Source organism: Phocoena sinus, chromosome 13 (genome assembly GCF_008692025.1).
Source record: "Phocoena sinus isolate mPhoSin1 chromosome 13, mPhoSin1.pri, whole genome shotgun sequence".
Lineage (NCBI taxonomy): Eukaryota > Metazoa > Chordata > Mammalia > Artiodactyla > Phocoenidae > Phocoena > Phocoena sinus.
Genome location: NC_045775.1, coordinates 8,071,549 through 8,350,421, shown reverse-complemented (window position 1 = coordinate 8,350,421; position 278,873 = coordinate 8,071,549). Strand labels below are relative to the sequence as shown.

The 278,873-nt window shown below is 47.7% G+C and overlaps 3 protein-coding genes and 1 pseudogene across 9 annotated transcripts; 3 read left to right on the top strand and 1 right to left on the bottom strand.

The window, feature by feature from the left end:
* The first annotated feature begins 52,712 nt into the window (after positions 1-52,712).
* On the top strand, positions 52,713-61,998 carry NTSR2 (neurotensin receptor 2). Its single transcript, XM_032653361.1, is given in 7 exon segments — positions 52,713-53,291; positions 58,054-58,114; positions 58,117-58,302; positions 59,901-59,991; positions 60,978-61,155; positions 61,157-61,275; positions 61,944-61,998. Coding segments are annotated over 7 exon segments (1,269 nt in total).
* An 8,161-nt stretch (positions 61,999-70,159) lies between these two features.
* GREB1 (growth regulating estrogen receptor binding 1) lies at positions 70,160-202,830 on the bottom strand. Its single transcript, XM_032653546.1, is given in 39 exon segments — positions 70,160-71,811; positions 72,966-73,104; positions 73,538-73,738; positions 74,933-75,068; positions 76,230-76,448; positions 78,061-78,235; positions 79,113-79,317; positions 81,558-81,659; positions 81,661-81,695; positions 81,698-81,719; positions 83,892-84,034; positions 85,306-85,464; positions 87,746-87,848; positions 90,341-90,372; positions 90,375-90,489; positions 90,492-90,866; positions 90,868-90,956; positions 93,828-93,868; positions 93,870-93,915; positions 95,813-96,012; positions 97,321-97,436; positions 99,033-99,372; positions 104,743-104,879; positions 106,325-106,517; positions 108,216-108,396; positions 109,112-109,309; positions 109,949-110,077; positions 110,795-110,923; positions 112,011-112,361; positions 115,196-115,381; positions 117,943-118,086; positions 118,564-118,677; positions 122,356-122,484; positions 123,844-123,987; positions 126,240-126,422; positions 131,774-131,950; positions 134,351-134,470; positions 139,356-139,536; positions 202,727-202,830. Coding segments are annotated over 38 exon segments (5,829 nt in total). The 5' UTR covers positions 139,513-139,536; positions 202,727-202,830; the 3' UTR covers positions 70,160-71,647.
* LOC116764609 lies at positions 197,082-198,684 on the top strand (annotated as a pseudogene).
* Positions 202,831-214,577: 11,747 nt separating the features above from the next.
* Positions 214,578-252,107, top strand: E2F6 (E2F transcription factor 6). 7 transcript variants are annotated; one of them, XR_004352751.1, is made up of 13 exons: positions 214,578-215,090; positions 223,825-223,879; positions 226,952-227,168; positions 228,726-228,881; positions 229,963-230,077; positions 232,397-232,550; positions 233,948-234,059; positions 237,983-238,096; positions 239,019-239,213; positions 241,640-241,852; positions 244,852-244,982; positions 245,843-246,003; positions 251,865-252,107. XR_004352751.1 is itself a non-coding variant. In XM_032652560.1 (8 exons), the coding sequence occupies exons 1-8, from the start codon at positions 214,581-214,583 to the stop codon at positions 235,057-235,059; spliced, it is 1,326 nt and encodes a 441-aa protein (XP_032508451.1). In that variant the 5' UTR covers positions 214,578-214,580; the 3' UTR covers positions 235,060-235,702. The 7 variants fall into 7 exon arrangements, 4 of the variants coding, with proteins under 4 accessions (XP_032508451.1, XP_032508452.1, XP_032508453.1 ...); XR_004352753.1 differs by lacking the exons at positions 239,019-239,213; positions 241,640-241,852; positions 244,852-244,982; positions 245,843-246,003; positions 251,865-252,107 and adding an exon at positions 233,012-233,049 and having other exon boundaries at positions 237,983-238,085; XR_004352752.1 differs by lacking the exons at positions 237,983-238,096; positions 239,019-239,213; positions 241,640-241,852; ... (1 more) ...; positions 245,843-246,003; positions 251,865-252,107 and adding exons at positions 233,012-233,049; positions 235,053-235,702.
* The last annotated feature ends 26,766 nt before the right edge of the window (positions 252,108-278,873 follow it).

The following is a 278,873-nucleotide window of genomic DNA, read 5'->3' as shown; positions in this document are numbered from 1 at the left end:
TGTTGCAGTGCTTAGGAATAAAGTCTCTGGAGCTAGAAGATGTGGGTCTGAATCCTAATCCTGCCATTTATCGGCTGTGTGACCTTGAGCAAGTGGCTCAACCTCTCTGTGCTCATTTTCTCATCTCTCAACTGGAGATAATAAGACCAACTTACAGAACTACTGTAAGGAAGTAAATGAGTTAATTTTGTAATACTCTTAGGAGAGAACCTGTCACTTGGTAAGCACCATATAAAGTTTGTTAAATAAATAAGAAAACCGAAGTGCTATATGAAAATCATGGTCATCCAAATAAGATAAATAGATCCCAATTAAAACAAGTTAATGGGCTTAAAAATAAAGACTGTGATAGTTTCCAAGTGATAGACTAAAGTAAAAGCTTAAGGACATTATGTGTGTGTGTTGTGGGAACGGAGGGCAGGGGAGAAAGGACGGGCAGGGAATGGGAAGCACAAATTTTTCCTGCTAACAAGGAAAAAGAAAGGCAAACATAACTTCCAGGAAAAACACACCTCTCCCCAAGAAAAACTCTCTATATAAGAAAGGCAGAGTCTGAATAAAGAACAAACTAAAACAGGATAAGATTATACATAAATGGCAGAGTATAAAAAAGGAGGATGTATTAGCATATGTTGCTCTGTGAGAATCAGCTAGTTTCTCCATCAGTAACTCCATAGGATAAGGTGCAAAGAAGATACGTAAGTAGTTGGCTTTAGTCGTGAGTCAGCATCTCCTAGTTGATTTTCTAGAAAATAGGCACATGAAGCACTTGGATAAAATTTTTCAGAAATTAATTTAAATCCAACCAAAAGCCACTTCCTCTCTGCACAAAATGTGCTCTCCATCCAAGAAGACATTTTAAATCCTGTCCTTTTTCAAACTGAAAGATAAGAAAGAAAACAGATAAGAAAAATACGGTTCCAAGTAACTGTGCCAGGATAATCTAGAATTCTGAGAATTGCTGCTTTTGTTAAAAATGGGGCAATCAAAGCACAGGTTGGCCAAGAGGGAGGCTTCACGTGACTAACCGTGCCACATTCCCTCGCCTGAGTTAGACAGGTTACGCAGTTTGGGTGAACATTTCATTGCTCGACTCTCCCTCCAGAACTCGGGGCCTTTTGCCTTGAATGAACCTCCATGTGTACAGGGATGGGTATGCTGGTGTGTATTTGGGGGGTTTCTGCATCCCACGGCCAGACCAAGATTCTTCAAACTGGGAGCTGGACCTCCAGGAAGGCCTTCCCTCAGACACTCCTCGGGTCCATGAAGAATTCATCACTGGCTTCTCTGTACTAACCAGCCCACATGGAACTCCGTCACGGCACATTTCACAGAGCCTTGTCGCTGCGTCATTTCATATGCCCCTATCTCCTCTACTGGTTGGTGAGCCCTTCAAGCAAAAGACCAGCCACGACGCACTCATCAGTGTACCCTCGTGCCTAGAACATTTATTTGCACAATAAGTAGGAGACAGAGACAGGCACAGGGACAGAGAAAGAGACAGACAGGCAAAGACAGAGATTTTGAGTCCTACTCTCTTTCCCTGTTGTACTTTCCCTTCGTTTGGGTTTTCTCATCACTAAGCATTTTTGGAATTTATGAACCTATCTTCTAAGGATAAAACATAAAAATTACCAAAAGCTGTGAGAGTAGAGGTTCTGATTGGAAACCCACCTATGTGACCTTGCCCACCTCCCCTGGCCACACACACTCCCTGGGTGATTTTGTCCCCCTTGGAGACTTCAGCAATACTGTTGACCCACAGATCGGTATCTCCAGTCCTGATCTTGCCTCTCAGCTCCAGACCGAACATCCAGCTACCTTCTGGAAACCTCCATTTGGACTGTCCACCACGCACTTCAGCTCAACCAGGCTGACGATGACCTCCTAAATGGCCTCCCTGCCTCCAGCCCCATCCCATGACTACCCTGGAACAGGGCTGCAGATGTGACATGGCACTGCCTGCTTAAGGCCCCTCAATGCCAACACCCCGCATTACCATTATTTGTAGGATAAAGTCCAAGGTCTTTAGAAAAGCAAGTGAGGCCCCCCGTCATGAGCACCCTGCTCCCTTCTCCTCCACTGTCACCTCCCACTCTTCCCTTCTTTCAATCCCACCACCCAGTTCTCACCTCCGTGCCTGGCTAGCTTACACCTCTTTCAAGACTCTGCATAAGATTTACTTCCTCTTAGAGGCATTTTTCTGAATTGCTTCTAAACTCTTTACCCCACCCCTCCAAGCTGAGTTTTAAGCCGTCTTCTCTTCTACACAATGCCTGGTGGTGAACAGCAGGCACTCTGTGGTCATGATTGGACGAACTCCCAACGTACAGCCAAGGAACTAAAGCTCAGAGAAGTTAGGGAACCTGCTCGATGTCACACGTACTCTAAGGGGCAGATGTGACCAGAACTTTGGACTCCACATCCAGGTCCCCTGCTTAGATGGTAAGATTTTCTGTAATTTCGCCCTTGCAGCAGAAACTTCCTATTTCACATCCCCTGTCCATTGCTTCCTGTCTTGTTACCGTGCGAGCTCTGTGATGGGCAGCAGAGGCTCAACGGACGCCTTTCCTAGACCGCCTGCCTTGTAACCATGGCCATTGCCCTGCACCTTGGACCAGAGGCTGGGCCTGGAAACCCGGTGGCCATGGGCTCCAGCCCCCAGGTCTGCAGAATGGGACTTGGCCACGGAGAATGGCAGCCTCAGACCACCTCGTGATGGCCAGCCTGCCCGCCTACCCACAGGCGGAGCGGCTCACTTACCGGGACCTCCTGCCCTTCCTCTCCTCCATAGAGGACGGCTCCCCTCACTCCAGGCTCAGAGGCCACTAGCTGCCTGCCCTGCTTAAGATTCCTGGCCTCTGATTGGGCCCCGTCTCTGCCAATCCACTGGGAAGTATCAGTAGAGCTTGCGGTCCTCCCAGCGTCGCCGGGGCCAGGCCTTCCTCGGCAGCCTTCTTCATTCACTTAACTGGAGCCCCTGGATTCGTCTGAGGAAGAATCTCTCCCTCTGCCTGGCCCTGCACTAGGCCTCTCGGTCCACACTCTGACCAGAGTCTCTCTCCACACTGAGCTCTTTGAGAGAGACACCAAGTGTTACTTTTATTCTACATCCCCAAGGTTTAGGACAGGCCAGAGTCAGGACAAATAAGTCTTCAGGCTTTATCACTTCCTCCCTGGATTATTCCAAAAGCCTTTCCTTGAGCTGTTCCAAGTCTCTTCTCCACAGGAAAGGATCCCAGGCTTAAAATCTATGGGGTAGACCAAGTTGTATGAAGTTGCTGAACTTAGACAAGGTGAGGGCGAGATGAACATACTGTGAGAAAAGAACCAGGATGTAGGTGGACCACTGCCAGGGATGCTTCAGCGAAATATCCCCGCAGACTACAGAGGCTCAGCAAGCCAGTTTCACGAGCAGAACCTGGAAGCTGGCGTGGGCATGGGGGCGGCGTGGTGCTGGCCCTCGGGCTGCTGAACATGGGGTCTAGGGAGACCCTAAAAGAGCAGGGAGCAAAGCACTAAGTACAGTTACAGAGACAACCTGAAGGGCCCAGCTGAGGCTTGGGGACCAGGCACAGGGCAATGACAAAAGGGGCCAATGGGTACAGGAGGAAGAGGCAGAATCTTCAGGAGGGCTCTGAGGGGTTCAGGGCAGCCGCAAGGGCTCTTATTAAATAAACGTGACAGTCCGTTAAGGGCAAACAAATGGCATGAACCTGATATGAACATTTTCCTGTTGGCACTAGGGAGCCATTGAATGCTTTTTTTTTTTTTTTTTGCGGTACGTGGGCCTCTCACTTTTGTGGCCTCTCCCGTTGCGGAGCACAGGCTCCGGACGCGCAGGCTCAGTGGCCATGGCTCATGGGCCCAGCCGCTCCGCGGCATGTGGGATCCTCCCAGACCGGGGCACGAACCCGTGTCCCCTGCATCGGCAGGCGGACTCTCAACCACTGCGCCACCAGGGAAGCCCCACTGAATGCTTTTTAATCAGGGAGGTGACAAAATCAGATCTATGCGTGGCAGAGGTTGGCTCGCAGGGAGAAGAGGTTAGAAACTAGCCATAATGTTCTTAGCTGCATCTGGGACTCATCAAACCTTTAGAAAAGGCTACAGGCCAACTCTGAAAGCTTCAGTAGAATGGCAGAGTCCTGGTTTGGGGACTGCATGTATCCATGGCAATAAAGCAGTTTGTCAAAGAGCATTTTCTCTCATCTTGAAATGTCAACGTATTGATATAATTAGGGCATTCATAGCAACTCTACTCACATTAATGTTTGAAGACCATACATTTCGAATCCATCCAGGGTCTCTCATTATTGGAATCTGGAAAACAGAAGCATTAGAAGTTACTTAGTGGGAATGTTCTGTAATTAGTGGTAGTGATTGCACACCCTTGCGAATACACTAAAAACCACCGAACGGTACACTTTAACACGGTGAATTTTACGGTGTGTGAATTATATCTCAATAAAAAAAAGGAAATGCAGTAAGAAGAAGGATTTGGTGAGGTCTTTTCTGAACACAGAGTGTGAGGTCTTGGTAAGAAACGACACATCGTGAGGTCGTAAATCTCCCTCTCCCACTCCTTTACTTCTCTGAGGTCTCCTCCTTCCCAGAGCACATGGACCTATTGGGGAAACGTCAGGAGATAAGGCAACATGGAAAAATGATGGGATTTGGAATCCGAAGACATGCTTTCACGTGCTGCCTCTACTGTTTCTTGGCTATGACTGCACAGGGCTAGTTTTCTCTGTAAAATGGGCATAACAACAACCCTGGAATGGACGGGTGTGTAGTGAGCATTCACTGAGTCTATTCCAGTGAAAGGGCAAAGCCTCATGCATGGATGAGCTGTTAAGACTGTTGGTATGAAATTACCCAAGCAAGTAGGACCTGCACAGTCTGCTTTTCCAACAGGGGCCCCCATTAGAGCTCCCAGCCTAAGCGATGTGATACGTTTTCATAGTCCTTAAACTATGCTTAAGTTATACTCAGAAACACATATGTTCTGGGACTTCCCTGGTGGCGCAGTGGTTAAGACTCTGTGCTTCCAATGCACGGGGCCCGGGTTTGATCTCTGGTCAGGTAACTAGATCCCACATGTGTGCTGCAACTAAGAGTTCACATGCCACAACTAAGGAGCCCACGGGCCACAACTAAGACCCAGCACAACCAAACAAATAAGTAAATAAAGTAAAATTTTAAAAAACCATATATGTTCTGAGTGCAACTAAAGCAGCCCAGAATCAACAACCCTTGAAGCCCCTTACTCCTATTTCCCTCATCCTCTCATCCCCTTGCCCATCACCCTACCTGCTATTCATCTACGGCATTTAGCTTTTCCAACCCATATTGTTGATTGACAGATAATTACTGGTGTTGCTTTACCTGATGGTTCATTTAGTTTCTCGCAGGGGCCAAGCACTTTGCTAGGTAGTGGGAACACAGAGATGAGTAAAACAGAAATCCTGTCCTTGAGTCACTCATGATCTAGTGGGGGGCAGGCAGGAAGACATGTAGAAAAGGTTTTCATGGCCAGGATCACCACCAAGACATGCCCAGGGTCGGGTGGGAGCCTGGGAGGGAGGCAATAGTTTGCTTGCGGGGAATATAAAGAAGGTTCTGCGCCATCCACAGAAGGTGACATCTGAGCTGCTTCTGAAGGATAAGTGGGGCTCTCTGAGGAGAGAGGAGAAATTCCATTCCAAACAGAGAAGAGGGTGTGTTCAAAGAAACAAAGGCACCACACATATGTTTGGGGAACAGCCAGGAGCGCCCAGGACTGGAGAATATCCCATCATGTGCAAGTGATACAGAGCAGGCCCGGGATGGTCTGCAGTCAGGAGACATGGATAGAGTGGGGTCATTTTTTTTAAAAGTTTCTTTTTTTTAACAAATGCCCTCCTTAAACAAAACCTTTTGCAGAAGCCCGTATGTAAATAGAAGGGGAATGGGGCTTCCCTGGTGGCGCAGTGGTTGAGAATCTGCCTGCCAATGCAGGGGACACAGGTTCGAACCCTGGTCTGGGAAGATCCCACATGCCGTGGAGCAACTAAGCCCGTGCGCCACAACTACTGAGCCTGCGCGTCTGGAGCCTGTGCTCCGCAACAAGAGAGGCCGCGACAGTGAGAGGCCCGCGCACCGCGATGAATGAAGAGTGGCCCCCCTTGCCAGAACTAGAGAAAGCCCTCGCACAGAAACGAAGACACAACACACCCAAAAATAAAAATAAACAAATTAAAAAAAAAAAAAAAAAGAAGGGGAATGCTGTGGTCATTTCAGGGAAGAGGCCTGGAGTCCCCAGGCTTGGTTGCAGAGCCCTGGCTTCAGAGAACACAGTTTGAGAACGATGACTGTACACGGTGAGGAGCTACCAAGTGGCAGGATGGTCAGGCCTGTGTTTTACAGGATCACTCTGACATCTGTGTTTTGGACGCAGAGAAACAAATTTAAAGGCTTTTTTTTTTTTTCCCTTAGCCGCGTAGCTTGTGGGATCTTAGTTCCCCAACCAGGGATTCAACCCCCAAGCCCTCAGCAGTGAAAGCACGGAGTCCTAACCACTGGACGGCAGTGGAATTCCCCTTTTTTTTTTTTTCTTTGAAGCCTATTCTAGGGTGTGAAGGAAGGTGGTGACAGTGCGGGGGAAGAGGAAGGGGCGGCTGTGAGCGCTGCCTAGTGGGAGAGGCCCCCGGGCTTAGTGATTGACTCGGATGGTCGGGTGGGTGAAGAAGAGGGAGATTTTGAGGATGACTGAAGTTTCTGGCCTGGGTGACTTGGTAGATGATGGTATTATTAAGCATCAACCAATGAGGAAAACTGAAAGGGTAAATTTGGGGAGGACTCTTAGAGTATTCTGGAACATCTGTAATAAAAAGGACAGATTTTCCTCTAAGACAGAACCCGGAAAAGAAGGTAGATGTGAGTTAAGGAATTCTATTCAAGTCCAGATCCTGGTAGGGAGAGCGGGCAAGGCGATTGGTTTCTGCATCTATAACTTGCTTAATATAGTAAATATTTCAGTCCTGGTTTCAACCAATCAATGCATTTGAAACACTTCTACTACCTCCATTTTAGCTCCTCTAGAGTATTAGAGCATTCTGCAAAAAATCATGCCACTTGGGTACAGATGTTCTGAACCACCCAACTCAAATTCCTCATGGGACACAAACATAGTCACACGCCCACCAGCACTCGCTGGGTACAACAGTTGCATGGATTTTACACTCACGAGGCAGGCTAGGAAGACTGGCAACAGTTTAAATCCACAATGCTTGGATTTGGTCCCAATTAAAAATGAAGTTTCTAATCAAATACCAAATATATTTTTTGCTGCCATGGGAGCAATGACTCTGAGCCCCCAGAAATTTGCTTTGATTTCAGAGATTAAAAATAAACACAAGAACACCAAAAATGGTGAACCTGTGTATTTCCAACAGTCATTTCTCTCAAAGCTAAGAAGAAAATAATCTCATTCCACCCCACAGCTATTTGTCTGTTGTCATTCAAAATTCTAACGCAGGGCTTCCCTGGTGGCGCAGTGGTTGGGAGTCCACCTGACGACGCAGGGGACGCGGGTTCGTGCCCCGGTCCGGGAAGATCCCACATGCCGTGGAGCGGCTGGGCCCGTGAGCCGTGGCCGCTGAGCCTGCGCGTCCGGAGCCTGTGCTCCGCGGCGGGAGAGGCCACAACAGTGAGGAGCCCGCGTACCACAAAAAAAAAAAAAATTCTAACGCAAAATTTGAAGCCCAGCCTTTGGTCCCTGGGCACCAAGCAGTTAGCAACCATGGGGGAAGCCAAAAATGAATTTGGGTTTGAACCCCCATTCTCCCAATAAGAGCTGTATGGCCTTTAGCAAGGAATTTAACCTTCCTAAGCCTCAATCTTCTCATCTGTAAAAGGAAGAGAAAAATAAAATAGTTCTGGAGCTGATGTAAGAATGAAAAGATATAATACTGTGTGAAACAATAGTGCACAAATTTTAATTGCTAATCCTGGATGATGATAGCACGGAAGTCTCAGTGTGAGGAACAGGTGAGCATCTTCTGAACAGCTGGTTTGCTTTCACCTTATTTATACCATGAAATGTGTAATTGCTCAGGTCTTTCCTGAGACATTGGGGGCCAGAGCCACACTTCTGCTCTACTTATAAATGAGCCAGACTCTATGAAATGCATGTTTGTGTTAGCCTCATTCTTGGCTCTATTTTCTGCCTCTACCTCTTATTTTCTTTTATTCCTCACTTAATTTAGACGTACGTAACTGCTAAGAACTGAATGTTTGTGTCCCTCCCAAATTCATGTTTGAAGCCCTAATCCCCAGTGTGATGGTATGTGGAGGTGGGGTCTCTGAGAGGTAATAAGGTCATAAGGGTGGAGTCCTTGTGATGGAATTAGTGCCTTTAAAAGAAGAGATAGGAGGGCTTCCCTGGTGGCGCAGTGGTTGAGAGTCCGCCTGCCGATACCAGGGGACACGGGTTCGTGCCCCGGTCCGGGAAAGATCCCACATGCCACGGAGTTGCTGGGCCCGTGAGCCATGGCCGCTGAGCCTGCGCGTCCGGAGCCTGTGCTCCGCAATGGGAGAGGTCGCGGCAATGGGAGAGGTCGCGACAGTGAGAGGCCCGCGTACCGCAAAAAAGAAAGAAAAAAGAATAAGAGATAGGAGAGAAATGAGCTCTCTCTCTGCCATGTAAGGATACATCACGAAGGTGGCCACCTGCAAGCCAGGGGAAGGGCTCCCACCAGAACTAAACTGTACTTGCACCCACAACTTCTTTAGCCTCCAGAACTATGAGACATAAATTTCTGTTGTTTAAGCCACCCAGTCTGTGGTATTTTTGTTATAACAGCCTCAGCTGATCAAGACAGAAATTCTGTTATGTTTTGAACCATCTTTTGTCCTTCGATAAATGCAGTAATGCACAGATAGATGACAGACAGACAGATATAGAAAAGTGAAAAAATGGTTGGAGAATGGACCTAGTAAACGTAGATAGGATAATAGATAGGAGATAGATACTTTCCTCTTGTCTTTTCCTTTATGCTGTGTTGATTTGCTTGTTCACTTGACAATATTAATCATTATGGGGTGTAGGGCAGTTGAAATAGAACCACAAAGACTGGTCCTGGTCAGGGCCTCTGCCCTTATAAGTAGAATAATACTGAACCACTGACTCACCCTCTCTGAGCTTCCGTTTCCTCTTCTAAAGAACCTACATGACACTACCCACCTCGGGGCTGCTGTGGGAATTAAGTGAGAGATGTACTTGAAAGTGACCAGCATACGGTAGGTGCTCAATGAAGGTGAATTTGAATCTCGATGGCAGCCTGATGAAGATCAAAGTCCAGGACACAGTCTCCTGTGTTCCTCGTAGGGCCTTTGCTCACTGCTACACCTTTGCCCGTGATTTGCTGGAGGTCACAGATATGGGCCTAAATCCAAATTCAAATTCAGGTCTGCGTGACTCCAAAGCTCTTGCTGCCGTTTCACTGATGGAGAAACATTTGGACCACAGAATTCCCACCACACAGAAGGAGAAAGAGGGAGACTTCAAAGTCTTCCAGATCATCAGGCCTTAAGTCCACAGTGATAGGCCAGGCGCATCCCAGTTTACACATTCTAAGGTTCATTTGTGCATCTGAACTTCTTTTTAAATAAAGAGTAACATTTTCGCATAGAAAGAGTTCCATCCAAGTGAGTTCGTTTTTCCAGGGGAGGAAAGGCAGAGGAAGCCATAGCTTAGATGAACTGAAGCAAGGCTGAGCTGTACAACCAGGGACCTGCGGGCACTACGGTTTATACAGCCTACTTTTATGGGAAAATGCATCCAAACGCCAGCTGAGGATTCCAGGAACACCTGGGAACAGCCCAGGGTGCAGTGGGAGGAGCCTTGGTCTGGGGAGGAAGCAATTCAGGATTTAGTCCTGACTGTCTTACTAACTTGGAGGGGGCCTTGGACAAGGTACTTCCCTTCTCTGGGTTTCAGTTTTTCTTCTGTCAAAGGACAGAATTACACTAAGTGCTCTTTATCTCCAAATTTCTATAAGCCTAAATGCACGTGCCCTCCTACGTCATGATTCCAATGCCAAGATCCTCCTCTTCTGAGCCCAGCACCCTCTGTCAATACGATCTGAAGTAAGGGATGAGGATAAGGAAGGGTTTGCTCTGGTTGGAAGGAGATGGGGTAAAGAGGAGGACACCACAGGTGGGGCTGGAACTGGACCCAGTCAGACTCTAACCTGGGTCCCCCAGGGTCCCTTCAACTAGTGTAGAAATGGAAAGAGTCTGTACTCAAGAGAACTGGATCTAAGCCCTGGTTATAATACTTAATAATGCTTGGCCTTGGGTAGGTCACTTCATGTCTTAGAAATTCAGTTTCTTCAACTACAAAATGAGGTTAATAGCACTTGCTCCATCTTCAAAGCTCTCGAGGGCAGGTTGAGTGCCTCTGATGTCCCATGTCTCTGACCCATTCTCTGAACTCATGGGATTACGTCCGGCCCACCGGGGTAATCCAGGATAATCTCCCTATTTTAAAGTCAGTGATGAGTAATCTGAATTCCATCTGCAACCTTAATTCTTTTTTGCCATGTGATTAACACATTCCCAGGTTCTGAGGACCAAGACATGGACATCTCAGGGGGGCACTATTCTGTTGGCACAGCCTCCTAATGGGATCACCCACATCTCCTTTTGCCACGTTGTAGTTCATTTCCTTGCTGCAGTCAAGGGCATCTTTTTGAAACACGATCTGGTCCATGAGTAAAACCACTCAAATAAATATATAAAATGTATACAATTTTTTAAACCCTTCCTTAACTTGGTGAACAAAGTTTCCATCTACCTGTCCAGTCTCATCTCCCACCTGCACCCTTTGATCTCTCTGACCCAGTCACACTGGCCTTTCACCACCTCCTACTCAATTTATTCCATCCAGCCACAGGGCCTTTGCACATGCTATCTCCTCTGCCAAAGACACATTTCAGCTGGTTAGCTGCTACGGATCCCCCAGACCACAGCCAAGTATCACCTCAGAGAAGCGGTCCCTGGCCTCCTTGACAGAGATCACATCATGACTGCACCCTCCGATAGCACCCTTATTGCTCTTTGCTGGCACTTAGCACAGTTGGCAAAGTTACAATTGTTTGCATAACTCTTCAGCTAATGACAGCTTCCTCCGTCAGGGACAGCGCCTATTGTTCTCACCATCGCACCCCCGGAAGATAGTCAATAAATACTCATTGAACGGAAGTATAGAAGTGTGACTTTTTCAACATACAGAGGAGGACACTGGAGCTCAGAAGGTCGAGGAACTTGGCCAAGGTCACACAGCTGGCAGGCGGGGGTGGGTGAGCTGGGATCTGACCCAGGTGTGACTGACCTCTAAGCCACAGCATCACTCCATCTGCATTGCAGGCAACCGGTAAAGGAAGGGGACTGCAGATGGCCTGATTTTTGTACTTTTCCTAAGGAAAGATGAAGGTGGTGTTGGTCCCTGCAAGTACTTGAGATGTAACTTCCAGGAGAGAACTCTCCCCTGAAAGGAGTGACCCCCCAGTACAGGCTCGTACCCAAGCCTCGTACTTCATGTGCAGCCACTGGAAGGACAATGAAGAGAGGCAGCACCTCCCAGCCCTGTCGGAAGCGTGTGTGTGTGTGTGAGTGTGTGTGAGTGTGTATGAGAGTGTTGTGTGTGTGTGTGTGTGTGTGTGTGTGGTGGTAGATCAGAGATGGCCTCAAATTCTTTGCTGCCATTGACAGATAAATCCTAACAGCCCTCCCCTTAAATCTGAGGAAGCCTAACAGACTTGTTTGCTCCGTGATATGCAGGACAAGTGACATTCTTCAACTCCTGAGGTCATTAGAAACCTTCCAGCGTCCCCTCCGCGTTTTGCAATGCTCTTCAAGGGGGATGCCGGCTGCGACGCAAGAGGTTTGACTACCCTGAGATGTCACGTCTGAGAGGCCCTGCAGGCACTCCTGGCAACAGTCCCGGCTGAGGCCGGCCTACCAGTCACCGCCGCCAAGCCACCAGCCATGTGAGGGAAGCCAGCGTGGTCCATCCAGACCAGCCCGTCTAGCAGTCAGGTTCACTGAGTCATCGCACGAGGAGGCAGAACATCAGCAGCCAAGTCCTGCCCAGATCCTGCCCCGCGACATCACGAGCTATAATGAGACAGTTGTTGTGTAAATGCGCTAATTTGTGAAGCAGTTTGCTCTGGAGCAATAAGTAGCCAGAACATAGGATGTGTGTTGGGGAGGGCGTCTGGTTTCTATTTCTCTGTTTGTTTACATGTAAAATTACATCTGCGGGGGGGGACCTTGAAGATGGCGGAAGAGTAAGACGCGGAGATCGCCTTCCTCCCCACGGATACACCAGAAATACATCCACACGTGGAACAACTCCTACAGAACTCCTACTGAAGGCTGGCAGAAGACCTCAGACCTCCCAAAAGGCAAGAAACTCCCCACGTAACTGGGTAGGGCAAAAGAAAAAACAGAGACAAAAGAATAAGGACGGCACCTGCACCAGTGGGAGGGAGCTGTGAAGGAGGAAAAGTTTCCACACACTAGGAAGCCCCTCCGCGGGCGGAGACTGCGGGAGGCGGAGGGGGGAGTTTCGGGACCGCGGAGTGGTGCACAGCGACGGGTGCGGAGGGCAAAGCGGGGAGATTCCTGCACAGACGATCGGTGCTGACCGGCACTCACCAGCCCGAGTGGCTTGTCTGCTCACCCGCCGGGGCGGGCGGGGCTGCGAGCTGAGGCTCGGGTTTTGGTTTTGGACGGAGCTCAGGGAGAAGACTGGGGTTGGCGGCTTGAACATAGCCTGAAGGGGTTGGTGCGCCACGACTGGCCGGGAGGGAGTTCGGGGAAAAGCCTGCACCGGCCGAAGAGGCAAGAGACTTTTTCTTCCCTCTGTGTTTCCTGGTGCGCGAGGAGAGGGGTTTAAGAGCGCTGCTTAAAGGAACTCCAGAGACGGGCGCGAGCCGCGGCTAAAAGCGCGAACCCCAGAGACGGGCGCGAGCCGCGGCTAAAACCGCGGACCCCAGAGACGGGCGGGAGACGCTAAGGCTGCTGCTGCCGCCACCAAGGGGCCTGTGTGCGAGCACAGGTCACTCTCCACACCCCTCTTCCGCGGAGCCTGTGCAGCCCGCCACTGCCAGGTTCCCGGGATCCAGGGACAACTTCCCCGGGAGTACGCACGGCGGGTCTCAGGCTGGTGCAACATCACGCCGGCCTCTGCCGCAACGTCACGCTGCCTCTGCCGCCGCAGGCCCGCCCCGCACGTAGTGCCCCTCCTACCCCCATCCCCCAACCCCCGGCCTGAGTGAGCCGGAGGCCCCGAATCAGCGGCTCCTTTAACCCCGTCCTGTCTGAGCGAAAAAACAGACGCCCTCCAGCGACCTACACGCAGAGGCAGGGCCAAATCCAAAGCTGAGCTCCTGTGAGCTGTGAGAACAAAGAAGAGAAAGGGAAATCTCTCCCAGCAGCCACAGAAGCAGCGGATTAAAGCTCCACAATCAACTTGATATACCCTGCATCTGTGGAATACCTGAATAGACAAGGAATGATCCCAAATTGAAGAGGTGGAATTTAGGAGCGAGATCTATGATTTTTTTCCCTTTTCCTCTTTTTGTGAATGTGTACGTGTATGCTTCTGTGTGAGATCCTGTCTGTATACTCTTGCTTCCACCATTTGTCCTAGGGCTCTATCCGTCCATGACTTTTTTTTAAAAATTCTTTTTCTTAATAATTAAGTTTAATTGTAATAACTTTATTATACTTTACCTTCGTTCTTTCTTTCCTTCCTTCCTTCCCTCCTTTAGACAACGAATCACCCCAAATTGAGGAGGTGGTCTCAGGGAGCAGGATTTATGATTTTTCCCCCTTTACCTCTTTTTGTGAAGGTGTATGTGTATGCTTCTGTGTAAGATTTTTTCTGTATAGCTTTGCTTCCAACATTTGTCCTAAGGTTCTATCCGTCCCTTTTTTTTTTTTTTTTTTTCTAAATATTTTTTAATTCAATAACTATATTATACTTTATTTTATTTTTACTGTATCATCTTTCTTTCTGTCTTTTTTCCTTCTTTCCCTCCTTCCTTCCTTCCTCCCTCCCTCCCTCCCTCCCTCCTTTCTTTCCTTCTTTGCTTCTTTCTTCCTTCCTTCCTTTCCTCCTTTTCTTCTTTCTTTACTCATACTTCTACTAATTCTCCCTACTTTTTCTCCCTTTTATTCTGAGCTGTGTGGATGAAAGGCTCTTGGTGCTCCAGCCAGGAGTCAGGGCTCTGCCTCTGAGGTAGGAGAGCCAACTTCAGGACACTGGTCAACAAGAGACCTCCCAGCTCCACATAATATTAAACGGTGGAAATATCCCAGAGACCTCCATCTTAACACCAGCACCCAGCTTCACTCAACGACCAGCAAGCCACAGTGCTGGACAACCTATGCCAAACAACTAGCAAAACAGGAACACAACCCCACCCATTAGCAGAGAGTCTGCCTAAAATCATAATAAGGCCACAGACACCCCAAAACACACCACCAGACGTGAACCTGCCCACTAGAGAGACAAGATCCAGCCTCATCCAGCACAACACAGGCACTAGTCCCCTCCACCAGGAAGCCTACACAACCCACTGAAACAACCTTAGCCACTGGAGACAGACATCAAAAACAACGGGAACTACGAACCTGCAGCCTGCAAAAAGGAGACCCCAAACACAGTAAGATAAGCAAAATGAGAAGACAGAAAAACACACAGCAGATGAAGGAGCAAGATAAAAACCCACCAGACCTAACAAATGAAGAGGAAATAGGCAATCTACCTGAAAAAGAATTCAGAATAATGATAGTAAGGATGATCCGAAATCTTGGAAGTAGAATGGACAAAATGCAAGAAACAGTTAACAAGGACCTACAAGAACTAAAGATGAAACAAGCAACGATGAACAATGCAATAAATGAAATTAAAATCACTCTAGATAGGATCAATAGCAGAATAACTGAGGCAGAAGAACGGATAAGTGACCTGGAAGATAAAGTAGTGGAAATAACTACTGCAGAGCAGAATAAAGAAAAAAGAATGAAAAGAACTGAGGACAGTCTCAGAGACCTCTGGGACAACATGAAACGCACCAACATTCGAATTATAGGGGTTCCAGAAGAAGAAGAAAGAAAGAAAGGGACTGAGAAAATATTTGAAGAGATTATAGTTGAAAACTTCCCTAATATGGGAAAGGAAATAGTTAATCAAGTCCAGGAAGCACAGAGGGTCCCATACAGGATAAATACAAGGAGAAACACGCCAAGACACATATTAATCAAACTGTCAAAAATTAAATACAAAAAAAAAAAAAAAAAAATTAAATACAAAGAAAGCATATTAAAAGCAGCAAGGGAAAAACAACAAATAACACACAAGGGAATCCCCATAAGGTTAACAGCTGATCTCTCAGCAGAAACCCTACAAGCCAGAAGGGAGTGGCAGGACATACTGAAAGTGATGAAGGAGAATAGCCTGCAACCAAGACTACTCTACCCAGCAAGGATCTCATTCACATTTGATGGAGAAATTAAAACCTTTACAGACAAGCAAAAGCTGAGAGAGTTCAGCACCACCAAACCAGCTTTACAACAAATGCTAAAGGAACTTCTCTAGACACGAAACACAAGAGAAGGAAATGACCTATAGTAGCGAACCCAAAACAATATGTAAAATGGAAATAGGAACATACATATCGATAATTACCTTAAATGTAAATGGACTAAATGCTCCCACCAAAAGACACAGATTGGCTGAATGGATACAAAAACAAGACCCTTATATATGCTGTCTACAAGAGACCCACTTCAGAACTAGAGACACATACAGACTGAAAGTAAGGGGATGGAAAAAGATATTCCATGCAAATGGAAACCAAAAGAAAGCTGGAGTAGCAATTCTCATATCAGACAAAATAGACTTTAAAATAAGGACTATTAAAAGGGACAAAGAAGGACACTACATAATGATCAAGGGATCGATCCAAGAAGAAGATATAACAATTGTAAATATTTATGCACCCAACATAGGAGCACCTCAATACATAAGGCAAATACTAACAACCATAAAAGGGGAGATCAACAGTAACACATTCATAGTAGGGGACTTTAACACCCCACTTTCACCCATGGACAGATCATCCAAAATGAAAATAAATAAGGAAACACAAGCTTTAAATGATACATTAAACAAGATGGACTTAATTGATATTTATAGGACACTCCATCCAAAAACAACAGAATACACATTTTTCTCAAGTGCTCATGGAACATTCTCCAGGATAGATCATATCTTGGGTCACAAATCAAGCCTTGGTAAATTTAAGAAAACTGAAATTGTATCAAGTATCTTTTCCGACCACAACGCCATGAGACTAGATATCAATTACAGGAAAAGATCTTTAAAAAATACAAACACATGGAGGCTAAACAATACACTACTTAATAATGAAGTGATCACTGAAGAAATCAAAGAGGAAATAAAAAAATACCTAGAAACAAATGACAATGGAGACACAACGACCCAAAACCTATGGGATGCAGCAAAAGCAGTTCTAAGGGGGAAGTTTATAGCAATACAAGCCCACCTTAAGAAGCAGGAAACATCTCGAATAAACAACCTAACCTTGCACCTCAAGCAATTAGAGAAAGAAGAACAAAAAAACCCCAAAGCTAGCAGAAGGAAAGAAATCATAAAAATCAGATCAGAAATAAATGAAAAAGAAATGAAGGAAACAATAGCAAAGATCAATAAAACTAAAAGCTGGTTCTTTGAGAAGATAAACAAAATAGATAAACCACTAGCCAGACTCATCAAGAAAAAAAGGGAGAAGACTCAAATCAATTGAATTAGAAATGAAAAAGGAGAAGTAACAACTGACACTGCAGAAATAAAAAAAATCATGAGAGATTACTACAAGCAACTCTATGCCAATAAAATGGACAATCTGGAAGAAATGGACAAATTCTTAGAAATGCACAACCTGCCAAGACTGAATCAGGAAGAAATAGAAAATATGAACAGACCAATCACAAGCACTGAAATTGAAACTGTGATTAAAAACCTTCCAACAAACAAAAGCCCAGGACCAGATGGCTTCACAGGTGAATTCTATCAAACGTTTAGAGAAGAGCTAACACCTATCCTTCTCAAACTCTTCCAAAATATAGCAGAGGGAGGAACACTCCCAAATTCCTTCTACGAAGCCACCATCACCTTGATACCAAAACCAGACAAGGATGTCACAAAGAAAGAAAACTACAGGCCAATATCACTGATGAACATAGATGCAAAAATCCTCAACAAAATACTAGCAAACAGAATCCAACAGCACATTAAAAGGATCATACACCATGATCAAGTGGGGTTTATTCCAGGAATGCAAGGATTCTTCAATATACGCAAATCTATCAATGTGATAAACCATATTAACAAATTGAAGGAGAAAAACCATATGATCATCTCAATAGATGCAGAGAAAGCTTTCGACAAAATTCAACACCCATTTATGATAAAAACCCTCCAGAAAGTAGGCATAGAGGGAACTTTCCTAAACATAATAAAAGCCATATATGACAAGCCCACAGCAAACATCATCCTCAATGGTGAAAAACTGAAAGCATTTCCACTAAGATCAGGAACAAGACAAGGTTGCCCACTCTCACCACTCTTATTCAACATAGTTTTGGAAGTTTTAGCCACAGCAATCAGAGAAGAAAAGGAAATAAAAGGAATCCAAATCGGAAAAGAAGAAGTAAAGCTGTCACTGTTTGCAGATGACATGATACTATACATAGAGAATCCTAAAGATGCTACCAGAAAACTACTAGAGCTAATCAATGAATTTGGTAAAGTAGCAGGATACAAAATTAATGCACAGAAATCTCTGGCATTCCTATATACTAATGATGAAAAATCTGAAAGTGAAATCAAGAAAACACTCCCATTTACCATTGCAACAAAAAGAATAAAATATCTAGGAATAAACCTACCTAAGGATACGAAAGACCTGTATGCAGAAAATTATAAGACACTGATGAAAGAAATTAAAGATGATACAAATAGATGGAGAGATATACCATGTTCTTGGATGGGAAGAATCAACATTGTGAAAATGACTCTACTACCCAAAGCAATCTACAGATTCAATGCAATCCCTATCAAACTACCACTGGCATTTTTCACAGAACTAGAACAAAAAATTTCGCAATTTGTATGGAAACACAAAAGACCCCGAATAGCCAAAGCAATCTTGAGAACGAAAAAAGGAGCTGGAGGAATAAGGCTCCCTGACTTCAGACTATATTACAAAGCAACAGTCATCAAGACAGTATGGTACTGGCACAAAAACAGAAAGATAGATCAGTGGAACAGGATAGAAAGCCCAGAGATAAACCCACGCACATATGGACACCTTATCTTTGATAAAGGAGGCAGGAATGTACAGTGGAGAAAGGACAGCCTCTTCAATAAATGGTGCTGGGAAAACTGGACAGGTACATGTAAAAGTATGAGATTAGATCACTCCCTAACACCATACACAAAAATAAGCTCAAAATGGATTAAAGACCTAAATGTAAGGCCAGAAACTATCAAACTCTTAGAAGAAAACATAGGAAGAACACTCTATGACATAAATCACAGCAAGATCCTTTCTGACCCACCTCCTAGAGTAATGGAAATAAAAACAAAAATAAACAAATGGGACCTAATGAAACTTCAAAGCTTTTGCACAGCAAAGGAAACCATAACCAAGACCAAAAGACAACCCTCAGAATGGGAGAAAACATTTGCAAATGAAGCAACTGACAAAGGATTAATCTCCAAAATTTACAAGCAGCTCATGCAGCTCAATAACAAAAAAACAAACAACCCCATCCAAAAATGGGCAGAAGACCTAAATAGACATTTCTCCAAAGAAGATATACAGAATGCCAACAAACACATGAAAGAATGCTCAACATCATTAATCATTAGAGAAATGCAAATCAAAACTACAATGAGATATCATCTCACACCAGTCAGAATGGCCATCATCAAAAAATCTAGAAACAATAAATGCTGGAGAGGGTGTGGAGAAAAGGGGACACTCTTGCACTGCTGGTGGGAATGTGAATTGGTTCAGCCACTGTGGAGAACAGTATGGAGGTTCCTTAAAAAACTACAGATAGAATTACCATATGACCCAGCAATCCCACTACTTGGCATATACCCTGAGAAAACCAAAATTCAAAAAGAGTCATGTACCAAAATGTTCATTGCAGCTCTATTTACAATAGCCAGGACATGGAAACAACCTAAGCGCCCATCATCGGATGAATGGATAAAGAAGATGTGGCACATATACACAATGGAATATTACTCAGCCTTAAAAAGAAATGAAATTGAGCTATTTGTAATGAGATGGATAGACCTAGAGTCTGTCATACAGAGTGAAGTAAGTCAGAAAGAAAAAGACAAATACCGTATGCTAACACATATATATGGAATTTAAGGGAAAAAAATGTCATGAAGAACCTAGGGGTAAGATAGGAATAAAGACGCAGACCTACTGGAGAACGGACTTGAGGGTATGGGGAGGGGGAGGGGTGAGTTTTGACAGGGCGAGAGAGAGTCATGGACATATACACACTAACAAACGTAGTAAGGTAGATAGCTGGGGGGAAGCAGCCGCAAGGCACAGGGATATTAGCTCGGTGCTTTGTGACAGCCTGGAAGGGTGGGATGGGGAGAGTGGGAGGGAGGGAGATGCAAGAGGGAAGACATATGGGAACATGTGTGTATGTATAGCTGATTCACTTTGTTATAAAGCAGAAACTAACACACCATTGTAAAGCAATTATACCCCAATAAAGATGTTTAAAAAAAAAAAAAAAAATTACATCTGCGCATCTGTGATTGTGCCTATTTTTGCAAGTGTGTCTATGTGTTTGCTTGTATCTACACAGCCTGTGCTTCTGTGTGTTTATCTGCGTGTCTTCTTATTTTCTCTGTGTCTGTGCGTGTGTATTTATGGCAAAATGATGAGGACGACTCTCCCCCGTGAAACCCCATCCCAGTGCTAACGCGCCTCCTTGCCTATCTTTAAGAAGAACCCACACAGACCACAGATGTATTCACGTGTGTGTGTGCCTACACAAGGATAAGGTTTGATTAGAAGACAAGGACATAGCCTCTAATTGGTGGGTTCTATTGGGGAATTCGTTCAATACAGGCAACCACTGAGCACCCACTGTTTGCCAGGCACTGTGCCAGGATCTGGGAATCCAGAGTGAAGCAAGGCCTGGTACAATGCCCTGGGATGCCGGGAGCCTGGGGACCCAGGGAGGATCAGGCCAAGATGAGAGCCCAGAGTTCTGGGGGCAGTGACCTCGGGCTCCTGGGGCACCTGAAGCCCTGTAAGATCATCAGTCCAAGCCCATGAGTGGGCAGCTCAGAGCCAAGCCACCCCCCACTCCACCCGACAAGCAGGGCAGCCTTCCCCGAGGATTTCTCGTGGGATGGTAGTAAGTCTTATGCAAAAACCAGTTCTGTGGTGGGGTAGATAATTCTGGAAACACCAGATAAAACAGACAAAGATTTATTTCCTGCATAACTTCTTTCCTTACTACCTCATTGTATGCTGTCAATCTCCTAAAGGGAGTATAAAATGTAGGATTTCCTCAAACCACACAATCTTGAAATCCCTTTTCCACTGAGCAAATGGTGGTCTCTGTGTGTCTGGTAACTCATTCAGGGGACATTCTGATGCAGAAGTAACAGGTGTGGTCTCCAACCCTGGGGGTCAGTCATCCACATCTCCCATCTCCACCGTCCCCCCCAGAGAAGGTAAGGTAGTAAGTAGTTTTAAGAAATTCAGGGACTTCCCTGGTGGTGCAGTGGTTAAGAATCCATCTGCCAATGCAGGAGACATGGGTTCGAGACCTGGTCCAGGAAGATCCCAGATGCCATGGAGCAACTAAGCCTGTGTGCCACAACTACTGAGCCTGCGCTCTAGAGCCCGTGAGCCACAACTACTGAGCCCGTGTGCCACAACTACTGAAGCCCGCGCACCTAGAGCCCGTGCTCCGCAACAAGAGAAGCCACCGCAATGAGAAGCCCACGCACCGCAACAGAGTAGCCCCCCCACCGCAACTAGAGAAAACCAGCGCGCATCAACGAAGACCCTATGCAGCCAAAAATAAATAAATAAAAGAAATAAATTTATAAAAGACATTCAAGTCTGGGGAATTCCCTGGCAGTCCAGTGGTTAAGACTTCGCCTTCCAGTGAAGGGGTTGCAGGTTCCATCCCTGGTCCGGGAGTAAGATGCCACATGCCTTGCAGCCAAAAACCAAAACGTAAAACGGAAATAGTATTGTAATAAAAATTCAGTAAAGACTTTAAAAAATGGTCCACATGAAAAATCTTAAAAAAAAAAAAGAAAAAGAAATTCAAGTCTGAATGGGGAGACTAGTGGAAGGAGACATGGGAGGGCTGGGAGGGCTGGGAGGGCTGGCGGGGAGGGAGGGCAGTAAAAATGAATGAAAACAGGAGATGTTTGTGCCATGGGGATGAGGGACAAGACTGAACCAAGGCCGGAGGAAGGGAGGTTGGCCCAAGCCCTCTCTGCTACCATCCTGACACGCTCTCCATGCAGGTCTCATCAAAGAGAGAGCCCTTGGCTCTCACTAAGATCGTCTTCTTCTCTAGCCCACGCCAAGTAAGCCAAGGTTTGTCTGTCTCAAGCACCCACATTCCATGGTGTATTAACCATGTCTTTTTATTTTCTGTATTTAATGCTTTAATATCTAGAGCTTTGTTGATCCTGGAGAGACTACCCCTCCCCGAGTAGCCAAGAAGAGAAATTAGTGTCGTTTCTCTGCTACTGAACACCTGGTCTTGTGAGTCAAAAGAAAAGGCAGCAGTATTTACTTCTTTATTTTCTTAAGCATAAAAACCTCTTATGGGAATTCCCTGGTGGTCCAGCGGTTAGGACTCTGCACTCTCAGTGCCAAGGGCCCGGCTTCAATCCCTGGTTGGAGAACTAAGATCCCACAAGCCTTGCAGCAGAGTGGCCAAAAACAAAACAAAAGAAAAAAGAAAGAAAACTCTTACAAGTGACGCAGTTGAAGTCCAGCTTTCCATGACTGGTTTCTCCTTCAGATCCCAGGCCTGATGATGTTTAGGGGCCTGCCTTTCATATGCAAAGCAACCAATCCAGAGCCCTTAACTCAACCACCTCTCTGATCAAATGCTCACACTCTGGGCCACTATCCACTTGTCCTAATCACCCCAGGAAGAGGGCCCAGACAACCAGGGACAGCTCCATCCCCCAGAGCCTGCTGCAATCATTCAAGCCAGCCAGTCCGAAGCCTGCTGACCCTGCCTGTCCGTTCCTTACCCCCGAAACCACAATAAAGACTCTTGCCCATATGTTCCCCTCTCTCCTTCTACCTCCTGACTGACCCTGGTGCTTCCTCGTGTGACCCTGCATAGAGTGTCTGCTTCCTGTTTCTAGGGATCTGTGAGAATTACAAACTTCTTCCTTCATGACAGTCATTTCTGTGTCCACATGTCTTACCGCACCAGAAAAAAACAAATCTTGCGTACACTTAAAACACTTGGCTTCCTGGAGCCACAAGGCCAGAAGGTGGAACTCGACAGAAGCAGCCATGATAACGTCAAGGTATCGATATACCCAGGGGGATTATACAAAATAGTTAAGAATTTTAGTCCAGCCACTGATCAAACCAAACAGACACCCAACCAACCAGAAAGGGCACATCAGCCTTGGATACACCAATTAGTAATTCAAGTAGCTTTTTACAGTGACTAAAACATAGATTCTAGAATCTGACCAGCTTGAGCTCAAATCCTAGACCCATCACAAACTATCCATGTGATCTTGATCTAGTCACTTAACTTTTCTGTGCTTCAACTCTTTCACCTGGAAAATGGGGATAAGACTATATTGTTATGATGAGGATTGAACATGAATGAATTTAAAACACCTAGCACAGGGGCTTCCCTGGTGGCGCAGTGGTTAAGAATCCGCCCGCCAGTGCAGGGGACGTGGGTTCGAGCCCTGGTCCAGGAAGATCCCACGTGCTGCGGAGTTTAAAAGCCCAGCTTTTAAAAATGAGTCCCAGGCAACCAGCAACCTGTTCTCCGTGTCTGTGCATTCGGTTTCGTTTCCTTTTAGATGAAATGAATGAAGAGGGTCAAAAGGGAAAAACTTCCAGTGATAAAACAAGTCCTGAGGATGCAATGGTGACTACAGTTCACGATGCTGTATTGTATATTTGAAAGCTGCTAAGAGAGTACATCTTAAAAGTTCTCATCGCAAGAAAAAAATGTTTAATTATGTATGGTGTTGGCTGTTAACTAGACTTATTGTGATCATTTCATAATATATACATGCATCAAATCATTAAACTGTACACTTGAAATTAATACAATGTTACATGTCAATTATATCTCAATTTTAAAAGATAGCTTTCCTATGCCATCTACCAACTCAGTATTTGTCTGGATTAATAAGCTCATCTTTTAAGATACAGACAGCCTGTGGAGAGAACAAACAGAGCAAACTTTTTACCTACAGTGTCCACAGATTAAATACGCTCAGCAAATTCAGTTGCTCTGAGGAAAAGGAGTTTATGATGGAAGGGTGGGAATGGTACAGAGTAAGTGGGGAAGGCATGTTTGGGGAAAAAAAAAAAACAATCGGGCCCTGATCCATCAGTTCAAAAGTTGGTGGGTTTCTATGTATAAACAACCACCAAGAAGATGAAGAAATTGCTTCCCCTGAAGACATTAGGTTCACGCAATACTGTTCTTGCATTTCTCAGAAGAGGCAGTTGAGGAGAGAGCCGGTTACAGCAGCCCTGATTCTGGGGAGGACTCTTACATAAAGAACTCGGAGAAAGCCTCCTGACTTTGCGTACATCCAGCTCCTTCTACGAAAGCATCTGGTCTCCTAAGACAGCTGCGGTGAAGCTGGCCCCCCACCACGTTGGAGAGTGGGCAAGGGGCAAGGGAGGCGACAGCAGGAGAATCAGGACATGACAGGACACGATGTGCCCCTACGTGGCCGGCCTTACCCCAGAGCACCATGGGTTGAGCTGACCCAGATGACAGACACCCACATCCCTGTGAAATTAGGACCTGCGGGGAGGGGCACTGGAGGGAAAGATTGTCTGTTGCTCGGGAGAAACTGACAACGCAGTCAGCGTTGGACACAGCGACATTCTTTGGCCATCCGGCCACCTGTGCCCCACCCGGGACTGCAGGCAAAGCCTGGCGTTTCCAGGTTGGCAAGTCACCGAAAGCTGAGGGGAGCATGACAACCCTCCCTCTGATGGTGGCCGGTGGCCTGGGGACATGGGGAGGAGGGGCATGTAAATGGGGTGGGACACGGGAGGGGCTTGGTACCAGGCTCTGCCAGGTGCCCACAGCCAAGAGGCTAATTAGGTGGGAGTCAGGTATTCAGCCACCAAGACGGTCATCCAAGAGCCCCTCCATTCAGCCCGCCTGTGAGGGGGGCCTTTCCCTGTCCCCGGGCCAAGCATCGTCACTACCAACAACAGGCAAGAAAGGAACCAGCAGGTCACCAAGGTTCCGCAAATGCAAGCTTCCCAGGGCTGGGGGGGCAGGCTGAATCCCTCAGTCTTGATGCACAGACTCCTCGGGCTGGCCGGGCTTTCAGGCTGAAGCAGGGAGAAGTAGGAACCAAAGCCTGGTGTGGCCCAGAGTGGCTGGAGGGCTTCCTTCCTGACACGGGCCCCCAGGACCTGCTGCTGCTCTAGCCTGGAGGGCAGTCAGAGCTCAGGGCTGCCACAAACACAGGAGCTGGGCGAGGCTTCTGGAACGTGCAGGAGCCTGGCCTTGGGGCACACAGGGGGCCTCGTGTTTGGGGACTGCCTGTTTGAATGACGGCTTCACTTAGAAACAAAGAGGGAATAAGCCAGAGCTCCACAGAAATGGGTGCAACCTTCTTGGGACTCGAGCTAGGGAAACACTCGAGCTAGGACGCAGCTCTGCTCTTGGGAACAAACGCCTTTCTCTGGGCCAGAGGCTGGGTACCCAGAGACAGGGTGGAGGTCCCTGTTCTGAGGGGTCCCAGGCCCCCACCACCAACGCCTGCTAACCTGAGAAGCAGGTAAAAGAGCGTGATGACGGGGCAGGAACACAGGGAGAGTCACAGGGGAGTGACAGCCGAGCTCAGCTGTGAAGGTGGATGGGGGTCTCAAGGCCAAGAGGGGGAAAGAATCCCCGCAGCAGAGAGAGGGGCACAAGGGCGTCACAGCGCGGAGCAGCAGCCCCTGGTGGCCTGTGGCTTGCTGCGGGGCCGGGAGGAGGCGCCCTGGGCCCAGGCCGAGCTGGCCGCCCTGCTGTGGATGAAGCTGCTTTGCGCCCGCCTCTCCTGCTCTGGCTGGAAGGCCCGCAGCCTGCCCCAGCCTGTGCATCAGGCCTTAGGGACTCAGCAGGCTGCCCCGCACCAGGGACGGAGTGCAGCCCCTCTTAACGCATCACCAACCTGCCCATCTCCCCCGCTGATCCACCCAGTCAACCATGAAATACGCTCTCCCTCTGTTTTGCCTGTTTACTGCCTATCAAAGCCCCTCTCTTCACCTGATTCCCCTGCTGGCTGCTGCCCGTTTCCGCTTCCCTTTCCAGAAAATGCCTCTGAAGAGTCGTTCGTGCTGTGCTCTTCAGGTGCCTCTTCTTGTTCTCTCCTAAACCCGCGTCAGGGGCTCCCCGCCTCGCCCACTCTGTCACCAGAACTGTCCTCGTCAGGGTCACCAGCGGCATCCGGGTTGCTAAATCCCGTCAACATTCTCAGTCCTTAATCATGTTTTTGATCCATCAGCAATGTTTGAGGGCTTCCCTGGTGGCACAGTGGTTAAGAATCTGCCTGCCAGTGCAGGGGATACGGGTTCGAGCCCTGGTCCAGGAAGATCCCACGTGCCGCGAAGCAACTGAGCCTGTGCGCCACAACTACTGAGCCTGAGCTCTAGAGCCCGCAAGCCACAACTACTGAGCCCGTGAGCCACAACTACTGAAGCCCGCGCGCCTAGAGCCCCTGCTCTGCAACAAGAGAAGCCACCGCAATGAGAAGCCCGCACGCAGCAACGAAGACCCAACGCAGCCAAAAATAAAATTAATTAATTAAAACAAAACCCCAACGTTTGACACAATTTCTCACTCCCCCTTCCTTGAAACACTTCCTTCTCTGACCTCCAGGACACCAAAGGCCCTTGTCTTTTCTTCCTGATCCAATGTTAGCTCTAGGTTTCCTGCAGGTCTCTCCTCCGCCCTCCAGGGACCACCTTGTCCCTCTTCTCGAGCTGACTGACTCTCTTGGTGACCTCATCAAGTCTCAGGGCTTTAAATACCCACAGAAGGCTCGTGACTCCTGAGCGTGTATCTCCAGCTCCAATTTCTCTCCAAAGTCCAGAATCATATACTCAGCTGCCTACTCGTCATCTCCAATTGTGAAATCTAGCAGAATTCTCCAACTCAGCACGTGCAGACCGCCACTGACCCCCATCCCGCTCTGCCTGTAGCTTCGCCCCCATCTTGGGTGATGACAGCTATAGACTTTCAGGGGCTTGGGCAACCTTCTCTGCTTCTCTCGCACCCATATCCAGTTCACCAGGAAATCCCGATGGCTCTGCCTTTGGGATGTGTCCGGGCTCTGGCCACTTCTCACCCCCTTCACTGCTCTCACCTTAGTTGGAACCCCCTTACCTGTCTTCTCAGTGGCCTCCTAGCTGGACTTCCTGCTTCTCTGATCCTACAAACTACTCTCCACACTGCAGGCCCAGACGTCAGAAGACATCACTGCTGTGCTCAACTCAGACCCGGCAATGGCCAAAACAAAAGCCAAAGTCCTCATAACGTCCTGGAAAACCCTAAAAGCTCCCCCCTCCACTCCAGCCCCACCCCAGCCCTGACCATCTCCTGATGCCCCACCCACCTTGCACTCCATTTCAGCCTCTTCCTGGTCCCCAAAGGGTCCTCGCGCTAGTTATTCTCTCCACCAGGAACACGTTTTCCCCCAAATCAAATGACCAGCTCCCTCATCCCCTTCAAGTCTTTGCTGAGACATCACGCTCTCTACAAGCCACGCTTGACCACAGTCTGCCTTTCCATCTCAGAATCTCTGATCCTTGTACTGTTTAATTTTTTTCCATTGCACTTTTAACCTCTAGTACATTAGATAATTTCCATATTTAGTATACTTACTGTTTATGGATTGTCCAGATGTGAACTCCATGAGAGCGAGGCTTTATTTTTTAGTTGTTTTGTTTGGGTTTTGGTCAGATTTGTTCACTGATGCGTCCCAAGTTTCTAGCACAGTTCTTGGCGTATAATAGGCTCTCAATAATTATTCTGGAGTGATGGAATTGAATTAATTATAGTCTCATGACTGCCTTGAGCCTTGGTTTTAAGGTGCTTATTTGATGGGCAGCAAAATCAAACAAATAAACCATATGATGTCACAGATGATGGGCTGTCATGGAGATTCACAGATGGTGAGAACGTGATTGGAGAGTGGTGCACAGAGCACTTCACCTGTAGTAATCTTTTTTTATTTTTTAAAGGAGTAGTAGGGATACAGATGTTCATTATATTATTCTCCATAACTTTTATATCTATGAAAGATTTCATATATTTTTTTAAATAACAGATATTCAGCAAGTTAGCCGTAACTGCTGTGTGCTCAGTCCTATGCTAGGTATTGGGCTGGGGAGTAGGTGGGGAGCACGAAGAACGCTGGTCCTACCCTCCAAGACCTTGACACGTACTGTGAGACAACACAGTAACTTCCAGAACATACGAGGAAGACAGTCCAGGATTCATGGGCAGACGAGTGGTACTGACACTCAATGGCACAGAAGTTCAGAGGGTCCAGGGCCCAGACCTTCACAAAGACAGGAAGTTGAGGTCAGCTCTGATGAGCCATGGGAAGGAGAAAGGCTTCGTGGAGAACAGGAGCTGTAGCAGTGCACCCTCGCAGGAAGCTCATGTGACAATAACAGAGCATCTGACCCTAGAAACATCTGTCAACCTCACCATAACGTTTGTATCCGTTTGCGGGGTCGCTTGTTCTATACAACCCACAAAGTCTTTTCTGTTTTGAGGATTCTATAATCCTGTGTGCCAAAATGACCAATTCACTCAATGCTAGGCACTGAGCGGGCAGAAATTTTTTAAAGGTATAACTCTTGCCTCAAAGACTTCACAGTCTAATATGGGAGTCCGACACCAGTTCCCTTAACAGCCTTGAGAAGAAGATACAATGAAGATGAGGAAACTGAGGCTCAGAGAGACGCCAAGGACAAAATACAAACCCGGCCTCCAGGAGCTCCCATGGCAGGGCTGGGTGCCCAGGTAAGCAAGAAGCACCATTCTCGGTGACCTCTCACACTCTGATACGCCTCTGAGCCAGCCAGAGGGCTCTAGTTAAGAAGGCAGTTTACGGTCCTGCCGGCCTGGGGTGGAGTCTGCGAGTCTGCACTTCTGATTAGCGCTCAGGTGACGCAGACGCTGCCGCTGGCCTGAGGACCAACACAGGGCTCTCGGACTGCTGACCGGACCATTCAGCAGAGCGCCTGGACCACATTTAGATCAGCCTAGAATCTCTAGATCAGTGCTTCCCAAACCTGTCAGCACATCAGAGTCACGTGGGCAACTTGTTAATGCCAGCAATTTGATTCCATAGGGATGGCATTCGGAATTCTGTGGTCTTTTTTAAAACAAACAAACAAACAAAAAAAACACCCCAAGTTGCTCAGGGATTCTGGTGCATAGTCTTTTCCAAAAACGACTGTCCCAACTCACCTTCCCAAGACCCCAAGGACCAGCTCTCCCTGGCTCTTCAATGTCTCTGACTCTCTAGCTCCACCTGCCGGATCCATGTTGTCTGTCACAATGACCTCAAAGCTTCCTTCCATTCACAGCTGGACTTGAGCCGGAGAAAGCCTCGGGGGTATGATCTGTATAAGGAGGCCTGGCCCGCGACCCAAAAGATGATGTATCCCCCACTTTAGCTGGTCTCGATGCCTTAAATTTCTCAGGCTGCAATATAATCCCAGGGTCTCAGGGCCAGGATCCTATTTACCTCTGTATCGTGGGGCTTACCCAAGGGCACAGAAGATAGACCTAGTAAGTGGCAGTAACATTTAAATGAAAACTTTGAACTAAACACTGCCCTTTCTTCTATTTTTAATCAAAGGAAAACATCTGGAGAAGAGCAATTTAAATGAGTTTCCTCCTGTGGTTTTCCTCTGGGACACAAAGTGGACACCACCAGCGCCCTGGGTGTCTCGGAGGAAAGGAGAGGAGGGGATATGGGAGAAGGAAAGGGGGTGAGGGCCTGTGCAGGGCACTGGCTGTTTGCTAAGCACTTTACAAACACTATGGCTTGGGATCTAAACCTGCTTGCTCAGCAGAATCAACTGGAAAGTTCACTAACAGTCCTTCTTCCAGGCCCACTCTAACCCGCTGAGTCGAAATCTCTAGCGGGAGAACTCAGGACCTTCTCAAAGCTCCCAGGTCATTCTGGTATTTAGGAAGCATGTATTACATCGTTTAACCCTCACAGCAACCCATTTTACAGATGAAGCCACTCTAGCGCAGAGGGACGTTCTGAAGTCACACGGTCAGTAAACGCCAGAGCAAAGCAAGAAGGAAGTGGGACCAACCTTTCTGGCGGCATTTTCACAGGAAGCGGAAACGTTCAAAATCCTGGCAGGAGTAATAGGCTATGACTTTTTACTTCGAATATGCTGATGTTTCCTTAGGATACATAGTGAGTCAATGTTCCCAGTAAAGGCATGTTCACCATGTAGACTTTACCCTGCATGCCCCCAAGTGAGTCATTCTTAGTGTTAAAAAGCCATGGGCGTGGACAGCCTGGCAGCCACCAGAATCCACAAAAAATAAGCCTGGCAAAGAAAATGCTTTCTTTTTCATAGAGTACTTAGGTTGGCAGATCAGGAGAGTATCATACACGCACGCGTGCGCACGCACGCGCACACACACACACACAGACACACACACACACACACACACACACACAAGGGTATTAAAGGTCTGACTAAGGCATTTGATAAAATCTTTCATGATGCCCCTAAAAGATAGGTTGGATAATTTGGGTTAGGTAATATAGTAATAAGTACAGCTAGTTAAACTAACATTCCTGAGGAACGTGGAAAGGAAAGCAAGTAAGTCAGATTTCCAGAGGTAACAAAATCAGTACATTGGATAACAATTAAAGCACAAAAGGACTCTGACAGCTCTAAAGCCAATGAAATGACGTTTAAGACACATAAACTAAGGCTCAAAAAGTCAGTTGTGTAACTAGTAGATAGGGAAGGCTTAGCCATCAGCAGTTAGCTCTGAATGCTTTGATCTTAGAAAACAGTAAGAGATATATAAGATCTAGAACAAGGAGACGGGGGCCATTGTACATTGCACTGGTCAGATAAAACTTTTAGAAGGACACTAGCAAACTAGGGTCTTCCCAAAGAGTCCAAGTGGGTGTCAACAGAATCAGAAATCATGTCTCACAACAAAGAGCCAGTGGAAGGAACTGAGCATATCTAGTCTGGAGAAGAAAAGACGAAGCAGGGTCGTGAACTCTGTTTACATACCTTGGAAAAAAGACATAGTCACTCTAAAAAATATATATATATAATATAAATAATATAAAAATTATATATCATATATTTATAATAAAATTTATTGTATTTTTATTATGTATTTATATTTTTATTTATCATAAATTTATTATATTTATTAATATATTATTATATATAAATAATATGTTATTTATATATAATATAAATAATATAAAAATATTATACATCTTATATTTAATATATACATCATATATTTATACATTTATTATACTTAAACCTATATATTTAATGCACAAATACATCTTAAATATATTTATAATTAAATAAATATAGATATATTTAATATTTTGTTAGATATATTTTTTTTTTCTTAGTTAACTATATTGATTTTATTAATACAGCTGACCCTTGAACAATGCAGGGCTTAAGGCCACTGACCCCCGTGCTGTCGAAAACTCACATAGAACTTTGCACCTGGCCTTCTGCATCTGTGGTTCTGCATCTGCGGTTCTGCATGGGCAGATTCAGCCAACCGAGGATCACATAGTAGTATGTATTTATTGAAAAAACCCTCACATAAATGGACCCGCAGAGTTCAAACCTGTCTTGTTCAAGGGTTAACTATATATGTTTTAATAATAAGATTCATTTTATTGAATATACATACAAGACTGATTCTGGGTAGCACAGGAGGTCCAGCTGGAGGCAAGGGTTAACCTTACAAAAAGGTGAATGTTGGGCTTCCCTGGTGGCGCAGTGGTTGGGAGTCCACCTGCCGATGCAGGGGACACGGGTTCGTGCCCCGGTCCGGGAGGATCCCACATGCCGCAGAGTGGCTGGGCCCGTGAGTCATGGCCGCTGAGCCTGCGCATCTGGGGCCTGTGCTCCGCAACGGGAGAGGCCACAACAGTGAGAGGCCCGCGTACCACAAAAAAAAAAAAAAAAAAAAAAAAGGTGCATGTTGTTTCCTAAATGCTGGCCTGCAGTTAAGCTGCCCCACCTCCCACTTCCATTCTCGGAGCTGCTTCTCTCCCCCAGATCCTGTCAGGTGCCAGGAAACCAGAGAAACACAGCAGAGTTTCTGTCCTCAAGAAGCTCACCATCCAGTAGGGAAACAAGACTGCAGAACTAACTGATACAATGAAGTCAGCTCTAGACTGATGGATACAAAGTACAACCAGCACCAGAGGAAGGTGGAATTCATTTGCTCTCCAAGGGTAGACAAGAAGTTTCACTAAGAAAGTGATCCAGGAATTGGGTTTTGCAGGGCAAGTAAGAGCTCGCTGAACAAAGAGGGAGGGAGGGAACTTCGTGAACAGGGGGCAGAGGCGTGGAGGGGGTGGATTTGGGGAAAACTTGAGAGCTCAGCGTGACCAGAATTGTGTTTCAATGCCTGGATCACCGGGGGGCTTCTAAGAAAACAGAGACACGGGGAGCTAAACCCCACAGATTCTGATTCTGTATTATTTGGAAACCCCGTGAGTCTGATGTCCAGGACTGGTAGTGACGACAGGAGTCCCATGAGGCCAGCTGTGAGTGTAAGACTAGATTAGGTGACAGCCAGCAAGGCCCCTCCCTTCCCATCTAACATTCGAGAAGCCCATATACCAAGAAGTGTTCTCTCAACCAAAAAAATCTCCCAGGGGCGGAGCCATGGAGAACAGTGTCTCTCCTGCTAGCCCCACCTCCACTGCTCTGCCACCAGGTCACCCCAGGAAGAGGCAAGGAGCACCCGGGCCAGCTGAAAAATGACCGTCATTCAAGTGAGATGGTCCCTGCTGGAGAGTCAAATCTCTGACCCTGAGCAACAGGGCTGAGCAGAGACCTGAAGCTGGGAGACTGGCTCCCGTGAAAGAGCTCATTCCTGTGAAAGCTTCCAGAGAAAAACAGAAAGGCAGCATTTCCGGTGGAGAAGCCAGGTCTTTAGAAGCAGGCATAATGGTTTCACCGCCAGTTGTGAGACCTCAGGCCACTTATGTAATCTCTCTAAGCGCCTCTGTGTGTAAACAGAGGCTAATAATCCACTCACATGGTACTTATGAAGACTGATAAGACAAAAAGAAAAATGCTTCATCGGGTGCCTAGCATACAGAAAGCACTCAGTAAACAGCAACAACAATAATAAACCTGGACATCTATCACTTTGAAAGCACTTTAAATTATCCATAAATTGCGAATAACTCATATGTTTGCAAAAATACTATTCTACCAGGTGGCCGCTCAGTGTTCAGCCTGTAAGACTTACTGTTCTTTCTCTTTCCATCTGGTGACCTCTTACCTGTTTGGCATTTCTAATTGGACAACACCTAGAAACTTGAGCCCATCTTGCTTCACCTTTAAACGTGAAGTGTCCGCCAAATGTCTATTAATAAACTAAGTTTCTGCCTGGGTCAAATCAGGGGAAGTCACTAGCTAGCCCAAGTCCCCATTTCCTTTATCTTGAACTCCTTTGAAGTTCACATCACCTTAGATAAAAATAATTCACTCAGGAATTTCAACACAACTCTCTAATTGTTGGCCAAAATGTTTTGTATATTGATTCAGTTTTCATTTGTCCCGCACTTGTATGGAGCAGAGGGGACTTGGTCCCTCCGCAGGTATGCCCTGTCCTGGGTCCCAGTGTCACAGCGCCCTCTAGAGGGCACTTCTGGGCCAGGACACCGAACGACAGCAGTTAGATGCTCCCTACGAAGGGCTGCACTTCTACGGAGTAAAGGAGGAACGTGCAGGGCCCGCTGGATGTAACAGGACATGGAAACAGGGTCCCCCAGCCATGGCTCCACAGAAGGGCTCAGCGCACCCATCTGAAGTCCAGAGACTGTCGCTCCATTTTGCTCCCCAAAGAATTCCAGGCTGTGATTCCAAGATGGTCCACTTGGACGGACCACAGGAGGTTACCTCCCCCTCCAGGAGGTTCAGAGTATGCTGCATGGAGCCCTGGGTGACGGTGAAGAGAGCGAGGGCGGGGACAAGGTGGTGGCTGATGTGGGCGCTTGAGAAGGGAGGGCACCAAACTCGCCATCTTGGCATTTCACAAGTTGCCCCGTTTTTACTTCATTTACAGGGAGGGATCTGCAGATATTTTCATTGATAGCAAGGGTTCTGTATCGGGGAATGCAAGTGCTGAAAAGCGTGGTCAGGCCCAACTCCCCGGGCCACAGCTGGCACACAGGGCCCCTCTGGAGTGCAGAGTGCAGAAAGAGCACCTCTTGGTATGAACAGATTTCAAAAAGGTGCCCCTTCCTCCCGACTGTCACAGCCACCCTCAGTCCCAGAGTCCAGCAGGCTTGGTGAGTGGAGTGCAGGTTGGCTTTCCACCCCCGGTTGCCCTTGAGCCAGCACTCCGTGCGGACCGCAAACTGCAGGACCCTACATGGCAGCCCTGCCGCACCCTCATTCTACAAAGGCACCTGATAAGGCTTGAGGAATAGTGAGCTTAGCTCTGCAGAGTGGGCACTCCTGTGCCTGTAGCTGCACAGACAGGGTCTCCTGTGGTCTGCAGACGGCCCTATGGGGGCGGAGGCACGGCTCCAAAGTGACAGCAGGCCTGCTCAAAGCCACACTGTGGCTTAGAACCTAGACCTCCAGACGTTCAAATTCTTTGTGTTCCCCTCCTACTGAGAGAGACTCTCATTCTCTTTATCCTGGTGACAATAAACTCTTCAAAAGTTCAGAGGCGCCCCTCTTGCCGCCCCCCCCCCCCCGCCCCCGTGCTGTCCCCGCTGAAGGAGATGTCACATTCTTCAGCCCCTCCCCCCAGACTACAGACCAACCAACTAGGAGTGTCACATTCCCAGAACGTCCTGCTTTCCTGTCAATCCTGATAAATTAAGAAGACATTAGGTATTTTTATTCTAAACTTTTGCTTATTGTTTGCTTATATCCTTTAACAAATCCAAAAAGGATCTAAGCAGCTTGGGAAAAAAACTCAAGTAATCCAACTGTTGAAAACTACACGCAATGGAGTAGGATTTAGAATTAGGGGAGGAAGTGGAGAGAGTTATTCCTGGAATCTAGTCTCAGAGCAATCCCGCAATTGGGCACTTAGCAAGGCTCAGCCCCCAGGGCATCCAGGGCGGAGGGGGAAGATGAGAAACAGGGCTCTTGTCTGACAGAAGGACTCATGACGATTCATCACCGTTAGACCGCATCCCAACCATACACCCTGCAAGGAATGGATTTATGGCATCTCACACAGGACAGATAACAACAGAAGCTAGCGTCCGACCACCGGAGCAGGCATCTTCTGGATCCCTCGCATGGGATGGGTATGATCTTTCTGGTGAGCATACGCTCTGCTCACAGCGCCCAGGTGGTGGCCATCCACCCCAGTCCTGTGCCTTTAAACCAGGCCAGCTCACCCCCCAAAACACACCACACAGCCTCTGTCCAGCAGCCAATATCCACTAACTTCAGGCATTCCAGAATACCTCACCTGGGCGAGACCCTCCGGTACCACCCTTTCCTATGAGCCATCTCCTTTCCCAGAGTCTTTCCCTCCTGACATTCTGGTCTTTGCCCCCAATTTCACCCTTGGGCCTACAGAGCAACCTCGGAGATTTCTTTTCTTTTTTGGGGGGGGGCTGTGTCGCGTGGCTCGCAGGGATCCTTGTTCCCCGACCAGGGATCGAACCCGCGCCCCCTGCAGTGGAAGCACAGAGTCTGAACCGCTGGACCGCCAGGGAAGTCCCTACAGAGCCATCTCTCAATTGCTTCTAGGGCCCACCTACTCCCTGGTTCCCTCCTCTCCAAGTGCATCCCATCCACCCAGGGCAGGGCTGTGGGTGATCGCACAGTAAGTGCTAGCAGTGGGATCCGGGAGCCTCAGTGCGTAAATGAAGACCAGACCAGTCAAAAGCTCGCCATCAAGTGATAAAGACCTGGGGGTTCTCACTTCGCCATTTCATTCATTCACCTGTTCCTCAGCAGGTGCCAAGCACTTGCTGTGTGCCAGGGACCAGTCTTGGAACAACTACAATGAAAGACCGTGTGTGCCAAGTTCCAAAAAGAGGATGGGGCTTGAGGATGGAGGCATCACTTGCAGCTGGGTTTCCAGGCAAAGGCTGCACTTGGACAAGGCCTTGAAGGATCAGTGGGTGACCGACAGTGGCAACCCTTCCCCCAGGTTCTCTACTAGGGGAGTGCTCAACTCTCACCTTCTCAGGGAGATCTGCCCTGACCTCTCCAACTGAAAGCTCGTCGTCCTCCCATCTTATGCTCCCTACTGTATTTTATAACCCCGCTCTCCATCTGGCATATAGTTTACTTTTTATTTGCTCATTCTTTTCTCCTCCACCTAGAATGTAAGCTCTAGCGGGGCAGGGATATTCGGCCCTTTTATCTGCTGCTTCATCTCCAGTGCCTAGAAAGATGTCTGCCACATAATAGAAACTTAATGAGTATTTATTACTAGAATGAATAAATGAATAAAGAGACAGGAATCTTCTATTACTTTTGTTTGGAGGAGCATGGGTGATCAGTGACATAGAACTGTCAACTCTTTATCTTAAGAAAGGAAGGAAGGAAGGAAGGAAGGAAGGAAGGTATCTACTATAATAATCATCTCATAAAGGAAAGATACTTTAACCTCCCCAAAGTGGGAAGCGCATTCTCTCAGGATAAACAGTAGTCTTTCCCAAGTAAAGGTCACATCGACGCATACGTCACACAACATTGCCCTAGTCTGTATTTCCACTGTGAATCACTGAAGCCTTTGGCACCATCAGCCGTTCATCTCCAACACCTCCCAACCCTCCAGCTCTGGGTCACAGTGCTTCTTCCTTGAAAAAAAGACAAGATGCCCACATGCCCCTGGCTGGCCCATGCTCCCCAGACGTGCCTGCTCACGTGGGGATCATTCTTTTTTTTTTTTTTTTTTTTTTTTTTTTATAAATTTATTTATTCATTTATTTATTTTTGGCTGTGTTGGGTCTTCGTTTCTGTGCGAGGGCTTTTCTCTAGTTGTGGCAAGCGGGGACCACTCTTCATCGCGGTGCGCGGGCCTCTCACTGTCGCGGCCTCTCTTTGCTGCGGAGCACAGGCTCCAGACGCGCAGAGCTCAGTATTTGTAGCTCACGGGCCCAGCTGCTCCGTGGCACGTGGGATCTTCCCAGACCAGGGCTTGAACCCGTGTCCCCTGCATTGGCAGGCAGACTGTCAACCACTGCGCCACCAGGGAAGCCCGGGGATCATTCTTGACACTGAAAAAGGGTGGGTTCCCAGCTCCAGAAGCCAGCCCAGATCCAGGGCCACCTCCTGGATCAGAGAGAACCGGCATGACAGCAGCCTGTGGTTCACGAACTTTACAGTTCACGTTGAATTTTCAGTGAAGTTATACTTTTCCCACAGCTCCTTCTACTGCATTTTTCATGCAGCTGCTAAGAGAAAAATAAAATAAGGCTCTACAAACCTCAACCCATTTACCTTCACAGTAAGCTAGCCAAGGCGGTTTATTAGCCCCGTTGTAAAGATGAAGAGCCCGAGGATCAGAGAGGCTAAGAGCAAGTTGGCGGAGGTGGGAAAAGGGGAGGCACTGCAGGTGCAGGGGCAGCCTCGCCTCCGCCTTCTCTCCTCTGCGGAGTCCGGGGGGTGAGGGTCAGGGGCCAGGAAGTGCGCACCTGCAGCTCTCCAAATCAAAAGCTGCTCCAGGCCTCTTTTCTCTCTTTCTCCCTTCTCAGCCCCCCTTCCCAGCCCTCAGGTTCAGCTCCAGGCCCACCTGCCACAAAAAGCCGACTTCCTGAGCTGCCTCACTCCAAGCGTTTCCATCTCTGAACGTGACCGTCCTCGGGCTCCAGACCTCACCGTTCAAAGCATAACTAGCCAGCTTTCTGCCACATAATCTGACATTTTAAAATACGAGAACACAAAATTAGACGTGATGCGTGTTACATGATAGACATCATCTCTCGTAGTTCTCGGCTCCCCGGCTATCATTTCAATTCGAGAGCACGTTCCCTTCTTCTGCAGCCCCGCAGGGCCTAGAGCAGGCAGAGCGGATACCCACGAGTTCAACTGCATCTCTAGGGAGCCCTACAGTTTGCGAAGTGCTTCAACTCACATAACTCATCTGAGCCTCCCGGCACCAGGCAGAGAAACTGAGCCTCTCAGAGACATGACCTTGTCCAAGGTCAGGTAACTAGTCATTTGGAAAGCTGGGCCCTCAGCCCTGGTTCTGAGACCCTGGGTCCACAGCTCTAGGGCACCTCGGCATTTGGCTTCTCAATAGCACGTATACATGTACAACAAAACTTAGTATTGGCAAAGAGTGGAGCCCTCATCATGTTCATACTTTTAATGTAAATGCATTCAATTAATTATACTTTTGGCAAAATAGAGAGGGGGAGAACAAAAAATAATATGTTCAACCATGCATGACAATTTCTCTTGCTGTTTTCCAGAGAGGAATGGGATAGAAGATGAAGATCTGCTCTTTCCTCACTGTCTCACTTCCCAGGAGGGTCTTAGGGGGCGAACATCGCACATCACGTGAGTATAGCGTTCCAGGAGAGAGGTCACCTGGTGACAAAAAGGCCAATCATGCAAGGCTTAAGAGAGGGAATGGAAATCTGCTTTAAGGCTGTGGGAAACAGGGCCTGTGCTGGATTTAATAAGAACCAGCACTCATTATATGCACACTAAGTGCTTTATGGCTTTTAACTCATTGAGTTCTCACAAAATCCTTTTCGCACACAAGGAAAGCCGTCTACGAAAGGTCAGTCACCAGCTAGCAAGGCGGAGAGCTGGGCGTTGAGCCCCAGCAGAGAAGCTATTTAATCTATTCCCTTAGTTTTTCTGCTAACATGGCAAGGCATGGTGTCTGCAGGGGCCAGCATCGGCAGGGAACTGGACCCCACACAAAATCTGCCCCTTGCACTAACGCTAGATCCTAATCTGTGTGAAACACAGCGCTACCGCACAAAGCCCTCCATCCGCTCTAGCCCTGACCGGAGGGGTCGGGGAGATGACTAGGACCCCTAAGTGGCAGTGAGAAAAGACCTTTGGGAACAAGCTGCAGGTGAGCGGATGGCCCCAAAGCCAGGCACAGGTGTGGACTTACAGGTGTGGGCCAGGTAGAGTGATGACCCCATTCCAGAGCCAAAGGCTACAAGTAATTACATCAGGACAATAGGTGTAAATCCGACTGACCCAGGCAGAGGCAGCCGTGTTAGGAGGGGTGGCGATGCCAAGATGGAGACACCCTCGCTTCACTTGGAGCTCACCGCTCAACGGGAGAGAAGAGGCTGTAAATAAGTATGAGAACAGGGACTTCCCTGGTGGTCCAGTGGCTAAGACTCCACGCTCCCAATGCAGGGGGCTCTGGGTTCGATCCCTGGTCAGGGAACTAAGATCCCACATGCTGCAACTAAGAGTTCGCATGCCACAACTAAGACCCGGCACAGCCAAATAAATACATAAATAAAAATCTCTTTAAAAATATATTTAAAAAAAAAAAAAATAGGGCTTCCCTGGTGGCGCAGTGGTTGGGAGTCCGCCTGCCGATGCAGGGGACGCGGGTTCGTGCCCCGGTCTGGGAGGATCCCACGTGCCGCGGAGCGGCTGGGCCCGTGAGCCATGGCCGCTGAGCCTGCGCGTCCGGAGCCTGTCCTCCGCAACGGGAGAGGCCACGGCAGTGAGAGGCCCGCGTAACGCATAAAAAAAAAAAAAAATAAAAAATAAAAAAATAAGTATGAGAACAGAACAGGCGGTGGGGGAGGGGTGCCAGCTGGAGTCCGAGTTTAAAGGCAGGGTCCCCTGCACTCCAATTCCATAAAGGGAAACAAAATCTCTTTCCATCAGAAACATCCAGAACATGAAGCCGAGAAAATTGACGCGTTACTTGACACGAGGGAGGGGTCCCTCAACCATAAACACTAACTGAAATGTTACAGAGGTGGTGACATGGGAGCCGGGCCTTAAAGGATGAGTAGGTCTGGGATCAGTTGAGAAGGAAGGAACCTCTGGGTAAGATGCAGAATGTATTCCAACAACAGTTTGCTGCTGGGAATTCCCTGGTGGTCCAGTGGTTAGGACTCCGCGCTTTCACTGCCCGAGGGGCTGGGTTCAATCCCTGGCCGGGGAGCAAAATCCTGCAAACCACGCGGCACGGCCAAATAAATAAAGCAGTTTGACGCAAGGAGTTAAATCACAAACAAACGTAATGGCGAGGAATTCAAATTGGACCCAGTAATCACTGATTTTGCTGCATTGAGTTTCCGTGTTCATCCTAAGTTTCTGACCCTAGTTAAAGTTCCATCTGCCTCATGGTTATGTTAGGAGGCCGTGGTGGTTCTCCTGTGTGTAGTGGCAGAGTACCGCCTCCAGGGGGCGCTCCAGTCCTCCCCTGTGACTTCACTTGAAGGGGGATCGGGTGGGCCCAGGACACCGAGAGAAGGAGCAAAGAAGCCAAAAGCTCCGCTTCCCGGAGAGCGAGGGTGCGTGGGGACGGCTTCCAAGTTTTTCTGTCTCCGCCTCCCCATGCACACACACCCAGGGGGCTGGTGGTTTCAGGCTGATCCCAGACAGTAGCCTCTTGGGAGCCTCCCTGGACCAGGTGGGCAAACAGGTGTTTCAAGTCGGCTGGGGGTCTAGGGAAAGGTGGACCCTTTCCCTGAGTCTGTCTTTCCATGCCCTCACCACAGTCAGGGGTGCAGGCCCCCGAGGTCCCTGAAGAAAGGAGTCCAGGAGGGTATCACCTGGTTTCTGTCCAGGCTTCCGGTCAGCTTTGCCAAAGGAATTCAGGTAGCAAACATGTGCTCTGAGCAGTTGAGGCCCAAATTCCAGCCCCTGCCCAAGTCTCAGGGGCTGGAGGTGGCAGGATGGGTCTGGGGTCCTGACGGCCACCTCCCTGGAGACCCAGCTAACCCGACTGGCTCAGCGCCTCTGACGAAAGGCTCTCGCTGTACAGCACAAGGTCATGGTAGGAGAAAGAGAACCAAGAGCAGGAAGGTGAGGCCAGCTTTTTGAGAGGCCTTGAATGCTGAGCCAAAATGTCTGGACAAAGACTCCCTCAGAATTCTCTGCATTAGTGGACACAGGGGTCTGGATTTGTGCATTTCCTCCTGACAGTGCTAAGACCCATGGTCCAAATGTGAATGGTTTGATTTCTCTTCACTGTGATATTTACAGTCCAACCTGTAACAAGCTATCGTTTTTTCGGGTTTAGGTGCTATTATGAATAATAGCTACCATTTACCCAATACCTGTGATTATTATATTATTAGGTATTGTAAGCCCCATTTTACAGATGAGGAGACTAAGGCTCCAGTTAATCAAAACTTGTAAGTGGCAAAACTAGCGCTCGAGCCCCATGGCTCCCGCCTCCCCCACCCCCAGATTCACGCTGGGTCCCGCATATTTGGCCCGTGACTGTGTGCTTTCTTTCACAGGCTGGGTACCTGACCAAGATGAATGTCACCACGCACGCCCCGGCTAAGAAGAAATAAAATCCCAAATGGCCTGAGGAACAAAACCTTCAGACTTAGCTTTAGGGGAACGCCCTGTGCTGGCAAAGCCCAGCCTTCACTCAGGCTGAACCCTTGGCTTAGAAGACTCCACCCACCGTGTGCTCTGTTTATTGAAATCCTACCCTTCGCCAAGGCCTGGTTCCAATGTCAGCTTCTCAAAGACGCCTTCTCCAGCCCTGCCAGTAGGAATTCCTCCTGATCTGTGTCCCCATGAACTTGGCAGCTGGCTCGGTGCAGACCCACCCACTCAAATTCCGCCTGGACCTCTTGCGGGTAGAGACTAGGTCTCACCCATCTCTGTGCCCCCTGGGGCTCTGCACACACTCAGGGCCTGGAGATCACGCCCACAGTCTCTGGGAAGGGTCGTGGCCAATGTTCAGGTAGCTGGTGCCAACTTAACAGGTGCCTCCGAGGGCTCAGCTGCCAGCTGCCCTTTCCCAGCCCCAGGAATGAAGGTGCCCCATGGTGGCCGAGCCACTTTTCCCCTTCCCACAAGCAGCCAGCCCAGCCCGGGCTCCTGGCCACAGCAGCTGTGGCTCCCGCCTCTCCCATCCTGCTTGGCCAGCTCGCTTGCAGCCTCCTCCTAAGCGTTCCTGCATGGCAGTCTGTCCATCTCGGCATCTGCCTTCATTTCTTGCTTTGTGTTCCGGTTCTGCTTTGCTGAAGCCCGACTCTGGACCTGGCCCTCCTTTGTCCTCCCAGGGCTGGACCCAGCCCCCAGCAGTGGAAGGAGGCCAGCTCTCTCACTGGAGCCCAGTTAGGCTCCCAGGCTCCCCGCCCTGCAGACACCCTTCAGCACAGCAGGTCAGAATCTCCCAGACGTGGGCATCAGCCCGAGCCAAGCCCAAGTTCCCAGGCCCATTTAGACCCCGCACCCAGGGGTGGACACCCCGCAGGAGCCAGCGGGGTCCAGCAACCCACCCGCCCTTCACCCGCTCCTGCCATGGATGCCTGCCTCTCCCAGGGAGGACAGTCACAGGCGCCACGCAGCAGGGGATCCAGGCCACAGTGGGACAGCCAAGGGGCCTTTGAGGATTTTAGAATCAAGCACACAGGGCGGTGTAAGGGTTGAAATAAAAAGGGACCAGAGGCTTTGACATCCTTTCTGTGGCTTAACTATAATGAGCCTTCAGGGAAATGAAGCACGACCTCTGTTTACAAAGTTCCCAGACTACCTCCCGAGGGGTGAGATGACTGGCATTTTACTATCTTATTTACACTTTGCTGTAGATTCTAAATCTTCTGTAATAAACATACTTTTATAACCAGGAAAAATAACTGATAATCCAAAGACATAAGCAGAAAGCAGATATCGTCAGAGCTTCCTCGGATCACAGCGGCCTTGGGTACCAGGGATGACAGACAGGCGGGGCTGCCATCCTGTCTCCGTCCTCCGCCGGCCCCCAAGCTGCGGCGGGCAAGTCCCAACTTCAAAGCCTCAGTGTGCTCGGCTGTCAAATGGGAATGACAGTGTCGGCCTGGGCTGCACAAGAGAGATACCCACAATAATAAAACTTGCATCCCAAGGCCGGGGCGACTCGGTCCCAGAGTGGGCCTGGGAGAGGTTTCTGAGAGCGCTCCCCACGAGGGAGAAGTAGGGGCGCTTCTCAGGCAGCAGGGGGCTGCTCTGTCCAAGAGAGACATTCCAGGAATGGAAATGAGACACAGCCATCTTAATCCCAACTAACCACAAAACCGTCCCTTTAGCCCGAGCGCGGGTGCCACTGATCTGCACAGCGCTGCTGGGGGAGGCCCCATTCCCGTCCTCAGCCTGCAGAGGGAGGCATGTTGACCAGTCTCCTCTGCAAGCATCTGTCCACCCAGGAAACACCGGCCCAAAGGGCCAGGCGGCAAATGGTGGGAGCAGAGTCCAGACGCTCTTTCTCTCTCGGCCCCCCGCCCCCGGCCCCCGGCATTTTGACCCGAGCGCCAACAGCAAGGTCCCTCGCCCCTGCAGGGAAAGGAGCCGCGCCGCGGGGGGAACATGCCTAAAGTGCAAGCGACAGGTGCTTTGGGGAACCGGCAGTCGGGAGGCTCTGTCTGCCCCGCGCACACCACACCCTCACCCTCTTCTCCGTAGGGAGCAGAAGGCCCCAGGCTCTCTCTGCCTGCAGGGCGTGTGGAACCCTCCAGTGCCGGCCCAGCCCCTGCAGCTGAGGAACATCACAGGTGTCCTAGATGCCGTTCGGGGTGGGAGATTAACACCCTGTCTTCACTGCAGCCAAACCTCCAGCCTTCGGAAGAAAGGACAAGGCCTGACTCTAGCCCAGGCTCCGTCCTCGGTCCCCACTTCCACCTGGGGTTATCTGAACACCCGGAAGAAAGGACAAGGCCTGACTCTAGCCCAGGCTCCGTCCTCGGTCCCCACTTCCACTTGGGGTTATCTGAGCACCCTCTGCTCTTGCTTTGGGGCTTTAAATGAAAATAACTACCTTTGAACAAAGCCTTGGCATTAGGATGAGATCCAGAAAAGGCAGGACGGTGCAGCCACCGGCCTTGGAGTCCAGGGGCACTCATAGCACACACGTCACACTCTCTGAGACAACCAGCTTAAATGACCGTGTCGGTCCAGTAACTTCAACACTCAGGGCCTCCCTCCTCTCCCGCATGCAGACACAGACGGCAACAAGAGGTCCCAGCACTGTGCCTGGCGAGCGGGAGCCCTCAAATAACGCCCTATCTTGAGGCTCAAAGCAATCACTATTTCTCTCCATCCAAGGCAAAGAAAAAAGCCTTCACTTCTTGAATAAGTTCTAAACCCTCTTCTATAAATGCAGCCTCCATAGCAGGGGCCCGTGGGCAGCAGCTGGTCCTGTCACTCATTTGAAGAAGTAGGAATGCACAGATCCCCAATGAGACCCACAGGTCCCATCAGCGCTCCTCAGCTGCTGGAGGAGGGGATGTGGTTTGCAAGCGGCCACGCCCTGGCCCTTACCCATGACCAAGGTGAGTCCGGGGGGCTCTTGCCCTGTGAGGGCTCCCAGGTGGAGCCGCAGGCACGGTCCTGTTCCTCCATGGCCGGGCCGAGGGATGCCAGCCGCCTCCTCACCCAGTGCCCGGAGAGCAGTGTCTGCAGCGGCTAATTTCAGGAGCTGGGAGGCTGGGCTGGCGACACTGAGCCCAGAGCAGGCGGCTTCTCTTTACACCCAGGAGCCTCGCCAAGTCACAAGGCTTAGGAAAGAGCGGGGTGCTGAATTGCAAATCCTCTCCCACCTGGGACTGGCTAAGAAAACAACACTGGGACACCTCCCGCTCCCTGAAGGATGCAGACTTTTCCCACAGATGCCAGTTTCTCTAGACTTTTTGAGAAGGACACCCGGTGAGGGGGCGTGACCCCTGCTGGCCGGGGACTGGCCATTCTCTCCTCACCAGCTCTGAGGAATCAGCAGTGAGACTCAGAGATTGACTAACTTCCCCAAGGTCACAGCAACAGAGGACAGAACTGGGATTCAAACCCACGAGTGCTGCCTCTAGAGGGAATTTGAGGGGAGGAGGGGATTTAAGGGAGGGACCACCTCACATGCTGGAACCTTGCAAAAAAAGCTGTGCAGATCATTTCTTCACTTTCTATTCACTTTCTTCCCTGTGCGTCCCACAAAAGCTACGGGGAATCCGTTCTCTCCGTGCCCGGGCACCCCTCGGGGAGTCAGGAAGGCTGGGGTCGGTGGCCTCCCTTCCCCAGTGGGCCCCAGTCACCTCCATCATGCTCAGCGGCAGCATCGCGACCACTCACTGGATTTGAATGCCCCGCACACACCAGGAAGCTGCTTTCTGGTACGTATTTTGCATCTAAGGTTATGCAAGCGAAATAAGGAGCGTGAAGAGCTGGTCTTGTGTCACAAGGCGGGAAGTGACAAAGCAGGGTCAGCCTGATCCCACACATGGTGCTTGAAATGTGGTTCTCATCCTGCCGGGAGTCATGGGTTTGTGCTGATGGGGCTGGGCGCAGAGGAGCACAGGGCAGGAGGGAAGGTGTTTCTGGGTAGGGGGAGGGGAAGGGGAGGCGAGGGGAGGGAGGGAGGGGAGGGGGTGGGAGGGGAGGGAAGGGGAGGGGGAGGGGAGGGGAGGGAGTGGGAGGGGAGGGGAGGGGAGGGGAGGGGAGGGGAGGGGAGGGAGGGGAGTGGAAGGGGAGGGGAGGGAGTGGGAGGGGAGGGGAGGGAGTGGGAGGGGAGGGGAGGGGAGGGAGGGGAGGGAGGGGAGTGGAGTGGAAGGGGAGGAAGGGGAGTGGGAGGGGAGGGGAGGAGGGAGGGGAGTGGAAGGGGAGGGGAGGGAGTGGGAGGGGAGGGAGTGGGAGGGGAGGAGGGCAGGGGGAGGGAGTGGGAGGGGAGGGGAGAGGAGGGGAGGGGGAGGGGAGGGGAGGGGGAGGGGAGGGGAGGGGAGGGGGGAGGGGGAGGGGAGGGGGGAGGGAGAGGGGAGGGGAGGGGAGGGGGTCCAGGGCACGCTGCAAGCATGCATGCAGAGGCTCCGATCCAGTTTGACAGGGACTGAGGGAGACAACTTCCCTGACTCTTAGCACAGAGGGTCCCCTCGCCCCATGTGTCCCCCAGAGCTGCTGTCCCTACAGCCTGTGACGCTAAGACCAACCACCTCCTGAAGTCTCCCAACTCTGCTCCGTGGGCCGAGAAGCACCTTTTCTGGTCCTTCCCCTCCTCCCCAGCCAGGCCTTCTCCCATTCCACTCGCTTCACTCTTCTTCCTCCTTCCCTCCGGAGGGGATCCTGACAAGGAATCCATCCGGAGCTGTGCTGAGAGCGGCGTGGGCGAACACATGAAAGGTGCCTGGCGTGTCCTATCTAACACGATGGGTATAATGCCCTCCCTTTGTAGGCTGGGGCCGGTGGCTGCCCTGGTGCTGCACCTAGTAAGGAGCAGGGAGGGCCTCAGCCCCCCGCTTCCGCATTCCCAGGTCACCACGGTCCCGGTCACACTGTACCGCTGGCCTTCCTCCCACTGGGGAAGAGCAGAAAAAGTAGGGAGACCCCCACCAGCCCACCCCTGGAATGGCTCCCACGTGTCCTCAGTGGAAGGGAGAAGATAACACTTTAAGACATCTGTACTGAGCTGGGTCCCCACCACTCTTACTAGTTTTAATTCATCCTGTCGGGATATTTTGAGAACCTCATGACCAATGAGGGATAAGACTATAGTTATACCTGGTCACGGTGAACATTTAGCCTAGATGCACAGAGCCACACAGGAGCAGTCACCCTGCACACAGCACACCGGCGTCACTGCATCCATCCTGAGACGCTATCACGTGGAGCCTTGGGGTGAACAAGCGGGGTAGGCGTGGTCCTCGGGGCTCTGGGCCCAGGCGCGTTTCTCAACCCGGTTGGCAGGGAGGTCAGGCCGATGCGTGTCCTGCTGCCTCGTCAGGCCGCTGACAGCCAGCACTGGCTTGACTGGTGTGCCTAGAGATGGGGACGTGAATGTTGACTTGGCTCCCGGAAGCCCCGTGTGATGACTGAGCCTCGTCATCTGAGTCACACAGACCTGGGCCCTGGGGCTGACTCGGCCCCCGGAAGCTGTTCTGACTCAGGCCTTTAAGAACCTTTGTTTCCTTATCTGGGAAACACAGGGATAAAAATAGTCTCTCCATCATAGGGCTGTTGTGGGGATACTGAGGCCAGGCTCAGAGAGCCCCTGACACAATGCCTGGAGTGTATCAGACCCTCAAAAAGACGTAACAACTGGGCTTCCCTGGTGGCGCAGTGGTTGGGAGTCCGCCTGCCAATGCAGGGGGTGCAGGTTCGAGCCCTGGTCCGGGAGAATCCCACATGCTGCGGAGCGGCTGGGCCTGTGAGCCACAACTACTGAGCCTGCGCGTCTGGAACCTGTGCTCCGCAACAAGGGAGGCCGTGACCGTGAGAGGCCTGCGCACCGCGATGAAGAGTGGCCCCCGCTCGCCACACCTAGAAAAAGCCCTCGCACAGAAACGAAGACCCAACACAGCCAAAAGTAAATAAATTAAAAAAAAAAAAAGACGTAACAACTATTAATCCTCACAGTAACTTTGAGGTGGGTATTAATAGCTCCATTTTACAGGCAAAGAAGTGGAGGCTCTGTTTTATTTTGTACTTCTGTTGGCCACACTCTCCAACTTGTCCTCCACTGGAGCTTCTGAGGACTCCCTCGCTGCCCCAAGGGACCACGGCCAGGACCATGCTGGATTTCCCCTGAAACACTGCCCCTGCATGCTCTTGGCTGCAAGAATGCACAGGGCACTCCTTTCTCCCAGACGGCCAGGCCCAGGGTCTGGGAGTCTCCTGCGAGGTCCCACAAGAGCACCTTGGATGTTCCCATTTCTGAACCTTAGCTCATGCTATGACCCCTTCCTGGAACGCCTTTCCAAAAGTGTCCACTTTCTAGGCCCAGGTCAAACTGAATTCTTCCTCCATGGAGCCTTCCCTGATCTCTCTGCTCCATAAGGATGTTTCCGTGCTTTGACCTTCGAGAAAAAGGATGTGAGGTTGGGACTGACATTTCTTCCATGAGCCAAGTGCTTTTCTCACACATATCATCTCGAAGTCCCAAGGTTAGGTGTTGTCATTTCCCAGATGAAACAGACTCAGAGGGGCTCCCCTGGCCAGGAAGATAAGAGGTGGAGCTCAGAATCCTCACCATCCACTCCCCTTATCCGACACTTAGCGTGTGCTGGGGCAGGTGAGTTACCTGTGAGTTTATGTCTCATTATGTCAACCACTGTAGACACAGGGTCCAGGCCTTACTCATCTTTAGCTCCAATAGTACCTCACACAGTAGAGGGTGACCCAGCATGTGAAAAAGTCACATCCGCTTTTTAAAAATTAATAAACAATTTTTTAGAGCGGTTTAGGTTCACAGCAAAATTGAGCTGAAAATACAGTTTCCATAGAGTCCCTGTTCCCACACATGTACAACCTTCCCCACTATCAAAATCCCACACCGGGGGGGTACATTTTTTACAATCAGTGAACCTGTACTGACAGATCATTATCACTCAAAGTCCATAAGTTGCATCAAGGTTCACTCCTGGTATTTCACGTTCTATGGTTTTGACAAATGTCTAATGACATGTAACCCCCACGGGAACCATACAGAGGAGTTTCACTGCCATGAATGTCCTCTGTCCTCAGCCTGTCACCTCTCCCTCCCTCCGTGTCTTTTCATGACTTGAGAGCTCATTTTTTTTTAGTGCCTCATAATATTCCAGTGTCTGGATGCACCACAGTTTATCCACTCACCTACTGAAGGTCATCTTGGTTGCTTCTAAGTTTTGCAACTATAAATAAAGCTTCTAGAAACCTCTCTGCGAGGGCTTTTGTGTGGACACAAATTTTCAGCTCCTTTGGATAAACGCCAGGGAGCACAGCTGCTGGCTTGTATGGTAGGAGTATGTTTAGTTTTGTAAGAAACCACCAAACTGTCTTCCAAAGTGGCTGCACCATTGTGCATTCCCACCAGCAACGAATGAGCGTTCCTGTTGCTCCACATCCTCTCCAGCATTTGGTGCTGTCAGTGTCCCAGATTTTGGCCTTTCTAGTAGGTGTCTGATGGTGGTTCATGTTTGTTTTCACTTGCATTTCCCTGATGACACATAATGTGGAGCAACTTTTTACGTCTATTTGCCATCTGTATATCTTCTTTGGTGAGGTGTCTGTTGAGGTCTCTGGCGCATTTTTCATCTAACTGAGCGTTAAGAATTCTGTGTATATTTTGGATAACACTCTTCTATCACGCACATACACTAGATTGGTCAAGGTCGTAGCTGAGAACAGATGGGAGACTGGAGCTGGGTCACGGCCTGACAAGGGAGCTGTTTACAAGGATATGGGGAGGGGTGAAGAAGACTGGTAGGGGGTGGTGGCAGGACCTAGGCCAGCCAGGGGAGGGGCTGAGGCCAGGCCCCTCAGGAGGGCAATCAGTGACCTGAGGTGTGTGAGGCAGGATATCGGCCTCCAAAGTGTCCAGGTCCGAATCTGCGGATATGTCACGCTACACAGGATATGTTACATCTTCTGCCTCCCTCTCTCTGTCTCTCTGTGTCTCTCTGTGTCGCTCTCTCTCTCACCACACACACAAACACACACACACAATGACTCTCTTGTTCTCATGAAAGTAAACTCTGTTCCTCTGAGTCAGAAAACCCCACCATAACTCACTCCTGGAGTGAGGGAAACAGGGAATTAACTGTCTTTTTTTCAAGGTTCAAGTAGCAAATAATCTCTCCGGGTCATTTGTCGGCATCAGGACCAAAAGCTGATTCGGGATCGGAAACTGTCTTAGTCTGCTCCAGCTACAGAACAGCATACCACAGGCTGGGTGGCTTAAACAGCAGAAATGTATTTTCTCACAGTACTGGAGGCTGCAAGTCCAAGACTCAGGTGCCAAACAGATTTGGCTCCTGGTGGGAGCTCTCTTCCTGGCTTGCAGAACATCTCCTCCTCACTGTGTCCTCATGTGGCAGAAAGACAGAAAGAGACAGAGAGAGAGGGAGGGAGGCAGCTCTCTGATGTCTCCTCTTATACGGACACTAATCACCCTTATGACCTCGTTTAACCCTAATTACTTCCTCACTCCACATACAGTCACTAAGTCTTCAACAGTTGGGGAGCCGGGGACACAGTTCAATCCACAGCAGAAGCCCCCGGGATGGGATCCTACAAGCAACAGGCAAGAAAGTCAGGAACCTGAGCAAACAAAGCAAGCAGAAAACCCCGACTCCTGGCCTCAGAGACCCCCTTGCCTGGCCAGGAAGCCTTGTCAATACTTGACACTACTGCCCGGACAGCCCAGAGCAGAGCAACACTCCACCTCTGGCATCCCTGGACTCAGAACTGCTGCCCTTCCGTAACTGCCCACCCCTGGCAGCGCCCTCCAGCACTGAGTGGTTCTGAATGATTTGCTGCACAATTAGAGATGGGGGAATTAAGCCTGGTCTGTGGCTAAACAGGAAAGCCAAGATTTTGATTCTTTTTTTTTTTTTAAGTCAGCAGGCAGCTTTCTTTTATTTATTTTTATTTATTTATTTTTGGCTGCGTTTGGGTCTTCATTGCTGCGCGTGGGCTTTCTGTAGTTGTGGCGAGCGGGGGCTGCTCTTTGTTGCGGTGCATGGGCTTCTCATTGCGGTGGCTTCTCTTGTTGCAGAGCATGGGCTCTAGGCGCACGGGCTTCAGTAGTTGTAGCTCACGGGCTCAGAAGTTGTAGCTCGCGGGCTCAGTAGTTGTGGCACACGGGCTTAGTTGCTCCGCAGCATGTGGGATCTTCCCGGACCAGGGCTCGAACCTGTGTCACCCGCCCTGGCAGGCAGATTCTTAACCGCTGCGCCACCAGGGAAGCCCCAAGATTTTGATTCTAACATAGACAGTGGGGGATATCAAGGATCAGAGTCTTGCAATACAGGCTGAAACCAATCTTGACACAAGTGATGTTTGTATTCAGAGGCAAAAGTAAGTTCTCGTGGGTATTGAAGAAGCAAGCGCTAGTCTCCGAGCATCTATACACAGATACACTCTCTAGGAAGAGTTTCAGGTTAGCGGGACCATGCATGAGATCTACAACCAGAGGGCACATCAGTCATTCTCCTCTGTCCCCCTGGGTGAAGAGAGAAACTGCAGTCCCTCTGCACACATCTGTAAGGGGAAGCCACTGGGTGCGTCACTGGTGCTGAATCTTCCTACTCACTCGTTAACTGCATTTCACCGTCCTCCTCTGACCTGGCTGGAGAGGCCCAACCACAGAAGATATGAAGGAAATTCTCCTCTTTCTACATGACACGGGATGCTTGCCTAGAACTGTCCTTAAAAGGTAACAATACCTCTTCATGTCTTTGATGGTGTGTCCTGGAAAACGGACTCACCCCCAATAGCACCACAAATGAAAAACCAGAGACTGCCCCCTTTTTCTTGGAGCTTCTTTACCTCAAAAGAGTTAAGAATTTAACTCCTTGCAGTGACAGCCTGGGAACTCCAGCCCTGAAGATTCCTATCTGCTCTGTGCTCTAACCCAAAGAGATAAGAAAAACAGATCATAGTATTTTTCATTCCTCCTTTTCAGAGAGTAAACTAGGCTAAGAGAGACAGGAGGCCTGTCCAAGACACACAACCAGTGAACAGCAGAGATGAGACTTGGACCCACCTCTTCCGACTCCACCCCGGGGGTCCTTCCACTCTTCCAGTCTAGACCTTGAGAGACTAAGTCCTTGGAGAATTCGTCCAAAGGGAAGCAGGAACTTGCCCTTCTCCAGGTCCTATAGGCCTGATTGAGCTATGTGAAACCCAGTAAAAAGTTAAAAATTTATTAATATTGGTTATTTGCTTTAAAGAAAATTTGTCTAAAACTCATATGTATGGAATCCTTGTGATGGACTGAATTGTGTCCACTCAAAACATATATGTTGCGACTGCCCTGGTGGCACAGTGGATAAGACTCGTGCTCCCAATTTAGGGGGCCTGGGCTCGATCCCTGTTCAGGAAACTAGATCGCACATGCATGCCGCAACTAAGAGTTCTCACGCCGCAACTAAGGAGCCACATGCTGCAATTAAGGAGCTGGTGAGCTGCAACTAAGGAGCCCGCCTGCCACAACTAAGACCCCATGCAACCAAATAAATAAATATTTTAAAAATTCAAACTATATATATATATATATATATATATATATATATATATAAATATATAAAAGCCCTAGCCCCAAAAGTGACTGTAAGGTTATATATCCAAATGGAAGAATTAAATATCACTGGGCCATAACAACTTTGCTGAAGACAAAAAATCAGGAGACCTGGTTCTGGCCTTAAATGCCCGGGGAGCTAAGGGTGAGATAAGAAAGCCTCCACTAGGGCCTTCCAGTTGTAAAATTCTGGTGTTCTAGAAGGGCTTAGGAAAGAGACCAATGGAAGGTTTTGAAACACGCGAAACATACTTCTTTTCCCTTGCTGACACTGCTCCATGAGAACGACATTCTTGAAGGACTGGGGAAACGTGATATCATGAGGAGGCATCTGACACTGACAAAGGAGTCCTTGAGGTTATCGGTGCGGCACTGAAACAGCCTTTAACAGAAGATGAAAGAGTGCTTTAGCAAGAAGAATGACGGCTGCAAAATGCTGAACTGCGGGCAAATTCTTGATCAGTTGTCCTTGGGACTATATACACAGACAGTAGCACAGCGCAGGGGCACGCAGTACGTGTGGGATGCCTACTTATGCTGCAGTGCAGAGTTTCACACAGATTCACCCACTTCAACTTCACAGAGATTCTGCAGTAATATTTTTTAAATGCGTTGAGAGAGGGTTAAAAAATAACTTGCCCAAGGTCAAACAGCTAGTACGTGCAGGCGTCTGGCCCAACGCATGTCTCTCAGGTCCCAAAAGGAGCCCACCGTCCACCCAGCACGTGTTTCCTGCGTGGAGCTGAACTGAGAAATGCGAGCGCGGCTAGCGGGCCTCCCCTCGCGGTCCTGCGCTGGCTCGGGGGCACCCTTCGCGGGGCGTGTCCTCCTGTTCTGGAGGTTCCCAGAGAGGAGGAGGCGCAGGCTGACGGGGCAGCTCGCCCAGTCTCCGGGCAGGGAGAGGGAGGGAGTGCAGCCGCGGGAGCGGGATGGAGACCAGCAGCCCGCGACTGGGCGTGGACACGCGCCTCTGGGCCAAGGTGCTCTTCACCGCGCTCTACTCGCTCATCTTCGCGCTGGGCACTGCGGGCAATGCGCTGTCCGCGCACGTGGTGCTGAAGGCGCGGGCCGGGCCCCCCGGGCGCCTGCGCTGCCACGTGCTCAGCCTGGCGCTCTCCGCCCTGCTGCTGCTGCTGGTCGGCGTGCCCATGGAGCTCTACAACTTTGTGTGGTTCCACTACCCCTGGGTCTTCGGCGACCTGGGCTGCCGCGCCTACTATTTCGTGCGCGAGCTGTGCGCCTACGCCACGGTGCTCAGCGTGGCCAGCCTGAGCTCCGAGCGCTGCCTGGCCGTCTGCCAGCCCCTGCGCGCCCGAAGCCTGTTGACACCGCGCAGGACCCGCCTCCTGCTGTCCCTCGTCTGGGCCGCCTCGCTCGGCCTGGCTCTGCCCATGGCAATCGTCATGGGGCAGAAGCACGAGCTGGAGACGGCCGGCGGGCAGCCGGAGCCCGCCTCACGCGTGTGCACCGTGCTGGTGAGCCGTACCACGCTGCAGGTCTTCATCCAGGTAAGCGGGAGGGGCGACCCTACAGCCTGTTTTCATCTCTCATACTGGAGACCAGTCGGAAAGTTGGGTCTCATTGCCCCATTTTACAAAGGACTTGTGGAGAGACTTGGCTAAAGTGAAACACTAAGAGAAGTCCAAACAAGAATGAAATATTGCCATTTGCAGCAACATGGATGGACCTAGAGATTATCATACTAAATGAAGTTAAGCCAGAGAAAGACACATATTATATGATATCGCATATATGTGAAATCTAAAACATAATACAAATGAATATATATGCAAAACAGAAACAGACTCTCAGACATAGAAAAATTTATGGTTACCAAAAGGGAAAGGGAGGGGAGAGGGATAAATTAGGAGTATGCAACTAACAGATAAAAACTACTATATATGAAATAGGTAAGCAACAAGGATTTGCTGTATAGCACAGGGAACTATATTCAACATCTTGTAATAACCTATATGGAAAATTTTAAAAAATATGTATGTATGTATAACTGAATCACTTTGCTGTATACCTCAAACTAACACAGTATTGTAAATCAACTATACCTCAATAAAAAAAAAATAATAAAGAAAAAGAAGTCCAGGTTTGAATTCAAAATTAACTCTGAAGGCTTCCCACTCTTGCAGGAGTGGTGAGCAAATGTGATGGGGTATAAGAATTACCCTGCGAGCAGGTAAAAATATAGATTTCATGACCCACCCTAGGCTTCTGCTTTTTTATTATCACCAAAACTAGTCATCTTTAGCCCCATGACAAGAACATGAAAGAACAACTAGTTTACTGGGACGTTGTGCAGACATAAAAAGAGGCCTGGACATTCAACATTAATGAAGCGTTTCAAAAGAAATACATATATCCACTGCAGCCTTACTGAGAATATGGAAAAATGTGAAGTTAAACCCAATAAGAAAACATTCCACTTGCTTTCAAAGTGGCTTACTATGGTCCCTATCAGGAGAATTACTCAAAGCCGGCTAGGCAGGATCCTTAATTTTTAAAAAATACACTTCCTATATCAGACATTTTTTTGCAAGTTGTCAAATTCCTTACCCCAGTCTGGACCTGATGGTAAAGGAGACCAAAACAACAAACACCAAAACCCACCAACAGTAACCATACTAATGGAACTGGTCCTGCAGGGAATCAAGACAGCAGTCAGAATAACGGAAGCCACTGACAACAGTGGGAGTGGCTCCTCCTAGCACTGCATCAGGTGGACTATTTGTGACCTCAGACCTCAGCGGTCTGCCCACATGCTTGCTGCCTGCCCCAGCCCTGGCCCAAGCACATCCCGGCCACGGGGCAGCACGGGACACTCATCTACCTCCCAGCGTCCCAGCTGCCTCCAGATTGTGAGCTGCAGGGAATCAGTCAGCAGAACAGTCAGTGCACTGCTGCTTCTGCCCAAGGCCTGACTGCCTGGTTCCCGCTGCACACTGGTGTGGCCCCCCGACAATGGACTAACAACCCCAGGCTCCAAAGACCTGGTTGTCAAGTTCTACCACACTTCACAGACTGGGGTAGTGGCTTCCAGGCTGTACTTATATTGGAGTTAGGCCTGAGAGAGAAAAAAGTGTCAAGCAGGGGCTTCCCTGGTGGTGCGTGGTTGAGAGTCCGCTTGCCGATGCAGGGGACACGGGTTCGTGCCCCAGTCCGGGAAGATCCCGCATAACGTGGAGCGGCTGGGCCCGTGAGCCATGGCCGCTGAGCCTGCGCGTCCGGAGCCTGTGCTCCACAACGGGAGAGGCCACAACAGTGAGAGGCCCGCGTACGGCAAAAAAAAAAAAAAAAAAAAAAAAGTGTCAAGCAATGTTTGTGCTGCAGATATGCTACTTTCAACGTTTGCTTTACTGGTACGGACCAACAAATGCAATGAAAGCCATAAAGTGTTCGCGGGCCAAGCTTCTGACATTATATGTAGTGAATTCTTTCAGTGTACCAGTGTTGTTTGACAAATGGTGTATGTCAAAAATGTTTCATTTGAGATGTACAGCCTGTGTTAACACAACAGAACAACCAGACTCAAATTATTTTGGTCCAGCTTTCTTTTTAGTGTCTTATCAGTGAGTTGATTCATTACCCACATGAGTCAATGCTTTTTGACCAAGGAAAATGCTCAGAGTTTTTGAAAGTAGAAAAAGCTGCAAGGGCTTACCTTGTTTTATTGCTCTTGGCTTTACTGTGTTTTTTACAAATTGAAGGTTTGTGGCAACGCTGAGTTGAGCAAGTCTATCAGCACCATTTTTCCAGTAGCATTTGCTCATTTCATGTCTGTGCCATATTTTGGTAATTCTCGCAATATTTCAAATAAAGATTATGACAGCAATAAAGTTTATGACACACTGAAGGCTCAGGTGATGGTTAGCAAATTTTAGCAATAGAGTGTTTTTACATTAATGTATGTACACTGTTTTTTTTAGACATCATGCTATTCCATACTTAATAGACTAGAGTATAGGGTAAACATAACTTTTATATGCACTAGGAAACAAAAAAATTCGTGTGACTTGAATTTATTGCAATATTCACTTTATTGCAGTGGTCTGGAACCAAACCCGCAATATCTCCAGGTATGCCTTGATAGTTCTTCTAGAAAGATCTCAAAGGTGCCAAAGATTAATCACTAACTTATGAATATATGTTTTACCTTCACTTTCTGTCTTGACTGGTACTAAAGTTACAGTTTGATAGTAAGTATATTGTCAATAAAAACCTGTTTGGTTCCACAACAAACTTAAAATGATTGTCACGTACAGTGTTTTATTTTTCTCTAGGTGTTGCTGACTTGTAAGCATGCATTAAGGTGAAAAAAGCCTGAATGATAACTCCTTAAAAAGGTGCAGCACCCAACTGAGGTATTTTGTGATGATTTTTTGTTGTCGTTCTGGCCGCACAATTGCAGGACCTTAGTTCCCCGATCGGGGTGGAACCCATGCCCCCTGCGGTAGAAAAGCAGAGTCCTAACCACCGGACTGCCAGGGAAGTCCCCATTTTTTCTGCACTGATTTTCAAGTGCTATTAAAATGTTTCATTTTCTTTCAATGTTTGCAGAGGGAAAGAACTGAGGAGGAGAAAACCCTACAACACATGTATTTTGAATTTGAAAAATTAAACATTTAAAACACAAGGCATATAAAGTTGAACAGCTGCTCCCTTTCTGTTCCTCCATGCTCTGATTTCTAGTCTCTGATCTGGAGGCAACCACCATCCACTCTTACATAACTCCCGCTACATTTTGCCTACATTTTCCAAAGAATCCGCCTGCTTTATCCGTCAGCCTTAAGTTTATCCACTGACTTGTACCTGTAGAAGATGAATACGTCATTCTTTTACATTCCCATCCCTGCCCTCCACACCCCATGTTCACACACACTTCCTCTCACCATCCTTTCAGTATCATTATGTCATGGTATTTGCTTAGATTCATGGTCAATATTTATTTTATTGTGACTATGTAAAATTCTTCACTGATGAGCCAGGTTGTATATTTTTGGTTTTTGTCCTTTCCAATATTACAATATTATCTCCAGTATTTGTTTTCCTTGCAGTTAATAAATGAATAGCCTTTTTTTCCCTTCTCATTTGCTTAGTTTCCCATCTATTCCTAACTCATTTTTCCTTCTCTACCAGAAGTATAAATACCATTTCAATATGTTCAGACCCATGAGGTAATCTACCAGCTTCATCTTGTCTTCTTCAATCATCCCTAGAGCCCTGTCTTCTGCTCCAGCCTCACTGGGTGCAGAGCTGGCACCTTGCCAATGCCACCCCATCTCTCTGCTCCTCTGTGGGACACTGATTTGGGGATCCCAGGTCTCCCCCTCTGTATTTGTTCATAACCTTATTTTGATGGAACATATGCTCTTGTAACCTCCTGTGGCCTGAGAGAAAGTTCGTAGAAGGTAAAAAAATTTCTAAGAATTTGCATGTCTGAAAATGTTTCATTTTATCCTTGCGTTTCTCATAATATGGCTGGGCAGAAAGTTATAAGATGGAAATCGACTTCCTCACAGATTGTGACACATCACTCTTGTTTTCTAGCTTCTTCCACTGTTGTTTTGAGTGAGTATAATGACATTCTGGTACCCCATCCTTTGTATGTGCCATTTTATCCCTTCGGAAGCTTTCAAGACTTTATCTCCAGGCACTAAAGTTCCTAAGAACACGCCCTGACATGGATTTATTCTCATTCATTGTTCTGAGTAGCCAAATGCTTTTCAGCCTAGAAGCTCATATTCCTTCATTTTGGGAAATCTTCCTTAAACGTGGTTTTGGTTGTGTGTTTCGATGTTGTTGTTATAATTTCAGTCTAGAAGCTCATATTCCTCCCTTTTGGGAAATCTTCCTTAAACGCGGTTTTGGTCGTGTGTTTCGATGTTGTTGTTATAATTTCGGTCTAGAAGCTCATATTCCTCCATTTTGGGAAATCTTTCGTAAACGTGGTTTTGGTCGTGTGTTTCAATGTTGTTGTTATATTTTCTCTATTCTTTTTCTTTCTGGAACGTATATTATTTAGATGGTGAGCATCCTAAACGTCCCAAATTTTCTTATCTTTTCTCTTCCATTTTCATTGCTCTCTCCTTACTTTCTGAGGATTTTCTCGACTTCCTCTTGTAAGCCTGCTGTCACCACACGCCTGCCACCCCCCACTCCTGCTGCTACACATTCCTGGGCCCTCGGGCCCGGCCTGATGACCAGAGTATCACTGAGCCTTGGTGATACCTCCATAACCTCTGGAATTACATTTTCCAGGTGAATGTGCTGGCGTCCTTTGTGCTCCCCTTGGCATTAACTGCTTTCCTCAGCGGGGTCACCTGAGCCACCTGGAGGCCCTCTGCTCCCAGGGGCCATCCCCTTCTGCCACAGGCAGCTCCGCCCCCAGCCACCTGAAGCTAATGAGCGAGGAGAGGAGGACACTGGCCCTGGGAGGCCAGGCCGCCCTGGTGAGACACAAGGACTCCCGCCGGATCCGTGGCCTCCAGCGCAGCATCCAAGTTCTCAGTTAAGTGCCCGGTAACACCGCCCAGAGGGGAAGGGCCGGATCCAGGGCTGCCTCCGCCAACACCTGGCCACGTGACCTTGAGCAAGTTACTGCCCCCCTCCAGCCCTCATTTTTCTCTTTGCCCCGGGGAGTTATATAATCACCAATAGGCTTCTGTAAGGTGCAGCAGTAGAATTAGAGGAAAGAATGGGAACTGTGCACGTGAACCCCCCAGTCTGATCCAGGGAGTGGTGCCCAAAGACAAGCAGATGTCTGGCTGCTTCTCAGGGCGTCTGGCCATACAGACGGACGCAAGGAGCAAAGGTAGTTAAGGATCCACAGACCAGGAACAGTGGACTCAAACCAGCTGGGTCTCCAAATCCAGCTCTCCACTAACTCTCTGCTGTTCCTAATGTGACATGGATCAGTGTGTTTGCTTTTCTACATATCTGGGCAAACCTGGCTTTGTAAGGGCAACTTTAAAGGCACAGGGAAACAGAGGTCTTTCCAAGCACCTGCTGTGATCCAGGAACTCACGACGGTCTGGGAGGATGGAGTAAGGGAGAGGGTCTCCTCTGTCATCAGTGCCACGGTCTTGTGGGCAGGACCAAAATATAGGAGCCAAGTGCAATGTGATGTGACAAGTAACAGAGGCAGCACATGAAAGGCCTGGATTTCCTTCCATAGACAACGGGCCGTCATGGCAAGAGCTGGTGTCCAGAGCTGCTCTTGAGATATATGTGCTCGGCAGTCTTAGAGGACAGGCTCTCCAAGTTTGAGAAGTTTGCTTCTCAAACTTCTGTGTGCACAAGAATGATGTGGACAGTTGTAAGATGCAGCCCACTGGCCCCCAACCCAGAGATTCTGATTCAGCCGGCCTGGGATGTGCCTGAGAATTTACATTTCTCACAAGCTCCCAGCTGAGGTGGGCGCTGCTGGTGCAGGGGCCACAGTGGATTAGAGAACGGGTTTGCCATTCAGGGCAGGAGTAGAAGAAAGGAAAGGAAGAGGTAGAAGGTTAGGGACAATGGAGCCACTTACGAGACTGCCGTCATAATCCGGTGGAGGGAAGATATGGGCCCCTAGGGTGGGCACAGTGGAAGTGAGGAAGGAATGGAGAGGGAGATGCTCTGTAATAGATTGGATCTCGGGGGTAATGGAGAAAGAAGAAGACTCTGTGGCTTACGATGTGAGTGCCACATGGGCGGTGGTGCCATCAATCAATCAGAAAAAGGGACAGAAGAGGGAGAGGCCTTATAAGGCAGAAGGACATTTGAGTTCTGTTGTCTCTGCAGTCAGACAAAGTGGGAATATCTAGCCCTGAGTTGGGAGTATTTTCTAGTGACCAGGAGCTTATAGATATTGTAGCAGTTTCTAGAAGCATGTCAGTGGACAGGTCAGGATTAAAGTGGACATTCACTCAGAGGACAGGGTAACACCAGGTTTGGGAACAGATCCAGGTAAGGGTGTGTCAGATAACCTCAAAGTCCCCTTCCAACCCCTAGACTCCAGGAGCAATTTCAAGGGAAATGCTCTTGTCACCTTGGGCAGCTTCTTCCCCAGAGATGGTGTAACTGTTACGTGTTTCCTGCCTGTCTGTCTCTCTCCGGTCCTGCAGGAGCCATCGTGGCTGTGTATGTCGTCTGCTGGATGCCGTACCACGCCCGCAGGCTCATGTACTGCTACGTCCCTGACAACGGGTGGACCGAGTGAGTGAGGGGAGGAGCCCCAGCACACAGGGAGGGGCAGCCGGGCAGGGCCAGGGCTGCCTCTGCTCTCCGGAGGGACCCCCAGTTGCTGGGTTCCCCAGAACTCTGGCCTCCATTCTATCCGGTCCTGCCCAGTCTGTTATCCCAAAAGCTCCCAGCTCAGGGTGGGGAACAGAGCATCATCCGGAAACCTCTCTGAACTGGTCAGGCCATGTGAGTGGTAGTCAGGGTTATGGGCATCCTGACGGAGATGGCAGGACGGAGGGCGGCCTACAGGTAGGGGGCGGGGAAAAGGCCATGTTCTTACAAGGAGAGAGGGAAGAAGGCTCAGAGCTGTGATTCCATGAGTTAACAGAGGCGCCTTAGAGACCAAACCATGCACACCCTTTTTATGACACAACTGGAGAAAAGCAAAGCAGAGAATCCCTTATCTTCCTTTTGGAAATCACTATGCCTCGATCATAAGGGAAAGTCAAACATCTGAGAGGAGAGAGATCCCACGTGGCCTCCAAGGAGATAGCTGTGTCAACAGATGGCTCCTTCTCGAGAGCTGCTAGTGCCCCCCTCCGACCCCCACGTGCACACACATGCACACACACAGCCCTTCCCACGGCGACAAGGGGCACAGCTTCTCAGGACTTTCTCCTCTTAGTGAAGCCACATCTCCTTGACCACACCTGGCAGCATGAGGCCCATGTCTCAGCGGGCTGGCCAGCGGCCCCCATCCACCGGCAGGTGTGCCCTTCACTGCGCAGGTGACCGGGCCGGGCAACCAGGCACAGGGACTCAAAGGCTGGGTGGGGCAGGTGAGCCAAGGGCAGCTGGTGTGACGGAACGTCTCTTGAATTCACACTGAGCTTCCCGATAGCAGGAAGCAGGCCTTCCTCACGCAGCCGTGTGGAAGGGGAGACACTCCCAGCAGCAAGGGGAGGATGCCACGGGCAGGCGGCAGGCCCTCTAACCTGCCTTCCGGGTTTCTCCTCCAGCAAGCTCTACGATTTCTATCACTACTTCTACATGGTGACCAACACGCTTTCCTACGTCAGCTCGGCGGTGACCCCTGTGCTGTACAATGCTGTGTCCTCCTCCTCCTTCAGAAAACTCTTCCTGGAAGCCCTCAGCTCCCTGTGTCGAGAGCACCACCCCACGGAGCCATTCCCCCCAGGGGCCCCGGAGCCCCGTCCTAGTGGATACAGCATCCGGCCCTGGGGCTCCCCCAGGAATCCTGGCCTGGATCCAATTGAAGAATGAGAAGAGTAACACTGACTGCACAGCCATCCAGCAGTCAGAGGAGCAATGTCATCACTAATAACTCAAGCCATGCAGTCAGGCGGACCTGCAGGGACCCCCAGCTCTGCCACTCACCAGCTGTGTACCCGCAGGCGAGTCACTTACACCTCTTAGCCTCAGTCTCCTCGTCTGTGCGATGGAGACGAATAATACCCATCTTTCCTGTTGTCTGAAGAGTAAACGCCTAGCACAGTGCCTGGTGCGTAATAAAGAATATACTTTCGCTGGCATTATTTTTGTTGCTATTGTTATTACTATTATTATTACTATTGTTATTGCTGTTTCTCTGCTCTCCTGAATTTCCGCAAATGACAAACCAACAGTGCCCAGAGCTGACTGCCTTGTTAGATCACATGAGCTGTAGTAAAATCGTCCAGTCGCTCCAAGTAAGGGAGCAGCCGTTCACCCCAGCAGGAGCGTTCTGTGGGCCCTAGAGAGCCTGGAGTCACCAGCTGCCCCCTCTGGCCTCGGACCTGTGTGTCTGCCTGACGTGAGGCGGCCGGTGCAGCCGTGGGATGACGGCAGGGCTGCCTGCTCTGGAGAACAGCCCCACAGACGTGCTCTGGCCAGCAGTGTTCGGAAAGGTTGCATTTCCATTCTTTATGTCAGAGCAGGCTCCCTCCATTGCCCCGCAGGCCTCAGCCCCTCTCCTGCCTGCACAGGGCCAAGTACTGCTTGACGCGGCCAGCCTTGCTCCTGAAGGCTTGTGAGGCCTGAGCCCAGAGGGAAAGGGTGGTTTTCCTGTCTGTCGCCATTGAAGCCACAGATCTGCAAAGGGGCAGGAAGAGAAAAGTGAAGCGCAGAGCAGACGGACCAAGAAAAGGTTTCTGGGGCTTCCCCGGTGGCGCAGTGGTTAAGAATCCACCTGCCAATGCAGGGGACACGGGTTGAGCCCTGGTCCGGGAAGATCCCACATGCCGCGGAGGAGCTAAGCCCGTGCGCCGCAACTACTGAAGCCCGCGCGCCTAGAGCCCGTGCTCCGCAGCAACAGAAGCCACCGCAATGAGAAGCCACGCACCGCGACCGAGAGTAGCCCCCGCTCGCCACAACTAGAGAAAGCTCGCGCGCAGCATCAAAGACCCAACGCGGCCAAAAATAAATAAATAAATAAAATTTAAAAAGAGAAAAGGTTCTCTCTGTGAACTGTGCTGATGTTTCCCTGAACTCCGTCCGTCACTCACCCTGGTCCCCAGTCCTGGAACCAGCACCTGTGCACGCACATCACGGGCAAACAGTCACACAGACACATCACACACACATCACGTGCACACACATTCATGCACACGTATCACGCCACACGCTACACGCACACGCGCCTGGACGAGTACCCTGTTGGAGGTGGGAAGCTAGAACAGGCAAAGGAAGACAGGAAAGGTGGCCAGGAGGAAGGGCACACGGCCTGGGGTGCTGTGCAGTGGCCACTGCATGAGTGGGAGGTGACCGTTCCGGCCCCCAGCCCCGAAGCCCTTGAGAAAAGGCCAGAGGCGATGACAACACACTTCAGAGAGAGCCTACACAGAGCCCACCACCCTCCTTGTCAGGGAGAGGAAGGGCCACCTGGAAAGAAGGAGCCACACGGGGCTGGTCTTGGGAAACTTGTCAGGTGGCTCCGAGGGTCGGGCATGAGACCGCCTGGTGGATGGAACAGGACAGACTCCAGACCGACACGTGGAGGGTGGGCGCCCCCTCTCTGCCCCGTGTGCCTGGGCTCCGCCGCACTGGCTGAGGATCCCTGTGGGCTGATTTAAAGGTCCATCTCTGGAGCTCCTTAGTGAAGGCGGGGGAGGGCACCCTCCTTCATTCTAGTGAAAGCTCACAGAGCACCGTGAAGTAGGAAAGAGCAAGAAGCAGTGCAAAATACAAACTTTGGTGCAGCTCCGTTAGGGGGTACAGACGCAATTGAACCAGCGGGGTCCCGTCGGCCCAGGACTCGGGCCCCGGTCTGGGGCAGACCTGGTTTGGGGCCTGGCCTCATCACTCGGATGAGCCCACCCTGGGCAAAGGAATTTCCTTGAGCCTGTTTTTTCATCTAGAAAACGGATGGAGCAAAAGTCCTTAAATCCAGTTTTTAAAAATAACGTAGATCAGCGAAAACTGACTTGGATTTGAAGCAATGTACAGCCCTTAGTTATCCTTCTTCATAGACGTGTATGTACATTTTGCTGCAGAAACGTGAATGCTCCAAGTTCCTGCGTGTCAGCTCGGGCTGCCATCACCAAACAACACAGACTGGGGGGCTTAAACAACAGACGTTTATTTTCTCCAGCTTTGGAGGCTGCAAAGATCAAGGTGCTGACAAGTTTATATTTCATTCTGAGGCTTCTCCTGGCTAGTGGGCAGCGGCCATCTCGCTGTGTGTCCACATGACCTTTGTGCATGTGTCGGGGGGAGAGAGAGCCCTCGGGCGTCTCTTCTTACAAGGACATTAATCCTGCTGGATCAGGGCCCCATCCTTATGACCTCATTATGATGACCTTGCTTCATCAGTAATTAACCTGAATTACTTCCTTAGAGGCCCCATGTCCAGACACAGCCACAGTGGGGGTTATGCCTTCAACATATGAATTTTGAGGGATGCCAGCATTGAGTCCATAACACCCTGTTAGGGTTGCTGTGGTAAGTGGTATATAAACCATGCTACTTTTCAAAAAGTCAAATACTCTGAATTGCAAAATATCGATACATCTGATCCCAAGGGTTTCAGATAAGAGATTATGCATATATAGTACCTAATAATCAATCTGTAATGACGAAATGAGAAAGAATGAAAAGTTCCTATCACAGTGCCTGGTATACAGTAAATGCCCAATAAATACTAGTCGTCACTATTGTCATGGTCATCACTCTAGACCTCAAACTGGGTAAAACCTGGTAACTGGGTAAACCCTTACAGGAGGCCCTGTGACTAGCAAAGAACAGCAGGACCAAAATTTAAAGAAAAACATATTGAGAAGACAATTTAAGAAAACATGAACGATACGTAAGGAGTTACTTTACATGTTATCCAAAGATCTCATGCAAATCATTAAGGAAAACACCAAGACCTCAAAGGCCAAGAAACACACCAGAGGACATACGTTCAGCCTCAAAAGTTCCTAAAGAAACAACGATCAAAACAATAGTGATGCAGTACTTTGCGGCGAATACATTCATTTCAAAACGTCAATGACAAGAGCCCATATTGCCAGCAGAAACCAGGTGTGACCGATGTGCTCAGACAGTGGAGGGAGGGAAAATCAGAGTGCCCTCCTAGAAAGGAAATAGACGAGAAATTTTGGAAGCTAGAGAAATGTTCAAAAACGTAGAGCCCATGTTTCACCCGCTAGAACTTTCCTTTAAGGCAGTTTGCCAAGGAAGAAAAGCCTCTCTGTGGGCACACAGGTGTGTTGCCAGGCTCTTCGTGGGGCATTTACCGGCAGGCTCTGGACCAAGCAGGTTAATCACTCATGATGCCTGCCCCTTACATCCTGCCTGGAAACACTGTTATTACTTTTGTCATTCTACATGTGGGGAAATGGAAGCAAAGAGAGGTTAAGACAAGTCTTGTCCCATTACTTGCATCACACCGCTTCCCAAGAGTCTGATGACAAAAGATGATGAGAAACTAAAGGCTCGGCCTTAAGGAATTGAACGATTCATGATCATTTATTCAAACAAATCCTATGTGTTAGACCACCATAAACAAATAATAAGACTTACTTAGCAGTATAAACATACCGTGGTTTCACTATTAACTAAACAGGGAAACAGAATGCAAAATTATAGTATGCACAAGTCATTCCGATTCAGAGAAAAGGTCTAGAATGAGGCACTCAGAAGATGGTGAGTTTTCTATGGAGGCGTGAGTGACCTAAGAATAAGGGTGGTTTCTGCCACCTTCATCCCACGATCTGAGTTTAGTAAATGTCTGGTAGAAAAAGGACTGTGAAACCTTTTTTTTTTTTTTTCCTAATTGGTTGGCATAATGTTGTTTGTATAATATCTAAATAACAAATTTCAAATAGAAATCAAACTCCCCTTGCTGGGCCCCAGGTAGAAGCACTGGGCATTGACTGAAGCCCCTGCAGTCCAAGCTCAGACAGGCCTGAAGATGGATCCTGCCTCTGCCACTTATCAGCAAATTCCTTCACCTGCTCGGGCCTCCTGTCCACACCTGTGAAACAGATATGATAACCACTACCCTCTGGATGTTAAGTATTAAATGACGTCATACATATGAAAAAATGCTTGGAAAAGTGTGTATGTAGCACTTAAAGAGCTCAATGGATAGTAGCCGTTATTAATATAAAGGGAAGCTCTTGGCTCCTGAATGCAGCCGATCTTTACAATTCTGTATTTTTTAATTTATTTATTTTACTTATTTATTTTTGGCTGCGTTGGGTCTTCGTTGCCGCACGCAGGCTTTCTCTAGTTGCGGTGAGGGAGGCTACTCTTCGTTGCGGTGCACGGGCTTCTCTTGTTGTGGAGCGTGGGCTCTAGGCGCGTGGGCTTCAGTAGTTGCAGCACACAGGCTCAGTAGTTGTGGCTCGCGGGCTCTAGAGGGCAGGCTCAGCGGTTGTGGTGCATGGGCTTAGTTGCTCCGCGGCATGTGGGATCTCCCCGGACGAGGGATTGAACCTGTGTCCCCTGCCTTGGCAGGCGGGTTCTTAACCACTGCGCCCCCAACCAGGGAAGTCCTACAATTCTGTGTTTTAAAAAAATAAGCTATATCTATTTGTGTGGTTGTTTGGTCTACTCGTTTGCCTGCTTGGCCAAGATCAAGAGACCCCAAAAGTGTTCCTTTCCTAAGTCTTAGTCTTATAGCCACAACTACCTCATGCCAGGATCCTAGGAAGCCTTTGCCAAACTTTCCCAAACTTTCCCAAACTTTGAAAGATGAAGTATGCATTGCCCACCTGTGTTGATTCCCTAGGGCTTGCATGTAACAAAGTGCCACAAGGTAGTGGGCTTAAAACAACAGAAATTTATCCTCTCACAGTTCTGGAAGCTACAAGCTCAAAATCAAGGTGTCAGCCGGCTATGCCCTCCTAAGGCTCTAGTGAAGAATCCTTCCTTGTCTCCCAGCTTCTGTTGGTTCCCAGCAATCCCTGGAATTCTTTAGTTCGTAGATTGATCACTCCGGTCTCTGTCTCCACAGCCCCATGGCGTTCTCCCTCTGTTTCTCTTTGTCTTCTTATAAAGACACCAGTCACACTGGATGAGGGCCCCACTTTACTCCAATATGACCTCATCTCAACTAATTACATCACAACGATCCTATTTCCAATTAAAGTCACATTCTGAACGACTGGGGGTTACAACTTCAATACATCTCATTGGGGGACACGATTCAACTCACACCACCACCCAAAGCCCACCCTTCTTGGTAGGGCAGGTTGCCACCCCTAGGAAACACCCTTTCATAGAGCAAAAGATCCTAAGAGAGTAAAATTGGCGCTGGTCCGAGTTTTAGAAGAAAGGCAAAAGGAAACTGGGACAGTCTATTCAGTGAAAGACAAATGCAGTCTTAGAATTTCTGTTTCTTCTCTAGACCTGAAGGGCTTGAAAACTCTGCACTGGCCTTCCCAACTGTTTTGCTAATCAAAATGCTAATTCCTTCTGAGCAGGAAGTCTGCCTAAGCAAGTAGACTGAAAAAGAAACAGCAGCCGTGGACACTGGACTTGCCCTTGGTGCATGGCTGTCCCTTCAAGAAGAGCTGTCTGCAGAACCTGAAGCCAGACGTGGGAGGTTTCATGCAAACTTCTTTATTGAAAGTGGTTTCTAAACCTTAATGCTGGGATTGCCTAGACTCTAGGTGGCACACAATGTGGTGCATTTGGTACACGCTTGAATCCAGCACCACATGCAACAGGCAACCCATGAGAAAATTCTGGATCAGTATTTCTTATTGCACACAGAGTCTTAGGAACCACAGTGCCTTCTAATATACAGCATTTGGGGGAAGTAAATAACTCAAGATAGCACGCAGCTGTGATGTTAGTGCTATCCTCACACCTGCAGGCATGACTCTACATTGGTTCTGGCACTTGAGAGGTGTGTGATCTCAGACACGTCACTCAGCCTCTCTGAGCCCTAGTTTCTTACTCCGTAAAATGATACCAATGATATCTACTTCAAGTGTGATTGTGATGGCTAAAGGAAATAATGGACAATTAGCCATCTAGTAAAATGACTAACCGTAGTAGATGCTCAAGAAAGTTTGCTACTCACTGTTGCTGATTTCATAGCTAACACAGTCTCCAGGGAGCTGGGTGACTTGGCAAAGGAGCCAAGGCGTGAACCCAAGTCTCCCGATTTCAGATTCCGCGCCCTCTGCACCGCCACATCCTGTGTCAAGAACTCTGACATCCATAGAAATGTTGCTCTTGTAGCATGATTTCTCCTCCTTTATTGCCAGAGTCGTAAATCGCTGAAAGTTTCCAGGAAAAAAAGAATCAGTTTTTTGGTGTGTACTTATTATTCTTATCTGGTTTTGGGGTGACTGTTATATCTGGCCTTTCAGAAGTACAGGATTCCGTATTTCCCAATGTTCTGGGAGAGTTTTTATTTTATGGCGGTAAAATACACATAAAATTGGCCATTAGTGACATTTAGCACGTTCACTATGTTATGTGACCCTCGCCGCTATCTAGTTCCAGTACATCCTCTGGAATTCTTATTACACACGAATTCTCTCCTCTTTGAAGGTTAATTACTTTAGACCAAACATATTACTGTGTCAACCAACTCTCATCTCTGTGGGTCTTCTTCGTCTGCTTCTGCAAGAGACATACTAGACTCCATTTACGATTACACCATTTACCCATCTTCTCGTATTTCTCACAATTCTTTGTATTTCATAGCAATGTTGGCATATCTACAACGTGTCGGGACAGTCTCATCCCTCTGGGTAGAACTCTGAATTTTAACTTAAAATATCTCGTCTTGACCCAATCTGAGAGCCTCAATCTGTTGTTAGGTGACTTTAATTCATTTATAGTTATTTTGCTTATTGATAGGTTTGGATGTGTATTCTATTTACCAAGCTTTCTTGCTGTTTATCCCCTCCCCAGCCTGCTCTTACCTCATACACTGATTTTGTCAGTGCTACCTTTCCCTTTAATGTTTTAGATATTGGACACCCTGTTTTTTCCTTCTAGCAGCTTCTCTAAAAGTTTTTAACACATATATATAAATATTCCTTTTCCATTAACATGTTAATCACTTCTGCCCCATTAAACCAAGAATTTTTGCTCAATTTCACTCATTCTATCAGTTCCCCCATCACCGACCACTCCCACCCCCAGCTCCCATGTTGGGATCAGCTAAGATAGAAGAGATTCATTCGTTCATTCAACGGGCATCTCACGGTCCCTACAGTTTGCTGGGCATAATCAAGGCTCTGGGAACAGAGCAGTGGAACTGTCTCATAAAATTCCTGCTTCTGTGGGGAAAGACCAAAAAAACAAAAGACAGCTAAACAGCGTTCTGTTAGTAGGTACTCTCAATCAGGGATGACCTCATTGAGGAGGTGGCCTTTGAGTAGTAAGGACCCAGTGCAAGCGAGGGAGGGACCCAAGCGGATGTGAGGGGAGAAGCACTCCGGGCAGAGGCGGGTGCTGGCCTGGCAGTGGCCAAGGTGGTCCAGGAGGGCCAGGCAGCTGACACGCAGTAAGCAAAGGGAGAAGTTAAGGGTCAGCAGAGATCAGGAACATCCCTTTGTACTGCCTTCTTAGAGACTTTCTCAACTGCACCTTCCAGCTGTCTCTTTCACTCTTTTTTGCTGTACGCGGGCCTCTCACTGCCGTGGCCTCTCCCGTTGTGAAGCACAGGCTCCGGACGCGCAGGCTCAGCGGCCACGGCCCACGGGCCCAGCCGCTCTGCGGCATGTGGGATCTTCCCGGACTGGGGTACGAACCCGTGTCCCCTGCATCGGCAGGCGGACTCTCAACCACTGCGCCACCAGGGAAGCCCATGTCTCTTTCACTCTTGAGCTGGTCTATTTCATCCGCCTACAGAGGTTTGAATTTCCGAGATCTGTACCTGATCTTTTTTTGTTCTGGATGCGGTATATTCTTTTTCCCTGAATTTAACTACACTTGGTTGATGGGATTCCGTCTGCTGTATTGACTCTTCATGGAGCTTATCACTTCTCTCTCTATAACATTTCCTGTACTTTGTTACGAGTTTTAGCTGTGTGTTTATTTCCGTACTAGGGAGCTCCTGTTTGCTATCTACTGCCGCAAGTGACTGTGGGGACAGGACACTGCGGTGGCGACGGGGTGCCGACAGCTTGTCTTCACAAAGGCCTGGGGACCCGCCCCCTGCTGGGGGCTCTACACTCCGGGCCTGCGCCTCACCCAAACTGCTGCTCAGCCCAGGTTGGTTGCGGGGTGGAGAGCGCGGCAGGGAGGGCTGGGGGGCACCAAAGAGCCTGGCTGCTCCGAGCGACTTCCCCTGTGAACGACCCTGCCAAACGCCCAGGCCCCCCGCCTGCTTCTTTAGTCACTCGGAAGCTCAGGGCACAGGAGGAAACCATCCTCCTGTGTGGCAGGCTTCTTTGCACGCTTTGGGCCATTGTTTCTTCCATTTCTGCCTGTCTTTTCTCTTTCAGGGATTCCTCCACATCTTAATATACCCTTTCCTTTCCAAAACTGTCCTTCTGTCATTCATTGAGATTTTAAGCAGTATTAGCCCCCCAGGACCACTGGCCACACTACTTCCTCCCAAAACAATGCAACTCGTTCCCAGCAAAGCAACAATACACGCATCACAAATTCTATTTATAAGGCTGGAGCAAATACGAATACTCGTTTGGGTTTTTTTCCCAAGTTTAAATCAACCAATCAAATGAGGAAAGCAGCCCAGAAGCCACCGTTTACAAAAGACAAGTAGAACTAAAGAAGGTAAGTTTTTATTCCGAGGTAGGAATAACGACATATACAAAGTGATCATTTTAGAAACACTGATCTAAATCTTTTATACTCATGGACTTTTCTTCTTAGGGAAGAAAAGATTGACATTAACTCTTTGGCATCATCTTTGAAAAGAATTTCTTCTCGGATTGCTGTCCATTAGAGTGCTTTAAACGTCTAGGATGGATGCATGAGAGTGCATTCTGCTGATTCATTTCTGACGACCTTTAAACTCTTCCTTTGGTTACGGGCCACTCCACAAGCAGCGTGGTGGGGAGACGGACCCCAGAGTCTGCTTCTGCTTCTCTCCGGCTGTGTGATCTTGGTGAGATGCGCTCTCTACATCTCAACTGTCTCATCTTTGAAATGGGAAGAATAATTCCACGCACGTGGACTGCTGGAAGGGTTAAGCAGGATCGTTACTGTGAAAGCACCTGGCCCGAGGCCCAGCCTCTAGGGGGCCCTCTAACACGCTGGTTTGAAAAACATCCCAGCACAAGCCAGAGTGTAGGCGCATCACAGAACATCGCTGCTGCCTTGTCTGTCCCCCTTCCTCTCCTGTCAGGGATCAAACATTCGTAAGAGAAGACAAGCGATTCAAGGAACTAAAAACTGAGCTTCAATAAATTAGAGTCACGAGTCTAGCTCTTATCAACTATTTTCCACATCGCTTTAGTTGTTCTCATGGTTTGTTTCAAGTAAGCCATTTGGTCCTCTTTCCTTTGTAAGGCAAATTCTATTTCTCAAGGTCAATCTCTGTAACCCTAACTTCCTTCCTGAAACCCCTGTAGTTTTTAAAAAAGTTTCTTTTCACTTTTGCCCTTTCTAAGAGGTAGGGTATTTACCCTATACTATTTTAATAGAATCGTATTTGCTCTGAAGTGAAACTATTTGTTTTACTTTATTAAAGTTGATGCCTTTGGGCTAGCTTCTAAAAGAGTAAACTTACATAATTCTTATTAAGTGAACCTACTTCATTTTTTCTCGTCTCCAGCCTTTACAGTTAAAAGGTTCTTTTGGAATATTGCTCTGTAGTAGGTTATAGAGAAACCTACGTAGCCAACATGGTATCCATCATCTGAAACGCTGGCACCTGTACAAGATAAGCCAAGGGGGATCCTTCAGAACTAAGAGAAGAGTCAAGTCTGTCCATGGAAGCATATGGACGATGTGACAGCAGGCAAAACTTTTGTTCTTCATATGATGGACTTCGACACAGGCCAGGGCGATGGGGTCTGCCCCGGAACCTAGGGGCCTTTGGTTTGAGTTCCTGCTCACCGTTCACTCAGCCCCGTGGGTCTCAGTAAGTCTCGGTCCACCTCTGGGCCTCGGTTCCCTGGCACCTACCGTGAGGGGGTGGCCAACAGACACCCCTGGGTCCTGCCCCAGTCCAGACACTCCGTGGTTCCTCTTCTTCCTTTAGCCTCAGCACCCTGAGGTTCTGAAGGCCCCACCCTCAGGTGTGTCTCCCTCAGATGTGTCGTCCGGTCAGAAAGAAGAGGGGTCGGTCCTCCTTGGCATTGGCGGTCTGGAATTCATCTCGCAGCCGAAACTGCCACTCATCTTCCAGCTCCAGGCGGACAACCGTCTGGCGGAGTGAGTTGCGGTCCTGACAGATCACACACAAGGTGGCACCTGTGTGGATGACAGCAGAGGTATGTGAAGAAAACAGGGGAGTTTCTCCAAAGGAAAGGTACCGCCTGGCTGCTATTGGCAAGAACAAAATACGCTGCTGCTTGGAAGGGAAGGACCGGATGTCCGCGTGAGCTCTTGGTTCCTTGGGGATGCGTCTTAATCTTAGCAAGACAGTGAGATTGTGATTTGGCAGGTCTGGCAGATGAGACAACGTGGAACCAAGAAACACTGGCAAAGAAGTGAGCAGAGGGGGGAGAAGGAGACAGACTCGCAGGACCACAAACCAACATCCTCGGCTCCAGACCCTGCTGGGAAGCGCCCTCTCCTGGCCCTTCCAGCCCAACCCTCCCTCTCCAGCCATCCCAGCCGGCCACCCGCCCAGGCCCCACGCACCTCCTGACTCTTCCTCTGCTGGGCAACGAGGATTCTCCCGCCTCTCGACGCCTAGCATCAGCAATCACGGGTGTTCGTTCTAGCTCCCTCCCTCCCTCCCTCCCTACACATCCTATCCTCCTATTAGACGAGATGTTTCCCAAGAGCAGAGAAGGTTGTGGAAACCTCTGACTATTTCCCCAAAGCTTATGCAATGTTGGTGCTCACTAAACACCTGGTAGAGAGGAAGGTCAGAGTCAAGGCCAGCCAAGGAAAAGTGAAGCTCGATTAGGGATCCCAGCTGGATTGGGAAGAATGTGTTTAAGCCATACAGGATGAATGTCTCTCACTCTCAACCACTCTAGCACGAAAACACCTATAGAGGGAGAAAGATTAGAAGAGAAGTAAAGATGCACGTGGCACCCCAAGACAAGGAAGAAGAACTCATCCACCAAGAAGGAAAAACGTCTGAGGGGGTCTTCGCTCTGCATCTTAGGCTAAGAGCCTGGATTGGAAAGCAACAGAAAAGTTGAAAATATCTGCTAATCACCGAAAAGAAAGGGGCTGTGTCTTGTCTCTACGCAAACAGGTAGAGGGGGAAAGAGCTGCCCTGGGATCCCATCCCCGCCTTCTTGCGCTTCCCTGGATGGTCGGGGAAGTCATGCGCCCTGAGCCTCAGTTTACCCGTTGCCAAGGACTAGGACCAGAGGTCACCTCCGCAGAGGCGCCAGGTGGCGACAGCCACTCAGGGCAAGGTCCGTGGTAAGAGTACGGGAAGTTACCTTTCAGAAAATGAAACTTTTTCAGGAAGGCAGCTCCTACAAAAGAGTCACAGAGGTAGAGCAGGAGTCCACTAAACAGGAAGTCGGAGCAGCTGACGTTCAAAGAGTGGGGCCTGGAGCTCACATAACACACAGAGATCTGAAAAGAAAGGGATCCAAGAGAAAACGTCACGCTCCGTGAAATACCCCACGACACTGTGTTAGCGCTCTGCATCTAGCAAATGCTAACCGCCAGGTCAAGCTCAGACTTGGAGGAACAGAGACAGTATTTAATGTTATTTCCAAATCTATATCCTAAAACTCAACTCCAAGGCTTATCCAGATTTATCTATTCATTAATTCGTTTGAGAATCGGAAATGTTTAGCATCAGAAGTGGGTTTCTATTCTTAACTTCTTATGTTGGGGCCAAACCACTTCGGTCCTCTCAGCCTTTATCTTACCAGCTGTAAGGGGGGGGTCATACCGGAGCGGAAGTAGTGGAGTGGTTCTCATTCCAAGTCCTGGGTTCTGGCGCACGTGTTTAGGAATTTCCCGGATTTATGGACTCGACAGCGCCCCCTCTGACAGTTACCTGAGACCCCAGGTTAAGGTAGCAGTCGACGGACAGCACGGGGTGGCCGTGATTCTTCAGGGACAGCGGGAAGAAGCGGTGGCTGTGGTGCTGCAGGAACTTCTCCAGCAGGAGCTGCGCAGGGGCCGCGAGGAACGTGTGCTTGCTGTCGGGGGCGCAGATGTACTGGGCTGGCACGATGGCCATGGGGCTGTCAGACGCCTGCGCGGGGAAGGGCGGGTGTCAGCCACTCCCAGCCACCCCGAGCAGGGACCCAGGGTGGGTGGCCCCATCGTGGAAGGCTGTGCCATGGAGCAGCGATGTGAGAACACATAACTTCCACTGTGAAGTTCTCCATCAAGAAAAATTAGGTTTAACCGAAGTGGGACGTGTGAAAACTGATCACGTGATCGATGAGAATCCTAGACACCGATCATTCCACGCTGAAAACTGGCTGCTTGGTCTAGAAAAAATTAAGGGAATCCATGGACCTTGGAAACGTTCCCCCAAATCCAGGGATGCAAACCAAACCTCTGGGAACGGCCAAGCTCCCCTTGACCCCCAGACCCTATCTGCCTCCAGTCCAGCCACGTGGCCACTGCTCTCCACGGCCCGGCCATCTGGGCCCACCATCTCGCGTCCCGTCACCAACAGACTTCCCATGCTACGGCCCGAGAGACTGTGGGTGTAAATCATGCTAATCAAACCCTCTGCTGCACACCCTTCAGTGGGTTCTCGTTACTCCTACAGAAAAGCCTAGAACCTTCCCACAGCGGATAAGGTCCTGCCTACTTCTCCAGCTCATCTCTGACGCTCTGCCCCATGGATCGGAGGGACCTTCAAGGCAGGGGTGTGCCAGCTCCGTATGGGTTCCTGGAAGACACAGATCTCCGAAGGCTCACCGTGACTTCACATCTGAAATGCCCAGGTCTGCCCGGCCAGGACCGACACAATCAGATCACGTCTCTGCCCATCTGGAGGCCGGCTCAGCCATCAAGCTAGCCCGTCAGTGCCATTCAGACAGTGTCCGGCAGGCACTGTCCTAGGGGCTCCGAGAAGAGCACGGCACCACACCTGCCCCCTCCCCAAAGGGGCTCTGTCCAGCAGAAAAGCCGGACAAGTGAACAGCAAAGACAGTGACAGAGATGAGCTCAGGAAACCAATGGGGAGAGAGAGTGTGGGCAGGCAAGGGCGCACAGGAGGGCTGGTGGTGCGTGTGCGGAAACCAGTTAGAGTCGGAGATCAGAAGGGAAACCTGATGGAGTCTTTCCCTTCCCAGCGCTCCCAACAGGAAACCTTTACTAATACTTCCCAGCAGTCAAGCCCACCCCACTGACTCAAAGGCGCCTGGGTGGCCTCCCTGCCAGCTTTCCCACCACGGACAGCAGCCCCCTCTAGGCACACGGCCACACCCACCTTGGACGTGATGTGGAAGGACCTGTGCCCGCCCACCGCAATCTGCTTCTTCATCACACTGAAGCGGTTGAACCGGCAGAGCAGGAGGCCGGCGCTGTGCACCCGCAGGTTGAAGTCCACATCATCACACATGAACCTGCCCAGAGCCAGAGGAGGGGGCGGGTCGGACTGGAGGCAGCTCACACCCCCCCAGACACGTGGAGTGTGCACCCCTGGATTGGGGGCTGGGAAGGTGGAGCAGGCTTGTTCCTGCACCAAAGACCTTCCCCTGGGAGGCACAGAAGGCAAACCGAGAAGGAAAACAGGACAAGCAGTGATGTGCCTGCACCAGGAAAGCAGGGTGCACCCCAGCCTTACACTACGGAACCACTGCCACCTGTGGACCAGGCACGACACGCCAGGCACCGTGAGGGGGACTCGACAAACACCACTTCATCTATTTGCTGAAAAGAAAACAACCGACCTCCCAAAGTAAAAATATTAGCCACTTTTTACAGCTGAATAAAACAAGACTCAGGGCTTCCCTGGTGGCGCAGTGGTTGGGAGTCCGCCTGCCGATGCAGGGGACACGGGTTCGTGCCCCGGTCCGGGAAGATCCCACATGCCACGGAGCGGCTGGACCCGTGAGCCATGGCCGCTGAGCCTGCGCTCCGCAGCGGGAGAGGCCACGACAGTGAGAGGCCCGCGTACCGCAAAAAAAAAAAAAAAAACAAGACTCAGAGATGGCGAGTCATCTGCCTACATTGCAAAGCTGACAGTGGCAGAACCCAAATTCCTAGCAGGTCGGTCTGGCTCCAGAATTGACACTCCTGCCTGGGCCCTCTCGGGGGTGTGCCCACTGCCTGGCACGTCGAGGGCTCGATAAACCTTAGTGATTAGATTCTTCTCGTGACGTGAGCATTTCTGCATAGATCTGTAGAGAGTGACACAGGGAAATTACAGTTTCCTTCAGTGCTAACGCTCCTAAAACGTGATGTGTTCAGAGAAGGAGCAGAGAAAGCAAGAGAAGCAACACCCAGTAGCATTTAAGTCATTACATAAGGTACCACGTGAATTGAGGAAGGAAGTTGAATGGTCTTAGGCAAATCTGCCCTAAAATTATCCAACAAAAATACCAGAAAAACCCACGAGGGCTGAAAGCAAGGGACCAGGCCAATGCTATGGGTGAAAAGGCTCTGGTTTCGTGGGCCCTGAAGGGCGAGGACGGAGCAGCCACCCGCCAGGAGCGAGGCTGCCGCTCACCGAGGGCCCTGGGACCGTGGGCGGAGCTGACAGCCGCGGCGGCGCAGGAGCTCACCGATTCTGGTTGTACTGCACGTTCTGGGTCAAGTCCACGTTCAGGATGACGAAGTCATGCACGTGGCAGCGGGAGAAGGGCTCGCGCACCTCGCGGCTCCCGGCCTTGCTGGACCACTTGCGCATGCCGATCAGGGCGTAGTGGGTGATGCTGGGGGAAGCCTCGATGTGCTGCATGACGTGCTTCAAGGAAACATTCCTTTCCGACCGGGCAAATTCCCTGTTCGGAGGAAGGAGGTGGACATCCCTCGGTTGGCATGCAGACAACAGCAAGGCCCTCTGGACCAGGCTGGCCGGGATGCTGCTCTCCCCGAACATGCCGGGCGGGGTGGTGCAGAAGGAACCCGTCACAACCGCCAGGCACCGTGCTCGGCACTTCAGGTTCACTGTCATTGACCCTCGCAGCAATCCTGTGACACAGGCACAGCATCCCCATTTTACAGAGGAGGAAAAAGAGGCTCTGGATAACTTGCCCAGTGTCACGTGACAGAGCTCGGATTGAACGGTGTTGTCTGTCTCCGGAGCCCACAGTCTCTGCATCTGCCAAGCCACCTGGCGCTTCCAGTGTCAGTTCCAAGCGAGGTGGGGGGAGGGAAGGAGGCAGCGTGTAAACACCTCCCACCCCACCCTGCCGGTGACTGAAGTCCGTGAAGACAGTGGGGGCCACCCGACGGCCAGAGAGGGGTGCTGAAGGGAGTAACCCCAGGGCAGGGAGCTGGGGTGACGAGAGCTCTGTCTGTGAGACCCAGGGACGCGGCTCAACTTCTCTGCATCTCAGCTTCCTTTTCCCCAACTGAGGGGCTTCAGCTAAACTCTCTAAGGCCCCAGCCAGCTCTGACGTGCCAGGACTTGAACATCTGCTGCAGAATGCAATTCAGAAAGGCAGAGGGAAAAGCTCGGCTCTCTTCCTCATTGCCGCCCTGGCCGAGCTCTTGCCCTGGGAAGCATGACAGTGAGAACACTGAAAGCACGGTGACTGCTGTCCTCATGCACGTGCAGCTCAATCAGACAGAAAACGGTTTTTTCTAGAAGAGCAGTGGTGTTAATGGTGATCGTTACATTAGGACTCACTAACACAGAAGAGGTGAACCAACCTCAAAAGTTGCCTCTCACAAAAACAAGCCAAAAAATCAAGTTGTTTCTCAAAAAAAAAAAAAAAAAAAAATCAAGCCAAAAATAAAGGCTAAGTTGAAACACTCATGGTGAAACCACACAGAAATATTTTACCCACAATGCTCAGATGCAGCTGTATCTACTGAGCCTTTCCTACATTGTGCTGCTTCATTGCCCGTGACCGGGCACACAATTCATGGTTTAATTAATCCTCGTAACAAACTTCTAGCACAAGTTTAAGTGCCCCTTTGAAAGATGAGGAATCTAGAACCCAAAAAAGAGTCATTTCCCTAATGTCACACAGCAAATAAAAATACAGCTTCACGTTAGGAGGAGGCTGGGGGGAGGGAGGAGGGACTGGAAGGTTCTGGGCTGCCAGTGATGGTCTGTTTCTTCATCAGGGAGTTTGTCAAGCGTGTGTGATCTGTTTGTGAAAATACCTGGATATGTATTATACTTTCCTTTTCGTATATATTCGATGTTGAATATATATTGCATTATTTTCTGCATGTATTACACCTCAGTAACATTTTTTAAATTAAGAACTCAGAGTAAAGCTTGGAACACGAGCCCACCACACGCCGGGCTCTGTCCACTGCACACCACACCTTCTAGCGTGAGGCGCCCTCTGGGGTCCTCGAAGGGTGGACGAGAATCCCCCACTGAGAGGAGAGCACGTGCACTTGTCTTACTGATGGGGTGAGTGTGTGGGTTCTCACCTGCTTCTCTCCCCACCACAGTCGACGTCCAGCACGTTCCACATCACGCAGGAGTCATCAGAAATCACGATGAAGGGCCAGATGTCCTGCGGCTTGATCCCCAGCTCCTCCTGCCGGTTCCGCTCCAGCTCCAGGTTGTGGTAAGACAGCTCCTTGATCAGGAAATGGGCGGCGCCTGAAATGGGCAAACGACCCCGACTCAGGCCAGTCCTATGCCGACGACCACCCAGGACAAAGCCCCAGTGAGAAGAGAACTTGATGAAAGCCCATCGAGGCCCCAGCCCCGCCAGCTCCTGGGGGTCCTGATCTGCAGCCCTCACCCACCCACCATAGGCTGTTGACTTGGTAGAATTCTAGGGCAGAAAACACTCCTCTCCGATTTGCACACGCATCGATTTATCCTTGCTTTTCTAACAGCTGAGAACATGAATAAATCAATAACCAAACATCGAAGAAAAAAGAACAGTCAAATCAAAATAGCTTTAAAAGCCAAAAAGCTTAATGAGAAAGGTCTTTCCTCTCTACGCGGACATAAACTGTCTCTCGCCATCTGCCTGTACAAGGATGTGGTCAGTAGCCACGGCGGTCGCTGACCTTCAGCACACCCTGAAAGGAGGTCAGGGTGGCGATCAGGAAGGAGGCAGTCTGTGCTCTGGGCAACTGGCAGAACAGGCCTTCAGAGACTGAGAGATTTTTCGGGAGGCGATTTTATGAGCCCAATTTCTTGCATCGTCTCCTATCTAGAAAAGCACTAAAATCATTAACAGAGATATCTGCTCCCAGTGACCAGTAGCATCCCTCTGCCAACATGTGTGCTTGACTGCACGCATCTCCCTCCACCAAAATCCCATATACACTGACCTCCCCCCCTTATCTCATTGGAGCAGTTCCTCGGAGCTATCTGAGAGGCCGTCTCTCAAGCTCTAGTCCTCACTTTGCCCCAAATAAAACTTAAATCACAACTCTCACACTGTGCGTCAACATCTAGAACATTCTCTCAAAGCCTCCATGCACAGAAATATTACAGAGTAGGGCACGTCTACAAGGCCTACCGACTCCGGCGCTGTTGAAGATACTCGGGAGTACCAGCATGATATGGTTGGGCCAGTATTTCTTATAAATCGCCATTTCATACTCCTTGACAACCAGCACGTGCAGATGGCTGGCACCATCCATCGCGTGGTACAGGTTAAAGAGCCCGTGCTCGTGACGGCCAGTCGTGGGAGTGAACGTCGGACTCTTTATGTATTCATGACTCTGGAGAGTACGGGCATAAAGAAGCAAGTGTTTGTCAGCACGGCCACAACGATTCCCCTCCCTTTAAAACGTGACTTTGCAGCCCCTTCCATCAAGAGATGGCATCTATTTCCACACTCCCTGCATCTGGCTCAGGCTTGGGACTTGCTTTTATGGATAAAATGCAGTTAAAATGACAGCGCGCCAGTTCCAAGCCTGGCCTCCAGAGGCCTGACCACATTCTGCCTTCTCTCGGAACCCTCCCAGGAAGAAGCCTGGGCTAGCCTGCTGGAGAAGGAGAGGCCGCAGGGAACAGACATGGGTGTCCCTAGCCCAGCCGGCCCCCCGCCAACCTGGTAACTAACCTCGGACACAAATGAGAGCAAGCCACCCCAGGATAACCACCCAGCAGAACTGAGTCTGAACTGCTGGCCCACAGAACCGGAAGCTAAGTACATGCTTGTTCGGAAATGGTTTGTTAGGTGAGCAAAACTAACAGGCATATATCGATTACCCAAATTCATTAACCTCTCCTATTAGCACCGAATATCGTGCTCTGAGTACACGTTACTCCTGTATGACTTAAATCCCTCTATCATAGCCATACTCATACACGCAGGCTATGATCTTTTATATAAATAACTGTGTTTTCTTTCACTCTTTTCTCAACAACAGGTTCTGCTGGCCAAGCTACGTCTTCTGTTCCTTCTCGATTCCTCAAAGTACTTGCTACACAGCTGTGCATACAGCTGGTGCTCAGAACCAGTTCTTTCTTTTTAATAAAGTTATTTATTTATTTTTGACTGCGTTGGGTCTTTGTTGCTGTGCAGGGGCTTTCTCTAGTTGCGGTGAGCGGGGGCTGCTCTTTGTTGCGGTGTGTGGGCTTCTCATTGCGGTGGCTTCTCTTGTGTGGAGCACGGGCTCTAGGTGTGCGGGCTTCAGTAGTTGTGGCTCGCAGGCTCTAGAGCGCAGGTTCAGTAGTTGTGGCGCACGGGCTTAGTTGCTCCGTGGCATGTGGGATCTTCCCGGACCAGGGCTCGAACCCGTGTCCCCTGCACTGGCAGGATTCTTAACCACTGCGCCACCAGGGAAGTCCCTCATAACCAGTTCTGATGGGAACCGCCTGGAAAAGCTAGTGCAGTAACTGATAAAGTCTCAAGCACCTTACAGTAAAGGCCTCACTGCCACTTTACAAATGTTTTCATTCTTGATAATAGCCTGCTGGGTCTGCAAGGCTGGGTTCAGCCCTGGGCATGCCTGGCCCTCTGGAGCAGGAAGAGCAGAGCTGTACACAAGGTCCGTGGGGCTGAGGCTGGGGCTGGGGCTGGGGAAGGGGCAGCCGGTTGACTCTGAGGTTGTCAGGCTGGAACTGTCAAACCAAGCGCCCCTAAGAATGGCGGCCAGAGAGACGATGGATCATTGGGAACAATCTCCTCGGAAGAGAGAAAATTTCTCCTTTAGAGGACATACGTTGACATATTTACAAATGAAATGATGCAATGTCTGAGATTCGCTTCCAAGTAACACAGGAAGGCAGGTGAAGAGAGATGGCTTGATGAAGCAAGCGTGGCCTTGAGTGCATAACTGTTGAGGTTGGGTAAGCAGCCCCGGGGGACTCATGATACTATTCTGCCGTCTTAGCCTGTTTCACGTGTTCCATAAGAGGGGCTTCCCCGGTGGCACAGCGGCTGGGAGTCCGCCTGCCGACGCAGGGGACGCGGGTTCATGCCCCGCTGCGGGAAGATCCCACATGCCACGGAGCGGCTGCGCCTGTGAGCCATGGCCGCTGAGCCTGCGCGTCCGGAGCCTGCGTTCCGCAACGGGAGAGGCCACGGCAGTGAGAGGCCCGCGAACGCAAAAAAAAAAAAAAAAAAAAGTTCCATAAGAGACAGCATGAAAGAAAAGATAGTGGAAGGGACGAACGTTTACTGGCCCTTGTTATCTTCCAGGTACCGTGCTGGTGCCTGACGTTGGTTATTCCATACAATTCTCACCACAAGCTTTTGCAAGAGTTATTATTGGCCAAACTTCCAGACGAGGACGCTGAGGCTCAGAGGGTGTCAAGTGACAGTGTGATGCCAAAGTTGACTCAGATTTGACTCTGAGTGGCCACAAAGCCCTTGTGCTCCCCAGTCTCCTCCACGTTGAGCCACCATGCTCGTCTCTCGCCGCCACACCCCGCCCCACGTGCCCGACTCATCAAGAGCTCGGTGGCCCCTTGCAGCCACTTTGATTCGCCCCCGGGGACTCGAAGCCAGTACCTTGTCTGTGACGAGGGGCAGCCTCATGCTCTCCAGCTGGCCTCCAGGTTGGCTGAAGACAAAGTGGTGCTCCTTGGACTTGGGGATGATGAAGTGGAGCTGGGATCTCCTCTCCTAGCATGGAGTAAGAGAAGGCAAGGCGTGCAGGGTGGACTCATAGAGCTGAGGTGCGAGGGGGAAAGGACAGAGCTTGTCATCAGAGTCCGGCCTGACTTCCCGGAAGAACCCAGGCCCGCCGTGGCCATGACCACACAGAGGTCGCTGCCGCCTCTGCCCCAGGCTGACGCCAGGACACAGTGTGGACGCCCACACCCGAGGCCACACCCACTGGGCCAGCGGCCGCTCCCGTCCCGGTGCTGACCGCGCTTCACCCAGCAACGCCACGTCGGCCGCCCAGCCCTTCCCGACGCTGGACCCGACCCAGAGGTGCGCTGGGTTACCAACTAAAGCATTCACGTGCCGGATCACATTGTTAATTGTAACAAAGGTTATTTTCCCACCATAGGTAATACGTGCAACAGCATATTAATAAGACAATAACTGCGAACTTGTGCGCTTCTATCTCACGCACCATGTCCAGGCCCCCTCCCGTCCCTTGGCATTAAATTAACCATCTGTGAAGCAATTAACAACCCTATGTCCTCACCCCCACTTGGTGGACGTGGAAACTGACACCCACGGGTCTTGGGCTCACTCCGATCCCCAGTCTAGCCTCACTTCTAGTCACTCTGTCCAAGGAGCCCTCCCCTCACCCGGTCACCGTGCCCACACTGCTCTCTGGTGCGACCTCCAAGCCCTGCTCTGCCCAGGCCATGCTCACGCCTCCTCCGGTTCTCAGCTCAGGCGTCCACAGAGGGGTCTTCCCTGACCCTCACCCTCCATCTGAACAGCCCCTCCTGCAGACGTGCAGCTAGCCTGCGCTGTGCCCTCCCGGGAACCACGGGGGCCAGGGGAGGGCCGATGCGGGCCAGGACACACCGGCTGTGAAGTCCTACTGTGGCTCTACTTTGAGAGCAGAGATGAGGGAGAAACAGATTCTGACCTGGGGAGGGAACACAGAGGGTCGTAACTGAGGAGTCTCCTAAGACTTCCTCTCAGGGAGCCTTGAGCGATGAAGGAAGAACGGAACAAGTAGAGGCAGGGAAATGCCAGCAGGGGGCCCCTCAGTGCTCCTCGCAGGGCCTGGTTTCACGTCCCCTGCCAGTGCGGCCCCCCAGACCCGCGCGCCTGCACACAGGCCCGGCCCGCCGGCCAGAGCTCAAACCCGCCCTCCTCCTTCCCCCCGTGCTTCATTCATTCCTTCACTGCAGACCCTGAAGTGACCAGGGACTGACCCCTTGAGTCTCTCCAGATCTTTACATTTCAAAATCAAGACAATGTTTTTCACTTATAGGTTTCTCTGCCTTGAAAGAAAAGCTTCATCTCCGAGGGAAAAAGTGTTAGGAGAATTATTCTGGAGCAAATAGGATTTCTGATTATTTTAATCCTCTGAAAAACTGCTCATATGTATTTCTAATTTCGTCTACAGTAAAATTACATCGTTTAAAAAAATCTGTGCTAAAAGAAGACAGGTGCTACTTCAGTGGAAGCTGAGCTCAAGGCCGAGCAGATTTGGGAAAATTAAAGCTACTGTCTGCTGTTTCCCTCTGTAGAGGGGACGGACAGAGCAAGCCAGCGCTCTTGCCACCTTTGGGCCTTTCTGGGGCATGCACTCATGTATATATGAGCATGTAAGTCGTATAGACAAGTATAAATTAACTCGTGCTGTAATAGCTATCGGTGCAGGTAAAACAATGTTATTTTTTGTTGTTTTCTCGGATGATTATTCATTTGCGTGTAAATCCTGACAGCGGTGGAAGGCCTCCTACTGATAGGACAATAGTGAGGATAAGGGTTGTGATGACGGGTATTTTATTTCATGCGTGTGACAGTGATAATATGGTGATGGCTGAACCGTAAATAATTCATTATGACGTGCATATTGACTGGAATTGATTGGACCTAATGAGCTATTTACAATTCACAAATAACACGTACTATGTATACCAGTGATTTAATGTAAATGTTTATAAGCATGGGGTAAATAATGCACGATTATACATATTATGTATTGTGAGCATACGTACTCACATACGTGAATATACATATGATGCACGAAGTACATAATAATTGATGGGGGAAGAATGTAAAAAAAAAACTGGGCCACACAGGTGGTCTGACTGGCTCCCATCAGCTCCTACTGCCCCCTCCTCCTCTTTCCCGTCTGGGTCTGAGATGAAAAGAAATACTAAGCGTAAAATGGGAAGTGCCGCTGGAGCGGGGGCTCCGTCCTACCTGGTAGCGGGGGTGGAAGCCCATGTACTGGTGGCACTGCTCGCAGTGGTGGTACGTGTTGTATGCCGCATACTTGGAGAGCCTCATCCGCGCCGTCTGGCGCCGCACGTAGAGGTCCTCTGGCTTCCGGCGTGTCCCTCTGTCTGCACGAAATCCCCAGCATTAAAGAACAGCACGAGGCAGAGCCCACGTTCTCTCCCCTGCCTACCCACAGGGAACCACGGTAACAGGACTTTGTGCGATCACCTCTCACCTGTCTGCCCCAAGGTGACTCAGCTGGTCAGAAAGGACAGAGTCTCAGTGGGATAAACTGAAGGCTACGTTCACATGGCGTCTTACGCATGCACCTATGCATGGTTCATAAACATATTCAAGGATTCGCTACATAATATGCAAGCACTGTAAAGCACATGAATCACCTCCAGGTTTTCAAATGACTTAGCAAAATTAAGATTTTAACAGTCAACCTCCATTCGAGAAGGTCTACTATGTGAAGGAACCTTCAGTAAAAGTGATCTGCTTGGGCTTCCCTGGTGGCGCAGTGGTTAAGAATCCGCCTGCCAAGGCAGGGGACGTGAGTTCGAGCCCTGGTCCGGGAGGATCCCACATGCCGCGGAGCAACTAAGCCCATGTGTCACAACTACTGAAGCCCGTGTGCCACAACTACTGAAGCCTGCGTGCCTAGAGCCTGTGCTCCACAATAAGAGAAGCACTGCAATGAAAAAGCCCTCACACCACAACGAAGAGTAGCCCCCGCTCGCTGCAACTGGAGAAAGCCAGCGCACAACAACAGAAGACCCAACGCAGCCAATAAAATAAATAATAAATTAATTAATTAATTAAATCTTAAAAAAAAGAAAAAAAAAGCGATCTGCTCTGAGAGCAACAAAGATAAAAATGATTGGTTTGACAAGGAGACCGGTATTTTCCTCTCACGCAGCATTCACCAAACTTCCCTAGTCAGTGCTTGTAATCACACTGGCCACTCATGTCCGATGTTTGCTGCCAGTGACCCTGAAACCCAGCAGGGTCATAATACTGTGGAAGTCAGCAGTCTCTGAAGAAGGAGCGAGAAAAACGAGAGACCAAGGGCAGAAAGGGAAATAGGTGCATTTTGTTACAATCCAAGTTCCTAGAGAAACATACACGTCTTTTTCCTCTATTAACCAGAACCTTCAGAATACTCCAATCATGAATAACCACCAAGAGGGTCCTCACCGTTATTCAGCACCACCGAGCCACGAGTCTTCCCTCGTGTGGTCTGTGAAGAGCCCTTCCTGTCAGGTGAGGCACTGTCGGCTCACCCACCGCCACCGAGATGAGTTCATCGCTAACAAAACTCAGCTCGTCCCTTTAAGAGGCTACTCCCATGTAGTCTGGAAGAAGGTAGCAGCAAGAGATTTAAAAATCTGACCTTCGCTCTTTATGCCCTGATGGTGTGAACAGATCAGACTGGCATCCTCATACTTCGGGTCGTGAATGATGTAGTCAAAAGGCAACTTCTTGAACAGCTCCAGGTCCGGCCAGGGGTCACTGAGCTGGAGGTAATGCCAATCTGATTCTTCTCTGAGGTCTACAGCATCAGTAGAAACACAGATATATGACAAAACAGGAAGCGAGAAGGACTTAGGTCAAATGTGCACAAGGATGATGGTAGGAGTGGAACTGATACTGAGTCTACAGGTTACCTGGGGAACTCCCCTGGATCTCAAATACTCTGGCACCCGTCCCATTTTCAGGATCTCTATCCAGACAAACAGCCTTATGCTGTGTTTTCCTATGGGATGGGGTTGCTCTTCTAACTTCCACTAACTTCCACTCCTGGCAGTACAACCTACCCCTGGGCTCTGGGCTTCTCCCCGCACCGTCCCCCAAATACACCACACTGGTCCACACCACTGGCAGAACTTAATGCAGTTCTCTCTCTTGCTCTTACATCTAAATGCTACCCAGCCAGTAAGGCCCAACTCCTATCACTTCACTTCTAGAAAGCCTCTTCTGAATGCTCAGGTACACTGGTTTCTCCTTCTGAATGCCACCACTACTCATGGCCCGACCCACATTTGCACATTTGCAGTGTAATCACCTACGTTAATTGGTGTAGTCTACAGGGCTCACTAAATGCTTGTTGGCTAAAAGGTAAAAAAAATCTAGTTGGTCCAACTCAAACTTATGTAACATATTGATTTTACATCATTGATCAATATCATTTTACGTCATATTGATTTTACATATTTGATATGACATATATATAGTATAGACATAGTGATATATATCTATATATCTATATCAGTGTATCCTAATTATATATATATGGGGCAGAGTACATGTCCATAAGAAAACAGAAAAAGTAGGAAAGAAGAGGGAGAGGAACATTTATTCTGTATTTAATAGGTGCTCAGTGCTTCGTATGTGGTAACAATCCGTCATCTTCACCACATCCTGTAAAACGGGAATTACACACATTTTGCCCAAGAGAAACCCAAGGCAATAAGAGAGTATTTAAGAAAGTAAGGCTTTGAAGTTTAACAAACAGGATTCAAACCCTATCTTTATCATTGTTATATCCAACAAAATGAGGAGACACAAATTCAGCAGACCTGTTGACTTTCTTTGAAAAATGGTTTCAAACTGTGGGGAAACGGTGGAAAGCTCAGAGTTTCGATGAAAAGCCTCTTTCCCTTCTCCTTCAAAGGAAAGACCAAGGACTGGATGGCTTCCTTGGTCCTAAATTTTCTCCAAGTCAAAACTCAAACACAGGCAAGAGCATCTAAAAAAAGTCCTGTGTATCCAAATGACAGGATTTCCTTCCTTGTCAAGGCTGAATACATCGCCAGTACATACCCCATCGTTATCCACGCAACTGCTGGTGGACGTCTGTCCATTAATGGACAACATATGGTTGTTTCCATGTCTTGGCTATTGTGAATACTGCTGCTGACACGGTAACTACGTGAGGTGACGAGTATGTTCCTAGCGTGATTGCGGTGATTACTTCACAGTGTATACATGTATCAAATCATCCAGCCGTACAGCTTAAACATACATAATACAAGTGCTGTTACAAGCTTACTGGGGCCCCTTCTCTACAACACACGACTCCTTACACAAATCTTCATTTCCAAAGCAATGGATTCCTTTACCAGACCAAGTTTCTGAGCCACTGGAGGGGCGCTAGAAAGAGGAAATGGAGGAGGTGTTCTACAATAAGCATGAAACAGCTGTTCAAAGAGTCTTACCTTAATCAGGGTAAATTCTGTTCTGTGAATGAGAAGAAAAGGCTATTCCCTGCATAGCATATGTTTCCATTTTGCCCCAAGATGTTGACCTATGTGCTCAGCAGCCTGAGAGGGAAACCCTCCCCTGATGACAACCCCACTTTCTAGAGGCAGCAGCGAAATCTAGTTTGGTTCCAGCTCTGCCACCTCCCAGCTGGACTCCTGAACGTGTTATTCCGGAACCGAATAACATTATCCATCTCTTGGTGTGGCACAGGAAATGAAATGTGGTGACTTACGTAAAACCATCTAGCACAGTGGTTGACGTTTGGAAGGTGTGCAGTAAACAGCAGGTAAACCATCTAGCACGGTGGTTGACGTTTGGAAGGTACGCAGTAAACAGCGGGTATTTTTAGTAGCGTAATTTTATCTCCCACCAAGCCCTCCCAGGCACTGTTCTAGGACTGAGCAAAAATGGCTACAAGGGCAGGATAAAAGCAGCCCTACAAGGCCCTTGGGAAGAGTCAGATCATTAATCTGAGATTCCATCTTCAAAGTAAAAGATACAGCGGAAGTCACTTGAGAAACCGACTAAAGATGATTCCAAGCCCCAGCGTCATCAGCAGATAACTGCACTGATATTGATCTCTTCTTCATCGTAAACATCCACTTCCGTCAGCCGAATGAGCATTCTGGACAAAATGCTGAGGAATTGCAGGTAGGCGCCTGTCTTCCCGATCTGTAGAGACACGAAACAGGAGCCAGCCTCAGTACGCCCTGCCTACGTGCGGGCGCTGACTGAGCACCTGACATGCCTCCACGCCGCCACCTCTTATAACCATCTCACCCAATTAATAGGAGGGCTGGGGGGATGCAAAGACACTTGAGGGAAAATGTGGCCTGAAGAAGCATGCAGGCAGACAGATGAACTCCGGTGGGCGGGAGACCCACCCTGCTTATAAATCATTGCAAATGTCTTTCCAGATTTTAAACTGGCCACATGGTTTTAAGCCGTTAGAAGTAGGACTCCATCAGGAGCTGAACAAAGGTTGCTTCAAAAAGAATGAACTGACATTTCGATAATGTCTTAAAAGAGTCTTGCGTAAGTGCAAATTGCTACCTTATATTAACTGATACGGCTGTAGTAAGACAACAAAATTCACTGTGCGGGACATAAAAGGCTGGCATCACATTTCTCTCCTCCTAAGGCCAGGAAAAGAAATAAAACGATTTTTCTCTTCTTCCTTCTCTTTCTTCTTGTTTTAGAAAATCCCCTGCCCCCTCAAGCCCAGCACCAGCCAGTATACTATTGGTCTTAGTTCACTGAGGTCACAACTGGTTACCTGGGTACCTGTGGGCTATCCTCGCCTCCCTCCAACCTGGTGCGCTAAGAATGTGCTCTCCAAGTTCTTAGCTCAACGCCCAGTTCACAGCAAGTATTCGATAAATGCTGATGAATGGAAATAACTAACTTTTTATTTTTATTTTTTTGGCACTGCCGCACGGCATGTGGGACCTTAGCTCCCCGACCAGGGATGGAACCCACACCCCCGGCAGTGGAAGCGTGGAGTCCTAACCACTGGACTGATAGGGAAGTCCCGGAAATAACTGACCCGTTTAAAAAGAAAATATGAAGCACAACTGGGGGGAGTTTTGGAGAAAATATATGCAATACATATAATTGACAAAGGATTAAAATTTATAATCTAAAGAACAAAGCAAAAGAATAAAAGTCAAACGGACTAAAGGAAAAATAGAGAACCAAAACCAGAAAGTCACTGTAAAAAGAAGTACCAATGACCAATAAATATATTAAAACATATTCACCCTTACTATTATACTAGAAATATACTATTTCTCCCCTATCAAAAAGGCAAAAGCTTTTAAAGATTGATAACATTCAGTAATGTGAGGGGTATGGAGAAACCAGGAATCCTTTTAAAAAAACATTTTATTTTTTCCTATTTTTTTAAATATGAAAAGTACTATATACTCATTTAAAAGTTCAAGAAATACAGATCAATAATAAAGTAGAATGGTCACAAATTCCAGTCCCCTGCCGCCCCCAAGCTCTCCTGTCAGGGAGTTTTTAGATATTTTCACACACGCAGACACATACACACACTGATTTTTTTTCATAATTGATATGACACCACGTGTATATTATTCTGCAACTTGATCTTTAAAATGTAAATATCTTAGAGAAATTTCAGCGTCAGTATATAAAGAGCTATTGAATAGTTCAAACTTTCTGTGGCTGAATTGCATATTTCTGTGCCCAAATATTTTCAACCGAACTTGACCAATGCAACTTAAGTTGTTTCCAGTCTGTTTTTTACTACTGTAAACAATACAAAAATGAGCATTCTTATACATATTTTTGTGGGTTTGGGTTTCTTGGGGTAGGTACCTGGCAGGGGAATGAACATTCGGTGTGAAAAGGAAACACGTCTTGAACTGGGACAGTGATGATGATGGTGACAATAACAGTGCTTTCCAGGGGGCAGGCCATGTTCCAGGTGCCCTACAGTTACTCTCCTGTTTAACACTCCTGTTTTTGTGATAGAGTTTATCACAAGGCTATTATCTTCCTCACTCTCAGAACGAGAAACACTGAGGCACAGAGAAGGCTGGAAGCGGCCCAGGGCTCAGGTGATGTTCTAGTCCGAATCCAACCCCAGGGCAGTTCACTGTAGGGCCCACCCTCCGCCCTGCCTGTCTGGCCGAGCCCCCTCCCGAGCCCCCAGACCAACCTCGTGTGTCCTCCTTACACGCTCACCGACACCTGACATTCACACCACCCGGTTCCTGCCATGTTGACAGGTGAAACGGTCTTTTGTTGTCAGAAAAACACAGACAGCTGGGAGACGGTGACAGGTCTCTCATCTCCCTGGTCAGTTTCACCAAAATCTTGCAGGGCAGAAACAGGGCTTGGCTTCCCTTGTCAGAGTGGGAGGGAACCGCAGACTGACCGTGAGGACTGAATGCAATAGTGGTGGGAAATGCAGAATCATTGTCTGAAGGAGCAACAAGCACCCGCAGAGAACTCCACCCACACATCACGCAGAAGAGGAAACCGGGGTCAGAGGATGGAGGTCACCCAGCCGTCCACCTGCCCACTTGGGGCCATCCGAGATTCCACCGCGGCAAGGCAGGTGTGAATAAGCCCAAACCCTGCCTCTGGGCGCGAACACAAGCCCCGCGGAGCCCGGGCGCACGGGCGGCACCCACCTGGGGGGGCCCGCTGAGGCAGCAGCCGCGTGGTGGAAGCCGTCCACGCGGCCCTCGGCGCGGCTGCCGTAGTCCATGTGGCTGGGCCGGGGCACCGTCCACTGCCGGTAGTACAGTGACTGCTCTGTGGACGTCATGGTCCTTGCTGAGGCAGGGGCCGGAACGAGCTGGCCCACATGACCGAGTGCGAGGGCAGGAGCGAGGCGGCCTTGGGCAGGCCGCTGCCGTCGGTGGACGTGACCATGTCATACACCAGCTTGGGCAGGAAGACCACAGGCGGCCGCCGGCAGGCCTTGGTCATGGAGCACTGCGCGGCCTGCAGGACGAGCGGGCCGGCGGCGTGCATCGCGGATGAGCCCGAGGAGGACGATGAGGGAACTGACACCTGGATGCTCCACTGGCTGGTCTTGAGGCCGGGCTCCGGCTGGGGGGCCAGCCCGGGGCTGCACCTGCTGATGACCGACGGCGGCCCCCGCCCTGCCCGGGGCCACTGTCTCTCTCCCAGGGCCCTGCCCTCCTCCGCGGGGACGCAGGGGCTGAGGCGATCGGGCCCGGTCCCCCCGCGAGGGCCCCCGCCGGCGAGCCTGAGCCGGTGACTCGCCGCACCGCGCTGAGCCTGCGGAGAGAGGGTCCCGTCAGTCAGGGCCCCGCACCCGCCGCTCCTGCTTCTGCAGCACCACTCCCCTTACATGCGACGACTGGGAATTTCCGTCAATGCCATCCCACCTCTGGTTAAATACAGACTCCTCTGTCCTTCTGACAAAGCCAAGAGGCACTGCGGGGAGACAGCCAGCACCGCTCCCTGGCCCCATACATGTCGCAAAGGCCTCTCCTCTGCACCCCCCGCCCGATCTGTTCCAGAACCCTCACCTTCAGTGCCCAGCCTACACTCCTGCTTCTGTACAGGTGGGTCCTGGAGCTCTGATCTCCCCTCTGTACAGCATAGCGGTGCTTCTGGTTCAAAGCGGCAAAACTCACAGGACTGAAAAGGCTTGACTCTAATGCTACAACCACTTAGCTTCTAGAAGAACTCAAGACGGAAAATGCAGTATGCACAGACGGCTACCCAGATACGGGGTTTCTTTTGCCTTTTTCCCCACGTGGACCATGCTGAAAGGCAAGAAGAGTGTGGGTCCCTGGAACACAGAGGGGCAGCGTTGTCTTTCATATCAATGAAAGACAATAAAAGCTGTCTTTCATATCAACCTAGCCACATCTGCCCGGGGCATGCGTGCCAGCTCCGAGCAACTCCGAGGACCTCAGGCTCCACGGGAACCACATCTCTATCTTAGCTCTGCTGTTTTCCTGGAGACGAGGGGAGCTGCTTCCCAGGCCACCCTCCCCAGACCCCACCCCACGACACTTGGTTCAGCCTGCGCTGCTCACCACACCACTCAGCCAACCTCCCCACTGGATCCCAGCTCCCCAGCAAGGCTCTGACTCAACCCCGCAGCCTGGCAGGCTGGTTACAGGCTGCTCGTGGACAGAGGAAATGCAGCACCGGCCTGTTCCCCTAGGCTAAAGGCCTGACTCCTGCTAAAATGCCTCTTCCCCGGGCAAGCCACCCGAGGTGATCAGCTCAGAGGCAGCGAGGAGCTAAGGACCAGGGTCGGGGAGGCTGTGAGGACCTGGGCATCTGGCCCAGGGGAGGGACGGGTGGACACAAAGCACACGAAAGGAGCATGAGGTTCTAAAAGTAGACCACGGGGACCCAAATGTCTTCACCCATGTCCTAGGTTGTGAAGCCCAGACGGGGAGGACCCGGAGGAACGGAGACCCACACTGATGTTTCCCTCCGCCCACCCGCCCTGACCTCAGTCATTCTGCCTCGGTTGAAACCCAGGGGGACTGTCAGTCTATAAAAGAGGGACCCAGCCCCTCCCAGGCTGACCTCGCGTGATCCCGTCCCCTGCTCTTGACTCCTGTGGCCAAGTCTCCTCTCCCTGGACCTCCTGAAACGTGGAGTTACACCGAAGGCCACGGGAAGCATCTCATCAGAGACACGGGAAGCATCTCATCAGAGACACGGGAAGCATCTCATCAGAGACACGGGAAGCATCTCATCAGAGACCCCTAAGATCCAGGACCCTCTGTGGAATTTTAAAAAGCCACCTCACCGGAAGAGGAGGCTGGCTGGCAGCCTGGGCATTCTACTCCACCTGAAGAAACTGCACAGACCTGCGTGTCCAGAACCTTCTAGAAAGCTGTCAGCCCAGGATCAGGGAAGAACAAAGCACCACACCTCTCTATCCTAACGGCACAGATGCCCCCCTGGTACCCTGGGCTCCCTCTATTGCTTGGGCCAGAAGGACAACAAGCTGCAGCATTTGGCTTTCTGACTGAACTCCAGCCTATAAATCAGACCTTTCTTCTATCACAGAGACCAGGCTCATGTTAAGGAGGCCTCGTCTGACTCCCTCTGTGCACACCTGTGAAGGAGAGCCCCACCACTGGCCCACTATTATCCGTGGGCAGGTGGGGAGGGGGAAAGAGAAAGGAAACCAAAGAATGCCCCAAGTCAACCCCCCGATGTGCTCTGACCTTTGCAGCCACGCCCTGACCCTGAGCTGTAACCCTGGGACCACTCACTGCACCCAAGCACCACACACACCTTCAGGTCCCAAGCCTCCTCTACCTGTGAAGTCTCCTCCACCTGGAATACCTTCTCCTGCACTGGAAAGCCTTCTCCTTCAAGGCCCAAAGGCCAGCTGCTCTCTGAAACCTGCAGGGATCACACCCTACTGCTAAATCTGTCTCACCTGAGACAAAATTAATTACTTCCTCATATGCATAACCGTAATACCGCACCGGTGCGAATATGTGTGCAGAAAAAATACATCCGCCCCTACTGCAACATAACCTGGTCCAAAGGAACAATGGGTTTCCTTGAGAGCAGGTCCGTATCTAATAGGTCTCTCAAATGCCCTGAGCCACGTAGAGAGGCAGGTTCTCCGTAAATGCTTGTGGTGGGAAGACATGCCATACTGTCTCACGCGTGCCCGTGCTGACTGCTCCTAAGGCCAAGGCATCCCTCAGAGCAGAGACCTGGAGCACTTCATCCACATTCCCCGCCCCCTCCACCAAAGTGTGGTCCAGGTCCAGGGGTCAGTGACACTTGCTAAATTTTGTTATTTCTCCCCCAGTGAAGTCTTCTGTGTCCACTTCTCTCCACCCTCAGACTCGACAAGAATACTCATCCAGCTCTTCTCCCCTGATTCCAACAGCTGCCTGTAGAGCACAGAGGGAGGGCCCTCTGACACCACCCGGCACAGGCCCTGCAGGGGCAGAGGCCATGACCTCCTCCCGGGAAGGACCCCCCACTCCCCGCCCAAGTCCAGAAAGATGTGTACTCTCTAGAAAGGCCAGTTCTTCGTAGATCCCTTCTGTTTCCAGTTCTAGTTGAAAATAAAGGATCTCATTTCATTCTTTGAAATCTCAAAAAACAAAAAACGGTCCGAATGCGGATCTTTACCCCTTGGAGACTTACTGGATGCCTTAGAGGAGAGGGATGAAGACGCAGAGTCATGGAGCGGATCGTTCTCTCTTCACGGGGCTCCTCTTCTCTGATGTGGAGCCTGTTTCAAAACACACACACTGAAGAGGCCTTGTAATCATGGTCCTGTACGTTCCCCCAGCACTTCACAGTTTACAAAGTGCGTTCACACGTATCATCTCTCATCTATCCACCCACCCACCCAACCACCATCCATCCCTCCATCCATCCATCCATCCCTACCTCCATCCATCCATCCATCAATCCCTCCATCCCTCCATCCCTCCATCCATCCCTCCTTCCATCCATCCATCCATCCCTCCTTCCATCCATCCATCCATCCATCCATCTATCCCTCCTTCCATCCATCCCTCCATCCATCCCTCCTTCCATCCATCCATCCATCCATCCCTACTTCCATCCATCCATCCATCCATCCATCCATCCATCCATCCCTCCATCCACCCCTCCTTCCATCCCTCCATCCACCCCTCCTTCCATCCATCCATCCATCCCTCCTTCCATCCCTCCATCCATCCCTCCTTCTATCCATCCATCCCTCCATCCATCCCTACTTCCTTCCATCCCTCCATCCATCCACGTTCCCAGGCACCCTCCTCTGAGGGAGTGCTAAGGAGACAGGTGTACAACACAGAGCAGGCCAGTGAGGCACCGGGGGGTCAGTGAGGCTCCTGCCCAGGGGTCACAGCTATAGGACAGAGTAAGGAGAGCAAAGAGGGAGGAGCTCAGGGGCCAGGTGCCCACCAGCAGGGAGAAGTAGGAGCAAGGAAATATCCTGGGAAAGGTGACCCTGATCCCAGTTCTGAAGGGCCGGCAGGGATCTCCAGGTGAAGCACGGAGCAGAGGGGACGCGAGTGGCCGGGAGAACGCCTGTGTGGCCCACAGGTGACAGAGCAGAGCACATTCATGGGATGAGTGTGGCCAAGAGCCCGGGGTGCGGCGAAGGGGCCGGAAGCCAAGAGGAAAGAATGGGGAAAGGACGGAGGTGGGTCGGGAGATTCCAGGAGTGTGGATTCACTCCACGGGCAATTTCATGTCAGGGTCCCATTCACGTCTGTGAAAGGTTCCCACAGCACCAGGCGGGTCTTTCCACCCCACTTTACAGATGAGTCATCTGAGGCTTGGAGAGGTGACATGACCTGTCCAAAGCCACACAGCCAGAGATGGAGGGGGAAGAGAGTCCTCATCTTCCAGCTCTCCTTCCATCTCTCTCTCTGCTACACCAAACCCCACGAATGCCTTGCATATTTGTAGTAGCAGCTTTTTATTTTCTCTCGCTATCCTATTGACTACAGCCAAATGCCTTGCATTGCTCCGATTTATGTGTCCTATTAAAATACATGGCGTTGGGCTTCCCTGGTGGCGCAGTGGTTGAGAGTCCGCCTGCCAATGCAGGGGACACAGGTTCGTGACCCGGTCCGGGAAGATCCCACATGCCACGGAGCGGCTGGGCCCGTGAGCCATGGCCGCTGAGCCTGTGCATCCGGAGCCTGTGCTCCGCAACAGGAGAGGCCGCAGCGGCAAGAGGCCCGCGTACCACAATAAAAACTAAATAAAAAAATACATGGCGTTGAACTTTGATGTCTGCCAACGAAACTAGCCTGTTTTCACAAATCTCAATAAGGGACAGATCCTGTTAATTCACATAGAGGAAACAAGCGAGTGAATCTTAAACCAGGCAGTAATTCCACCAGCAATTCAAACAAGGCATGAACTTAAAGCCTAGGAAATGTCCATTTTTCTTCCTACTCTTTAAGAATTCTAGAGCTACAAAGAACCTGTTGGGATTTCCATTTTCTCACATGACCAAAAATGAGGAGGAGAAAGCAAAATCTGAAATCATTGAGGGATTTCCCCTAAAGACGTATGTAGATGGCTCTCATCGGGAGCTGCTGACCAGCAGGTGGGCCCAGGGCCGCGCCGCGCGCGGGACAGGTGTCCAGCCCGGCCCTCCGCACCTTCCGTCACCAGTTCCTCATCCTCGTTGTCTGTGCTGCTCAGCTTTTCGGCATCGCTCTCCAAGGCCTCACTCCGGGCCCGCTTCTCCAGGGGAGCCTCGCTGCTCACGAAGTAAGCAGCCAGGCCCAGTTCCTGCTCCAGTGCCGTCCTCACCAGGCAGGAGGAGTTTATGAGCCGCAGGTCACAGTACCGCAGAGACCTGGGAGGAAACGGAAGAAGGGCTCTATCGACTGCCTTCTACAGAGGAGGTACCGCTCACGCCGGGGACCAGCACGCTGCTTTCCTCGTTAGGCCCCTAGGACTCATACAAACGGAGAAGCAAACAGTATCACTGGGACCCCTGAGCAACACAGTCTGTTTGACTGCAAGTCTCTGGGGGCCCCTGCCGTGGATTTAGCCCCGTGCTGCTTGGAATCAAAAGAACACTGACTTTCAGGTCAGACAAAAAGGAGGCTTGAACCCCAGCCCTGCCACTTCCTGGCGACAGACCCTCAACAAGCTGGGCAACGTCTTGGAGGCTCAGATTGTTTTCAAATGAAAGATGGCCGTGAATATTAATAACCATCTACGTGCACTGCTGGGAGAAATACATGTAATAAGTGGATATTTGATGATTCCATCAACATTTAAAATGTGCCCAAGACTATGCCCCATGCAAGGGAGGGGATGGTCATCAAGGGATCGCCATACTGGAAACGAGAGTCTGCCTGGGAAGACATGCCAATGAGTCACGACACACGTGGAGGAGGGGGCACAGAGGGCAGGCTGGGGCAGGGCTTGGAGAGAGGCAGATGGGGGTTGCAGTTAGGCTTTTATTAAAGCAAGTGACCTTTCACTTGCTCATCTATAAAACAGGGTAGTAATACTATGGTCGTAAGGTGCAAATGCTAGACTAAAAGTCTAGCCCAGTGCCTGATACAAAAAGTAAATGCTTGCTCAACGTTAAGATAGACTAAGACATTGTCTTAGCCCTTACGGAGTTGAGGAATAGAAGACTTGATCCGTGACACGGCAACAACTGAGCTTGAACCCTGTGCGGACGCTTTTACCCGGCCTGTGAGTACGCGGTGCGAGGTGGCCCTCACGTGAGTGTCGTGTGGCCAAACGGCAAGAAGCCGGGAGGCCCTGGTGTCCGCCATGCAGCGCACTGGCTTAATCTCTGTAAACCTCAGCTTCCTCATCAGCTACAGGGCCTCCAGCCACGGAGCCCGGCAAGAGTCCCCACATCCACCACCACGAGCCCGCCCGGCAAGAGTCCCCACATCCACCACCACGAGCCCAGGGGGTGCCTGTCCGAGAATTAGGAAAAGCTGCCCAGGCCTCAGACGCATTTCACTGACATTTTCTGGAAAACGGTCACCATAAAGATACACATCTATGATGACTTTGATGTGAATGCATTCCCAAGAGTCGGGCAGGGGAAGCCTGACCTGGCAAAGCCCCCAGCGGTGAGCCCGGGCAACTGGCTCCTCAGAGACCCCCAGGTACACAGTCCCTCCCCACTCACCTTGGTAAGGACTCCCCGTGTGGGTCCATCCCACTAAAGATCAGGATGCACGGCAGGCCCTCCAACTCCAGGTACGTCTGAGGCCTCCACTCCGCATCCTCAATTTTCTGCCACATCTGCAGGTAATTAAAAAGAAAGCTGTGGGCCTCCCTGGTGGCGCACTGGTTGAGAGTCCGCCTGCCGATGCAGGGGACACGGGTTCGTGCCCCGGTCCAGGAAGATCCCACATGCCGCGGAGCGGCTGGGCCCGTGAGCCATGCCCGCTGAGCCTGCGCGTCCGGAGCCTGTGCTCCGCAACGGTAGAGGCCGCGACAGTGAGAGGCCTGCGTACCACAAAAAAAAAAAAAAAAAAGAAAGCTCTAAGACTTCTTACTTTCCAACCAGCCCAGCTCCAAGGGAACCTTGATGTCCTTCTGCTGATTTAAAGCCCTTGCAATGTCTCACTGGATTTTTATCACATTTAAACTGCAAATAAGCATACCACTGGCTTCACCACGGGACGCCCAGCCACATAGAACACTGCCTAGCACTTATCAGCCGTTCAAGAAATATCTGCCAACAGACTGACTGACTCTTTGTGAGACAGTGTATCCCCTCAACTGCCTAACATTCGGTGTGAGACAGTGTATACCCACAACTGCCTGACCTTCGGTACTATGTTCTCTCCACTGTGGGGCTGTGCCTTCACAGTGCCTTCCCAATTATTCTCTCAGTATTCTCACCCTAACCCTTTTGCATCCTCCGTCACCTGTACGTTTAGTGAAAGGCGATTATGGTCCAGGCACTGTGCTAGTCTGGGGGGCTGAGATGTGTGGGGCTGTCCTTGCCCTTCCCTGCTGGGGGAAGAGCCAGATGACAGGCAGGGAAAGCAGAACCTGCCCCAGGTTGGGGGGCGCAGGGGGACAAGTAGGGGGAAGGGCAGCTTCCTGAAAGAAGAAAAGACACTGGGGACTTCCCTGGGGGTGCAGTGGTTAAGAATCTGCCTGCCAAGGCAAGGGACATGGGTTCGAGCCCTGGTCCGGGAAGATCCCACATGCTGCGGAGCAACTAAGCCCCTGTGCCACAACTACTGAGCCTGCGCTCTAGAGCCCACGAGCCACAACTACTGAGCCTGCATGCCACAACTACTGAGCCCACGTGCCACAACTACTGAACCCATGAGCCACAACTACTGAAGCCTGTGTGCCTAGAGCCCATGCTCCGCAACAAGAGAAGCCACCGCAATGAGAAGCCCGCGCACCGCAACAAAGAATAGCCCCTGCTCACCGCAACTAGAGAAAGCCTGCACGCAGCAACAAAGACCCAATGCAGCCCAAAATAAATAAATAAATAAGAATTTTTTTAAAAAAAGACACTGAGTTGAATTCTTCAGATTGATAGGCATCAGCTAAATAAACAAGAAGAAGAAGAAATGAATCCCCAGAAAGAAATAAAATCAAGCTACAACCCAGAAGTTTGAAAGAGCAAGACAGTGTGTTTTTTGGGGGGTGCAGCTTTTATAAGTAATGTAGTGCAGCTGGACTGAAAGCTGCAGGTAGGGATGTGGCGAGAGAGGCAGCTGGAGGGGTGGCCCGGTATGCAGAGGCCACGATGGACCTATGGACCGGGATGGGACCTTAAGGAGTTTGTCGCCACCCACTCCCTCTCCTCCCCACCCCCTGGTGGTCCCGCCCCACTGCCCTCCCAGGAGTCTATCCCCACTCCTGTCCCACCTTGAGCTGCTTCAAGAAGTGCTTCCCGATGGTGATGCCAGAGCTGGGGTTGCCCAGGATGATCTCAAAGTGCTCCTCCAGGGCCAGCCGCGCCCGCACGTGGGCCAGCCGTTCGTAGGCCACGGCCGCCAGTGGGGAGCAGGGCACCCGCAGCAGGACCATGAGCCCGTGGCCGCAGGGGCACTGCTTCGGGGAGTTGATGAGGTTCTGCGTGATCTCCAGCGTCTCCACCGATGTGTAGTTCTTCATCTGAGAGAGGCCGCTCACGGCCATCATGGCGGCCGTGTAATGCTGCACTAGAACAAAGGTCCTGATCACCGCGCTGTGCAGGCGGGGGAACCTGAAAGGAACAGAGAGACCACGTCGTGACCCAGGGCTGCAACCCCCAAGGATGCCAGGAGAGCTCCGAGACACAAAGGCCTTCCCGGGGCAAACAAGTAACCCAGACACCTGCCATCTCGGGCACAGGCAACTCCTGGATCACGAACAAGTGGTGTTGCCTTTTGAAGCTGCTTGTTTACAACCTGAAATTGAACTCTTCCTTAGAAGTCAAGTCAAAAACTGCTTTATCATTTCCAGCTGAGAAACAGAAGCAAAGTTTCGCTGTTGCTGCTGGCTCATACTAGCTGCTCAATAAAGATCTGTTCAACCACTAGATGAAAGAGTAAAATAAATGCCCATCATCAGCTTAATTTATGTTGCCATGAGTCAGGTAGTTTGCCCCAGGTTGCCACTGGCGATAGAAGAACCATCAGTAATCAGTATGTAAGTGCAGCTACCACTCACCCCAGATTTGGGGGGACCATCCTAAAGGCATATCATTCATTTCATGTACAGCGGGTTATTAGAAATGTAACTAATGTGACTTTAATTTGACAGATGAATTACAAATCCAAACACAGCTGGTCAAACCAAGAATCCTAGTTTTTGTTTCAGAAGCCGTGGTCACACGAAGGGGGAGACCCGTCCCACAACTACGTGCGCTGCCAGAGCAGCTCTGACCCTTGTGCTAGAGACAGACCCCAGAACACCACCAGAGAAACCCAAGTCACTGTACGTCACTCTGTGTTTCCAGTAGGAATAGACAAATTGATGTTCCGTTTATAGGCAATGCTCTTGGCAGTTTATTTAGATGGAATGAGTCCCCTGACTCAGTGGCTTTTTGGAGCAAAGATAAAGTAGTTTCTTGACCTACAAAGATAGGAACACTCCCACGGCCGTGTAACCCTGTGAGTTCTATCAGGGCAGCCAGCTCACCTTCCAACAGCATCTCTGATATCTTCTGCCCATCGTTATACTTTTGTTCATTCTTTCTCCTTAGCACTCAACTACTTTATGGCGTCTGTGAACTGAAGAGTTGGCCTGGCAGACTTGCCAATACCAGTGCTGTCTTGGGAAGGCATTAAGTGTCCGCAGGTTCTGACACAAAGGGGACCAGTGGCCCGAGCACTGCTTTACCCTTTCCCTGGTGCACTGGCCAAGTAGTGCCCAGGAAGAAAGAGAGCAGAGTGGGAAATGCATTGTCTCCACTCTCTACAGCACTGCCCCAGCTGTGGTGGCCCCTTGTCACCTTGAGCAAGGTAAGAAGAGCGCGTTGTCACTTAGGGAGCAGCACACGCTTCTCCCCACATACGACATCCGCTTTCAACTCTGCTCAAAGGACAAGCAGAGACTTCTGCTTCAGGCCAAGACAGAGTAACAGGACCAGATTTATTTTTCCATCAGAAATAACTAAAAATCTGGATGAATATATGAAACAACAGTGTTTCAAGACAACGAGCAATGAAAGACGGTGATCCTTCGAAATTGGAAAGAAATTAGGTGAGCCTCTGGTTTCTACCCGGAAAGAGTTCCCAGGATTGCTCAGGAAGGAGGAACCCAGGCAAGCCCCAGTGTCTCCCTGAGTTGAGGAAAGATCTGGAGTCCAGGGAAACCAAGGCAGCCAGAGTTCACGGGGGAAATTACCAAAGAGGAGAGAACTGCACAGATAAGAGAACTCAGGAGAGCCGCAGAGGGTCCCACTCAAGTCCTCAGCTAAGTAGCGATCAGTGCATATATGTGAGCAAACTACCCAAAGCCAAGAAAAGGACCATCCAAAAGGATGAGAGGGAACAAGACTTCAGACTCACATAGGGCTTGGAATAGTTCCCATTCCCAACACCAGTGTGGAAGACATCAAAATTCATGAAATATCGTAGAGTACTTAGAGGGTTTCACTTCAGTAGTGAACAAAATTAGCCCTAGACTAAAACCTGCCCTGGTCCTGCCTAACAAAGTTTAAAAGCAAGACCTGAAAGAATGAAACTGTTTCCAAGTAACTTAACTGTATCTCAGAACAAAGCTTAAGAAGATTTATAGGAATACAGCACCCAACGAGGTAAAATTCACAATGTCTGGCATCCTCTCAAAAATTACCAGATATGTAAAGAAGCAGAAAAATACAACCCATAATAAGGAAGGGGGAAAATCAACCAATAGAAACTGACCCAGAAACAACACAGATGACAGTATTAGTAGAGAAGAACATTAAAACAATTATTATAACTATATTCCATATGTTTAAGAAGATGCAGGAAAAATTAAGCATTTTAAGTGGAAACATAAAAAAGACTCAGATTCTAGAGATGAAAACTAAAATGTCTGAGACAGAAAAAAAACTGGATCCTGAATTCTCATGGAAGCTACCATCTTGGTATTTGGCCCAGCCCGGCCAGCTACAATGGATCAGTTCAGGAATGGCTACCTGACCCAGGATGGGTCATCAGTCTTTTCTTGGGATTTTTCAAACTATTTCTAAGAATCAGTCCCCTTCTAGAAGCTGGAGAATATCAAGTTCAGCAGCAGCCAGGGATGATGTCGTCAGCACATGGAAGAAACCAGTGTGTGATGAGATACAATAAAGCTAACACAGAGAAAAATACCAAAGACAAGACAACACAGTCTTGGCAGTGTTTAATACCTAACTTAAGTTGTTCCTGAAACCAGCTGCATCTGGTTCTGTGGTTTATTTATTCAACCTCTCCTTTTATTTCATGAGTCAGTGCATTCCTCTCCCTTTCCTAAAGTAGTTCAAGTTGGGTTTCAGTCACTTGCAAGGAACAGTCCTTATTAATAAACAACCACAAGTAACCATTTATTATCAATTTGTCAGTGTGTACATTCATGTATGAGCTACCTGAAATTGCCTTTCTTCTTCTCTTAGGAACCTTGTTATATGACTATTTTGCTTTTGTGAAAAATAAAAATATAAATAAACTGGATGTGACTGACGGCAGAAAAAAAAACACTAGTAAACTTGAAAACATAACAATAGAAAGGATCTAAAATGAAACAGAGGGAAACAGAAAATCATGACTATAGCATTGGAGAGCTATGGAACAACTTCAAGTAGGCTCATCTATGTACAATTGGATTACTCTAAAAGGGGAAAGGAGAGATGTAGAAAAAAATTTTGGGGGAAATAACAACTAAAATTTTTTCGTATTTGATGAAAATTCAATTAACTCAAGAAACATGAAGAAAACCACACCAAGGCCTATCTTAATCAAATTGCTTAAGATCAGTGATAAATTTAAAACATTTTGAAGAAGCCGGGGTTGGGAGGGAGTGGTGGGGAAGAGAGGTCATTACACAGAGAGAAACAAAGGTGATGATGACAGCAGACTTCCGATTTGAAACAATGTATGTCAGAAGATAGCAGAGCAACATCTTTAATACTTCGAAAGAAAGAAGTCAACCTAAATTTTATACCCAGGGAAAATATCTTTCAAAAATGAGGCAAAATAAAGACTTTTAAAGACACATAAAAGCTGAAAGAATTCATCACCAGCAGACCTTCCCTCCGAGAAATGTTAAAGAAAGTCCTTTGGACAGAAGGAAAATGATGCCAGATAAAAATCTGGATCTACACAAAGGAATGAAGGCACTGGAAGTAATAACTGTGTGCATAAATTAAAAAGGAGGTCTTAAAATATATTCTTATTTAAATATCTTTAAAAGGTGACCGACTGCCTAAAGCAAATGTGATTTATTGGGGAGTTTATAACATACATAAGTGAAATGCATGATAACAAAAGCACAAAGCCTAGGAGGAGAGAAATGGAAACATACTATTCTAAGAATCTTATACAGGAAGTGGCACAGTATCACTTGAAAGTAGACTGTTCAGGCAGGTTCAATGATTTGCCTAGAGTTAAAAGTAATGAAGAGTAGAGCCAGGAGGTATGGTGCCATGATCACTCTGGCCTTCTACCAGTGTGAGGGCTCGCTCCGTACAGTTTAGTAGGTCTACTGTTTTGGACTTAAGTGACCAGGATTTGGTCTGGCTTCACTACAAACCCCCCACATGACTTTGGGCAAGTGACCTAACCCGAGTCTTTGTTTCTTTCTCTGTCAAATGGGGGAATAACAGCGTCTCCTATCTCACTGTGCCATTGTGAGGATTGTATTAGGCAATAAATGGAAAATACTGGCCCGGCGTCTACAGATCACTAAGCACTCAGCACATGCTTCCTGCACGAGGAGAAGCTGGGGAGCCAGGCAGAGAAGCAGAGGCAGGACAAAGGTCAGTTCTCACAGCCTTAGTGTAAAATCTTGGAGGGTGTCTTCCCTCAGCAAGGTTATGAGAGCTCAGCTGACAATCCAAGAGTTGGAGAAGTGGCCTGATTAAACCCATCAGCATCAGAGCTGAAAGGGATTTAGCTCCCCAAAGGGTGCTCTGGGGAACACTAATCCCATGAGACAACGGAGGAGCTGCACGCTCTAGCCGTCTCTTGGAGATTTACAGCACACATGGCACGTTGAAGGCTTTGAGAACTCTCACTGCGAGAAGAATCCTTTGTTAAATGTAAGGTTTATGAAACACACATGACCATGGAACCCCTCGTGACATAACACCTATTAGGATCCAGCAGTATAGCTTGGAACACAGCTTGGGAAGTACATGTCTAATTCGATCCCTTTGTCAGCAAGCGAGACAAGTGAGGTGCCGAGAGGGGAGACAGCAGAGCTCAGTCCAACACCCACAACTGGCGGCAGAGCCATTCATTTTGTTTTGTATTAGACAGTCTGTAAAACTTGGCCTGGCTTTTCCACGTATAAACTGCGTGGATGTCGGCACTTAACCCCCCTGAGCCTCAGTTCCCTCATCTGTAAGATGGCAGTGCTGATATCCACCTCAGGGGTCTGCTGTGACAGGGTTGAAAAGGTAGCACTGACTCTGGGTTCACACCCAGTTCGGTCACTCGCTAGACGTGTGGCCTGAGAAAGCCATGGGGTCTCCCTGAGTCTCAGTCTATTTGCAAAATGGGAATAATAATAGCAACTGGCTCAGAGAGGTCGGGACTAAATAACATAATCAAAGTAAGAACAGTGACTGGCGAGAAATAAGCACACAGTAGATGATGTGCAAAGGAAATAAAGACAAAGCCAACTGACTGCCACTCTCTCTTCCTTTGCACCTTTTGCTACCTCACCTCCCATTTTCTTGCCCTCCCTTGAGTCTCAGACATGCAATCCCACATTCTAGCATATTTCTGCCCATTCTCACCTCTCAAATTTTCTGGAACAACATCACCGGCCCAAAATGCAAGATGAGAAATAAACCAGGATCCCTTTAACGGAGGGACTGAGTCACCCAGGAAGGGAGAGAGGTGGCCCTAAAAATGCTTGACTACGGAGCATTTTTAGTAACTTCAAGAGAGACGGGTACCTTTTTCCCAATGCGGTGACCATGGCCTCAAAGGAGCTGTCGTATCTCAGCAAGGGGAGGCTGTGTCCTGAGAGGGTGGACTCGATGAACTCGGACAGCCCGAAGTACTTCTTATTCTCAGGATACAAGTCCACTCCCTAAAACAGAAACGCATCGGTCACGCAAACACTGCCTTTGTGGGGACTGAAGGGGTCACGTGCTGGGCGCACAGATGACCTGGACAGGCATATTGATCTGAACCGTGCTGACTCTGCAATCCCCTGGATGACGTTTTACAACTGTCTTTCCTCTGCGCCCCAGAGCACAGAGCACTCCACGCGTAAGGGCCGGCGCCTTCCCATCAGTCAAGACTTTTCCATTCAGTTGACCCCAGTGCCTTCGCCAAGAAGAAAATCAGCCCCCTTTTTTTTTTTAAACACACAACTTCCTTTGTTAAAATTGCTTCTTTCCAACAATTTTAGCTGGTTTTAGGAATAGACAAGTCAACTGTTTTGCATTCAGCTGCTATTAAATCAGCAGAAAGAAATGCGTGTATCCAACCAATTTTACCCACACTGATATAAAATTCCTCCCCAACTAGCATCAGAGCTTATCAAACTTCAGAGCACGGCAAAGTTGTGGGAGGATGCTAAAATTACAAAGGCATGAACTTCATCCTCAAGTAGCACGGTGGTTAAACATGAGGGCCGTGGATTTCGCTGGACTGGGTCACATCCCGGCTCCAGAACCTTCTAGCCGCATGGCTTTAGGCAAGTGGCTTAACCCCTCCCCTCTGTCTCATTTTCCCCATTTGTAAATCAGAAACCATCCTAGCACCTGTGTCTTATCTGAGTCCACATGATAAAGCACTTAGAACAGTGCCTGCCTGGCTCACGGTAAGCGCTACATAAAAACAAATGCCGTTGCTACTCTGATTCTGAATCGGCGGGAAGGAACCCAAGCATTAGCACCTTTAGAAGTTCCCTGGATGCTTCCAAGACACTCCGAAAAAGTCCGCAACTTGATGTCTACTTATTGCTGTGTAGTTAGGTGGAATCCAACCACCAGATTTCTCAAATTACCAGAATGACTGCTGTCTTCTATTTTGATGAGAAAATGGCAGGTGATAAGCTGAAATAAAGCTCACCAGGGTTTGTGGATGTGCGTTCATTTTGAGGAAGGAGATTTTGAACCTCGCTGCTGAAGGATGCAGGGGTAGGAAAGATAGGAGCATTTCCAGGGCTTCTAGACAAACTTAGAGTCACCCCACGTGGAGTCCAAATCCCCACAGCCCTAGAGGGCTGTACGTCCAACACCAGGAGAGCAGGCGTTCAGAACGCTGCTCAGAGAGCTTCAGTCGCCAGAGAAACAGTAAACCAACTGCGCTGCATTACATGCTCTAAGACAGGGAGCCGACAAATGCACACAGGAAGGTTTCTAAAGACCAAGAAGGGTTTAAATCTAACCCCGGGTAGAATCAAAGGTCCAAGGAGCTGGAACCCACGGAGCCTCAACTGGGCTGGTCAGTCAAGCCTTTAGTGAACAGGATCTCTTCCAGCGCAAGGTCATTGCTACAGTGGGTCCAGCAGCCTGGGACACTCACATTACTGTAGGAGGCCGGCCAGTGTATCTCGTTGTAAGGACTGATGAGGGTGTGCTGCGTCTGCAGTGCATACGGGAAGGAGGTCACGTGGAGCACCACGATGTTGGGGGCCTCCTTCACCTCCTTGCAGTTGAGCAATCTGTCCACCAACCCCACGGACGGGTCACTCTGGGAGTAGAGGTCATGAACAGTGCTACTGAGAGAGCAAAAGAGGGAGAAGAAATGATAAGTGCAATGGCAAGCACTGTCCTGTCATCTGACGACAATCAAGCAGTTGCATCGATTGACAGTGAGCCTCCCAACGCCGGCAACAATCGAAGCTTAGGGCTCTGCCCATGACCAGCAAAATGAAATTTTCAATATGACTGCACTTCAGGTACCCGTCAGGGACTCCCCTGAATACTCATGACTTATTAAAAGCTTGGCTGGGGGAACAGTGTCTGTAGAGGATTGCTTGCAAGATACACAATCCACCCGCTTCTCTAGCACAGGAATGCTCACCCAGGAGCTGTCAATGAGTCTCGCCTTTTCTCCCTCGGCCCCATCTGATTGTACACCTGCCTGCTTAAATCCTTTTCTCCAACAGTCCTATTGATCTTTCTTTTTTTTAAAAATAAATTTATTTATTTTATCTATTTATTTTTGGCTGCATTGGGTCTTCGTTGCTGCGCGCGGTCTTTCTCTAGTTGCGGGGAGCGGGGGCTACTCTTCGCTGCGGTGTGCGGGCTTCTGACTGTGGTGGCTTCTCTTGTTGCAGGGCATGGGCTCCAGGAGCACAGGCTCGGTAGCCGTGGCGCACGGGCCTAGTTGCTCCGCGGCACGTGGGATCCTGCTGGACCAGGGCTCGAACCCGTGTCCCCTGCATTGGCAGGTGGACTCTCAACCACTGCGCCACCAGGGAAGCCCTCCTACTGATCTTGAAATGACCCAAAGAGGACATAACATGGTAAACTCTGTACTAAATTTTAAAGTATAGGGTCAGGAATGGGAAGCATTTTGGACACGGGGCCGAGGAGATAAGTGCGTCTCAGCCTTTCTCAGTGGGTCAGTGGTCTCAGCACTCTTGTCTGTAAATCTAGGGGGACAGGAAAAAATCAGTGCTTCTCCTTTCAGGTGGCAGGTAGCCACTCTGAGAAACCTACCCACCAAATGAATATGTACAATTTAGCTTTTTATATACTTCAGAATGTTCAAACTCCCCCGCGCCCGTGCATGGACGCGAGAATGTAAACCCTTTAACTGGGCGAACTTTAAGGCTCCGGCCAGCCCTGAGCTTCAGGCCCTGCGCTAAATCAAAGCCTTCCTCCGATACCCGACCCACAATCTTCTTTCCCCCCTCGTCCATGTCAGCGGCAGTGTCTAAACACACAACCCCAAGGCCAGTCTCATGGACATGACCAATCCTGGTAAACACCCAGGAATCCTGCCAGACTCCAGGCTTGACACCAGGTGAAATTCATCTCGATTTATGTTCATTTGAATTGAGAAAGTAAAATCTCCCCTGGGAAGGGCACCAGCTGTGACCCATGGTATGCAGAGCCAATGGGGCTCCATCAGGAAGGGGCCTGGGCAGAGCTACTCCCATCAGGATCCCTTCCCGGCACCTGGTGCTCTGCCACTGATACCCTCCCTCCCCCACCCCCGCCTGCGATATTGAGCGAGGTGCTTCCCTTCTCTAGCTGCCATAATGGTACCTTTCAGAGGCTGCACTAGATGATCCCTCAGGTAACTTCCGGCCCTAAGGTCTGAAATACACCCACGGCATCTGCCTACAGATGCCAAGCCCCCAACACCATTCATCTTTTTAACACTTATACCCACGGTATTATCCGTACATATTCATTCAAAGAAGGGAAATGCCAGCCCTGCCATGTGCCAAAGCCAGTCTAACCTCACGAGATCCCAGTGGGCATGGTCGTGGATGAGGACGAAGAGTGTGTGTGGGTTCTGAAAAGAGTTTTGCAGAAAGGACTGGAACTTGGTCTGCGCCTCGGCATCTAGCTTCAAAACGTACTGCTCGACCCTCTGCTTGGTCATGTGCTCCTTCTCCAAGCCAAGCTCCAGCAAAACCCCTGCAACACAGTGAAAATACATCAGTAACTCCAAACATGGTCATGAGTTTTTCAGTCAGCAGCAGACACTTGAGGCGCATCTCCCACATGGCAGCTCCTTGCTGGGACTGGAGGCTACAGGGATGCAGGCGGTACGTGTGAGTCAGGGAGGCCGATTCCCGTGCAAACGACTGTCGTGTCACTGCCTGCAGGAGCAGGGCCTGGAGGTGGGCCTGCTCCCCAGCGTGCTATGTACACAGCCCACCCAGGGGCACAGCAAAGCTGCCTTCGTGAAGCAGCTGATCCCAGCATGGGTGACTGAAAGAAAGGGAAAGGGCCCCTCTCACCCACCCAAATCATCTCCAGCCTGAACGCCACCAGGCCGTAGGTTAGAGCACTCAGAGTGAACCCTCCGAGTGAAGACATTGACTCTCTGTGTGGTTCATGTTTAACCCCCTTGAAAGCACAGGGAAAAGTTGAAGCCAGATATCGGGACATACTTCACTGACTTGAGTGGGACAGAGGGAACACTCAAGTCACGTTCTACCTTTAACAGATTATAAAATAGCGGACAAGTCGCTTCCTCTGGGCATCAGTTTCATGAGCTATGAAACCGGGGTGTTGATACGGCACCCTCTACTTTAGAAGTAAAGATGGTGTTAGAATCCAAAGCTGAATGCAAACAGATCAAAGCCTCTCCACACAGACTTCACGCTTGCCCCTGAAAGGCCCGTACCTGAATGCCAGACGTGGAGCAGGGTCTGCTGGTAGGTCACCTCTGAGGGTGGAATACAAATCAGAAAGTCCACCTTCTCAAAGGACCCTAAGTCCAGATGTTGGGTGCTGGAATCTGCGATTGAACACACGTGGGAGAGGAGCTTCTGGGCCACGGCCAGCTGGAAGGGCCGGATGCAGTGAGGCTCCAGACGGTAACCTGGAACCAGAGCCCTCATCAAGGTGAGGTGCACGCCAGCAGATGGCTACAGCCCTGGACCTCGGCTAGGGAATCAAGCAGGGGGCCCCCGTCTAGCACACAAAGTGATGAGGGAATGGGGAAAACACCAATACTCATTGAGCGCCTGCTCCGGGCTACCCGCCGTGATGGTCATTTCACACCCTTTTCCTAACTGAAAAATAAAAGGATGAACAGCACTCGGGGGGCACAGAGGCTGTGACCTACTCCACCTGGAGGGGACAAGGACGGCATCCCAGGGAAGCTGACGCTGAGATTAGATTTTGGAAGAGGTTACAGGTTCTCTGGAAGAGGAGGAGACCATCACAGCCCTTCAGGAACTTAGAAGGAATAAAGCATTTCAACAGTGCATCGATAAACTGGAAATCAACAGAGAAATGTGCCATCTCAGGAAAACCGTACAGATGTACATTTCCGGGTAAAATGAGACTGTTATCATCAAAGACTAAAACTAAAATTAGATATTAGGTCTACTCGATTCTAAGGAGATGCCCTGCCCGCTGGAGGTGCCTCTAGCTCTGCTTCCTTGCAGCCCCTGGGGGCCCTGGAAGCTGCCTCACCAGCCCAGAGCTTGGCCACCAGTGCCCCGGCATCACTCACTTGTGCATAGCCGTGTCCCGCCGACATCTAGAGATGCTGATTTGGTGACGGAGGAGGCAGTAAGTGAGGAAGAAATCTGGCCTTGATTTTCCTGATGGAATTTGTCCAGCAAAATATCAATGTCGCCCTCTGCCCAAAACAGACAGAATAACAGAAATGGGTTTTCTGTCTCAGTGAAACTCGGCAAAAGCATCTATGGAACACCCGCTATGTGTCAGGCACTGTCCTGGGCCTGGGGCACCAGAGATAGGGTGTCCCATCCTGGCAAGGAGCCCACAGCCCAGGAAGGCAGATGTATGTGCTAAAGAAAATTACATTATGACCCAGAAGGTGCCAGGACAGAAAGAAAGAAGAGCAAGGTGCCAAAGGTCAGGAGGTAGGGGTCTGAGCACATCTTGGAGAAGGAGGGGCCAGCAAGAGTTTCTGGGAGGAAATGGGGTGAGTCTTGTAGGGTGAGTGGCCAGGAAAAGAAGGGAGACGGGCACTCAAGGCATAGGAGACACAGAATGAGGCACAGAGAATACACTTCTCCAGTGAGAAGCTTTAAACAACACAGAGGGGGAGGCAGGAGGGTGATGGACAGAGCCGGAGAGGTACGGAGAACCAGGCACAAGGCCCTTGTGTGCCCCCAAAGGACAGAAACCACAAAGCCGCCACCTAGAGAACCCACAGCCAGAGCAGGGAACAGCCAGCCAGAAACCCCACAGATGGAAGGGCCGCCCACACATGTAAATCCGGGCCAGCCTCAGCAGGTCACGGGGATGGGCTCCATCCCCTGAGACGACCTTGCCCTTTGTGTCTTTCTCAGCAATTTATGAATTTGCACCTGTCTCACTACAAGCCTACCTGGACAGAGGGTGCTAAAAAAGGCTCCCAGAGAGTCCACTTTCCCTGTAACCAGCTCAGAATTGACTTCTTTCTGGTACTCGGCAGGGGTGAGAAGGCTCTCAGAAAGAATCCGGGCTTGGTATTTTCCTGGAAAACAAACAACAATTTGGACTGGGCCCTCTGCTTAGAATTAGCACGTGAGCTCCTCGATGGCAGGGTCTGTGCCTGAATCTCTTTCTCCCTCCATCCCGCAAGCCCAGCACCACGCCTGGCTAAGAGCAGGGCTTCCTGCTGGTGAAATAAAGGGTACACACCCCCGGCCCAGTTTAGTAGTTGGGATAATAAGAGGGAAATCCCCGAGTATGGGCTTTGGAACCTGACTCTCTCCCCACTTAACTAGCTGTGTAACCTAGGCTGACCCAGCTTCCTCATCCGGAATTCGTGGCTAAAAGTACCATCTACTTCACAGGACTGTTGTGAGGATAAAACAAGACAATGTTTATAAAATATTCAGCCCAGTGACTGACACAGCAGGGGCTCGAGGTTTATTACTAAAGATATTACTGAAATCAATGTAAAGAATTTATTAAAAACACAGGTGTTTAAGATGAAGGAATGCCAAGAGATCACTGGGACGCTGCAGAGTCACTGCAATCCTCCACCCCTCCCCCCTCCCCCCGGGACATTCTGCGCTGTTTGGTGTCTGTCTCCCCACCAGAACACACGCTCCAGGAAAGCAGGGACATCACTCCCGTGTCCCCAGCCCCCAGAACAGTGGCTGCACATAGTACGGCTTCAATACATGTTTTTATAATTAATTAGCTAATTGGCTCATTAACCCACACAAACACAAGAAGGCCATTTTTTCTTTTTCATCTCCATTAGGTAGTTGAAGAAGCTGAGGGCCAGTTGAAGAAGCTGAGGGCCATTAAACCACAGACCAGCAGGTGCACGGGGGACCCAGGTTTTCCCTGCATCTAACCAGATCCAAACCTGCCCCCAGTCTCTCTAGAGAAACGGGAACGGCTCACCTTCTACGCCAGGAGGAATGGAATTTTTCCCAAAGCACACTATTCAGGGCACGCCAGGGGCTACTGTGCGCTAACGGCTGTTACTAACCAGCACAGCTGCAAACCCGGGGCCACGAGAGGCAAAAGGGGGCGACGGCAAAGGAGGGCTTCTGGGCATCACCAGACTGATCTCCCGGCAGCCCAGCGGCGGGGCCCGGCCTCACCGGTGACAGCGATGCAGGAGTCGATGGCGGCACTCCGGCAGGCGCAGATGATCACCACGTAGTTGGTCTTGGCCAGCTTGCCCTCGATGAGTAGGCGGAACATCTCAGAGAGGCCCTCGGCCAGGGAGTAGGTGCACTCGATGATGTGCACGCTGTCGTTGCAGGAGCTGGCGGCCAGGCCGGCCAGCCAGGGCAGCTGTGCCGAGGTGACGGGCGCCACAGCCCCAGGCGCCGGCGGGACGGGCTGCGGTGGCGCCTGCTGGTACTGTCGGATCTCCGTCAGGTGCGACTCCCGCCAGGAGCGCAGGAAGATCTGCTCCAGGTCCTCCATCAGGGGCACCTGGTCCGCCGCTGGCAACGACAAGGCGGGCAGAAGGGGCTTCAGCACCTGCCCCATGCGGCAACTTCACGCCAATATAACCGGGCCGTGCTGGGGAAATGCGTGTAAACGAACTCTCAAATAACACAACCTAAATGATTAACGTTAAATGGTATGTGAGACAGCTGGGAAATAGAGGGAGGTGATAAAAGCAGTCCTCATCTCACCAACCTAACAGAAGCACTACTATTTTTGTGTGTTTCTCCATTTTTTATTTTTATTTTTTTTTGCAGTACGCAGGCCTCTCACTGTTGTGGCCTCTCCCGTTGCGGAGCACAGGCTCTGGACGCACAGGCTCAGCGGCCATGGCTCACAGGCCCAGCCGCTCCGCGGCATGTGGGATCTTCCCGGACTGGGGCACGAACCCGCGTCCCCTGCATCGGCAGGCGGACTCTCAACCACTGCGCCACCAGGGAAGCCCCTCTCCGTCTTTTTTTTTTTCCACGTGCAGGTTTTACATCGTTATAATGACTGCGGGCCTATGACTTCAAGGCGTGTCTGCTTCCCTTACCATCAGGGCACAATCATGCTTGCATGGCGTTTACGGCCTTCATAAACAGCACTGCTAACAGGCACTGTTAACATGGAGGCACCATCACGGACTGAGCAATGCTGATCTACTGTTGACCCCTGTACTGCTTCCAAACAAGCACATTTATAAACACTTCTGCAACACACAGCTTTACGTATAGGACATTCCTTAGCCTAAATGCTCTAAATGGGGCTTACAGAGCCAACTAATACATATCATCAGACTGTCTCCAGATGGTTTAAATGTCTCAACGTACCATGATACTAATGACACACGATAACCCTGGTTCTACTGCACCCTTAGCTCCACTGGATAGCATCATTTGGGTTGTCATCATCAGTTTAGTTGAGAAAAGCATCACTTGTTTATGTGCTAACTTTGCATCTCTTTGATGACTAGTGAGATTGAGTACCTTCAATGTTTTCTTCCCTACGGGTATTTTCTGGTTGATGTGTCAACATTTCATATTTGGGTGAGCTGGAGAAAAGAGCACCACGCTTCGATTTAAAAGACATGTCCCCATCCAGCTCCACCCGGCACCAGCTGTGCAGTCTTGAGCTGTCCTAGCTTGAGTAAGAGTGGTACCCTGGGCACGGGAGGTGTTGACGGAGAAGGTGGGCGAGGTTGGATTCAGGATGAAGCCGGGCTTACTGACGGATTGGATGTGGATTGTAAGAGTGAGAAAGAGAAACACATGCACATCCTCCCAGATTCCGGACAGTCCTAAGCAGCCCCGTCGAGGGTTCCTCCCTACCTGCTCCATCTCCATCTCCTTCAGGTCCCTGAATACGGAGTGTCCCAGGGCTCAAACCCTGGCACTTCCCTCCATCCACCACTCCTCCCAGTCTCTCATCCAGCCTCACAGCTTTAATATAGATCGTCACTGAGCCGGTGTTTCCTAAATGTATACCTATAGCTGCAACGTCTCCCTGGGGCTCAAGACCTGCACATCCAAATCCTTGACTCGGCCCACCTGGCTGTCCCATCAGCAGCTCAAACTTGAAATTGCCGAGTCGGGACTTTCGCTCATCCTCCAGCGCCATGGCTCACCTGGCTGCTCAGGCCAAAATGCAAGTGCCGTCTTTCCCTCACGTCCCTCAGACAGACAGCCCACCATCCTGACCTTCAGAATCTCTCCCCTGTGGCTGTTAGTGGTCCAAGCCACCACCTGCCTTCACTGGGACGACTGCACCATCTGGCCACATATGGCAGCCCATGTGGTCTTCTTGAAATGAAAGTCAGATCATATCTGTCCCCTGTCCAAACCATTGCAGTGGTGCTATGGACTGAATTGTGTCCCCCTCAAATTCGAATGTTGAAGTATTAACCCCCAATATGACTTATTTAGCGATAGGGCCTTTAAAGAAGCAGCTAAGTGAGGTCAGAAGGGTGGGGCCCTAAGCCAGTAGGACTGGTGGCACTCTAAGAAGAGGAAGCGACACCAGAGCTCACTCTCTGTCCCCACACACATGCACAGGGGAGGATACAGTGAGAAGGCAGCCGTCTGCAAGCCAGGAAGAGAGGCCTCACCAGAACCCAACCTTGCTGCCACCCTCATCTTGGATTTCCAGCCTCCAGAACTGTGAGAAGATAAATTTTTGAGGTTTAAGCACGCAGTCTGTAGTATTTTGTTATGGCAGCCTGAGCCGACAATTACAAATTGTTTCTGAATGTGTCTAAAATACGAACCCCTGGCCTTAGCCTGAGGCCCTACCCTCTCTCTGATAGCACCTTCACTGCCATGCTCTCACTCTGCAGCCGCCCGGGCTCCCACTGACCTGGGGCTCCATGCTCCAGCCCCTCCTGCCGCCCACCCATCCTCCCCACTCTGCCTCCCTCGGATCGTCATAAGGCTGGATCCTTCTCATCACTCGGGTCTCGACCCAAACGCCATCTCCTCACAGAGGCCTTTTCTGACAACTTGAAACAACCCCACAATCACATACCCCACCTCCCTCTGCTTATTTTCCACTTGTTTACTGTTTCTCTCTCTCTCACTAGCATACAGTATCCTTGAGGGCAAAGCCATTGTTTTCTTCCTGCTGTATCTCTGCGCCTAGAAGGGCAGGGAAATCATTTTTGAATTCTCACTGTAGATTTTGACCTACTTTAAGGCCTTCCCAGCCCCTCGGGGTGGAGACCACTGCAGTGACCTGACAGCAGATGCGGTCTTCACAAGGGTTCCAAGAGAGGGTCAGCGATCAAGGCTTGTGCGGTTCCCGCCTTTAGCGATTATTCCACCAGTGGTTCCCACGAAATGGGAGGGAGACTCACCCAGCTGGACGAGATAGTAGACGGTCAGCAGGAGCTGCATCTCCTCTGAGATGGGCTGTATCGTGGAGGCCCCATACTGTCCATACACTCTGGAGATGGACTGGGAGTTCCGGTAGCACGTGTACAGGAGAGGGCTCACGATGACATCATTCAGGTTCCCACAGAGGTAAGGGAAGTGCCCGTGCCCTGGGGGAGGAGAAACAGCACCCGCTTGGCCCCTGGCCTCGGGCACAAGGCGTGGTCCCCACATGTGGGCGGTCTCTGAATGCGAGGGAGTGAAAACAGGCAGGCCAGTTGCACCTGGGGTAACGCAAGTGCTCCTTTCCAAGGAAAACTTGAACTCCCAGCCCTTGCTGATTTGTGCACCTGCTCTGAGAACAGACAGGGGCTGTAGCATTTGCTTGTTCATTTAGTCCAATCCCCTATTTTACAGCCAAGCAAGCTCAGGCCCAGAGGGAACTGGCAAAGCTGAACAGCCATCGCCTGAGCTGCTCCTTCGGCTCTGACTCTAGAAATTTCACGCGGGCAACGCCTACGAGATCTTTGCCAGGCCTGCGCCAGCCCGAGTCTCCCCAGCTCCCTGTTTTGGATTCTGCCTCCCGGTCTCCCAGAACTCTCTGACAAGCTGAGTTAGGAAAATAAATCACCGTACAGACCAGAGACTCCGAATACTGACAGAACTTGACAAATGCTTTAGCGAACGTTACAAGATTAATTCTGATGGCAACTCTCAGAGGCGGGTCAGCCCAGGCCAGTTCCGAATCGCCTCTGCACCATTTATTAACTATGTGACCCTCCACGAGAAGCTTAACTTCCCTAAGCCTCAGTCTCCACCTTTGTAGAATGGGGTGGAGAAAATCGAGCCCTCGTGTGGTTGCTGAGATGTTCAAATGTGGTTCAGCGTGGGTGTGGCATCTTGTACTCAGAAGGTCTCCACTTATTCACCAAACACACACTTAGTGGACGCCTGCCGTGTGCTATGTACGGGCCTCACACTCGGCTCTGGGGGAAGATCTGGGGACTGGGACACAGTTCATGTCCTCCAGGAAATTGATTCCCAGATCTGAGGGTGCATGAGGGTCCCCTGAAAGGCTTCCTAAAACACAGGCCCCACCACAGAGCTTCTGATTCAGATTCTGGGATGGGCATGGGAATTCACACCTCTACTGAGGTCCCAGGTGACGCTGGCTTTGCTGGTCCAGGAACCACAATTTGGGTAGCATTGTTCACAAACATTATGGTTTATGAAAGGCAACGTAAAGAATTACTATTAAAAGAAGGATGTGAAATTTGTCATGAAAGAGGCACAGAGAAGCTACAACGGGGCCCAGATAAAAGGAATCTGAGGGGCTTCCCTGGTGGCGCAGTGGTTAAGAATCCACCTGCCAATGCAGGGGACATGGGTTCAAGCCCTGGGCCGGGAAGATCCCACATGCTGCAGAGCAACTAAGCCCGTGCGCCACAACTACTGAGCCTGCGCTCTAGAGCCCACGAGCCACAATTACTAAAGCCCGCATGCCACAGCTACTGAAGCCCGCACGCCTAGAGCCCATGCTCTACAACAAGAGAAGCCACCACAATGAGAAGCCCGCGCACCGCAATGAAGAGTAGGCCCCGCTTGCTGCAACTAGCCTCACGCCCAGTTCAAAACCCAGACCTGCACCCTTCTTCCTGAATATCCTGTCCATTTTTTTTTTTAGGATAAAGAAAGGAGTACCCTCTCCTATTTCGTAATTAAGAGTAAGATACCTCCCCACTTTCCTACCACCCTCTCTCCTCTACTCCTACAAACATGATACCAAATATTGTTCACTCTACTCAATACTCTGTAATGACCTACATGAGAAAAGAATCTAATAAAGAGTGGATATATGTATATGTACAACTGATTCACTTTGCTGTACACCTAAAACTAACACAACATTGTAAATCAACTATACTCCTATAAATTTTTTTTAAAGTTTATGCCATCTAATAATAACAGAAAAAATAAAAAAATAAAATAAAAAAATGAAAAAAACCCCACAGTCTGCCCTTATTTAAGAAGGACCTGAATGTGTGAGTGTGTGTGTGTGTGTGTGTGTGAGAGACTCCATGCCAGCCCACGGCACTGGCCAGCACCATCATCAAACAAGCCCTGACGAATCCTCACATTTCAAGGGCTCCCGCTTCCTTAGGAAGGAATTTCCTTAGTTGAGCCACAAATTGACCTCCAACCACGTACATAAGCCCACAAAATAGAGGTCAAATCTTGTCTTGTTTCATGCTTCTGCCTGGTGACCGTGGCTATCTTTGCCCAAAGTCAGATTTCATGGCCCAAAAATACTAGTGGTCACAGGACAACCCGCCAGACCGGGGGCCTGACAAATCGGCAAGGGGCTGATGACCCATCTCTCACCCACGGCGCTCAGCCCTGGGCCTGGTACCATGGCAGGAGCCGAGTGAGGCTGAGAGAGGGACTGATTGAAGGAACAAATGAACAAGCAAATGGTCATCATGGGACAGGATCGTCTCACTTGGGCTCATCGTAGAAAACGGTGACAAGCTCTGAAACTCTGGCACCTGATCAGGGGCTACCCCAGTGACCAGTCTGCTTGGTTCTCTCATTGCCCCGGAAAGGATTTTGGAGTTTTCCCAGGAGGACCCCTTGGTGTGGAGTCAGACTGGGAGGACGTGTCGTGTTGCCTGTTTCTCGTGCGTTCCCTGGGCTCGCCGACTTCCACCACTCGTCACACTGCTGTACTTGCCTTTAAAGATCACTGGCTTGGCCTTGCATATTTTCAGCAAGTTGTCGGGAACGGACACTGGTTCTCCGGAGGCCACAACGGGAAAGGTGACTGAAGCTGGTCCCACCAAGCCAACCTGGGGCATGCAGGTCACGCCTGTGCTCTCTAGGGACACGCCGAGAGCGTTAAGAAGACACGTCAGACAAAGCATCCACCTCCGGCAGACCTGCTGTCAGGCTGGCCAACACATCTGCTACAACTTGACCAGTTCCCTGCTTATGGGAGCATCCAAGTCCGGGAATCACAGATTCCTGCGGTCAAAAGCATCTTAAAGGTCACTGGGTCCCCCTTCCCCACCAAACAACCTAGTCTCCTCCTCTCAATATCCCTGCCAAGTGACAGGCAAGCCTTTTAAAAAATTCCTCTAGGATCAGAGAAGTCAATACTGTACATGGATCCTGGGCTTTGTTAAGCAAGTCTTATGTACGAGAAAGAGAATCTTCTGTATACCCAAGTCTGCCTCCCTAGAACTTTCTCACCAATACACACAAAAGCACATGTAAGCACACACACACACCACCTGCAGCACCACCACCGCTAGTACCCAAGCCTTGGACTTGGGGCAAGGATTTCGTCACTTACCATACTTAGCTCTGTTCCCACCACCCTGGGGGTAGCCACCATCCGCAGCTGATGGAGATTCTGGAGACCATCCTTTGTGGCGTTTTTTGGGGGGCCCGGAGTTTGATAAGATACCTAGGCCACATTCAGAGTGTGGATTAGGGTGTCACTAGGGATGAGCTTCAATACAACGTTCCCCTGAATTGGAGCACACTTATTTGTAATTTTTTAAATCACAGTTTCACAATGGGTTTTAGCATCTAGTGAAGTATCTAGGCTTAAGGAAATATCCCATCGACCTTGGTAAATGTTTTATTCCACAGCTGCAAGTGTCTAAGTTTTAGCTCTCTGAGCGTTACCTCCTTCATCTTTACAGCGGGATAATAAAACCTACTCTGAAAGGTGGTTTGATCAGGACTAAAGAGAATATATGTAAAGCACAGAGTCTGGGTCCAATAAATGATAGCCACCAAGACCCACACCACCATCATCATCTACACATTCCAGTAAATTAGTACGTGTTTCTGTAGACAAGCTGCAACTGCATTCAACTTACCGCCACAGTTTCACCACTTGGGGGCAGTACCGATCCACCTGTGCACCTCTCCCCACCCCCGGCCTCGATAAGCTAATTTCAGACTAACAAAATGATGGGGAACAGAAGCTGGTACCCACTGCTGTTGATGAGTCATCCCGGCCCACGGCAGGGAACAGCATGAGAGTGACTCATGCTCCGCTCTTGGATTATTCAAAGTATCAAGAATTGGTTACCATATTTTTTGGGACCCATCCAACACAAAAGTTCCCCTACATTTAGAGCTCCGCGTTCAACCATGACACATTAAAGTTTAAATTTTAAAACTCTCTATTCCCAGATGCAACCCCATCCCAGGGAAACCAGAACCCCAGATGCCTTCTGACGACCCACGAGCTCCTGGTGATTCTAAACCGCACCAGGGTTGAGAACCGCCGGTTTAGAGCAATGTTTCTCCAAGTCTGGCCTGAGACAAAGCTGGACAGAACCAGTGGGAGCTTGTTCAAAGTGTCTGCTCCCGGACACCCCTCAGCCTACAGAAGCAGACCTCTGGGAGTGAAAGAAAACACTTCGTTCACAAGCACCCTGGTTATGCTGAGGCTCACTGCAGTTTGAGAATCATTGCTTTAGAGTCTTTTAAAAGTAATCCAAAGTTATTTTCACCTCTTCTTTAGACCGATTGAAAATGAATGAAATGAAGTGAATAAAATGTTAAAAACGTGAAGTTCTTTGTTTGCAAAGAGCTTTCCAGCAGGTGGTCTCCTCTGATCCCCGCAACCTCTGAGGCAGCTTCTGCTATGTTTGTTCCATTTAGAATCATATCTTCACCTCCCCGAATATCTGTCCTCAAGAGCCAGTAGAAGACCTCCCACAAAGACTGAGATGCCAGCTCCTCTACAAACCACGTTAAACTACCAAAGCAGGGAGGGCAATGGGATTGGGCCTCGGTACTGAGGATGGAAGATCTACAGGTATTTTCTCCCTTTGGGATGCTAACACTAACTGTCTCTACGTGGACTCTAGGCTCATGGTTTCTGCCAAAATGATGTCACCAGGAGCTGCCCCTGTGGACCATCTATTTCTGGCCATGTGTCCCGGTAGTGGGGAGGGGGACCCTATTTGGCACTTTGGGGGAGACAAGTCTTCATCATATAGCCCACTTCCTGCAGGCACTGCACATCCGGACTCTGAGCTGGGACAACCAAAAAAAGGATCCTGCACATTTCCTAACTCCCTCCCCCACCCTACCCCCGCCCCATCCCGCAGGGGCAGCACTTCCGCTGCGAACCACTGAGCGACAGCCCCCAAGCCCCGGTTAAACACTCCTTGTAGCTTCCGAAGCAGTTTCTTAAAACTGATTCCAGCTCTCCCCAGAGCAGGCGTGAGGCACAGGACCTCTGATGCTCCAGCTGTGCCCTTAGCGGTGCAACCACACTCGGCCAGCATCCATCGCGCCCTCTGGGCCAGGCTCTGCGGAGTATCTGGGCTCCCAGAAGACACGATGACGGCCCTGCTCCCAGGAACTTCATAGGCCCGACAGACACAAATGGCCGCGGAACAAAGCCTGACACCTGAGTGTCACAAGGAGGGAGCCCTCCTACAGGGAGGAGGTGACACCTGAGCTAGGTGATACCTGAAGGGCACGTATAGAAGGTGGGTGGCGAGAGCCCTTCAAGGGCACGGATGTGTGGCCAGGGCATAGAGACAGGATGGGGAGGGCACTGAGCTGTACCCAATGCAGCCAGGGTACGAGTTCTTAAGTAGAAAGAGTGGGGAATGAGCGAGTTCAAAAGGTTGGTTGGGGCCAGATTCCGGAAGTTTCCAGCATCACGCTAGGGCACTGGGGCTCTATTTCTCATGCCCCTCCAAGGAAGCACATTCATTAACCACAGAAGGAGCCTCAGGTTGGGTCCCCAGAGCCAACCTCATAGGGCCCAGGCCGAAGGATGTCCTCTGTCCCCGCTGTCCGGGGTGGATGCACCCAGGCTCAGTGCGGGGAGGGGGGGGGTACCAGCAACACAGTCTCCCGTCACCGTCCCCAGAGGCTCAGTCCTCAGCCACCGGTCGCCCTAAATTTAGCACCTAGCCGAGAAGAAACAGTCTTGGGAGGAAAAGCGGGTGCCTGCCTGGGGTTCCTCACACTGGGGAAGTTACAGGGATTTGACTCCAGAATGGACACTCTGGTCAGGACTGCGAAAGCTCAGATCCAAGTCAGAAAAGATATCGTTCCTTCAACTAAGAGGGAGACAATTCCCGCACCAGGGGAGTCCTCCGCCAGCCGTGTCGCGGAAGCAGGGAGGCCCGGCAAGCAGGCTGGTGTCTCTCTGGGCCACACTTTCCTTCTCTGTAAGACAGGCTGGGCTAGACGGTTTCTGGGCCCTCTTCCAGTGAAGCTCTCGGGTCCTAATGTGCCACTCAGCTGTGTGCACGCAGGAGGGAGGAGAGACGTAAGACTGGCCTATTAAATGGCTCCAGGTAAGCACGGAGGGAGAGCACCGAACGTGGGGTCCCCGGACCGCTCCGACCCTTCCTCAACCCACAGCCTCTGCTCCAGCAGGAGGCCTGCTTCACCCTTTTACTCGCTTTTCTCACTCGGACCCTCACCGCCTCATCCCTCTTCCTCACTTCCTCCCATACCATCTCTAATTAATGTTAGTTGTTTGTTGCAACTGTTGTCAGTCGCAACTCGGCTATCACCTCCACCAGGAAGCCCTCCCTGAAAAGACCAGCTCAGTGATGGTGTTGATGCAGGTGGCAATAATGGCGCCCCTTAGTGAGCTGCCAGTTGTACCCTGAATTTCCATACAGCGCCTCATCTAACCTCCAACTGCCCTCGGAGCAGAATTCTCGTCTCCTGATGAGGGAATGCTTAGCCAGGAGACTTGATCCCCTGACAGAGCTGGGTTTTGAATTCTTGTTCATCTGATTCTGGAGCCCCTATCTTCCCATGACACCACGTGGCCCCATTTCTCCAGAACTCTCCAGCCCTCACGGTGGGCGGCCCACAATGCGACAGGTCACCCGCCCATACGGGGCTCCCACTGTGCTGGGCAGACACACCCACCACCCAAGTCGGGGGCTGAAGCCAGGGCCCCCCCGGTGCCAGGGCCTGAGCACAGCCCCATGGACTCAGGAGGCACCTGCTGACCTGGCCTGACTCTCCTTCCAAGCCCCCCAATTCCAGGAGGCTCGGGGGCCTCGGCACCCCCATCCTCCCACCCCGCCACCGTCTTGACCCAGAGCAGAGTAAGGCCCCCGAACAGGACAGGCAAGGCTACCTAAGGCCGAGGGACGCGGCGCGGCGGACAGGCTGTGCTTCACCAGCGGCTGGTGCTTCGGGGAATCTTTGCCGTTGAAAACAGCCGGACCCACGGCTGCGGTTAGTGACACATGATCGGAGGCTGGTCCTGACAGCAGAGAGAAAGAGGGGAGAGAGCGGGGCACTCTGTGAGCCCAGCAAGCAGGAGATGACTCTTCTTCCATTTTACAAATTAGCCTTTCACTGATGCGGCCCGTCGTGGGTCAGAGCTCTTGCCAGAGTGATTCTGCCCGCCACCCCGGAGAAAGCACAGACACACACGGACAGGCACACACGCGTATGTGCACACACAGGCACACACACTCCTGCGTGTGCTTTACTGAGCACGCCTGGTGAGAGCGGGGCCCCTGGATTCCGGGAGCACCCCTGCATCTGCTCCACCCTCCTTCCACCTTCTCGCTCACCCTCCTGAGTTCAGGGGCATGTCAAACATGCTCAGGAAAGCAGTCAGGTTTGCCATCGCCCAGATCCAGGCTGCCCATAGGGCCTGGGGCTCCCCGGGCCCGAGAAGAATTCTGGGGGCCATCAGTGGCTGTGGTCTTGTAAGTCACCCACATCAGCCAGAATGATCTGGAAGGTACTCCGGACTCAGGAGTAGCACAAAACCTCTCCTGTGTTGAGGCGGCATGGTGAGGGGTTAAGGGTGGGTTCCGAAGCCAGACGACCCGTGTCTGAGCCCCAGCTCTGCTGCGTACTTGCTGTGCAACCTTCCTTAACTTACGTCACCTCCCATTGTTCTCATCTAGACAATGGAGGTAATAACAGAGCCACTGTGAGGACGACATGAGTTAACAGAAGGTCATAAGTACAAAGTATTTGCTATTACTATCGTCGTACTCAATTCTTACGATCACCCTGCAGATTAGACAGAAAAGATTTTCTCCATCTGTACGGATGAGGAAACGGAGATTCAAAGAGTTAAAATGAGTGGCCCCAAATCACTTGGCTAGGAGGCAGCAGTGCTGGAACTCACACCAAGGTGTTCTGACGACAAAAGCAGTGATCCCTCCAGCTGCCAAGGTGTGACAGGCCCCAGGCGGCCCGGGCACAGTGAGGACAACAGCAGACGCCACGTGGAACGGGGGACACCGTGCCTCTGGAGGACAGTGTGTTCCCAGCCCAGGTGCAGCCTCTTCGCTGTGGATTATGAGTCACATGGGGCAAGGGCCCGGGTCCCCTCGGCAGAGCCCCTGGGCAGGAGGAATAACGACCATCAACCCACCAGAGGCTTTGGGAAGGAGGCTGCTATCTCCTTGATAACAGCTGTCGTGCTTATCAGGTCTGTTCGTCACGGCAAATGCCAAGTTCATGAACCAGAAAGGCCTGTATCAAATCCTACTGCCTGTGAGATCCTATGCGAGCATCTTTGTGCCTCAATTTCCAAGTCAGAACATTGGGGAAGCTAAAGCCCACTCCCGGCACGTCCGGCGCTGCTCCATCATCTCACCTGCCTGCGGTGCTCCCAGCGGGACGCTCGAGGTCGTCCCAGGACCAGGCTCGCTGGGGAAGGGAGCTGGTAGCCCAGAGCTCTCCAGCGGTGGGAACAGAGAGCTGGAACACGCACTGGCGGATGCTTGCCGGCTTCTGAGCTCTGTGGGGAAGATGCACACATGAAAACCAGCCCACTGCTCCTCCCCAGCAGTGTGAGATGACTTCCTAGACCGGAATCTGTCCCGTAGGAGAGCCAGCTACAGCTGACCACAGTGGTGCCAAGCCCATCCTAGTCTCTTCGTCCGGGGACGGAGGGGATGTGACATGCCCCAGGCTCGGTGCCAAAGGCAGGGGATCCATCTGAGGGACAGCTCTTCTGCCAGGAGCAGGAACAATAGTGACCATTTGGGAAATAGACAGAAACACATGATACAAACGAGATCTTCCATCGCCGCCCTTCAAGTCCAAGGGAAGAACAGAGCTTTACTCAAAGGTAATGGAACAGCTAATACCATCCTCCAGCCCCTAAATCACTCTCTGTCTGGCAGATTAACCCCCAGGAGTACTTGGTCACAGCAAGTGATCAAAGGCTCTTATCTGGTCCCACAAGGGGAAGAACCACTGCCTCCCCAGGACGTAGAAAATGACAGGCATGTATGCAGTAGGAGCTCAAGAAATATTTACTGAGCCATGCAAGAGCAGGAGAGGGGCGGGGAGAGGAGTGATGGGAGGGGACAGGGGAAGAACGTCCAGAGCCAGCCCCTCCTGAAGCCCTCTGCTCTACTTGCAGAAGCTGGCTGGGAGTTTCCAGGTGACCAGAGTGAACCTACGCAGACAGGTGAGGCACAACAGTCTGGCTCTCCCGGGCACCTCGCAGAGACCGCTCCTAGGACACGTCCCTCCCCAGCTGTTTGTGAGGGGATGGGGGTGGATCTCAGAGAGTACCTGGGCCTGGGAAATCCAGCCCCTCTGCCCCTATAGTCTGACTGCAGCCATGAGAATACGGAGAGAGAGAGAAGGGAGGAGTGTGGCCCTTTCCTAAAGCGGGAGCCCACTCACTTCTGCAAGGACCAGCTCCAGGAAGCTGGTCTTTCTCTTCACAGTTAACAGGCTGTGGAGCGGGAAGGGGGCCTATTTGAGCTGAGTTTTCTCTACGTCAGTGTTTCTCAACTTTGGCGCCACTGACTCTGGGTTGCACAGTTCTTTGGAGGGGTGCTGCCCCAGGCACTGCACGGTTCAGCAGCATCCCTGGCCCCCACCCACGAGATGCCAGTGGCCGTCTGCACTCATGACGATCAACAGTGTCTCCAGACATTGCCAAATATCCCCTGGGGGACAAAACCACCCCCGGCTGAGAACCTTGCCCCAAATACTTGCCACAAGAAGACACAGCACAGTGTTGGCCCTGTGTCAGCTTTGAAAGCTCCCATACAATTAGGCCGATACTATAAACTAGATGCCCGTAGTGCAAAGTCGCGTTGTAATTTCCCAGGACTGTAGCATCTAGTTTATAGTACAGTAAAGCTGACACAGGGCCAACACTGTGCTGTGTCTTCTTGTAGCAAGTATTTGGGGCAAGGTTCTCGGCCGGGGGTGGTTTTGTCCCCCAGGGGATACTTGGCATTGTCTGGAGACACTGTTGTTCATTATGAGTGCAGACGGCCACTGGCATCTCGTGGGTGGGGGCCAGGGATGCTGCTGAATCGTGCAGTGCCCCACCGAGAACAGTACGGAGGGTCCTTAAAAAACTAAAAGTAGAATTACCATATGACCCAGCAATCCCACCACTGGGCATATACCCAGAGAAAACCATAATTCAAAAAGACACTTGCACCCCAATGTTCATTGCAGCACTATTTACAATAGCCAGGTCATGGAAGCAACCTAGATGCCCATCGACGGACGAATGGATAAAGAAGATGTGGCACCTATACACAATGGAATATTACTCAGCCATAAAAACGAACGAAATTGGGGCATTTGTAGAGACGTGGATGGACCTAGAGACTGTCATACAGAGTGAAGTAAGTCAGAAAGAGAAAAACAAGTATCGTATATTAACACATATGCGGAATCTAGAAAAATGGTACAGATGAACCGTTTTGCAGGGCAGAAATAGAGACACAGATGTAGAGAACAAACGTATGGACACCAAGGGGGGAAAGCAGGCGGAGGGGGGATGGGATGAATTGGGAGACCGGGATTGACATATATACACTAATATGTATAAAATAGATAACTAATAAGAACGTGCTGTATAGAAAAATAAAATTCAAAACAAAAAAAATTTCACAGGGCTGGCGTGTTGCCCGAAACCGCGTCTACTGCAGAGCAGTCTCGGGCCAGAGTCGTGCCGACAGGCCCCTGGCTCGCTTGGAGGCGCCCCCTTCTCACACCCCACCCCCTGCTCACCTGAGCCTTTCCAGCAAATGAGAGGCCCTTTGGTCAGAGCCCCTTGTGCGTTGCGGATCAGGTAATATTTCAAGTGTTTCTGCTTCTTGGGCTGGGTGGTCACCTTCAGGTTCATGTGGCTGGAGAACTCCGTGAAGTAACAGAAGCCTTTCTTCCCACAGCCAACGCAATTCCCAGAGAAACCTGGGGAGGAAAGAACCATGACCATCCCCATCTTACACCAAAGTCCCTCCAAGTGATACATCGGCCACCAGGCATTCACATCCTATACCACACCAGCAGGGAAGTTCACGGGGCAAAGGTCCCTGTCAGCTCCTGCTGACAGGGGTCAAGATGACCTTGATGCAAACAGGAGGACCAAGTGGACTCATCGTAGAGCTGAGCCCAGGCAAGCCTGGAAGACTGAACTCGCTTAGGGGCATGTTTAAAGCCTCTGCGTCCTATGGCACAGGACAAGAACTGTCCCATTCAACTGTCTACACTGACCGGGCACCTGCAATGATTTGCTGTGTCCGCATCTCCTTCAGGGCTGGCCAGTCACAGAATCCCAAAGCAATCAGACCCCTGAGACTGGATGCATTGGGAGTCCTCTTCAGAGTCCAAAGTTCCCTCCAGGAATCAAGTAAGCTGATCCCACGAGTTGCAGAGGAGAAATCAAGAGCTCTACCATGTAAGGCCAGGCCGGTGGTGAGTGAAATCTATGGCCCCAACAGCCACGGAGTGGAGACACTCGGCTAAAACGTGGTGGTCTATGTCAGCGTCCTGCTGTCTGAGGCCAGAGGGGGCCTTTCTGGGAGATGACAGAGTTCAGCTCTGAGGCTCTGGGAAGGCTGGCTTAATAGAGGCAATGACAAAACCACCTCCCATGAACTATTAAAATCCAGAGAACGTGCTTGAAAGACCTTTACATACTGTAAAGTCTATTCAAACTGGACTCAACAGAACTGTTGGTTAATACCAGAGAAATGTGATGATTTAGGTTTTCTATCTGGTGACCCTTCTGGTTTAACTTCACTATCTCACAAAGGCCGTCCCTGTGACCTTGCCTCGCCCACTGGTACGTCTGGTTTCTAAGGAGCAAGGTTCTTCGGCAGGAGAGACCCTGAAGCTGAGACTAACTTATTTTATCGTATGCTCTGGCTGGCGAGTTTACAAAGGGCATTTCAGCTCAGGCCAGGAGGACCATGGGGTTCTGTGCATAAGCTCTGCTTTTAAAGCGGGTAATCCTGAGGCCTCTGGCTACTGCCCAAAATAACATCAGTTTGTTCAAAACATCTCTCCACAGAGAAAGGAGACATCTGTATTACGGAAACCTTCTGGGTTCTCTGACTGATTTTAAGCAAATTTAATATTCCTTAAAAAGTACTAGAAATAAAGACAAATCTCCTGGTCTACAAGGCAGGCACAGGTAAGTTTATCCTTCCAAACTCCTGTCCCCCGTGTACCAGAGAAACAGATAAGGTACCGAAGAAATGCCGGCACCATGCTCTATGTTTACGTGCTGTTAAAGGGACAGGGAGGAAACTACCATGCAGAGAAAACCAACAGCCTTCCCGCCATTCACTGTCACCCAAACAGGGCACTCAGCTTAACTGACACGACCACCAGTCAGTCAGGACAGCAAAACCTTCTTTTGGGAAATGAGAACCAGAGAGGCTAAGTAGTTGTCCAGTGTAGATCCAGAGAGGGATGCATGGATTCTAGCATGAGAATGGAGTGTAGACCCAGAAGCATGGCCTTCAAGGCTGCCCCCAAGGGCCCCCATCCTCGTCTCCTGCTTTATCTCCCTTTCCTCCCACTACCATGCCGAATTCCCAACTGACAGTTCTCATACCTTCTTCCTTAGTGTCAGAGTTACTGAAATTTGTGTATTTTCCCCCATAAATATCCCCATGCTTCCAAAGGACCGGGAGCATGGTATGTCTGTGGGGAGGCATGGGTCATGTCTGTGTGTGTACGTGTGTGTATACAAACTAGTGCCTGACACGGGAGAGGCAGCAAATATCGGGAAGGAACAGGAGAGAGGAAACAAGATAACTATCAAAGTGCACCCTTAGCATCTCCGCATACATTTTGATAGGCTTTTGTTTTCTAACGTTCTAATGTTTCTAAGGTTTTCTAACTTTATCATCTAATGTTTTTATTTATCCTTTGGTCTCCAACCTGGGCACCTTGAGATAAACAGCTCAACTGCCATCTAAGAATGAGGCCCTGAGAAAACTCCCACGCTCCCTGGAAGGGATTCTGACCCTGAGGGTTGAAAAGATGATGAACAAGAAGCAGAACTGCAAAACCAAGGACGCTCGGAGCACTTCACCAAGGCCAGCGCTGCCATCCCTTTCCAGAAATAGCTAAATAGTTTACAGGCCTTTTGTCCTATGAGAACTGTGGACTGTGGGACCATGGCTCCATTCCAGAAGCAGGGAGGGGAGCCACAGACGAGAAGGGGCTCCTCCTTGCGGTTCAGAAATAAAAGTGGAAACCCTGGCCCTACCAGGATAGTAAGGACAGGCATACCTCGTTCTATTGCCCGTGCCTCTGTTTCTTCATATCTAAATGCTAGGTAGTAACACCTCACTCACCTGCCTCATTTTTAACTAGAACAGCTTCTCGCACATGAGACGTGCTCAGTAAAGTAGCCACTGTCAGGTGCCTTTGCTGCTGCTGCTGCTGCCGTCTTTCTCCAACTGGCAATCCACCCATTTATCATGACCCAACTCCATCACCACATACTCTGAGATGCTCTCCCATCCCTGGGACTCGGCACGTCCTTCGGGATCCTCTAGCGCCTTAAGCCCTAGGCTGGCACCTGCTGCACAGAGATTTCTGTGGCCGTGGGTGATCTCCGAGCTGGGTCCTGGTTGGCCTGTGTCCTCCCACAGGCCCTGAGCTCCCAGGAAGGACCAGGTCCCACTTGGCTTTGGGGACCTGGGCTGAATTTAAAGTCCACCTTCAGTTTGGGGTTATACATTCCATAAATGCTTAATTATTTGCGTTCTAGATGCACAAAGAGCTTGTTTACTCCCATCGCAGAAATGAACAATCTAGCTAGATGTTTTCTTCTCCTATGTCTTAGCTATCAGCCAATTTCGATGAATTACTATCAAAAAACTGAAACACCCATCTAGGTTTTCATTTTTTCACTTTCTCAGACCAAATCCCTCAGTTGATTCAAACTCACTAAAACAACGCTCCCTTCATTATAAATTACGGGGTGGGGAGAGGCACCTAAAGCTGTTGCTTCCCCCAAGATATTCCACAGCCTCCACTTTATAGGTCACTAAAAAGTGCTGAGCCCCGGCCCCCAGAGGGCTGCAGGGCCACCTAGTCCTGTGCAGCCATCAGGGTTAATTGCAGGAAACCTAAACAGCGCTGTGTGTGCAAGCTGAGAGCATAAAGTTGTTTTAAAAGAAGAAAGCATCGGTTATTACCAGCCGGCCCTTGTTACCCACCTCCGATGGCTTTTTGGCACGCAATTAACAAAGACCCCACTTCCTCTAAGCTCCCCGCCTGAGGGGCTGAAGTTGTTCCTGGGCTGGTGGTGAATGAACTGAAAGATTCTTGTCTCCACATTTCGAGACCCAGAGCCTCCTTGATTTACTACCCTCGCAATTCCTTTACAGTCACAAAGGGGAGGAATTCATTCAGGCAAACCCCCAGCCATGGCCAGATCAAACACGAACCAAGTCACCAGGCCATCTTCCCCACTCATTTTGTCCTAAGCGGCCTCGATAAGCAAATTAAATCTGAGACGCAATGACTCTGTGAGCTTCCTTGGTAGAGTGAATTTTCTGGATTATTCTTGCTTTCAAAAACTAGTTACGATATCTGTTTTACACATGGTAGGGTATATAGCTAGCGGGAAGCTGCTGTAGAGCACAGGGAGTTCAGCTCGGTGCTCTGTGATGACCTAGCTAGGTGGGATGGGCCGGGGAGAGGGAGGTCCCAGAGGGAGGGGATACATATATATACATAGAGCTGATTCACTTCGTTGTACAGCAGGAACTAACGCAACATTGTAAAGCGATTATACTCCAATCTAAGAAAGAAACAAGCCAGTTACGATACAGGCCATTTCAGAGTGTTGAGTAGCGTTCCCTGTGCTCTACAGCAGGTCCTTATTATTATCTATTTTATATGCGGTAGTGTGTATATGTCGGTCCCAATGTCCCAATTTATCCCTCCCCCACCTTAAGAATCTAAAACACACAAAAGAAGAGTGGATATATGTACATGTATATAACTGATCCACTTTGCTGTACACCTGAAACTAACACAACATTGTAAATCAACTAGACTCCAATAAAAATTTTAAAAAAACAAAAACCAGTTACGATAAGCCCATGGACCTGCCTTAAGGGAGTACTGGCCACAACTTTTTCTCCCCCTGGTCGTTGCCCCAGAGCCACGTCCATCCCTCCAGTGAGCGTTCGTCTGCCGTGTTTCAGAGTTTACACACCACTGTGTCCCTGCGGCCCTCGTGGCAGGAACCACTTCTGTTTCTTCTCTGGGTCGATCCTCACTCTCCCCTCCCCACCTCCACCCTTCGGTCCTTCACACAGAGCTTCAGACATAATACCTCCTCAATAAATATCCACTGCGGTGCGTTTACCTACCCAGCTTTGGGGGGCCGTATCAAGCACAAAAGTGAGGTTTAAATGTTTGTATACGTGGCAAGTGCAGAAGGAACTGGGGAGCAGGGGAAGCCAGCTTGCTGGGTTCTCGGTCCAAACCTCACGTCTCCCCTGATTTTGCTCCACTAATGGGGGAGTGAGCTGAGCACAGGGCCAGGCACACAGAAAGAGCTCAATAAAGGTCCGAGCAAAGGGGAGCCAGGCTTCATAAGGCTTGGTCTCAACTCTGCACTGCAGCTGGGACCCCCTGGGCCAGCAGTGGTTCCAAAGATCAAAGCCACAGCTTCCCTAGGCTCACCTCGACCAGGTACGGGACCGTGGGGTGTGGTAGTTAGAGGGTACAATCTGGAACCAGGAAGACCTGAGTTTGAATCCTGACCCTGTTCCTTTCCTTGTGCACCCTTGGGCAAGTGCATTAACAGGTCCAAGCACACCTATTAAGCCAGGATAAGAACGACGGGCTGGTGAAGGGTAAAGCGAAGGAGAGAACGGTAGAGGGTGCCCGGCCGTCCCTCAGGACATGACCGTCCAGGAGGCAGGGCCACGCGCTCAGCCTTCTTCTCGCCCTGCCTCGTGTCTGCTGGCTTCCGAGAGCATCTAGGACAGGGTTTGGATCGCATTCCTGACACAGTAGGCACTTTGGAAAGGTCTGACGAATATGTGCACAAGAAGAATTAGTGCTGATGGGTTTTCTACAGGAAGGTAGTCAGGTTTTAAAAATAACTCTCATTTGCATTCCATTCCACAAAGAAATAGCCCAGAGTGATGAATAAACAGGGTTGTGTGACATGCTGATGAAGAGGCTCAAAGGTGGCCTGTCCCCCAAGGGGACCAACGGCTCTCCTTGTGCCCACCCGCCATGCGGCCGGAGCCGCAGAGGAAAGCAGAGGAGGAGCTTACCAAGAAGGGCATTGTGTCCATCGTCATCCGGCAAGAACCTCTTGTCAACGGCACACACCAGGAGATGGTCCGGCAGGCTGGGGGACTTGGCGCCCACCAGGAGGAAGCCCGCGGGGACATCGATGGGCTCGCTGGAGATGGAGACGAGACGCAGGTCCTTCCCTGCCTGGCAGAACCCTAGGAGGGACGGACAGGCTCACACGCTGCCCAGCGAGTGGCTCCCACAGAGCCAGGATCCACGCGGGCAAAGGGGTGACAACAGCTTGGTCTCGTCAGCAACCGCCGTGCCGCTGGACCCGGCTGACTTTCAAATTAATTCTGAGAACGCTCTCAAGTACATTACCCTTACATGCTTGGCACTTGCCAGTTACAACCATTCACAACAATAAAGTGATCAGGAAGAATAAAAAATTCTAAAAATTAAATTAATTCATTACTCCCGATACTTAACCACATGGTGCTTTTATGACCATCGGTGCCACCGTATAATATACATTAATGTAAAATGAAGCTCGGCAGGAAAGAAGGGTAGACCAGTGACGGTAAATGAAAATGTGGACAAGATAAATCCATACGGGACTGTGAGTAAGTTGATGTCTTCTCCACCCTACATTTTATGTGTACGAGGCAGGGGCACATGGCAGGAATACGGGCTGAGGACCGGGTGACGCTGGTGGCCTCACAGGGGCCTCATTAGCAGAGGGAGACTTTCACTCTATACACATGAACTTTTTGTATTTCAGAGCTTTTAAATATATTTCCTATTTAAAACTTAAGTGTCCAAAAATATTTAGGAAAAAAATGGAGAAGAGGGAAACAGCTGAGATTTATTTGGAGGGGCCCTTTCTGGGAATCTCCCTCCCTGAAGGCACACGGAGCCGGATGCCCTGTGGCTTTTCCATCTTTAGTTATCGACAGGGACGATGAGAGTTAACGTGAACCCTGATGATCCCAAGGCCTTCCCTGCAAAACTCTATGGTACTTTAAGAAGCCTCTCCTCTGTTATACCTGCTTTACCATTTACAAGGCACTAGTTCCGAGTTCTCGCATCTGCCCCTGGGCGAAGCAGTAAGAGGCACCCACTGTGTACAGCACCAGGTGGGAGAAGCCCTGGAAAGTTGTCATTTGAGAGGTCAAGTCATTTGCTCAAAGTTGCTGGGAGTGGGGTCACGATGGAGCTTGGCGCGGCCCCCCTACGCTGTCTTGGGGACATCAAACCAGTTCCCACAGGTGAGGTCAAGGGCCCAGCAGGTCTTTAACTCCATGACCCAGGCCCCTCCCAGTCTGCACAGCAGCTGCTTCCTTCTGAAGAGCTGGAGGAAGAAAGGCCGTGGGCAGTCCATGTTCGCTGTGCTCACCTGGAAATTCTTTGAAAATCACGGTGGTGACCACCGGAGAGTTTGCCATTCTCTTATTTAATTAGGCGGCCTTTTAGCTCTTGGACACCAGAAGTCCTACATCACGAAGAGCTACTGTATCTGTTGCCCTTTTCCTGGAAGAGCAGCCCCAGGGAGGGCTGACTCCCTCCCCTGCCGGCCATCACGCACACGGTCAAGTCCAGGCTCCCAGGCAGGGTGCATGGGGCCTCCACGGCCCGTCTCATCACTTATCCAAGCCCTGCCTGGCCACCCCTCAGGCCCCTACCTACATAAACTAGTAGCAGTTCCCCAGATGGGCCGTGTTCCCCCTTCTCTAAGCCTTTGCACCTGCTGTTCCTGTCGGGAATATCCCTCTCCCCCAGCCCTCTCGGTCTCCTGGCTAACTCCTGCTGACTCTCCAAAACCCATAGTAAGGGCCAGCTCCTCCAGGGGGCCTTTCCCCAAACGCTCTACCGGCACCAGAAGCATCTCCCGTGCTCGTACGGACCCCTGCTGGCCCAGACCACCCCAGCCTCCCAGCACTTCCTACACTGTGCAGAGGGTCTGCTCACATAGCTTTGCTACACTGGGAGCTCCTGGACCTTTTATCTCCATATTTTCAGAGCAGGGGCTCAATACTTATTTTACTCAATTAACTGACCAACCAAGTAGTGACACCCCTTGACTGGTATGGTGACAGGTCAGGTGAACTTCCAACCGCTCAGCGAGCTTGCCAGGCGGGGGAGCAGCAGACCAGAAGTACACTCCAAGACCCCCAAGCGCAGCGCACAGGCTCCGATCCCTGAACAAAGGTGCCACCGCGCCCGGCATCTCCAAGCCTCGCTCCTCAACAGCAAAATGAGGGTAACCTCACTGACTCTGCCGAGTTCCTGAGATAACGTATTGATATATCTGCTTTTTCAACGGTAAAGTAGCCACAGATGTGAAAGATTACGCCTACTCATCAGTGCTGATATAAATACACGGCGGAAGCTGACCTCAGCTGGGATGTTCTGGCTTTTAAACGGCGATGGAGAAAAATTAACTTTTGGATCGGAATGCGTTTGTAACGGTGGGGCTGTCCAAAGAGTGACAGGGCCCCACGTGGTGTAGCCAGTGCCGCCGGGACGCGAGGGCCCGCCGGGCCACGGCCTGCTGGCGACGCGGGCACGGCTCACACCTCGGGGCCCCTCAGCACGCGGCCTGGCGGGCATCTCACCGTCCGTGGTGCAACATCCTTCGGGCGGGGGGTGCATCTGGTAGGGGTTTGGGGGACAGTTCTGTTCCAGCCCCCCTTCCCCTTCCTCTTCCTCTTCCTCATTTTCCACTCGGCTTCCACCTAGACGTGGGAAAGGAGAGCAATGAGTAAGTCCGCAGCGGGTCTCGGCTAGCTAGTAATTAACCAGGCCTCACAGACACACGATTTAAGGAGGGCATCATCACCCTTCTTTACTCGTGGTGAAGGCCAAGACTCACTCAGGCCAGAAGTCCTTCCCAAGGTCACAGACTCTGGCTCCAAGCCTGGCCTTGTGACTTCAAACGCAGGTCCACGTCACCTCCCAGCCCCCAGAGCCACACACGTCTGCACGAGCAGCAGGGCTCAGTATGGACATAGCTGTTGACAAGGACTAAGCATGCAGCCTGCACACAGTAGGCTCTCCAAAAACGTCTGTGTGGGAGGAACCACGGTGTAACATAAGGACCATTTTACAGCTAAGGAAACTGAGGTTCAGAGAGACCCAGTGATTCAACAAAACCGTTAAGCAGCACAGCCGGTATGTTCCCAGTTATACCCAACGCCCAAGCTGCCGTTCTTGCCACTAACTGCATCGCTTGCTTTAGAACCCAAAGTCCAGTGTGAACAACCTTTACGTTGCATAAGAGAGGAGTGAAGCTATATGCTGTTATTTATCCCCAAGGGAAGACTGGATGTATACAAACCAGAAATGCGAACACCCGAATTTACCACACTCACCAAAAGAAGCCATCCCAGAACAGGCCAAGTGACTTCAAGAAACTTTTTTTAAGTGAAATAGGATTTTAGGAGTAATGGCAAGTGTGGAAACGGCCAGGAGAGCCAGGAATTGGCCAGGAAAATCCCACTCCCCCTGTGTGTGAGCTTCATCACAGCTATGAAAGAGTTGGTCTTCCCCACAGGCTCTCAGTTCCTGGAGAGTGTGGGCCCAGCCTGTATTCTGTAACCCAGGCTCCTAGCAGAATGCCTCGTGCAGGAAACTACTTCCCAACTGGTCTGAGCACACACAGTTATACCTTACTTACCCAGCCTGCTAGAGAAAGAGGGTTTCACATCAATGAATTTACAAACTCCTTCTAACTTCTTTTAACTTCTTTGGGTAAAAAAATCCTTCTATCTTTAAATGTCATTTAATAAATAGGATCCAGATTTCCTCATGGAATAGGGTCGTTACAAGCATCCTTAGATACACTAGGCCGGGAGACAGTTGCTTCTTCCTTTTTGGTTTCTCTGTATCCTCCTCTAGTGCTGACCCCTTTGCTGCCAATCCTACTCTCATCTTAGCTGGCTCTCACACTCTCCATCCATCCAGTGGGTTACGTGGCTTTAGGTTAATGATGAAATTGTGCGCAGCAGAAAAAGATCGACTAGGAATCTGGGAACTTGAGTTTTAGTCCTTGGGTCTGCCATTGTCTGTGTGACCACAGAAAAGTTACTTAACCTCTCTGTGCGTCAGATTCTGCATCTTTAAAATGAGGTGGTCACAGAAGGTCACTTTGAGCTGTGACAGTCTATGTGGGGATATGTGGCTCTCAGAGTTGCACAGAACATTCCAGGTGTGATTTAATCAGTACAGGGTGCTGGAAGCATAACCTCAGGGTGGTCACCATTTTAAAGGTGCCGGAAGGACAAGAGGCAGAAGAAACTAACATCTTAGGCCGGCCCAGGCCCATGACCTTGGGAAGGTCACGGCAGGAAGTGAGCAAGAATTCCTAGTGTCTCCATCCCTCCAGGACGAGAGGACACAGAGGTGGCGGGGAGACTGTAAAAAGATTATCCAGGAAAAACACAAAAGGGCATTGGAGGGGTAAAATCCAGAGCCTCCTTCAGACGCTTCCTTCCCGCCATTAAATGCAGGCAGGGATGGTTTTAGCAGAAGGCAGAGTCACGCCCAGACTCCAGGTGCCAGCCATGCAGCTCGGGTCCTCACAGGAGCCCAAACCATCCTTTGGCCGTCTATGGAGTAGGTGGCTTAGAAGGCTGTCTGCAAAATCAAGACTAGTCTGTAAGCCAGAGACTCAGCTCCAGGGGCTCGGGGGAGGGGGGGGAGGTACAGCAAAGCACCAACAATTAGAGTGAAAAGGGGAGAGAAAGCCGGGGACTTCGGTGCTCTGAGGGCACACACAGGAATGTCTGCACGTTAGTCAGGAATCCAGACTGTCCGAGAGAATGAAAGGAGAGGGTCTTAAGCCTCTGAAAGTCAAAGAAAGGGCTCAAAATCCCGTCGCTGCTAAGAAAGCAGGATTAAAGGTCAAAGGTCTACATCAGACATTCCAGGGTCTTTGATGGAATCCTTCAGCCAGCAACAAGCCCAAGGAGACTTCCTAACCGGGGCCAGACTAAACCAGACTGTTTACCAAGGTCTCCTGGCAGGATGAGAGCTTTAAAATGGCCTTAGACAAAACCAACTGGATTGGGAGCTCAGGACCTTAAAACTCAACCACAGGAATCCAGAGGTTCCATGGCTGCACTGCACCCCATAGAGGATGAGGGTATGTGTTTTAATGATTAGAGTAAATTCTTTTTTCTTTCCATGAGAAGAAACCGTATGACATTCTGAGTGGGTGGGATTACAGGAATGTACCTGCATCTTGTTTAATAAATAAATACTTATCCCCAAATACTGGGGTTGTATTTGTTTTGTTTGGTTGGCCTTCCTTTAAAAAACAAATAACACGTAAAAGATTTCTCCCCTAGAAGGAGGGGGTAATACCCCTAATTCGTAGAACAAAGTAACAAGGGCCCTCTGAATCGCCCTCACAAATACAGAAAATGTTAACAGATCAAGGGGTGTTTTGGGGTACCAGCACCCCGGTCATTAAAAGCATCCTTAATGTTGCTGTCTGAGGAAGGACAGCAGTTAAGATAAGAGACCTGACAGAGAGACAGACTGACAAAACAAGCCCTCTGCACCACGTTCTATGATGCAGAAACCAGGGGCTCAAGCCCAGTGCTTGGTTGATGGTGACATTTAGCAAATCGACAAGAGTCTCCCCCTTTTCACCAACCCCCTCCTCCATCCTCCCAGTACTAGAGAAACAAAATCTCGGAGGATTCCTCTATGCTGTTTGCCAGACATATGGGAAAATCATAGAGAGGGCCTGCTCTGGTTTTCATACCAACACGAGGGGCTGACCAAGCCGGCTGACAGCTGGCAGGGAGCCTGCGGCACTCAACATGGGGGGCCCGGGCCGCGCAAGCCTCTAAGCTGTCCCTGGAAAGCAACACATGATGAGGGCAGATGAGGGCATCCCAAGGAGTCAATGATCGGGATGCAGCCTCCTGTTTAGAGGCCAGCAAACGTTGTCTATGGAGAGCTTCGACCCCAGGAAAAGCTGACTGGGAAACTCCAGGGCTTTCTCCCCACCTGTCCCCAGGTCAACATCCTTCAAAACGTCAAATCCATCTTCCGTCTTCCCAAATCACGGGATTTCATTACTGGTGGAGGTAAAAGCACTGTGTTGATTTTAAGGTGCCATTCGAATGCACTAAATTATTTATCATTAGATTGTTCACTCATCATTAGCAACAAAGCCTTTCAATACTACAAGAAGTTAAGGATGACCATTTAATACGTATTTCACAGAAGTCTTTCAGCTAGCTGAAAACACAATCTACAAGCGATCCCCCAGTAATTTCTCAAATGCCCCCAAGGTCACAGGAAGGCTTCCTGTGCCACAAAACCTTGGTACTTTCGACTTGAATACCAGAGAATTCTCGGGCTTCCTAATTCATGCTTTTGATCACAATCTTTCTCCCAGACCCAGACCCAGTTCCTTTAGGTCCTTAGCGACTGCTATTTGCAAGGTTAATTTTGTAAGGACGTTTTAAATGGTGACACAAGGAATGCCTCCCTGCTAGAAAAAGGGACTTTCAGACATCACACGAGGACCTCTGAGCCTCATTTTCCCTTATGTGCAACCGTCCCCAGCCCACCATCCTCACCCTGCACACACACACACATGTCGTGATCACCCCAAGACAGGACCCGGCATACTGCATGCTTCGTTAATTTGTTAACTTTTGTTTTAAACCACAGCCCTCTTTCACTTCAAAAGCTAAGAGAAGCGTGCAGGTAACTTCACGTGAAAGACAAAGTGACAAAAAGAACTTCCTTTAGCAATAACTCTCATACTTTGGATTGCTGTGGGTTACTTTTGACATGAAAATACACGACTACAAAAAATACAAACGAAAGACTGAAAAATACAACCAGTTTATTCTCTGGATAATTAAGTAAACTTAACCCCATGCCTGAAGATAATTTATTCCTGGCACACGTTAAATCTATAAGGGTTTGTTCTTGGTTTTTAACAGTTTCTAGAGGGCTCTTGTAACTGCTATCACAAAGAAAAACTGCGCTCCCTTGCAAAGATATGGCCACGGGCTTCCCTGGTGGCGCAGTGGTTGAGAGTCCGCCTGCCGATGCAGGGGACACGGGTTCGTGCCCCGGTCCAGGAAGATCCCACGTGCCGCGGAGCGGCTGGGCCCGTGAGCCATGGCCGCTGAGCCTGCGCGTCCGGAGCCTGTGCTCCGCAACGGGAGAGGCCACAAGAGTGAGAGGCCCGTGTACCGCCAAAAAAAAAAAAAAAAAAAAAAAGATATGGCCACGAATCACAAAGAGAAAAAATATATAACTGAGGGTCAAAAGCATGTTAAAATGTCTTACTTATCCAAGTGAGCCATCAAACCTTTTAATAAGAGTATAAGTAACAACCAATTCAGAACAGGCTGGCATGGCTCTTTCTTTCTCCTACTAGTCCAATGAACCATTCTATTCCTTGCAACTTTATGGCTGAAACTTATCTTAGTTTTAGCCAAGTAAGGATGGGATGCACGTGCACCTTTCCCTTTTGTAATAATTCTGTTCTTCCAGACCCAACAGCTTCTACAGTTTCCTCAGAAGAGGAAACAGCTTCCAGTCCCACTGCTAACATTTCTAAAAGAAAGGCAAGAACGCATCTCCTACCTTCTAGGGCGGAAAGCTGCTGCTCCGCTTCCAAGTACAACTGGGAGAAGACGGGCCTGGGTACCAGGCTGTTGGAGCGCAGTGAGGCCTCGATGGAGTTGTGCAGGACCTCCTCAAACCGCGTCGTCTTCAGCTGTCCAGCGTAAGAGTTTCCCATCTCCAAGAGAGACGAAGCAGTCTTCTGTTTAAAATGGCATTTCAGTTTCAGTTAAAAAGCCTGACCCCGAGCATGAAGCCCAAAGGTAGAAAGGATCCCCGCTGCAAGGAGGGGAGAGGGCCGCGTATCCCCGGCTCAGCCAAAAGGAGGAGCAGACGGCTCTCAGCAACGGCTACTGCCGGGCAATTACAGGAAGTTATATAAGTAACAGCTTTCTCTAATTTAGCACTCAGAGAGCAGAGTCTGACACCTCTTAGGAGATTTTACTAGAAACTGGCTCTTAGTCATCTGCAGGTTTCACAGACCCCCAGCTTTTCCCTGAGTGGTGATCCTGCTTTTGAGAGACCCCAGACAAATGACGCTTTCTTTTCCCTGACTTGAAGAAGAATAGCCCTGCGCCACTTTATGTGTGTGACGGCGGCTGACAATGCAGCGACCCACGACAACCAGTCCCCAGTTTCAGGATTACGGGACTCAGTCTCCTCTCATCTTCTCAGGAGAAAGGCTAGCAAGCAGATTTCCCCTCATTGCCTCCTCTGCTAAAAGGCCAATTATGAACACTTCCTCTAAAATGTTTTGAGTTTATTACGTTTCCATTAGACAAGTGATGCAGAATTACATCTGGAAATCACACAAGAGGGTGGAAAAGCAGAAGGAAAATCACTATGTCCATCCCCCAAGATAACCACTGTGATTTTTTTTTTTGGTAGCAGCTTAAGATCTAATTCACATAACACCCCATTCATCTGCTATATGTAAAAGAGATAAACAACAAGGTCCTACCGTATAGCATAGGGAACTATATTCTATATCTTGTAATAGCCTATAATGGAAAAGAATACAAAAAAGAAGATATATATGTATAACTGAATCACTTTGCCGTACACCAGAAACTAATACATGGTAAATCAACTATGTCTCAATTTTTTAAAAAAAGGTACAACTCAATGGTTTTCAGTATATTCCCATACGGCACTACCGTCACACAGGTGATTTTAGAACATCGTCGTCACCCCCGAAAGAAATCTCATACCCTTTGGCCGTCACCCCTAAGTCCCCAATCCTCCAGCCATAGGCAGCCACTAATTTACGTTATGTCTATTAGACATATTAACAGAATCATACAGTATGTGCTCCTTCCTTCCGTTAGCACAACGTCTTTACCATTCCTCTGTGTTAAGCACGCGTCAGTACTCCATTCTCTCTGATACTTTGATGTATTCTTTCCAGACTTAATTCTCTGGGGCACAGGAGGGAGCTGGGAGACTGTATCCACATGGTAATAATCCCTTTATGATACAATTTTTGATTCTGCTCTTTTCATCTGACATAAACATTTCATCCAAACCTCTTACAAATGCTGTTAGAAGCAGTTTAATGGCTGCATCTCATTCCATTGAGTGAAGGTTCAGGTATTCGCTAAGACATTTCTCTGGGATCAGACATACGGTTAAACCCCTATATTTAGTGCTTCCTAAGAACGGGCATTTAAATGTATATTCCTTCCTAACGTTTTCTGTTTAGTTTCTATTTCATTTCGTTTTTGGTTTAGATCTCCCTTTTTCTCTTTCCTTTTGGTTTAATTTGCTGTACTTTTACTAGACTTCTAAAAATGACTCCTTCATCATCATCTTTATTTTCCATCTTACTGCTTTGATAATGAAGATATTTAGGGCTATACATTTTCCTCTGGGTGCCTCTTGTGCTGTGGCCCCTAGGTTTAGTGTAAAGTGTTCCCCTTTAGACAGTTTATGATCTCCCTCTTGAGTCCCTTTTTGATCCTATAATTATCCAGGAATGTAGGTTTAATTTCTAAATAGTGAGAATTTGGGAGGAAGAAGGATTAGCCTTATATTATTTATTTCTAATTTTTATTGGATAATCACGACTGTGGCCTTTAAAAACTCTACTTTTAAAATTTGTTAAGGGTTTCTTTTTGACAGGTGCCAGATGGATTTTTACAAATATGCTGTCATATGAGAAAAGATTAAACTCTCTTCAAGGTATGAAAGTAGACTATTCAACTTTTCTACATCCTCATATATTTCATGCCTCCTCTACTATTAATGTCCAAAGTGGCATTTGACTTCAAACTAGAACAAGGTGGGGAATTCCCTGGTGGTCCAGAGGTTAGGACTCCACGCTTCCACTGCAGAGGGCCCAGGTTCAATCCCCGGTCGGGGAACTAAGATCCCGCAAGTTGCATGGTGCAGCCCAAAAAAAAAAAAAAAATAGCACAGATGCCATCCCCGACATGACCACAGGACACTGGCTTCCTGCTTTATTACGGTGACACACACTCGGTCACACAAGTTGTGAGACTGGCTTCACATCCCAGGCACCTCCTTACACATCACTCCGACTTAAGACGTATATAAGAAATTCCCCTTGTCCTTGTTCTATAGGTGGCCAAGCAATTTCAAGATGGGGCCGTTGGTGCCCTAAGGAGCTCTGGTTTCCCTCCTGAGGGTAAAATGGGGGTGTCGTCAGGTTGATTTTCTGCCTCTGTTGTAAGAAAGGTTCAGGCTTCCTTCTTCCAACTAAAAGTAAATGGAAACCATTAAACACTTCCTGCTTGGGGCAATAATTCCTGAGCACAGGGCCTCCCCTCGGTCAGCCCCTGCTTACAGCCTGGGGAAATGAGCTGGTGGGAGGATTGCTTCAGGAATTAGCACGAACAAAAAGAAAGCGCTCCTGAAAGCGAGAGGGGAGCGGTTGGAGCCACCTAATAGCCTGAGTCAGAAGAGGCTCCCAGGCCCTCTGCCTTTTCTCTTGACCCGCAGCCTCCTTCAGTACGTAAATGAGGGATTACGGGCCACATGTGGGGACGCCTGTGTCGGTTTCCATTCAGGGTGGTCCATGGAAAGCTGCCGCCAATTAATAACATCACGAATGCCTCCTGTTTCTATAGATCTTTGTCTGAAGAGCTTAACGCACACAGAAAGCAGCTCTACTTCTGGCCCATTTTACCTGGAGCCCCTGCGGAATGATGCTCAACGGTTGAAAGAAATGCTCGGGGCATCCAGACCCTCCTTTCCCAAGGTCCTGGGTCGCTCACCTGGTAGCTGATTGGCACCCTGAGCCCAGAGGACTCCAGCGGTTAAGGCAGAGCAATGCCTGGTGTGGACAGAGCAGTAAAGAGGAAGAAAGGAAACTAATATTGTCCGGCTCCCGTGTGCCAGGCCCCCTGCTCAATACACTTGGTAGCCGTGTGAGGGATATTATGAAGCCCATCATAAAGATGGCAAATCCAAGTCTCAGAGATGATAAGTAATCTGAAAGAACTCTTGTTGGAAGAAAATAGAATTGGGGGTGGGGGGGGAGGAGAGGGGAAGGGGAGGGAAAGAGGGAAGGAGGGAAGGAGAAACACAAAAGGGACAAGGGCGTAGACAGAAGAGCGCTCACACTCAAAAAAATGGAAATTGTGGGCTTCCCTGGTGGCGCAGTGGTTGAGAGTCCGCCCGCCGATGCAGGGGACACGGGTTCGTGCCCCGGTCCGGGAGGATCCCACATGCCGCGGAGCGGCTGGGCCCGTGAGCCATGGCCGCTGAGCCTGCGCATCCGGAGCCTGTGCTCCGCAACGGGAGAGGCCACAGCGGTGAGAGGCCTGCGTACCGCGCAAAAAAAAAAACACCAAAAAAAATGGAAATTGTATTTTACAACCCTAAGCAAACATCAAAGCTTTAATGTCTAGAAGCAAATAGTGAGAGAGACAATGACCCCACTCCCGATCTAATGAGGCATTTGAAATCCTAAGTAAATGCTGGTAACCGAGGATGGGGAAGGAAACTGAGATTCGTACGACAACGCTCTGGCCCTTTTTGTTAGTTCTACTGGACCACAATCGAATGGTGTGGAAAATTCCTACCTACACCTGGCAATGCTCCAGCTCACAGACAAGACCACCTGCCAGTGAGGAGTCAGGGCTCAGAGGGCAGACAGAGCAGGCTGAGATGGAGGCCCGCTGGCGTGCTAGGATCCCACAACTGTCACATGGGGAACTAAAGAGCCAGAGAGAGGACAGCCTCGCTCAGGGTCAAACACCAAAGCCAAACTGCTCCCCAAAGCCTCGTGGATCCAGGGCGACGCCTGTGACCTCCCGGGACTGGGTTCTACCACTCGCTCCCTGGGTTCGGCCCCTTTGCTCGTCTCCTGCTGCAGTTACTCAAGTCTACAAACTGCGGGGATTCCTTTCCCACGCCGACACGTCACATCCTGCTGCCTGCCTTCCAAGGCCTGGCCCAGCCCCTCCCAGTGCTGGTGTGTGATGCTCTTCAGCCACAGAATCTGGAGCAGTGCCCATCACCGCAGCGACGATGGTCAAACCACGGCCTTCACCTTAATGCACAGGAGCCTGGTATAGTAGACGGAGAGAGCATGTGTGGCTCACCGGGCCTCGGTATTCTCATCTGTAAAATGGGCTCTTTGAAGGACTCACCGGTCATCACAGAGAGCAGAAGACACAGAGTGTGAAAGTGCCTAGCAGAGCACCTGGTAGTCAGTGCATGACCATTCATTTCTAGCTAAATCTGAACAGGCATATGAAAATATAAGAACTTCAAATCGTAAGTGACAAGGGACAAAAAAGTGCTATAGTCCATAATTCCTACAATGTAAGGTGGGGGTAGGGGTCTTGGGGAGAATCAGTGAGAACTCAGGCGGTCCAAAGGGGCTGGTACCCAAAGTGGGCCAAAAAGGAAGAGTAGGATATTTTTGGCCAAAAATTGGGACTAGCATTTGGGAAAGAAACAGGAGGGTACACAGGCAAGAAAGCTCCACGAATATACACATGCTCTAGAAAAAGAAAATAAGTGCATTTGATGAGTAGTAAAGGTGGCACCATGATGGGAAAAAAAACAAAAACTGAGGGTAAAAATTAGACGTTGTTTTAGTAGGCAACAGCCCTGAAGCTTCAGAACTAGGGATTTATGTTGCTAAAGGTGATATTTTAAGCAGGTCAGCTGGACAGGGATGTTTGGAACAAAACTGGAGGGAAGACCCAGAGGCAGGAGGCCTGGTGGAGATAAATTAGGAGCTTGGGATTAACATACACACACTACTGTATATAAAAGAAACAAATAACAAGGACCTACTGCAGAGCACAGGGAACTCTAGTCAATATCTCGTAATAATCTATGATGGAAAAGAATCTGAAAAGAATAGATATATATATAAATATGTATAACTGAATCACTTTGCTGTACACTTGAAACAACACTGTACATTAACCATACTTCAATAAAGAAATAAAAATAAAAACAGCATTTGCTCACTTCCTGTCTCTGTGTCACATTTTGGTAATTCTCACAATATTTCCAACCCTCTGCCAGCAAAAAGATTATGACTCACTGAAGGCTCAGATGATGGTTCTCATTGTTTAGCAATAAAGTACTTTTTAATTGGGATACATACATTTTTTAAACATAACGCTGTTGCACACTTAATAGACTACAGTATAAACATAACTTCTATATGCACTAAGAAACCAAAAATTCATGTGATTCACTTTATTGCAGTGGCCTGGAACTGAACCTGAAATATCTCCAAGGTGTGCCTATAACTATTTTGGAAGATGCAGAAAGGAAAAAGATGGATACACACACGTTTGGCGGGGAGGAGGAAAGAGGTGTGAGAACCCTCAATTCTCATTGCACGGTAAGAATGAAAAGATGGTCTCGGAATAATCAAGAAAGTGCAACATCAGTTATTACTTGTAAATAAAGAGGTAAATTCCAGAAAATTAAAGAAAAAGAAAGAATTAAGAGATGGTTGCCTCTACGTAGCAGGCATTGGAGTGGAAATAGGTGAGAAGGAGATCACTGTTTTTCATTTTAAAGCTTATAACAGTCAACTTTTTAGACTGTATGCATTTTTACGCTTATTAAAAGCTGAAGGTCACATTTTTAAAAATTAATGAAATGCAGACTTTATGCATATCCATTTTTATAATGGATGATGGACATCACACAGCACCTCAGTAGGAGAGCAACTGAAGATCTTGGTGAACTACAGACCTACAGCAAAGGCAGGCCACCCTGCTAAGCATCTCCACAAGCGTCACTGAATTTAATCCTGGCAACAATCCTTTCTGGTCATTATTTCTCTCCCTACTTGTATCCTTATTTTACAGATGAAGAAACTAAGGCTCAGGGAGGTTGGGAGACCTGTCTAATGACACACAGCTAGTGCCTGGTCTGGAATTAAAAGCCCATCTCCAAGAATCTCTTCCATGAATAGTAGTATTTAAGAAGTTTAAACTAGTAGAATTGAAAAATCTCAGACATCCTCGGTTTAAAGGTTATAAACTTGTATTACCATTACCTTCTAGTGTTTTTTTTCCAGTTGTGTCAAGACATTTCCCAGTTTTACAGAATGCTACGGTATTCCTCAAAACTTCTAGAGGATAGCACTGGAGAGTCGGCCTCACGACACAAAGCATGCACACACATCCAAAATTGGACATCCTCCCAGGCTAAGTGTTCTCGCTGGTACTCTGGGAGCCCATAAAACCCTGCAATTATTCATAGGAGAAGGTTCTACCTATACTCACTGAACCACATGACCGACCTTATAAAGTCCCTATTATAGTACTTACATACATAGTACAGCATCACATCCAAAGTGAACAAAAAAAGAAAATATAAAAACCTCTGTTCAGGGCTCCCTGGTGGCACAGTGGTTGAGAGTCCGCCTGCCAATGCAGGGGACACGGGTTCGCAGTCTGGGAAGATCCCATATGCCGTGGAGCGGCTGGACCCGTGAGCCATGGCCGCTGAGCCTGCACGTCCGGAGCCTGTGCTCCGCAACGGGAGAGGCCACAACAGTGAGGGGCCCGCGTACCGCAAAAAAAAAAAACTCTGTTCATATCTATTTTACCTAATCATTATATTATTTTTCAGTGTATGTTTTATAATGTAAATAATATACAGGATATACTGCGGTCCATGTATGCAATTTATGAATCAATAGACAGATATATACATATATATGAGGGGCGACCCGAGTTTGAATGAAAGAATAAGAAAACCAATATTTGTTTAGTATCTCCCTTGTGCCAGCAGTTCTGTGACAAAAGTACTATTGTCTTCATTTTGCAGGTGAAGGGACTGTGTCTGGGGTTTAAACGCATCGATTGTCTTCACATCGTTATTATTTCCTTTAGCAACAGAAACCCCAAGAACATTTTACGTAATAATCAAAATAAGAGTCATCACTTACTAGGGCCACTTTGTGCAGACATCGTTCTTAGTTTACATTTATCATTTATTTCATTTTCACCATGGCCCTAAAATGCACATAGCATGGTTCTCATTTTATATATTAGGAAACTGAGGCAGGATAAGATTAAGTGACTTGTGCAAGGTCTCACATTTGGTACAATTTTAGAATGTCGAATAATGGCCCAAAGTAAGGGAATCTTTGCTCTCAATGACGTCGGTGACTTCAGAAAAGGGAGCATTTTTTAAGGTTCTTGTTTTTTGTTTTTGTTTTTTTAACGGTGTTCACTTGTCCGGCCATGCCAAAACTTTTGGTTAGAAGAGGACTGCCTTAGGTTCTTCCTTAGTGGTACTTTACCAAGAGGGGGGCTGCCATGACAAGAAAACACAGCATCAGCAAATGAAAAGCCCCATTTAAAAAGGTATATTTCTAGGGCTTCCCTGGTGGCGCAGTGGTTGAGAGTCCGCCTGCCGACGCAGGGGACACGGGTTCGTGCCCCGGTCCGGGAAGATCCCGCATGCCGCGGAGCGGCTAGACCCATGAGCCATGGCCACTGAGCCTGCGCATCCGGAGCCTGTGCTCCGCAACGGGAGAGGCCACAACAGTGAGAGGCCCGCGAACCGCAAAAAAAAAAAAGGTACATTTCTAGCCAGACAAAGAAAACCAAGAGCATTCTAAGAATGCTACGTGAAGACAGGTCTCCCCAAAGGAGGAAGGCGAGCAGGCTCACTGCTGCTTCACGAGACAGGCAGAACACACAAATGATCAGCGGGCCAGCCCGCCGGGGCCTGGACAGTGTCCACCTCCCCGACAGCCCGACTGGCCCTTTCCTGGAGATTAAAGCAGGGATTAAACCAGACTCCAGCCCTTTCAAAGAAAAACATTCTCGTTCCGGCCTCTCCTTGAAGTGACCTTTTTCCTTTTTCTTTCTTTTTTTTAAAGAATAGACTATCAAAAGTTTTGGGGAATACCCTGGCGGTCCAGTGGTTAGGACTCCGTGCTTCCACTGCAGGGGGCACAGGTTCCATCCCTGGTCGGGGAGCTAAGATCTCACAAGCCACGCAGTGTGGCAAAAAAAAAAGAATATCTAAAGTTTTGCCCAAGGGACAGAAAATCCATTTCACTTAAAAAGCTCACTGACACTCCCTGGGAACCCTGACGAGCTCTGTGTCCAGCTAAACTCTGGGTCCACAAAGATTTTCCTGTTCCTTTCTGAGCACCTTTCAGCTTTGCCTTTTATCGGTCAGGTAAGGAGGCACCTCTGCTTAAGCCCAGAGCTCGCATCTGTCAACAACAGTTATTGGTTCCTGGAATGGCTGGAACTCACTTCCGAAGGATGCCACCCAGCTCTGTGTATCCCTGGCTGCTGCGCACTGGCCATTCTGCTCATAAAAATAAAGCTACCACCTCCCCCTGCTGCTCACCCAACAGAGCCGGCTCTCCCCCTCCCCCAGAGGGATCTCTGCTAACCCGTAGAGGGATCCTCACCCACATCCCGTTTCCTCCGGACGTCCAGAGGCGCACATCGTTGGCTGGGTCCCTCTGTGTGTGGAGACTGAGGCCAGTGATGTGCTGGGGGCAAGCTCTTGGTTTCTCAGCCATGGTGTCGACTTAGATCAAAACCAGCAGGACTCTCAGAGAGGACCCTGCAGGTCCCTTTGAGTTATAAGATAATAAACCCCTCAGGAAAGTTGGACTTTACCACCTTCAAACAATTTTTCAAACGCAAAAGCGTTCATAATCCGCCTGCTGGGTAGTAAAAAGCATGTACTTTGGAATGAGGCCACCAGGGGCTTCATTTATGACTATGCTTCTTTTGAGCTGTGTGGCCTTGGGCAAGTTACCTAACCTCTCTGAACCTCCATTTCTTCACTTGTAAAATGAGGATAATACGAACCACCTCCCAGAGTTGTAACGAGGGCTAAATGAACTAACATATGTAGAGTTGTTGGCACATAGTAGATGTTAATAAACTCTAGTTTTCTCTCTTAAATTGGAATTAACTGCTCCTAATTCTAATTTCTAGATGCTAACCAGAGATCTTGACTGAACTTGGCTCACTGTACTCCGATGGCAATAGTTAAACTGGCTTCCTTTAGGAGCACACCAACTGCAATGTGCCTGTGCAAGTAGATGGCATTTCCACACGGCTTAGCCCCCTTTCTCTCAAGACTTGAAGCCGCTTGACAACAGAAACTATTCTAGTCACTTCTTTATTTCCCATAAATACTGCAGGTCCCGGATAATAACTCCTAAAAGGAGGCAGAGGGAGATGGAAAGGGAGAGGGAGACCACCTGTTCAAGGTTATAGTGAGGACGGCAAAGAAAGAGAGCGTGGTCCTGTGTGAAAGCATCACATGGAGACTCAGAAGCCCCAGGTGTACCAGGTAGACGTACCTGAGGTTTTCATTGCGGACCCCAGGATGCCATCGCTGTTCCAGTTCCAGAAAGTGTATTAGCTAATGCCTCCCTGCCCCAGGTATTACCTGAACTCACCTGATTGTTTTCCATCCCAAGCAGGGTCAGAGGGGGGGCCCTTCCCGTGAGCATCGAAGTTCAAGATGTGCACTTCTGTTCTTTCCTCATGAATACTCTGCTACCCCGCAGGCCCTGTTTGTGCCCGTTCTTCCCTGGGCTCACACTGAGGCCAACGTTCATGGCTTCCTCTCCTCCACCCCCGGCACTCTGCACACACCTCACTGGGCTCCGGCTTTCTCCCCCTAAAGCCACACAGAGTGTGTCTGCATTTCCGCCCCTCCTCAGGGGCTTGAACTGCTGGATGAAGCCGCCAAGCTCACTCATCCCCATGGAGCCCAGAACAGTTTCTTCGGAGCAGATCTGGCAAAGGATCAGCCATTGACTTGGCTCATTACCCCAGGCGGCCAGAGACCCCGCTCGCCCTCCACCCGGGCCACCCCAGGCTCAAGGAGAAGACGTAGCTGGAGGCCTTCAAGGTCTCAGAACCAAGTTCATACAGCTAGGTCTGTCCTAAGCCACAAATCAACAACTCCGAGCCTGTTCTCTGCTTCATGAGAAACAGTGAACCTTCCTCTTAGATTCATGGTTTTGCCCTAAAGTTAAATGCTTAAATAGTCTAATTTGGAGACATGGCAGTAATATTTCATTCCTACTTGGAGCTAAGGGTGAAAGTGAAAGACACAGAGTCCCTGACCTGGAGAAACTCACAGGTAGGGAGGAAGTGCAGGTAAACAAGGCAGTGTGACCGTTGCCTTAGCAGGGATTTAGGCAAGAGGGCAGCTCCAAAGGAAACAGAGATGGGCATGGAAGGTTCTATCTCAAGTCAATCTCAGGGTAACTCCCAGAAGAGCTGAATCTGGGGGATAAGCACAGGTTTGCCAGCTGAATATAAGAAAGGGCATTCGGGCAGGAGGTGGGCAACACACCCAGGCTTGACCCGGGGGTGACACCCACATGTGATTGGGGAACACAGGTCCTTCCAGATGCTGGAGCATGGTAGGGGGCGGGGGTGGGCAGGTATAGGAGGGTGATGAGGGCCAGTCTAGACTAAGCCCTGTGAACACACATTCAGATTTAACCCTGTAGAGTCAGGCAAGGACTTTAAGACGGCTGGATCAGACTGTGAGAGAGATTCCCTAGGCTTCCTAAGGAGGAATATAGGTGAATATTGCAATGCACTGAGACTCAAGGAGGACACAAAGACTGGCTCATGTGGAGGCTAAGGAAGAGGGGAGACTGGGCTTTGGAAAGAGGAGTTAGTGGGTGGTGTCACCATCGCAATGCAGGACAGGGGCTGTGGGAGGTCTGAGGCGCCCTGCGCGCCAGGTGCTCAGGACCCTCCAGCCATCCCCTGGCTTGCCATCTGTTCCCTCACAAGCATCCGCTGAGCTACGTGCAAAATGGGGCTGGTACCCACTTGTCTTTGTCCTCTGTCTCCTCTCAGCCTCGCCTGGAGAGGTGACCAAGGGCAGAGAAGAAAGCGTCCATGCCCTGGAGTCAAAGCCGGAGTTCAAGGCCATGAAAGAGAAGACCCACCCACAGCCCCCTCCAGGTCTCTCTTCCCCTCCCTTTGCCATCTGCCTCCATTCTGAATCACATCCAAAACACACCTGTGGTCCTCAGACCCTCCCACCTGACCCTCTCTGGAGACAGCCCTCCCCCGGAATCCCTGCTGACCTCAGGGCCTCCCGGAAGGTAACCATCAATGCCCCAAATTCCAGCTCATATCTGAGCTGCCACTAACCCCTGTTCCTTCCTTCTCCCACATCCCTACAGCAAAAGTTAAGAATCCTTCAGCCTACACGCAAGTATGGTGATTTATTTCTTATGAGACCAAAGTTTCGGAAAACAACAAAAGCAAAGCCCTCTCGAGACTGCATTTCCAACCTCCTCCTGTACCTCCCGCGGCACGGTGGGCCCTCGCGTATGAGGAATGGCTGTGATGCTTTAGGAGACGAGGAAGAATATATGATGTGACCATAAACGCATTCAGACAGCAGGATGGTCTCCTACAAACTCTCAGAGGTCCTCCTGGCAGGAAACAGCATTCTAGTGTAGATTTCTGCGATTTTCCCTGGAGGAACTCATAAACTCCACAGGTGCTGTTTAATGACGAAAAGCCGAAAAGCCGGGCTAAGGGCTTGACTTCTATCTAATCTGCTAGTCTCTCTAACCGGGACTGTCTCAGCCGCCAGAGCACCATGCCACCCAGACATCTGTCCACACGACGTCAGATGGCGCCTCCCTCTGGGACCGTCCTTAAGCTCTCTGGAATGGGACGACAAAGCAAGCACGATGTCCCCACCCCCAGTTGCAGGGAGAACTGAATGGGAGAGAAGCAGCTTCTGAATAAAGCAGGGAAGATTTTCAGGGAAGAAGAAACTATGGAAAAACCTCTCCAGAGCCCACCAGGCAGGATCCAGAGAGTATTTCCTTAGCACATCATTTACAACCAGACTCGCTTCTGCTTGGTGTCCGCCTTGTGCAAAACTAATTAGTTCTAACCCCTTTAGATACCATTTTCAACAGCAAAATCAGGAAATGAGTTCATTAAGTGGATTCACTCGGCTTACTGAAAAGGCAAATGCTTTGCCATTATTCTGCTTGACACGGGCCAGTGCCATCTCTATCATCAGCCAGAACGCCAACGCCAACCTCTCCAACCCCCCAAAGCGGTGCTCCGCTCCCAGCATCGAACACACCGTACCTTACAAGAAGCTGGTCATTTCGGGCAACCAGAAACCAACCAGCCAGAAACAGGCTGAGCCCAGCGAAGGGCGAGCGCTTGCTGAGCCCCTGCCTCCCGGGCTGTGCCTCTGATAGTGCAGGGAGCCCTTAATGCCCCCAAGAACAGTGCCAAGCGCTCGGTCAGCCTGACACCCTGGCTCCCTGGCCCCTGACCTGGGAGGCAGAGGCAGTCAAGCCAGCCAGGGGAAAGGTTTCAAAGGCAGTATCTGCTCCCGAGGCTACGACAACAATCAGGAGGGAAGAAAAAAAAAGCCAGCAGCAGACTTTCCGAGTTGAGCTCCCTCTGCCCCAGGCTCCTGCTGGGTCAGATGGCAAATGCCATGGTTTTCCATCTTCTTAGCGCTGAAGCGTTTTACTGGGTCAAAGTGCTCACCACGCAGGTACATACCAATCTGTCAGTCTAACCGCCAGCAGTTAAACCGAGTCTTTTCAAACATGAAAGTTTTGTACTTGGGCTGGAACCACGTCCTCCTGCGCAGAGAACAAAGGGTCAGGGAAGAGCACCGGCTTTGCCATGGGAATCGGGCAGCCCGCCTGGCCACGGGAGGACCGCAGGTGTGGCACTGACCCCGAGAAGCACGTGGTCCTCCGAACAACCGCCTCCGCGAACAGCAAGGAACACAACCCGGCCAGGAGAAGTCCCCTGCGAGTCACAGCGGCCCGTTCTTAAACTTACTGTATTTAAGTCATTTCTGACATGCTGGAAATCATGAAAACACCAGCTCTTGTCGGGACCCTCCTACACATTCCTGTTGCAACTAACATTCGGAAATCCAGGAATCGTGCTCAAATCCTAACTGAAAAAGGGAAGACAAGAAATCATGGGAGCCCCCTTCATTTGTGCTAAATCCCTTTAACTTTGATTGTTATCTTCTTTCCACGGTCTTTTACTTGCACGCCAAGAGGACGTGGGTAGGACCCAGGGAGATCCATGTCATCTGCCTTTTGTGCCAAAGCCCAAAGGACTGGATTATTCTTGTTGGTGCCCCAGTCAGCAAAGAGTTCTCAGCTGTTTCGAGTCCCCGTTCTCAATACCACCATGCGGTGGAAGGAAGAGCCCCATGTCTCGGACCTACTCCTCCCCAGGCTGAGCCCCATCTCCCTAGCAAGGCAAGGGGAAACCCCACCTGCCCCCAGGCCTTCACAGACGGGCAGGGCCGCGCCCCCTGGTGGCTCTGCTTGAATGAGGCTGCAGGAGTCGAAGCAAAGCCTGGCGTGGCTTCCCTCATGGCGGGGCGGTGGCAGCCCAGGTCTGAGGACGCTTGGGGACTGGACAGGGGGTGACCCTGCATGGAGTGCCTATCACCGTCCACCGCTCAGAGCACTGTCTGTAATGGTGGGAAACTGGACACCACAGAAATGTCCAACAGGAAAGGGAGGTTTAATGCAGCCTCTGATATCCACATGCATGTGGCTTTGTGCAGGAAGTTTGGTTTTTTTTTTTTTTCTGATTGTAGGAATTTGTAAGAGTAGCTGACGGTTGAAATTGGAACTTTTTAAAAAAAATTATTATTTATTTATGGCTGTGTTGGGTCATCGTTTCTGTGCGAGGGCTTTCTCTAGTGGTGGCAAGCGGGGTCCACTCTTCACCGCGGTGCGCGGGCCTCTCACTATCGCGGCCTCTCTTGTTGCGGAGCACAGGCTCCGGACGCGCAGGCTCAGTAGTTGTGGCTCACGGGCCTAGTCGCTCCGCGGCATGTGGGATCTTCCCGGACCAGGGCTCGAACCCGTGTCCCCTGCATTGGCAGGCAGACTCTCAACCACTGCGCCACCAGGGAAGCCCTGTGCATGAAGTTTTTAAACGATATGGATATCCTTAGGGTACAACATGCAGCAAGAAAAAGGTTTTAAATTGTTATAGAAAGAGAGGAATACATGTATACACATACATGTAATACAGTGTATTGATATATGATATCTTATTATATAGAGATCCGTCAAGAGAGATATATCTTGGGTCTGGCCCAGGCTTGGGTTTGAATCCTGACTTACTGGACATCTGACCCTGAGCAACTTACCTAACCTTTATGTACCTCAGTTTCCCCGATCTGATAAAAGGGATAAAAGTACCTGTTTCTTAGTGTTGTTGCGTGGATTCCATGAATGAATATGCAGAGGGTACTCAGAGCAGTGAATGGCACATATATAATGCTTACTATATAGGCCACGATAATAGTAACAACTATTATCGTTGCTAAGCTTTCAGCCTGTAAATAAATAAATAAAATGCTTAAAAGAGATTGAAAAAAAAAAAAAATGTCTACAGGGCTTCCCTGGTGGCGCAGTGGTTGAGAATCTGCCTGCTAATGCAGGGGACACGGGTTCGAGCCCTGGTCCGGGAAGATCCCACGTGCCGCGGAGCAACTAGGCCCGTGAGCCACAACTACTGAGCCTGCGCGTCTGGAGCCTGTGCTCCACAAGAGAGGCCGCGATAGTGAGGGGCCCGCGCACCGCGATGAAGACTGGCCCCCGCTTGCCACAACTAGAGAAAGCCCTCGCACAGAAATGAAGACGCACCACAGCAAAAATAAATTAATTCATTAATAAACTCCTACCCACAACATCTTCTTTAAAAAAAAAAAAAAAAATGTCTACAGTGGTTGCCTCTCAGTGAAAGAATTCAAGATTTTTTAATGCTTCTTTAATCTTTTCCGTAGTTTGCTAATTCTAAATTGACATAAACTATCATCATCACGGGAAGAAAATTAGCAGAGAAGGAACTGCCTTCACCAGGCCTGCATTACAATGCCTTTGAACTGACCGTGCTTTCCCATTGCTGTCAAAATAGGCTTCGGATGTGAAGATAACATTGCGGTGCCCGCACAGGAGACCGAGCTCGCCCCGGTGGCTGCTCTGATGGTGTTTCTGGTGTGAGTCTTCCTACTGAATTTACATCTGCAAATCTATGCTCCATGACAATATATCTCCTTGCCACATATACCTATCTCGCTCTCTTCTGTTCCATACCAAATGCTTTCTCCCCCGCCACCCCCCGGCCAAGTCCCTTCCACCTTACATGTGGCAAGCACGGACAGATTCACTGTACCAGCAGCCAACTGTGTTGGCTTTTTCTCTGTGACCACAAAGGCCTGAAGGGATGATCTTCAAAAAGCAAAAAGTCTCTACCTGTCCAACGAAGTGTCCTGGAGACTGTGATAACTACCATTAACAAACAAATAGGCCTTGGCTTTTAGTTATTTATTTATTTTTTGCGGTACGCGAGCCTCTCACTGCTGTGGCCTCTCCCGTTGCGGAGCACAGGCTCCGGACGCGCAGGCTCAGCGGCCATGGCTCACGGGTCCAGCCGCTCCGTGGCATGTGGGATCTTCCCGGACCGGGGCACGAACCCGTGTCCCCTGCATCGGCAGGCGGACTCTCAACCACTGCGCCACAAGGGAAGCCGAGGCCTTGTCTTTTACAAATGTTTCCCTGAGAGTTTTTCAGATCACTTTAGATCTGCTTTACTTGCACAGACTGTGAGGGGCTGGTACTGCCCGATGCTGACTGCTCACGCCTCCAGTGCTTTGCGCATGCTGTGTGTTCTCTCTGCCTGGAAAGCCCTTACCCCTCATTCATGATATGAACTTCTATTCATCCTTCAAAACCTCGTTCAAACACCTCTTCTGTTGTGTGATGGACCTGACCTCCCTAAACAGACCTGAGCACTTCTGTCTTTGTTCAGGTTTAACGAAACTCCCGAAACCAGACTACAGAGAGGACTTGTGGCTAATACAAGGCAAGTAACTAGAGGAAGCCGGTTGGCCCTACAGAAACCCAGACTCGGGCCTCTGGCGTGTGTTAGTTGAAAACAGGGGACTTCGTTGAAATACTCTGTACAGAGCACTTGACCCCTCCACCTCCCACCCGACGGCCACATGCAGAGTTCCAGGACTCAAGTGTGTACCACTGGCAAAACACATGAAATCAATTAAATTGAATCAACAGAGGAGAACACAGTCTGGCATTTAGAGGGCTCCAAAATACAAGCTGATGCTGTCCTGAGCACCCAAAAAGCAACACCTGACAGTCCACAAGCTCCACCCATGGACGCAAAACTCCCAGCCGACTTGCTCTTTCTTAAACCCACATGAAAATCCAAGGGTCACCTGGCATCTGAAGAAGGACTGAAGCATGACAAGAACATCCAGAAGAAGGAAAGATACTAAAGCAACCTGCGAAAAAAACAAGGATACATAAAGAATTTTTTTAAAAACTCTAATTATTATCCTCTGAGAGACTGGGGGGCCACACTGTGTCACCCAGTCCATTCACTGAGAGACCCAAACATCACAGAGGAAGAGTTCTTAGAGATGACCCAGTCCATCCTCTGCTTCAGAGCTGACGGACAGCCTTAGTCCACTCAGGCTGCTGTAACAAAAATACCACAGACTGGATGGCTCAGACAGCAAACATTTATTTCTCCAGTTCTGGAGGCTGGGAAGTCCAAGACCAAGGTGCCAGCAGATCTGGTATCTGGTGAGAGCCCATTTCTTGGTTCATGAATGGACCATCTTCTCCCTGTGGCAGAAGGGACAAGAGAGCTCTCTGGGGGTCTCTTTTAAAAGGGCACTAATCCAGACATCCCTGGTGGTGCAGTGGTTAAGAATCCACCTGCCAATGCAGGGTACATGGGTTCAATCCCTGCTCTGGGAAGATCCCACATGCCACGGAGCAACTAAGCCCATGCGCCACAACTACTGAGCCCACGTGCTACAACTACTGAAGGCCGCGTGCTCTAGGGCCCACGTGCCACAACTACTGAGCCCGTGTGCTGCAACTACTGAAGCCCACGCACCTAGAGCCCATGCTCCGCAAGAAGAGAAGCCACCGCAATGAGAAGCCCGCGCACTGCAACGAAGAGTAACACCCGCTCGCCACAACTGGAGAAAGCCCGCACAGTAAGGAAGACCCAATGCAGCCAAAAATAAAAACAAATAAATAAAAGGGCACTAATCCCATTCCTGAGGGCTCCACCCTCATGATCTAATCACCTCCCAGAGGCCCCACCTCCCAATACCATCACATTGGAGGATAGGTTTCAACATATGAATATGGGAGGGACACATACCTTTAGTCTCTAGTAGGGACCCTAACTAGAGAGCTGAGTGGAAAAGCTACAGGTATGGAAGCCACACACATTTTGATATGTAAGAGTTTGTATATTCTGCTATGTTGTCCTATACACTGTCAGTTCTGCTATGACACTTGTTTTTAAACCACAAATACCAACAGATTAATAGTTTGTGAATTTTGTGTGCCCTTAGGTGTGATTTCCTCTGCAAGAAACACTAAGGTGAATGCAGAAAAAAGGTGCCCGGCTGAAGTGAGCTGCTTAGGAATACACAGAACCACACACCTCGAACACCTACCAGCCACCTCCAATCTCTGCATGTATTACAAGCCACGCCCATCCACAGCTGGTGTTAGAACTTTCCATATGATTCCACATCTCCCTCCTTCCTCTACTTCACAGTAACTCACAGCTGCAACCCTTCCAATGCCCATTTCCACACAAAACTCCATTTATCTTGCACTTCTAGGTAAAGTTCCATACTTATTGCACCATTTGTGTATTTCTTAACCATTTCTTATATGTAAAACTGTGCTTCCCTTTTCTATTAGGCGTTTACCTTTTTTTTTTTCAATATGTCATTGATGAAATTTTTTGAGTCCTGTGCCTATAATCCCATCTTTCCCACAAATCCTGTGGTTTTTATTGTGCGACTTTTCATGATTCAGTGGTTTTTAGAAACATATGTCTCATATATCAGAACTGACCATGTGACTGTATTTCTGCATTCCAACTACATTTTCAGGAGTTCCTCTGATATGTGGGGTGGGGCGGAGTTGGGGGGAAAACAAGGAGCATGGCACGCCGATTCTGGTTTGGAAAATTTGGTCACAACCACTGAATTTCACACCAGTCACGCCAAGCTCACTCTTTCTGGCAACTCCAAAACTTTCATCAGCTGCTTGGCCTTTTCCCTGCACTGACTGAACTGGAATCTCTTCCTGGGGTAGAGCCAGTTGCTGGGTTTTGTCAGTATAAAAGAAATTTGTATATCATATGGGTTTTTTCTCTCCATCAAATACAAAATAAAATTCAAGCATAATTAATGAAATCTCCATTCCTGGCTTTTGTTTATGGGGAAGGAGCTATGGAGCTGGTGCCTGGGTTCCCATCCCCGCCCCTCACCTGCCTGTTGCTGTGTGACCTCAGGCAGCTGCTAAACTCTCTAAGCTGGAGTCCTCCCCCATAAATGGAGATTAACAAGGCTTACTTCAAAGGGGTTTTGTGAGTTTCAAATAAGATAATGTAGTAAAGTATTTAGCATGGTGGCTGACACTTCAGTGTTTTTCCTTCTCTCTCTCTTTTTTTTTGTCCTGGTCAAGCTGATCTTCTTGCTGATCACAAACTTATTCCCTCATCCATGTCTTATCTTATTTGCCTACCTTGAAATCCTCTCGCCTCCCCCACTGCTACTCAAATTTGGAGCTTAAAACTTGCAAAAGTGAATAACTGGGTGGTACACAATCTCAAGTTTGTGGCTCGTACTCTGCCCTTCCCCTCCATTAGCTTGGAGTAATCATTCATTCACTCACTCAACATTTGCCGGGTGCCTACCTTACATACACTGGGTATCTGAGTGACTTAATTTTCCAGAGCCTATTTTCTCAGCAAAATGAGGATAATAATACCTATATCATAAGATTGTTGGAAGGTTTAAATGACACAAGGACCATAAGGCACGTTTTACACTGTCTAGCACACAATCGGTGCTCAAAAATGGTAGCTTTGATTGGTATCACCATGATGAAAATGACTAAGCCATAGCCCTGCTCTGAGGGAGCTTAAACCCTGATAACGTGAAGATCCCTCCCTGCTGTACTACTGCAGCCGAGCAGATCCTATGCTGGGAAGATTCGCAAACTTCTCTCCTCCTACAGACCCAAACAAGCTGGAGCAAATGTTCCACTGGCGACGAAACAATGAGTCTGATTATGAGCACATATGACTGAAAAGGCAGCAAGCTAGCTTAGGTATGATTCATCATTGTCTGCCACAGTAATTAGAAGTATTTTGGTTGGTTCTAGGTCATTCTGACCCAGTTAGAATGCACTTTTTTTTTTTCACTGCTAAAGTCTGTGGTGAACCTTCAAACAAAAACTAAAGACTTAGGAAAACATAGCTCCTTTGTGGCTTTTGCTCGGAGTCAGGACATTATCAGCTCTGCCTTTCAGAAGCAAGCACCCATCGAGGAAGCCATTAATGCTCCATCTTTAATTTTCCTAGACACAAGAATAATTTTCATGGATGCTCCAGACTGGAGCTCCTGGAAACCTAACCTGCCCATCTGTTTCCCAAGCTCCTAGCACAAAATAACAATCATGAGAGTATTTATTGATGAGGTGCTCCTATAGGCAGTAAGAAAAAAGAGAATTAATGACCCTAAATATCTGATGGTTGCTAAACTCTCCAGGAGTCAATGAACCTTTCCCACTTTATTCTGGCTAATGTTGACTCATTAGCAAGAGAGTTCCTTACATACTTAATATGACACATTTAAATGACAGAAAGCATGAAAAAAATGATAGAAAGCAGAGAAAGTATATTACGTCCTTAGTACCTACTACAGTTGCAGGTTTTAAAACGCATAGAAAAATGACTGGAAGGAAATACACTGAAATGTGAACAGTGGATGTTTTCCCTGGTGGGGGGAAGGGAACTCTTCCATCTTCACAGGTTTAATACAGATTTGGCAATTTCATTATTTTGTAGAGTTTCTTCCCTTTATTTTCAAATGAAAAAGATCTTCTGAATCTTGGCAAATGGGAATTTTCAAAGTCACTGCAAAACAAACATATAAAGTAGGAGAAAATAAAGATATTTAGAGTCTTCTGATTATTCTTGAAGGTAATAACTATACTGCAAGACAATTCTGTACTTCTAGTGACCAAAGTCACACTTGAGTAATGTTGAGAATTGTCCAAGCCAGTTGAAAAAAATTGCCAAGGGCTAATTCTTCATCCACTCGAATTACTGAATCTAATTACTTCCGATCTAAAAGAAGGTATCTGGTCATTCTTTTAGAATAAATATCTATAGCTAGCAAAGAAAAAAGTGAAATTTGACAAACGCATATAATTTCATATGAGTATTGGTGTTAAGGATTTCTCCCAAAAATACAGACTTAGTAGCACTTAATGCTTGCAGACAGAGCATTGCTTGGCAAAGAACTATATAAAATATTCTATGATCACAGGTTTTACAGTTGGAGGGTACTTAAAACTATCACCCAGTCCAACCTTCTGCCTTATAATAAGAAACTTATATCATTTTAAAAGCAAGGAATAGAACATTTAATCCAAACAAATAATTCTGCTACTTTCAACTAAGGTGCTTGCATTTTATAAATTCTTGCCTTTTAGGGATGGATTTGAAAGAGATTTCTGCCACTCATTAACTTTGATGTAGATGTGAATTTGAAGTAGATGTAAAGTGACAGGTCTGCAACCTTGAAAAGTCATCATTCTTCTGTTCTACCAGAGTAGTGACCCCTGGATTTTTGTGATCCAGTCCTCAGACACAGCAGCACGCTCAACGAATCCAGGGCCCTTTCCCAGCGTGCACAGCCAAAACAGGCATGTCCAACCCCATCTCTGCTGCACTGTTTCCCTGAGCAAGTTTTGGATTGGACGAAGGTTGGCTTTATAGCCTGAGAAAGAAGACTGATTCTGAAATCTTGTGGGTTTACTCGACTCAACAGCTGTTTGCCTGTCAATGCAGAAAAGAGATAAGCCTTCAAAAAAGTTAAAGGAAAAGGGAGACTAAGGGATTTGGGGAAACCTTATCAGCAGAACGATCAAGCTGGCAGACTCTGTTCAACTACTGATGGAATTGGGATTAGGTGACACACCCTGCCTTTTTCTTTCACAAGACTCGTGATACCAACAATGCACGTCGCGGTATCTGTCTTCCCACAAGACCATGACCTCCATGAGCGCAAAGACCACATCCGTTTTGTTGATTACAGACTCTCCAGAGCCCAGTCCGTGTCTGGCTGTCTAACTGAATGAATGAGTGCAGTCTTGCTATTTAGAGAGGCTGACCAGCAGAAAAGATAGGTCAGGAGACACGCCGTCCATCCAACCCACCAGGTGCCCAAGTTTACCCTCGGATCAAGTTTCACCACAAGACATTTTCAACCCGATTAACTTGGTCCCTCGTGGAGTCATCTTCCTAGAGTTTCACTGTGACATTGTAACTTTGGCTTTTTTTCAACACCATCGTGGAAAACAGCCATATGGAACTGGCTTTGACATTTGCTATCAAATGAAGTCCACTGTGTCACAATATCATTTCTATGAGGTCCCACAGTAGAAACTGATTTAAGAATTTAATGGGGGAGGGTGACCTTTCCCCTGAAAAAGTGGCATGTCTCTTCTTTTCTCATAATATGCCTACTACTATTTATCACTTCCCCATTTTACGCTGATCAGCAGATACACAGTGATAAATGCATACCAAAAAAATAAGCAATGGCTAATTTTAGGGAAAAAAAAAGCTATGCAGGAAAAAGATAAAACTAATAGTAGTACATACCTGGCTCAGCCGTCAAACTGTTTACATGGCCATATTCATGCATTCATTGAATTGAGCTATCAAACACTATAAGTAACTATATAGGAATAGAGGGCAAGATGTGTGTATCTGTACGGGAAGAATGAGGCACATATGCAAGAGGGCAAAATTCTCATCTTCCACATTGGGAAGTTAACAGATATTATTTAAAATTCAAGAATCGAGAAGTAGCAAAGTATGTTCTTTAGAAATGGCAAGAGAATTACTAAAAGAATCAGTTAAAAGGATTGAAAGTTATTGCCTCCCAAGGATAAGATAAGGAGGAAGGAGTGGGCAGCTGCGGAGAATAAGACTGCCATTAGTATTCGATGTACAGTATCTTATTTAATCTCCACTAAAATTCTTACCTTACTAATGAGAAAACTAAGGCTTGTAGACATTAACCAAGATCGCATAGCTCGTAAGTAAAGCTCAGATTTTAGTGCAGGTTTCCTGATATCCAAAACTCATGATCTTTCCACTACATTATGTTCTCTCTCTTATTCTCCTATTAAAGGAACTTGTGACATAAAGGAAGAAAGCTTAGAGTCATGTGGTGTCGGGGGCTTCCCTGGTGGCGCAGTGGTTAAGAATCCGCCTGCCAATGCGGGGGACACGGGTTCGAGCCCTGGTCCGGGAAGATCCCACATGCCGCGGAGCAACTAAGCCTGTGCGCCACAACTACTGAGCCTGTGCTCTAGAGCCCGTGAGCCACGACTACCGAGCCCGCGTGCTGCAACTACTGAAGCCTGTGCTCCTAGAGCCCGTGCTCCGCAACAAGAGAAGCCACCACAACGAGAAGCCCGCCCACCACAATGAAGAGTAGCCCCCTCTCGCTGCAACTAGAGAAAAGCCAACGCGCGGCAACAAAGACCCAATGCAGCCAAAAATAAATAAATAAATTAAAAAAAAAGAGTCATGTGGTGTCATGAAACGCCATAGGATGTAAAGAAAGAAAGAAAGGTGGCAAAGATGAGGAAGAGTGAAGGACAATGCTTAAAACCATTCATAAAACTAGAGTTACATTAGTAATTAATCCACATGAACTCAAGCCCTCCATGGATCTTTTTTTCACTAGAACAAGCTAAGTCGGCACTGATAAAAGTGAGTCTTTGATAAAACCCTGGCAAGTGTCTGACCCCTCTATGTGACTTGGTGCCAGGCCTCCATCTCATGCCACATCCTAAGGGGCTGGTCTGTGTCTGGCTGGGCAGTCCTGGCCTGAGGAGAGGTGGCTGTACCGCAGCTCGTGCTTCCGCTCAGCACTAGAGACAGGATTTCTGTACGAACACAGCCTCCTGTGTCTTTGCCAAATGGATAATGAAAGAAGCCCGAGTAAACCTATAGGGTATGTCATTCCAGAAGGAAAGAGTCACAAGAAAGAGAACGTGACCAGGACAACTTTAAAAAAGGTCACATGAAACACATTTACATGGACAGAGTCATGTCAGTGTGAACTCAGGGAAGCACCTCACATACCCATCACGATACTTCATTGCCTGTTACAGAAACCCAACCACAGTGGCTCAACCCAAGAGGAGCTCACTCTTCCCATGTAAGTAGAAGCCCGCAGGGAGCTAGTCCAGAGCCCAGGGTGGCCTTCTGACAATGACATTCAACACAAGAGATCCTTCTGCCTTGGAAGGCAGCCACTGAAGTTCACAGTCCAGACTGGAAGAAGGGAGAAAAGCAAAAGATAAAAGGAACAGGGCTTCTTCACCAGGAAAACAACTGTTTTCCCAGAAGTCCCACCCAACAGATTTCTGCTTATAAAACACTGGCTGGAACTTGGCCTTAGGGCCACCTACACTGCAATGGAGCCTGAGAAATTGGGTTTTTAGCCAGGCACTTTGCTATCCTGAACAAAATCAGGGTTCCATTAGTCAGGAATAAGGAAAGGGATGGACAGAACTGTCTGCCACGGGCTGCAATCAGTCCAGCGTCTGTTCAGCCACTGACAAGAAGATGTGTGATGTGTTTTGGAAAGCACAGCATGAAAAGTAGTGATAAGACCAAAACAGCAAGGCCAAATCTGTCCCAGACAATGAGGTCACGCTGACCTTCTGGGGAGAAGAGGATGTTCAGACAGGAGGATATGGTACTGCAAGGCAAATGCAAAAATATCAAAGTGCTAGTTTACAAGCCTGCAGAGGTGGCTACTTTAAGTATCGATTATCCACCTGATAAGGCGGGCACACGAACTGCCCCCAGAGGATCCTTCTGCTGGGCATTTGACACATCACTTCACTCCATCCTCATGCAGTCCTATGAGACCAACAGGAGAGGAAACATGGGAAACATGAGGGCCAGAGAGACGGATGTCTTGCCCAAGGAAACACACCAGTAAGAGGCAGAGGTGGCATCTGAATGCAGATCGATCGTGCTCCCAAGCCTGTGGTCTGTCCACCTTTCCTCTGGTCCAGTTTAACCTTTGGGTACTGGACACCAGCCTGAGGAGCTGGGTGAGATTCTGCCACTTGTTCTTCTCCACCCAGACGTCTGGGTACCGAGCCAGGCAGAGCTTCAGATCACCTCTAAGGTGAGTTGTTTCCGTAGGTTTTAGCCTTGGTGAAATAAAGGACACCGGCCAAAGGGCGGACTAGATAGATGACGTGCATTAATCAACACCCCTGCCGCTTCCCAACTGCAGCGTGGACAAACCTCATCTTGTCCGATGCCCTAACCCTGGACTTCTGAAACTCTCAACTCAATGTCTGAGGCACAAATGAGGAGCCCCAGAAAGAACAGAGACTTCATCCTACCGAAAAGAAAGGAAAGCACCGTCACTCACTCGGACAATCCAAATTTACCTTTAAATGAGCGTGACTTTCTCCTACCCTGAATTTATTTTTAAGTGTTCATTTCCAACTCTCAATGACTGTAAAGTCATAAACTCCCACCTAACCGGACTCTCCGGTTCCTGATGACCTTGACATGACACACCTATCTGGAAAGAGGCCCCCTGCTTCCTGGGCAGGTCATCTACCCCTGTTTGCAGGAGATAAAAGAGGGCCATTGCCAGTGATTAAATATGCATGTACCATGTGAAAAGGAACCAGTGACTGGTTCCTTTTTTTCCTTTGCTCTTGAAGAAAAAGTACTAAATCATCTTCTCTAGTAAAATGCCCACAGGCAAGGAAAAGAAAAACATTTACTCCTAGGAAAACTCTCTGGGTCCCCGAGAAGTTCCCAGCAGCTTTTAATTACTCCTCAGTGTTTTGCTACCAGTCGTTAAATGTAACAGAAACAAGAATTACATTAGTACATTAAAACAAGAGGATCTAGGCCTGCACTAGAGTGAGACTAACATATAAAACAAGATGAGTATGTGGGAAGATCCCTTTGAACAATGACTATAAAGGCAGGAAGCCAACTTATACTGGGTGATAATAAACTACCAAGAACTTTCGCTTTTTTCTTTTTTAATGGTGCTATTTTATCATTCTGACTTTATTTATTTATTTATTAAATATTTATTTATTTATTTGGTTGTGCCAGGTCTTAGTTGCGGCAGGCGGGCTCCTTAGTTGCGGCACATGGGCTCCTTAGTTGCGGCATGCATGTGAGCTCTAGTTCCCTGACCAGGGATCAAACCTGGGCCCCCTGCATTGGGAGCTTGGAATCTTAACCACTGCACCACCAGCGAAGTCCCCACCAAGCACTTTAATTTAGTTTTCAATAACTGAGTTGGGAAGGTCACTTTTTTTATAATCACTGTCACCCTTTTTCACAGATAGAGAAGCTGAGCCTGGCCACAACAGGAACACACAGGAAATGACAGTAGAACCAAGGGTGTAACTGACTCCGTACTCTGGCACACCTGCTCCACCGTAGGTTTAAAAAAAATTCACAAAATGGACATGTCCGGACCGTTCATTTACAATAGCATATTTTCCAAATGCCTGAAAGTTTCCAATAAAATGCTCTCTTATAGGTATTTTTTAAGAGTTTTCAGGGAGCCTTGACGTATTGGGGACTTCCAAAAGGGGAAGCAGGTGGAAAAGTGCTTGCAAGCACAAGAGGGACATGTTGGAAAAGTCACTCACCTACTGAACGCGTCAGTCATAAGCCAGAAGAAAAACATCGTACATGCGTAGATTTTTGTTAATCTGATAATTTTTTTTTTTCTTTTTTTTTTGCAGTACGCGGGCCTCTCACTGCTGTGGCTTCTCCCGCTGCAGAGCACAGGCTCCAGACGCGCAGGCTCAGCGGCCATGGCTCACGGGCCCGGCCGCTCCGCGGCATGTGGGATCTTCCCAGACCAGGGCACGAACCCATGTCCCCTGCATCGGCAGGCCGACTCTCAACCACTGCGCCACCAGGGAAGCCCTAATCTGATAATTTCTTGAAGAACAGACTTTAAAAAATGGATGAGCGAATATGCTATAATTCCTTATAATGTCTTCGTAAAGGGCTCCATGCTGTTCCAAAACACATGTTGCCTTGGTGATGCCTGTGACAGTAGCCTGGGGCCCCCAGGAGGACAGAGGGAGCCCTGCTGGGACAGGTAGAGGGGCCACCTGAGGAAAGTGCCACAATGGGGATTATTCTACAGGTGAGGAGCTAAAACTCAGAAATGTTCCAGGGACCCCCGAGTGGTGGACTGCCTGAGTCCCACATCAAGCCCAGTTTACAGGGAAAACTGCCATGAGGACGCGCCAGTGAAAGGCGTGAAAGATGAGTGTGTGCTCACCAGGCTGACAAGAGCAGGAAAAACAGGGCAAAGTGACAGGTGTCACAGACCCGGGGTCCTGGGAGAAAAGTGGGAAGCCGTGGCCACAGGAGCCCAGGAGGCTGGGAAGAGAACATAGTAGGCACACGGGGCCGTGCCCAGAGCCACATGTATCCTCTCTGAGGGCGAGGGGCAGGGTGCGGCCCACCCTGTCTGTCCACAGCCCACGAGTGAACAGCTCCACTGACCGGCTCACTCTCCATTCAGGCAAATTATCTCAACTATGCCGGCATCACTCCTAAAAACTTCTGCTCCCAGTAGCATGGGCATTTGATTATATCCTCTTGGTTTGATCAACAGAGACGGTCAATTCAGAATGTGGAGCCAACACAAAATCCAGGTTGAAGCCAAGCATCTCCTTTCGGTGAATGGGTGGGTCATTCAATTACCATGTTTCCAACCCTGTTTACACTGCCCACATGCAATTTGGGGGAGGTCCTTAGGTCCCGCTGAGGAGGCAGGGCGAAGACCCATAAATCTGAAGTAATATATGTAATTATGATGCCCAAGTTTATCCCAGAGACAAGCTTCTCAGCAGGATGAAGTGAACCGCAGATCAAGTACAAGGTGGTTGACTGCCTTGGGAGAAAGAGAAGAAGCACCCCTCCCACCGCTGTGCTTTTGCCCCTGATGTCCACGCCCCACCCCAGGAAGGCCCTTCTTCCATGTCACTGCCTATTAAAGTCCTAAGCACCCTTCAAGTCAAGAAGGTAACTGTCATGAGATGAACGTGTCTTCTGAAATCCATAACCCTCAGCACCTCAGAATGTGACATTATTAGGAAATAGGGTTATTGCAGGTGTAATTCATCAAGATGAGGTCATTCTAGAGGAGAGGAGCCCCTAGTGTAATCTGACTGGTGTCCTTATAAAAGGGGAAATTTGGACACAGACATGCACACACGGAGAATACCGTGTTAAGACTGGAGTTATGCCGTCACAAGCCAAGGAATTACCAGAAGCTAGGAGTGGGGCCTGGAACAGATCCTTCCCTAGTGCTCCAGAGGGAACTCAGGCACCACCCTGAAATTGGACTTCCAGAGATACTGCATTTTTGTGTTTTAAGCCACTCGGTCTGTGGTATCCTGTTACGGCAGCCCAGGGAAGCTGGTACAGTGACCGTGTTAGTCCACTCAGGCTCCTACAACAAAAAAGCCACAGATTGGGTGGCTTATAAACAATTAATTTACTACTGTCAGCTCTGGAGGCTGGGAGTCCAAGATCAGGGTGCCAGCAGGGTTGGGCCCTGGTGAGAGCTCTCGTCTAGGTTGCAGACTTCCGTCTTCTCACTGTGTCCTCATACAGCAGAAGGGATAAGGGAGCTCTCTGGGGTCTCCTTTATAAGGGCACTAATCCCCTTCATGAAAGCTCCACCCTCAGGTGGGATAGGGAGGGTGGGAGGGAGGGAGACGCAAGAGGAAAGAGATATGGGAACCTATGTATATGTATAACTGATTCACTTTGTTATAAAGCAGAAACTAACACACCATTGTAAAGCAATTATACTTCAATAAAGATGTAAAAAAAAAAAAAAAGCTCCACCCTCACGCCCAAATTTCCCCCCAAAGTTCCCACCACAATACCATCACATTGGGGTTAGGTTTCAACATACGAATTTCGGGGAACACAGAAATTCAGTCCACAGCAATGGCTTAAACCTTATCTTCACCAGGAGGACTTTTCAGATTCTATTGACCAAGCTCCCAACAGAAGGGGGTCTCCTGCCCTGCCTTTGCTGTAGGATTCCCATTTCAAATAAGAGACTCCACCTCCCCTGCAGAGTTGGGAGAAGGAACTTGCACGGAATGACTCAAAAGGAGTAACTGGGCCAAATCTCTCTCTTGTACGTTTGAACAAAGAGATGCAGGGGGTGAGCAGAACTGGAAAGAGCAGGCACGTGGTCTGCTGCCGAGACACAGCTTCCTAGATAACCTCAATGTGAAGCCCTCCCTTACGCGGAGCCACCCACTCCAAGCTCTGGCCAGGGGCGGGGCGGGCAGGGAGAATCAGCCAGGCCTTCGGCTCACACCTTAAACAGACAGGCCAACAGCCCCGGCAGAAATGAAGGTGAGACCCTGGTCTCCGTCTGCCTGAGGCCGCATCCACCGCAGCTGGAAGTTGGGTAACGAGAAGAAGGTGGCATCAGCCCCTGAGTCCCGACGGAAGAGCACAGCAGGGCTTGAAGCCCACGAGTGATGAGACTGGACTCATGTTCTGGATACCCTGGGGATGCAGTGGTGGGAATGTGACCCACCACGGAGACCTGACCAGAGAACAGAGACCGAGGATCTGACCCAGAGCAGTCACAGGGAGAGAGAGAGCAGATCCCTCCCCAAAAGGCATGCACAGAGGATTACAGGGAAGTCTGCAGCACGCTGTACCCACCAGTGGTGGAGGCAAGGAAAGACGCCCAGATTCTGGGGTGGAGTCAGCGCATCCAGGAGAAGCCGGGACAGGGAGGCCATGAAGAGTTCGTTGTGGACAGCACACAGCCAGGGACACCAGCAGGGAGTGGGACACCCAAGTCTGAAAACAGCCAGCACTGGTTGTGCTGTTGTCAGGAAACGCACCAAGTCCTGCAAGATAGGTCACCCCGCGTTTCCACCTAAAATGCCCAGGTGACGGATTTGCCAGGATAGTTTGAAAATAATAGACCACTGAGCTCTGTCTAGGCTTCTTTGGGGTTGTGTTCCAAAGCGTACCCGATGCATGGTCCTGCGAGGTTAACTAAGCATCTCCACGTGGCCTCTCAATCACAAAGGCTGGAGAAGGTGAGCAAATGTCCTCTGCCCCTCAGGAGTCTGAAGTGTTTCACAAAACGCTAGTAGGATGGACGAATCAAGAATAATGTCAGAGGATTTCGCCTCTGCTCTCAGATAAATGTGCTGTCACCCCCTGTTCCCAGAGGAGGGGCTGATGAATGATCACTCTGCCCAGAGAACATCTGCTCTGTCCTTTTAGGCAGCATTCCTCTCGGGGAGACACAGGAATGGACGGCGATATGGCCACCTTGAAGCCTCCAGATCAGTGCCCCCTGCCCTGCTCTCTGCACGGAGCTCCTATGGAGATCCTCATGTCTCAAAGGGCTTCCAGCAGAGCAAGGGCCCAGATGGTGCCGGAGAAAACCTCACAGGGGCTGAGATACAAAGGAAGAGGGACAGAGAGGGAGAGGTTGCCTCGTTCATATCTATGTCATTTAAGATAAAGAAGCAACCTATTATCTTCTTGGAAAGTCCCAGGCTTGGAGATAATGTGGTCTTCATTCAGTCATTTTTTTCCCTACTTGCCACATTTTCTTCTCATTATCCTTAGACTCTTGAGCTCTTTGAGAGCATGGTCTGTATCTGACTCAATCTCTTGTTACCTCAGCACTGGCCATAATACCAGGCACACTGTACTCTTCAGAGCATACCTAATGGAGGACTGAGTGAGCGAGTGGATTGGTGTATGGGTCAGTGAATGGAAAGATAAATAAGTGGATGGATGGCTGTATGGATGGATGGATGGATGGGCAGTTGAATGGATGGCTGTGTGGGTAGGTAGATGGGTACTTGGACAGATGGGTGGATAGGCAGATGGATGGATGTGTGGATAGGTCAGTGAACGGATGGATAAACAAGTGGATGGGTGGATGGATGGATGGATAGACAGATGATGGATGGATGGATGTGTGGGTGGGTGGATTGATGGGTGGGTGGGTGAATGGATGGATGGATGGTAGATAAGTGGATGGATGGATGGGTGGATAAATGGTTGAATGGATGGATGGATAATGGAGAGGCAGATGGATGAACGGGTGAGTGGGTGGGTAGACAGGTGGCTGGCTGGCTGGCTGGATGGGATGAATGGATGGATGGATGAGTGGATAGATAGATGGATGAGTGGGTAGATGGATAGATTCAACAAGCAGCTCTTAAGTACCTACTCTGTGCCAAGCACAGTGCTAGGCACTGGACTCATAGAGATGGATGGCACCTGCTCTCAACTTCAAAGGAACTCACAACCCAATAGGGCAAAATGCCATATTACTAAATCAATGCATGTTAAGTGCTATCACAAAGGGAAGGAGCAATGGTCTCAGCATAGAGATCGGTCGTACAGATTGAGTCTTGAAAGATACACTAGTGTCTCTCGGTCACTGTATTTGGCACCTGATTTCCCAAAACTTCAGTGGCTTCCTTTGGCAAAACTGAAATCTCCAAAGAGTTCATTCCGGTTCTTCCCCTCTAACGAGCTCCGTGCAATCAATCAATACCCCTTCCCTTTTCCTTGACAAGCATTTCTGTGGGCCAACCCCCTCCTGGAAAAAGCAGTTAAACAGCACATACATCTGAAGACACAACACTGACATTTGATAATAGAAATATGGCCGTGGTACATGAGCAAAGAGGTGGACACCCACTGGACGGGTGTAAGATTTGGAGTCCGAGTCTCCAGCTGGTGAATTATAAGCTCAACAAAGCAGTAGATAACTTGGGGAAATAACTTCTTTTCTCTAATTCTCAGGCTTCCCTAATACAAAATAGGTTAACATGGTAACAGCTACACAGTAGGATTGATGAAAGGATTACATGAGGCCTGTAGTAAACAAGCCTAGCCCGGTAGGCAGCACATACACATTTGGCTCTCAGTGTCCACTGCTGTGTCCTGGGATTTGGAGACACCATTCATTTCCCATCGTCTTTGGTCGTATAGATCCAACTCTACACCATCTGGCTCAGGCTCCCGATCAGAAATATTCCTTCCTCCACCCATCCCCACTGATCCAACTGAACCTTCCAGAGTTATTCTCACTCCTGTTCTGTCAGGGTTAGAAGGAGACGTGTCTTCCCCGCTCTAGTCTATGAGCTCCTAAGGGCGGAGACCAGAACCCATTCGGCTCTTCAGCCCCCGAGCACAGTTCAGTACCTGACACAGGCTACTAATCAGAAAATACTGGCTGAATGAAACCACAAATGTGCCGCTGCCACCAGTCCTGCTATAGCCCACGTGAGTGCAGCGGGACACACCAAGCCAGAATGCCCGCCAACACGCCACACTCAGTACCGAGAAGAGCCAGGCCTGGGAAGTTACTTCATATACACTGCCTTATTTCATAAAAGCTAAAAAGTGTGAAGTACTACAGAGAAGCCACTGTTCCTATTTTTGTAAAGCAAGACCAAGAACCCTCAATGAATTGGAATTCTTGGGAAATAGGATGTTCCTATTAATTTAGGTTTCTGGTGAATCCGAACAAAACTCCAACCCAGGGCTACAGAAGTTCAGAAAAGGGAGAAAATTCTATCAGCCAAGGGGACCAGGCAAGGCGTCCTGAAGGAAGTGGGCCTTGAAGGGTGACTAAGAGGTTCCCTAGGAACCCAGGTCTGTGCTAGGGACTCAGAGAGTCCAATTTGTGGCAGAGATCTTGAATGTTGCTGCCGGAAAAATTAGTCCCAACGGCCAAGCTACTTAAAACTTCCTTCCCTAAGAAGGCCATCCTTCAATTCTGGGACCGAAATCCCTCAAAGGTGACATAGAGGCCCTTACTCTTCCCACACCGGGACCAAGTTAAAGAGACCCAGCACTCTGTCAGGGAGGCAAGCTGTGGGTCCCTAATCAAACCCAAGGATGGGGGAAAAAAATAGCCTTCCTTGGGAAATTAAACAGAAAAAATATACCTGAAACTAACACTACACTGTAAATCAAATATACTCCAATAAAAAATTTTAATCCTATATATGAAGCTGTAAATTGCAACCATATAACTTAGCAAAACTTTAGGATACAAGAAATCAAATAAAAATGACATAAGTATGTTTAAAAAAAAAGATTTGATGAATCTGCAGAGCTTTCTGGAACCATACCCTGCCTACCTACACAGTCTCATTTATGAAAAACAAACAGGAAAACAATCAGGTCCAATTAAGCCTATTATTTTTAAACTTTTCCTTTCCGCTCAAGAACAGAGAAGTCCTGACTTTATCAAAAAGTCCGTTCCCAGGCAGATGGGGTGATGAAAGAACCCACAGCCATCTTCCCACAGTCCCTGGGTTCCTTTACCCAAGCTGCTCCAACAACTGAAGGAGGGTCATTTTGACCCGATTATCTTTGTGTATAAATCTTAAATCATATTCGCTCAAGTAAAGCATAAAACTAGCTAAACTGTGCAAAATGTCTGGGGAGTTGTTCGGAAGAAGCATTTCTTTCATTCTGTTCTCGAGAGGACCCTTCAGACCCAACGTCGGGTCACTGATCACATAAGGAAAGAGGTTCAGGGGTAGATACATTGCTCCTATGACAGCTGATGGGACAAACAACCCGACCCAGGTTATTGACTCTCACCTCACTGTGCCTCCCATCAAAACTAGGGGCTCTTCTATTGGGTTGGCCAAAAAGTTCATTCCGGTTTTTCCTCCACTTTCCCCAGTATTTATTTTGGGAAAGAACAAAGAATCGTTTTTTCCATATGCCTATTTACATATGCCCCCACCGTGATCTCCATGGAGAGGAAAAAGAAAGATAAATATCTCCCTCCAGGAACACAAATAAGCATGCCCTGGATAAAGAAGATGCGACACCTCCCTTCCACCCACCTCACCTCCCCCCCTCCTTCCCCCTCCCCCCAGCACACAATGGAATACTCAACACCACCCCCCAAGAAAAAAGAAGGATTATGCTAAGAGAAATAAGTCTGACAGAAAGACAGACCCCCATATGATATCACTTCTATGTGGAATCTAAAAAATGACAGCAACGTAGTGAATATATACACAACAGAGGACAAGCTAGTGGACTGCCAGCATCTTGCAGAAAAACCTGAACGAACTTTTTGGCCAACCCAATACAATCTTGGGGCCTAGAAGCTCAAGACTAATTTTGTTCTAAAGCCTTAGGAACCCAGCAAATCTCCCCGTGCCCTGGTGTCGCCAAGAAAATCCTGGCAGGAGTCACATCTGTTTAATGCATCACTAAATGCCCAGGTCTTATAGCCCATAGTAAGCACTCAATAAATATTTGTTGAGTGAATCAATTTGTATTTATAGGGAGAGTTGCTTCTTTCATTATTTAAAAAAAAATTCCACTTCAGCCCCATAAAAAACGATAGTTTCTTTTTTCGAGTTCTACTCATCTGAAGGATGGTTCTAAGAAATGAGCTCTTCCACAGGAGCCAGGAGCCTACGGAGTGCCTATGGTGGGGTGGGGCGTGGCCTAAAAGCCTTGTAACGTGGACAGAATGTTATTCTAAATGGTGGTCGCAAAGAAAAGGGCGGTCCTCCGCCCGAGGTGGAAAAAACAGTGGGTAGAAAAAATATAAAAAATACGGAAGTTTGGGGACTTCCCTGGTAATCTAGTTGCTAAGACTCCGCGCTCCCAAGGCAGGGGGTGCCCGGGTTCGATCCCTGGTCGGGGAATTGGATCCCACATACGTGCCGCAACTAAAAGATCACGCGTGCCCCAGCTAAGACCCAGCGCAGCCAAAAAAAATACAAAAGTTTCATTCTGATCCATAGAAATGTAGCATTTGTGTCCCTCCCAAAACTTCTAAAAATGAAAATAAAAGAATTTAAAGACGCTGTTGCTAGAGATGGCAGAGGCAAAGAGCCCTTTTTCAAATGAAGGTACGAAATGCCAGTAAACCCTTCACTTGAAAAAGGGTCCACCTTATGTCATATAAAGTTCACCTCAATTTAGAAAAAAAAAAAAAAAAGCCTTTACACTTCTGACACTGTTTTCACGTACAACTCCATCGCCTTGTGCCATGGAAATTCCACCAGCTGCAGGCTAGAAATTCCCTGGTGACAGAGAGCGAGGGAGGCTGAAGCAAGATTGTTCTTCTAGGAACACAGGTGCCAAAGTGACGGGCAGGGAGAAAAGTCTCACTGACGGTAACAGAGGCCACGTCTATGGAGGTCCTCACTACGGACCAGTGCTGGGCCACTACCTGAGGTGTATTATCTCAGTTGATCTCCATAACAATCCTGAGAGAAGCGACTATGGTTATTACCCCAGCTTGGAGCTGAGAATACTTATCTAAGTGACTTGGGGCATCTAGGAGGAGAGTCTGCTTTAGGACAGGTGTGGGCTCACTGTTTAACTAGGAATGGGTCCTGTTCCCAAGAAGCTCAGGAAGCAGAGGAGACAATGGATACGGGGGAGGAAGCACCACAGGGGAGAGTATTAGGAGCACAGGTAAGACTGAGGAGATGCTCACCTGTGTGAACCCCCAGCCGCCCCTCCCCCACCCAAGTCGCCTAGAGATTTTGTCTGATCCCTCCTCAGAAAGGCATCCGGGTTCTCCCGAGATCTAGCTGCTCTTGCCATTTCCACTCCACACTCAATGTGCCCCTCTTTTAGCTGGCCATGCCCTGAATTCACCCTCCTGTCTTTCCCTATCTTTCCCCTGCACCTGGAACACCATCCCCCCACCTGTTCTCATTCCCTCCTTGATTTTCTGGGTTGGAGTCCCAGTTCCACCTTTACTGGCTAGGTCATCTTGGGGAGAACTTCACTTCCATGAGCCTCAGCTCAGATGGGGATGATGGGGTAACGTTAAAAAAGCTTTGACCCCTGGAAAAATGTTTGATGGGAAGAGAGGGTGATCTGCTGCTGCCCCTTCATTGAAATCTCGCTCCCAAGGCCATCCACCAGGGAGAAGCTTTGCTCTCAGAGAGACTGCTGTGGGGAGGTGAGCCCCATACCTGGGCCGTTGGCCAGAGGAGGGCAATTTGAGCACCAGAAAGAATAATTACTTCTCAGAACTGACCCCACTGAAAATGCGAAAAAGCCAATACCTTCATAACAATAGTAAAAAAAATACTCATTGGTCGGCTTTGGAGGATGCTAGGGAACCAACTCATCATCCAGAAAACCGGGAGTTGAAGAGCTAAGCACTTCTGCTGCCTCTCCTGTGTGATCTGTATTTCAGGGCAGCCAAGTAGCTGATGATGAAGAGCCCTTTATAAAAGAATTCCAGCAAATGAATGAAGAAGGGATTCCAAATTAGCGTATCAGCATTTTGCAATCCCTCATGAATTGGCAGTGACTGTCACCTGTGGCTAAATCCAACGCTGAAAGGCTGATGGGGAATTTATAAATGGGTAGATCAGGCTGACAATCCCTGAACCCACTGGCCAATCCTAACGTCAGAAAGGGGGACACTCAGACGCGATGTGCCTCCCAGTGAGACGCAACGTAAGGTACACACCGTCACTCGGACACCTCTGGCCAAACACTGAACCTGAATCTGATCAAGCATCTATATCAAACCACCAATTTACTGATTATACAGGGACAAAGTTACATACTAGACAGCAGCCCAGTGATGCAATCAGCAAAATCCAGAAAGAAGGGAAATGCAAAAGGTCAGTGACCTGCTGGTTTCAACAAATAAATGGCGAGGAAAAAGGAAAAACTGTTATCAATCAAAAGAGTCCTAAGAGACTTATCAATAAAACGCAACACATGGACCTCATCTGGATCCTGATTCCAACAAACAAATCAACTGCAAAAGCAGGTCAACGAAACATCAGGGGAAACTGAGTACTAACCGGATATTTGGGATAATAGGGAACTACTGTTAATTTTTTATTTCAGTGGGATAACGGTTTCTTGAAAAGAGAATACCTTTCGAGATAACACACAAAAATATTTTTGGGTGAAACAGTTTATCTGGGATTTGCTTAAAAATAATCCAGCAGGGAAAAGAAAACTGTTGGTAGGATTGACAAAACAAAATTGTCCATGTGTTGCTAATTTTTTAAGGTGGGAAATGCATACAATTGTCCCTTGGTATGCAGAGGGGATTGGTTCCAGGACCCCTGTCAGATACCAAAATCCACAGATGCTCAAGTCCCTCATATAAAACGGCATAATATGTGCATGTAACCTACGCACATCCTCCCAAATACTTTGTCATCTCTAGACTACTTATAGTCCTAATACAATGTAAGTACTATGGAAATAGTTGCCAGAGCAGCAAAATCTAGCTTTGCATTTTGGAATTTTCTGGAATTTTTTTTCCCAAATATTTTCAGTCCACGCTTGGTTGAATCCTAGGAATGCGGAATCTGAGGATATGGAGGCCAGACTGTATGTAGGGGTTCATTATAATATTCTTGCTTCTTTTGTGTATGTTTAAAATTTTCCAGGGCTTCCCTGGTGGTGCAGTGGTTGAGAATCCGCCTGCTAATGCAGGGGACATGGGTTCGAGCCCTGGTCCGGGAAGATCCCACATGCCGCGGGGCAATTGGGCCCGTAAGCCACAACTACTGAGCCTGCGCGTCCGGAGCCTGTGCTCTGCAACGGGAGAGGCCACAACAGTGAGAGGCCCGCACACCGCGATGAAGAGTGGCCCCCGCTCGCCGCAACTAGAGAAAGCCCTCGCACAGAAACGAAGACCCAACGCAGGCAAAAATAAAAATAAATAAATTAAAAGAAGGCTCAACATTAAAAAAAAAAAAAAAATTCCATAATAAAAGGTGGAAAAGGAGAAAAAGCAGATTTGGCCCTGAAACTTTGGGCTTAAGGGGAATGGTCATTTCTGGCAAATCAAAGGGAAAGGGAAAAAGTTTGGATTTGCCTTTCAGGCAGAGAGTCTCTGCGTACAGAAGACAACCTCAAAGGACATTCTGGGTGGGCAACAGTTAGCAGAAAGATTAACCTGGCAAATGATGGTGTAAAATGGTGTAGATCTAGAAAAGAAATGGCCTTCAACACGTTGAAGCCAAATCTCTATAGTTTATGTTGGCTTTGAAAGGATGTTTTGTTATTTTGTTTTGTTTTCTTCCATTCTAAATACGGGTTTAGTCTACACTGTCCTGGAAAATGACTGTTTGTTCCTGGAAGGATTGTGTGTTCTTGTTCAGGCGCACAAAAGTGGGAGTGGCCATCAAAGATGTTAGGGAGGATGGGAAAACAAGTCTTCCCCGGGCAAGGTGAAGGACAGAGGGGAGACCAGCTCAGAAAGCCTCTGCTGCTGAAGAGCCCGTGGGGTGCTGTTGTTTGCTGGAAAACAAAGACTCTGGGAAACATTCCCGTGCAGGGAGTGGGGAGGGGCAGCTGGGGGCAAGGCCAACAACCCTGGTTGTAGGGAGTGGGGTTTTCCCTCCCAAAGGAAAGAGAAATTCCGACCGCCAAGAATCTCTGGAGAAGGAAGATCTAGGGGTGGAAGGTGGACTAGGAGAGCAGGCCTGGGACTTGGGACAATCGGGACAGTGAGGCAGCCTGGGGGAGGCTGCTTGTGGTCATTCTCTCTCTTTATTCCTCTCTCTCCCTCTCTCTCCTCCCCCCTCCACTTGCTGGAGAAGAGGGCAAACCTTCACCACTGGAGAAACCGTCCAGGAGTCTCTGAAAACATCTCTCATATATGGTTTTGTGTTTTCCAGACTACAGTGCCCTCCTGGGATAATTTCTTCAATACGTTATTAGAAAGCAATACAGCCCTGGTTTAGATGACTTAATGAAAAGAATTAAAGGGCCAGAATCCCCACTTAGAAGAATTTCAGAAAGGAGAAAATAGCCCTTTTCCTGCCCGCTCCAAGGCCAGCATGATGACCACGGCAACAAGTCAACAGTTCCGTGGTCTCAGGACCCCGGCCTCAAGTGGAGGCAGCCAAAGGACAGGCTCGGCGTGGACCACTGCTGATGTGGGGCTCGACCCAGCCCTCAGAGGGGGGAGGGACTTGGAGAAGCAGGGCCCCTGCCTGTAGAGCTGGGAGGTCCATGCCCGGGGACTCCTGGATCAGAAATCATGACGCCCATTTCACAGAACAGCAAGTTCTGGGCAACTTCTTTAAAATAGTAAAACACGGTATGTATACTCACTATCATTGTTTCTTAATATCAAACGTAAGGCACCTGATCTAGCACCTAGAACAGAGTAGACAGTCACTTTTGCTGCTATTACTATGGTTTTGTTGTTACTGTGGACTCATCAAGAGGAAATGTCAATGCTTATTAAATCACCTACTCAGCAAAACTGGTATAGTGTATTTTTAATTTCTTGATTCAATGAATTATTAATTATTGTGTAATTTTGTATCAAAATCAGTATATCTAATTCACACAAGACATATAAAGTGACATAAATACTTTGCATGTAAGACAATGGCTGGGGGGGATAAATTGGGAATTAGGGATTAACAGATACACACTACTATATGTAAAATACATAAATGACAAGGATCTACTGTATAGCACAGGGAACTGTATTCAATACATTGTAATAATCTATAATGGAAAAGAATGTGAAAAAGAATAGATATATACATATATGTGTGTGTGTGTGTGTGTGTGTGTGTATATATATATATATATATATATATATATATATATATATATAACCGGACCACTTTGCTGTACAAACATTGTTAATCAATTGTACTTCAAAAATAAAAAATAGGGACTTCCCTGGTGGCACAGTGGTTAAGAATCCGCTGCCAATGCAGGCGACATAGGTTCGATCCCTGGTCCGGGAAGATCCCATGTGCTGCGGAGCAACTAAGCCTGTGATTCACAACTACCGAGCCCAAGTGCTGCAAATACTGAAGCCCGCGCGCCTAAAGCCCGTGCTCTGCCACAAGAGAAGCCACCGCGATGAGAAGCCCGCTCACCGCAACAAAGAGCAGCCCCTGCTCGCCACAACTAGAGAAAGCTCACGCACAGCAGTGAAGACCCAACACAGCCAAAAATAATAAATAAATAACAAAAATAAATAAAAATAAAAAGACTACTGGCTACTGTGGGTGACTCTCTGATCCTTAAAGCTCTGAAAACCAAAGTGCTATATCCCCAGCACGTTCCGCCACAACGCACGGCCGTGTGTCTGGAATACTGGAACAGTCCACACCCATGCAAAGGATGCAGAGTCAGGAGCCCTGGATTCAGACCTGCTGCACATACTCTGTGTCCTCGAGCCAGTGACTTAACCTCTCCAGGTTTCCCTTACCTCTCCTGGAAAATAGGGCTGATAGAGGCCTGTCGCAAGTTTTTTGCTAGGAATAGAAACAGCGATCGGGAGGTGCTCAGAGCCATGCCTGGCTCACATCGGGAACCAAACACCAGGAGCTGGGAGTGGCAGTGGCAGCAGCAGGGCTGGTCTTCCCCTCCTCGTTCTACCTGCTCTGTCTCAGGACGGACACCTGCCCTGAGATGACACCTTCATCATCTCCAAGTCCAACCGCCTCCTTTGTATGGAAAATGAGACCCCAGAGGACTTCAGCACTGTTAACACTGGCTGTAAACTAAACTGAAGATATTCAGTTAACACGTAATTTTTTTTAAAAAAATTGGACCTCCACCAGGAATGTCCTTTCCCCTTCACATAACCCAAGAGTACATCTCTTTAAAGTATTAACTCAGGTGAGCTTTCTCCACGAAGCTCTCTGAGACATTTTCACCCAAAAGGGCTCCTTCTTACCCCCGCATCTGCATGTTACCCTTTATGGTACTCTGCCCCCTTCTCCTACCAGCCAAGCTGCAAGCCCCAGGCCACATTCTTTCTTTCCTCCCAGCACACGTCACAGCATCTAAGCATAACAAACTCTTAATAAATGAATAAAGGGAAGAGAGGGAGAACTATACGATTATTTCTATCTGTATACTTTGGGGAAAGCCACCACCAATTCCTAACTAACTGCAAAGGCATCTGGTCTACTGAAAAAATAATAAATACACCACACAGCGCCCTAACGTCCTCCATTGGCCACAGTGGGTTTCTCATAACCTAATTAACAAAACACCACAGATCAGGGGAGGATGTGCAAAAAGGCCTGCCATCAATCGTGGGAAGAAAAGCTTAGATTCATGGGCCGGAGGGGCCGTCATCATTGGCCTTACTGATGAGAAAGTGTGGCTGGTTCCCCTTGGGCCATTAACACAGGCTCAGTCCCCAGGGAAGCCATCTGCACACAGCCCGGCAGTTCCCTCCCTGGCTCAGCCGCTTGTTCACCACCTGCTTACCCAGCCGGCTCCCTTCCAAAGGACAGGAAATCCCAGCATCTTCACTCAAGCAAAGACTGAGGGAAGACCGCATCATGGTTAGAAACAACGCTCCCAGGCCGTGAGGGATGGTATTGCTGAACGGGACCGACATTACCTCGTCCCATCTCCTAGTTTTCCAGGTGAGGAAATCCCATCCAAAGAGCTTCCCTGGGAAGCCCAAGGAAGTCAGTGACTAAATCTTGCCTAAGGCCTGATTCCCATCCCTGTCACTTTAGGGAAACAAACATATAAGAACATCCACAGCACACACGTTCATGTTACACTTTCAGAAAATAGTTTCTTCCATGTGTGTGATGTACATGGCACATGTTCACATATACAAGGACATTTCTAAATTTCTTTTTAAACACACCACAGCCATCCCAGGCTTGTGGAGAAAGGAGGGCCCTTATGTGTGGGCACATACGCCTCTCCTACTTGACCTTTTCAGGATTAAATGAATTTAATCTACCAAGTGACCCCAAAGGTGAGGGCACAGATGTATATCTTCTAATTATCCATCCATCTTGAGATGTCTGTGCCCAGAGATCAAGGCCCTGAAACTCACCTGGGAACAGGATTCAGGAAGTGAATGATGTGAACCCCTGTTCCATTCGCCTCTGCTCATGGGAGGGGGAGCCAGACTGCCCTCTTTCAGAGACTCTACAGATGTCCCCCCACCTCCCCCTACCCATCACACACACACACACACACACACACACACACACACACACACACACACACACACACCAGAGGGAAGGAAGAAGACAGGGAGGAAAGAGGCTCCCTCTCTTGTTGAACTGGATGGAAAATCAGAAAATCTGAATCTAGTTGCAGCATCTATGAATGTCAGACCCTCTGATTTGGTCCTTTGACTCATCACAGAAGCTGAAGCCAGGAGACCTGGAGTTGAGGAAAGCAAAGGAAGAAGCAGGTGCTGGCTTCTCTCCAGCTGTGTGTATAACACAACAGACGCTTGCCAGGTGCTTTGGGTCCCAGGTGTGCTGAGCTGGGAAGTGCAGAGTAAATCCTTCCTCCCCTGCCATCAAAGACCTAGGACTCACTTGTGTTGATGCCGTTACACTTAATGCTACCTTTCCCCCAAATCATCGGGTGGACAATAAGCTTCAAACAGAGTAGAAAAGAGAGATCAGTGAATATCTGCAAACATAGGAGAAGTTTCTTGGAAGCCTGGGACTCTGCTGGACTGTCACACGGGGAGGCTGTGGACAAGCAAGAGGGCATCACCTCATCAACGGTCCTCAGTGCCTCAAATTCTCGCGATGTTACAGGGCTTGCAATAGAGGAAAGACACGGTGGAAGTACCAATCATGGCTACTGTCTGAAAAAGCTCACCGCTGAGTCCCAATCCCTGTGGCTAAATCTCCACTGGAGGTCCCCTGGAAGACCACCTGGAGGCCAGCTCAGAAAACTGAAGGCTAGACGCCCCCCCAGGCCCTTCAGCTCCATCTGCTGTCACATTCAAAGGCCTCAAAGAAAGCTTCATGGAGAACATCAAGTTTTCAGAGGCAGCTTGCAAAGGACACAGAATCGGGGGACAGCCCACTGACCCGGCCACGGCTCCCCAGGCCCGCCCCAGCCCCTGAAGCCCCAGTGGCAGCTTCCCATCGCTCCGTGGTTAAGCTCTCTCATCTTTAACAAACGCCCAAAGGTTTTCTGGGCAGGTCCCCACCTGCCCCCCAGGCTGCACACTTCTGCCCTCCAGACATCCACCCCACTGCCTCCATCGCAGGCACGGGCCACGGGGCTGAGCCCTGCAATGCTCCCACTGCTTCCTGGGTCAGGACAAACCTCCTCCAGACCCACCACCACACCCCCTAGTCCTGCAGTTATTGCCAAGTCCTCTTCAGATCAAGTTCCAATCTAGGTCACGTTTCTTTGCTCTCTGCTCTCTGGAACTTTCTTCCTATCTGAGTGCATCCCTCCTCATTCATTCAGGGATCGTGTGATAAAGTCTGTCTCCCCCGACTCAGCTGAACAGCCATACACACAGGAGCCATGGGCGGGGAGGGGGTTGGCTCACCAGTCTGTCCCCGGTGCCTGACACACGGTGGGCGTTCAATAAACAGTTGTAGCAATAAGCAAATGGGGCAGCTTTGATGCCAGCCTGTCACTTCTTCATCACAGAACTCCAAGTAAATTCCTCTGTCTCTCTGCCCCCTTGCACCACCCCTGAGTGTCTGCCAACACTAAACATCATCATCTCCCCCAATTTAATAGTTATCCGTAGCATACGTTATTACTGCTTCCCTCCCAATGTCTGTTTACAGGTGAGTTCAACCACTTTCATCATGTGTTATCATTCATCGATTTGTTATTATTGGATTTCCTCAAGGACAAAATCAACATTCTGGTGCCGTGTCTATTATTGATCGTGATCTTGGTGAATGTGTGCCTTTCTCTAAACTCATTATATATAATACAGAGATTTGGAAATGTTTTTGTTACATCACTGCAAAAAGAATACTGCATCAAAATTAAAAGTTGGGAAGAAATATTGTCATTCCACTAAAGTATATCAAGATCTGAAGAGAATGTTCAGATAATAAGTAGCAGCTGCTACACTAACACGTGCTGGCTGGCTCATGAGGCTCTGTTTCTACCACATCAGGAATTCCTAAGGTTAGGAAGCAGCCCTCTTCCTTTTCTTTTTTTTTTTTTTAAATTATTTTTTCCCCACAAAAGTACCTCACGAGAATTTCTGAGGAAATCAATAAAACAGTAAATGACATCGTCCAACAGCCTTAGAACTACGAGGGTGTCTGCGCTGGGAGGTCATCTCTGTGTGTGAAACCTCTATCCCAGCTGGGGGCTGAGATGAGGCCCCTACCACCACAAGGTGGTCCCTTAACCCTCTGGAAAGCTCTTGTATCAGTCAGCGCCACTGCCCCTCCTTTTCCAGCTCTGTCTATGAAGGCTGCGCGCCCCCCGCCCCAGACATTGGACGACCCGCAATGTTACAGGGCTTGCAATAGAGGAAAGACGGTGGAAATACCAATCGCCGTGTCTTTGTGGCACCAACACAGCCTTGAGGCTGCACAGACTTCAGTTTGAATCCCAGTTGACCCCTTCAAGCTGCATGACCCTGTCCTTGGGGCTTTCTCAGCCTCTAGTCCTCAACTCTGAAGTGGAGACAATAAAACTTACCTCTGCGGGCTTGTTAGGAGCATTAAATCATGCATCCCTTCTCCAAGCCCTATAGAACCCCCATAAGCCTTTACTCTATGAAGTGCTACAGATGAAACGATACATAAAGTAGATGGAGATACAGATGAAGTACCCGATACAATGTTTGTGGCCAGTAAATATTTTCATCCTATTTGTTATTATTGCCTTTATTCAGATTCACTAAGAAAGGAGCAAACAGCTGAACTGAGGGAGGCGCCAAGTTGTACTGGTTCTGTAAACTTACAAGGAAATCCAGGCTCTAATGAGTTAAAAAAAAAAAAAAATCAGTTCCGCCCAAACATAAATACAAAGGGAACCCTAAGAATATGATTCTTGGGAATTCCCTGGCAGTCCAAGGGTTAGAACTCTGCACTCTCACTGCCGAGGGCCCGGGTTTGACCCCTGCTCGGGGACCTAAGATCCCACAGGCCACACAGCATGGCCAAAAAAAAAAAAAAACTGTGATTCCTGAAAACAAAATAAAGCAAACCTAACAAGAAGGATCTCAAAATTATCTTTTCCTTTGGTAAAAGCATAATATAAAATAGTATCTAAAAGCACCTTCCCTTAGTAATGAACTGGGTTACAGTAATTCAGGAAACCTGTCTAAAATTCTTCACATCCCATCATGGAAAGAATCCCATAGTGGAAACAAGACGCCGTCCTCTCAGTCACATCCTTTTGCCTCTCAGCTCCCGCCACCACCGCGGCAATATACTCAAAAGAGCTTGGGACCTATGTGAATAACTGCAAAGTCTTAGGGCACACACTGAATTAAAGGGGTTGAACATGTCATTGGCCAGGAGGCTGCAGCACTCAGCTGGGGTCCCATGGGTACCCGAGAGATGGAGCCTGATTTCCTGCCTTCAAAATCTGGGTAATCCATGCAGGGAAGGTGCAGGTGAACAGGCGATGACATGCAGTGTGGTCGGGACAAAGAGCCTGGCACAGCGCTTGACCGAGGACTCTAAGATGGGACCAAAAACCTGAGCCCGGCATCACGGCCAAGTCACATCATAGATGAAAATGTGGAGTAAAATGGTATCTCATGATCTGTTACATTTACATCGCAGGCTAACACCGAAATCAAAGTACTTTGCCAGGACTCTCTACACTTTCTCTCTTAATGTTTCTTAGCCAAAAGTTGGCCTAGGAAAATGCACCGGGGACCGATCTGCTGTTCGCCTTGTGAGCCTTTCCCCCACAGAGGTGCCCATGTGTTCAGAAGTCTGACCAGGACCCATTCCCTGCTGTAAAGATGTCAAGCATCCACTATTTGTTCAGCAAAACTGAGTCAGTCTCAGTGGTTCCCTTATTCCAAGCGGCCAGAACCATCTGAACTAGCAAAGTAACAATCTATTACTTGAACATACCTTTACAAAGTTCCTACAATAGACAAAAGCAGGTAATTTTATACACAATGTTTTAGTTGCTACAATAAGAATTGTTTGCTAAGCAGAAAAGGTAACAATACCATCTTAATATTTTTAAGCCACAATTCTAAAATGTAAAGAAATTATGTAAAAATGATATATGATAGAACTCTGCAGATATCAAAATTTGTGCCGTGGAATGTTTACAGCAATGACATGGTTGACGAGTCCTAGCACACCTACAGGGAAACTGTACGTACAGGAGGATAGCATTTTTTTGTAAAATTTCTATTGTATGTGAACATGAAAAAGACAAGAAGAACTTCCTAAAAGGCAAACAATGGTTATTTCTAGGTGGAGGAATTATAGTTTGGGGTTTTGTATTTTTCTGTGTTTTATAACTTTTCTGCAATTAACACACATAACGTAAAGAAATGTAAAGAAAATGCTTTTTAATCTTTTAATTAGGTAAGTCAACAAATTTCTTCTCAGAACAAAACAGAGAGACGGAGGTACATGGCTAATGCAAATACTACTGATCCGCTCTTACGTGGAATTAATAGTGGGACGGAAGGCAGGGGCTCTGCTCTCCAGGGCTCCCTGTGGGGAGACCCCTTCCACAGTCAGGGCAAAGGATAGGGCCAGATAACAGTGTTTAGACATGTCTTTGATGTCCGCAGCCATGATCCTGGACAGCTGAGCAGCGGAAACAAAAGATCATTCTGGCAGCACTGGTCCCACTGGCCTTGGTACCCCACCTTTGGGTGCAGTTGTATTTGCCAGCGCTGACCTGTGCCCTCACACACACAGGCCTCATCTGCGGCACGCTCCGCAGTGCCAAAACCCCTCTCCAGATGCAGCCAATGAGAGAACAATTTCTTTCTTTCTTTTCTTTTTTTTCCAAACCAGCTTTGTGTCTTGATGGTCCAGCTGGTGAAAGAAATGAGAAAAAAAAAAAATCTTCCTTTCAAAATTAATAATTTTGTGTTCACAGGGATTATCTCAGGGTATGGGGATTACAGATAAGTTTTGCTGAACTGTGCTATCTAGTTTTTTCTCTAGTGAACACCTGTGTGTAATAGAAAACATGTAAAAATAATCACAAATTTTTCAGTGCAAACCCACACTCCCAAGATGGCACTGGAGTCCTGCGTGTTCTAGATACAAGTTTTGAAACACCAGCTGCTGGAGGCTGCACTGGGGGTCGGGGTTGGGGAAATCTCACAGGAGCTGACAGCTGAGATCACCAGGGACCAGGCAGGGCTGCAGATGACGGGTGAGACGAAGTGGGAACCTAACCCGGTCATGCCCATGCCTTCCACAAGGTCAAGTCCACCAGCAGGTCAGCGTGCCCCAGGCCGATCCAGCACACCCGGTGTCACCACCCCTGCCTGGAAGAGGAAGCGGCCCAGCTGCCCAGCAGCAGCAAAACTCCAGAGAAGCTCAGCCTCCCATCCAGAGTCCCCAGGGCCCTGACTCTCACTCCCCCACAGCTGCCATCAAGTCCTGACCCCCAGGGTCCCTCAGCTGAACTGTCCCTGTGGATGGCCTGACTATAATTAGCTACACGAGCAATTCAAATTTATTGTACAAACCGTAGGCGCTTATGTGGCCCAGTATATCTGCCTTGATAAGAAAAAGCATCAGTTCTTAAAATCTTAGAAGAAATCAATGCAAATGCAACTCGATGGAGGAGAAAGAGCTTTTTCAACAAACGGTGCTGGAACAATTGGATACCCGTAGGCAAAGAAATGAATCTTAACCTAAACCTTTGCACCTTATACAAAAATCAACTCAAAGTGGATCACAGACTTACATGTAAAACAAAACTATAAAACTTCTAGGAAAAAAAAAAAAAAAACAACCAAGTACAGTCAAAAATCTTCATGATCTAGGGCTAGGCAAAAAGTTTTTAGATTTGACACCAAAAGCACAATCCTTAAATTGATAAGTTGACACACTGGATTTCAACAAAATTTAAAAGTTTTGCTCTGCAAAAGACCCTGCTAAGAAAAGAAAAGACAAACTACAGAATGGAAGAAGATATTTGCGACCACATATCCAACAAAAGACTAGCACCTGTAATACTTTTTTAACTCTTAAACTCAACAGTTAAAAAAAATCCAATTAGAAAATGGGCAAGAGACATAAAAGAGACATTTTGCCAAAGAGGATAAACAGAAAGCACGTAAGTCATGAAAAGATGTTCAGCTTCATTAGCCCAACAGGAAAATACAAATTAAACCCACCATAAGATATCACTATACATCCATCAGAATGTCTAAAAGAGAAAATAGTGACAATACCAAATGTTGTCAAGAATGCAGAGAAACTGGATCTTCATGCATTGCTGGTAGGAGTGTAAAATGGTACAGATACTCTGGAAAACTGTTTTGCAGGTTCTTATAAAATTAGACATTCAGCTACCGTAAGACCCAGCCATTGCACTCCTGGATATTTATACTATAGGAATTAAAACTTATGTTTACACAAAACCCTGTACACAAATGTCAACACCAGCTTTATCCATAATAGTCAAAAACCAGAAACAATTTTGATATTCTTCAACAGGTTAATGGTTACACTGTGGCAGAGCCACAGCTTGGAATACAGCTCAACAATAAAAAGGAATGTTATTTTTTTGAATTTATTTTATTCAAGAATGGTTAATTTACAATGTTAATTTCTGCTGTACAGCAAAGTGATTTAGTTATACATATATACATTCTTTTCCATATTCTCTTCCATTATGGTTTATCACAGGATATTGAATATAGTTCCCTGTGTTATATAGTAGGACACCTTGTTGTTTATCCATTCTATATATAATAATTTGCATCAACTAACCCCAAACTCCCAGTCCATCCCTCCCCCACCCCCCTTCCCCTTGGCAATCACAAGTCTGTTCTCTATGTCTGTGAATCTGTTTCATAGATAGATTCATTTGTGTCATATTTTAGATTCCACATAGAAGTGATATCACATGGTATTTGTCTTTCTCTTTCTGACTTACTTCACTTAGCATGATAATCTCGAGGTCCATCCGTGCATGTTTATGCAAATGGCATTGTTTCATGCTTTTTTATGGCTGAGTAGTATTCCATTGTATATAAGTACCACATCTTCTTTATCCATTCATCTGCTGACGGGCATTTAGGTTGTTCCCATGTTTTGGCTAATGTGAATAGTGCTGCTGTGAACATAGAGGTGCATGTATCTTTTTGAATTGTAGCTTTGTCCAGGTATATGCCCAGAAGTGGGATTGCTGGCTCACACGGCAGCTCTATTTTTAGCTTTTCTGTGGACCCTCCATACTGTTTTCCATAGTGATTGCACCAATTTAAAAGAAATAAATTATTAATACTCAAAAGAACTTAGATGAATCTCCAGGGAATTATGCTGGGGCGGGGTGTGGGGAGGGACAATCTCAGGAGATCACATTCTATATAATTCTCTTTATATAACATCCTTGAATCAACAAAATTATAGAACTAGAGGACAGAGCAGTGATTGCCAGGGGGCAGGGATAGGGGATGGCAGGAGTGAAAGGGAAGCAGCCATGTCTCTGAAAAGGCAGCATGAGGGCTGGTTGTGGTGATGGAAGAATTCTGTATCTTGACTGTATCAGTGTTGTGATATCATACTATGGAGTTTCAAGATGTTACCCTTGGGAGAAACTGAGTAGAAGGCTCTGTATTATTTCTTACAACTGCATGTGAATCTATAAATACCTCAAAATTAAAATGTTAATTAAAAGTAAATAATATCACTCAGCATTTTTCAAAAGATAGTCTTGCTAGCAAGTTGCCGTAACACTGCCACCTGAGCAGGAGAAAAAGCTCTTGTCCAGACCGCCTGCTTTGTTAGTAAGATATTCGAGTGTGGCCACAGGCTGGAGAAGACGCACTGCTGCTTCTTACCATTGTCTCCACGTGAGAAATCTCTCTGGGAATTTGCAGGCTTTATCCAATGTTAATGGGGATTAGAAGGGCACGTCCAAGGGCCCCGTCTGATTCTATTCATTTTCACCCGTGTAAATGAACCCAAATCCGTATAAAATCCCAACAAGGCACTTTTGTGCCCTACCATGATGATCCAATCATTTAAAGAAGACCCCATTGGCGACCCGAATCCCAGTCTGAGAGTTAAGAGCAGTGCAGTGGCCAGGGCTGGGTCTCGACAGAGCAAAGAGCAGGAGGTTGAGAAACCGGATTCCTGACAACGGTCGCAGCGGTAATTCCACCACAGGAGGAGTGAAAGGAGAGGGAAGCAGCACCCAGCATAAGGACAGACAGAGCTCTGCAGTCAGACACCAGGAGGCTTGAAATCCAGCTGGTTTTCCTCACCTGTAAGCTGGGAGGTGAGGAAAACATCACAAGTCTCCTGCTAAAGTTAGATGAGAGGGTACACAGAGCATAACACAGGTTCACGGAGGTGCTCACGGAGGCCCGTGCCCTTCCTGCTCCCACTTGTCCAAAGTCCACAGCAGCAAAAATGCCGCTTACTCGAGAAAAAGCCCCTTACCCCAAGATTCAGGAGGCTTAGAGCCCAGGCTCCAGGCCCAGACCGCTTGTGTCCACGTTGTGTCTCTGCCACCTCTTGGTGTGTGGCCTTGGACAAGCTCCTTAACGTCTCTGTGCCTCGGTTCCACGTCCGTAAAATGAGGGTTCCGATAACAGCACCCACCTCATAAGGCTGTTGTGAGGACTGAAATGCTTGGAAAAGTGCATGGCCACAATTTTTTTAATGTGTCCTTTCAGGTAATATTCTGGTTAGAAGAAATAAGAAAATATCCTTTTTTGGCCGAGCCGCATGGCTTGTAGGATCTTAGTTCCCCATCAGGAATTGAACCCGGGCCCTCGGCAGTGAAAGCGCCAAGTCCTAAGCACTGGACCGCCAGGGAACTCCCAGGACCATTTTTTTAAGTGTGTGAAAAACATTTATGCGGTATGATGAAAGCATTAGGTTAAACCATTCGAAATGGCCATTATACTATTTCGATCTACAAAAATAGCAATCTCCTATGGTTCTTCCCAGCAGGTAAACCTCTGGGCGTCAGTTCACACAGCTGTAGGAAGTGTATCACAGACTCTACAACCTGAGGCTGTGCTAAGGCTCAGGGACCACGTAAAATGCTGGCACGACGTAGCAGCTTCACAAACCACAGCAGCCAGTTGTGCAAAACTACCAACTGCTTCCCAGTTACGACGCTCAAAAAACACCACTCACAGGCAGCAGAGCTAAAGAAAAATAAGTGAGATAAGCAGACGATGGTACAGGCCCCGTTCCCCATGCAAGTGGATCCGTGTCACGTGGGGGGAGCCTAGAGGTCACAGGATGACCCGGCATCATCACCGTAGGAACTGAGCAAGAGGTGTGGACAGCAGTGGGAAGTGGGCACCACTGCGTTAAGACCCAGAGACGGGACGTGGGTGATAATATCATCATCACCATCACGATGACGAGGAAGAGGAAGAAGTGGTGGAAGAAGGGGAGGAGTAGTGATAGTAGCAGGAGAAGGAGGGGGAGGGGAAGGCGTTTGGGCTCTTTCTATGGAGAAGGCAATGTTCTAACACCTGACATGTAACAGGCTGAATTCTTGCCACTGCTCTACAAGGTGTTTATTATCACTGACCCCATTTTATAGATGAAGAAACAGACCTAGAGAAGATTAGGTCATTTGCCCAAGTGTAGCCGAGTTCACATGTGACCGTGGGTCTGCATGACTCCAGATACCAGCTCTTAAGTACACTCTCATTAGCTTAACCACTCAGGTCACCGCCATGTAAACAGATGCAGGATCATCATCTAAAGGCAAGTCTGACTAAGGAAGCTGTGCCAGGATGGACTCCAGCTTTCTAGACCAAAGAGCCCTTCCAATGACCTCTTGCCAGGGCAGTGATAGAGCAGCTTCACAGAGCAGAGATTCTTACCCTTCAGCATGTATAAGACTCCCTTGGAGGGCTTCTGAAATACAGATTCATCAAAGGTTCTAATTCATAAGGTCTGGGTGGGACCCAAGAATCCCGAAGGTATCTTACAACGCTAAAGTCTTGGCAGTCTGTGTGATGAGGAAGTCAGGCAAGTGGCTTGGTGTTGGGGTGCCCTCAGACCACACCCCACACACACACACAAGCCCATCTCATCAGCCTGGACCTATCCAGGCCTCACTCCCACTTTGGAGTCAGATAAAAATGGGTTTTCCACCACTTGTTCCTCATGTAACCTTGAGCAAGTCCATTGGCTTTTCCACACCTTCATGTCCTCAAGTCTACAATGGGTCCAACCCTCCACCTCACTGAGTAAGGATTAGTGATATGGCCCATGTAAGGTAACCGAGCTTAGGTCAAAGTCTACCTGCTCCTTTCTCCTCTCACCTGCTGTCAGATTCACTTCCTCTCTGTCCACAAACACACCAGCCCAAATACTACTTTTTCTAAACTTGTATCATGTCTGTAGCCATGAGTAAGGATAGCAGCAATACTTCATATGTCTATAGTTTACAAACTGCCCCTTGAAGGCAAGGTCCGCACTGCCCCTGGGTGTCCCTTGCCACGCCTAATGCAATACGATGTACAATGACACAGTGAGCATTTAATATGGATTTACTGATCCAGCGCACTGACTGAATTTGCTCTCAATCTAACATTTCGAGAAGACAATTTACACTTCAGAGATGTGAGCTCATAGTGGTTCTGGTTTTCTGTTCAACCAAGAATCTCTCTCCTCTACTCGCGTCTAAGAGATGCTGTGAACAGCCATGAATGAACAGAAGAAAGATTGGAATTAGACGATGAAAGTAAAATCAAGCCAGCATCCTGGATACAGTCAGGCAAAGGTACCTTAGAGCTACAGAAATCATAATGCCTAATTCTCTAGACGAAACCAACAAATATCTTAGCAAAAGAGAGGGCCAAATGAAGATTTTCTTTTAGGCTAACACCCCATAAAAGCCTGTGAAAAAATGCAGGTTCTCAGAAAGAAACAGGGAAGATGATAGAAAGGATAAAGGCAGAATGTTTATCCTGAGATATGGCTGTTACTCTGACCAGCCCTGGGGCCAGGGCTAAGAGAAGGGAGACTGAATGACAGACAAATGAAAAGTACCAGTAGAAATTAACTCGAAACAGATGACAGTTTGGACAGGTGACAGAAGGGACAGAGACTTTTTGCGTGGGGCTAAGATTTGGCTTCACAATTGTATAGCTTTGTGGCCAGACAGATGTGCATTCAAATCCTGGTAGAATTTGAATCAGCAACTCACCTCTACATGACCTGGATCAAGTTCCTGAACTTCTCTGGACTTTGGTCTTCCCACATATAAAATGGAAATGATAATACCTACACCTCATAGGTGCTATCAGTCCAACTCAGAACCTGGCCAGAATAGCCATGAAATGTTAGTTCCCATTGCCTTTACTCCACTTAAAATCATAAGAGAGGAGGAACTGGGTTTTACTTCCATGTATCTAACTAAATAACTGCAAAGTTATATTCCTATCACAACTGAAAAAATTTACACCACCAAAATGAAAACTTTGTGAAACTCTTACAATGTGAAAATACAACCAAACTCAGTGGAGCCCATAATGAAGGTAACTAACTTTGCAGGACCCTGTTATTTCCTTCGAGTAGTTAAATGGTATTTAATTTTTAAATCTTACTAGATGCGCCAGAATTAGCTACTCAAATCTGTTCCCAGGTTTCCTCTTTGGGCTTCCATTTTCTTATTTCTAACCCCTGACTCACAGGCTCACCCTTGGGTGGCAAAACTGAAAAAGTAATGCAATAGGATGGCCACCTGAAGAATCACCTTCAGAGTGAATGTGGGTGAAGAGAAAGGCACAGAAGTGCACACAGATCATCCCTCACTACCTAGGAGATAGAGTTTGAGGATCAGGTCCCACTTTCGCGATTGACCAGTTCTGTGACAGCTTCTCAATCTAAAACATGGGAATGATGGATTCCAAAGAGCAAGGAAGCCCTAGTAAATCCAAGGTCCAGATGGGTCTCGTGATATATTACTCCTAAATTAGTCACATTCAAGTCTAACAGAAGACAAGAATGTCAGCAGGAAGCAGGGGCACAGGAAATGAACAGAATCGTTTGTCAAGCCAGAAGCAGAGAGGGCCAAACAGAATCCTTTGTAAAGGGTGGTCTATACGTGTGCCTTCAACATCAAAATAAACCAGGACATTTAAGAAATGTGTGAATAATGGTGGTAGATCTTATTAGCATGGCAAGGAATTCATCTGATGGCTCAAATCCAGAAGAACTTGCCCTCTGAAGGACTTAACAATTTTTGTGTGCTGTTTCCAGTCCAGAACTGTCTACCAACAACCCACAAACACCTACAGGTAAGTACCCTGTCATGTGTTGCCCTGGGGCTGCACAGGGGTATACACACTCAGTCTCCCTGCCAGGTACAAAAAAGATTACCGACAATAACGGTGTCACCTATGTGTGCTCCAGCCTCACACACTTCAGAAGAAGAGTCTCGTTCCTCCTCTAAACCCCCCAAACCAGTGCTGGGAGCCCCTGTGTGCTCTTGCAAACCAACCCTAAAACTGCAGGCTCCAAAACTGAGAATGCTCACCTAAGGGGGCAATCTTTGGAGTGTGCCATAGACTGAAGACTTGTGTCCCCCCAAAATTCGTATGTTGAAGCCCTAACTCCCAGTGTGTTGTAAGTGAGGTCATAAGGGTGGGGCCCTGATCAACAGAGTTAATGTCCTTATTAGAAGAGACAGTAGAGGGCTCCGTCTCTTTCTCTCTCTCTCTCTCTCTCTCTCTCTCTCTCCCTCCCTCTCCCTCTCTCCACACTCCTGTAGGAGGAGGTGAGGAATGGCCATGTGAGGACACAGCAAGAATGTGGCCACCTGCAAGCCAGGAAGAGAGCTTTTCACCAGAAACCAAATCAACCAGAAACTTGATCTTGAATTTCTAGCCTCCAGAATTGTGAGAAATAAATTTCTGCTGCTTAAGCTGCTTGGTCTATGGTATTTCGTTATGACAGCCCGAGCTAATACAGGGCAGTGCAAGAAGGCAATATTGGATCTTTCTTATTATGCATCTTACTTTAAAAATCATAAATACTTTAAGCCTTGGTAATGGATCGACCCTGGCACTCCCCACCCCCAATGCATGTGCCACGTAGGGTAGGAAAGGTATCATGAGGAAAGAGTGGGCATCTCACAGCTCAGAGGGGTTAGCAGGAATGCCCACACCTGTCTGCTTGGTCTCCACGGATTGTAACACATTACAGCTTATATATGGCCAGATTGTGATCTTAGATAATAGAATCTTTACCACATCTTCTATGAAAATGAAAATCACTTACAGCACAGAGGTTCACTGTCAATCTTACTGCTAGAATGTAAGTTCCAGGAGGGCAGGAATTGCCTGATTTGTTCACTGCTGTATCTCCAGCACTTAGACAAGTACTTGGCACATGGTACATACTCAATAAATAGGTATGTATTAAATAAATGATGCTAAAACTCATGTTACCTTTACAGACCATGATGTCTGCAGATTTTTAAATTTTGGAAACAGCTTTCTAACCTCGTTTTTATTTTTTACAAATGAAGGTATCAATGAGTTTTTATTTTGTTAAAATACAAAATTTACCAATAAGCTCATGTCAGGGAACAGATATTTAGGCGATTCTCATAAAATACTTTTTACATGGTAGATGCCCAAGGATTGCGGTGGCTCTAATAATTATTATTATTTGGCTAACTCTTATGCCTGAAAGCACTGGAATGCAAGGGAGTTACCAACTAATGAAATAGTCGTATTAGCACGAGCTCCTTGCTTTACTCTTTTCTTGTATTGCCTTCCATACTTCTCCCCAGAGGCCAAGATATTGCTAAGCACATAATAGATACTTTTATGTGACAAATATAAAACTAACTGAACTTTTGGCTCAAATTCTCCTACACTGTAGTCAAGACCTCAAAATAGAACCCTTAATTGTTCTCTAATTGTTTCTACCAGTATTAGGCTTGGCTCTGTCCAGAGTTCTGTAAGTTCCCTAAAGAACAAAGCTCATTCATTCCTCAAATATTTACTAAACACATACTATTGACCAGCCATTGTCCTGGGTGCCGGGGCAGGACGGTGAGCAAAGCAGACTTGACCCTTCACAGCACTTACCATGTGCCACGGGGGAGATAAGACATCAAACAAATAAATATGTAATGACAGATGTGGTGTGTCCCATGAAGTGGTTCTCGACCTTTTCTTTTTTTTTGTTTTTAATGAAAATTGCCTACATACACTTCAGTTCAGAAACATTTTATCTAATCATTTCTTTCCCAAATCTTTTTGAGTCAAGAACTGTAACTATCAATCAGAGTTCCTGATCAACAAAAGATCTCACAGTCACTCCACCTTTGGTCTCATTCTGCACAAAGGGAAGAACCTGACATTGTACTGACTTATCGAACTCGATGATGGGTAAATGCAAAATTTCCAGTAGGGTTTCCTTTTTTTTAATTTATTTATTTTTTGGCTGTGTCGGGTCTTATTTGCGGCACGCGGGATCTTCATTGCAGCGTGAGGGCTTCTCTCTAGCTGTGGCGTGTGGGTTTTCTCTCTCTAGTTGTGGCGCGCAGGCTCCAGAGCGCACGGGCTCTACAGTTTGCAGCGCGTGAGCTCAGTACTTGTGGCATGTGGGCTTAGTTGCCCTGCCACACATAGGATCTTAGTTCCCTGACCAGGGATCGAACCGTTGTCCCCTGAATTGTAAGGCGGATTCTTTACCACTGGACCACCAGGGAAGTCCCCTGTTCGTTTTTTTTTTTAAAAGAGCTTATAGACCTCTTGTCTACTTTCACAGATTAGTGGTTCTCAAGCTTGACTGTTCATCAGAATCACCTGGAGGGCTTATTAAACCACAAATTATTGGCAAATCTCCCCCTTCCCAGAGCTTCTGAGTAGGGCTGGGTATGGGGCCTGAGAATCTGCATTTTGTGCAAGTTCCCTGGTGATGCCAAAGCTGCTGGTCCAGCAACTACAATTTGAGAACTACCACACTAGACTAAAAGGCAGACCTGAGCTTGAACAAAGTAAAAGTTGGAAGGAAGCTCATGCATTACCTAGGCCAAGCTCCTCAGGTGACAGACAGGTGAGCCAGAGAGCCAACCTGCTCAAGGTCAAAGCAGAACAAGGTAGGCAGGTCACTGGCATGTCTGTTACACAGCTTCCCAGCAAGCCCACCTTCCTGAAAACACGCCCTTTTCGGTGGATTCAGAGGTAAACTCATCATCAAAAATCCAAGGGGGGCTTCCCTGGTGGCGCAGTGGTTGAGAGTCCGCCTGCCGATGCAGGGGACACGGGTTCGTGCCCCAGTCTGGGAAGATCCCACATGCCGCGGAGCGGCTGGGCCCGTGAGCCATGGCCGCTGAGCCTGCGCGTCCGGAGCCTGTCCTCCGCAACGGGAGAGGCCACAACAGTGAGAGGCCCGCGTAACGCATAAAAAAAAAAAAAAAAAAAAAAAAAAAAAAAAAAAAAAAAAAAAAATCCAAGGGTATGAAATGCTGTAATGTCTTGGATTTACTTCAGGGTAATCCAGGAGGGTTGCAGTGTGGGGAGGGAGGAGGAAGAAGAGGCAAAATTGATAAAGTGTTCACAGTTGTGGAACTGGATGAGATCACACAGAAGCTCAGTATATGATCTTTCCACTTTTGTAGACGTTTCAAGTTTTCCACTATGAAAGGGTAATGGGAGTCAGTTGGATCAAGATTTGTCATTGCACATCTCTGAGAGGACCTGGGTTCCCACACAGCCCCTGAAATATACCCCACCCCCCACCCCGCCACCAAAGGAATATTTTGAACATCTGTGACATGCCAAGTCTTGGCTGGCCACTAGAGGGAGTCAAACAAAATTAAGGCACAAATCGCTGTCCTCAAGAAGCCCATAATTTGGTGTGTAAAGAAAATGCAAATTATTGTGTTACAGAGACAAATAAATGGCATAAAAGATAATGAAGAAGGGGCTAAGAGACTGAGAGGGCTAAGGCAAGGCTGCATCTTTTCCCACTGTATATCCTTGAAGTAAAACTTTTTGTGCCGTTTTCTAAGGGTGGTCAAGTTTCAGAAATGTGTATTACCATCAATCAGTGATGTTTTATCAAAGTGGAAAGAACATCAAAAGCACAAATAAAAGGAAAAGGCCAAGAGTCTGCTAGGGTAATAGTTAAATTATAATTTATGCACACAAGAGAACACAAAATTTTAATTTAAAATGACAATATCGCTTTGCGGTTCCAACACGGCAGAGGTGACGGTGGAGATTCTCGGCTCCAACGGGGCTTTCGACAAGGGATTTATCAAAGATGTTCATGAAGATTCCCTCACAGTTGTTTGTTTGTTTTTAAGATGTTGGGGGTAGGAGTTTATTAATTAATTTATTTTTTGCTGTCTTCGTTTCTGTGCGAGGGCTTTCTCTAGTTGCGGCGAGCGGGGGCCACTCTTCATCGCAGTGCGCGGGCCCCTCACTATTGCGGTCTCTCTTGTTGCAGAGCACAGGCTCCAGATGCGCAGGCTCAGTAGTTGTGGCTCACGGACCTAGTTGCCCCGCGGCATGTGGGATCCTCCCAGACCAGGACTCGAACCCGTGTCCTCTGCATTAGCAGGCAGATTCTCAACCACTGCGCCACCAGGGAAGCCCTCACAGTTGTTCTTGAGAACAACTGGCAACCGGAACGCCAGGTTCCATTTAATGAAGTTGGATTACCACAACCACCTGATATAAAAAAAAAAGAAATTATTGAGGCTTCCCTGGTGGCGCAGTGGTTGAGAGTCCGCCTGCCGATGCAGGGGACACGGGTTCGTGCCCCGGTCCGGGAGGATCCCACATGCCGCGGAGTGGCTGGGCCCGTGAGCCATGGCCGCTGAGTCTGCGCGTCCGGAGCCTGTGCTCCGCAACGGGAGAGGCCACAACAGTGAGAGGCCCGCGTACAGCAAAAAAAAAATAATAAATAAATAAATTAGTGAAGGCGATGAAGTACAGGTGTATTCAAGAGCAAATGATCAAGAACCATGCGGATGGCGGTTGGCTAAACTTCGAATGATGAAAGGACAATTTTATGTCATTGAACATGCTGCTTGCGATGCCACTTACAACGAAATGGTCCCATTTGAATGACTTCGGTCTGTCAATTAAAATAAAACTGTCAAAAAAATACCTTCTTTAAATGCACAGTGGATGTTCCTGAGGATTTGAGAGGGACGTGTGCTAGTGAAAACGCACATGAAGCTTTTAGGAAAGCAGTAGGAGCAGGCCGAATTTTTTACCATCCGGAAACCACACAGCTAATGATACTGTCTGCCAGCGAAGCAACCGTGAAAAGGGTAAACATTCTGAGTGACATGCATTTGCGAAGTATTCGTACGAAGTTGATGCTTAGGTCCAGAAATGAAGAGGCCACTAAGCATTTAGAATGCACAAAATAACTTGCAGCAGCTTTTCATGCGGAATTTGTTGTGAGAGGACATTGGATGGGCCTGCCCACGGGAACACATGGCAGTAACGTACAGCAAGCTAGAAAGGTTCCTGCAGTTACAGCTATTGAGCCGGATGAAGCTACTGGAACATTTAAAATCTGCGGACAGAGCGCTGATGCTGTAAAAAGGGCTAGAGGTTTTTTGGAATTTGTGGAAGATTTTATTCAGGTTCCTAGGGATCTTGTTGCAGCGTCAAGGATGGAGTTGCTCCTTGAGCTTCACTGTGCTAACATCAAGGTTGCTTTTATGCGCGGCTGCTACGGCTGCTCAGAGAAGACATACATCATGTGAATTCCCAGTCCTACTCCTCTGCGTTTTTCCTTTTACCTGTTCAGTTGCTGCTGCTTTTAAATTTAGGGTTACTGGGCAAGGAGGTTTGAAAATCCTCTAACAGTGTCTGCTGTATTGACCGGCTTATTGTTGCCATTGTTCCCTTATTTATTCCCCTCCCCCCTTATTTATTCTTCACTGGGAACTGTTCTCTCAAGCATGCAATAGAAGAAACTTACATTTTAACCTCTTTCAACCAAAATTAATTTATTGTGGAAATAGATTGCTGATATAGTATAAAATTTTAATTAATTGAGGAATTGGACTTAACAAATAAGATGTTGCTGTTAACTTAGGATACATCTATTCCGTATAGTGATAGTTACCTGAACATCTTCTTCTGTTACCAGGTAACACGACGCAGTATTGCTTTGTTTTGTTACTTTATGGGCGTATGTTAGCTTTATAACAAGTGAGTTCCTAAGGGGAAGAGCATCTTCATGTCCTCCTTTTACTTTCTCCTCTAATTACCGGACACTCAATGACTGCTATCTGACAGACTCACAAGTTAAGTGTGGAGAAGGTAAATAATTTGAATTTTATGTCATTTTACAGCTCATATCTAGGAAGACAGCAAACCACAGACATGTTGTATGCAGCTGTACAGTTCTGCAGTACTTTAAAAACTTACAGGTGTAAAATGTAATACTTGTTCAATGTCAACTTTTTATTTCGGTGAAGAGAATATTCATTTTAAAAGAATCTTCAAGTCACAGGTGTCTTTTGAACAAATAGGAACTTGAAAATAAAAGCCAGATTGATGACTTTGTTAGTTGTTTGAATAATAATATATGTAACATGTCATAAATGTAAACAAATTGATGCGATTAATGCCAAAATAAAAGTTTTCTTTTTGCCTTCAAAATAAAAACAATATCAACGAAACATTAAGTATATTCATAATACAACTTTTATATTTAAAAGATACAAAATGACATATATTTTATATATATATAATTTGGGCCAATGTTTAGAAGCATATAGAACTTAATTTTAAGACCAGAAAAAACATGCCAAAGTACTAACAGTAATTATATCTGGATCATAGATTTCCAGTTTTCCTTCTTTTTTTTTTTTAACTCTTCTGCGGGTTTTTAAATTTTATGTCACAGATATAACTTCTACAACAGTCTTCCTCATTCTGTTGTTTTTGTTCTTAAGGGCAATTAGCTTTAAAGTACTATAATTTATCTGTATATTCAGAAACTGAACCAAAAAGACAAGCGTGCCCATTAAGCAGTGTACAAACTGCAGAGATTAACTGGAATCCTTTGAAGGGATTAGAGGTCTACGGACCCTCTGCAATGGTCAGATCAGAGCTCCATGAGCTGCCCTCGGCCAGCCCCAATGGTCAGTTACTCCCACAAAAGCCCTAGAGGCTTCCTAGGGGAAACAGAACAGAACCACTGAAGCATGCTGGACAGGGAAATGTCGATTATTAAAAGCAAGCTCCCTTTACCCACTTAATGCATGAAGGGTCCATATCACAGCCTTTGTTTAAATGTCCTGGTCCCGCTCATTTCTTAGCACTGTGCTTGGGCATGGCACGGGGTGCAGGGGGTCTGCCTCTCTAAGTTATAGTCTATCTTCTTTTCATTCTGAATGAATGAATCTTTTATTAGCTCTCCTTTGAGATTGCCTCTGAACACCCTGGAATCACTAAGTAATTCAAATGTTGAATCCACAAACTAGACACGATTTTCTTAAAATGGGGTTTTCTGATGTCAAATAAAAGGGTAGTAGTAGCATGAACATCTGTAATGCCATAGGAGTTCAGTCACTTGCTTACTAAATGAACCAACTTTATACTAAGCATAGAAACCTTTAGACAGGCTCTACATTATAAACTCTCCTATTAAAAATGACAAGACAAAAATACAGATATTAAAGTGTAGCTTCAAATTACCCACCCACTAAAAGATTACACGTATTGGTGCAAGTGGCTACTTTCACTGATTAAAAACATCTTAAACCACAAATAAGCCATTTGTTAATCAATAACAAGAAAGGCTAGGATGGAATTTCAACTTCAACCTGAACTTACTTCTTATTCTTTAAAGAATACTTGTTCCAGAAAACACTAATTCTAAAAGATACATGCACCCAATGTTCATGGCAGCATTAGTTACAATAGCCAAGACATGGAAGCAACCTAAGTGTCCATCCACAGATGAACAGATAAAGAAGATGTGGTATACACACACACACACACACACACACACACACACACACACACACAAAATGGAGTACTACTCACCCATAAAAAAGAATGAAATTTTGCCATTTGCAGTAACACGGATGGACTTGGAGGGTGTTATGCTAAGTGAAATAAGTCAGACAGAGAAAGACAAATACTGTATGATATCAGTTATATGTGGACTCTAAAAAAAATACAACAAACTAGTGAACATAACAAACAAGAAGCAGACTCACAGATATAGAGAACAAACTAGTGGTTACCAGTGGGGAGAGTCGTGGGGGGAGGGGCACAATACGGGTACGGGATTAAGAGATACAAACTATTAGGTATAAAATAAGCTACAAGGATATATTGTACAACTCAGGGAATATACCCAATATTTTATAATAACTATAAATGAAGTATAACCTTTAAAAATTATGAATCAACCCATTGTACACCTGTAACTTATATAATATTGTACATCAACTATACCTAAATTAAAAAAAAGAAAAATTGCTCCGGAATGAACAGCAGACCACCTCATCCACTGCTGTGGGGATGGAAAATGTCACAGATCACAATGCAAACTTTAAATGAACCAGATTTCAGTATGAACAGACTTGTAGAAACATCTCCTCACCTGTGTTTCATTTCATTGTTTCACATTTTTAATTTGATTTTTGTTTCCTAGAAACAAACTTTCCTGAGCAAACCCAAAAACAGTACTCTCGAAGCAATGGATTGCATATAAGGAATTCTTCAAATCTGCCCAGAGATTTAAGACATTCTAAGACAAGGGTAGGAGTCTAATTGGCCTTTAAAACTTCCAGGAGTGTTTTCCTACAAAGTGCTGCAAACCCCGTGACATTAAAACAGCGCTTTAGGTAAGATGAAGCTCAGAACCGTCCCAGATCTCCACCTTTCCCCATGTCTAACACGCAGTGTTAATCGGAGAAATTAAAATGCTCTCGCTAGGAATAAAAGTTTTTATCAAGTTAAAATGCACATATTGTTTAAAAGAGATACTAAAAAAATCTTCCAAGTCCTGAGTAAAACTTACCTCTATAATAAAACTTTCTCAAAGAAAAGCTTCACTATACAAATTAAGTAGTTCCTCTTTTTTTTTTTGCTGGTCTTCATGACCAGGGATCAAAAGAGGCTTGACAGCAAAATGGCCCAACAGCCTTCTCCATGAATGGCCATCATCGCCTCCACCCAGCCTGGCGCCCTGGCGGCCACACACACACACACACACGCACGCACCTTCTTGGACTTCAGGGAAGCAGCCTTTGTTCCCAAGACCCAAAACTGGGATCCAGCTACTAAGCCTCCTCCTCCCCCGAACCAGCCTTCCCAAGGGTCGGAGCCCCTCAGAGACAGTCCCAGGGCGGTTCTGGAAAGAAGCCCCATTTTCTCCCGTGTTCCAAGCGCTGGGGAGTTGGGGCCGCCACCACCGGCTCCAGCTTCTCTAAACACACAGACATGGACACGCACGCACGCGTGCACACCCTCAAAACAGTGATTATTACCATCATTGTCATTTTTATTAGCTCTCACCTACGGAGCGCTCACCATGTGCCAAGCGCCCAGCGCGCGCTCTAAGTCCATCTAAATCCAACTCTGCCGGCCCCTCTTTTTCTCTCTCTTTCACACTCACACACACACACACACACTCCCACGCGCGCACGCACACGAGGCAGCGGTACCCACACCCCCACGCGCCCTCGAGGCTGAACCCCGACATTTCCGTAGCCTCCCGGCGGGTCCCGACCGAAAAAGTACCCACGTCCGCCCGCGCGCTCCCCGGGCCGCGCTTCCCCGCGCGCTGCGCTGCGAGGCGTTCCCCCGGCGCGCCGGGCGGCCGCTCCTACCTCGGCCCTTTGTCCTCGCGCCGCCGCGGCCCCGCTCCGGTGCGCTCGCCGCCGTCGGAGGGCCGGCCCAGCCGCCCGCGCGCTCACTCCCCCAGCTCCCGGGCTCGGCCGGCCGCGGGGCACGCGGCAAAGCCCGGATCTGAGGAGCGCGGAGCGCGGCCCGCGCCCGGGACTGACCCCTGACCCCGACCGCCCCCTGGAGTCCGCTTCTCCGGGTCTTCCGGCCGACCGCGGAGAAGGTCCGGCGGTGGGCTCGGCCGACCCGGGAGCCCGCTGAGGAAGGGTCGCGGCGAGGGCGGCGCCGGGGCCGGACCGGGCGGCGTCGGGCGAGGGGAGGAGGCTCGAGGGCCAGAGCCGAGCCCCGCGCCCGCCCGCCGGCCTGGGTTTTCGCTCCGCGTGCCCGGTCCCCTCGCCCTGCCCCTGCGCCCCCCCTCGCCAAAGTCCGACCTCCTCACCCGAAGGGCGTGGCACCGGCCTCGGGGCGCCGCCTGCTCTCGGGAAACGTCGCTGTCTTCTATGATCTCCCCGAGGGATTCCTCCCCCAGCTTCTCCGTCCCGCCCCCCGGCACACGTCCCCACCTTCCCGCAGGGCCACTCGGGGAGCCCCTCCAGCCAACGGAGACTCAGCGGGTAAGGGAGTCTGGACAGACGTTGGAAGAACCCTCGGAGAACAGGTCATTTTGTCACTTGGGACGCAGACGCCCAGAGGGGACAAGGCAGGTCTGCGAGGCAGCAGGAGCGCAGCCCAGGCTTCCCAAAGGCCCCACGCCAAGGGCCCCGGAACGCCCACCCCTGGACGCACGGGCTGAGCCCTGTGGAGGGCCGCCCACAGCCCTCCACAGGGGCGCCCTTCTCCGGCCCCCAGCGGACCGGCTCAAGCAAGGGGGGATAGGGGGACCCGGGTCTCCAGCAGCTGGGGTCTGCCAGTGTCCCACCAGGGAGCCTGTCTGAGGCCAACAGAGGAGAAAGACTCTGGAACGGTGGGCACCTGCGGGGGGAACCCAGCCAACTCTCCCTGGCCCCAGTGTCGGAAAGAATCCTTGAGGAACGGAACGAACCAAAGAATCTCCGATAAATCTTTGCAGACCTCGCAGGAGGCTGGTGCACAGGTAGACCGAGCAAGCAATGAGCACAGGGCAGGAGTATTTCTTTCTTTTTTTTTAAGCAAGAGAGGAGCCCCTGTGAATTCAGGAACCTGCGAGGCGCAGAGCTGGAATCGGGCGAGCAGCCCGGGTCCCTCACCGCCACTCACCCCCATGACTCGCCTTGTGGCCTTGGGCCAGTCTGACAGTGTCCTTGAGGATGGGGGAGACAGTCACAGTTCAGTGAGCTGGGCGGTTAAATGAGGAAATGAGGGAATGAGGGTCTGGCCCCCAGCAAGTGCCCGCACACAACAGGTCCTGGGTAAAAACGTTGCCTGAATCAATCTCCGTAGATTTCCTGTACTCTGATTGGCAGTACCATCATTTTCCTTGTCTTATAATGAAATATTTCAAACGCACACAAGAGAAAGTAACTTCACGAGCCCCTCTCTGTGTGCCCAAGAACCAGCCAATCCTAACCTCTTGCCATACTTACTTCAGATATTCATGTAGGAAATAAATATCGCGATACAGTTAAAGCCCCCGGAAAGCCCTCCCTGATCCCAGTTCTTCCCCCACCACCACCCACCCAACCCCCAGTACTTTCCTAAAACATCCCATCAAGTTTTCATACTATTACTACATATGCATGTGTTCATGTTACTACGTATGCCTGAGTTGAACTATAGCTTGTTTTCCAATATTACCACTTTCTGTGTGTTATCGTATTCTGCGTTTTGTTCCGTAACCCAGTCATTTGTTTTATGTTGTTTTGCTCAATATGATGTTTGTAAGAGCCATCTCATCATACATATATAGCCCTAGGTTATTCATTTTACCTGCTAAATAGTATTCCACCGTACGAGTGGCACAACTTGTACAGACATTCTTCTGTTGATGGACCTTTGAGTTGATCTGTTTTTCATGATTAGAAACAAGCCTGCAGTGAACATTCTTGACTGAATTTGTGTTTCTAGGGAATACACAGTTTTTCAACCACTCCAGTAAACACATGTACGGAATAGCTGTGTTGAATTCCCGTTTACCAATACGTTGGTTCTATGGTTTCGATTACTTACTGCAATTGCTAGACCAATAATCACGGTACTTACATTCTTTTCCCTTACATTTTGACAGCTTACCCTTTATCGAGCAAATAAAATCCTACAGAACAGGGTCAGCAAACTTTTTCTTAAAGGTTTAAAAGAAATATTTTAGGCTTTGCCAGCCAAGAGGCAAAACCACAAAAAGTCTTAGGGAGCTGTCCCATGCCTTAGCTAATGGATACAATGACTTTGGGGAAACCGTTTAATCCCATTTTTTAATCTATGATAAATTTTAGAAATGCACAGACTCCTATCAATTAAGGATTAGTAAGACAAGAAATGAAATTCAGTGAAAAAGTTGTGTATTATTTTCCTGCTGGATGAATCATCTCTCTGCTCCCAGTTCATTGATTCAAACACCAGCACGCAAATACGAATGATTAGCTTTTTTCTTCCTGAACCGAACCTGACCCACTCATTTTATGTCTTTACTGAACTTGAACCAAAACTTGAAAAAGTAATTTCAAGATATTTTCTTAACTGAGGGGAATCAAGCTAGTTTAAAATGTTGTTGACAAACATGGGGCTGAACTAAAAAACCGTGGTGGCCAACCTCAGACCTACAAAGGAGCTGTCAATCTCTTAAGTTCACTCAGTAAGCAGGGTTCGCAGAGGCCACGGGGTCAGGAAGGCAATTAGACACGGCTTCTGGGCACATTTGCTTCTTTGACCAGCATTATCCTGAAGAATCGCACGCATGTACTTCTCCTCACATGCTCACACACACACATCCTTCTCTCCCCACACACACATCCTCACACATACGTCCCCCCCTCACACGTCTAGGCATGTGCTGCGCACACGTATTCCTTACACACATATCTGCCTCCTTAAATGCACACACACTTCAAACATACATGTGACTCTTCTTCACATACATACACGTTTCCTTCTCATACGTTTCTCTCCACCAACAGAGAAACACCGAATGTCTCTCTCTCTCTCTCTCTCTCTCTCACACAGACCTTGTCATGCAAACATTTCTTCCCTTGGTACATAGATTCTGCTTACACCCATATTTCTCTTTCTTGTAAATCCAACTCTTCTGATACCTTTTTCTTTCTAACATACACACATTTTCACATGACTACACCCAGACACAAACTCATCCTCTCACACACTTTCATTTTTATGTATATTTGTTTATCTCATCACACATACCAGTAGATACGCCATCTCCTTCCTTTGTGCCCCAGCAAAACGGCTTCCTCTTTTCACATCCATCACAGCGCCCAATTAAAATGCGGTAGAGTGGAATGGGCTGAAGCCTTTAAAAGCTCCCATTTGTGCGTGTCAAGCAGTGTAGAGTCATTCGTTATCAGCGTACCGCTTGTTTCTATGTGAAGACGTTTCTGAACGGCTTAAGGGTACTTCAAGTTTATTCGCTTATAATAAATATCTCTAAACTATAACCCAGTTTCTGTTATTAGCTATCACTTTCTGTGGAGGAAATGTTTCCCTAGCCTAGTAAATGCTTAAACCCAGCTTACTTAAATTCTCTCAGAATGTGAGTGGGTAGGTATATTGGTTTGCACAGGCTGCCATGACAAAGCACCACAGGCTGGTGGGCTTAAACAACAGAAATGTATCATCCATAGTTCTGGAGGCTAGAAGCCCCAGATCAAGGCGTCAGGGGGTTGGTTCCTTCTGAAGGCTGCAAGGGAAGGATCTGTCTGTCCCAGGCCTTTCTCTTCGACTTGCATGCCTGTCTTCTCCCTGTCTCTTCACATCCTCTTCCCTCTCTGTGTGTCAGTGTCCAAAATTTCCTTTCTTATAAAGACACCAGTCATATTGGATTAGGGCCCACCTCAGCGACCTCATTTTAGATTGATTGCCTCTGTAAAGACCCTCTCCCCAAATAAGGTCACATTCTGAGGTGCTGGGGGTTGGAACTTCAATGTATGAATGTGGAAGGAGGCAGGGATGGGGAACACAAATCAACCCCTAACTGTAGGACTTGACTTGTTTCTACAGGTGGTTCAGACCAGAGATACTAAACTTCACCAGGATCACTAATACATCTGAGGCCTAGATGTGCCACATCCTCTTCTGAAACCTTAAATTCAACTCCAATTGCATTCCACTCTACTTCACTCCACCTGCATATCACCAGGAATATTGACCACCCCAAATTCAGCGGCCCTACTCAATGCGCTCCCTAAGGTGAGACTGCTCCACCTGGTGGAGAGTCAAGATGCTACACTGCAGCAAACGGTAAGTCGGCTTATAACCCGGCTGCCAGCATCGCATTGTCTGGTATCGAATATTAGATAAACAAAGGAAAGAGTGAGAGGGGCAGAACAAATTAGGTGCAACTGATGTATTTCCTGGGGGTAGTGCGTGGGAGGTGAACATTTAAGTAGGACACATGTAACAATCAGTAACACATTAGCAAACAAACTAAATTGTGCTTGTATAGAATTCAAGTGGAATAAAATGTAGCAGTTCAAATTTAAAGGCCAAGTGAAAATTGATTTAACATATTTTTCCCACCTTGCTAAAGGGGAGGTAAATTGATTCAACTTCTTTAAAGGATAATTTGACAATATCTATTAAAGTCACCTCTGGCCTCGTAATTAATTCACTGCTAGCCACTTATTTTTTAGATATACACATACCTGGGTGAAAGGTAGGCTGAATGAGATTGTTCCATGTTTGGTGTTGTTTATGGTTGCAAAATACTGGAAATAACCCAAGTGTCCAGAGTTGGAGAGGGCATGGGTGATTTATGGTACATACACACCATGCAATACTGTGTAGACATAAAAAAGAGTGAGAAAAACTTTTATTGCACTGTTAGGGAACAACCTGCAAGACATTTTGCTAGGTTAAAAAAATCGAGAACCAGTATGATTATTAGTGGGCAAACAAGGCTTGGGGAAATAACACAGAGCACTATTTGTGCATAAAATATCTCTGCAACAATCCATATAAAACCCGTGCCATGTGAGCTTCAGAGAGGACTTTAGACTTCACCGCTGAGAGACAGGCGTGGGAGGGACATTTTTCGCTGTTTACTCTGGTACCTTTTGAATTTTGAGCCATATAAATGAGCCTCTTCAAAAAATTAACAGCTTTCTTGTTTAATTTTCATCGTCCAAAATTTCTCAGAGGTCTAATGATATTTTTGTACTGTTGGTATCAGAAGTCTGAAACCAACGTGGTTATCCTCCAATATTTGGCAACTTTCTTTTCTTTTAGGGGAAGGTATTATCATTTATCTCTTTCATTATAAAAATGATGTGTAACTACCTAACAAAGAAAACAAAAGGTTTCAAGTTTGCTGAGTGTAAGTCTTCTTTCCACACAGTTAATACAAATGGATTTTATAAGAGCACAATTAATAACACAATTAATAAAATGGATTTTCTTTTCCCAAAATGAAACTAACGTAAACCTACAATATTTAAGAAATACTAAGAACATTAGTACCATTCATCATAAAATTCAGTCGGAGGAAAAATAAAAGTTGCTAAACTTATCAATAATCTGATAATGCTGAATGAAAACAAAATCCAGCATTAAGGTGTGCTTCAAAGATTTAAGACAAACTATTACCTCTATAATTTGGGTTGCCATGTTTTGCTTTAGAATTTACATTTTGAAGTCAACATAGTAAAGAGTTTAGTTTTTTTTCAAATGCTGTTTATTTATAACGTAATGTGTCTATGGATGGTGAAAGGTTATTGGGGGCATCAGTCCAGGTTGTGGGGCTCATCAGACGACACATGGGAAGGAGGCTGGGGCGCTAGCCTCATCTGGGGGTTCAGAGAAGCCTTTCTGGGGGGTGGGGAGAATGTGAAAAATAAGGATGAGGCATTTGCTAGGGGAGGCGTCAAAGGGTTAACGTTCTAGCAAAGAAAACAAGATGTGAGAAGACTCAGCAGTGAGGGAAAGCTTTTGAGGAATTGAATGAAGATTAATGTGACTGAGAGAAAGTGATGCATCCAATGGCTCTGATAAGGTGGTGGGGGCCCCTGAGTGCCCAGGACCCAGCCCCTGCCCTCCCTCCAAAAGTGTGATGCGGGAGACAGCTAGGCAGGCAAGTGACCAGTGCCCAGGGGAAACCACTAACCTCAAGCATAACACAGACAAAGTACACTGACAGCTTTTAAGCAGAGGAGTGATGAGATCAGACCCACGCTTTAGAAAGATTTCTCCTGCAATGAAAGGTCAACAGCCACCCCCCAAAAGGCAGTTGTTTAATTTGACAGTGATAGTGTAGAGTCCCTTGGAAATGGCAGGACAGGCGAATGAATTAGGAAGCAGTTAAAATAGTCCAGGAACAATGACAATGAGGGCAGTCGTGGGGCAGTGGGAATCGGGAAGAGGGAAAGGCTGAAACCCTTTGGGGGGCTGCAACTGACAAGCCCCTGTGCCCATCCTCCCTCCCCTTTGTGGCTTCCTCATTGGAGTTCACCCAGGCGTACAGCAATAGCTCATCTTTCCCACAGCTCTTTTTTGACAGGCTTCCATGGGGATTTGCCCTTGTGGGGGTACTTAACTGCAGGCTTACTTTTTTGTTTCCTTTTCTGAAGCAGGAGGCAAATACTGTTGCTAAGTGGAGAGACTGAATCCGTGCATCTGGACCAATGACAACTTTCGTGGGCTAGCATCTTCTTGGGAGCTCTCTGGAAAGCTTGTCAAACTCTGAACAAAAACCTCAGAACAAAGAGTCAGCCGCCCGGCTTTGTTCCATTTGATGTCATTTTAGAACCATTTTTAGTCACTGGGGTAGGGAGCTTTGAGACTTGGTTAGAAACAGCCCCTGTGAAGCTAGGAAGTTTGTCTTACCACTGAAGATGGATTCAATGCACCAGGGACTTGACGTCCATTGTCTCTAATACAGCAGAATTGGAGGTATGTTTACCCTCAGTTTACAAACAGAGAAACTGAGGATCCTAAGGGTTAAGATGCTTGCCAGTGAGGCTAATAAGGGTGGATGCAGGACTCGCTCCAGTCCAGGTTTGTCTGTTCCTTCCTCCATGCCACCTCTCCTCTTTCTGCATCCTTCCATCTCTACGACACTCCTTTCCCGCCAAGTGTTTGTCCTTGTGCCTCATCACCTTCCTAAAAAGGGTACTGACCTAGAAAGTAAAAGACCAGAATTTGGATTGCAGCTCTGCTAGAAACCATCTTTTTATTATTATTATTAATGAAAACTGTTTAAATTCTATAGTGCTTTACAATTTTCAAAAGTTTCACACACGTGATTTCCTATAGTCCCATAATAACCCTTTTTTTAATCCTCTACCCCTATACTGCCCCTCCCCTCTCCCCACTGGTGGCCACTAGTTTGTTCTCCATATCTGAGTCTGCTTCTTGTCTGTTATATTCACTAGTTTGCTGTATTTTTTAGATTCCACATATAACTGATATCATACAGTATTTGTCTTTCTCTTTCTGACTTACTTCACTTAGTATGATAATCTCGAGGTCCATCTATGTTGCTGCAAATGGCAATATTTCATTATTTTTATGGCTGAGTAGTATTCCATTGTGCGTGTGTGTGTGTGTATATATACATATACATATCCACAGCACCTTCTTCATCTATTCATCTGTTGATGGACACTTAGCTTGCTTCCATACCTTAGCAACTGTAAATAAAACTGCTCTGAACATTGGGGTGCTTGTACCTTTTTGAATTAGTGTTGTCATTTTTTTCAGATCTACACCCAGGAGTGGAATCGCTGGGTCATATTTACTGAGTGCCTGCTGGTATGTCTAACAAATCTCCACTTCTACCATCTCCCCTGACTCTCAGCAGATGACCTTGGCTTCAGCAGAGCATGAACTCCTTCAACTTCCTGCTAAAAATACCTTATAAGGTTGTCTGCCTCTGTCCTTACACTTTGCTCCTGTCACCGTGGAGGTGGAGCCCTCCCCTTGTTTCCAATTTCCTGGAGCTCTGTATGGAATCCCTGACAGCATTCTCAGGGTTATCCCCTTTCTCTGTTGCATCTTCAAGCTTTCCCTTTCTACTAGCTCCTTCTCATCAACATGAAAACCTTAGGTCTCTGCTATCTTAAAAAAGTAAAAGGGGGGGCGGTGGTGGAGAGGAAGGAAACAAAGTAGGAAAGAAAGAATAGTAGAAAAGAGAAAGTAGAAAAGAGAAAAGAGAAGAAATGAAGGGAGGGAGGAGGGAGGAAGAAGGAAGGAAGGAAGGGAGGGAGGAAAGGAGGGAGGGAGGAAGAAGGAAGGAAGGAAGGGAGGAAGGAAGAGAGGAAGGAAGGAAGGAAGGAAAGAAGGAGGAAGGAAGGAAGAAGGAAGGAAGGGAGGAAGGAAGGAAGGGAAGGAGGAAAGAAGGGAGGAAAGGAGGGAGGGAGGAAGAAGGAAGGAAGGAAGGAGGAAGGAAGGAAGGAAGGAAGGAAGGAAGGAAGGAAGGGAGGGAGGGAGGGAAGAAAGACAGAAAACATCCCTTCTTTTAACCTCTAAGGCACCCATAGCCTAGATTCACTTTCTATTTCCCTAGCTGCTGCCTCTTAATTACCTTTGCTGTTGCTTAGTTTAAAAACAAAAGCAAAACTGCTCATTGTAAACAATGTGACAGTATCTGCCGGCCCTTTCACACTGGCTGCCCTCTGGCCCTGCCCCATCCTGCCCTCACTCCCGCCCTTGTCAAATCTCACCTGTGCCTGGACTTCAAGTACCCGAAGCGCCACCTCGGGTCCAAGTCTTCCCTTAAATTTCATCAACCCCCAAGCTCTGTTCCTTCTACATCTATCTTCTAGCTCTTGAATCTGTCCTTTGCTCTCCACTTTCACTGGCACTGCCCAGTTCTGCCATCATCAGCTGTCCTTTCGGTGACCGACAGCCTCCTAACCATTCTCCTTGCCTCCCATTTGGCCTCTCCTGTCGTTGAAGATCTGAGAACGCCTGTGCCAGCGTGAGAGGTAGATGCAGAAAGCTGTAACGCCTAGCAAATCGTAGGTTAGAGTGGCGACCACTGGATTTGCTCCAAGCCCTGAATCCCAAAACACTGCATTAGAAAAGTTAACTTGGCTTCAATATAGCTGGTTTATCATCCCTTGGAGAGGGGATGAGGATTGGTCTCCTCACCTGGAAAAGAAGGGGTTGGGCTAGACCAGTGCCTGACAGAGTACACCCAAGTCCTCGGAGTTTCTGATTCTGTAGGGCTTGGGGTAGACCCAGAAAGTTTGCATTCCTAACAAGCTCGCTGGTGATGGCAATGCTGAGGTCCACAGACCACACGCAGAATCTCACCAGACTAGGTGATACCATATTTTTGTATCTTCACCCGTGCTATCCAATATGGTAGCCACTAGTTCCCTGGCTCTTAAAATTCAAGTTAAATTAAAATAAATGAAAATTCAGTTCCTTGCTAGCCACACTTCAAGTGCTCAACAGCTACACGTGGCTAGTGGCTACCATACTGGACAGTGTAAAACATTTCCATTATTCCCTATTGGACGTGGCCATTTCCTCACAGATTTCTGGGGAAGAAATTTTACAATAGAAGGAAGGTAAAATGTCCCTTGATAAATAAGGCCTCTCAGCATTCCTCCAGCGCACCTGGGCCTTCAGCCTATATCTCAGCCCTAATTTTAAAGTCTCAAAGCCCACGCCCTGTTTTGCCCTAGCACCATTTTGCCCCAAGAAAAACACACAAAAACAGGACTGGAAGTGGAAATACTAGAATTTCTGTGCTGGGAACTGTGCCCGTGCACCACAGTAGGACTTGATGGACAAAGCTAAGGATTTGGTGGCTGAAGTGCTACATCTGAGCCACCTGAGGAGGTGGCCTTGAGCAAGTCACTTAACTTCTCTGAGCCTCTGTGTCCTCATCTGTAAAGTATTCTAGAAATGTCTACCTCACAGGAAGATGTGTGAAAAAGCACCTGTGATTTACACCAAGTCCAGTTATTTTCTCTGCGCTTCCATAGCATGTTATACACATTTGAAGTTAGTACTTAAGCATTCTGGTTATGTGGGGGCCACTGGAGCACAAGGTAAGGACCCCTCAGACTTAGTTCTCTCCTCAGCACGTACTCCTGCCAGGCACAGGCTCAAAAAATGCGTGAATGATTAAGTCTCGGGGTAAAAAGCCAAGCCACAGGTACTGTTAAGTGTCTGGAGGGCAGGGTCACGGGCCTCACTCTCTATAGCTGTGTTCATGCTCGGTCTTCAGCCTGCAGCGCCTGCCAACACCACCCCTGCCCCCGGACTCACCCCCCTTCACTCCCCCAACCCCACCTCTGGCTCTAGAAAATCTAGTCACCCTTCAAGAATCTTCCCAACGATCCACATACTAAATCAATCAGCTATGAGGTCAAATCCTGCCTCTGCCACTGCCTAGCCAGGACCTCGGGTAATTTTTGTAAATCTTGCTAATATTTATTTTCCTGATCTGTAGATTGGGCAGAAAAATCCCTATCTTTCAGTTTTGATATAAGATTTAATAAGAAAATGTATACAGAACATTTAGCAGAATGTTAAACAGACCTCAAATGCTGGGTTATGTCTTTTTTTAAAAAAAAAAACAAAACAGCCATTTCTGGTCTCCAGAGCTTGCCTTCTCAGGGGACTGTGGTTGGTAAAGGTGTCACTTAACCACTCTGAGAAATTCTCCATTCTGCAACATAATCCAATCTTTTAGAGACCTCTCCTAGATTATCCTTTATTTCAAGTCATTCGTTTAGCAAACACTTATGGGGCACTTAACTATTTGTCAGGAACTGTGCTAGATGCTGGAGATCACAGATTAAAGAACGCCTCTGACCTCAAGAAATTTCTAGTCTAGTGGGAACCCACCTTCCACCTTATGCTGGGTAGAAGCTCTTGGTCTACAGCTCAGTAGCTGCCCTCCATCCACCCTGCACTTATCACATGGTATTACCTTTTTATATCAAACACACACTACTCCCAGTTCTAAGTAGGCTACATTCATTAATTCATTTAATCCTCACAACAATCTTATGAGGTAAGTAGCCATTAGTCCCATTTAACAGATGAGGAAACTGAGGTATGGAGCGATTAAGCAGCTTGCTTCAGGTCTTGTAAACTTCTAAGTAGGGGGAGCCAGGATCTGAAAACACACCATCTGGCTTCAGCTTTATTTTATTTTATTTTATTTATCTGGCATTTAAACTCCCCCTTTTATTACCTGCTTAGTGGATTTTTGGCACATGTAACCTTTGTTATTGAAACACTCTCCTTTCTCTTCTTTAACTTAAGTTTAGTTGATTTACGATGCTGTGTTAATTACTGCTGTACAGCAAAGTGGCTCCAGCTACAGCAAAGTGGCTCCAGCTTTAAATGTTCCTTTACTTACCTGTCCCCTCCACCGGAATCTGAGATTGTGCCAAATTCAAACGAATATCTCCTGTGCGCACCACGATTTCTGACACCTAGGGAGTCAATAGTTTATTCCTCAAATGACAACAAGGAAGAAAAGGGAAAGGAGGAAAGATGCATGTAAGTAAACAATTCCACGACGGTTTGGTTACCAACATTTACTAAGCATCAACACTGGGCAAGTGCCTGAGACGTGTGGAGGGAGCTCAAGAGTAAATTAACATCCCTGCGAGCTCAGAACTTTCGGTTATTAGTACCTTTAGTGTCGAGAATTCCGAGGCGACCACTGCGTTGTCCCGGCTGCCTCTTTCCTCTCGCCCCGTTCCCTTCGTCTGGAATTCCTGCTCCATGTCTTCCTTTTCCTTCGCCATCCTTTCCGCGAACTCCGCTCTCCGGGACTTCTCGGGCTCCGGCCTCCGGGAGCGGGTCTGTGTTTGGGAGCGCTCCGGCCGCGCCGGGCATGCGCACTGGGGGCGGCGCACTGCGCATGCGGGAAGATGGCGGGCCTGGCGTCCTGAGAGCCGTGGGTCACCCTGCTCTCCTCCCGCCCGCGTTCCAGCTCCCGGGGTCGTGGGGCAGCTGCGCGCCCGTCCGAGGGCCGGCCTAGCCAGGCGGCGCCTCCGGGCAGGCCAGGAGTCCAGTTCGTGCTTGGCCCCCGGGACCTGGCGGGTCGGGGGCGGCGCCCGACCCGAGCGGGAGAAGGCGGGAGAGCTCGCGGGGTGCGAGGCGAGAGGCGGCCGGCTGGGCAGCATGAGTCAGCAGCGGCCGGCGCGGAAGCTGCCCAGCCTGCTCGTAGACCCGGCGGAGGAGACGGTGCGGCGCCGCTGCCGAGACCCCATCAACGTGGAGGGCCTGCTGGTAAGTGTGTCCCAGCGACGGGGCCGGGGCGCGGGGTGGGGGGTGTCCCAGGCCCGCGGGGAGGCCGGACTGGCCGTCGTCTCGGTCGTGCGCTCCTCGAGGTGGCCCGGGACTGCTCCTCGGTTCCCCGAGCTCTCGCACTGCCCTTCGCGTCCAGTGAAGCAGACAGGTCTTTCGCTTAAGCTCTCGCCTTGTTTGCGTCTGCTCGCAAATGTGTTGTCAGCCTCCTGGGCTTTTACGTCGGCTCCAGAGTAGTGTTGGAGAAAATTGCCCAGCTTTGCCCGAGACAGTTATGCTTTTGCGTCTCCACTGGACTCAGTGGGTCTCTGCAAGCTCTCTCTCGTGTGTTCTTCTCTGCAGCCTCTTCTGCCATTCTCCTCCTTTAGGGCAGCCACTTAAAACCGTGTCCACACCTCACACTTCCCGTTCCACGGCTTCCCATTCAGCAAGTTATCTTTGATCCTCTTTGACAGAGAAAGTGGGAGATTGGCTTCCCTGCCGGAGGTCAGTTTCCTCTGGACTAGATGCGATATATTCTCCTGGAGTCTCAGGACCCTCGATGAGCCCATCGTTTTCCATTCTCCCTGTATTTTCGACTTCTCTGCTGGTTTTTTCCCATTCTTAGTCAATAAACATTTCCTGAGGTCCGTTTGCCCAGACGCCAGGAGGACTCAGTGCTCAAAAATAGTTGATGAGCATCATCTCTTTTAATTCCGCACAGCAGTCCTCAGGGTTTATTTTTCTTGTTTTGCGGTTGCCAAAATACACGCGGAGCTGTTAGGGGGTTTGCCTGTCGTTAGTGAGTTAAGGGGTTTGCCTGTCGTTGGAGCTGTTGGGTTTGCCTGTCGTTAGTGAGTTAAGGGGTTTGCCTGTCGTTGGAGCTGTTAAGGGGTTTGCCTGTCGTTAGTGAGAAGACGGGCCTGGGTTTAACCTCGCAGTGTCTGACTCCAGGTGGTAAATTCTCGACTACTTAAAATGCATCCTAAATCTGTTTCCATTGTGAAAGATCCCTCCCTTAAATTCCGTATGCCCTTCCACCTACTGTATCTCTTCCCCTTCACAGCCGTGCTTTCTGAAAAAGTTGTCAGCACTCCAGGGTCTGCTTGCTCACCTGTCATTACCACCTGCTGGGGGACCTCTGCCCTAAGCACAGCTCTGAGACGTTCTAACCAAGGTCGCCAGTCACGTCCAGCAGATGTCTCACTCCGTACCTTCTGTAGTTTGCACACGATCGACCGCTCACTCATGTTGGACACTCGCCTTTGAGCGGCCTGCCGGACACGTACTCTCAGCGCTCGCTCCATCTGCTTATCTGGCCTCTCCTGTCCTCTTTTGTAAACTCCTCTTCCTTTTCCCATTCCTTCCGTGGCAGTCTTATTCAGATCTTCTGTCTTCTCCACGGTTTCTTCCTGCGGGGTGTCGTTCACCACTCTCGTGACTTCTGTTACTATTGGTATTGGTGGTCTTAATCTTTGAGAATTTGATAAAAGCTCCAAATTCTTACTATGGAAAAACCACTTTATTCTGCATTTAACGTCAGAAAATACACATATATCCCTTGAAGTTGTACATAGTCTTCTTCACTCTGGTAGTTTCAGTTACCATGTCGTGACTTCCAAATCTATAAATCTGGCTCAGAGCTTTGCAACTGTCTACTAGACATTTCTACTTAGGTTTCAAACTCATGTATCTAAAGTGGAATTCATTATCTTCTTGCCTAAGCAAGCAGCAACTCGCTGTCTCCTATCGCAGTAAATGGTACCACACCCACCATATTGCCCAAGCTAGTATCCTAGGCATCATCCTTGCCTTTTCCAAACGGACCCCCTCCATTCTATCTAATTAAAATTAATCACCAGTACTTGCCACTTCTAGCCATCATCTGTCTTTTGGATTGTAACCTTCTTAACCAGTTTTCCTGCCTCTCGTCTTGCCCTTGATTTTTCTGTATATTCTCCACATAGTAACTAACCATGATGGTCTTTTTAAAACGTATCTGCGATCACGTCATTTGACTTAAAGAATCTGTCATGGTTCCCTAGTGCTCTCAGGATAGAGGAGAAACTGCTTTACGTAATCAGACCCCTAGATTTATCTTTCCTGAGCTGCTTATAGTTGCTAAATTTTCCATATCTCCATATTCTCTTGGACCCCTGTGTATCTGCACTCCCCCTTTTAAAAAAACCTTTAAAGCACACTTTTCCTTGTCACCTCCCGTGGTTCTTCAGGTCTAGATTCATAGGTCACTTGTCGGAAGCCTTCCTGACTTCCCAAGACTTGGTTAAGCGCTCCTTTTGTGTTCCCAGAGCGCCCTGTGCCTCCTCCTCTCTGCACTCTGTGGCTCTTCGGTCCCTGAGCGCAGCGACTCTGTTCATTTCATTGTTACATCCCCAGCACATTTGGTGCTTCTCGCAAAAATATTTGGTAAATAGCTTTTGGATGAATGAAATAGGTACTCCGTAAATGTTTGAATGTATGAGTGTTTATTTTCCTGGCTGTAAAATGCTGATTTAAACACCTATCTCAGCATTTTTTAATTGGCTAATGACTGGCAGTATTTAGTAAACTGTGTGTTATTAAACACTGTGCAAAAAATAGTTATGTGTACGGCTGAGTGTTTGATGTTCCCTGGGCAAATGGCTTGAAAACTGGAATTCTGTGAAGGCAGAACATGGTACTGATTAAAGATGGAACTTAGTCTGCACATTGAAAAACAAGGAAAATTTGAGTGTGTGACAAGAATGCAGTCACCGTGGGAAAAGGTATATGTCCAGAGAGCTCTTAAAGGGATATTACTCCCCCAAACAGGCAATTGGTACAAAGAAGCATCTGTGTAGAGAAATTTTTAACCAATTTAGAGGCAGTGTTTAAGATTTTAGTCCCTAAAACTCACCTTTTATTCTATTCTATTCTCCTTTGAGGTCACAAGTTGAAAAGTGTAGGTTTTTAGTTGTGGGACTTGGAGCGCTAGTGAAATAACTTGGAACGTGCTGCCTTGCCCATCAGGAGCTGCTGGTGCCTAGAGAGCTGTGTGCGCTGGAAGCAGCCTCAGTGGTTTCAGTTTGCGGGCTCTGCCTCTTCCCGGCTAAGATACAGACAGGCTAAGAGGCTTGAACAAGTGAGAGAGAGAGAGAAGCAGTTTGAGGATTGAACGGGAAAATTTCCTAGGACGTCCAGTCTTGAGGTTTGGCTGTTACTGGGCTGTCCCTTGGCATGTCTTGGGGAAGTACCTGAGCGTAGCCCCTCAGTGTGACTTCCTTAAAGGAACAGAAGTGTTGGCATGCCTCCGCAGTGGTGGGTTGTCAGAACTAAAGGCAGCAGCATCTCTGCTGGCACCTGGGCAGGTTAGTGCCGTAGAAGTTTGAGGGAGCACTCCTCTGAGGATTGCCATCCTAAAGATGCTGAGAAGGTTAAACATAAGTGTCCTGTGCAGGAACCACTTTGAAAGGCTCCCGTTGGCCTAATCTGGGAGTGTGAGCCTCAAAGTAACAGATTTTGTACTCACAGAATAAGGTAAGAATTCAGGCTCCTTGGATGTAGTTCTTTAAGTACAGCTCCTCAGGTACAGTTCCTCCAGATCTTTAGGCCTGTAAAACTAAAAAGACAAGTTATCTGACCCCTGCCCCCGCAACACACCCCCAGCATACATCGTACACTGGTGGGACAGACATGGGCTAACTGCTGTGGACAGTCCTGTCCATAAAGGAGAAAAAGAGGGGTCACGGAGGAGCATCTGGTCTGGAGCAGTTCTGAAATGCCACCTGGTAAATGTGGGACCTTTTTTGATTAGGTCTCAAGGTCTGGGAACAATTCTCCATGTTCCCACCTCTCCCTCTGGGCTCTTGGTTCCACCATCTGAGCCTGTCTTTCTTTTTCATGGAAGGTCATATCTCTTCAGTATTTGTAGCTGAGTACTTTTTTCAGCCTGCTTCCTGTCAGCATAATTTGGGGGTGTCCAGTGGCCTCTTTTCACTTTGAACTGTCTTTATCCCTTTTAGACCAAGCTGGCAGTGATTTTGCCAATGTAATTCTCTCAAAAACTATGCGGATGTCCTGTGAATCTTGTGGTTCACTCAGTAGACAAGCGTCCCACCCACAGATTTCTTCGAAATAAACTCTTCTGTACCTTGGGCTCCTGCTGGGGTGGCCGAGGGACAGTGCCCTGCAGCTTCCTAGAGGCCCTGTCCTTAGGTTGAGAGGATCTGTGAGGTTCATCCTTAGTCTCCTTCAGGGGCCTTTTGTGTGACTGAATGGCACTCTGAAATACTATCTTTGATCTCTGAGGACTTCACCAAGAATTATTCAGTCTCGGGCTTCCCTGGTGGCGCAGTGGTTGAGAGTCCGCCTGCCGATGCAGGGCACACAGGTTCATGCCCCGGTCCGGGAAGATCCCACATGCTGCGGAGCGGTTGGGCCCGTGAGCCACGGCCGCTGAGCCTGCGCATCCGGAGCCTGGGCTCCGCAGCGGGAGAGGCCACAACAGTGAGAGGCCCATGTACCGCAAAAAAAAAAAAACAACAAAAAAAAACTGTTCAGTCTCACCTTCCCCTTTACATTCGGTTTTTCTGGTGGTGCCTTTGATTTGGTCTTTCTCAGAAGTCTTCTCTTAATTTTTAGCTTCTTGAGAGGCTGAGAATTTTTTAAAGCTACCAAGTCATAGCTTCTTTTTCTTTTAACAGTCCTTTCCTCTCTCTGTCTCTGTCTGTCTCTGTCTGTCTCTCTCTCCCTCTCTCTCCCTCCCTCTCTCCCTCCCCGCCTACCCAGTCCCCTTTAACACTGTGTGGAAAGCTCCTCGGTTAGGTTACCCGGTTCATTACCATCTGCTTTCCATGGATCTGCAGTTGACAGTGTTGCTAAGTGCTCTGTCTTAGCATAACGGGGATCCCCCTTCTTGAAGTTTCTAACAAGTTCCCCTTCCTTTTGAACCCTTACTGGCAAAGTCCAGATTTCTACTGACAAACTTTTTCAAGACTGCTTAGTCTCGAACAGATTTCTTGGTAGTTATACTCTGGTTGTCTAAGAGAATGTCCTTGAGATACACACTGAATTATTTAGGGGTCTGCAGTTTACCCTCAGATGATTTAGAAAAAATAAATTATGTGTGTATAGAAAAAAAAAGATAAAGCGAATGTAGTGAAACGTTAGCATTTGAAGGATTTGGGTGAAGGTTATATGGCAATTCTTGGTACTATTTCTGTACCTTTTCTGAAGGCTGAGATTGTTTCAAAATAAAAGGAAAATGGGTATCCCTGAAAGGTGCTCACACGATCAGTCTCTTGTTGGGAAGGGCTCGGTCGTGCCTCACCTTGAATGGGAGCCCTCTGCTCACCTTCTCTCCAGTTTCCTCGTCCCTGCAGGGGTGTCCTCGTCCCTGCAGGGGTGTCCTTGTCCCTGCAGGGGTGTTGAGCCTTGTCATTCTCCTCCATGGCAGGGTGCCCTGCTCTGTTCTGAGGGACCAAGTGCAGGGGTGGCATTTCATTTACATTTTTTTTTAATAGCTCATTAACTTTTGTGTGAGAAAACCTGTATTCTGATTTTAAAGCCATTTAAAAAGAAGAACTCCTATCTAGTCCCATTTCCTCCCAGAAAAGCTCCTAGCTTACCTGTTGGGTATGGTTCACCAAAGTTAGAGTAATTGGGAAGGCTTGCCAGGATTGTCAGATTGAGTCTCTCTAGATGATAAATTTGTATTAGAAAACAGAAACTGAGGCTTCATAGTCTCGCAGTGGTCCTTATTGATGGTGTACCAAAGAGGGAGTCTTCACCCTGTGTCCCTGTGTCTGTAAATACTCATTGTTTGTCAGTTGAAGTCATCCAGACAAGGTCCTATTTCACTCTTCCGTTCATTAGTTTAACAAATATTTACCAAGTGCCTGAATGTGCCAGGCACTGTTCTGGTTCAAAAAGGAAAACAATAACCATAGTCTCTTCTGTTTTCATAGGATTTTTACAGTTTACAAAATTTGTCATTTAATCTTCACAGTAGCTTGGAAAGTGGGTTATATCCCTACACTGTGTTACAGATAAGGGTGGGATCTCCCAGCGTCTAAGAAGTTCTGGTAGTCCTGAACCCGATCTTAAGCCAAGAACTATTTTGAGTATAAATGAGATGAATGTGTCATCACTGTGGGCACTTTGGAAATCTCCAGAATTGTGGGTCTGTAGGATTTATACGATCTTTATTTGGGATGTCTGCCCCTGAGGGGCCATGATGCTGTTGTGATTCCTCCCAAATAAAGAGAGAGCGCTTTTGTATTCAAAGGGAAAAAACGAATGGGTGCTGTTAGTGTCTGTTTTCCCACAGATCTCGACAGAGCCAGTGTGTGGTTTAGAGCAAAGAATGTAGGGGAAAGCAAGTCATACTTTCTCATGTTACTGACTGAGGTATTATCCCTGTGCCAAGCTGTGAATAGCGGCAGTCTAGATAAGGAGACCAGAGGGAGGGGGTATAGAGCAGGAAAGGTGCCCTTGCAGAATGTGTAGAGAGCAGATAGGGAGCCAGCCTGTTTGGAAACCGTTACGTACTGTGTGCAGGACTCGCCCTGCTGCTCTAAGCTAAGAACAGAAGCCTGTTCGCAGCAAGGCACCTGCTCTGTTAGCCCTGTCTGTGTGCATTCTCAGGATTTATTCAGACATTATAGTGATTGAAGTGTGCTGCAGATACGTAAGTAACAGATCGTGGACTGAATAGAAAACTCATAGACAGACCACAATATTTACAACAACTTAGGATATTTGTTGATGTGTGTTTCAAATTAGTGTGATGAGGATGGATTTTTTTTCACTTAAGAATCTTGCATCAGTAGTTCAACTCCATCTCATACTGTTTTAGCAGAAGGGTTGAAAGTAAAAATAGCAGTGACGGTTGGTCCTGTTGGTCTGATGTTTGCCTTGAATAGGACTGCCCTTCAGTGTGGCACTGTTGGATGCTGTCTTCACAGTCACTGTTAGCACTGTGCTGAGAGCTAGCGGGGCAGAGTCGCTGCCCCAAGGCGGGCACCCAGCAGGTCTGCGTGTAACAGCTAAGTTAATGTTGCAGTGGAATTCTGTTTCAGGGGAATTATTCCATGTCGAGTTAGCTTGCTGACAGATGCTGTCACCTTGTCATAGATGGTAAGGGAACCATTGTGCTGAGGATCGTAACGCTACCAGCAAAGAGCTTCTTCGCTGCTCACCTCACCTTCAGGCTTCCGCACCTTCAGTCTTTTTGCCGCGTTGCCACCACACTTAGATTTCTAAACCATGAGCTGGACGACGTCATATCTTGTTCAGAGATCTGTGGTGATTCAGCCCTGGTTACAGCAGAAAGTCCAAACTCTGTAGCATGACTTGCATGGTCTTCTGTGTCGAGCGTGGTGCTAGCATTCCCGTCCAGCCTTAGTATCAAGTTGGTTTTGCACTGGTCACCCAGGTGGCTTCTCCAAAGGTGCCAGGTGATTTATATTTCCATACCTTTGTTCATTTCACTTCCTGCCCCAGGAATTCTGTCTTTTTCCTCCCTCCTCAGCCTCCCGTAGGTTCCGGCAAATTCTGGCTTGTCTTCCAAGGCTCAGCTAGGGGTCCCCTTGCCTGTGAATCCTTGTGATCCCCTCGCTGGGTGCATCCAGAGCGCTGTTGTTTCCCTTCTTAGGGCACCTTATGAAATTCACTTATCCCAGTTTTGCTATGGCCCATTTGGGGGCCAGTTTTTTTCACTTACACAGGGGCTAAACCTGCTCACAGCTTGTCTGGAGACACATGGCATCATTATACATACTTTGTTGTAAGCAAGAGGCCAATATGGATTTCTGTTTATTAACGTTAGCTTAGGTTTTATTTATTTTTTTGCAAAAACAATTTTTAAATATATTGCACACATTACTACAAGTTTATATAAACTTTCATAGCCTCCAAATAGCTGGCAAAATGGTGAGCGTTGATGGTGGAGCTACTGCTGATTTCCTGGTCATCTTAGGAAGGTAAAAGAATTTTTTTATGAATCTTAATACCAAAGTCTCTAGTTGTGTAGCATGCATTATTTTCCATGATTAGAAATGCTGTTTTTATATTAATTATCATGGGAACGCATGGCTGCCTATGAAAGTTTGTGAGCACTTTTCTTGGAGCCACTCTCACTTAATTAGCGAGGGGTGAGCATTTGTCAGTCTGGACGTCTCTTAGATCTCTACTGCGCTTTCCAGAGTCAGGGACAGTGTCCTGATCCTCTCTATTGCTTTTTATCCTCACTACCTGATACAGTTGATAGGTGAATGTCTATTTAGTAATAACGTCTCATACTCCCCCTCCCCGCTGCACCATTCCTCCCCCACCGCCGTCTCTTTAACTACTACTTCCATACTTATGGAGGCCTATGCAGTTTCAGAAATTCAAGTCGATGAACATTGTCAGATGTGATTACAGTTAGAGTAGATATAGTTTAGGAGGAAGACTGGTTTTCTCACACCAAAATTATTACCCCAGGGTGAAAAAAAGACAAACTTTTATATTATCCAGAAAAATGTTGTTCATTTGCATTGTTTCTGCTTTTTTTTTTTGTTTACCCTTTTTGGCCCCTTTAATCTGTAAACAAGGCCCCTTATGCACGCACGTTAGTTCATATAAAGAAGATTAACCACTGTGCCGCTATTAATAAGAGATGGGCAATAATTATTAACAATTCTGCTTTTATTTTTTGCTATCCATTTGCTTGTATTTAAATTACTAAGTTTAAATTTCTGTATCTTCTTTTTTCCAGCCATCAAAAATAAGGATTAATTTAGAAGATAATGTACAATATGTGTCCATGAGAAGTAAGTTGATTCGATTCCTGAATCAGTTTTAGGTTTCGTAGTTTGAACTTCATATGATTTAAGTGATTTATTTTAAATGTACACAAGTTGATGAGTAACTTAAAATGCATTGTTTGTACACTGAAATGTAAAAGCTTGGAATTTCAGCGAAAATTCCTGAGGTTGTGGGCCGTTAACGTGCACCAATGCCAGTTTATTCTGCATTGCTTTGGAAATGCCATTTTTAAAACAGAATGGTCTCTGTCGGGGTATTTTCCCAGAGTTCTGTGAGAGCAGTTGTCACCGCAAGCAGAACTGAAGGCAGTTTGGCAGCAAGCGTGTGGACAGTCTTTGGCCTTCCTGGTTATCTTTGATTCCCTGTGCCCTTCCCATCTACTTCTGCCGTGGATCAGTGTTCAGAGTCAGTCAGGTAGTTCCCTGTCTTTCTGAAAATTGTTATGACACATGGCCCCACCCCCGTTTCTTCTTAATTTGGTGCTAATCTCGGTGGGTAGGTGGTGCATAGGTGCCCACGAGGAACCATAACCTCAACCTTCATTTCTCCCCGGCCCTGCCCCAGTCCCACCCGTATCTGGCCCCCAGGTTTGGCCAGTTTTACTCCGGAAGCGTTTCCTTCGTCTGCCGCATACCACCAACTTATACTCATGTCTCACATTTATGGAGCTTGTACGGTGCCTGGCCTGTATTAAGCTCTTTGCATGGATTATCACAACAACCTTTCAAAATTCAGGTTTGGATGATTATTCCCATTTGATAGATGAGTAGACTGATGCCCAGAGATTAAGTAACTTGCCCAGTCAGGATTCAACCCCAGGCTCAGACTTGAGCCCACAGTCTTACCCAGGGGTCAGGCTGCTGCTTCTCAGGCAGGAAGCAGTGGCCTAGCCATCTAAGTCAGTCACTTGCTCCAGGCTCTTCCACCCCCTCACCTCTTCCGTTCTACTGCCCGTGTGATCTTTTAATACAGCAGTTAGATGATGGTATCACTCAACCTAAACTTCTGCAGTGATGCTCTGTTACATATGGAGAACACCCTGACTCCTCATTTATTTCTATTAAATTCTGTTAAGAAACAAGGCAGAGAACGGACAGACAGATGCACAAGGCCCTTGATGGCCATTTCCCGCTCCACTTTGCAGCCTCATCTCCCAGTATTCTGCACCCTCCCCCCCATCGCAAACGCTGTACAGCTGTGGATTCCCTACAAACACCGTGTTCTCACACGGGGCTCTGCTGTTTCCTGCGCCTCACTCACCCCCGTCGCCCTCCACCTCCCTGTCCATCTTTCTATGCTCTGTTCCCAGCACACGCCCGTTAGGAGGCCTCCCCTGTTTCCCACTCCAGTTAAGGTTTTATTTCATCTTATGTAACTTTGAATCCCTCTGGCACACTCATCTCAGGGTTTTGGGTAGAGTTCCTGCTAGACTGTGGAACATGGAACGCCTTTGTTTTGGAGACCATTTTAATCATGTTTATATCCCTTCAGCAGCTGTCACGTTATAGGTGTTCAATTAATATCTGTTCTTTATAAAATGACTGGCATGATAGGAATATACTTATCCTGAACTTATAAGACCATGTCTTGTTAGTAATTTAGTATCATTACAGTTGACCCTTGAATGACAGGGTTTGAACTCTGCAGGTTGACTTAGATGAGAATATTTTTCAGTAGTAAAGACTGCAGTACGAAATGTTCTGGTTGATTGAATCCGCAGGTACGGAGGGCCACGATAAATTATACGCAGGTTAACTCCTGCGTTGTTCAAGGGTCAAATGTAAATGTTTTTAAAGTCAGAGTTTCTCATTTGTAATCTTCCAAGATATGTTGTAGAATTGTGACTATCTTCTGCTTCCATTTTTTTAAAAAGTTTAATTCCTCTTTAATCCTGTTTAATCTTAAGTATAGGAGTAGTCTCCACATGGAAGACATTTACATTATAAAATATGTACTTTTGTTTCTTGCAGTAACCACCAGTGGTCTTTAAACTGAATATGACATTGTAGAGGTTCTGGATAAGGGCATTTTTTTTTTTTTTTTTTTTTTTTTTTTTTTTTGCGCAGTTATGCGGGCCTCTCACTGGTGTGGCCTCTCCCACTGCGGAGCACAAGCTCCAGACACGCAGGCCCAGCGGCCATGGCTCACGGGCCCAGCCGCTCCGCGGCATGTGGGATCCCCCCGGACCGGGGCACGAACCCGTGTCCCCTGCATCGGCAGGTGGACTCCCAACCACTGCGCCACCAGGGAAGCCCTGGATAAGGGCATTTTTGATTGAAGATAGGATGGCTGTTTCTTTTGAAGCATACTGTGGTGTGCCATGAAGTAGAAAAAAAGAGTAATCATATACTCCACACCAGAAGGACAACTAAATTATCCATGAAAGTATTCCCTCTGCACACTAAACCATAAGAACTTTTTTTCCTAGTATCAAATTGGGAAAGATGAAAAGAATGATAATATTCAGTTTACCCCTTCATTTAGTTAAGTTAATACAGGGTAGTGAATATTTTAACGAATAGTTATGTCACTTTTCCTCAAGGTGTAATATCGCAGTCGTCCTAATTGGAAGGCTAACTTGAGCTCTTCAGACCTTCATCAGACAGGGCAACGCTATGACGTGTATAGGAACATTTTAAACATTTTTTATTTTAAAGCCAAGTCTCTAACTTTGCTTTATAAAGAATTTCCTAACTTGAAGACCAAATGAGAAATTGGATTTTAAAAATCATTTCTAATCCTATTCCAGATAGTGGTGTGGACGCAAGTGCAGACTCAGCGCTTCGTGTCTGATATGGTGCCGTGATGCCTTTTAAATTCACGTATTCAGTGGAAACTGGTTGCGTATTTCAAATACTCCTTTAAGTCTAAAGCCTTTGTTTACCTGCAATAGGCTAATACATTTTTATCCAGTTTGAGGAATGGATTTCGTAAAAATTAGCTCTGATTTGGTCAGTGTGTAGAATATCTGTAGGTGTCTGTGCTTACTGACCAAGAATAAATAAATGGTTTTTTTAATGAGTTGAGAAAGAAATGCTGTTTTAAATTTTATGAATTGTGTTTGTTTTGTTTCCCAGAAGCTCTAAAAGTGAAGAGACCTCGTTTTGATGTGTCACTGGTTTATTTAACTCGAAAATTTATGGATCTTGTCAGATCTGCTCCTGGGGGTATTCTTGACTTAAACAAGGTTGCAACAAAACTAGGCGTACGAAAACGAAGAGTGTATGACATCACCAATGTTCTGGATGGAATTGATCTGGTTGAAAAGAAGTCTAAGAACCATATTCGATGGATGTGAGTTGTCTTCAAACTTTTCTTCTTCTTTTTTTTTTCCCCTTCTTATTAAGTGACAACACTGTGCTGTACAAAATAGTTACTAGCAATGTCTTTTTCCTACTTGGTACCAATTAAAAGCCATAGACATAGAATATCATTCCAATATTATGGAAAAGTTAAATAGAGTCATGATTAGTTTTAAGAATTTCACTTTTCAAGATAAGGGGACATCTGATTTGTATAGGAATTTTAAAAAAAATATTTCTTCAGTTCTAATTGATTATTGACATCAGGGGGAAGGCAGTTAAGGCTGTAAAATGGTGGTTCTTCCACTGTCGTGTCATAAACACTTAGATGCCTCCCTCCCCAGGGGCTGTAATTCAGTTCTGGGAGAAGACAGATACCTACCTTCTTAACAGCTACCCCCAAGTGATTATGGTGCATATCATACTTCGAAACACAATGCCCTGAATGTAAAAAAAAAAAAAGATCAGGAGACTTAATATCTAAAAGTCAATAGCTAAAGGCTTAACATATGATTAGAAGGGATCTCATGGAAAGAAGACTTTATGGTATAAATGTACGGGTGTGTGTGTGTGTGTGTCCCCACACGCACATGTGCAGGGAACGCGCACAGGAAGAAGGCTGTTATACTCATAATAGGCAAGTATTTTGGATCAGTAAGAAACAGTTCCAGCATATAAGTACGTAAAGACCTTTCAGGCAAGTGAAAAATCTACCAACAAAGATCATTAAATGATTCTAAGTAATTAACTTAGCTATTAGAGGAAAGGGATTCATAAAGGATGTTATTTTTTCAATATTATGGAAATGCAAATTGGATTCTAATTTGAACATGTTTGCTAAATGACATTAACATTTTAGGGGTTAATATCAGATTGTGTTCTGAATCACTAATTAGAATCAGATTTGAGAACTAGCAAGTGAAAGAAAGGTAAAGTGGTAACAGCCTTTTCACTTTTATTTTCTATAAAAATTGAAGAAAAGAATGAATATTGGTTGTTGCTCAGGTCATGTCATATTGGGGTAAACAGTAATAAAGAAAATATATCTTTAAAAAATGATCATTATATTCAGATAGAACTGGATAGAATATGCACAGTGGGGAAAAAATAAAGACTTACAGAATTTTAGCAGGGGAACTATCATTTGGCCAGTACATCTTATTTTTCATATGTAAGAACTAAAGGATTAAAAGGTCATAACTTGTCAAAAGTCACGTGAGAAGTAGAGCTGGGCTGAAACTGGGTGTTACTGACTCAGTTCAGTGCTCATTAAACTTCATTAAGCTTTCCCTACTATTACTAATTTCCACAGGGTTATGATGTTGGTTTTGTTTTTAAAGTCTCTGTGTAAGGGAATAGAAATGGGGACAAAAGCCGGGAGAAATAATGGTTGTCTAGAATAATGGGAGGGGAGGACTGGAGTTCAGTACCTGGTTTCTGTCATTGTGGGAAACACCTGGTATAAACGTTTGGAGAAGTTCCAGTAACGTAACTTGTATTTTTTTGTAATCTCCTAGATGTAATTGATGGTGATCTTTTTCTTTTAAAGAGGGTCTGATCTGAGCAATTTTGGAGCAGTGCCCCAACAGAAGAAGCTGCAGGAGGAACTTTCTGATTTATCGGCGATGGAGGACGCTCTGGATGAGTTAATTAAGGATTGTGCTCAGCAGTTGTTCAAGTTAACAGACGACAAAGAAAATGAAAGATATCCTTTAACTCTGTGCCTTTAAAAAAATTCTCCTTCCAAAGCAGATTACTTTATATGGTAGGGTCAGCTTGGGGTTTAATTAATATATTTAAGATACAAAATAAGACCTTTAGAAGTGAGTGAATTGCCATAGAAATGGTACTTAAACTGCCATTCTAGTCCACAACACATAACACGCAGCTGAATGTCGTACCGCTCCTAAGTTCAATGTCTCTGGGACCAGAGGGGGAGATTTGTCTTTGGTACTGATCTCCTCCCGGGTCTCCTAGACTGTTTGGCTGCCCTGTTCCCCACACGGAACGGGTGAACACCTTTTGAGGTGTCGCTGATTCTGAGCTGTTCCGTGCTTCAAGTTTACTTAGACTCTACCCCAGTCAAAACTCCCGTTTCCACAATACAGTTATGAGAAGGAAGGTAAATGCTATTACTACACTCAATCAAAAGATGGGTGGAATAAGAAAAAAGAAAAAAGAATGTGGGGGAAACCCAGTAAATCATGTAACTGGTAAAAATTTCAGGCAACACAATAAAAGAAGATGAGAAAAATTCAGGTAGCGAGATGGAAAATAATTTTGGATGAGGGAAATCCCATGAGTACATCATACTCCTGAAAAACTGGTTCTCTAAGTTGTGTCTCCTACTTACCAATTCTTTCCACCTTACATTTTAGGAGATTCTCATCAAAACTCTGAATATTTTTCCCCAAAGGTTCTCACAGTAAGATCTCGCAATGCATAGGGAAGGGCGGCGGGGGGGTTTGATACCTTCGTGGGTTGTATTTGTTTTAGAGGTCCAGACTTCATTAACATTTTTCTCCAGAAAGTGTCGTCATCACAATAGTATAGTTTAAAGGGATTCTTCAAGTTATAAATATTGTAAAACACTTAATAAAATCATAAGAATTGTTTATGAAATAATAGGAACTATATATGAAATAATTTTTTCCTGACTGCTTTCCTTAATTGTGAGTTTGTATCCCATAAAAACTAATGATATTCTAAGATTACACTTGGATTCATGTATTATAAGAGATAAATGATCTCCCCACTCTGCTTAGAGACCCTTGACTGATTTTCACACTAGCATATGTGACGTATCAAGATATTCATAGCATTCAAGCCTTCCATGAACAGATTGTAATTGCAGTTAAGGCTCCAGCAGAAACCAGGTTGGATGTTCCAGCGCCCAGAGAAGTAGGTAGCCTTGCATTTTTAAGGTCTTAAAGGGAGGCAGGCCAGTTGCTTAGGCTGTGCTTTATTGCAGTCCCAGCGCCTTATCACCAGTGTGTGCGTGGTAGCTGCATACCTGATATAGCTTGAGGCATTTTACACATTCTGAGCTGTTTGGCGTAACACGACAAACGCAGTAGCCATGATTATTACCCTTTTAAAGATGAGGAATCTGAAGCACAGAAAGATGAGTTACTTCCTCACCATCCACAGTAAGTGACAGAACCACAGTTCAAACCCAGGTAGTTTGGGTTCGCAGTCTGTTCTTAACCGTTGTGCTCTCCTGCCTCTTAGAGGACTCCCCGAGGACTGCCTCGGTGTTAAGGTTCAGTGTCAGCGGGGGCTCTAGGGAATTAACTCACTAACCAAATTCATAAAAGACTGTGAATAAAAGAGAACACTAAATTACACATTTAACATGAAAAGTAAAATTGCTTTGTAAATGAAAAGAGTGTCCGCTGTCAGCTGCTTGTAGGAAAGTTTGTACTGAAAGATACTTGTCATCAGAAGGTTGCGTGGTAAGGGTGGAATCAGAACAGAGGAGTGTGACCATTCTTAGGACAGATCAAGTGCCGACAGCCTGATAGAACTGTCACTGCTGAAGTCATCACTTCACTGCGATAGGGACTTAACTCCCTCATCGGGAAGAAATTCTCACCACCCACCTTTCCTTTTATCCCCAGAAGACCACTGTCCATGTGAGACCCCAGTTGCTACTTGACAGTGTGTTACAGACGGATTAAGGAACAGCTTTCGTTGATTCCAGTCACATTCAAGTTGTGACTTCTTGGTGACGCTTCCTAGTTGTTTTATTTAGATTTAGATACATTCCGAGTCTCCTAAGTAACATTTATCTTTAATATGAGTCATTTCACATATTCACATTCACACATCATCACTAATCTTTCAATACGTCCTTCCTTGCGGGCATGATAGCCCGTTCTGCAGTGGCTGACGGGTTTTTGGTTTTCCCCGTGCTGTGAACTGCTTCAGGCTGTAATTGTCAAATCTTGCTGAGCCTTCGATCATGCCCAAGATGTCTCTTAGATCCCGTTCAAAAGCTGAGGAACGTGGGCCCTCTTGGCAGCCATTCTCAGCAATAAGGAAAGACAGTGGGACCGATAGACACAGAGTCTGACTCCAGGGAGATCTGGGGATCTAGTCCCGGTGGAGATGGACTGGCCCGTGGGTCAAATCCAGCGTGCTGGCTTTTTGTAAAGAATTGTTTTGGGACACAGCCATGTGCCCATTCGTTTAGATTGTGTCTCTGACTGCTCTCACTCTAGAATGGCACTTGTGTGGTTGTGAGAAGGATGGCACGGCCCACAGAGTCCACAGTATTACCTCGCGCTGCACAGAGACGTGGGCAGCCCCTGGCTGAGTGGACTGCGAGGTCCTCTGGGCCTCTGGGCAGCGTAGTGGTTTCCCTATTGCTCAGAAGTATCTGTCGAATTGCACAACGTGTACCGTTCAAACAAGACCTGGCCTGCCCATCTAGGAGCTGAGCAGATGTTCTTCAGCGTACCTGCCTGCTGCCGGGAAGCTGTGGAAGGTGGCACTTGAGGTTGGGAGCCCCTCTGCTGTGAGATCACAGGGTGGTGTAGAGCAGGGGCACCTGGTACCAAGCCCAGGCCTAACCACAGGAGAGGGGAGAAAATAGCCTTGACTGTCGAACCCACTCGCATCAAAACAACAAAGAATCATCTATAACCGGGACTGTTCCTTGCGAGTTCAGCATAATTCTCAGTAGAAGTACCCAATTTCCTGATATCTTTTGGGTTTTAATGTTTTAAATTACAAGAGGTATATTTTGTCTTGATCTCATCCTCTTTTGCAAGTGGATGGAAGAATGGTCCTTTCATTTAGCTCAGTACCTCTTCAGGGGTCTGAAATCTTAACACAGCCTTATCATTTGAGTCTGCGGGGTGTTTTAGATTTCTTTGTCGTCAAAATACTGATCTTTGAGTCTCAAGTACAGACTCCTTAAAGGGGTCAAGTCTTGCATAGAGAAAGACGGGCTCCTGCGTGCTGAGGTGGCCCCTCCTGGCTCTGAAACCATTGCTACACAATCAGGTAACCGTGTTAACTGTGAACTGGCCAGTGGTTTCCTGTGACTCAAGCTAACTAATAAATACGTGATTTTCCCAAATATGTGATAGAAAGGAAACAACCTGAATGAGAATTTTCAAAAGTGTCCCTTGAAACTTTTACACTTCTAGTAAGTGAAAAAATATAATTAATGAATTCTCTCATTCATCTAGATGTTTCCTGTGTCTTTGCTAGGACTCTATCACGGTCCATATCAGGAGCACTCAGGGGCCTATCGATGTTTATCTATGTGAAGTGGAGCAGAGCCACCCAAGCAGTAACGTGTCGGACAGTGTCGGCGCCTCTTCATCTGAAAGCAGACATCCAGAGCAGCCCGCCCCTGAGAAAGGTAAGTGCACCAGTCTTGTCATTAGGAAAAGGTAAGGTTTTAATGATTTTTAAAATAGATAGAGTTTTATAAATGAATATTATGGCCTTATAGGTATTTTTACTCTTCCTAGCTACAAAAACACGAGTTAAAAAATTACAAGGTAATTGTTAACTGTAGTTGAGACTGTTTCTGTGTAGTTTTGATAGCCGTGAAAACTTAGAATTGTAGTTGGTCCCAGAGTGTGGTCTCTGTAGAGAAGGCTGTTTGCATCCTCTGACCCGGCCTCTCAGGCACATGCTTGAGTTCTCGTTTATTCTTGTGGGACTCAAAGCATTAGCCTTATGCCGTTAACGTAAGAATATGCTTCTTGACCGAGGTCCTCCTATTTTTTTTTAAGCACTTGAATTGTATGTTCTATTACCTGTCTGCCTTTCATATCTTCACTTAGGAGGGTTTCTCTTGTGCTTGTTATGTTTCAGAAGAAAACCCTCCACAGCAAAGTGAAGAACTGCTTGAAGTGAGCAATTGATGGCATTTGAGGATTCGTGCATTGAGTCTTTTGGGGACATCCTGTGTGGATGAATTATGCATTAGATGTGATTCTCAGAGCAATAAATCATCCCAGACATTTTCTCAGTAGCAGCAGTAAGGCCAGGAGTACCTTCAAGTAGTTCACTACTTAGATAACTGGATAATTACGGTTTCTTCATTTGAAAACAACTCTTTTTATAATTATTCACTGCTTTTTGTCAGTGAAATAGACATCTTGCCTACTGAAATTACTAAATCACCCAGAGTATCACTGAAACAGACAGGCAGGCTGGATGGACAGTTCTCAGTGGACCTTGCCCTTTGCTGCATGGATCATGTGTCATTATCACAAAAGAAATTGCCTTACACGGGTTCATGTCTGCAATGGATGGGTGTACGCACGCATCTGGACATGATGTATTTGTATATATTTGTATAATGTTTAGATCACTTATGAAGTACGTCGAAGTGAAACTTTTCACCTTTGTACAGCCAAAATAATGTATATATGGAAAGTAACAGACATATTCTCTAATTTCTGTGGTATCTATAACTTATTAGAATCCTCTGGATGAGGGTTAGAGGAGAGTTTTTCCCAAACTTCTACATGTAGAAGTATCATAAATATGCTATACATTTAAAGTTCATGGATTTAATGAAGGTATTTCAGTATGGTTTCCAGCGCTAAAATTGGACTTTAAGCTCCCTACAGAGTCATTGTGTCTGAACAGGCTGGTGGCATGCCCCAAGCTTTAGGGGCGAGTGTACAAATGCCATCAGGTCATGGTTTAATTCCTTGCAAGACATGAATTCAATCATGATGAGAATTGGAAAGTATTTTAACCTTTCTTGCAAGCAGGGTTTATATATGTTTCTGTATGCAGCCTTGCTCTTCAATCAAAGGGGATCTTTTACTTACGATGAGTTAGTGATACCTGCCCTCTCTTCAGCTCCAGTCCCACGTTTCCAAGTACCTAGCTATTTCTACCTCATTGGGTAAGTCATTTACCACTCTGTGCCTCAGTTTACTCAGTAGTTTACCATTAGACTGTGAGCTCCTTGAGGGACTTTGTCTTAATCATTGTTAAACCCAGCGACGGGCACCACGCCTAGCACATAAAAAGTGCTCAGTAAATGTTTGAACAAATCAGTGAGTGAGTGAGTGAGTGAGTGAATGGTCAAATTAGACTAATAATCCTTGGCTTATATAACGTACAAGGGTTTTGTGTCGTTCAAATTCATATTTTAAACTTCTCTTACTTTTCAAAGAAAGAATTGAAGCAACGTGAAATTAAGACCATGTGTAAAGAGTTGGCATAGGAATCAAAAATCAAAATACTGAAAAATAATGCTGAGCATTGAGGACTGGCACACCTCTGAGCTCCAGCGGCTTTTGCGGTCCTGTCCCTCTGCTGAGCTCCAGCCTCTCCCCTCCTCACAGACCGTGGCGGCTGCCGTTGTCGGCCCGGGACTGCTTGCCGTGCTGCTCCTCCTGGGCGCGTGTGGTGAACCTGAGAGTTCAGCAGAAGGGGTGTGTAGAGATCACGTGCTCCGTGCAGAGGTCCAGGCTCTGCCTTGTAGATTTGGCAGCTGTCGGTCATATGTGATGGCTTAAACATGAGAGTGGATGAGGTCACCTAATGAGAGGGTACAGCAGAAGAGGGAGAGGCCCGTTAACATTTATTTTAAGGGGAAATACAGAAGAAAAGGCTTTTCCTGAGAAGGAATAATGAGAGGAAGGGAAAATAAACAACTAAAGAAGGCGGTGCCCCCAAAACCAACAAAGAAAGCAGGGCCACAGGTGATAGCATCGTTTCTAAGCAGCAGTTCCTTACTTGTGAAATGTGACAAATGTTCTACTTTGCAAATTGCTCTGAGAGTAAAATGAGATCATGTAAACGAAAGTCCTTTGTGAACTGTAGACGTGTTACATAAATGAATCTCTCTCCTGTCACTCCAACTTCTGGTGTTGGTTTCTTCTTTTTACAGCTGCTAAGGTACGCATCCCCAGAGCTAGCGTCCAGGGTTCTTCCTCCCCCACTCTGCCCTGAACATCACTACCCATCTCTCTGTGCGTACAGGCGTACCTCATTTTATTGTGCTTCGCAGATGCTGTGATTTTTAAAAATTGAAGGTTTGTGGCCACCCTGTGTCCAGCAAGTCTGTAGGCGCTATTTTCCCAGTAGCGTTTGCTCATTTCATGTCCCTGTGTCACCTTTTGGTAATTCTTGTAATATTTCAAATGTTTTCATTATTATTATGTTTGTTATAAATATAAAACTTGAACAGATGAGGAGCTGCTTCTTATTGATGAACCAAGAAAGTGGTTTCTTGAGTTGGAATCTAATCCCGGTGAAGATGCTGTGAAGATTGTTGAAATGACAACAGAGGATTGAGAATATGACAAGATGTAGTTGAGAAAGCAGCATCAGGGTTTGAGAGGCTTGATGCCAATTTTGAAAGACGTTCTGCTGTGGGTAAAAGGCTAGCAAACAGCGTTGCAGGCTACAGAGAAATCATCCCTGAAAGGAGGAGTCTACTTCATTGTTGTCTGACTTCAGGAAATTGCCACAGCCTTCGTCTACTAATCTAAAGCCATGTCTCCAGTCAGCTTTATTAAAAATGGTAGAGATACTTTATTAATATCTGATGTCCGTCTCTCAGACCTCTGTCTACCAGTTAATTCTGAACGTGGAAGGGGAAGAGGGGTGTTACTTACCGGGAAAAGAAACCATAACAGACTTTGCACTGGGGCACCCATATTAGCAAGGATTAAATTCAGCTGCAAGTAGCAGAAAAACCCCAAAGTAACAGCAGCTTAAGAAAGATACAAGTTCATCTGTCACATACAGGAAGTCTGCGGATAGTCCAGAGTTGGGGTGGCCTCCAAGGGGTCAGGGACCAAGTTTCCTTCCAGGTAGTTCTTCCTTCAGGCTTGGCTTCCATTTCCGAGTTCACTGCAAAGTCCAGGAGAGCTGCTGGAGCCCCAGCCGTTGTGTCTACATACTAGCCAGCAGGCAGGATGAAGAAAGAGAAGAAAGGTACACTTCTCCTTGAGGACACTTCCTGCAGTTCACTTCACTTTACATCCACTGGCCACAATTTAGCCACTTAGCTTTAGAAATGCAATCTTGGGTACGGGGACAGCCATGTGCCCAGCTAACACCTGGAGCTCTATTGCTGTTGAAGAAGAGTAGATGCAGGGTGTGGTTAGACATTATTAGATCCTGTTCTCCTCCCCTCTGGGCAGGAAGATGACCTCTAGTGAGACCACATGACTAGTTCTAGCCAGTTGGCTATGAAAGGAAGTGACGTGTGAAAAGACTACATGAAGTTCTGCAGTAGCTCTTCCCGCCCCAGTAACCAAGAAAGCCACAGGTTCCAGGTGATGCAGCTATAAGATCCTGGAGTCTCCATCAGCCTGGATCCCCAAGAGACCGTGTGGAATTGCCCTGCCCATCTGCATGCAGTGTGAAATGTGCCAAATCATCGGGATTTACTTGGAGCTAATTTGTTGCTGCAACATAAGCCAGCCTGTGCTAGCTAGTATGTTTGGGGACGACTAGCAGTCTCTGCCACAAGTCAGTGAATGAAAGACTCAAAAGCAGCCTCACACCAAACCAGTGTCATACCTTCAGCACACTCCCAGCTTGTCAGTTGCTTATGATCAATAAAATGGGAGTATTAATACATTTGTCGGCCGCTAGCGTCATGGGAGGCTAACACAAATTTGTGTAGTGATTGCCATCTAGTGGAGAGTTCAGAGTTTCCAGATTTCTTCATTTATTTCCAATTAAGCAGATGCTGCTAGGGAATAGCATTGACTTTAAATTTACAGATCCCGTTCTTGCTGATAAAGTGAATTCACACTAGTTCTCACATAGAGGTCACAGCTGTTGAGATATCAGTATTATATTCTGGCTGTGTCCACGTCTGGATCATGTTCTCGCCATGATCTAGTCTGCAGAGACCTTGAGTGTCTTCACTCCCCTCAGAACATCGCATTGGCCCATGACTTTGGATCTGTTGAACAGGAAGTAGTAAATGCCTTAGATGTTTCAGTAAGACATACGTGTTCCAAAGACGGTATGACAGACACTCTTAATACCAAGTACAGTATCAGGCAGGGTCCAGTAAGAAAACCGTGGTGGGTATCACATCAGAGGTGAGTTAATACAAGAAGGCTGAAGTAGCAAAAAAGGGCCTTGAGGTAACAGATATTAATAATTCAGGAAGCAGCTACCACCCCTAGGATAAAGTAGCGTTCCCGTAACCCGGGAGCCCAGAGGAGAGGTCCTCACATCTCTGGAGGAGATGCCACACCAGTGCTCTGGTGGGGAAGGAGACACCCACCTAATGGTTAGTACTCAAACCTCTGATTGGGGTGGGACACAGGCATGCACGCCACTAAGGGGGTTACAGCCACTAGTGCTGGCACTCCTGAGGGGACACCATGGCCGGTGCTAGGGCTACCAAAGGGATCTGGAAAGTGGAGCCGCGCGGTCCTCTGTTGCTGCTGGGACACTGACAGGAGCTAGAGAAAGGAAGAAAGTCACTTCTGTCCTCTTCCTGCATTCCATTCTCCCACCACTGCCTACTTATCAGCACCCAGCTGGCCAGCAGGGGAGGATAGGCCACGGGGTTTGCAGGGCCCAGTCCCAGCGTGACAGAACAGAGCATAGAAGGGTGGGATGGACCTGAGAGAAAGGAAACACCCAGCACGTCCTTCCTACCCATAACGGCCGCATGGTGTAGGCAGCCCAACTCTGCCAACTCTAAGTATGACTTTAGAGAAATCACCCTGTTTTCCCACCTGGAGGCTAATTGTAAAATTCCATTCTACAGTTGACACGAATAACACGGGTTCGACCTGCACAAGTCCAGTTATATGTGGACTTTTTTTTCAAAAACTACTCTAGGATCACACGATCCCAGGTTGGTGGAATCCACAGACGCGGAACCCGCGGGTACAGAGGAACTGCGAATAGGAGGACGGACTGTAAAATTAAATGTGGATTTTCAGCTGTTGCCAGGTGGGCGCCCCTAAGTCCCGCATTGTTCAAGGGGTAACTGTAGTTCTATTGTCTGTGATTCTAAATTGATTCCTGGGTCCAAGATGACCCTCAGTCCAAGTGGATGGCTGTGATGTGGGTTGTTTCTTGGAGATTTGCCTTCTGATGGTACATGTTGTAATACAGTTTGAACTGCATAAATGCAAACCAACCTCATTGGGAGCTGTCATCTCCCTTCCTCCTTCACCTCCACTCTTCTTTACTGTAGTGAAGACGAGGATTTGCTGCAGTAATTCAAGGCTCTTACTCTCAAGGTTACCTTACATCCTCTCTGGCCTTTTGCCAGTGCACGAGCTGTGGGAAAAGCAGGTACCTGGTTCTCTATGTGTAGCCTGAAACTCTGGTGAGAGGAGGTAAAACCTTAGTCTTTTTAAAACCTGGGAGTGGTATCTACAAAGGTGGCCACTTCAACTGTTTACACTGCTCTGAAGTGTGGGCCCAGGAACGCAGCCCACAGGTCTGTAAGCTGAGCATGTTCCAACACAGAATCTCTCCACTCACGAACGGAGTGGTTATGCGGTTGGGCTGGAAAGCACTGCCCAGCATTTTTGCAGCATTTCAGTCCTGAAGCATAGGTTGCTGTGTAGGCAGAAAGAAAAGTAAATCACCCACCCTACATCAGATTGGTAACCGAGCTCCTTTGCACATTTCTTCTAAAATTTATTCTAGCTGCCCCAAAGGCAGCTGTTGTAATGGAAAAATAAAGAACATATGTGAAATTGATGGGGGGAAAATTATTTTCAGGTTTAACCAGAGTTCTGTGAGGCTTGTTTCCTTTAAGTGTCTTTCGTTTCCCATAATCAACTTATTTATAAAGAGAGATTCTATTTGAATTCCGAAGTGTAAATTTTACTAATCTTTGTGTTCTGCTTTATTCCTCCAGAGTCAGTCAGCCTCTTTTTGATCACGGTTTCTTTACGCTAAGAAATGTATGGATCTTCTGAAATCTGCCCCGATGGCATCCTTAACTTAAATGGGGTCGCATCAATGTTGGGAGTAGGGGGAAAAAAGAGCAGATAACATCACCAACGTGTTACGTGGTGCCTCATTCAAGACAAATCTAAGAATCACAATGGATGTGAGTTGTTTTCAAACTTTTCATTATTTTTAAACTTTAGTTATAGAGGAATTATATTGCTGTTAAAAGCTGAATATGGGATTTCCCTGGTGGTCCAGCGGTTAAGATTCTGCGCTGCCAATGCAGGGGGCCTGGGTTTGATCCCTAGTCAGGAAACTAAGATCACACATACCACAACTAAGCCCACACGCCACAACTACTGAGCCCGCATGCTCTAGATCCCTTGCACCACAACCAGAGAGCCCGTACGCCGAAACTAGAGAAGCCCGTGCACTGCAACAAAGAGCCCACATGCCACAACGAAGACCTAGCACAGCCGAAACAAATAAATAATAAATTTTTGTAAAAAGCTGAATATGACAGTAATGGGAAATTATAAGGCATATTAAGAAATTGATGTTCAGTAAGGATTAACTGCAAGCAAAGGTCTATAAAAGAGTGAACATAGCAGAGTCCTTTCTGAGACAAGCTCTGTTATAGGCGTTCGAAAGATAAAAACAAAGGGGACTTTCCTGGCAGTCCAGTGGTTGAGACTGAGCTTCCACTGCAGGGTGTGTGCGTTCGATCCCTGGTCGGGGAATTGAGAACCTGCATGCTGCACAGTGCAGCCAAAAAATTTTAATTAAAAAAAAATTAAAAAGAAACTCAAAACATGACATGGTCCTTGCCTTTACCCCCAGCAACAGGAGAGACCAGCAAACAAGTAACTACCACCCGGGAAACAGAGGAGGGGATGAGAATCGAGTGGCTGATGCATTTAAACTGGGACTTGAAGGATAGTTAGAGGTCCCCAGGCAGAGCAAGGCAAGAACATTCCAGATGAAGAAACAATATGTGCAAAGGCAGAGAGAGGTCAAAGGGCAGCGAGGATGACGTTTTAAATGTCCAGCACACACACAGATGTTTCCCAAACAATACTTTCCTCACTGCCTTGCAATGCACTCTTCCATGGATTCCATTTCACTTTTTAAAGACTTCATCAGTCACAAGCCACAGTTTGAAAAACATTGTGATAGAGCTTTCAGGGCTCTCCAGTTCCTGTAGGATAAAGGGTTGCCACTCTTCACCAGTCAGTGGTAAGGTCGGATTTGTATTTTAGAAAGACGACTGCACAGTAATCCTAGGGAAAACCACCTAGAGTCAGGAAGATTGGAATGTGTTCCTTCATTCATTCCACAAATGTACATTGTACATTGTGTCAGCCCTGGATATGCAAAGACAAACAGGCAGGGTCCCCACCTTCAAAGAGGGGGACGAAGGGGGCTTGAATCCTGGATCTTCCACTTAATAGCATAAGCCTATAAGTCCTTTACTTAACCTCTCTGAGCTCAGGGTGATTACCCATTAAGCGGTCAGTCTGAGAGAGGGAAACATGGTATCCAGCTTAAAATAAGTGTTCAGTAAATATCAGGTTTCTCCCTCTTGTGGTGGAGGGGGCTTGAGGAGAGAAGTGACTACTGGCAAGGAAAAAATATTTTTTTAAAGTTATTTTATCGAAGTATAGTTGATTTACAACATTGTGTTAATTTCTGCTGTACAGCAAAGTGATTCGGTTATACATGTATGTACATTCTTTTTCATATTCTTTTCCATGAGGCTTATCACAGGATATTGAATAGAGTTCCCTGGGCTATGTAGTAGAATATAGTTCCATTCTATATATAATAACTTGCAACTGCTTATCCCAAACTCCTAATCCATCCCTCCCCCTGGCAACCACAAGTCTGTTCTCTATGTCTTGTGAGTCTGTTTCTGTTTCATAGATAAGTTCATCTGTGTCATATTTTAGATTCCATATATGTGATATCATGTGGTATTTGTCTTTGTCTGTCTTAATATGATCATCTCTAGGTCCATCCATGTGGCTGCAAATGGCATCATTTCATTGTTTTTTATGACTGAGTAGTATTCCATTGTATATACGTACCACATCTTTATCCATTCATCTGTTGATGGATGTTTAGATTGAAACAAGATTGTTTTTATTTTCTGCTTCAGCCATTTTAGAAAATGTGTCGGTTATATTGAAGTTATAGACTAGGGTGTTTTGCTTTTAATAACTTTGATTAAATTTCCAAAAGTGGCTTGGAATTGCATTGGAACACAGATGTCTGTTTAGTTTGGGTTCCTGGTTTGGTCCTAGTATCCGATGGGAACTGGACTGGGGAGATGAAAAGGAGATATATCTACTACGTATCCAAAAAAGCAATCAAATGCTTAGGGTTGTTATATGAGGATTAAATGAGTTCATGTTTCTAAGTACTTACTTTTGAAGTATTTCTAATGTACAGGGCTGGCACACAGTAAATACTATGTAAGTATTTGATAAATTTAAAAAATCTAACAGAAATGAGGCTGATCCGAATTCTGCTTTGAGGCTGTAACTGAACAGATATTTATACTTTGAATTTTCTTCCATCCATCAGAGGGGCTTCTGACACAGTAGCGGGCACATTGCTGCTTCTAACGGACGCTTTTCTGACCCGTGTGCTAGCAGAGTGATGGATCAGGGAATCCAGAACATTCCAGCCTTCCATGATCAGATCGTTGTTGCAACGAAAGGTCCAGCTGCAGCCAAATGAGTTCCAACTCCCAGAGAAATAGATGGGGAGTCACGGATTTTATCTTCCATTAAGAAAGTGAGAAATTATAACACTTGTGCTGTTAATTTCCTAAGGTTGCCACAGTGCTGTTGTCTTCAGGACTAAGTGTCCAGAGGTCCTAGCTGTCCTCACCTGTGTATCAGCTCTGGGAAGCCCAAGAGGTGGAGAGCTTGGAGCCATTTGTGGTTAATTAATACAGTCGGCTGTGACTGTTCTGTCCCCGAGGGCACGTGTTTGTGCGCTGAGCCTCCCGTGGCTGTCCTTGCAGTCCTGCCATGGAGAGGCAGCAGCTCCACAGTGTGGAGGCTTCTGATCATGCCCAGGGCTTTCTCAGTCCCGTTTGAAGTGTGTGCACGCAGCCCTCCTGGCCAGCCATTCTCCAGAGCAGGGAAAGCCATGGAGGCAGTGGCACTGTTTCAGATGTCTTGGTCCACAAGGTCTGGAAGGACCTGGCTGGATGCAAAGTAATCAGTGGACTGTCTTCAGAAATCTCCACAGAAAAACGTGCTCCTTTGGGGAAGGAGAACTATTCAGAGTAGACCTAGACCTGTTGTCAAGAAGGTGAGCTGATCGCCGATGTTCTTAGGTCTGAATGGGGAGCCCATGAGTGGAAGGACGAGTAAGGACCTGAGAATGTCATTCTTCATCTCACTGCCAGTGACTCATGAGAGATGGTGGAGTTACGGAGCTGGCAGGATCGTGGGGTCCTGGGTGAAGTCGGGTCTGCCAGCCCGGACGTAAAGCAACAGGGCCGGAGGGCATGGTGGGGTAGGGTTTCATATCCAAGGGCCACAAGGCTGCTTGGGGCTTATAACACTGTCCTCTTGATAACGATGCAAAGCCAGCCTTTCCACAAAGCTGTTTCCATGCCTGGAATGGAGAATAAGACTGAAAACGTGGGATGGAGTGGTCAAATTTCATGAAGAAAATGATGAAAGGAAACGTCCCATTAAGAAGAGATGGTGCAGGACTTCCCTGGTAGCGCAGTAGGTAAGAATCCACCTGCCAATGCAGGGGACACAGGTTCAAGCCCTGGTCCGGGAAGATCTCACAGGCTGCGGAGCAACTGAGCCCGTGCACCACAACTACTGAGCCTGTGCTCTAGAGCCCACGTGCCACAACTATTGAGCCCACGTGCCTGGAGCGTGTGCTCCACAACAAGAGAAGCCACCGCAGTGAGAAGCCTGCGCACCGCAAGGAAGAGTAGCCCCAACTTGCTACAGCTAGAGAAAGCCCCGCACAGCAACGAAGACCCAATGCAGCCATAAATAAATCCATTAAAAAAAGAAGAAGAAGAGATGGTGCAACTTTGGGCTCTGGGTAATTCTGAAGAGGAAAACATCCCTTTCTCAGTAATGTAAGGAGAAGACGTACTTCATGTTTTTAAAATAATTATTTACAAGGAAATGAACACCTGACACCAGAATACATGAACACTCATCCTAGTGATTGTGTTCAGGCCATGTTAAGCTAATAATAACTTACAAATACATGGGAGTTAAAGCAGTATGAATTATACTGACTTGATCTCTTCCTTTTTTTTTTTTTTTTTTGTGGTACGCAGACCTCTAACTGTTGTGGTCCCTCCCGTTGCGGAGCACAGGCTTGGGACTCGCAGGCTCAGCGGCCATGGCTCATGGGCCCAGCCGCTTCGCGGCATGTGGGATCTTCCCGGACAGGGGCACGAACCCGTGTCCCCTGCATCAGCAGGCAGACTCTCAACCACTGCGCCACCAGGGAAGCCCTGATCTCTTCCTTTTATATCAGGAAAGGAATCTGTTCTTGGTTGGTCTGATGTGTCCATAAATCACATTAAGATGAAAACAGTCGTCATTTTGGTTCTTTGGTCTCAGCAGAGCTCTTGTTTCTCACAAAGGTGTGAATTTCAGTGATAGAATTTCCCAGTTCATACAGGACAAACAGCTGTATGCAGTAGGGGCTGACTTTTATCTTGGTTTGAACCTTACTCTTTAAAACTTCACCATCCAGGGGCTTCCCTGGTGGTGCAGTGGTTAAGAATCCTCCTGCCAGTGCAGGGGACAGGGGTTCCAGCCCTGGGCTGGAAAGATCCCACGTACCGCGGAGCAACTAAGCCCGTGCGCCACAACTACTGAGGCCCGCGTGCCTAGAGCCCGTGCTCCGCAACAAGAGAAGCCACCGCAATGAGAAGCCCATGCACCACGACAAAGAGTAGCCCCTCTCGCCGCAACTAGAGAAAGCCCGCACACAGCAGCGAAGACCCAACGCAGCCAATAAAAAAATAAAACCTTCACCATCCAAACAGTAGCCACTGACCACATGGGGCTATGTAAATCTAAATTGTAATTAGTTTAAAATCAAATAAAATGGAATCAATTCTTGAGTCACACCAGCCACATCTCAAGGGCTCAGTGGTCACATGTGGCTGGCGTCTTGCACATTAGGCAGCACAGAGATCATTTCTGTCACACAGCTCTAGTGAACAACGCTGCTATAAACTTTTATTATAGCACCCCCCCAAAAAGGTTAATAGACTGTAACTAAGCTTAACCAATTATATTTATTTAAATTGTTTAATCAAGAAATGTTTTATTGTCAAAGACTAATTATAGTCGTAATAATAAGAATAAAGTTATTAAAGCAGTTAAGCTGATTTATCTCGTGGTTTAGTTATCAATAAAGCGTTTTAGCATGAATTTTATAGTATCAACAAATATGGAATGCATATAAATGAAATGTAAACTCAACACCTACCTTGCTGAAGCGCGATTGATTAGCAGCTGTGAGGCCTCAGGGTTTTGAGTATTCGCAGCCGGGTAAATCCAGCCCAGCACATGTGTCATGACCATTTCACTAAACTCACATTGTTTTTTAAATATCTACTCATTTTTCTTCAAACAAGAGGGAAAAAGAAATTATAGCATCCCTATGTATTATGAGCTGGAAAGAATGTAGATTAAAACTTTGAGAAACAGAACTTTGCCTATTCCTGTAAGTAAAACAAACCTGGTTAATACTTTCTCTTATCTATAATGGTATCTTTTATCTTTTCCCAGAATGTGTCACAGTCAATATAAAAGCACCAAGGAGCCAATTAACATTTGTGTGAGAAGAAACAGGACAAGTGCCACAATTGAAGACCTTGGGGCCTCTGAAATAAAAACATTTCTCTGACACTTTAACCAAAGTAAATATAAAGGGATTCAACATGATTATTAAAAAAATACATTTTACATGGATGTTATTGCATTATTCTAAGAGCAGTGTATGCTTGCAGCAAAAAATTTGGAAAATGCAGAGACACGCAAGAATCATCCACATTTCTTACTAGTTTTACTTCTATCCATCTATCTTTACACATATAGTTGAAACAGCCAAAATAAAATTTTCTATCAGAGTAATGAACTTTCAAACTCAAGGTTTGAAATGGAAAAGTTTTTTATCACTTTAATTATAATCTTATAAGAAAATGTTTTTAAAACTTTGTTAAGAAATATTTTTTGAACAAGGCCATAAATATCTTAATTGGCATCAATATCTCATTCTTCCAATATAAGTGGTTGCAGATATCAGACAGTCACCATTATCTGGGACAGTCTATAACCTAAGATGATATAAAATTCCATGTATTAAACTTTAGCCCTAGGGAAAAAATGAGAAGCCATTGTGAGGTAAGTATGAGAATATGGGATCAGTAACTGATGGGAAAGAGGTACAAGGAATGTTGGAAATTTTTTGTGGTGACAGAAATGTCCTCTATGTTGTATTCGTGGTGACGGTGTATACAATTGCTAAATGTAGCAACTGTATACAACTGCTAAAACTCATTGAACTGCACATTTAAGATCTGTGCGCTTTGTTGTTATTAATAACTTGATTTTTAAAAATTCTTAGCCTTTCTACAATTTATGATTTACTCCAAAGAAAATGAAATACTTGGGTTATACACTTAAAATATGTACAGGATCTGTATGCAGAAAATTACAAAATGCTGATGAAAAAAATCAAGACCTAAATAAAGCTTCGAATACTCTTCCTATATGGCAGGATTTGCACCTGGATTCTACCCAAGCCCAAGCAGGGGATAAAGGCAGATGAGTCAGCCACAGACCACTTGCGAGGAGAGAAACCAGTCCTGGGAGACAGGCTCACGCTGACATTCACGGAGCTTGGAACCCATGCGTTGAACTGCTTTCCCATTTTGTAAGGTAGTTTTACATTTGTCTATTTCTTAACCTCTGGTTGACTTAGGAGGTAATGTCAAGAGAGTTAAAAATGTATTTGTACTGGTAAGAATGGCCATCATCAAAAAAATCTACAAACAACAAATGCTGGAGAGAGTGTGGAGAAAAGGGAACCCTCCTGCACTGCTGGTGGGAATGTAGATTGATATATGGATATCATGGACACCATGGATATATGTATATGTATAACTGATTCACTTTGCTGTACAGCAGAAACTAACACAACATTGTAAATCAGCTATACTCCAATAAAAATTAATTTAAAAACGTATTCGGGGTGGAAAAAATCAGACTTAGAAGAAAGATGGAAATGTTGCATAGTTAAAAGCCTTTAAAAATTTGTTTCCACTTAACATGGCAACTTAGTCAATCATGTAATCTGGTGAACAAGAGACAAGATTGTAATACTGACTTGTTATTTATAACAAGGCAATATATTGCTTAGGGCTTGTCAGCTTTCGAAGTAGCTGAACACCACATCCAGTACTCTGCAAAATTCTTTCAGATCCTCTAAAGACAGCTTCAGTAGAAACGTCATCACAAGCCTACTCAGTTGTCTATAGACAGGCTCTCATTTCATTTTTCACTTTGAGAATATATTTACAGTCCTTGCGAAGAATAATTCTTCTCTGTCGCACTGCAGTATTTAATTTGGTGCAGAAGGAAAATTGGGTTGCTGGTAAAAGTTGAATCTTGTTTGGACAGTGAATTGTAGCAATTTCAGCTACATCTAGATCTGCTGTGCTTTTATGAATCATTTTACATTTCATGACTGTTCTAATTATGATCTAGGCATAATAATGACTACTTTTATTGAGCCCTTGTCACGTGCCGGTCACTGGCGTAAGAGATATAAATAGTTGAATCTTCACATTATCTTGTCAGATAGGGATCATGACCCTCATTTTAGAAATGAGGGAGCTGGGGCTTGAGAGGCTAAGGTGCCCAGGGCTACACTGGGCAGGGCTCCTCCCTGCCTAGGGCTACGCTGCTGGTTAACATGAGAACCAGGAGTTGGACCCGAGACAGCAGGATTCACAGTCCCAGACTCCCTCTAGAGACAGAGGTGACCCCCTTGCTAGGCTATGCGTTTTGAGGCTCTAACGTTCTTTTCGTTCATGCTGTAGCCGTGAGAAAATGTCTTAATTTTCGGACAGCTCTTTAGAAGTTGGGGCAAGTGTTCACTATCATTTTGTGACAACCGTACTCCTACCTGGTTCCATTTCTTCGACTATTGATTAATTCTTTTTTCCCTTGACCAGTACATATGGGTATGAATACATACAGTATAATGATACCAGGTGAAAAGAGGCAATCTGACTAAAGCAGTAGGGCTGGTTGTTGAGTTTGGTGTCATAATTCACTAATAAGGCTATTTTAGCTGGGCAGTGAACCCCTGGAACTGTAGCTGAAAGTTTGTGTTAAAGTCTCATTCTATCTATCTATCTATCTCTATATATATATGTATATACCTATATATATATATATATATATATATATATGAGATCTGAAATCAATATATATCTGAATACATATAAATGCATATGTATTCTGAGGTAACTGCTTAACTCTTGATTTCAGAAATCTGGAATATTTATTTTATATTCAATTAGGGAATTTGATTTGAGCTATTTTAAGCAGACTCACCTAAAATAATCTGTCACAAGAAATTTATTAAGTTATTAATACTTTGAAATATGACATTTTTACTTATTAGCACCTTACATTGTATTAACGTTCCAACATCTTGTAAAAGCATGCAATACAGGATTTAAAAAAAAAAGAGTTAAGGAAACTGGGGCAAAGGGCAAATAAGGGTAGAAAAAATAAATGAAACCAGGGGAGAGGTTAGTACACAGAATGCCTGCTGTAAAGTGTGTGTCATTTAGGGCATCTCATTTTAAAAATAAAACAGTACAGCTCACTTTCCAAAAAATGTGGCTCCTTGATCAGGAGTCTCCATCTTTTTTTTTTTTTTTTTTCAGCAGTGGAACTTCCTGTCCTTTTTGATATGTTGTTCTTTCTACCCTGCCTTAGGAAATATTCCACTTGATTTTTGTCTTTTTTTTCTTTTGGTAAAAGGCAACCTTCCACAGCCGTTGAGCCAATGAAAAAATCACTTGAGCTTTTTTAAACAAGTGGTCATGAGGAGCATTTGAGGATTCATTTGTCAAGTTAGTTGGAACCTCTTATGTGGGCAAAGCTCATGTTTCCAATTTGGGACTCAGAGCAAGCTATCAGCTGTGTAGAATTCTCATAGCCGCTTGGCATCAGCCCTGAGACCGTGGTATCTTTAGCAGCTCACTGTGTAGGATGACGCCAACTGGATGAGTCGTCCCCGTGGAAAACAGCTCACTCAGCATATGTTTATGAAGCTGCAATTTGGCAGTAGTATCAAGACCTTTCTTCTAGAAATCGCTATGACCAGTACACACAGTGGAAAGATCTGAAAGAGAGGATTCAATTTTTCCGACTCTCCCTTTCCTGTGCAGATTATGGGGTATACACTACGTAAAACCACGACTTGCAAAGTGAAAGCATTGATAGCATTCTTTACTCAACATTTTAAGTAGATGAGTTGAAAATGATAAAGTGAAATGTAAACACCTCTATACAGACCTGCAAAACATTTTAGATAAAATGTGAAGTGTGTATTATTTTCACTTTGTGCCATTATAAATATGAAAAGAAATCATCAAATACACAAGGCAGAATTTTGAGGGCACAAATGAATGAATTCTCCCACATGCCCTATCTCGTATTTGCAGCAGCTACCCCTGAAATAGTTTATTATTGCCACAATAATGCTGTGTAACAACTTCCCTACCCACCCCCCCCCCCAATCTCAGTGGCTTAAAATGTTAATAATTGAGCCTCAAGCTCACAGGTCTGTGGATTGGACAGTGTCGTTTAGGAACCCAGGCTGGAGGGATGGTGCTGGCCACCTGGTACAGGTAGAAACGTGCGATGCCTCTTAAACCCAAGGTTTCTGCCCATATCTATCGGCCAAAGCAGGTCATATGGCCAACCAAGCCCAACATCAATGGGGCAGGAAAATACATTTCCCCCATAGAGACTGATGGAAAGGGAGTGACTATTTGTTGGACAACTGTATGAAGAACCACATAGTAATTTGAAAAAGCAGAGTTTAATATAAAGAATTATTAACTATAGCGGGAGGTTGGAGTAACAGAGGATTGACTAAAGAGAAGTAAAGAAAATGCTAAAGAATACAGGAATAGCAGATACAAGGAGCAGTCATTCCACCTAGGACTGCGACAAGAGTCCAAGGTACAGACCCCACCCACCCCCAGTGCTGAGATCCAGATCCCACTGGAGGGGTAGGGCCAGCCTTGGCCCACTGGATAGCACAGAAGTCACGGTGGTGCTGTGGAACTCGCTGGAAATCTGCACTGGAATTGGTCAGAAATCACCCTCTTAGTTCCGGGGGAAGCTGTTCACAGGAGGTGTCTCACTAGAGGCTCTCTGCTACAGAACTGCTCAAGAGGGGCTGCCCGGGAAAGCTGCTGGCCACTAGGTGCTGCTGGCCACGGTGCGCTGTAGGAGCCACACTTTGGGGAAGCTGCACATGCTGCAGGAGCCTTGTGCTGGAGAAGCTGCAAAGTGCAGGAGCCTGCCCGGCACGCACACCAGAACCGGAAAGCAAAGCCTGTTTCCTCCTGCAACCTCTCTCTAGCGCCCTCTACTGGCAAAGCTTAATATTGTGCCAGCTGGTAAAATATATTTAAATATTTTATTTATTTATTTATTTATGGCTGTGTTGCGTCTTCATTTCTGCGCGAGGGCCCCCTCCAGTTGTGGCAAGCGGGGCCCACTCTTCATCGTGGTGCGCGGGCCTCTCACCGTCGTGGCCTCTCTTATTGCGGAGCGCAGGCTCCAGACGCGCAGGCTCAGTAATTGTGGTTCACGGGCCCAGTTGCTCCGCGGCATGCGGGATCTTCCCAGACCAGGGCTCGAACCCGTGTCCCCTGCATCGGCAGGCAGACTCTCAACCACTGCGCCACCAGGGAAGCCCTATGTAAATATTTTTAAAGGGCCCAGAGGAGTTTTCACAGGCAAAAAGGATGATTTTGAAGCTCACTCTGAACAGAACTGCTCTCTCTGTTGGACCCATGAGTCTCAAAGTGCCCTCCTCTGTTATCCCAGAAGCACCCGAGGGGCCTGTTACAGTGCACATCCCTGGGCTCTGAGTGGAAGTGACACACTGAATTAGGGTGGAGGAAGGGAGACAGGGATCTGTATTTGAAAAAATTCTACCCCAGCTATAGCTTTACATACATAAAGTTTAAGATGCAGGAGCTCCTTGAGGATGGACACATTTTTGATTGCCTGTTGTCTCCTTGGCTCTTAGCTCAGTATCTGCCACTTATTAGGTGTTGCTTTAGACAGGTTGATTCCTGGGTTGGGTGGTTGAGGGAACCGATTCAAACTTGATCAACTGTGATTGGCCGTAAGCCACACACCCAAACATACTTTAATGATGTTTGCTTGACAAGTCTGTCCCTTCACTATTGTTGGTGAAACCCAAAGACAGCATATCCTCACTAGAATGGCAGGTAATTTTTTTCCAAAGGGGGCTGCAACAGTATCTTCCATCCTATACGTTCTCCTACAATGTGACCTTGCCACCCCTCCATCAAGAGACAGGGTCTGTGTCCCCTGCCCTTGAATCTAGGCAGGCTTGTGACTTGCTTGTAACCAACAAGATGTAAAAAAGTGATGACGCATGGCTTCTGAGGCTAAATTAAAAAGGCAGTGCAGCTTCTTCCTTGTTCTCTGGGAAACTCACTTTTGGAGCAGAGTTTCCATGTAAGAAGTTTCCACGCCGTGAGGAAGCCCAAGTCACATGGAAAGGCCACACGTGGATTCTCCAACCAACAGCCCCATCTGAGGTTCCACCCAACAGCTAGATCGACCACCAGACATGTTAGTGGCCATCCCGTAGCTGCTGACTCACCTTTCCAGACGTCATGAGGCTCCAGAGCCATCCCACTACCTTGTTGAAATGCCTGATCGCAGAATCGGTGAGAGTAGTAAGTGGTTATTTTAATCTCATTTGAGGGGTGATTTGTTATGCAGCAACAGTAACTGCAACAAACTGTAGGGTTCTTCTGGGTCAGAGTCACCTGCCTGTCTCACCCTACAACCCATACGCACTGAAAGGCATGGACTTACATTTAAATCTTCCCTCTGGGCTCCCCTGGTGGCGCAGTGGTTGAGAGTCCGCCTGCCGATGCACGGGACACGGGTTCGTGCCCCGGTCTGGAAAGATCTCACATGCCACGGAGCGGCTGGGCCCGTGAGCCATGGCTGCTGAGCCTGCGCGTCCGGAGCCTGTGCTCCGCAACGGGAGAGGCCACGACAGTGAGAGGCCCGCGTACCCCAAAAAAAAAAAACATCTTCCCTCTTACTACTGCTGTGGTCTCCCCTCCCTTCTGCTGAATGTCATTATGGAAGAGAAAGCCCAATAATTCTAAACTTGCTGCACTGCCTAATGGTTCTATTTGAAATACTTAAGAGAAAACAATTTCAGAATTGTGTCACAGGTCTTGATACATTAGCAATGTAAGGAGAACTTAATAAAGCAACATGAAAACCTAAACCAAGGTCATTTAAAATTACATTCCAATCTAAAAAGGAAAGTACTAAATAATTGTGCCATAGCGGTATCAGGAATTTGGTCAAGTAATCTTTATCAAGCCCCTCAGTTTGGAAAGTCCAATGGAATAATGATAAGAGGAAAGAATTGGGGATCTGCAAAGCCTAAGTTCAAAAATAAGTTCATCCCTCTATTGTCTTTGCAGCCTCGAACATGTTCCTTAACCTCTCTGACCTTCAGTTTCTTCATCTCTAAAGCAAGATTAGAGAATAACCTTCCTAGCCCACAGGACTGTTTCGCTGCTCAAGTGAGGGGGTAAGAGACGTGACAGCACTCTGTAAAGCTGTATGACACGAAGGACTCCTTCAGAAAAATGAGACAAAAATTAAACTGAAATTGAATCCAGGCAATTTAGGACAGGGTGGGGAAAAAATAAAGCAAAAACCAAAACCAGAAATCCTCTCGACATTTTCTTTCTTGAACAGCAGTGCTCCTAGCAGACACAGGTGTCCACTGGTATTGGTCATGGTAATAAGGGGAGGGGACTCTGATGGCAGCACCACTTCACTGCCCTTCCCCACAGATCCTGTTTATACCGGATGTTTCACTGCTTTGCTTTGAGCAAGTCCACCCTCTGCTGCTGAAGTGTTTCCTTCCCCCACTTTCACCATGAGCAGCAGCTATGTTTGCTTTGCAAAGACGCATTTCCAATTCCAATTCCTAAGATAAGCTGCCAGTCTTCTGTGGGTCTTGTACCTCTTTTTGGTTTTATGCCCCAACTGCAGCAGCCTAGCCCACGCTGCTCCTCCCTGAATTTAAAGCTAATGTTCTATTTTATACTTGCCTGTCAGAAAGGACCCTTAGAGACCGGCCAAGCCCACCATTTCACAAATAAGGAAACCGAGACCCAGCGGAGGAGCAGGCTCCCAGCCCAGTGTCACGACATCTTGCAGAACGGAGCTCCTCTTTCCAGAAATAGTTTCTCCCAGTTATTCCTGCCTTGAGCATGTGTTCCAGACTCGTGTATCCAGCTGCCACCTCGACATCTCCAGATGGGTGACTAAGAAGTTTCTTGAACTTAACTTGTCCAAGCAGAACTCCTGATTCCACGCACCGCCTCCAGTGGGTGCCTCCCCCAGTCTACCAAGCTCAGCTAGTTGCCCAGCTGCCCAGACCAAAACTCCAGGAGTATACTTAATATCTTTCTCTCGCTTCCCACACCCAGTTCACCAGCAAGTCCTAAGGCTCTACCCTCAAAACACATCCAGAATGTATACATTTCTTCCCACTACGCTGACTAACTGAGCCTCCAACACCTCTTATTAAGCTTCTACGGGGGGGCACCTGACTAGATTCTCTGGCTGCACACGTGTTCTTCTTGAGCCTTTCCTCCACACAGTAGCCAGCGTGAAGTTTTCAAACCATAAATCAGATCACATTGCTCCACTACTCCCCGGGCTCCGATGGCTTCTCATCTCTCAATAAATCCCAACTTCTCACCATAGTCTATAAGATCCTACATAATGAATCCTGCCCACTCCCCTACTTCTTAGACCCCATCTCCTATTACTGTCCCCTTAACCCTCTCTATTCTAGGCCTTCCTGCTGTTCCTGGCACACACCAAGCTCATTCCTGCCCCTGGGCATTTGTACTTGCTGTTTCCGCCCCTGAAAGGCTCTTCACCCACATCTTGACCCACTTTATCTGGGTTCTGAGTGAACTGAGCTTGACCACTCTCTAGAAAAGAGTAAACCCCACCAGTCACTCCAACCCTTTATCCTGTTTTATTTTCTTTATAGCACTATCTCCGCATGAAATTATACGTTTGTTCATGTCCTTGTTTATTGTGTCTTCTACACTGGTACTTAAGCTCCACGAAGCCAGGATTAGTCTGTCTTGGTCCTCACTTTATCCAGGTGCCTAAAACAAGATCTGTCACATATCGCTCACATGTAAGAATGCCTGTCACAATATTTATTGAATGCATGAATGGATCAGCAAACTAGCATTTAAAATTTGGGACAGTCCAAAACTTCTTGAGAAAAAACTTGTGGACTTAACACACCATGGGTACATGTGTCACTTCTTAGCCCAAGGTTCTCACAGAGGCAATTTTAGCTGTGATGAATCTACCAAAGGGTCATGGTGCTTACAAAGGAAAGCGATAAGAGAATATTTAAAAATGCATTTTGTGCAGGGAACTCGCTACCTGGGCCCTGGAATTCCTGTTTGAGTCCATGTGCTCCTGTGGCATATATATGTTCTTACAGGCTCGGACCCAGGTGCTTTCCCAGGATGTGCAGCTCCCAGCAGAAAGACGGGTCAGTTCCACCCAGTTGAAGTGTTCCATCTGTGAAACGTGATTGATTCTCTCTCCTGAATCCATTTTCACAGCGTACCTCCAGGAATTCCCTGGCAGGAAAGACTCAGACCTGCAGGGGGAGCTAATGGCACTTCTCCATTCTGGAAAGACTTGGAAAACTGAGGTCCAGAAATTAAACGATGAAAGAGGTCATTGAATTTTATAAATATTCTCTTACTCCTGCCAGAGTCTGAGAAATGGAAAGATTCTTTAGTCTCAAAATATCAAGTGGTCCAACTGGGTTCATACAGCCCATCTAACTCTAGGACCACTTCCTCTTCATGCATAGATTTGGATGCCCCTTACCACCTTGTCCACAAACATGGCCAAGGTGATGCCTCCAAACGATGGTTAAGAATGCCCAACACGCTATTGAAATTCTGCCAGCTCTCTTCATACAGAAACTGTTATGGGTTTATTGAGAAAACCCCAGAACTTTGCTTCAGGCACCTGGAGAGCAAAACAGTGTGACCTTCCTGTCCGCGATCTAAAATTACTAAACAAAATTGAAATGATTTTATTAATAGTTTATTGTGGTATCACTAGGTCAGAATTAAGTCTCAACTGTTGCTTCTAATTTCACAACAGCAACCTCACTTTCATCAGGCTAGTCCTTTTTGTGGATTATAAAGCCTCTGCTTGTTCTCGGACTACCATCTGTCAGGGCAAACCTTGAAAATGGAAGCAAGTCGTATTCTCTCTTCCCCCGCCCCCAACAGGGACCATTATAGTTGGAAAGAAAAGGGGGAGCAGTTAATCGTGGTCTGGAGTTCTGTGTTAGGTCTGGGAGGGTTTTTTTTTATCTCTCCTCCACGTGCAGGGGCTAGAGGAGATTTTTGCTCTGGAGTGATGGATTATGCCATCTTCCAAAGGCAAGTCTTTGAGTCTTGCCTTCACCATTTCCTTTGCAATTTTATGAATTCCCGGGCTTCTCACTCAAGGTCTTAAAACCAAAAACACAGTCCATAACAAATGAATTCTTAAAAATTGTTTATCCCTCACTTCCCTATCCATATGTCACTATATCTGATATGGCCTCAGATCCCAGCAAGCTGGGGCTACAAACTAAGGACGTATGTAAATTGTAATGACTTTGTGTCCCCACCTGCCCAAACTACAGAAAATCCGAGCTCCTTCCCTGGACTCCCCTTTTCAAGCTCCATATTTACCTAATATTTTCTTACATGATTCACAGTTCTGAAAGACGCATCCTACAGCTAACATCAAAAATTAAAAGACAACCCTTGGAGCATCTCTGGGTCCAGGTCATGACGAGTGGTCTGACGGTCATTGCCTGCCCACGCGCAGGTTGCGTTCTTCCCGGAAGGTGTGTGCTCACCCCATCTTCCCCACCGTTGAATTCTTTGCGCTGGTGCCATCGTGCATTGCTGAATCTTAAATGCGGATCTCAGTAACTCATCTAAATTTGTCTTCATAATCTTACACTGTACTGCAGCCTTGAGACAAAAATTATTTATATGCCAAAGACTGCCTCTCATATACCAATACATTAAAATGCCGTTGAAATCACCAAATCTCTCAGAATATATCTTAGATTCTTCTAAGTTAAGCAAGATTAATGCAGTCGGTTCTTAACTAAAAAGTAATTTTTCCTTAGGCTCCAGAACAGCCATTCATGAAAAGCTCCTGGCTGATTTCCAAGAAAATCGGTTTATTTCCAGTAATAGGTAATTAAGGGGGGGAAAAAAACCAATGAAACTAGGAGTTTAACCAAATACGAAATGCCAATCTAGAACCCCAATAGGCTGGTCAATTGTGAAGGTGCTCACGAGACCAAGGTTACAAGTTGACGTATGAAGATCACACGTCACCTGGGTGCTATGTATGCCTGCCGACAGCAGAAGGGAATTCACAAGAATTTTCAGAGTCGGGATATACTTAAATAAAAATTTTAGCTGTTCACTAAAAAAGAAAGTTATGTAATCAACTGTACGGATAAAAGGATGCTACTCTCCATTAATTTTTCTTAAATTGTGGACATCAGCAAATAGCGGTGCTTTTATCCCCACAAAGCTGTTTTTCAATCAACAGTACATTTTACAACCTCCAACATCTTAGAATGGGAGACACACACTTCCCAGGCCCCTCCCACTTGCATTCGCTGGTCCACCGAATCAGTTCTCCTCCCTGAGTTTCTTCTACTCTCCCTGACAGGTAAGCAGGGAAACACAGGTGCGGGTGCTGAAGACCACAGTCAACACCTCGCTCGTCACTGCCGCGGGGGGCTCCCTGCCTCTCCCTGCTGTCCCCACTGCCTGGTCTTGGGCCCTCATGCCCATAGCAACTTAACAAGCTCCAGCCTTAACTGTTTTAGTAATGGGCCACTCCTTAAGAATTCATCTGGGGCTTCCCTGGTGGCGCAGTGGTTGAGAGTCCGCCTGCCGATGCAGGGGACATGGGTTCGTGCCCCGGTCCGGGAAGATCCCACATGCCGCGGAGCGGCTGGGCCCGTGAGCCATGGCCACTGAGCCTGTGCGTCCGGAGCCTGTGCTCCACAATGGGAGAGGCCACAACAGTGAGAGGCCTGCTCTCACTGTTGTGAAAAAAAAAAAAAAAAAAAAAAAATTCATTTGGAGAAAGGCATCCACAGTTAAATTTTTAAGAAACCACTGGACAAATTTATCTCTCATGTGATTTGGGTTCGAATGTTTTCTGACTCACTAACTATATTCTGCTTTTCATTTGAATTGAAATGGTCTTTTTTTTTTTTTTTTTTTCATATGACGGGACTGAATTGGAGAGAGGGTAAAAGGCTCAGCTAGGAATAGAATGGATCTAGCTCTTGTCCAGTGGTTTGAGCTCCATCTCAGGACAGTTACATCAGAGTCTCGGAGCAAAGCTCAGCTCAGACAGGTATTTTTTTAAAAAGCTCTCTAAGTGATTCTAATGTGAATCCAGGCTGAGAACCAGTGACCCAGTGGAAAAAAACATTAGGCTCTGAATCTAGGGACTCGGAGACTCTGTCAGTCACTTGGGCAAGCCACTTACTTCTTTGGGCCCAATTTTCAAAGCTGCAGAATACAGGTTATGGAATGGAGAATCATTCAGTCCTTTCAGATCTGACACTCATGCTAATGGCAAGTCTCTGTCGTTGTGCACATCGATATTTCAGTACGGTGCTGATTAGAATTGCACTTCGGACTAAAATCACCCAAGTAAATCACAACCAAAAAAAGAAACCTCTTATTGCCAAGTGTACCAAGTTTTCCCAGCCCGCATTCTTTTCCCGAGCTTTGCAGCTTTGATGCCATAGTCCCATCTCCTTGAATTCCTCCTCCCTAAATGCATCTGTGACATTGCATTCACTAGAAGGCACAAACAAATATTTAAGTAAGGAATCAAAGGAATTCCGACCAGAGGTGAGGAAGGGAAATGGAAAGGGGCAGAGGAGTTATCACAGAGGAGAATCTCTTTGCGGTAACTGGAGGTGAGAGGCAAGCAAGGGGGCAGAGTCCTAACATCTCCCAGATGTTCAGCAGCATCCCTGGATGTATTGTCAGCAGATGGAACAGGCATGTAAGGAGGAGAGACAACTTTGGCTGTGAATGTCATATGCCTAGTATTTTGGGTTTTGGTGGTTGGTTTTTTTTTGTTTGTTTTTGTTTTATGTCTGCACCACGCAGCTCATGGGATCTTAGTTCCCTGCCCAGGGATTGAACCTGGGGCCACGGCAGTGGAAGTGCCAAGTGCTAATAGCTGGACTGCCAGGAAATTCCCAACACTTAGTATTTTGGATCTGTTGAGTCTGAGGCACCAAAGTTTAAATAACTGCATCTTGAAGGGTGGGCTCTTAAGGACTTGAGAGATTCTTCCAGAATCTTTCACTCACGCTAAAGGCAAACTCTATGATGCTGTTTGCAGATGTCTGATGACAATGGAAAATTAGGCGTGCACTCTGGGAGAGGCCTATCAGGTTGATGGAATCTCCTCTTGCTCTATTGACCACCTTGTCAATCCCTTCATCCATGACACACTCACTCACTCACTCATTCATTCATTTATTCATCCCCCTCTCCTCTCAGTTTTCAAAACTCTGTATCTGGAACTGTTTTTTGGCCTTTATTTTTTACTTTGTATTTTGTCACCAGTGGATGTTAGGTGAGTGAATGGAATGAGGAAGTATGAGGGAGGCTACTTGTGACAGGTGCCCCCAGCAGGAAGAGACGGGCCGTAAGGACACGACCGGACCACCTCCCCGCTTCAAAAAGAGATCATAAAAAACACAAAACAGACATAAAACTCAGTGAACTCCGTGCTCTTCCGATGAAAATAACAGTCTTTGGGGGTGGTTAGTACAGGGGCAATAATAACAGCCGGCTTTTTGCTGCATCGTTGATGATAATGATACATGCACGTTCTGTTTGTCACATGTGCTACTAAAAGCGCTGTGTATGTTATGTATGTACGTGATCTCTTTTAATCCTCACAACAACCCCAGGAGGTAAGAATTCTTTTCTTTTCTTTTCTTTTTTTTTTTTGGGGGGTAGTGCTACGCACCTTGCAGGTTCTTAGTTCTCAGACCAGGGATTGAACCTAGGCCCTCGGCAGTGAAAGCACTGCCACTGGACTGCCAGGGAATTCCCTATTTTCATTTTATGTTTGAGGAAACTGAGTCTGAGAGGGTAGTTCACTTCTATAAGGTCGCACAACTGGGAATTCAAAGTTGGATCAATTTGACTCAAGGCCCGGACTCACCACTGAGCTGTCCTGCCACTGGCAGCATTGCTGTGGACAGTCCAGGAGGGTAGGTGATGCTCGTACTACTGGCCCTGATTCGTCCTTTCATTTTCTAGTCTCAGAAGGTGCGAAGATGTGTACTACCACTTGGAAAAGGTCCTCCCCAGATGGTCAGAATTTCAGTGTTTTTCAGCTCTCCATTGGTTAATCTTCAATTACCTGAAAGATTCACTTATATGTAGACCTTATCTCCCATCAGTGAAACAAATGAGGAATTAAAGTAGTTTTCTTGAGGTCAAACCGCCAGAAATGCACACAGAATGCCAGGCGTGAATGCACTGTAGTTTTACACAAGAGAAGGCTAACATATTCTGGTTTGTTTCCAAAATCCTGAGAAATCCTGTCCCAATTGTTTTAGCCTTCTGAGCCATGAAATCACTTTGGCCTATTGGATTCAGAAAATAACCTATGATGACTCAATCCAAAGTCTGTCTCCTGGGCCCCTGTCAAAATTGAGTCACTAATTTTTTCATATATATAAATTGGATGATGTCCCCTGAAAGGCTTCCCTTTTCACCTGCCCCCTCCACTGTCAGGCCGCTGCTCAGCCCAGCAACAAAATGTCCTGAAAGCATCAGATTAACCTCCTGTTGATTTACGCCTTTCCAACACTATTCCATTAAAGGCACTTGAAAGTATAAATTGTAAATTCAGAGGTGGAGCTCAGGGTTTCAAATATGCTGTGCAGTGACCTCTTTTGCTGTCTTGACTTGGCCATCAGCATAGAGACAAGAGTCAAGGTAATTCGTTAGACTTTCACGCTATCTTTTATTTTCGTCCTTCTGAGGCAAGAAAGCAGTATGAGAGTGGTTCACAGCATCAGTGTGGAATTAGAAGGAGTGTCCTTACATCCCGGCACTGTGCCTCCCACTTGAGCAAAGTCACTTCGCTTTTTTGAGCTGAATCTGTACAGGGGGATTGTAAGGTCTCCCTGCCATGTCCTTCCTTCTTTCCTGCTATCTTCCTTCCTTGAAAAGCCTTGCCCTGTCAGGTGCCAAGGGGAGTACCTACACTTGAAGAGGAGACTTCTAGTGCAGTGTTTCTCTTTTGGCCGTGATGCGTGGGTTGTGGGATTGTGGGTTCTTGGTTCTCTGACCAGGGATGGAACCCGGGCCCTTGGCAGTGAAAGCACCGAGTCCTAACCACTGGACCACCAGGCAATTCCCTAGTGCAGTACTTCTTAGATGACAAGTTCTCAAGAAATTTTTAAGGTGGGCACAGGGGGCTCACAGGAGAGCTGAGGGCCCAGCAATGCCCACAAAGGCCCCAGTGCTGCCATCAGGAGGGGGCCTCATGGTTCAACTGGCATAAGATGGCTTTGGGTTTTGGTCAGTGTAGTGGGTTGACTAGTGTCTCCCCTCAAACTTCATGCCATCTGGACCCTCAAAATGTGATCTTATTTGAAAATAGAGTCTTTGCATATATAATTATTTAGGTATCTCAAGATGAAATTATCCTGGATTTAGAGCGGGCCCTAAATCCAGTGACTGGTGTCCTTTGAGGGAGAGGAGAGGACACAGAGAGATGGAGGGCGGAAAGCCACATGAAGACAGAGGCAGAGATTAGTGATGCTGCCACAACCAAGGGACGCCTGGGGCCCCCAAAGTTGGAAGAGGCAAGGAAGGATCCTCCCGTAGAGCCTTCTGAGGGAGTGTGACCCTGCTGACACCTTGATTTAGGACTTCCAGCTTCCAGACTGTGTGCGAATTAAATTTTTATCGTTTTAAGCCACCCCAGTTTGTGGTAATTTGTTATGACAGCCCTAGGAAACTAATACAGTCAGTCCCTGCTTTTTCACTGGAACATTTTGGCTTTGTCTTCCATTTGCTGTAAAGTTTGACCCATGATGATTTGAACAGCAAATGCTAATGATTAAATGAACCCCTGGTACCTGGGAAGAGCTTTGAGGAAGCAGGGGACAACCTCCTGTGACACCCACACAAACACTGCCTACAAAATTAGGACCAAATTTCTTAGCGTGTCCTTCACTATTTGCATGATCTGACCCAGCCCAATCTTTCCAGGGTCGGTTTAGTAGGAACTCGCCTCATCCCACATCGGCGTCATGCTGTTCAACTACCAGAATCATCCTTGCCCGCTCCCATATCACTGATCCAAATCCCACTCATCCTCAAGTTTTAGGTTATCAGCCACCTCCTCCAGGAAGTACACCTTATTTCATCCTGTATTGGTAAGGATGGATTTTGGTTGCAAGTTCAAAAAACCCAACTCAAACTGATGTCAGCAAGGAGAGGAATTTATTGTCTCATGTGACTGAAACATCAAAAATAAAAATGGTGTTAGGCAAGGAATATTATGGTGATTCAGGGACTCGTTTATTTCTGTCTCTTCATTCACCCTCTGCCTTCAACCTCATCTGAAGGCTGACTCACCTCATAGGTACTAAATAGCTTTCAGCAGCTCCTGGGGCTTTTTCCTTCACAACCAACAGAAAGAGTCTTCTTTGCAGCATTTCTAGCTGAAAGCTTGATCTTCACTCTGATTGGTCCGGCTTAGAGCACATGGTCACCCCTGAGCCAATCACTGCCCAGGAAAACAGAGTGCACTGACTGGACAAGGCCGTCATGTGTTCAACGTCTGAGGCTGGGCGGGAGCATCTACTTCCCCGGAACCACGTGTCTTCCCAAAGGGAGCAGGAAGAATGGGTGCTGGGAGACAATCCAATGCCCATTAGGTTCACTCCCTCTTCTGTGTGCCTAATAAATTCGTCAGCAGTTGTGTTAAGGCACTGATGGTCCTTTTCGTGCATTTTATTCCATTATCTGTACCCCCAAGAAAAGTCCTTGGGACCAGAGATTGTGTGTTCCTCATACTTAGGTCTCAAGTTAGCCCGTTCAGATGATTGTTGCCCAATAAAGTTTTGTTGAAGTGAGTTACACGTTTCTAAAAAGTTGTTTTCATACTTTCAAATTCCCGAAGGATCCTGTTACGTTGTTTTCTGCACATTGATAAATCCTTTCCCAGTAAGTAAGGCTAATCGCAGCCGCATTAATAGCTCTCACGTGCTGTAACCTGATACATTTAGAATATTTTAGTCATTTAAAAACTATTAAGTCGGATGTCCACTGCGTTTTTTGTGTGTGAATGTGTGGGCAGTTATAAATAGGCATGGAAAAACACTAGGGCTGTGAAATCAGTTGGCAGGGGCCCTGGATTTGGACCCCCAACTATAGTCTGCTGACAATTTGCCCCAGGCTTTTTTTTTTTTTCCACACAGTTCATCATTTCAAACATTCTGAGCAGCCATCCTATTTGTTCAACAGTACATTTTTTCCGCTTTGTCTTTTGGCCAGATATGTGGCTTTTTCTTTCAAAAGGGGTAAGACTCTCAGGCACAGATGAATATATGCCCTGGCACTTGGCTATAATACAACTCTTTATAGGCGATCTGTCTTATCTCCATGGGATTGGTTTAAATCTGGAAGCCTCTGGAAGACCTCCGTCTCACACTTGTGCTCCCACAGCTTCTCCTGAGGCGAAGTCCCAGAGGGAGTGGGCCACAGACATTGTTTTCCGTTCAACAGAGCCAGACAGAAAAGGGGTGCTAATGAGGAGTCTCTGGACAGAGATGAGCTCTGGGGAGCCTCCCTTCTGAGCTGTCTGGCGACTGCCACAGAATGTCACCATGCGCGCTGCAGCCCCCTGCCTTTTCCCAGCGTTGTTACACTGTTGTGTCACCTGTATTTCTCTCCCTTGCTCTCCCCTTCTCCAAAGCCCACACCGCTTTCCAAGGCCGGCCTCACTGCTGGATTTGACATGTCTGACTATAGCTAATTCAGCCATTTCCCAACGTAAGGTTGGTCTACGTCCAAGAGGTGCACTGAATCGCAGCGTTTGAGATCAGTACAGACTTTCCCATGGGTGCCATTTAATTAATGAGGGTTTAGATTCCTAGGCGAGACCATAGAAACCCACGTAACCCGGCTGTGCTAGTCATATCGTGGGTGAGACTTTGGGGTCAGCTTTGGAGAGGAAGCAGACCACTGAGTCACCGTTGTTTTTTCTAAAGCTCCGGGGGTATTGACTTCTGATTTCAAACAACGTGGGACAGAGATCTCTGGAGCACACAGAGGCCACTGATTAACCTTGCTAATCCTAGTGTCCCTCCCTTGTCAGCCTGGTGGAGGGAATGTGCTGGAAAAAAGGGACAGTGGAAATACTTGATGGATTAAGAGGCTGGACCGGAGCGGCAAGGAGAAGCCCTCAGAGGCACGCGCCTGTTCTGAATGGGCACAGAAAACTAACACCGTGCCCAGTAGGGCCACCGTCCCCACTCTCAGCTTGGGGGCAATCCCAGCCCACCTGGCCACACATACTCCACTAGCTATTTTCTTTCTGCCCGGAGCTCAGAGTAGCCTGAGTCCATACCAGCTCTCACTGAGTCAGACTCCACCTACCCTCTGCTCCCACGGGAGGGCCTCTGGGGCTCATGTGGCTTCAGCCAGGGCCCTGGGCTCTGCTCTCTGCAAACACAGCCCAGAGGCCGCAAGGGCAGGGCAGGGTCTGCCCAGGAGAGGGAGCTCCAAGGGGCTGAAGCCCAGCCTTGGGCCCACTGTGGCCATCTGTCAAAACGTGGTGGCAGCAGCTCTGAGAATTGCGTACCTTGGTCAGAATTTCATCTTTCAGCAGCACAGGACTTTGCAACGAAGGACACCAGCTTTGCCAAAGAGTGAAGCCTCAGTCACTGCTCCCGTGCCGGAGAGGAGAGGGATCAGAGGAGGTCTCTGGGCAGGAGCAACTTTATTACTATTATTACCTTTAATAATTCTAATAATAGAGTTACTATTGCACTTTTTATTCCCCAGAATATCTTCACCTATATTGACTCATTAAATTCTTACAATGTCCTTCTGAAGTAGGAAAGGCTGGGGTATTATATTCTCATTTAACAGGTGGAGAAACTGAGGCTCGGAAAGGATTGCTGACTCCGTAGGATCACACAGGAAATCAGACATGTCTCTTAAATGAAAAGGGATAGTAATAACCGCTATATCATCCAGGCTTCCAGCAGGAAACAGATGGCATTCGTCAAAGAGGTGATTCATGGGAGTGTAATAAAGGGACTATTTACAAAGGTATAAGCAGGGTCAGCGAAACCAGGATGGGAAAGTAAAGCATCCCGGGGCCAGCAAGAGCAGGAAAGCCCCTGCCACCCATGAGCCTGGAGAGGCAAAGAGAGGGAGCCGTTACTGGAATTCAGTGAGAGCTGTGCCGCAGGAGGAGGCCACGAGGCAGGAGCATCGCCAAGCCCGAGAAATGAACACCCCATGGCCTTGTCCTCCCACCCCCTCCCATTTCCTGTAGGTGCCTCCCGTTGGCCAAACCCAACTGGAGGCCACAGCAACTATGCCCGAGGATGCAGTTCATGAGGTCAGCCTGCCACAGCTGAGAGCCAGTGTCCGGTGCTTGTGTAGGTACAAAATCAGTGCTCTCTCCTGGAGGGGAAGGAGACAAGCTGTGAGCCGGGGCACGGAGCAGCTTTCCCCACACAGCACATTCTAATACGGCGCTCCGAGCATTCTAAGTTTGAACCTGGCCCTCCAGGTTACCAAGATAAGTTATTTAACACTTTGTTGGCTTTGTTGATAACTTTCAAGTGTTTATTTTCAACGTGAGAATGTGGACCTCTATATGTAAGCTTGTCCTGGGCTACATAAATGTTAGGAGTGGGCCTGGAGACACATTTTGTTTGGGTTAGTGGATCTATTAACATGTTTCAAAATCACTCCCATTAAGTTATTGCCAGCCATTCTGGGGGAGGAATGGCCTCTAGGCATCCTCTGAGGACTTGCTGTGTGGACCCACCAAGCATAGTAACAGAAAGTTGCAGGACTAAAAGCCATACTGTGAAATGAACACATGCTGGCTGCAAAAATGTGGCGCTGTGGAGAAGCAGCGAGTCAGAATAAGTCCAGGGGAAAGTCTTCCCACCATGAATGCGTAAGATTGCAAACGGAAATTTTTTTCCTTCTTGACATCTACTCGAAACTATCAATCATAAAAAACCAACTTGGATCAACTGTGCGAGAGAACAGACTGGATCAACTTTATAATCTCTCTATAGAAAATGTTATAAAATCATTGTCCTGTAAAGAGGCTACCAGTGTACACAGCCCAAAAAATGTAGGAAAAAGTATTCTAGAAGCATATGTTAATTAATGAAATAGGTTATTTTTCTGGATTTTGTAGTATTTGCGGTTTTTCTAAAAACTTGTCATTTGTTCTGACTTCTTTTTTCCTAAGTAAACATTTCCTTTCATGTTCAGTTTCGTATTTGTAAATTTTTATTCTTCTTCTTGAAGAGGCCCCTCCAGACTGAATAAGCTTCAGGCCCCACAAAACCTGGGCCCACGCCTGAACCACTACTATGCTTATCAGTCCATGCATTATCCCGTCCCGTCTGTAGGGTGGACAAGATTGCCCCTGTTTTACAGCAAAGAAAAATGAAGTCCCAGAGATGAAGCTGCTTTTACTCATTCTGCTTCTGAAGGCTTTTCTCTCTGGATTCTGAGCTCTTCGGGGTCCTCGCCTCCGTCTGTTTTTTCCTCCTCCGACTGCTTCTACCACCCAAGTCCCAGTGGGGAGAGGCGGAGGGAGGCTAAATTGGAGGATGAGGCCTCTGCAATCAGCCTCTGCTTGGAGGGCTCTGCACGTCCCTGCAGCAGCCGAGGGCGGGGAGACGGGGTGCGCCTGGGGTGGCAGCTCAGGAACTGGGCCAAACAGCTTTAGCGGAGGACAAAACAGGGGCAGTTAGAGTCTCTGCATCCCAGACCAGGACCCTAGGCCTTCAGCCAACTGCCGGTGTGGCCTAGCCCTGACGTCACAGAGTCAGGGAGGAGGCTGGCGAAGGATGGGATCGGGTGTCAGTGCTTCCTCATTTCCTGCAACCGTCAGGCACAGAGACGTATTTGCTGCTTAGAGCCGGGCCTTCCTCAGGTTTAGGATGGCCACTAAGCGCACCTGATTCGTCACACATCTTTGGCTCTGGGCCCCTGGGCTGTCCTTTGGCTAATCAAGGCTGTTTGAGAATTAAACGCGTTGCCTCTTAGAGCAAAAGGAACCTCATGTCACGGAATCCAGTGATTCTGGGTTCCACCCTGAGGGAATGGAGAGTCAGTGAGGACAACAGAGTGACTTTTTTCCAAAAGCTAAATTTTTTTTTTGGCCACGTGGCTTGCGGGATCTCAGTTCCCTGACCAGGGATGGAACCCATGCCCCCTGCAATGGAAGGGCGCAGTCCTAACCACTGAACCAACAAGGAAGTCCCCCCAAAGCTAAATTACACCCAGTTTAAACACTGTCCTTTTGCCTTAGATTGAGTCCTTTTTTTTTTTTTTCGCTTTATTTGTTGTTAAAATTTCCTGTATGAAATGACGGTGATTGTGATAACATTTGCTAGCATTTCTTGAGTTTTGCCATTGTGCTGGGCCTTGTGCTAAAAGCTCTGCACAGTTTGTCTCATTTCGTCACCAAGGGGCTGAAGAGACAGATGCTATTATGCACTTTTTTGATTCAATAAACATTTTCATAGAATTTTAAATCATTTTTTACCATTACTAAAAAATACATCGTTAAATAAAGCGTTTCAAAGTATTTTTCCATCCTTTATTCTGCATTGCCCTTGATTTCCTGTGACCACATTTTTTTAATTGAAGTAGAGTTGACTTACAGTGTTGTGTTAATTTCTGTAGCACAGCAAAGTGATTCAGGTAGACATATGTATACATTTTAAAAAATATTCTTTTCCAGTATGGTTTATCATGGGATATTGAATACGTTCTCTGTGCTGTACATTAGGACCTTGTTGTTTAATCCATCTATATGTAGTAGCTTACATCTGCTAACCTCAACTTCCCACTCCATCCCAGCTCCCTCCCCCTTGGCAACCACAAGTCTGTTCCCTATGTCTGTGAGTCTGTTTCTGTTACATAAATAAGTTCATTTGTGTCATATTTCAGATTCCACATATAATGATATCATATGGTATTTGTCTTTTGCTTTCTGACTTCACTTAGTATGATAATCTCTAAGTCCATCCATGTTGCTGCAAATATCATAATTTCGTGCTTTTTTATGGCTGAGTAGTATTCCATTGTATGTATGTACCACATCCTCTTTAACCATTCTTCCGTTGATGGACATTTAGGTTGTTTCCATGTTTTGGCTATTGTAAATAGTGCTGCTATGAACATAGGGGGTGCGTGTATCTTTTTGAATTAGACTTTTGTCTGGATATATGCCAGAAGTAGGATTGCTGGATCATATGGTAGTTCTATTTTTAGTTTCTGAGGAACCTCCATACTGTTTTCCACAGTGGCTGCACCAACTTACATTCCCACCAACAGTGTAGGAGGGTTTCCTTTTCTCCACATTCTCTCCAGCATTTGTTACTTGTGGAGTTTTTAGTGATGGCCATTCTGACCAGTGTGAGGTGATACCTCATTGTAGTTTTGATTTGCATTTCTCTAATAATTAGCAACGTTGAGCAGATAGATGCTATTATTAATCCAATTTTACTTCCAAAGAAACGGCGGCGTGGAGGTCAAGCCGGCATGCGTCCTGTGGGGGGACGTCATGGAGTCAGGACCTGAGCTTGGTGGTCTGGTTTCATTGCATGCACTTCACCATCACACCGTCCTTCCTCTGGAGATAACACAGTTTTTAAATGTTTATGTCCTTAGCTTACAAAATAAAAGTCTGGCAACCTAGGTTGGAGACTCATGTGTTTTAAAGAACTTGTACTGGCTTGGAAATCTGGATGTCCGACAGCCACTGAGCTAGCCCATCTGCTTTATTTGACAGGTACCAGGGAGAAATAGTTGAGTTACCCAATGTCACCCAGCAGGCTGGAAGTAAAATTAGACAGAGAGAAGACCTGGCCGGGCAGGTTTTCGGCACTTGCGAGACATGAAAATTTGGGAATTTCCTTTAAACTGGACAATGGTTGACTAAAGGAAAGGCAGCCTCTAGAATAAATTCAGAAAACAATTCTTGTCACCTGTGTTTCCCCAGGGACATTGTATTTGTACACAGCTCCAGGAATGACTCCACATTCCTCAACAGAGCGGGAATTCCCGGCTCTGGGTTCCTACTGGACATGCTACCTCACAAACAACACAGAGGTGTCTGCAGGCGTGCTCTCCCCTCTCCCTCTGCGGGGCTTTCCTCCCACTCCAAGAGCTGCTTTCCACTTGGCTGTCTCCATGGTGAAGGTGAGAGAAAGAAGGAGCTTAGATGGTTTCCGTGGCAACCACAAGGGAGAGCTCATTTCCTTGGTGATGATGAAGAAGGTGAGGCAGTCAAGCTCAGAGTGTCTGCCCCTCCCCAGCTCCCACCCTGCACAGGTCACACCAGGGCTTCCTGGATTAGAGCCTTGCAGGGCAATCATGACAATCCGACAAGTGGTAGACTACCCAGGCCAGGCTCTGGGTCCTGGCAGACTTGGTTTGGGGCATATTATTTCATCCTTTGAGCTCTCAATGGCCACATCTGTAAAATGGGGCTAATAATAGGATCAGCCTCTTAGGGGTGTGAGGAAATAAACGGAAGTGTCAGTAAAATTTAACCGTTATTGTTGCAGGGTAACTACGATTGCCACACACTAATAACCATGATTATTGCAATGCAGAGGGGGAGGCAAGCTGGGTTTAATAAGACCATTTTCAAGGTGAGAAAGCTGGAACTCAGGGATGAGGAGTGACTCTGCCTTGTTAGGAGTCAGTACTAGAGTGAAAGCCAGCTATGTGGGCTCGAAATCCAGTGCCATTTCCACTCCCCCACCCTGTCTTGTACAGGCAACACACCGACCCCTGGCTGGGCCTACCCCCCTTCCCTGCCTCAATCAGAGACCCTGGAAGCAAAGCGTCCAGGCCCTCCACCTTCCCTGTGTCACTGATGGCTTGCACCACACTCCTGGACCAAGTGAACACAAGCGTCTGGATGATTGTCAAAGCAATTAATAAGCACAGACCAGGCATAGTGAATTAATTTAGTGAAGTCTTCCCATCCCATAAATTACAGGGAATCAGTCTAGACTAAAGTCTGGGCTGCCGATGACTGACAGAATGTTCCAGTGTTTCTCTGAATGGTTTTGGCATCACACAGCCCCTTATAGCATTCCTGAATCATACAATGTATGAATTATTAAGGTTTTACTTGTGTAATCTATTAGTTATTTAGACGATGATACATTGTTCTGGGAAGACTACTGGCTTTAGAACTAACCAGATTTGGAATCAAATCCTAAATTGTATTTCTAAAAAAAAAAAAAAGAAAAAAAGAAACTGAAAAGACAAACAAAAAACCTTAAATTCTACTACTTACTACCAATGTGATTTTGGATGCGTTAATTAACTTCCTGGAGTGTCAGTTTCCCGTTTTCTAAAATGGCCATATAATACTATCTCCTGGCAACTTGGTTGTGAAGTTCAGAGATAATATATATAAAACACCTGGTATATAACAGTCATTCAACAACTGATAGTGTTTCTTATTGAACACAGAGATTCTCACCATCTTTCACAGTTGGTTGTATTTTCACCTCTCCTTAGTCCTCCGTTAGGCTGCGTGCTTATTGAAGGCAAGACTGTACCTTCCAGGGTTCTGCACCAAGGTGAGCTCAGGAAAGGTTTGCTTGGTTGCCATGGATGCAGTGCGGGGGGAGTAGTGGGGTTTAATGACTTTAGCCGGAAGCCCAACCGTCATTACCCAGGTCAGAGAGCAAAGTGAGCCGCCTAGCTAAAAGCAGCTACAGCGTGATCTCCAAGGCTGGCTAGGAGCGCCCACTTTTTGGTCTGTCGATCACATCCACAGGGTTGGGTTCCTGCAGCAGCTTTGCACTACATGTTCCTCCCTAGTATCCTTGCCTAATTGCATCAGAAGTTAATGTCTGACCAAAACCTACCAATAACATTGTATTTCCCTGGAATTTAGGATTGGGTCCAAGAGAGTTCAGTTAGAATCTCAGTATCTTGATGCGGTTAAATGTAAACCCTGGAGTGGACAATCGGCAGTTTGCCCTCATGAGGCCCCTAATCCAGAAGGTGCACACATTCACACACGTGCAGAAGCATGCGTGCCTCATGCACACGTACACACGCATGCACGTGTGCACACTGATGCACGGATGCAGAGTTCAGGGACAGAGGTCCCAGATCCTACACCTGATCCCTTTCTGGGTCCTGGCAGCACTTCTGACCTTAGGTTTGGTGAAACACATTAAAATAAATTTCCCCTTCTGGCTTCGGTTGTTACTGTTGCTAAAGTAGGTCATTATTTCTGTTCCTTGCAACCAGCGAATCCTAAATGATGTACGTCCTTTCAGCAGGGAGGCACCACGTGGAGGGCAGGGCACATGCAGATACCCTGAAGGAATCCAGGTACCCAGGGTCCACGCCTCAGGCTTTAAAAATAATAAAGTCACTCCCACCTGCTGAGCAAAAGGGGCATAAATTTTGTTTGCATCTCGGATCCCCCTCAACATCAAGATTCTGCAAAGGCAGGTAGGCAGCAGCTTTTAGGAGCCTCAGCAATTGCATCCACTTAGTTACCGTCTTTCCCAGATGCCTGATAAGCTCGCTCCCCGCTTGGGGCAGAAGAGACTCGGAAAGATGAAATGCAAGCCCGTACTACCTGCCAAGATTTTGCCTAACCTACCTGTTAGGTTTTCTAACTAAATTGCGCTCCTGTGGAGGTAGGGAGTGATGCTTCCCTCTGTGCTGGAAGCAGTCCAGTGACAGCCTCCATAGTCAATGAGAAAGTCCCAGTGTCGTGGGCTTGCCCCAGAAAACCAGGCTCCCCACCTGCCCCAGAGAGTGAATTCAGAAGAACCTGAGAGAGTGCCCAAGATAGGGCACACTCGGAAGCCAGGGCCACGCCAAGGTTTGTGCGGTCGTGTAGCTCAGAGAAGAGGAGCCTCCAGGGTGCCGGGCCACTCCTCCAGTCGCTGAAGCTCTATCCTGTAGAAGAAGGGGAGGTGGGTGCTGGGACAGGGCGGCCCCCTGGAAAGCAGACTCAGAAAAGTGTGCACACAGGATGTTTGTTGAGGAGTGTCGTGGAACCGTCCCCCGAGGAGGGGAGAGGGAGGAAGCAGGGCTGTGCAGGGGGAGAAGATGCGGCCTGACGGTCGCCTCGTCACCTCCACAGGGAACACGGGAGCCAGGATGACTTTCACATTTGTCTCCCTTGGGGCTGAGCTGACCAGGCCTTTTTACTGTCCCCGTTGGATGCAGCCATCATGGAAAGTGGATAACCTTGAACTAGCCAGCTCTCCTCCGCTGAAGCAGACCCTGAAGGGGCTGACAGCTGAGGTTTTTTGAAGACAGCACTCCCAGCAGCTGGGGAAGCGAGTCCTCCGGTGCAGGGGGTCTAGGTGGCACATCATGGTGTCCACCTAAGGGACCCTCGCTGCAGAGGGCACACTAGGAACCAATCAGAGGAAGCTACAGGAAACCAGATTCTAGCACAGTATACTGTGTTGGGGGCCCACCCGCTCCGCCTCTGAACCCACATTTATGAAGCACCTACGTATGCAGGCCCTGTCCTCACAGAACGTGGTCTAGTAGTTCCAGCGCAGAAGCGCTATCTTACTGAGTGAGAGACATTAGCCTGCAGAGGCGCAGGGGCTCAGGGTTTAGCTGAACTAAGAAATAAAATTTTAGCAAGTAAAACTGTCATCACAAATTGGCTAGGCAGCGTTGAAAAAGAGAAAAGAGAACAGAATGCTGGCCTGGGAATCAGAAAACCTGGATTCGAACCCAGGCTCTGCTGGCTGTGTGAACCTGATAAAGCCTCTAATCCTGTCTGAGGTAAAGCTGAAAACACCTGCTTTACAGGGCTGACGCAAGATTAAAAGGCTAACACACGTGGCTGGCACCACCCATGACAAAGAGCCAGGATGCAGTGACGCTTATTTGGCTGGCTTGCTCTGATCACCACTCAGCCACCACGAATATTGTAAAAGTTATTGTTCTCACCAGGAGGGCCATAAACTGTTTTTTATAACCTAACGAAGGCCAGATGCCAGGCAGAGAACCAGAGAGCCAACGTTCAGTTCCGAAACCTTTGGAGCGCACCAGTTGCTCGGTGTCTGATGATTTCCATTACCCACGGTCCAGGGATAGGGGAGATTTATATACGTTATGTGGAGCTCTGGTTCAAATATGGCCGAGCTCTGTTGGGACTCAGTCATCCTGACACTGGCCAGACAGCATCCTTATGAAATCGGATAAGCAATTACTGTAAGCAATTCCAACACACACACAGAGTCTTACAATAGACAGATTTTCACAGATATCCATCTGTGAAACCAGCAGAGGCTCAGATTAAAAAAAAAAACAAACAACTCATCTTGAGGATGAGACAGAACCATCCACAGCCCAGATGATTAGGAGAACTGAAATCATCTTTGCCACCCAAGTTTGCAAAGAGTGGGAGGCAGCAGAATATTTTTATTCCTGCTGCCCTAAAACGCTGTGCCATAAACAGAACAGCTGGAAAATCCCAAGAATAACAGCCTTATTTTTCCCCCAATTTCTTTTTCTTGCAGTCAAATTTATATAACGTAAAATTTACCATCTTAACCATTTTTAAGTGTACGGTTCAGTGGTATCACATACATCTATAATGTCGTGCCATCGTCACCACCATCCATCTCCAGTACAACTCTTATACTCATGGACTTCCCTGGTGGCGCAGTGGTTGAGAGTCCGCCTGCGGATGCAGGGGACGCGGGTTCGTGCCCCGGTCCGGGAAGATCCCACATGCCGCGGAACGGCTGGGCCCGTGAACCATGGCCACTGAGCCTGCGCGTCCAAAGCCTGTGCTCTACAACGGGAGAGGCCACAACAGTGAGGGGCCCACGTACCGCAAAAAAAAAAAAAAAAGTCTGCCTGCCAATGCAGGGAACATGGGTTCCAGCCCTGGTGGGGGAGGATCCCACATGCCTCAGCGCAACTAAGCCCGTGTGCCACAACTACTGAAGCCCGCGTGCCTGGAGCCCATGCTCCGCAACAAGAGAAGCCACCGCCATGAGAAGCCTGCGCACAGCAACAAAGAGTAGCCCCCGCTCGCCGCAACTAGAGAAAGCCCGTGCACAGCAACGAAGACCCAACGTAGACAAAAATAAATAAATAAATTTATTAACTAACTAAATAAAATGCTGTACTCATTAAACAATAACTCTCCATTCCCTCCTTCCCCTCAGCCCCTGGCAACTACCATTTAATAGCCTTATTTTACAGGTGAGGAGAACAAAGCCCAGAGAGGGTCAGCAACTTGTCCGAAACACAGGCCATCTGTGGCTGATTGAGGACGCAACCCCATTCCCGGGAGTCTGGGTCCATATCACTGCTCTGTACTTTCTCACAATGGTGGCGCAGGAGGTACAGGGTGAGCTTGGCAGTTCTTTCCAGCAACGCCAGTCCTCAATACACCCACAAGTCCTTACTAATCCTATGTTATTTCTAGCTTTTCAAGCAGTGAAGAGAGATGGGGATGAAAGGTCAAAAATAAAAAGCAAAATGGAGGCTATCTTAGTTTCTTACAGCTGCCATGACAAAGTACCACACATTGTGTGGCTTAAACAACAGAAATGTATTGTGTCACAGTTCTGGAGGCTGGAAGTCCAAAATCACAGTTCCTTTTTACAGCTGCAAGGGAGCGTCTATTCCAGGCCTGCATCCTTGGCTTATAGATGGCCATCTTCGTCTCCATATGGCATCGACCTCGTGTGTCTATGTCCAAATTTCCCCCTTTCATAGGGACACCAGGCATATTGGGTTAGGGGCCACCCTACCCCAGTATGACCTCATCTTTGTTAATTATATCTGCAATGGCCCTATGTCCAAATTAGTTCACATTCTGAAGTACCAGGGGGTTAGGACTTTAGCATATGAACTGGGGGGGGGCACATAATTCAACTCATAGCAGAGGCCCTCTCCTTTATGAATTGGTCCAGAGAGAGCAATAGACCCACAAGCTTATGAACTCAGACATAGACTCATGTATATTTGGCAACATGATACATGACATCATGCATCAAAAAGAAAAGGATGGTCTAGTCAATAAATAACCCAAATAACTCAGTATTCCACTCCTAGGCGTGCACACAAATCTAGTTAGTAAATGTGACACAGAGTTTTATATGAGAATATTCATTGTAGCGGCATTTATAATGCCCAAAATCTATCCACAGGAGATAGATTTGTGTGTGGGTGGTTGTAATGGGTTGATTTGTGCCCCTCAGAGTTCACATGTTAAAGTCCTAACCCCCAGCACCTCAGAATGTGACTGTATTAGGACACAGTCCTTACAGAGGTAATTAAGTTAAAATGAGGTCATGAAAGCGGTCCTAGCCCAGTATGACTGGTATCCTTATAAGAAGAGGACGTTAGAACATAGACAAGCACGGAAGGAAGACCATTGACCTGACTGATGTCCTTATAAGAAGGGAAAATTTGAACAAAGAGACACCAGGGATGTGTATACCCAGGAAGAAAGAGGACCGAGCGGGGAGACGGCCAACTACAAACCGAGGAGAGAGACCTCAGAAGAACCAAGCCCGCCGACATCTCAATCCTGGGGACGTCTAGCCTCCAGAACTGTGAGAGAATAAGTGTCTGTGTTGTAAGCTGCCCGGTCTGTAGTGCTTTGTTACGGAAGCCCCAGCAAACTAACACAGTGATGTAAGTATAACAATACGACTAGGAGCAACAAGGACAAAATTCAAGACGGTGGTTACCTCTATGAGGAAGGAAGCAGAATTTAAGAGGAAGGAACACTCAGAAGGCTTGGATTATCTTTGCGATGTATCTTTAAACCATTTTTTAAATTGAAGTAGAGTTAATTTACAACATTGTGCTGGTTCCAGGTTTACAGCAAAGTGATTCAGCTATTCATATTATATGTCTAATATTAATATATATATATTTTCAGATTCTTTTCCATTATAGATTATTACAAGATATTGAGTAGAGTTCCCTGCGCTATACAGTAGGACCTTGTTGTTTACCTATTTTATATAGAGTAATATGTATATGTTAATCCCAAACTTCTAATTTATCTCCCCCCACCATTCCCTTTGGTAATCATAAGTTTTTTTCTATGTCTGTGAGTCTGTTTCTGTTTTGTAAATAAGTTCATTTGTATCATTTGTAAGACTCCACATATAAGTGATATCACATTATGTTTGTCTTTCTCTGTCTGACTTACTTCACTTAATGTGGTAATCTCTAGGTCCATCCATGTTGCTGCAAATGGCATTATTTCATTCTTTTTAATGGCTGAGTAATATTCCATTGTATATATGTACCACATCTTTTTTATCCATTCATCTGTCATTGGACATTTAGGTTGCTTCCATATCTCGGCTATCGTAAATAGTGTTGCTGTGAACACTGGGGTGCGTGTATCTTTTCGAATTAGAGTTTCCTCTGGAGTCTGCCCAGGAGTGGGATTGCTGGACCATATGGTAGTTCTATTTTTAGTTTGTTAAGGAACCTCCATACTGTTCTCCATAGTGGCTATACCAATTGACATTGCCACCGACAGTGTAGGAGAGTTCCTTTTTCTCCACACCCTCTCCAGCATTTATTATTTGTAGACTTTTTATTGATGGCCATTCTGACTGGTATGAGGTGATTGCAATATTTTATTCTTTAAGCTGCATGGTGGGTACCTGGATGTTGTTATATTATTCTCTCTATTTTTAAATGTAAACCCACAAGAATAGGTGAGTGTGACTGCTGGCTGAGTACTCCCTCATTTCAAAGCATCTTAGCACACAGGGGCTCTAACTAGAACTCACCGTGTGACCCTGGGTGAGTCACTTCTCTCTGGCCTCAGTTTCTCTAACTTTAAAATTAGAAGAATGAACTAATTCAGTGTTTTCCAAAGTGTGTTCCACAGGACAGTAATTCCATGAGATTTTCAATATATATTCCACGTTACAAAAGGGTTACCTGGTCAAATAATTTTAGGAAGGGTTACCAAAGATATAATCACATTATTTTACTACAGAAGTTTCAGAGGTTTTTAATCATGAATAGGCCAACAGGGGGCTATGGCATGCCGACAACAGAGTACTCTTTTCAAAGACTAGTGATCAACTGCTTTTCTGTTCACTCAGACAAGAGCTGATGTCCCCATTGGTTCTGAAGGAACATCAGTAATTTTCTTCAGGGGTTATTTTGTGTAAAGTTAAACATAGTTTAAACTTTAAATGCTAGAATGACAAACCCAACATCAGTCTTGTATGTAACAGATCCTACCGAGTATGGCATGGGGCCTCCTAAGATGCAAAAGAGACTTTCCTGAAAACATGTTTGTTACAATTATTAGAAAAATATATTATTTCATTTTTAAAACACTAAGCTAAATAATGAACTGAACAAAAACTAACCATCTCAAATGAACTGTGAGTTCAACTGTATATTTAAAAAATCCATCCAGATTTTCTTTTTATATTTTTACTGTGATGTACACACAGAAAAGGGCACAAAATAAATGTATAGCTCAGTCAATATCCATTGCTCAGGTCAAGAAATGGAACACAGCCAGAACCTCGATGGGTCCTTGCAGTAAAGCCATGCTGAGGACTCTGCTTTGGTTCTGAGATGTAGGTGAGACAATGTTTTCATCAGGTTCGTCCTGTGCTTCTCCTAAGAGCACAGGGACATCAGAGGCGGAAGCGCCTTCCATGAGTTAAGATGTTCCCGGTGATCTCTGCCTTCTTGGAAACGCCATACAAGCATCATCTGTTTGAACAACATCCATGGGTCTTATGTAACTCTGTGGAGGAAGCCACGGTCCCTTCCAAAACCCGGTCTCTCTTTTACAGGGACACTCAGAGAAAGTTTTGGCCGGAGCTTCACTCCGGGAAAATGTCGGGCTCTTGCAAATCAACATGTACGCATTCTTTGGTCAGATAAAGAAAACTAGGTAACTCAATACGTTCCTCCCTTCGTTTTAGCTTCCAGGAAATTAGACCCAAACTTGGGATCGCTTTAGAGTAACCAGCTTTGAGGACTGCTGATGTCAGAGCCAGGGACCCCCTTAGAGGGCACGTGGTCCCATGCACACCCAGGGGGAGGTCAAGGCCCCCAGGATGTCACTGGGCTCCTCTCAGGTGACGGGTCACCCTGCTTCCCTGATAGCGTTTATTCCTAAGTGTGTCACTTTGCATCATTGATCCTGGGAAGCTCCTTTGAATCTGGTTGGAAGCACAGAGCTAGCACATATCAGAGCTGAACAAACGAGCGCAGAGGTGGTCTTCCCACCACCCAAGGTGTGGCCGTGCCTTAAAGGATTTAAATTTTGTGTCTCCCCTGGCAACTTGACGGTTTGTCTGGTCCTCTAATCCCGGCTTCCCAAATGCTAGTCTAGGAGCCAGGGTCAGGACACAAAAATGTTTTTTAGTCTGGAGCACAATCAGAAGAATAAGGATGACGCCGTGAGCTCTTCAAGAAACTAAATTTATTCGCATTTGGTTTTAAAAATACCTTTACTTTTATGAAATGATGCCACTGAAAATTACTTTATCGCCCTTTCAAGGCAAAACAAAATGTTGTCAACCCCATGTTAGCCACCTCCCAATTTTTGTTAAATAATTTTTTTGTGATGTGTGAAATTCACAAGTCTGTGAGCCATTGTTCTAATGGCCTCTGACCAGCTGGACTGCCAGCCTGTGTCTGGAGACGATCCAGGTCCCCAAGGCCCTTCGTGAGCTGCTTTTTCCCACTTTACCACATACTATTCCCAGTAAACACTCTGTGTTACTCTTGCTACATTGGATTACTGGCCATTCCTTTGACACTCATAGCCTCGGGACCCCTCGCTGCCTTGGAGATGGAATTCTTCCCGCCCAGAATATCACTCTTCCCTGGCCTCCGTGGTCCAGCTTCATGAGAGCCCTTGGCACAGTTAAATGAGCTATAAATGTTTGCAAGCTGGTTGTGAGTGAGGAAACCCCACAGCTTCTGGGGAGCTTGACAGCCAGGTTTTCCTCCCACGAAGCCTTTCCAGAAGCTTCTTGTGGATGTCAGACCTCTCTCCCTCCAGTGCATGGCATTTTGTGTTCACATTGTACACAGCTGTGTTAGGGTCACACACGTCCTGTGAAGATCTGTGTACCTGAGAGTGGGGACCGTGTCTTACTTGTCTTTGTATCCCCTGTGGCCTAGTGCGGTCTCTTGCCCACAGTATACACCCATTTCATGTTTATGGGACAAGAGAGTGAGCAAAGGAATGAGGGACTCGGTGTGCCCAGCTCTGGAAGTAGGCACAGGGCAGAATGTAGGATGGATGACCTACCCCTCTGAACTTTCTGCTCAGTGCTCAGCCTGGACAGACAGTGGAACAGACACCTGTGGGTGAAAGGGAGCCTGCCTGCGTAAGGAGGCTAATAATAATGGATTATCATTTATAAAGGTCCGATCTGGGCCAGGCACTGTTTATGGATTATCTCATTTGTTCTTCATCTCAACCAAATAAAGTTAGAAACCTGGGGCTCAGAGAGATAAAATAACTTGTCCAGGGTTGTGCGGTTAATGAGTGCCTTAATGGGGGGTGGTGGCTACAGACAATGTTTGTGGCCCCCCCAAAATTCATGTGTTGAAAATCCAACTCTCAGTGTGATGGTATTGGGAGGTGGGGCCTTTGGGAGGTGATTAGGTCATGAGGGCGGAGCCCTCAGGAATGGGATCAGTGTCCCTATAAAGAGACCCCAGACAGCTCTCTCACCCTTCTGCCATGTGAGGACACAGCGAGAAGATGGTCTTCTAAGAACCAGGAAGCAAACGTGCCAGTGCCTTGATTTTGGACTTCTCAGCTTCCAGAACGGTAACAAATAAATGTTTGTCGTTTAAGCCTCTGGGTCTATGAGATTTTTGTTATAGCAGCCCAAAAGAACTGAAACACAGAGGCTCAATCTGATGCTAAAACCTGTTCTCATTCCCCTTTTAAGGAGGAAGAGCCAGCCCGGGGCCACACAGCACCCATGCCCAGGACCCACCGGCCCACCCACACTCTCCCTCTTCAGAGCACTGAGAAGAAAGTTCCCATGAGGTGCAGTGATG

Bases quoted from the DNA above. Each gene is read 5' to 3' on its own strand.
- E2F6 (XM_032652560.1), top strand. From the start codon at position 214,581: ATGTCTTCCTTTTCCTTCGCCATCCTTTCCGCGAACTCCGCTCTCCGG. The intron at 227,169-228,725 runs GTGAGTTGTCTT...TTTCTTTTAAAG, and splicing joins AAGAACCATATTCGATGGAT to AGGGTCTGATCTGAGCAATT. The intron at 228,882-229,962 runs ATATCCTTTAAC...ACTGATTTTCAC, and splicing joins GACGACAAAGAAAATGAAAG to ACTAGCATATGTGACGTATC.